Below are 260,244 nucleotides of genomic sequence, written 5' to 3'. Positions count from 1 at the left end.
AAGCAATTAAGTTCCTAAAATTCTTGAATTTGAGTTCAGTGCGGATTTGGTGTGCATAATATTCATTTCAAGCAGCAGTTCCACTTGGAGTTGACATCTCTTGCATTTGATGTCAAACTTATGTCAACTTGTGTTTACCACATACTTCTCAGATCAGCATGCTGGTGTGTTTATTTAAAAAAAGGAGCAAAACACACAAAACACAGTATTATAACATAGTCCAACAAGTATAGTAACCAAATGAGGTTATTAGGCAAATTAAAACTTTGATCTGATGATGCTTGAAGGCGTTGTCTGAGAATCACTAAAATTGCTTGAGTTACCTTTTTATTGTTAAAACTATATATAATTGAAATCCAGGCATATTCATGGAGACAGGCCTGTTGGACCAAAGATGAAGTAAGTATCAAACATGGCCATCAGATGTCAATGACAGCAACAAGATTAGCTCATTTGCATAATTAAACTAGATATTTAATTGAATTTCGAGAATGTTTCGAAGGAAAGAATCAAGAAACTAGTTTAAACCTCACCCCATTTTGAATGGGAAGTGAATAAATTGATCACCAATTTGCTGTGAAATGGAGAAGGGGTTGGATTAAATGAATTTCTTTTCGAACCTAAACACAACCAAATGAACCTCATCCTTCCCTTTTTTTAAAAAAAAGTTAAGTCACCTTTTTTCTGGATGTCAACCCATCGGTTGTGTTCTTGACATAATCATTTATGGTTTCAAATCATTCGCATTTTCCTCACCATCATCAATTATAGATTATGTCCCATTTTCAGAAATATCCAATAAGATATTTCCAGCCATTTATTAATCAAATAAATTAAACTTTTTATTCTAACAGAAGTCCTATTTATGTCCACTTGGACTATCTCTTAGTTTACAATTAATTACAATTATTTTAAATGTGTGATTCCAAAGGAGGAAAACAGCATTGTTATGAAATGCAAATTGTTTTATGGTATGTGTTTGTCAGCACTCAAGAGCTCCACTTCAGATGAGAAGAAGCACCAGCAAACTGAATACAGCTCTACAGCATTAGTGGTGAGGCAGGGCTAGCTTCAGCTTGGCTGAATCTGTCCCTCTGTGGGGAATTAACATTATATCTGGCCTTGTGAAGAGAGAGATGTCACATTTAAAAGTTCATATGCATAATACATACCTGGGCAATAAAAATCTGCATGTAAAACATGTTGGCTTTTGTTGGCAGTGCTGTACTGTAATAATACACTTAAAACTGTCTGAATGTTCAAATATAAATAAATAATGATCAAATTGTTTAAAAATCCTCAGTAAAGTACTATATGTTTGCATGTGTTTGTGGTCTGCGTTCCCCTCCTAAGCAATTGCTAATTAAGACTGTGGAAAGAAATGAGTGGCATTCTTCAACCACTTACAAATATCTTTGTGAAGGTACCATACAGCCAATCTATTCAGCAAAATGCTTTCTTTCTTAAATAGAATCCAGCTATTAAAGTAAGTGCTGTGCACAGGTATTTGTGTCCCTATTTAAAGCATTTATTGATTAGTGAGTTTCCGAAAGTCTATGAAAGTACCTCGCCAGCATTCTGTACCAGCACACTGACCCCCACCGCCCCTACCTGAAACCACACACTTTTATTTCCAAACACATAGACACACACACACACACACACACACACACACACACACACACACACACACACACACACACACACACACACACACACACACACACACACACACACAAACATGAAGAAGAACCCACAAACCGAGCAGCAGCCTCTTGAGACTCCTTCAAGTGCTGTGCTCTGCAGCTATTGGAGAATATTATTAGCTTTATTTCACACAATTCCCTCCCAAATCTATATGCAGTAGCCTTGAACTTAACAAAGGTTGCACTGTACTTCAGCTTTAAAGGTATATGCTGCTGTCATTTGAGTAATCAAAATGTAATACTAAAAGTTTGTGTATATCTCAGGAATAGCTGGTACTAAAATAAAAAAATAACCTGAAGGACAACAGGACAACTTTGTGTAGTAATTAATCTGGATGGCATTAATTTGGCTTTCAGTACTATAGTGATGAACCTCAGAGTTATTTTTGACTAGGATTTGTGCTTTGGCTTGCATTTAAAACAGATTTCTAGAGCCACTTTCTTCCACCATATTGCAAGAATTGAGGACATTCTATCTCAGAGTGATATGTATGGCATACTCTTTTTGTTGTCGTCCGCAGCTGCAACCATTACGAGGGTTCCTATAGAACCTCAAAAAGACCCTGCCTCGGAGTAGGAGCTAAAATGGTTATAGGAACTGAGGGCTTTTACTCCTAGTTCCTATATGTCAGAATGCGCGAAAAAATGGCCTGGTTCCCGAAAAGGTTATAGGAACTGCAAAAGGTTCCTGCAGTTGGAAAGGGGCTATAGAAAAACTAGTCGTTACTTCAAGATTGGATTACTGCAAATCCTTATTGTTGTGCTGTCTCAAATGTGCCCTGAAAAGTCTCCAGCTGATCCAAAATACTGCAGTGAGGGTTCTGATGAGAACTAGCGGGAGAGATTATATTTCTCCAGTTTTAGCCCTTCTTCATTGGCTCCCTGTTAAATCTAAGATAGAATTTATAATTCTTCTCCTCACACATAAAGCTCTCCATGACCAGGTTCCACTGTATATCAAAGATCTCAGAGTTCCATATAATCAACAGATCCCTTCGCACTCAGACAGCAGGTTTACATGTGGTTCCCAGAGTCTCTAAGAGCAGAATGGAGGCAGAGCCTTTGGCCATAAAGCCCCTCTCTTGTGGAACCAGCTCCCAGTTTGGGTTCGGAGGGCAGACATCCTTCTACCTTTAAGATCAGGCTTAAGATCTTATAGTTAGGGGTGGTCTAGCCCTCCCTTAGTTATGCTGCCACAGGCATAGACTGCTGTCCCATGATGCACTGAGCACTTCCTTTTCATCTCCATGCTCCTGAAACACATGACAGTATTAGCATCATTAATAAATTTCTCCTCTCTCAGCAGGTCTTCCTGGCTAAAAGTTGCAGTGTCTGTTGGCTGGTTTCCTGGCCTCTACACTCCAACCAGTTGAGGCAGATGGCTGCCCAGCTTGAGCAGGGTTCTGCTAGAGGTTTTCTCTTCCTGTTAAAAGGGAGTTTTTCATTTCCACTGTCGCCTCTTGCATGCTCAGGATGAGGGATTGGATCAAAGTGAAGATTTGAAACAATCTGTTGGTTTTCCTTTCCTTAACTAGGCAATTATTTATTATGAATTGGCTCCACTGGATTTGTCTGTAAAATACCCTGAGATAACAATGTTAATAAGTGACGCTATATAAATAAAGTTGATTTAAATTGAATTTTGTTCTAAAAAATATTAAAAAATAAAATAAGATATTAATCAGGTACAAAAGGCAACTTTTTGTTTTGTTTTTTGTTAGTTTGTGTTGTAAATAGTGGAGATTTCAGCAAGTAAAGAGATAAATATGTATTACACAATGGCAATGAAACACTGCTTTTCAAAGCAGTAACTACTGTAAATGAAATGTATTTATAGCGATTTTCTAGTCATATGTTAACTACTTTTACAGTACATGTCACATTTACCCAATCACACACATTCATGCAGCACTTCCATTGTTATTGTGCTTTTTATTTATTGCTAGGGATGGGACTTGATTTAAAAAAAAATCAAATTTATGGGAAGCTTTGTTTGTGATTAATTAATCTTGATTAATCCCGTTTTAATTGCATAACAATTTGCCCCAAAAAGCTTCATTTTTTTTTAATTTAAATGCATTTTAGTGGACGACTGAATCAAATAACAGACACAGATATTAATATTGTAAACTCAAGCTTTAGTAATGTTGGGGGAAATGTATTTAATTGCATTACAACTCAAAACAGTAGAAAAAGAAATAGAAAATTTCCCTGGGCAAAACTGAACAGACCTAAAGTTAAAGTGACATTTTAAGGACTTTAACCAACAGCTCCAACTGTTCTCTAATTAAAAGTCTACAACGGGGGTGTCCAGCTCCGGTCCTCAAGGGCCACAATCCTGCAGGTTTTTGATGTGTCCCTGCTCCAAAACCACCTGACTCAAATTGATGAGTCATTGTGCAAAACTTAACAGGCTGTTAGATCTATTTCATTTGAGTCAGGTGTGTTGAAGTAGGAAACACTGGAAAATCTGCAGGACAGCGGCCCTCAAGGACCGACTTTGGGCACCCCTGATCTACAACATGTTACAGTACTTTTAACTTCATAATGGTTTCATCCACATTCTTCATTAATAGACATTAATATCTAACGGTAAACCAAGATGGGATCAGCTGGTGTCAGCTTTGCATTTTTCATTTTCAATATGACCCTCAAACAGTGGTAAACATCTGTCTCTGACTGCAGCTGTGTGTTCTTTTGGACAGGGGATGGGCTTGCAATAGCATTGTGTCTCATTGAGAAGAAGTAAATGGTACATACTTTTAGGTCAGTCTTCTATAAACACCAGAAAACGTCGTTAGATTTGTCGCTAGTTGAGTTTTTTTAAGTAGAGTCACTTAGTCACTTAGAGCTGCTTATTTGAAATAGAGTCATTAGCAGAGTCTGAAAACTTCCTAAACGTAGCATGAAAGTCGCTAAGTTGTTACCCGAGCTCTGTAGTGTGCACCAGTTTAATTGGTGTACCAGGAGCTTGTCCAGTGACAAACATTGTTTGGAATTGTGATTAAAAGCATTACATTTTTTAACGTGTTAATTTTTTGTAATTAATTCATTGTAATTAAGTCCCACCCATACTTATTACACACATTCATATCCTGTTAGAAACATCAGGAGACAATGTGAACATGCAAAGCAGTCCACACACACACACATACAATTTTTGGTGGTTTGCACAAAAGCAACGTAAAGTTCATTATTAAAAATGAAAACCCTTGTGCAGCTGATAAAATGCAGATAAGAGAAAAGTAAGCGCAAGCAAAGGAGAGAAAATGAAGACAACTAAGATGTTAAGTATGCCAAAGGTAAGAAAAAAACATGTTTTCCTTGGGTCTGCTGACTGTGATAGTGTCTTAAGTGTTTCATGAACTTCCCCTAGAGGGAGCAAATATGTGGCTCTAGACATCCATCACCTTTTGGCTGAAATACCACAGGAAGACAGTCTGCTGACACCACAACAGAGCAAAATGAAAGATGATAATGCTTGGATATTGTTCAGTAGATCTGAAAAAAAATGTCCATACTGTTTAATTTCCTCATCCATTTTGCAACTTAAATCTGATCATACCCTTCAGTGTGTAAGAAGAAAAGTTATAATTGAAGGGGATATTGAAAATTTCAAGCATTCATTAAACAGCACCTCAATAAGCAGAACCCAGTGGCAACCTTGATATTTAAACTTTTAGGTTAGACTGTAATGTTAGTGACAGTCGTGAAGAGAGCACTCATATGTACAGACAGGCTCACATTAAGCTGTGTGAAGAAGTCTCTCCTTCTGTAAACAGAACGAGCGGAGGGAAGACAAGGAGCAGAGAGGAAATCCTCTGTTTAAATGCCAAGCTGTGTGTGCCATTCTTTCCCTTCTGTTCTTATTTCCTCATTTGTGTACCTCTCACGCTTCTGATTCTGCTCCTTCATCTCCTTCATTTACATCTACTGCCTTTAGTGTGTATGTGGGTGTACAGTAAGAATGATTACATGGAGTGCTTTTGTCTTTGTGCCAACAGAATTTACCAACAGGAGACGAGAACAATGAAAACAAGATGTATGTTTTTGTTTTCTGTGTTTTTTTTCTGCTGTTGTTGTGTTTTAAAGACAGCAATGGCAGGAAATGGATTAGGATGGAAAATGTCAGCATCCCTACATTACAGTATCCCTAATATGTCCATATCACTGAATCAAAGCAGTCCCTCACTATAAAATGTTGCTGTTGTGCAGAGCCCTTGACATGTTTTCTCCTCATGTGCTCCTCATGACTGTAATAAATGACTGTAAGGTAATGTCATGTGAACCATTTTCATGAGTATCAGTACTCCCACTATGCAATTTTGAGTTAAGTTCAACAGTGAACAGGATAGTTCATACAAGTTTTCTTTTCTGCTGCTTTTCTGTTATATCTAAAGATCCTTTTAAAGCATTATTTATCTTTTAATAGTTGTGTATCAAACTCTCTCTGAACACCAGCATTAAGTCTAGAGACACTAGTTTTGAAACTTTTATTGTAAATGTAAAGAAATTGCTGATATGTTTATTCCGCATTGCATGAACTCAATTGCAATGTTTAATAAGAAGCTCATCAGTATATCAGATATAAGGTCTTGTAATTCCCCAATATCTTCCAAATCAGACAAAGATCATTTTCCTATCTGTTTATTTTTATCACACAGGGCATCTTTATTTACAACCATTTGCTTAAGGATGCTCCAGAAGTTTTCAGTGCGATTTTGGCCAAACCTTGAGTTTTTATCTTTATAGCAGCCAAATATTCAATGTTATTTTTGCAGCATTCATGTCTTATGCATCAAAATGATTTTTCTGCAGAAGGCATTGTTTTTTTTTTTATACCACGGCAGGAAATGGTCAGTTAGAAACCATATATATATGGAAGATGTCATTTTGAAATAATCAGGCACCTTAAAGGAGCTTACTATCTTACTCCTCATTTCTACAGCCCAAACATCACTCCACCACCTTGCTGGCATTGCAAGTTTGTTTGTGTGATGGTGACCATCCTCTAATCATCCAGAACTCCTTCCATCTGAACCATCCAGTGTAGCATGGTGATCATAAGACAGTACAGCTGTTTGAAAATTAGTATTCATGTATTTCTAAACCCGCTACAAATGCTTCTTTTTGATAAATTAAAATAGCTTCCAATTAATTAATCTCACCTGAGAAACAAATGATTAAACCCGTCTGAGATATTTTTAGTGATCTGAACAAGAGAAATAACACAAGCAAAACCTTCCACAGAAAATTAAAACCAAAATAATAATAAATTATAATACATTTAATTTATAGAACATTTTTCATAATATTCAGATTGTTTTATCATTATGCACATTCTGTTTTTGTTCACTTGAAAATAGCATATTTCCAGTGTTCCATATTCTACATAACACTTTCATAACATTAAATAGCTTATAAAGAAAACATTTTCATATGTTTTGCATTACAAAGATGTTTTTTCTGAAAACAAAAATCAAACTAAAAATATTTTTACATATCAACTACCTGTTAACATTTTACCTTTCCAACTCTCTCACCCATTTACCTTGTAAGTCCATGGACAGTTTTTTTCTGTATCTCATTTTAAGAGACCGAACCTACCTACCAAAGTTGCTGTTTTGGAGGTATATTTTATTCTTTTATAAAATTAGAACCCAGTTGTTAATCTTTATCATAGTAAAAATTAAATTAAATTAAATTAAATTAAATTAAATTAAATTAAATTAAATTAAATTAAATTAAATTAAATTAAATTGATATCATGATAGGTGGCTTTTCAGGTTCCTCAATAAAGAGAACAAATCTCTTTGCCAAAAGATGGACACCATCAATAAAATTTAGAAGAACCTTGAAAAAGAGAAAATGGATCTTAGAAAAGAAAAAAGCTTCTTCAAAACAAATACAATTATTTTCAACAATAAATCAAAAGCCTTGAGAAAAAGAACAAAGGTTTACTTAAAACTGTTGAAGACATTAAAAAAAATCTTGAGAGCTCCTGAAACAAAGGTTAAAGGAACATCCTAATGGAGAATGAACTTGTGGTAATGATGAATCAGGCTCTCCACAGAGGCTATGTTCACACTGCAGCTCAGTTACGATTTTTTGCCCATATGTAACTGATAGCAGATTTTTTTTAATGACAGTCTGAACAGCTCACATCAAAAATTTTTTTTTTAAAAATCCAACATAGGCCACTTTCATATGTGATCCTAAATCAGATACATATCCGCTCTGTGTCGAAGCGACCTCAGTCTGAACGGTAATACCACATTTCATCTGACTTTAACGTTGATATTAAAAAAAACTCAGCAGTTAAAAGATGCCTATCAGAGAAGGAAGGTAGAAAATAAATAGCCTGAGATAAAACATCGGTTTTTAAAGAACTACTGAACCAGACAGAGAAAAAAATTGAGTCACTGCCAATAAACCTGTGACATGATGGATGAAGAACTTAAGACCAAAACTCACCTTTTCCAAAATGCTCTGGAACAGTTGTCCAGCCTGTAAGGCAAATATGATAAAAAAAGGATAAAGTAAATGAGTCACTGTGGAAACAGAAGAAAAAAACAAAGTGATTGAGCATAATAAGAAAATGTGGGCTACTGAACAAGAACTTAAAAAGGTTCATGAAGACTTCAGAATCTTGGAAGGAAACTTCAAGTTAAGCTTAGAAAATGCATCACTGTGGGCACAAGCTCAGTCCTTGGAGGAACAGCTGGGGTGGATGAGATCTGGAGTTCCTCAAGGCTCTGGATGTTGTGGGCCTGTCTTGGTTGACCCGCCTCTGCAACATCACGTGGACATCAGGGACAGTTCTTCTGGACTAGAAGACTGGGGTGGTGGTCTTTTTTGAGAAGGTGTGTTCACACTACATGGGGATCACACTCCTAAGCCTCCCTGGTAAGAGCTATATGGGGGTCCTGAAGAGGAGGGATCCATAGAATAGTCAAACGATTCAGGAGGAGCAGTGTGGTTTTCATCCTGATCACAGAACAATGGACCAGCTTTACACTCACATGACGGTGCATGGGAGTTCACCCAACCAGTCTGCATGAGCTTTGTGGGCTTAGCGAAAGTATTCGAACATCAGTTCTGTGGGGAGTGCTTCAGGAGTATGGGCTACCAGACCCCTCTGATGGGGGGGCTGTTTGGTTTCAATAACAGGTGTCAGCGTTGGTCTGCATTGCCAGCAGTGAGTTGTATCTGTTTCTGGTAAATTTACCCCCATTTAGCATAATTCAGATTAGCCTCTTAAGAATGCACCTAATAATTACATCCATAGGCTTCAGCTATTTAGTGGTATTGGATCCTCTCTGGTTTTAGTGTAAATTAAGGCTGTCAAAAATAACGCATTAACCACAGTAATTAATTTATGTAATTAACTGCATTACAAGCATGACAACCCCTAGACATCAGTCATTTCTCTGTTATAACAGCAAGACATGAAGATGTTTAGAAGCACGATGGAACAAGTTGAGCCAGCCGGTCCTATGGATGGATTTGAGTTTAAAAAGAACATTAATGGAACATCCAATAAATAAAACGTGGTTTGCATGATCTGTAAGAAAGTATCACTTTCACTGATGCAGTTCAAGCACCATAAATCAAAAGTGGTTTTTGGTGCATTCTGTTCACCATATATATACTGTCATATATACTGTATTAGTTTTTTGCTTTCTGTTGATGCAATACAGTGAAAAACGGGCATATTTCAGATTTCAGGCATAATTGGGAATTGTGATTAATCATGTTTAATTAATTTGAAAGCTGTGATTAATCTGTCTTATGTGTTTTTTTATTTCTGTCCTGTGCTGTACATGTTGTACAGCACAGTGGTCAACCATGTGCTATATAAATAAATATGGTATGGTATTTAATAACAAAAATTTTAAGATACAGAATTGGAAAGGAATAAATTAATACTTACAAATACCACTTAGAATGAAACATTAATAATAAAATAGAAATTATAAAAACTGATGTCTATACAAAGTGCCCCATAGGTGCAACTGATAATTACTTTTATTCAGTCTGGGATAGCGTACCATTTCACAGGATTTGGCCGACACATGTCGGTCTTTTGGGAAATCTTCAAAGACTCAATATACTTTAATGTTTTGTAATTTATACACTAAATACAAAAACAGTAGCCAGTAATGCAAACCTGACAAAAAGAAATCAATTAAAGAAATTATTCAGTAACAGAGTACATAACAATTGCAGCTATCACAGTGCTTAACAATGGTGACATACTGACACCCACCGCTACCACTAGAGGTAAGCAATACTGCAATGCATGAAGTGCATTAGTTTTTAACACATTAAAGCATAAACAATAAAGTTAGTACTCACACCATAAAAATCTAAATTTGGCATTATCTTGGCAAGAGAAGTTTATTTTGGCTTATTTTTTATGTAAGTGCTTTGTCACAGAGGTGAAACAGACATCCGCATATCCTCCTTATTTATTAGGTTTATGATTATTTTCAAGCCTTACATTTAGAGTTTTTATAACTGGGAGTCCAGAAACAAAAGAAACCATTATATGATAAGTGATTGACACGTGAAGTTATTTGACATCAGTCATGAAGGTATGAAGGTGACCTGGACTACACAAACATTTATTTATTTATTTATTTATTTATTTTTATTTATTTTATTTATTTTTTTTTGACAACTGTAAAGCAATTTAATGACAATCTTAGGTTTTCTAAGCACTGAATATAAAATTTGACAGCTTTCCATCGTAGTAAACAGTGAGAGGCGATTGAAAGAATTATGATGCTGAGTTGCTGGATTTTAGTGAGCTGAACAGTGACACACAAAGAAATTCAAAGAGTGAGCAATAACTCCTGCACAGACTAAATCTTCCCATTCGCACCACCTCACCACCTTGAAAGCTGAGGATGCTGTGTGCGCGAGTGTGTGTGTGTGTGTGTGTGTGTGTGTGTAAATGTAAACAGCGGACCCCTTGCTGACATAGCACTTCTCTAGGAACTTGGCTTTGTGTTTGTATTCACGTGTGTGTGCTTGACAGACTGCATGAATGTGTGTACTTCCTTAAATTATATTGCAAGGACGAAACTCTGTCCACAGTAAAGTTGTGGGAACTCAGTTCTTTTTGGGGATAAAAAGGGGTGAAATCTTGGTTTGGGTATAATATAATGTTGTATATTTTAAGCTAGGATCATGCTTATTCTTCACAAATTCATGTAAGCCAGTGTAATGCCCTCTAAAAATTATTTTAAAAGATAAAATAAAAAAAATAAAGAACACTGCTGTGGGTGTACTTTGGCCTCTGCTCCCTGCTGATATGTTTCCTTTCAGAGAGGCTGTAGAAATAGGCAGTAGGCATGTATGTGTGTGTGTGTGTGTGTGTGTGTGTGTAAGAGAGAGAGGGGGGGGGGGGGGGGGGGGGGGGGGGGGGGGCTAATAAACAGGAATAAAAATCTGACTGGCCACTGACTCAACACATTCAGTTGTGATGGTTAAGGTAATGTAGGGACCCTAGAGAATGGATTGTTGTTTGATGCCATTTATACACCAGTAATCAAACTGAACAACTCCTCCATATAACAACGTCTACTGTTATACATTTGCACTTTGCACTACATTTACATTTTACTGTCTATCATATTGATAATACTGTACATTTTACTCACTGGCAGGATTTATCCTGTATCTGTTTATATAAATATTGTAAGGAATTTGTAATTTTTCTTATTGTGATTGCTATCTTTATCTTATCCTTTCTTATTTGGTATGGAGCAACCATGTGCATACAATTTCCTCTGGGATTAATAAAGTATTCTGATTCTGATCTTCAGGGGTCAATTGTTTTAATTCAAATTTATTCTGGATAAAAGCTATCCAGATTTGGGAAACCCTTTTTTCAGGATCTAGGATCACGTAATCCATCTTACTTTAGCCCAGTTGTTCAAAGCTACATTGGATTGGATCACCCTGATCCAGAATCACCGTTTTCAGGATTTCCAGCATTTAAAACAATGTGGGCTTCCGGCTATGTGAAGAGCAACCTGTAGAAGAGCCATATGGGGTTACTTTAAGTGTTTTTCATTTTGAGACAACACACAGCAATCATGAACGTCCAATTCTATTGATATATTTATGAATTCTCATCTGAGCCACAACAAATATAAAACAAATTCATTAACAAATACATTGTGGAAATTTTGGAAAAATGTCTTTTAAAAAGGCGCGATGCCCGTTTCTGTGACAATGTTAAGTATGCACCGGCGCTCCAGGTAGAGGAACCAGACCAACCTCTGGCTTTCTATCAGAATGAGGGACTGACTGGATGTGCAGTAAGGGATGCAATTGTTTTTGGTTTTTGACAGCTTCTTTTCTGATTATGCAGCGATGAATGGCAGGAAAATAGATTATTTTATTTGTTTTTGTTATTGAAATTTACTTCAGGGTTTATTTTATGGGGACAAGATAATGTTATGTTTTTATTTCTGCTGTACTACACTGAAAGGCTTAATTGGTAGCCAATGCCTACTTTATCTACTTTATCCCTGTAAACAAGTCAAGTGCAACATATAAGCACATGCACTGGCTAAAAAGAGACTAATTGAGGTTGTACTGCATTTTCTTCCTGAAATCCCCCTTGAAATCCTCCCCTCTGTTGGGATCAGGATAATCCTGTGTTCTTGGATCAAAGTTATTCAAATCCTACTCAGAAGTGTTGAACAACACAAACTGAAAGTTTCATCCAGATAACAACTAGGATTGGATTACATAATCCAGTCTGATTTCAGAATCATTCTTTCCCTTTTGAACAACCTATTTTAAGATTTGATCCAATCTGATAACCAAAATACGATTACGTTTGAACAACCGTCCCCAGGAATTAGTTCTACTTTCATGTTTCTTTTGAGTTAATCAGTAAAGACACAAAAGAACTCAGAGGAGTTGAGAAGACCATGGATAGCTTTGATGATGACAGCTTTTGGTCTACCAAGGACGACGAGACTACGACGCACTGTAACAACTGATACAAGCTCCTGTACTAAAAGGACATTTGGACACTTGCTGAGTTCAAGTTAGTCTTGATAATTACAGTAAACTATTTGATCAGGAATGCTTCTAGTCTGTCTGAAAATATTGCCATGCAGCTCAAGGAGGAAGCCTGGAAGCTGGCTGATCTGACCGTTATGGGATGGCACTGTTGAGAGAATCTAAAGCAGGGGTGTCCAAAGTTGTTCCCCGACAGCCACTGTCCTGCAGCTTTTTAATGTTTCCCTACTTCAACACCCCTTACTCAAATTAAATGGATCCACCAGCCTATAAAGTTGTGCATAATGACTCATTATTTGAGTCAGGTGTGTTGGAGCAGGGACACATTGACAGAGAAGGATTGAATTTGAGAAACCTTAGATGAGAACAGTTTCCGGACTATCTGGACACAGATACTTTAATTGAGGGCAACTTCTGGTCCATCATGGAAGATGATTGTATGCACACACTTTAAGAATGAAGCTTGCAAAATGATTGTTCAGATATACAGAGAATGGGGTAGTCAAAATAAACTAAAGTCTAATATTGTGCTGCATGCTTGTAACAGCCTTGATGAAGCCAACCTCTGGACAATCAAAAAATGAGGCCACACATGCTCACCTAAAAAAAGGAAGCTAACAAAGTAGCTAACCTGCATGGCAGGTCATTGATTTTGCAGTAAGCACTGCCATTCATAACCTTAGTACAGGGTTTTGACCAACTCTGTCTCTGTACAACTGATTTTGCTTGATAAAGTCAGACTTCCACGAACCCAGACTGACCTCATGAGAGTAGAAATGGTGTCAGCGGAAGACAGCTGGACCCACACTGGGGAGAAATGATACCACTAAGACCAGTGTGGGAAGACTTCAAGGAGCCCAGGGGGCTTTTAAGTTCATCAGCATATCCACTTTGGATAAAAGCCTTACACGTGTCCCAGGAGTGGGAGGAGTTTCAGTATTTCAGGGAATTTGTAAGTTCATTAGTGTTTACACACAGGAGAAAAGCTTTACTCATGTGACTAGTGTAGGAAGAGTTTCAGTAGCCAAAGGACTTTGAAAGTTCATTAGCATTTCCACACTAGAGAAAGACCCTTGTTCTTTCACCTTTGTGTGAAAAGTTTCAGGCAGCCATTGTCTTTTACACAGCATCATATCTGTCATTTCCAGAGGAAGACCTTAAACATGTGACCAGGTAAGACAGAAGTTTTGCTTTTTTGCCGCTCCATAAGTATATTTTAAAGGTTTTTTTAATATTTAAATTTGTTGAAAGAGTTCAGCTCAGTGATTCTCTAGTTGGAAGCAACTATTATGATAAGAAAAGGTATATAATTCAGTGTAGTTGAGGTCTTGATTTAAATCATACTATTACACACTATTAAACTTAATGCAAATTTGAGCTAAAGTTAGAAAACAAAAACAAAAAAGTATTGGACACATAAAATGTCTCTTAGCTGCACAAAAATCAAAATGGTACAAAATTAGTTAAATGTCTCTAAAAAGAAATAAATGAATCTTCATGTAAAGAATTGGACCATTTGGCCTATTCCTTTCAATATTTGTTTTAATTTCATCATAAAAAGCATCTACATGCACCTACAAATGTATGTTTCATGCTTTAAACAGGCCTTTAAGATCTCATCAACACAAGAAAATAAAAATTATATTTGTAACTAAACAAAAAGTTGAGGCAGGACTTAATTTATAGAAAAATACATGTAACATGTTTTTGTTTGGCCTCTGACCTTCTTAAAAAGCAACATTCTGGGGTCATATTCAACATCCAAGGGTTGGAAATAACCTCTCTCCAAACTTGTCTTTCATCAGCAAATGTTCAACATCCCACTTTAAATGAAAAACAACAACAAAAAAATCTTAAATTGCCAGAATGAATAACTGAGAGCTTAAGGAGCATTCCTGGTGGACAATTAGGCCTTTTTATCAGTCAGGTGAAATAAAAGGCTATTCATACATGCCTGAGGACACTTTAGCACCAAGTATGGCTGGAGACTGAACAAACAACAATCTTGTTAGAGAACAAGTGAACTATGGCACCGCACTGACTCCAAGCTTTTATAATGACCATGGAGTGCCGTTGTTAGCATGTTGCTGAAAACAATGTCAAATCACAGGTTACTAAACATTCTGTTGAAGAGAAAGAAAACTAAAAGGAAAAAGAATTTAACATCCTAAAAGAAAATTCAAACACAAGTTGCATGTGCAGTAAAATAATCTATTTGCACATGAATAACACAACCCTGCTGAGAAGAATGACCCCACAATAAATCATGAGGAATCTGATCGAGGACAGGGCGGACATCCTGTAGATAAAGAATATATGAATGTGCATATATTTTACTGCAGTTTAGAGAAAAAAGAACAGCGGTACACCGATGGACACTACATGAATTATCCAGAAGCATCTGTCTACCTGTCTTTCAGAGTCCAAACTGAAACAGGCTGCTATTATCAGAATCAGAATCAGAAATACTTCATTAATCCCAGAGGGAAATTGCTGCATTGCAGTGCTCCTTAAAACAATGACATACAGTGAGAGAAAAATATATAAATAGAATAATAAGAGTCCAAGTGAAATTAGAATAAGGTGCTGAAATTAAATAAAAATAAATAAAATAAAACATAAAATGAGAAAAATAAAATAGAATATAAAATATAAATAATACAACAAAGATATTAACAAACTGGTAAATATTTACAGTGTTTACAATATTTACGAGTGGTTATGGCTTGGATTTCTGATTCATTGCAGAGTAATGGAGTTTGATGGCCACAGGAAGGAATGATTTCCTTTGGCGCAGCATAATGCAGCGAGGTAAAATTAATTTAATACAACTGAATGATAATAGAAGGCTAGTAAACACTAAACATTTATAAATAGAATTCAATTCCCACCACACAGAGAAGAATTTCTATATTCATTTATTTCTTTGCATATATTTGTTTTTTTCATACTTCAAATTCACCTGACAATCATATGAAAACAGTCACTGCACAAAGGTTATTAGCTATCTGCTCCACCTGTGGATGACTTAGTTGTTGTTGCCATTTGCTATTTGTAACCATAAAGCTTTCATGCAGCAGAAAGAGGTGGAACTATTGGCTTTGAAAAGAACACAGTTTGTTATTTCAGTGTTGTTTAAGAAAACACTGGCCCAATGAATTTGAGCTCTTTTAGTAGTGGTGGCCTGTGTCAGCATTTCTTTCTATCCTCATCACCATAAGTTGTGCCAGTTCTCTGGCAATGTGGATGAATGAAGTGTATATGTAGGCATGATAAACATGATGCTAATGTTGCCTCGCACCAATAAAGAAATTTGTAGCATTTTTAGCATTAATACCTCCAGGAAGCAAAATATGGGTTTAGTTGGAGTTTTTGTGTATGTGTGTGTGTACGCATTCTTTTTGAAAACTGCAGTTTTCCTTTACACAAGTACGTTCATTTTGAGGTGTTGCCTGCAGCTTAGAAACAGCCTAGAAAACAATAAAAAAAAAATTATACAAGCAAGGCAAAAAATGATATAAATACCACTTACTCTTAGCTAAAGCTGAACAAACCACCTCTAATGTTATCTTTAAAGGGACGATAAGCGGAAATTCTTCATTTCTAGATTGGAGGAATCAAAAAATGGCTATGTGAAGAACTAGGTGTAATACCATCTGGAGTAGGGCATGACGTCACACACCATTTCTTTGTGCTCTTCTCCAGCCCTGTGTTTACCAGCCGGTCGGCTGTGCATTCATATATGTTTATGTGAATTGCTGCCTCCTTTCTCCTCTTCGAGCCCTCGGCCCTCCCTCACTATATAAGGCTACAGCATGTGAGCAATGGCAGCTCATATTTTTGCGAGCTGCAATGCTGTCACACTGTCCTCCATTGACTGACAACAGGGGTGCCTCAGGGCTCAGTGCTTGGCTCTCTTGTCTTTTCACTATACACCTCCTCACTCAGTGTAGTCATTAGCCCTCATGGTTTCTCCTACCACTGCTATGCAAACGACACTCAGCTTTTCCTTTCCTTCCCACCTGACGACACAACCATCTCAATGCGAATATCAGTATGCCTTCCTGATATCTCCGCATGGACGAAGGATCGTCACCTTCAGCTAAATCTGTCCAAGACTGAGCTTGTCGTCTGTCCAGCCAATCCTTCTTTACCGATAAGTGTGCAGCTCGACTCTATCACGCTTGTGCCTACGTCTTCTACCAGGAATCTTGGTGTCATAGTAGACAACCAGCTGATCTTTAAAGACCATGTTGCCTCGGTTGCCTGGTCTTGCCGATTTGCTCTCCACAACATCAGGAGAATCAAACCCTACCGGACTGAAAACACGGCACAGCTCTTGGTCCAGGCTCTGATCATTTCAAAAACTGACTACTGCAACTCCTTACTGGCTGGCCTGCCTGCGTGCTCAGTAAAACCTCTGCAGATGATCCAGAACGCAGCAGCACGTCTGGTCTTCAACCAGCCCAAAAGAGCTCATGTCACTCCACTGCTAATTGCTCTTCACTGGCTTCAAGTTGCAGTGCACATCAAATTCAAAGTTCTGCTTCTGGCTTACAAAACAATAACCCAAACGGCTCCTGTCTACCTTCACTCCTTAATCCAGAGCTACACTCCCTCTCAACAGTTACACTCTGCCAGAGAGAGATGCCTAGTGTTCCTACCACAACGTGGCACAAAATCAGCAGCCAGACTCTTTTCCTCTGTTGTTCCCCGGCGGTGGAACAATCTACCAAACTCTGTCCGATCCGCAGAATCCTTATCCACTTTTAAGAGCAAGCTAAAGACTCACCTGTTTAAGGAGCATTTCCATACTTAGCTCAACTCAGCACTGAATAAGCTGCATGCACTTACACCCAAGATGATATTGTGTGTTGAAATCATAATCTTGTAATTGAACAAAGGACTATTATAGAGAGAGAGAGAGAGAGAGAGAGAGAGAGAGAGAGAGTGAGTGAGAGAGAGAGAGAGAGAGAGAGAGAGAGAGAGAGAGAGAGAGAGAGAGAGAGAGAGAGAGAAAAGCACTGCCTCTAGCACAGCACTTGGGTTCAACTGGACTCACAGCAGTCTGACTACCACTTAATTATGATGTCCCATCCTGTTTGAATTCTTGCTTGTGTTGTTCTTACTCTCAGATGTCGCTTTGGAGAAAAGCATCTGCCAAATGACTATAGAATTGAATTGTTTTGCTTAGTGTGTTTGTACTTTGTTTGTACGTATATTCACAGACGAGACGAGTTGGGGTGGGGGAAGAGGTAGAGAATGGCGGGGCTCATGACACTTTGTTTTGGTCTATAGGCAGTGCACAACAGCAGACCTTATGGTGAAACTGTTTCACTTTTGCCCCTTTAAAAAACAAGGGTCAGATGATGAAGGTTGGTGGCATGCAGTATTTGTTCTCATTTGCCCCAAGTACATTATTTAGGGGAAGCCACAAATTTTTTTATTTGTTTGTGGTACCACCCAGAAGCCTCTCCTGACATTTATTTATACTGTATTTCAGTAAATTGTGAAGGTATTGTGTACTAAATTGTTATTCAGTATATCAGACAGTAAAGTACTTGTCTGGATGGCTGTAGAAGATGAGATGATATTCAACAAATACCTGTTTTTTATTGCACTCAAAATATTTTCCACATGCTTTTTCAATAAAAAGAAATGTTAAAAATCTGCATCATCTGCAATCTGCAATTAAAGAAGTGGCCAAACCAAGTACAAGTCATTCTGATTTCTGCCAAAAAGAAAAATATTTGTCTTATTTACAGTGCTGCTTCACTGAAAGAGGGACAAGAAAGCAAACACTAAAATTAAAAGGGCTTTTATGTGTTTAAAAAAATTTTAATGTTCACAGTGTACAGTTGTACGAAAGCTGAGAGCGGTCGGGTTTGACTATAGGGCCATTTTCTTGTAAAATCTTGTTATCTTAAGAGAAAGATATTTGTTTTCTCGAAATTTAAGACATTTAAGGTGGGCTCAAAAGTAAGTGATACTGTCTTTATATCTGATTTTATTGATCAAAATAGACACCATAACAGCTGGGGAGGGAGGTCATAGTGTATATGTGTAATTCTGTGACTGACTGATGGTAGAACTTAGTCAGACACTCGCAATATCAGCCTTTGTCAGACTTGATGGAAGTAAAATCGGATGTATTGATTAGTGATGGATGTTCCTCGATCTGATGTCAGCTTGCATTTGTTGCTGGCCTGACTGTACTCAGGCATTCTAGTACAGAACAGTACAGTACAGTGCCCCTTGGCATCACAGTACAAAGGAAGAGGAAGATGTTTAAGCTCTCATCCATACTGAAGGGCCACTCCCCACCGCCCACACACCTCCAGAACACTGACAGCCCTGCAGAGCTCCTTCAGCCACAGACTGCTGCACCAAAGTTTGGAAACCAGCACTGCTACCAGTAAATCACAAACACACTCAATAAAACTTTATATATATATATATATATATATATATATATATAAACAACCCAGGGTGGAGGGTCAGAGGGGATCTATGTGGACTTTGCATGTTCTCCAGTTTCTTCCCACAGACATGCATGTTAGGCTGATTTGAATCTAAATTCTCACCAGGAGTGTGAGTCTGACTGAATGTTTGTCTTTCTGTGTTGGTTCTGTGATGGACAAGGAACAACTCCAGTCCCCTTGCAACCCTGTATTTGAATAATCTGTTATCTCAAGAAAAAATGTTTGTTTTCTCGAGATAAATTATTATGTCATCACAAGAAAATGGTGTTTTAAAAAAATGCGAGCTCGGCCGCTCTCAGCTTCCGTACTGGTGACATTTTATGCACTTTATTTTTAAATGTCAGATGAAAAGGTATAACTTATTAGTTTCAGCCACTTTGTACTTCGTGAAGTCAGTAGATTCTCTGAACCAGTCTCTTATGAGAAATACATGCTAAATATCCAAACTAAACTAGTGTTACTTCCTGATACATTCAAATAATGAGTCTCACAAATATCTGCTGAGACGTCAACACACTAAACAAATATTCAATTCCCTTGTTAACCTGTCAACAGCACGCTACTGTCATCTGCAGGATTTAAGAAGTAATGACAAATATAGACTTCTCTTACACTGGACACTTGTTCTACCAGGTAAAAGTCCATGATTACAATTTGCTCTAATTCTGTTGTAATAAGAACCAGGCTGACGACAACTGAATGAACAGCAGTATGGTTTTATTAAATGGTAAGTGGTCTGTATTTATATATCACTTTACTTTACCTGGAATGATACCCAGAGTGCTTTACATCATACATCACATTCACCCATTCACACACACATTCACGCACTGATGGCAGAAGCTGCCTTGCAAGGCGATTAACCATGACCCATCAGGAGCAATTTGGAGTTCGGTGTCTTGCCCAAGGACACCTCGACATGAACTCGACTTGGCCAAGGATCAAAAAGGCAACGCTTGGGTTACAAGACGTCCGCTCTACCTTGCTGAGCCATGCCGCCCCATTAAATGAAGGTTTGGAAAAACACAATTTGGGATCTGGTCCAACATAGGTGTCAATATCTAAATGATGTGTTGAAAACATCACTTTTATGAACATTTCATAAATAAATACAGAAGAAAAAAAATACATAACAAACAAAAACAAAACAAGGAAGCTGTGGATGGTCCTCCTCTCACAACAGCCCTTTTAACCTTCATTAAAATTTACATATTTTAAAATGTGTTTCTTATCTATTCACACTCATTAATGCAGCATTTTATTCCATATATGAAACTGCCCTTTACTATCATACAGTCAAGAAAACAAGTAATGAGAACATCAGAGGGGTTCAATAAATTACCCAAAAACACTATTATACTGGGAATAGCTGGGAATCAAACTGCCAACCTTGTAGCATCTGATAAATGACTGCGACCCCTTTAAAGTTGTATATTTAAAAAGAAACCTTCAAATAAAACTCACATATCAGTTTTCTTTGTCAGTTAATTATTAAGTAGCTTAGATATTTAGTTAAGCTAATATGTCAGTTTTAGAAATGAAAGATGCCAACTAGTGTTGAAATGAACAACTTTTTAAATTGATTGCCTGCAGATCTTTCCAATGAAACACCCATCACAGCTCCAAAGAAGCAAAGAAATCACCAGGTTAGATGTTTTATTTTGCCTGTGTAACATCCAAAAACTCAGTCAACAATTTGTGTTAGACAGGGGTAGCCAAAGTTCAAATGGTAAAATGGTTGTCCACCCACTGAAAGGACAGTGGTTTAATACGCAGACCCTTCAAATGTCCTCCTGCAAAACATTGAAAACCACACTGTCCTTAATGTGTGTGTTTGCTAAGTAAAATAGTTGTGAATGACTGTTGATGTGAAAAAGTAAATGAGATTGAACAGACTGGTTAAAAGCTGCCATTTAACTTTCATATATCCATATATCCTTCAATTGTCTCATAAAACTGACAGAGTTGATATTGTGGATCTGTAAAACTTCACCTATTAAATAGATTTGACTAATGTTGTCTGTCTGAGCAGATTAATGTCCCCCCTCTCTCTCTCAGTAGGTCTCCTCTGGCACCCTGAGGCCAGAGCAACTTGATCAATGGTATTGATGAGAAGATGCTAATAGCAGATGCTAATAGGGCCAGTATGAGTAATAGACCAGGGTTTTTATTGATCTGCAGAGTTAGCATCTAATGCTAAAAACAGCTGATTCAACCACATAGTTGTTCCAAAAGTGCCACCCTTGCTCAGTTTGTTTGTGTGTGTGTGTCTCTGTGTGTGTGTTTGAACTGGGAAGTAATAAGTTAAGCAACATGTTTCTGCTTAAAAACAGAGTACATATATTAACACACAGCATGTAAGTTAATGCTCAGATTTACATACTGGAGAAAGAAATTTGTTCAGTTAGTGCTATTTTTTGGGTATTGGGTTTAGATTGATGAGGACAAAATAAAAGCGATTAGTTTCAAAATTTAGAAACATAATTAAATAAGCTAACGTTGGCCTATAGCATTCAAATTCTGTTTTTTTTTTTTTTTTTGTAAACTAGGATGTGGTGTACAACTGAAGGTATGAAAGAATGTGTCTGTGTTTGTTTGCTTAAACAAGCGTGTTAAACTGGAATATTGTACATATTCTGTTTATTCTGGTGTCCCATAAAATTTATATAAGAGGTACTTCTCCCTTTCATTCCTGATATCTTACTGCTGTTTGTCTGGAAGTCTGTTTACACACAAAACACAGGTGTTTTCACTCATCAGCTCTTATTAGAACTTAAGTCAGTTTGTAGGAATAATTGGAATTACATGAAGTATTTCTGCTATGTGTTGATGAACATGATGTGTTTTGTGCTGCACACAGACAAGTCAAACAAATGATGAGTGAGTCCATCGAGTTGTGCACACACTAATGATGTTTAGGTCCTTGAATTTTCAGCATCAACGTTAGCTCTGATGGAGCTGTTCCTTCTGCATGTTCCAAAAGTTCTGTGTTCCCTTTATTAATGTGGGACATGACAAAGGGTTAACTTTTACTTACAATGGGTGCCTATCACAAACTCATTTTTTTGGTACTAATAATTCTTTTTGGCCTCACTACAGCCGTGTAGTGGTTTGTAAACACCTGACCATTACAAGTTTCCTTTTTAGATGAGGAAATCTGTGAAAGAGTATCATGAATTCATTGTAAATTGTGATTGACATAGCCTTGTATTAGCCAATTTACTGTATTAGCCAAAACCTCTGTTATAGGTGATGTTAAGCTCAAACATATAATAAATGAAAACCGAAAGTATATAATATAGTCCATACATGAAGGCTTTGAATGAAATATTCAAAATTTTGCTATTATTTAGCTTCAACAAATGTACAATACACTCATTAATCCATCATACTTCTGTCTGGAATGGCTACTGAGATTTAAATGAAGGTAAACAAGACTGTAGTTTGACAACATCATGAGGGTCATTTTATTAATTAGGTCATTCTTTACATTTCACATCTGTTTCTACAGCTATACATTCAATAAATCCCTTAAGTGGTCTCAAACTGGAAGTCCACTCAGAGGATTAGCGTTACAATAACTTACCTTTGAAAAACAACTTATTCTGTAATTCCTTATCGAGTATTTCCTGTGTAGTGCACATATAAAGGGAATGGCTTTGGGTAGATTGACATGAAAAGATTCATAATTGTTAATGGCCTTATTTTCTTTGTTTTTTTAGTAACAAAAACATATATCTTGCTATACCTAACTCATAAATACAGTATATATTATAACCATTCATCTTGTGCTAAAATCAAGCTGTGCTGCAGTTCGAAACAAAATTTCAACATCTATAACGTACAAGGAAATGAGCCTGCATGTTTAGACTGTTTACAGCAGTTTTACAGTTTTTTAATGTACCTAGTTATCTCAGAACCATTGTGTTTTGGGTTTTTTATATTACAAGACAGAATGTGTTTTACAGTTTTTACAGTATTTGCTGAGAATTAGAATAGTGTTTGTCTTTGTGTACACCATTAATGTGTATTTGTACTAAAGTCTGTAGAAACAGAGACATTTAAAACAGGAAGATAACATGGGCCATGTGATGATGTAATCAGTTCTTCTACTTACATAATTATTCAGTAATTCATTGGTTATATAGATGGGTGCCATCACATCACGTGTAAAATAAAGAACACAATACCACAGATATCAACACCAGTCACACTGCCACCAAACTACCTGCAAATTCCTTTTTCATCTTTCACTGTGTGCAGGATTTTCAAACAATCTACAAGAGTAATGAGGCAAACAACATAACCAATTAAAAGAGTTGTGGAAAGTGAGCAAAAAAAATAAAATAAGAAGAGACAATATATTTTCCTTAGGGTGGATGGGCACACAGAATGAATATATTACATCAGTGTGTAGAGGATCTGATCGTCAATGAGATGAGTGCTTCAGAAGTTTAGTGTCTCTGACATCATCTTCCACCAATCCATCAGCTCTTCACGCTCCTCCTCCTTCCTCTCCAGCAGAGACTCCAGCTCAAAGTCCACCTGAAATAAAGGCAACATGGTCCGATGTGAGAGGTAAGAAAAGAAGTTTCCTGTTAGTAAATGTAACACAAAATTGTGTTTAGCATCAACATTTATTTTTTCATTTTTTAGTTCTGTATGTGATAAAGTAAGGCAGATTTAGAGACATGTAGTAGAATTTTCTACACTTTCAGCAGCTCACAATGTTCTGTATCAGTCATCACTACTGTCTGTTGGTTTAACAGTCACAGGTGTGAAAAACATCATAATCTCTGTCTTCACTTAAAAAAAGAGACTTCATGGTCAAGTTTGACTGTCTCTTCTTTATCCAAAAAACAGAGAGTTTGATTTTGATATGACAGGGCGTTTATATGTATGCATAAAATAAAGAGCATAAGACAATATACAACTTTAAACTGCTTAATTCAACACCTACTATTCAAGGACTATTTTGTTGATTATGTTACTGTTGTCTAATAGGGTCTTAAACTATTTTCCAGGTTCTTTTTCTTTTTGAATACATTTTCTCATTATGTGCATTGTCAGTGATGGCGACGATGACAGTGTTGTTGATAATGATATATTTCCCCCTGACATCTATGATGTCATATGTACCTCACGGTATGTTTTCAATTGTCTGTTTCTATTTTGACTTGTTCTGTTTATTTATATTTGTTTTATTCTTTTTAATTTGTTTTAATTCTCCCATTAAATGTTTGTTTCTTCTGCTTTTAATGTTTTACGTAAAGCATTTTGAGTTGTCTTGTGCATGAAATGTGCTACAAATAAACCTGCCTCGCCTTGTCTCGTGTGACTGTGGTTTTTTAGCATTAGCATTAGTAGGTAGTTGCCACACAGGGGTCTTCATAACTGTACAGCTGGAGAAAACACCCATGCTCACTTTAATTCTAGATTTCTAAACTTTTCTGCAATTCTTTTTTTCAAATTGCTATGTGAAATATGTGAAAGATGAACAGCTCACATCTAAAGGATTACAGTCCTTATACAAATTATAATGGTAAGGTAGTAGTGTAAGGTAGGTAATGGTCAAGTAATGGCCAATGGTGGGTAATACAGATAGAGCAAAGTGTCTTAAGTCTCAGAATATTAGCATCTGACAATATGAAGCCAAACAAGTTATAACACTACTTGGCCCTGGGGATTTCTCATCCTGATCACACACACACACACACAAAAAAACCTGTTAATTACTTTACAAATACACTACTCAACTGTCATACATAGCAAAGTTGTTTTAAAAAGCAGCATCCATCTCATCAAAAGCTCAACTCACCAGAAGTAGTTTGCTGGTTTAAAACACCTCACACACTAGCACAGTAATTAATAATTCCTTTTGCTAATGACATGGCTTTAACAATAGTTAACGAAGTAGCAGCCAATAAAATAAAGACTATTTTGTGGTACATTTCTTCGAATGTTTCTTTGTAAGCATGTGGTAGTGGGATCGGGGCGGCTTGACATCAAGGTTGTTGATGAAAAGGGGGCCCTGCAGAAAAAGTTTAGAAACAACTGGTCTATAATAAGAACTTATATGATGTAGTACAAGAGCACTAAAGATAAAACTGTCCTTAAAACAAGGTGTGGGAAGAATGGAAAAAGTTTAAGTCAAGAAAAACCTTTGGTGTCCTCCTTTGCTTTTCTTTTTAAGAAAGACATACACCAAAAATAGTCTGGTAAGATGGATCCCCAAAAATCCAGCTGCCATACCAGGTGAGACAAGATATCCTATTCTTTCAAGGGGATTGCGAGATTAAGCCAGAAATAAATTAAGCATTAGATTTTAATCACGATTACTGATTAGCATATTGTCGTGATTATTCAACAGCACTCATCTACATGAGTCACACTAATAATACAAGCTGAAAAAGCCACACAGGGACAGTGATGTGGAGTTTGGTTAGTTCACTTAAATGAGTGTCTTACCCTGGTTGCAGGGCTGTAAGGAACAGCCACCTTCTTGATGACAGTCAGGTATCCTGGAGCAGAAGCTGCCACTTTGTAGTTTCCTGGAGCCAGAAGGCGCCAGTAGTCTCCATCTTTGGCTACAAAATACAGGTTATCTCTTTAAAATGTGGATATAAGAGTTGAAAAAAGCAGCCAGTTGATGGTCAGCAATGAATTTAAAGCACCTTCTGGTCTTCATCATACAGTCACTGTCATATAAAGAGCACGTACAACATGTGACTGCTCTGAAATAGAGTGTAGTACCTATTATGGCCACAGGATGGAGACATTGTAGCATTTACAAAAAATGATTTTTAACATGGTTCTCCATTCCACATGTGGTGAAATTAAGTTTGTTAGTTGTCAGAATTTGTGTGAATTTTCACTGAATAGCAATACCTGTGGTGATGTCATGGTCAATACCCTCCACTGAGATGGTAGCATTGGAAATGGGGTTGCCCTGCAGGTCACGGACAAAGCCCTTGACGCCACGGTGAACCTGCACACCACATACAAAAACAATATTATACACACACATAAAAAAATAATGCCATCAACGTTTTATCACAGAAAATACATCTTAGCTTTTAGAATAATTGTATGGTTAATAAACAAAGATTGTTCTTGCTAGAGCACCAACTGGGTATTGGGCAGATATAGCAATGGATAGACTTTATACTGTGTCATAGTTCAACAAAAACTAAGATGAAATGCAGAAGTATATTGTGAATAACTAAGTACACCCCTTGATTCTATAACTTGCAGACCCACCTCTACCTTATCAGTCTCACACATCATTGTGAAATAAGTTTTGTCCACCCCTCTTTATAATGTTGCTTCAGTTCATCGATATTTGCAGGTGTTTCTTAATGCATAGCTCCTTTTAGATCCCATCACAGCACTTCAATCTGATTGTTGTCTGGACTTTAACCGAGTCACTGCAAAACATTGTTTCTTTTCTTTTACAGCTATTAGATTTTCTAATGTGTTTGGGATCATCACATGGTCTCACATTTGACTTTAGAACGTTATTATAAGTGTTCTAAAGTCAAATATATTGAGGAGCTCATGGTCAGCTCAAAAACTTTAAGATGTTTAAGTCCTGTGGTTGCAAAACAAGACCAAATAATCCTCCCTCAGGTGTTTGTGATAATATGCTCACTTTGGTTTTCTTTAAACCATTACAACATCTCCACTTTGCTCTCATTTGTGTAAAGGACATTGGTCCAGATGTCTTGTGATTAACTTAGAGGCAACTTGGTAAACTTATACTGTGCTGTGATGTTCGTTTTAGAGAGAGGAAACTTTCTCTTGACAATCCTTCCAAATTCAGTCTTTTTTCAAATTGAACTGCCTTTACCTTTAACATTTAAACATGCTAAATAGCCTGTAGAGGCCTGAGATGTAGCTTTTGGATCTTTCACTTCCCCTGAGTATTGCACAATCTGACATTGGAATGAACTTGCTTTGTTGTCCACATCTGGGAAGACTGGTTACGATTTTTAAAATGTTTCCTCTTGTGAATTACCTTAATCACTATCAAATATTGAACCCCACACATTTTGGAAATGCCGTTACAACGCTTCCCAGATTAATGTGAAGCAACAATTTCTAAAGTTTTATCCCCCTGCTGTTGTGTTAACACACACCAGAATGTTTACGACCAGAAAACTGCCAAGACTTATATATTTACACAGGTGCTCACACTTTCTCATTATCAGTTAAGTCAAGTGTATTTGATTGGCACTACCTGGCAGCTTCTTCCCCTCTTAGTTCACATGGAAGCAGTACAGGCGTACTTAGCTCTTCGCACTGCTTATGTGTCTTGGTTAGTTTTTGATGAATGAATAATAACTCAGCATAATATTTGTTGTTACCAAATGCAAAACCTGGTCAGATCCAGATGATTTTTTTTACTATATCATGATGCAGAAAACTTTTGTATTGAAAGAGGCTGTACTGTAAGATGGCAAATGCAGAAGTAGTATTTATGGGTAGTTGTGACTGTGATACCATGAGACTGCAGTTTATGTCCCATTAACTAATAATAGTCAGTGCTATTTTTCTTTTATGATCTACATTTCTTTCCTTTAACCCCCTTTGGGTGGTATTGATTATCCTACCTTAGCTATCCTAAGATCACTAAATAGTTATAGGAAAAACCTGAAGTAAGCGCGGCTCTTAAAGACAACTCATTTAGTCCTTTAGGATGATGGCTCTTCTAATATTTTTAGTTTTATCTCTAAGTTTGTAAATTACATACATCAATGAGAACATACAGCCTTATTTACTGTGTCCATATTTATAAAGTGCTGCTCACCTGCTCAATGTAGTTGACAAGGGAGTTGCGGTTCTGCTCCCAGAAGGTTTTAAGAGTGTCCTCATTGGGAAATTTGTCACAGCTGAGCTCCAGAGTGATCTCAAAACAGTTGCTGCTGAGGTAGTTGAAATCCTGCATACCTGTGAAAAATCAGGAGATCATTAGAAAGCAATGGTGATGACGGAGAAAGAGGCCCAAAGTGGAGTTAAGGATATTTTTGGAATCAAGATTTCACAGGGACTGAAAAGGAACGATTCATGTAGACATGTGGATTTCATATTTCTGCTATTTCTATGTGTCAAATAGGAACTGGTCATTGCATCTGTTGGACAGTTTGTAACTGCTTTCAGCTCATCACAGTACAAGTAGACACGGATAAAGATGGGAAAAAAACAGGAATATAATCTGAGAAAAATCTGCTTTTGGTCCTTTTTAATTGCAAAACTAATTCTTTATTTAAATTTGAGTTATCCTGTGGGATGAATAAATTGTTTGATTTAAATGCATTTAATTTTCCTTTCATTTGTTAAATAGTAAAATACACCATGAGCAGTACACAAAAATACAATCTAAAATGGCAGCATGCACCTAAATTTGAATTAATCTTATGTTTAAATTTATTTATTTATTTTTTTTTTTCACCACCAATTGTCTGCTGAGTAAAATCAACAACCTGAGTCTGTGATGAGGTGTGTAGCCCTGATGTTGTGGTCGTGTCAAATATCTACACCTCTCAGTACTGGAAATTCTTATTTTTTTTTCCTCTGAAATCAGAAAAGGCTTCTAACATTACTGCACTGTGTAAAGCTTGTTCCCCATCAGTGACAATGGTGAAAATAAACCTTCAACAGATAGGGGACTTCATGAAATCCTGAGGGATTCTCTTTCCTTTTCTGTGTGTGCTACCTAATTATCTCTAGGCCTTCCTTCCCTCTGTTATGTTGCATCAGCATGTTACTACAGCAGCCCAGAGTAGAACTTTAGGGGATTTTGACTTTTTTCATACCCTATAGTTTTTCCAACATGCTTGAGAGGGAATAGTGAGGTGTGGGTTATTTCACAGCACTCTACTTTTATCATTACATCTGATGTGCTTTCTTTGACCAAGATGAAATGTAAACTGTTATTTCAGTTCAAAACTAACTTTCCCCACACTTCATCTGAGAGCTGCCAAAATATAATGCTTATTGAAAACAGCTGTCCCGTACCCCCAGGCACACTGTACCAAGCTCCACCATTAGTGATGCCATCTTTAAAGCTCGAGTCGTCATCATTCTTGCGGCAGGGGGGTCTGTGAGGGTCGGACATCACAGGATTGTACATGGAGTACGCTCTAGCCAGAGACTTGAACATCACATCATCTGGACTGGCACTGTATTCATGGGTGGATCCTTAGAAGAGAAGCGATGATCAGCAAGAGAACAAACAAATGCAGAGTGACTGTAATGACATGTGAGCAGAACACCTGCATCTGCTTCACATTAAGAGCCTGGTGAATGCATTTTGTGTGTTTTGTAATAATGAGGCTGCAAATCAAAACATTCTTCATCTGGATTAAATTAAGTTAATGACATTCAGGAGAAAAACAAATAAACTCGTTGTTTCAGTTACAGCTAAAATATTTGTATTATTAAATCCTCAAAACATTCTCATCTAAAGGAAGGGAACAGTTTACATGATTTAATCAGAAAATAGAGTGAGGGCAGGATTATGTCTGTTTGTGTTTATACCAGTGCGGGTCTCATCATATGGATAGTTGGCCACAACATCTCCTCCGTGCAGGTTAGCTGAGAGGACAAAGGGGATATCCATGACCCAGTGGATCACAGCCCTGGTCTCTGGAGCCAGCTGTAAGAACAAAAACCTTTTAAATCACAATTACTGATATAAAGAAAAAGAAATAAAAGATAAGGAAGAAAATGAAGATTCTCTGTACAAGCTACAAGCAATCACTTATTCAATACTTTCTTAATGATTAAATTGCTGTAGGCTAGAAATTGTTGCAGACTGAAGTCAACCCCACACACGCCATTTTTCCACTGTAAACAAATGATGAATAACCACACCTGGAAATGGTCTGGGCAAAACCTTATTTACTCATGACTAAGTAACATGGAGTAAATGTTTAAGGAAAATCATTTTAGAAAACCCATATACTTTTTATGACACCCTCCAGTGAAATGAATTAACTTGAGGTTAAGTAGTTTAAACCGAGCAGATGCATAATTTGAGTTGAGTGAAGTCTTGAGTGACAGTGGGATGATCGTTTTGGTCTTTTCATGACATTTAACAGTAGGAATCTGCATCAGCTGTATCTGTTAATCATTCAGTCTGTTTGCTTACCTTGGTGTTTTCATCCACGGCCTTCTTCATATTCTGCAGCAGGTGGTTGTTGGCTCCACCCTCCCTCTCATTGATGTAGATGATGCGGTCCAGATCAGGAAAGTTACGATTGAGATCCACCCCCTGCGCGTTACTGCGGCCAACAAACCAGTCCTTGATCTCTCCAGGCTGCATGGGAAATCAAAATATTTAGACAGAAACAGAGGAAGTGACATTGATAGGCTATGTTACATATTTTTGTCATTATGTGCATGATCACCTGTGAAGCCGCCTTCTCAAAACCATCTGGGTTCATGGAGGGCATGATGTGGATGCGGGTGTTGTGGATGAGGTCAATGATGGTCTCGTTGCCTTGCTGATACTGGTTACAAAGGTACTGAGCCAAGTAGATGAGCAGCTCTCTGCCTACCGCCTCATTGCCGTGCATGTTGGCGATGTATTTAAACTCAGGCTCACCTGCAGAAACACAAAAAGCAGTTGTTAATGTCACAGGCAGATCTGTGATTGCAAGTGTTAAAGCTTGCTCTGAGATACATGTTAATGTCGCAGAGGGAGGCAGAACTGAACTGGAATGAGACAATTATTTTACATCTTAAAAATGCACCGAATCTAAGAAACAAGATCACACATCACCATGATTGTTTGAAAAATTGAATTAATATATATATATATATATATCCCATCTCCATAATGCACAATGAAACAGTGACAAACACACTGAGTCACCATCTTAAAGATTAAACAGAAGTGAACAAGACCAGAGATCCACTGACAGTAAAGACTGAGAGATGGTGGATTAAGAAGAGACGTTGTCGCTGATTGTGTAGCCTGATAGCTAGTGCAGAGCAGCCTGCTAGTGACAGGTCTGAAATTGGAGTTTTAAAGTTGCTGCACATAAAATCATTGTGAGGAGCAGACAAATGACAAAAGTGTGTGCAGTATAAAATCAGACCTTAAGTAGGAGGTTTTTTTTTGTTTGTTTTGTTTGGTTTTTTTACTTGTAAATGTCAGCAATGTTAAAGAAAAACCAAACAAAAAAATCCTAGACTCTCAGTCTAGTTCTATTTTTTCTCTATGGAAAATGCATTTTTTCCTATATATTTCCATGATGCATCCACTCAGACATGGAAACAGTACATTCACCAGGAGTTAAAGTAATTTTCTTTTGTAAAAACCCTACAACTTTGTAGCTGTAGGACAGCAACTGTAAATAATTTCCTGGTTTGTCTCCTGGTGTATAATCATATTCTGGTTTCAGAAACATGAATATATTATCTGATAGAGCAAACACACATGTGCCCTGATTATAATAGATTTTTTTTGAGAATCCTGTTACAGAAGAGAACATTTTAGAGGACCGTTTGCTGCCCTAACTCTAAGACTGGGACAGTGTGTGATGTAACACCTTATGTAGGTTTCTGGAGGTTCTCTAATGATTAAGATTACAAGTGTCTAACTCCAGTTTGTGAGAAATTACGCACAACCGTGATTAGCAAGTCTACTGACCATTTGTGAAGAATTGCAACAAAACGGTAACTTATCTGAGGGCCGCTTTGAGCTAAACTTGGGGTTATCTGCCAGACGCGCGTTCCAAAGTATTCCAAAGCACTTCTGTGTCAGCAGTGATACGTTTATTTTTTCCATGCACAGTTCCAAAAACCAATCCAATTGACAAATAAAACGATGTTCTAACTGAGACAGAGTTACTACAAATTATGCGATACACGGTCAACAGAAAATGTGACCACCGCCGAACTCACCCCACTTCCTCATCCATTCATCCTTTCAAACTTTGTGACACAAACACCTACAGCAACACACCCACCGCCAAGATGCCGATGCTGTGTATCACCTGTGCCACCTCATAAATATTTAAAACATACTAGTATGGCTCCTACACAGGGATATGAATGACTAGATATTTGTGGGCAAGTCCAAGGTCTGTCACCAAGGAAACTGGATTTTTGAGAATCCAGTTTCCTTACTGTATTACTGTATTACTAAAATTATTAATAATATCAACATTTTATTACAACTAAAATTACTGTATTTGTTGTTCTGTTTTAGTTTTAAAACCACCTGATGTCTTCAACATTGTCTTTTGCTGTCTGCATGACAAAGCACATATAAATATAAAAAGTGCACGTAAATCCTTATAACTGAGAAAAAAATCTCTTTCTGTTAAACATATAAAATTTTTTGTCAATTTTATCAGTTTATCAACTAATCTCTCTGCTTACTTTTTATCCCTTAAAGTCAAATAACTTCTAAATTTGTGTCCTTAATGTATCAAACAACAGCACACTCACTAATACACACTAATATATCAGATTGGATATTGGATTAGTGTGTGTGCTAACATATTAGCACACACACTAATGGATTAGGTGATGCAGCACATGTTAGTATGTAGGGACAATAACAGTGCTTTTCTGTTTTTTCCATTATCAAATGATAATATGTTTACATTTAAGAGCTATTTCTGTCCCTACGCTCAGTAAATTTGTGTTCTAATGACTCCTGCACCAACCATCTGTTTTATATGCAAATAAGCCTTTTACTCATTACTCTATGCCTCTTCATCTTTACTAGCACAGAAAAAAAGCACATCTGAGAAGGAGACTAACTCTTCTTTGGAACCAAACAAAATGCAGCACATTGTGCAGATGCTTTTGATTAACTACAGGCTGAAGATTAATGGCTGGCTGCCACTGTTGGGAGAACAAAGAAACTTCTTTGAGTGCTGATGGAAAAAACAGTTTTTTCTGCAAATCACTACAACTTATGAAACATAGCTCGACATTGACAGATGGCGAGGACGGTGTGTGCAGGTTTGTGTGTGTGGTTGAAGCGGATGGGATCCTGGTTTTATTAAAAGCCTTTGTGTGTGTTTTTATTGCTCTTGCGTTGGCTCAGATTTGGTATTTCCAGGTCTTGTTTTTACTTCATTAATATTAATCTCAGCTAATTAAAAATAATGCCTTCTACGTGTAAGTGCACATGCATTAGAATTTTCATCCTTTGCTATTTTTTACTTTAGCTCATTTCTGGGAGTTTTTGATGTATTTGCAGAGTAATGCCAGTGGCTTTATGAGTGAGTGGCACACACACATGCACACACACACACATACACACATACACACTACCCAGCACACATCTGGTAGGCAGGTTATTTTTAAATGTTCTGATCTGGTTTCTCTCTCTATAAGTTGCAACTAATGATTTCAAGCCTACAATTAACTCTTTCTCTCCTGAAATGGGAGAATGGATTTTACAGGCTTCAGAGGTCTGACAGTGCCGTCAAACACACACACATACACACACACACACACTTACACACATGCATTTAGACACTTTGAAGTTGGATTCTGCCAAAAAGACTTACTGTGATTCAAGCTATTACACAGATGTTCAGTTCCTGGAGCTTTTCCCTTTCTCCCTTAAGATACATGTTTTTATGTTGTTGATAGTCATGTTAGTGTGTGACAGATTGCAGAACTGGACATGTTTTGTACATATAGTACAAAATCATGCACAAAATGCACAGACATCAGTAAGGGCCAGTTTTATTTTTTAAGGGCTAGTTTTATTTTAAGACGTGCTTAAGGGGTGCATGAAGAGAGATGCTGATTACCATGTCACTACCATATTATGCCATTTTATTTCTAAAGCTCTTTAAAAACAAACAGCTGACAGAGTACTGTACAATAAATGTAAAAAAAGAGAAAAAAGCATAAAAACAGAAAGTGCAAATAAAGGATCAAATAGAACAATGAAACAGCTATAAATTACCACACAAGAGCCATAAAAATTTAAATAACACAAGTACATTTACTGCTTTTACTTCAGTAAATTTACAACTAATTATTTTTATATAAGTTTTTTTGTGTAAGGAAACCTTACATTTTCCATGTTTTTCATATTTCACAAGTAAACACACAGATTTAACATTCTTTGAGAAATTAATAAAAATTTCCACAGGCCTCTCCTTTAACTTTATTTCCGCTTCCCGAAGAAGAATGCAACAAATTTGTTCCAGTGGAAAAAAAACCCTCCTACATTTGTCAAAAGAAGATTGTCTGACAGGTGATCAATATGGTTTCCTAGGTGACTGCGTTATAGCGACTCCAGTTACGTCATTTGTGAAGCAGCACATTAGAGTGCTCTCAGTTGTCGTGGCAACCTTGGCAGGAGCAGGTGCTTAGAAAGACAAATCAACCACGAGATTGAGTAAACACACTCACTCCATGTCTGTCTGCTTGTCTCATTTGAGTAAACCCACTATGACACTCATTTACAAGCAGTTTGTTAAGTCTGAGTGATTTCAATCTCCTGTTACATGCTCACAGAAGAGGAACCACACTGTTGTGGTGCTCTTTTGGACATACTCTACTCACAAAAAAGTGCCAGATATTCAGCTTATTGTATGATTTCAGAATATACTTAAAATCCATTCTAACCTTCACAGGCTAATTAAATTTTACTTTCTATAAAACTTTCAAATCTACAACTTTTCCACAAAGTATTTATTGCAGAACATGTTTTCTAACAACATGATTAAGTGTAGAATCATCTAAAAGAACTGTCTGAACCGTGAATCGACCACTAAATGTTCTGGTTCAGTGACAGCTTATATTTAAATAATCCTTGTCATCATACTGTTAACATTCAGACATCATCAGACCAAGATGACACCTAACAAATGATAAGGACTTTAATATTTTATGTTGTGGTATACCTACAACTGTTGTTAGATTTTGTTAGGATAAATTGTTTGAAATGAAAGAACTACCACAGCATGATTCTACCTACACTACCAGTCATAAGTGAGGATACACTTTCCCATTAGATTTAACTGGAAACTGTGTCCAAACTTGTGGTACTGTATGTCCTACATTCATAATATAACAGTTTAGCATCAACTTTTTGCATTATCCATAAATTGCACCTGAAAGTTGAATATCCCTAACTTTTTGTGAGTATTCATCCATCCATCCATTTACCTCCTGCTTATGTGGGATTGGGTCGCGGGGGCAGCTGCCTAAGCAGGGAAGCCCTGACTTCCCGCTCATCCAGCGGGATCCCAAAGCGCTCCCAGGCCAGCAGAGTAGGGACGTCACGATTATTTAATTTCACTATTAATTGTAAAGATCCCTCAGTATCGTCACTTTTTATAAAGATTGTGTCTGAACTGTAACAGCATATCAGTTCAACATTATTTGATATATCAAATGGGTCATCCAGCAGCCTTTCTCTAAATGTAAGGCTTAAAAACTGTCAGAATCTTCCAAAATAAAGAGGACAAAGTGGTTTTTGCTGAATTCGGTTCACTGCTCATGCAAGGCACCTATGTGTCCAAAATAAGCTTCTCTTGCCAAGATAATGCCAAATTCGGATTTTTAATATGACATGAGTAAAAAATTTGGTGGTAATGAGTTAATGCCCAAGAAAAAGAATGCTTTCATTCCACAGATTCATTTCTTTCCATCTCTTGTCTTTTAATTTTGACAGCCCAGATTAAAACTTAAAGACCTATATGGAGCTTTAATGTGATTTTACACATTTATGGTGTTGAGAAATGATAATAATAATAATCGTAAAATAGTGATTATTTTTATGACAATAATCTTACCAAGGCAATCTGTAATCTTGACATCCCTATAGCTGAGAGACGTAGTCCCACTAGCGTGTCCTGGGTCTTCAACAGGGTCTTGCCAGTGGGACGTGGCCGAAATACCTCACCAGGAGGCGTCCAGGGGGGAATTCTAACCAGATGCACAAACCACCTCATCTGGCTCCTCTCGATGTGGAGGAGCAGCAACTCTTGTATTCACGATCTTGTTCTTTCGGTCGCTATACACAGCTCATGAACATAGGTAAGGGTAGGAACGTACAGTACCAGTCAAGAGTTTGGACACACTTTCCCATTAAATCTAATGGGAAAGCCAACAGAATCACATCATCTGTAAAAAGCAGAGACCCAATCCTGAAGCCACCAAACCAGATGCACTTAACACCTCGGCTGCACCTAGAAATCCTGTCCATAAAAGTTATGAACAGGATTGGTGACAAAGCGCAGCCTTGGCAGAGTCCAACCCTCACTGGAAACAAATCCGACTTAATACAGACCTAATGACTTAATACAAATAACCACTGCCCTTGGTAGTGGATACTACTGTATCATTGACCAGTCCCTCCCAGCTAGCTGAGCATGCCCTCTAAAATCACAGAGCAGGTGACAGCGAAAGCCATATCCTCTCCCAGAAAAGGGCGTGGAAAGGCACCACTCATAAACATTTAAAGGTTCATACACAGAAACAGCTCGTTCTCATTAGAGCTCACAAGAGCCACATTTGGAATGGCTGAAATTAAGGACCAAGGCTGAGTTTGGGGTAATACACTTTGAAAACAATGTTGTTGGACCTCTGACACCCATATGAAATTGTTGAAAAAAACGTATAATATGGGACCTTTAATGAAGGATACTGTGTTAATTGAATTGTAGCAACCTCACACATCATGTTGAGAGGCAGTAAGTAAAGAAAGCAGACCACAAAAAAACAAAATTGTTGAGGTGCAGTATGAAAACTGAGAGAATGACATGGACTGAGAGAGGAAATAAAAATGTCAAATCATGTTTGAAAGCGTGACAAAAAAGGGCAAAAACAACAGAAAGAAGAAGTAGTCAAATCAGACTGCATGTAGAGACAGAGGAGGGGGAGACGTGTGGGTGTTTGATGTATAATAGATGACTTGTAGCTGATGCCTTGCCCTTTCTCTTGTCCTCTTTCCATTTCTGCCTTTTCTTTATTACCTCTGCATTCTTTTGCCCACCCCGCTTTTTCTCCCTCATCATACTAGCAGTTGTGTGGTGTTTGCCATTTTCTCAATCATCATTCCTTCCTTTTTTATCTCTCTTTTCCATCAGCTCCTCCTCTACCTCAACAGGAAGAGGCTCCTAGTCCTCAAAGGGAAAATATCCAAAAATATACAGAGGTTTGATACTGTGTCTATTATACTCTGTCCTCCTCCACTGTAATGCCTTTTTATAGAAACTTAAATTTAAAAGCCACTTTATATTGAGTATATCACATGTCTACTTTAGTCTGTAAATGGGTGCATCTATGCGTGCTCTTTGGGGATTTCATTCTTCCTCAGTCATCTGATAAACCACTTCAACAAGGAGTACAACATGAGACGGTATGCACAATCTTGGATGGAAAATTCCTTTTACTACAGAAATGATCTTTTATCACCTTCAGACAAAGCCAGTTCCATTATGTAATGAAAAAGCTTCCAGAGTTAAAAGTGTTAAGTTCCTTTTCTGGGAAAAAGCAGCCATGGTTTGCTTGTCTGAGAGGATCCTAACTTTAACATCTCTGCTCACGAGCTCATGATGTATGCAATACAATCATGTTTGCTCACAGAATGACTGAAAATGGGCAATTAATGTTTGATTTAATTACAGAAAATGATAGTTTGCAGCAAATTGGTATCAAACTGCCTTTGCTATTTAAAATGGCACTTGGCTGTTTTGGCTAGGGATATTTTCTATTTCTTTTTCTAATGTTTGTAATTGAAATACAATTAAATGCATTTTTCCAGACATTACTAGAGCTTGAGTGTACAAAATTAATGTCTGTGTCTGTTATTTGATTCAGTCGTCCACTAAAATCCATTTAAATGAAAACAAATGTTGCTTTTTAGGGCAAATATTGTTGTGTAATTAACTGAGATTATTTCATTACAAAGCCTCTAATTAATTAGATTATTTTTTAATGAAGTCCCACAACTAGTAAAAACTGAAGTTTATTTATTTGGAAGTTTGCTTGTGTTTCCTTTGTGAGCTGGATGAGAGGGTTGGTGCCATGTAGGTAGCAAACAATTACCAAACTGCAGACTTATTGGACAACTGTTGTCTGAGTTGACACCTTAAAAGAGGGAGGAGGAAAAGGAGGAGAAGAAGCTTATTTGTTGGGCTGTTAAGAGTCATTCCTATGTAGGCCTTACTCTTTACAGCACATGAGAACATGAAACCATGTTAACCAACTCTGTATTAGCATAAGATGGCATGAATTATACTTAGCAGAAACCTGGTACCTGGAGAAAATCCAGACAAGTATATCTATTAATCAGGGGTTGTTTTTTTTTTCTAAAAACTACATAAGTGTGAAGCTGTCACCCAAATAAAAAAATGGGACCTTATCACGTTATAACACTGTTTTTATTTATTTATTTTTTTATTTGGGTGACAGCTCCACACTTGCGTACAAAATAGATATACTATAAGAAACAGCAAAAAGGAGTAAGACATTTTTTTCTTTGTAGGTTTGTCAGTTGACACCTTTCAGAGTGGAAATTATGTCAATTAAAAAACAAAAAAAAACTTAACCAGTGTCTGTGAGTAACTAACTAAAACCACTGTCCACATCCCACACTGCATACAGCTGCTAAATATCAATAAGTAACCAGTGTTTACACTCTTGGCTATCAGCCGTTCCTGTGCTGCAGTGTATGACAGATGGCTGTTTACCGACAGATGCCTCAGCTCAGGACCATCGTCTGCCGGCCAACCACGAGCAGCCAGTCAGCTCAGTGCACTAAGCCGATCTGTTGCCCTGGAAACAGCTATTTCAGCTCCACCTTCATTGCGGAGTCAGAGATAATATCAGAGGGACACTTTAGAGAAAAAAAAGACAGATTGCAGGTTTTAATTCTTAAAAAAAAAAAAAAAAAAAAAAGCACACATCTGCAGATATATTCTCTTCCTTGCCTGATCAGTCTCTGGAGCTCTTCTCCCTCTTTCCTTTCCTGCCTCATCTTACCCTCTCTCATCATAGATGTTTTGCTCAGCAGAGAGGGGGAGAGGAGAGAAGAGGAGGCGCTACAAAGCAGTGGCTTGGAAATTCATCTGGTAGTAATAAAGGCTCCACAATGCTACCGTGACTCATGCCTGCGCACACCCACCAGACTATTACAGGCTTATTTAGTATGATCATTAGCCTGTACGACCATGTGAGCTGAGTTGCACATCAAATCTGTGGTGCACCACGTAGACCACATGAACACACCCATAGAAGAAAACGCACCTTTCTGCAATGATTCTGCATCACACATCGTTAAAAATCACACCAAATTCACTTTGTAGGCTCCTGTTTTAAGCAGCCATCTTTTGAAAGCTCTGTCTCCAGATTACCTAGAAGAAATTAATCACTTCCTGTTGTTTTTCACCGTAACAGATCCTGTTACAGAGTGGGGCACGAATCACGAACCATTCCTGAATTAAAGGATGAAAGTATAGGCTAATCGGTTAGAGTTGCATTATTGTTACCAAACGTGTTCCCCACACACTTTCATGCTTCCAGTAGCATCACTGTGTAAGACCCTGAGTCTTGAACTGAGGGGTTGAAATGGTAAAAAGTGTAAAAAAAAAATTTGAAGCTGCATCCCTTAAAGTTAAAACATTTACTCACAGATTGATAAAGTTACAGCCTTTCTGCCTGAAATAAAACACAATGTCCTTATTGTGGAACTTTCCAGGCCAAGATCAGTTTTTAATTTTGTCTGGTGACTTGTTACATAACTTATAGCTAAATTTCTATGTAAAGGTGAATGTTTGTAAATATGGGAGTGTGTGAATAAACTGAAACTGAAACTTATGATTTAAAGCTATATTTCACTGTTTTTCTGGTGCAGCTATTAACCATATGGTGATCAGTAAAGCTATATGTCTCAACTGAACTAAATAAATATGCTGAGAAGAATTAAACTACAATCAGTGTCTGACTGCCTAATGAGGCTTATTATAAAATGATACACACATTTTCCAGCTTCAAGCCAATAGTAATGGTAATGGTGGTAATATTCAGGCATGGAGCTTCAAGGAATCACCATCAAACATACCCGTGACTGGATTAATTTAATATTCAGTTCCTCTTTTGAGTGCTGAGGAGCTTTTCTCCTATTGAGGCCAAATCATTTCAACTTAGCCTACTCCTGATTTTAGCTGCAAGCTTACTAAGCTTGATGTGATCCAAAGCCTTGGAGGTGTTTTCACGACTCAAGACATGCATAAAAATATCCATTTTCAACCAGCAAAATGGCGGCTTTGCTTTGCTGATACCACAATCTATCATCTAGATTCCTGTGAGATGATACAGCAGGCCCTGCGCCCGCTGTTTGAACGCACAGCACCACACACCTGCGCTCCACCTCTACTACATACAGGTCATTTCTATAAACTCTGTGACAAAAATGGGGATCATCAAGCTGCTATGCGCCAAAGTGCGTGATGTGCGTGTGTCATCACAGCAGGTGGTGACGCTTTCCAACCACGAAAAGAAAGCGGAGACAATGGGCTGTGGTTTGCATTCAACGCAATGTGAAGCAGACTTAATACATGCGTAAAACTGACCAGGCTCGTGCGTCCCGGGGTTGTCGGACATCTCCAGTACCAGCAGCTCGCGGCCCTCGAAGCTCTCTCCAATGGTGTAGATGCGGGTGATGGTCGGGCACTGCAGCCAAACGGACACCAATGCTTTACGAAGCTCCTCATAACGATGATACTCGAAGGAGATCTCACCGTCGGTGCCGGCTGCGCTGGTCAGGACGACTACCGCGGCCCCAAATAAAAGTACCGAAAGAAAAGGTTTCATTTTGACGCGTCCTCGTTTCCCTTAAGCTCTGTCTGCCTGTGGCTTGGTCCCAAGCCTTATCTCTGTGCTGCAGCCTCGCTCTAGGCTATAAATATCTCTCCCTCTGCCTCCCTCTCAGCTTCCCTCGGCGTGTGATGCGCTACTGTACCTGAGCAGAGTGCAGACTCTAAAACTCCAGTGAAGTCAGACTGAAGATTCACGTTTCCGGTCACCGCATTAAAAGTAAAGGCTTTAACTAACATTTTCACGACAAAAGTTGTCTGCCCATTGGTAAACAAGTTGTTGTTATACTGCTTATTTCACATAGTTTGACTAATCTTCAACCGTGTAAAAAAGGACAGCTTTTCCTGTTCAAAAGGTTTATGCTTTAACAGACAGCAGACAACCAAACACACACCAAATAATTACAGTATTTGTGCTGTTAAAGTCATAGAGCCTTTAAACGAAACATCTCCCGTTTCTACATCAGCCTTTTATTGTTTAGAGTCACAAAGGTCTGGCGTCTCAGGTAAGCTGTCAGAGCCAGAGGCTGGGTACACCCTGGACAGATCACAAGTCCATCACAGGGATAACACAGAGTAATCTCTTCAGAGTAATCAATAAAGCTAACATGGATGCTTCGGGCTGTACTCCAGACTCAAAACTGTTTGGTTTTAGTTTAGTAAACGTTGTGCTTGAGAAACACAGAAAGTCAAAGTTACCCTCTATTTTTTTATTGTTTTAAAGAGTTGCAATACTTTAAAAACCTCATTTCATTTTACAGTATAGGTTGAGGCTTAAAATATAACACAATAAATAAGAATACAGCTCCTAAAAAAACGTTATGGAAACTAAATCCTGGGATGATACCAATATATTAGTCTGTTTACATTCCATAAGTAATTTTATTATTTAATAACCAATTACTTTGGTTAAATTCGAAACGTTCAAGTCCTCCAACCTTTAATGAAACCCCTCTTCCTGTGTGGTGCCGGCTGCTGCCGGCTGCCTTGACATGGCTGTGTGTGCTGTGTGCTGGATGAAACTGTAGGGGTGTGTTCACTGCGCAGCAGTGAGATATATATTCTCTCAATACATCCTGCTTCTGTCAGCCCACTCTGTGCTGTGCCTGCTGCAAAATAATGAAAATACTCAGTCTTTAACATGACCCTCGAGCTGTCAATGATCCCGTCCTCCACAGAAATAAGACCAGTCGATATTACCAGAAAATACCTTTTTAATTCATTTGAACACATCTTGATCCAGTCTGACCAAATGCAAAGAAAAGTGCTGTAAAATCAAACTTCTAATTACAGTTTTTACATATTTTATTTCGATATGATAAATACAGAAGAAACAGAATATGGTGTTTTTTTCCTCTAAATTTGATTATTTCTTACAATCATAAAAAGAGCCTGGGAGGGCCATATGAGCCAATTCCCTTTTTATCCAAAGTTTACATTAGTTGGTTTCAAACATACTTGACTTATTTCAGAATTTGGTACAAATTTAGACAATTTCCACTTCACTGCAGCTTCAACTGCAGCAAGCTAGGCCATCTCAAGAGGAAGTGCTAAAGTGCTGAAACATTCAGAGGTGAACAGACGCATTTCACAAGTAATATGATGTGCATTTTTCTACTTTTTTTTCCATTTCATGAAAAGCAAAGCAAAAATGAGGATGTTGATGAGTTTTATTGAAACAACCACTGTTGACAAAAGCAGACAAACTTTTTCTTTAAGGCAAAAAGAGTGGACTGAAGTCACACTGCAGTCCAGCAGTGCTGATTCATTTTTTGCACACTTTTACTCTAAATGCAGTAAGTGTGCAGAGAAGAAAAGCAGTGCTGTTTGTGTTTTCCTCCCTCTGGCTGTGAGGAGGCTCAGGTAGTTTATTGCTCCTTCTTGTCTCCTTGTTTCTGCATGTACTTGTTGTACTGATTGTCAGTGTTCAGCAGCTTATCCCACCAGGTGAAGGTGGATGCGTAGTTCCCAACAAAGTTCATGTGATGGAAGTCGTGGAAACGGGCACCGGCATAGAAAGGGATCAAGTGGAGCGGGTTCAGAGGGATGTCATAACCACTGATGGAAAATAAATGAGGATAATATAAGTCACATTTTCAGACAACAAAGTGTCCCAATAATTTATCCAAACTTTAGCTACTCCTCTAACCACCCGGTGAGTCTCCTCATACCTGGTTCACTTCTTCATCTGTTTATAAGATTCTCTTGACCCCACTCTTACCCCTCCCTGTTCTCATACATCACCCATTCAGCCTTCCCTCCTTTGTTCGTCCATCCTCCTCATCCCTCATCCCCTCTCCATGATCTGCTCTTCTACACTCTTGCTGTTCATCTTTTGCCTGTCTGTCCCTCTTCTTCCTCTTTTTCTTTTACAGCAACTCCACCTTTCCCATTTCTTTTCATGCCATTGATCCATTTGTCCCTCCTATTACCCCTCTTTAAATAACATGTGGGGTTCCTATAAGCCAGGGTTATAGGACCCCCTAAGATGGCACCCTCATCCTAAATTTCCTCCATCCGGCACGTCACAATACCAGTCCACATGTTTCACCTCAACCTGATCAACCTCGTCCTGCATTTCCCTTTTTTAAATCACTATAAATTGCATTGTTGTAATGTGGTCCTTGCTCCTGAAAACAATTTGAGGTTGGTGATCCAGGCCTCTTTCATGAAATGCTGTTTCATTTTTTTTTCTTTTTTTAATGGCAATACAGATAAGTCTGACTTCTTGCACAATTCTTATTATCAACCACAACAGAATAACTAGAACTAGTTTCACCTTTTGATTGCGTTTCTCTATTAGTGTGTGTCACAATGGCCAAATAAGGCCATGTAGACACCTTCTGTAACAGGGACCATCATAACGGTACTTTTGAACAGTTTTGCACATGTTTATTTGTCTGTCTCTGTTAGCTGACTAGTTTTGTGAGTTGCATGTTTTGCATTTTATTAACTGTATGAATCAATGAAATTTAAGAATCAAAATATTCTTTTATGAATCTTACAAATTACTGACATTATCTGTGTAATTTACCTTCAGCATAACATGATACAAATGTAATTATAAATAAAGCACTTTTTAATTTTTAGCTAATTTTTACAGGCAAACTAAAGTAAATGTCATCATAAGGTATATTTAATTTAATCAATCAATCAAAATACTTTCATTTTTAAAGAGTATAAAAAAGTTAAATAGTTTGTGTTTTTAAGATAATTTACTAGATTGTTTGTTAATGTTAATAAACCAGTCTGTGAGCCTAATTTCGAATGTCTGTTAGATTCTTTGTGGTGTATCTAAATGTCAAATTATTATAATTATCACCACATATAAAGACAAAGCCATATAAGGATTTTAAAAAATCCGATCGAAATATATAATAGCAGACCTGCTTTGTGACAAAGAATGGGAAATGAGAACTGGTTCCAACTGGTTTTAAATTTTCCATAGCATCAGAATCCTATGGCTCAGCAATTTCATGCACACTGGGGCTCTCAAGTTTCACACAAGGCTCAAAATCAGATTTTTTTACAGATATAGTTACACCACATATGTATTATCTAATACAGTGGAAAAAATGTGAACTAATAAGAGGATACAAACATTTCTAGCATTCCCAACTTGACAATCAGAACACCTCTATATACCCTGCTGTTCAGTAAAAGGTTGTGGCACCTGTCGTTGTAGTTCATTGTAAGAGGCTGTGCACTGTGCCAGAAAACTGAGACCTTTTCAAACTTTCTGTCTAGGACATCATAGCAATAGCCAGCACTGATGATGGCAATTGTATCTATAAAATCTAATCAATTCTCATCCCTAAGTACGATCAAGTAATTCAGTTCAACTGATATGGGGTGTTCTCTGTGGCCCTCTGGTGGCCATTTCTCAAATTACAGCCAGAGTTAGCATAGCTGGGAACAACCGATTTCACACTGTATCAGGTGTTATCTTACTTTTTTGTTATCTTACTTACTTTTTTTAAGTATACTTAATTAAGCATTTTGGTTTAACAGGGTAAATTATATGCTGTGTGTGCACATGTATGCTGCAACTTTTACTGTGTCCTACCTGTGGACATCGATGGTTTCCAGCAGACGGAAGGCTACCCAGGCCCAAAGTAAGAACACATGATTACAGAAGATCATGATGCCAATAAAGAAACCGGCTCCAAGGATGATCGTCTCAGCAGGATGAGCGTATTCTGCCTGCATGCCAAATGGAGCCTGAGGGGACAGATCAAAGATACCCAATGTCTTTGTGCTCATTTTTTTTTAACTAATGGAAGCTACATCATGATTAATAAGTAACTAAGAGACCAACCAGAAAGCTGCATGTTTATTTACTTATCACTTGCGTGTTTTACTCACAGTAAACTCATGGTGGACTTTGTGGATGTATTTGTAGATGCGTCTGTGATGCAGCAGGCGATGGAGGAAGTAATGCCATGCGTCCTCAACGACAGCACAGCCAAAGCACTGGACTAGGAGGTACGGCCTGGAGGAGAGACCATTGTTACAAAATCACAACCAAAATGTCTGACTGAAGGTCCCCAGAAAAACAGCAGTGTACGTAAAGAGACAAATTTCAATCAAAACCAATGACTTGTGAGAGGGTTATTCAAGGTAATTCAAGGGTGAGTTGTGAATAACCAGGTGAAATAATTTTAAAGCTTTATAAACACTAATTACTTTTCAATCCTTTTTTAACTATTAAAGAATGCTGGATATTGTGGCTGGACAGTCTTCAGAAGAACAGCTTTGTGTGCCTTCCACTCATTCATTTCTCTCAACCTTCAGAAACATCCTGTCTCCAAAACCTGATGAAAGTCTAGCTCGCTTATATATATTTGTACAAAACATAGAAACGTACTATCCTTGGCAGGAAAAACATTTTTAAACTTATATTTTTTTCTTAAACATAATTCTGATTTTATGTTTTGAACAAAAACTTTGTTTGGACCAAAGTAACAATACATTAATTAATCCCCCTAAAATTCAGCTCTGTAGGTGAAACTAGAGTTTGTAAGAAAGGAGACAGAGTTGCTATTTTTTTTTAATTATGCAACCAACTGCAAGAAAATATCTTATGGAAATTTTACATCCTTGAATATGAGGTTAACTTGAATCTATCCACATCCCTCTAAGCCCTTTAAAGAACATTTCCGTTTGCTCACCATTAGTTTTCCTAAATTAACATATCTATTCTATCAAGTGTTTTTTTACAGGCTCCAAAAGCAGCAATCATCAAGCCACAACTAAAAACAAAAACAACAAATTAACCATTAGCCAAATACCTTTTTCTATTTTTTTTTTTTTTTTTTTTGTGAAATTGGAGAAGAAGTTGTCTTTCATCTGCTGGACTAATTATTAACTCACAACTGATTTGACATTTTCCAGCCAGTGTTTGGTGCACACCACAGCACTGAATAAATGGCATCTTCTTAAATGCAGACAATATTTATGTTTCTGTTTTACTAGTACAAGAATTTGGAGGGGTTCTGCAATAGCACTAAATGGTTTTATTTCAATTTAGAAGACAGTGACTTCTTTATGTTTATATGTAATAAAACACCTCAGTGGACAAAAAAAAATAATGTGGAGTTTCCCAGGGTCCCATCCTGAGACATACTTTATAATATTAATGTGCTCCAATTATCAAAATCTGCAAACCAATTAAATGTGATTGCATAGCTATGTGGATAAAAGAGAAGTTCACATTAACAAATTGGCGAGAGATTATAGTCCCTTACAAGCATTTAAAAATTGCCTAGAAAAATAAGAGAGACGTTTCAGAGAAGCAGTGCATGCAAGATGGTCCAAGAGTATTAAAAAAGAACTACATGTCCTTTGTAGAAAAAATAAACAGATATTACTAATTAGAATAAAATATATTTTTTATTTTCATGGGAAAGCAAATTGATGCAAGTATAATGGAGAAACATCCAAAATCACTCATCACATCACACTTATCACATATAAGGATTTATCCTATTTATCTTATTTTTAGTCATTTCAACTTAATACTTTACGGAAAATAAAAAGAATAACTATTATATTTATATTCATAGTTTTGCAGTTTATGGTTGTTTAATTATTTTCGTGTATTTGTTTTTGTTTTGTTTTTTCTTGTTGTTGTTTTTACAATTTTGTGCTGTTTATGCGTTTTATTGTTATTCTTACCAGCGTGGCATAGAGTCCCAGTCATATGGGATGTTGAAATATTCAGTGAAGTAGTATGTGCCACAGATCAAAGGCAGCTGGATGCAAAAATGGTTGAAAAGCAGCATCTTGAAACATCTCCACTGTTTCTCCCAGGTCTCTGGCTTGTCCTGCACGTGCACACATATCAGTCATCAACCTCAGAATTATATATAAAATCCTATCCAGCACAATAAAGAACACACAAACCTGCTGAATCTTGTATTTCTGCATGAAAGGCATGAACTGGAAGATGAAACCAGGCAAGCAGAACAGGAAGTAGATGAACTCATGGACAATGAGGGACCCCCAGGTGGCAATCTGGAACTTGGTGTAGTTATCCAGCATGTAGTTCCAGGCATGTTTTAGGGAGGGTTGGAAGGGGTTTTCTGGTAGCACAGCATCAACATACTCTGCCGCAAGATAGGCAGAGCTCAGTATGTGTGCTGTGCCATTCACAGCCATGATGGAGGATGCAAAATGACTTCGGGTCTGGAGAGAAGACTGAAAGACCACAAAGAAGTATTAAATGTACAGTAATTACATAATACACATACTTTAGAAGTAGAAATTAATGAGGAAAAAAGAACAAATTACAGTTCCAATGAAGTAATGTTACTTCACTGTGCTTTGTGGGAAAACAAAAAGTATAGCATGAATAACAACCCCCCAATTATTCATCAACAATCAGTTGTTTTCACAGCATGTACAGTCATTACACATGATTAGTGTTTATCATGTGTTATCATATATACTGTAACAATAATAAAGACAAGTCAAAGATAATTCAGTAAAATTACCAACAGCAGTGTTTGTTTATCATATCTTTAAATTTACTACTGCATAACAGCAAACGTTTTTGTAAGTAAAATCATTAAAGTTTTAAAATGATTAAAATACATTAACACGCTAAATGTACACAACAGTTAGTACCATATCAGGACCTTACACTACACAAAAAAAAGTTAGCCCCAAACGAAAGTAGAATAATACATGTTTAAAAATCAAACAACCTTAATTTGCCTATATAACGCACCCTGAAAAATAATATTTGATAGTGCAGCACAAAGTTAAACTTATTGTCTCGTCTGCAGCCAACAAAAATACATAACTCTCACCTTTCCGCAGTCCGGTCCCGTCTACCTGAGTGAGAGGCGGCAGAGCGGGTGAAGTGCAGTAATATTGGTAAATCTGATTGGCCGACAAGAGAGGAGAGTGACGTTTGGAAGCCGAGCGGCCTTGCTGATTGGTTCGTACAATGGAGTGATGATAGTGAGACTGGAGGCTTCCACAACGACAACCAATCAGAGACTAGCTCTGTTTTCATAAGTTTAGCAGGCTGTATGAGTAAAGACATGGGGTGGTGGGGGTGTCTTAGCTGATGAAGGTCATTAATTTACTTTTGGGTGTTGTTATGAGATCTAACCTCAGGTTTATCTTTAAAAAGTAATTAGTTAAAACCTAATTTAACAAATAAGACAAATATCCACAAAGCTTTTACTGTGGTTCTCACTTTTTTTTTGTGATACAAACTTTAATTTTAAATGTTTTAAATGTATAATTTATCTTTGGATCCAAGATGTTTACAGACTTTTATCTTTCAAAATATTTAAGTAAATTGATACATATCCTTAGGTAATAATTTCACAAGTAGCCTATAATATTTTTGTTTAATTGCCTTGTTTTTACTTTCATACTTGTATGAGAAATCTGATTATGTTTTAAGTTTTTGTAGGAATATAAGTAACCACAGAAAAAAGCAATTTCAGAATTGTTCTTCAATAAGAATAACATATAATATAAAAGCTCATATAAGATTTTAAATATAAAATTCGATACTATCACAAAATAAAAGCAAATTTAAACTTATAACTTGTAACGACTGAGCTTCTGTGGAATAAGCAACAGGTAGCTTTCTCCAAAAAATGAGCCAAAATCTCCTATTGGTATTCACTTTTGTTTTGAGTTACTTGTTGGATTAGGTGATTGCACTCTCCTATAGTAATAAGAAAAAACAACACATATTGAACATTTTATCATCAGGGACAAACCATTTGCAGACAGAACATCTTGAAGCCTTCTCCTTATACTGGTCACCAGTCTTGGTCACTTTTTGCTGTGGGATGGAATCCCATTCCTCAACCAGAAGTTGCTGAAGGTCAACCAGCGTGCTTTTGTTTGTTATTCTATTATGTAAAGTATCACAAGGAGGATGGAGTTAGGTCCCAGATTCTGGGATCATCACTGGCTCCAGAATTTTATTCCAGTATGCCTGTCTATCATTTAGGCACCAATCAGGACTGGCACAAAGCTGGCAGCACTTCAATCTCAAAACTAGAGTCAATACTAACAGAATAGTGTAGGTGATTTTGGCAACATTGCTAAGAATTAGTTGCACATTTAGCTGTGTTGCTCGTTTCAGAGAAGAATGTTTCATACAAGTTATATTTGGTTATAAAAGCGACTAATCAGGCTTTCCAATGATGTTTAATACAACACCAATTAGTATTTATTAAAGGGGACAAATAATAGACCAAATGCAAATTTCCTTACTTTTTTGTGGTAACTGTATCTACACAAAAGTTGTGTAGATACACATATTTACATACATATTTAAAATGTGCAAAGGCATTTTTTTTTTATTGTATCAATAAAGTGTTGATGTAAAATACCCAACCCATTCAGAGATGTAAAACTATAATATTAAATCATCACACCCAGGAAATCACGTTTTGATGTTTTACTGATTTGGCAAATTTTTAAAAACAGATTATATAATTTCACAGCTTTAAATACAAGAAGCATATTTATTCATGATAATAGAAAACAAATAATGGAACATTTTCAAAGTTATAAGCCTACATGACATTCCTCAATACACTGACAAGAAACAGCGATACCAGTTACTTTTATAGCAGTTTTGAATATAGCAGGAGAGGCGAGAAAAAGAGACTCAAGAAAAAGAAACTCAAAGAAGAGGCTTGGTCACTTTCCAAAAAGAGAGAAAAGACTAGTAACGGATTTATAAAGAGAGACAGAAAAAGAGGAGACATATTAAAATTGGCACATTCATAGTACGTCAGGGTGTGCAGTAGTTAGTAGGGTTGTAACACCGAAGAAGAGGAGGGAACCGTTAAAGATAACAGCTTAAAGACAAGGACCATGCAGAGACTTCAGGCTGCTGCTGTCATTAGTGGTTATAACCACAGTAAATATGGCTGCCAGGTGACTGTAAAGCACAGATACATCCAACTTTTCATTTCAGTTTCTCCTTCTGTCACCGTGTTTGGCAACATGAATGAGGCTTCTTTCTGACCAGAGTTAGCACTTCTACTGAAAGTCTGTTTTCTCTACAAAAAACATGTAGCGACCCAAACAGAATAGCAGCTGCATCCAGCTGTACTCTCTCCAGTAACAGTACTCAAGGCTTAACAGAGAAAAGAAGGTGGTGTACATTCAGGCACTCTCAAACAGGCTCACTGCAACACTGTAATAGGTCAGAAGTTGGACAGAGTGTGCTCATGCAGCGTCAACCCAGGCGTCATCACACACACAGATTCAGATGCACATGAACACACATGCTCACATCAGCAAGCAATGGAGCACCTTTATATGCTAGCACACACACAAACACACTTCTCAGAAGAATAAAAATGAAGGAGAAATTAACTTCAGTCCAACAGTGGTCCTTCTCCGCTTTGCTCTCCCATAGGTGAGATGAGTGGTCTTTCTCAGAGCTGGTTCATGTTAACATTACTAATGTTAAAGTAACTTTGCAGTTGTAGCTGCTTCGCATCAGTAGCGTTTCAATGGCACTGCAGTGGTACAGTGGTGCTTCAAACTGGGTTGTCCAGTCGCCGCTGCAGTCCAGTCAGGAGCCAATTAAAACACAGGTTTGATCCCTTCGTTTGCTACAGCTCCCCTTCCCCATTCAGGTAAGTGCAAAAATCTTCTTCATCCTCAAAAATAACAATCTTGTCGCATTCTTCATCTTCGTCAGTGCCTGTGCTAATGCTGCCCAACATTGAAGCATTGGCATCGTAGACAGATCCAAGATCAGTATTCAGCAGAATACATTCTGCTCTGAATCAGCAGCAAGTGTTTAAAGCAGTCATAAGGGCTTGTCAATCACGGTCACTCCTGTAGTGGAGAAAACAAATATAAGTTAGGGATCCTCACATTTCACCTGCAGAAGAGCCTAAAAGGTCAAACACAGAAAACCTGCAATTTTCACTGGAATAGTGATCACAGTCATGAAGACAATCAGGATGTTTGAGGATTTAAGATGTGAATGAAATCTTTGAGGTTCTGCAGGAGGTCAGTCATCAAATTTAGACAGATTTAATTTAAACAGATTGATTTTGAGCAAAATAATTCATATTTCAGCAATCTGTATGCCTTTAACTGCAGCATGCATTTTACACAGTACGTTTAATCTGCTCATAACGAGATTTGTTCAGGCACATTTACTTATTGTTCATGTGTGACAGGCATGGCTGTGCACCAGGTTTCCTGTGGAACTGCATTGTAACACTATGAAACATGGCTTCAGAGCAAGTAAAAATGATAAAGTCAGATGATTATTAAGTGGATCTTTCACAGCACTAAATCATGGCTAGACATCGACATTCAGCATAAACATTCTGCTGAAACTCCATCGGCTACATGAACCGTCAGTGACGATGATGTCTCACTTTTACTCAGGAAAATGAAGAACCAGACGGCAGATGTCATTATTGATTGTGTGTAGGCTGAGACCTTCATCTCTCCTTATACTATAAATGAACAATAGAAAGATTCTTCAAGCTGAACTGCTTTCTGTCATATACGCTCCATGATGGATCAGCTTAATAATACTTAGAAAGAGTATTTGTTTGACTTGAGACTCATTCACCAAGTCTTTATTTGGTAATAATGAAGATTTTCCTCCACACACCTTACCCATGCTAAATGAAGACAAAGCTTCTCTAGACTGGGACCAAATCCAAACACTTGGGATGAGCTAAGACCAGTATTTCATCATGGATCATAGGAAAGAAAGTTGGACTGTTGGATGTCTTGGTGGTGAGCTGCTGCACAGTATACAACCTCCTTATGAGACTAAGTAAGGTTCAATGAAGCTTAATGGAATTAATATAGATTCAGTGTACTGATGCTACATAGACTGAAAAAACTAGCTCTATGTTGATGCTCATAGCAATGCAGATGTATATTTTCACTGTTTGGTAAAGTGGTTAAAAATTCTTAAAATAATCATCTTCCATCAACTCCATCATCTAGGCTTATAAACATTTTCCCACTAAAACCATTAACTCGATATTTTTAATTTAAACTTGTTCAGTGTTTTGCAGGGACTGAGTTTAAAAGTCAGATCTGCGTAGGTGACAAGGCTTGATGTAATAAATCCTGCTCACAGGTTTACACACCTTTAACCCTCAAACTGGCAGAACTCCAACAGACATACAAACTCTCTAGCTTCGGACTCTGACATTACACATTCCTCTGTAAAATACAAGTCAAAATACAAGTTTGCAGCTGAACACTGACCTGCATAGCTGCGGCCTGTGCTCATGCAAGTTGGCAGTAGCGTCCACTTATCAGAATTTGGATTATAGAACTCCACCGAGGCCAAATTGCAGCTGCCATCATCTCCTCCCACTACATATAGTAAGTTGTTTACAGCACACACGCCTGAAAACACAAACACACAACAATTAAGAAGGAAAAACCCCACATCTGAGGATATCTGGTGGACATACTCAACTTACCCGCATTGCGTCGACACATGTTCATGTCAGCTACTTGTCGCCAGCTGTTGGTGGCAGGGTCATAAACTTCACAGCTCTTCCTGACCAGTGGACCATCATGTCCCCCGACAGCATAAAGTAAACCCTTTAATACCCCTACACCTGAGAAAGATGGAATAAAAACCATAAATTACAGCAACAGCATGTTAATACAAAGTTTTAAAATTGGTCTGCTGGGGCCACTTGTTTTACCTGCTCCACTTCGTCTCGTGCCCATCTCTGCTATATAGCTCCATGTGTTGCTTTTAGGGTTGTAAGCTTCTACTGTACTTAAACATTGTCTCGTAGCCCCATCATAACCTCCAACAGCATAGAGGATCCCTGAAAATTACAGAGAGCATTTTTACAATTATTTTGTAATTTAAAACAAAATTTAGTTCAGAAAACAAATGACTTTATTTTAGATGCATTTCTTGCTAGAATATTTACTTGACTTTAAAAACAAAATGAGAATTATAATCACCATTAACAACACCCACTCCTACACTGCTGCGTCGGGTGCTCATGGGCAGCACATGGAACCACTCATCTGTCTTGGCATTGTACGCCTCAATTGTGGACAGACCTGCAAACACTCAGAGTGTTGATCAAAAACACCAAGAATTGTCCTGATACTGTCCTTACACACTTAACTGTGAATAAAGCCACTTAAAGACGTTTGTTCTAACCACAAAAAGATTACAGCTGTACCTGTGCTGCCATCAAATCCACCGACAGCGTAGAGGAGTCCGTTGAGAACAGCGGCCCCTAGTGTTGATCGCCGGTCCTGCATACTGCTTACACTAGTCCAGCGGTCCACCATCGGGTCGTAACAGTCGACCGTGCGCACACGTAAAGAGCCATTGAAACCACCGACTGCATACACACAACCTCCCATGTACACCACACCTAAAAAAATAATAATAAAAATAAAAGCATCAAGCGTGTTAACTGAATATATACAAAAAGATGCAACACTAACAATCTGCTCAATCTTAGTTTGATACAAAGATTAATTATTATTTAAAATGTCTACTTTCTTTTTGGTAACAATCTGCAGCAGGTGTTACAGACAGGTGGCAGCTGGCAGCTAAAATCACACTGGTTTTGAATGTCTTAAAATGTATTAGGTGCACTGCTCTGGAAAAGAATATGGATTGAGTCTAGAGAGCCTTTTTTTTTTTTTTTTTTTTTTTGCTGATGTCACAAAATCAAAATAGACCACCAAATTGGTCTCTTTTATGAGTCTTCTTAAATCATCTTGACACATGCACTGCAGCTTTGATATTTTCCAGACATTTTCTGTTCTGGGCTGCATGAGAGGACACAAATGATCTAACAGACAGACTGCACTTTCTGCAGACTTTACCCAGACAGATAGCAGAAAGTCTGGAAAGAGTCTTTATCAGCCAGTGTTTAAAAAGAGTAGGCGATACTCTAGCGAAACAACAACAATTAAAGATGAATGCAGGATCATACATTTTTCGGTCTTTATAACCTTCTCTTTGAAAATGTTGACAATCCTAATGATATGTCTGAATAAATGCAGTGTAGAAATCAACACAAAATCAGTTGCAGAGATGCAGGTGGCCTTATCTGCCATCCTTTTCATATATGTGCTATGTTGTAATTGCAATCACATGCCACTTTTTTCACGACTGTCTCGCTGACAACCTGATTCTTCAGAAGTTCTCCATTTGTTCATGAGTCACATGGCTTCAGTGAATCCAGCCTTTGGATAGATCTGGTGGAAGTTATTCAGAGACATGCCAGCAGGTGGTGTGCTGAATAAACAATTCTGCCTCTAGAAGCCTAACAGGAATACTATCTATGCTACTTTATATTATTAAGTGAAAACACACATGGCATATATCCACCAGGCTACTACTAAGTACCAGTAAAAGGATTAACTTCAACATCTGCATATCACAGAGCTGTAGGCCAACACAATCTGGTCCATCCCCACAGTCTTCTGAGAAATAAGGTCTTGTTTTACGTGATTATGAGGATGTAAACAGATTATTCTTTTTCAAACTCTTGTTAAAGAGCTTTTAGATGCATCTCACCAACTCACAGTATGGATACTGTATCACATGACTGCAGCATGCAAATGATACATTAATATCAAATATCAGTTAGACTGAAACTCAGAAGAGGAAATTAATCACACTAAGTATTTCTTAACACTTTATTTGCCATTTAATGGAGAAATCCTGATAATAAATGTATGATTTATGATTAGAGGTTGAAGACAGCCCAAACCCATTATTAGTTTGGCAATTCCAAGTAATCCTCTGTTACTATTCTCCAGTCATCAAAATATAACACAGTTTATGTTCATAAGCTGCTCCTACCTGCTCTGCAACGCCTAGTTGGAAGTTCAGCCACCTGGTACCATCGTTGATCCTCAAAGTCATAACATTCAACACTCCGGATAGCCTTTGGAGCCTGACCGCCAACCACCACCATAACCTGAACAAATCAGAAACAGGGGTTAAGAGAAAAGCTGTTCATTTTTTATCTGTTAGTAACTGCGAGTGCTTGACTCTTCTGATTGGGAGACTCTCAGTTGAGACTGTTTGTACCTTAGGACAGCAGGCAGGAGTTCTCATGCGAGTACGAGCAGTCTTCATCAGAGCTCTCTGATCAGCAGGCAGTAGGTGGTACTTCATGGCCTCTATCAGATAGTCCTTACATGCGCTGCTATTCTTTATCAAGGACTCCTCCTCCACCCGCTACCACAACCAGACAGTGACAGAAGAACCAATCAGCCAGCAGGATTTGCAAAGTGCTACAGTAGGCTTTGCTAACTTGAGGCTTTATTTATACAAAAAACACTGCAAATCAATGCATTTGTAGTATGTTATATATGCACTGTATTTAAATCAACATCAAATTGAGGGAGATATTTTTGAGTAACTTAACATTTAATGGCATAATTGTGTTTTTCCTAAAAAAAAAAGTAGTAAATAACAGTTTTAAAAGAAAATAAACATCACTACTAAAGTTGCTCCAGATCAGCTGTTCTGTTAACAATCAAGTCAACAATGTACATGCAGAGCCCTTTTTCAAGATCACTTTTTATTATCAATGACAACAAGCAACTGTTTGGAGCTTATATACATCAATATATCAAAATGTGGTTAGAGCCAAAATACCAAGCCTGCATTGCTTTGTATAAATATGTGTGAGTTGCATAGATAAACTATAATCTGGGTATTAGTACATTTTAAAATGGTGCTTCCAATGCTAAGATGAATTAGGTTTACCTTAGAATGTGTGCCAGTCTAAAAAAAATGAAATCTAAAGCTGCACGTCTATTCCTATCCCCTTCTGCTTTATGCAGTACCTCATTTGATACCAAATGTTCTCTGTTTGTGTGTTAACTGCCTCATGGTGAAAATCTTAGGCCTGGTTTTTACTCACTTTTTTTTAACCTATATTGTATTTTAGTTTTTTAGATTTTCCATTACAACTGGAGAAGTCAGAAACCTAGAAAAGATTAAGAAAAAAGGCTCCCCACAGACAATTACTTTGCAAATAAACATACCACAAAAAGTACAGAAATTTGTGCTTGGTTGATTATTTATCACTTTTAACAATACCAATTGGTGTTGTATTATACATTGTTGGAAAGCCTGATTTATCACCTTCACACTGAGGTATAATTAGTCAAGATTGTGCTTCTATGTAAAAAGCAACATGGCTAAGGTGTTGTTAGTCCGCCCAGCTATATTTTCTTGTTGGTATTCAGCCTTATTTTGAGATCTAAGTGCTGCTAGCTGTGTGCCATTCACTGATGTATTATTGGCACCTAATTGATAGACAGACATATAAGAATGAATTTCTGGAGCCAGTGGTGATCCCATATCTTTAGAATCTGGGACTAACTCCATCCTCCAGGATGACAACGCTCTCCCGACAGAGAGTGACTTCAGAATTTGGGAGTGGAGAGGGTGAAATGGCCTGCCATTACTCCAGACCTCAACACAACGGAACACTTGTGGGTTCAGCTTGGGTGTGTTGTGTATGCAAGAGTGACCAACACAACTATGCTTGTTGACCTTTAACAGCTCCTGAAGAATGGGATGCCATCCCACAGCAAAATGTGACCAGAGTGGTGGCCAGAATGAGGAGTAAGTGCCAAGCTGAAGTGTTTGTATATGAATCTTCAACATGCTACTGAGGTCCCTCAGTGTAAGTTGAACAATGTGTAAAAATGGCCAATAGGTGTTGTCTTTTCCTCATTGCTGTGGGAGAATGCAATCATCTGATCCACCAAGCAACTCTAAACAAGGCACAATCAATAGTTTATAGTTGTAGCTTGTTGTAAAGGTGAGTGTTGTAATCAATACAACACGCACTCACATTATTAAAGCTGAGAAATCGTCAATCAAACACAAATTTCCTTACCTTTTCTTTCAAATGAACTGATCTAGTTTTGAAAATACTTCTAATTTGCTTTTGTCCTCCATCCCTAGCCAGGTTTTTTTAAAAGCCACAACACAGATGCAAGAGGGGGTACAGAAGTCTAGTTCATCACTTGTTCTAGGAGCACTTGCATTACAATATAGCGACAGGGAGTCATGGACTTTTCTACAATGAAACCAAAAATATCACTACCCAAACAAGTTTTTTTCCCCCTCATCTATTGTATTAACAGTAAAAAATATTTTACTACACAAAGCAATTGTTCACTGTTTACTGCATGACCTCTTTCTGACAAACACATCTTTGTGGGTAATTTTAGGAAACAGGCCAGCTACCATAAAAAAAAGCCCACTTTCAATTTGGACCAAGTTACTTTTTGGATCCTGAAGCAGAGAGAACTGATGTTATTATTCTAAACCTGTCAGAAAATCTCTTTTTGTTGTCAAAACCCATCTGGGGCAGGAACTACAGTTTTTGAACACACTACAATGTGTTCAAAAACTGAAAATGAACCAAGACACATGAGAAGCAGATTTGATGTTTTCATATACTATAAAAAAATACTTACTGTCAAACACTGAAGCCAAAATATTACCTTTATATTCCATTCAGTATTGGTTTGAGAAAAAAGTAGCTATCATTTCTGTTTCACAAGTCAAACTTAAGCAAAAAGAAAAATCACAAAACATCTACTGAAAACTTTGTCTCATGTTTTCTTACAATAAGCCAGCTGCACATAATGAGCTCACATAGCCTGAGATAGTCACAAAACTGTGGTATAGTTACAGAAATAAGGGCTGATAACAAATGTCTTTCAGTCTTTTGTTGTTTAAAATGTCAATTAAGATTGTTGTAATTTATTTTTAAAAATCCCACATTGTAGTTTTAGACCATCCACGACATCCAGGTCCACCCCAACATACCTGGACCAGATATTCTCTGGAGAGCAGTGGCAGGCGAACATGCTCCATCAGGTGAGCCAAGTGTTCCTGGCGGACGTCTTTGTCATGGTTGACCCAAGCTATCACTGCTTCAAAAACCTAAGTAAAAGCCCAGACATGTAATGTAGTGTGATTCTTTAACTGTCCTCTGATGTCAGTGTGTACACTGAGCAGGTTGTAAGTGTGTACCTTCTCTTCTGTGGGGATGGTGAGCTTGTCGCTGGCGATCAGGCTAGACACTTGCTCCATGCCCAAATTAAGAAACTCTTCACTTCCAACCACCTCAGTAAAATGTTGCTCTGCCAGCACAAAAAGAAAGTTCAGCTACTTCTTTATAGCTGCAGACAAACTCCGAAGTTTTTCAGAGCTGCTTCTTCATTAATAAAACCTGACCTCATTCTGTCTCCTCTTTTGTTCCAAACTAATTTTAATAAACCACAAAGTCGTGTTGCCTCTCACATGCACGCTTAAGTTTCAAGGGCACAAACCTGCATAGCTGTTAGCCTGCGCAAGGAGTTGGGAGCAGGCGTGTAGGTCAGCGAAGGCTCGAATCCCCAGACAGTTGGACGGATGGAGCTGAGAGCTCAGGAACTCACAACAAGCCTTTTTCACCTCGTTGAGCTGGAGCAGTCCTGCTGCAGGCAACAGCGCCTGACAAACAGGAGTACAAGATTTCCAAGCAGGTGGAAGGTGTAACCCTTCACCATGCAATGATGTGACAATAAAAGTAACACTAGACCAGTTGAAACATGCACTGCTTAGTTTGGTAATCAAGTCAAATTTGCAACATGATTGCTATGTCCTCCTCAGAAACGTGCAGCTGAACAGTGTTTTGTACATTAAAACTAAATCAGATCTTTCATGGACCTGTTTGAGCCCATAACTGCTGCAAGTCTATTCAACATGGTAGCATGCCATAGTTATTAAGCTGATTCATGTGTGTTTACCTGAACATTATCTTCTGTGACCTGGATCTCTGCAGTGTAGATGTAGTCCACCAGTAGACCCAAAGTCCAGCCGTCCATCTCCTTTATTCTCACTCGTTTCGCTCTGCTCTCTGCCATTTCCCCTATTTGTACAGGTATAAATGGTGTATACTCCATCAAAATAAGAGTAACAACTGCGTTGTGTGGCAGTCAGCTTTAAAAATAAAAACGGTAAACACAGCTGAAGGTCCTTACCAGTGAACATGGCGTGGAAATATGGGCTTCCAGCAGCCAGAACCACTCTGTGAGCTGCAATCTCCACATCCTCTGCCACTATAGTTACATCACACAACAGGCTCTGGCTGTATGAAGGAGACAGAATGCATAAAGGAAATGTTGCCCAGTTAGCATTCACTTGAAGGCTCACAAAGGATTTAAGGAAAATGAAAAGATGGATAACTAAAAAAAGAGAGTGTAAAACACCTGCGAAGCTCATTCATGACTTTGAATGCCTTCCTCATGTGCCGAGGGTTCAGAGTGACGGGACCCTGCCTCTCGACTCCATCTTCTTTGTCCAGAGAGTGTGGACAAAGTCTAGTGCACCTGAGAGGGACAGTACAAACAAGATACTAAACAAAGCAATGCAGGTAGTAAGATAAATCAAAATCAGTTTTTCTTTTGTTTTGTTTTTGTTTTTTTGTTTTTTTTATTACTTGCTTGGGGTGGCATTTAGCTCAATTGGAAAGCAACCCCCCCTCCCTCCCTCCCCAACATATAAAGAAAGCTACAGCTCCTCAACACAGCTGACCCTGGTTCAAATCCTGGCCTGAGGCGCTCTGAAACATGTAACCCCTCTCTCTGACCCCTTTCTTGTCCAGCAACTGCTCAATAAAGGCCACTAGATCCCACAATTTAAAAAAAAATTGCTTTCTGTTTAAGCCTTGGTTTGGTCTTTAAGGTATTCATGACTAGTTTCATAAAGTTTATAAACAGGAATATACACTCAGTGGCCACTTCAGTAAGTCAAATCTTGATAACTGATCAGGGCATTTCCCAGCAGCCCTGTCAGACATATAGCATTAGGTTAGTATTACTACAGTGATCTGTGTAAATCTCACCTGATATGCTCAATTGAAGTATCTCAAACTAGCACAGAAAGTTACACAGAAAATGTCAGGCATACACCTACTTTCTTGATAATAATAGTACTATTATAAAGCTCTTTATATGATTTTACATCTATTTTCTTCTAATTATTGCTATAACTGATACTTAAATCTGAAATGCTGCACATATTTCAGGGTTTGATTGCAATCTCACAAACATGCTGTAGAAGATCATTTACTTACATACCTTAACAATGTAATGCTGCACTATGAGTAAAGGATCCCAACTTCTGGACTGTTTTAATTTGTGGTTTTACAATTACGTAAAGAGCCAAAAAAACAATCAGAGCTGGGACATTCCTAGTATTTGTGGAAGACTCCTCACTTCTGAGAACACCTTCAAACTCTGTCACCCATATAAACAACATTTATCATTAGCCTTTAAAACACACCAACACGCCTAACTTACACTTTGCACTTCTTCTGTACCTGTCCTACTTTTACTCTGTCCTTTCAGATATTGTTAGATATGCTTACACCAGAAGTGTAATGTACTGTAATGAAGTTTGAACGTTGGTCCTCATTTTGTAAGTTAGTTTAGACTAAAAAAAATTATGTAGATGTAAAATTTGGTAAAGAAATGAATATTTAGTCAAATGTAGTTAAAGTTACACAAAGAACTGATGCCATTTAGAAAACAAGTGGCCCTTCTGTGTGAAAGCATAAAGCATCTGGTGTGCTGAGGGGAAATGAAATGTTGTGTACAACATATGTTTTGGGATTTTTTTAAACTTGGCTATTTAATCTAAGTAAATTGGTTCCTACAATAAAAAAATTGCATAAATCCCCCAATCTAATATTTAATGAATAAATTAATAAATACTTTAGCCAAGATGTAAAATATTTGAAATGATGGAGTGATTATAAATTAAAAATAATGGATGTAGTTAAATAAAAGTAGGTTAGAATTCTGCCTCTGAGCTGCGCTGGGGTAGAAGTATTAAAGTAAATATATACTTGATAAATTTCAAAAACCTCTGGCCTCTTTCATCAATAATAAAACATCCAACATATAATTTATACTGCTCGTGGCTAAATCACGTCGCCCCAGTTTTCTGTCACAAACACACCCACACACACACACGGCTGTGTAGCAGTTCACACTCATCCACTCTGCCACAAACAAAACACCTCCGTTTTCCAAACATTTTAACACCAGCACCGACCCTGCAGGCTGCACAGTGAGGCGAGGTGATTCGCGGGTTTCGGTCCCCGGTGTCGGCGATCAGCCTCACCGGCTGGCCGTTGTCTCTGTCAATGCGGCACCATCCGTCAAGCAGCCACTGGGAAACGTCAACACACACACACACATACACACACACACGGTACTTACAGCGGATGACTGTCCATGATTTCGGTGTTTTTCAGAGGCTGAAAACTTGGCCCAGCGGCATGCACCATTCCATATCCACAATGTCGTCTTTGATGGGTCTGAATTCAGGCGTGAATCACGGCGATAATCGGTCCAGAGGCGGAGAGGAGGGCTGACGGCAGCCCCATTAAAGCTCTCTGCTTCATATAAATACACAGCTCGACCGCGGGGACACTCTACAGACACGTTGCGATCCAGCCCGGCAGCTTTGCCCAGCGGATTGTCCTCCTCTATCGTCCCCAAAACACGCAAGAAAAGAGCCCCCAACGTGTCAAACAGGGTTTATTTTGGCTCTGTTTTCCTCCCTCTTCCCTCTTGGGTGTAACTGGGTGCGAGAGGAGGACGGACAAGGATACCTGCTATTTTCCAATAGCTGATTAAAACGCACAAACAAGGACGTGTCGGCAAAGACGGTCCTGGAAGCGGCCAAGGCGTCCCAGAAGAAAGAGCTGTCTCCCTCTAGCTGTGGAAGACTGACCAGAGGAGGCCCAGTGAACACAGAGGGGCACTCATTTTCTGATGGCTTAATATCTTATCATTATGATCAGTAAATAAAAAAATATTTTATTTACTCTAAAAATGATAGCCAGATAAGTAAAAAAAAAAAATCTTTCATTTTCCCATAAGTTTTCATTTAACTAAAAAACGACCTCTTTAGATTTAATGTTTTATTAATCATATTTACATTTAAGACTTGATGTTAAACCTAATCTGATTTGATCCCTCAAAAATATCTAAAGTACTGTCACATTATTTAATGCATGCCTGATAACAGCTGGAACTTTGACTTCACATCTGTTTTGTTCACTTTTAAAAAGTCACATTTTTGCTTATGATGTTAGTATTTTGTTAGATTTTGTCTCATTTTAATTCTGACCCTATATATGACCATTTTTTAAGCTTACAAGTGGCATTTTGTTATCTTGATGGATTTCACTCCTTCAACTTGTTTAACATTTCACAACTTAATTTCAGTTTAAACTTCATTAAAGATTTGAGGTCTCGAATGAATATAACACATTACGTAACATATTTTTAGGTGTTTTATAATCAATTTCCCACAAGGACACTAGCTATGTCTGCAGCTGGGATTAACATGATATTGTGAAATATAATATTAGAGTCCCAAGAACATGTTCTGAGTCAGTGAGGAAGCAAATAAATGTATACCTTAAAAGTACTGACTCCTGCATTTCAATTGAAAACCAAAACAATCTGTTAGAGTAAAATAAAATAAAAATAAAATGTACAGTGAGGTGGTTGCATAAGTGCCCACCCTTAAACTAATACTTCATTGAAGCACATTTGACTTTAATCACAACATTCAGTCTTCTTGGGTAGGTGTCTGCCAGTATGGCTCATCTTGACTTGGTAATATTTGCCCACTCTACCCTGCAGATACAGTCCAATCGGCCAGATTGTGATAACATCTCTTCAGGTTACCCCACAGATTTTCTGTTGGATTTTGGTCTGAATGCTGGCTGGGCATTTCCAAAACTTTTTATTTCTTTCAGTAAAGTTTTTCTTGTGTTGATATAAGAATGTATGCATTGTTGTGTCAAAAGGTGAAATCTTTCCTCAGCTTTCTAGCAGTTTTCAGCTGCAGATTTGGGGTATTTAAAACTGTGTACAGTTCCTTGACTGAAGCCCTCCAGTTGAAGAAAAGTAATTCCAAATTGTGTTAATAAAAAAATTCACAATCCAGCTTTACATCGGGACCAAAGACTTCTGCTTTTGCAGAAAAGCCTTGTCCTCAGCGCCCATCTGTGAACAATTTTGTCTGGCTGTGCTGTCAGAGAACAGGCAGGAGCTGTGAAACTGAGCAGAACAAGTCTGTCGTGGTGTGAAAACATGGAATAAATCAGAGAAAACAGGCTGTTCGAAAGCTCAGTCTTCACTTATCAGAAGTCACACCACTGTCATGGTTTCAATGCAGGAGTGATGTGAAATTATGCTGGTTCTGTTAACATAAAAAGTTCACACCCCCCTGTTATAATGCTAGGCTTTTGTGATATTAAATAAATGAAACAACATTAAATCATTTAAAAACTTTTCCCACCTTTAATGTGACCTGTAAACTGTAAAAACAATCAAATCCATTAGGTTTAAAAAAACAAACAAACAAAAATTAAACATACAATAATCTATTTGAATAAGTGTGCACACGTAATACTTTATTAAAGCACATTTTTATTTAATCACATTATTCAGCCTTGGGTAGGAGTGTACTAACATTCCACATCTTAACTTGGCAGTGATTGTCACTCTTCCTTCCAAACCAGTCCAGATATGTCAGATTGTGAGTGCACCATTTTTCCCTTTGAATACCTTTTTTTCTTCTTCTTCTTTTATAGGTGGTGATATTCTTTCTTTCTTTTTTTTCCTTTTGTTTTCACAGAAAACATACCTTTTGGAATAATGTAAAAAAAAAAAGTGTAAATTTGTCTAGCTCTGTCAGTGACTGTTTACATCAGGGATCCTCAATCCTGGTCCTCGAAGGGCTGGTGTGCTGCACGTTTTAGATGTTTCCCTGCTGCAACACAAATGACTCAAATCAATGGGTAATTAACAGACTTGGGCAGAGCATTTCTGCCCAATTTCCCATCTGAGTCAGGTGTGTTGCAGCAGGGACACTTCTAAAACAGGGCTACTCAATTTGGTCTTATGAGGGCCGCAGTCTTGCAGGCTTTCACTATTTCAATGCTCCAACACACTTGACTCAAATTAAATGGATCCAACAACTATGAAGTTCTGCACAATGGCTCATTGAGTCAGGTGTGTTGGAGCAGAGATACATTGAAAACCTGTTGGACTACAGTGGTTGGGGGACTGAACGTGGAGGACTACGGCCCTTAAGGACCACAATTGAAGATCTCTAGTTTACAGTGTGTTAAATGGTATATCCACTGCTGATTTGAACTTTTTTGTGACTAAAGTCCTTCTGATACTTCTCAACAATGAGATCTATTTTTGTTTTGTAAGCTCTTTGCAAGCCATGGGTTTTGCTGTTGCAGGCAACTGAAAACATGCCAGGGAATTTAAGATTAATCAGTACAAGATGTGTACCCAATTAAACACAATTTTACAAGTTATGTCTCATTAAAGGTGGGAAAGGATACAATGCTAACCATTTTCTAACATAAAACCTGACATATTCCTTTTATTTACACTGTAGCAATTACACATTAGATGTACAATGGGTTAAATAACTGAAAAAAACATTGCAAGTAACATTACCGCTAATTTTTTTGCAAACTCAGAGGTCTAAGTGGCCCATTATTCAATCGTCTGAAAGCATAAATTTAAATGCTAATTTGAGATCAATGTTCTCAGCTTTGAAGAGTCACAGTTCACATTTAACATATTTTCATATTTCATTTAAGGATTTCGCAACCCCTTTATAATATTACAAAGTGGTTTTCATTCCGAGCATTATTCCTTGATAAGAGTGGTGGAAAACCCTTTATCGTACAGCCAGAGTTTGACTTGTTTTTCAGAAAATGAAGAAAGACTAAGATGATACTTCAGCCCAGATTCAAATACAAAAAATTTTATTTTTACAGTAAAAAAAAAAAAAAAAAATACAGTATTGGAAATATTTTAACGACAGAATACAAAAAACACCAGTCTAAATACAAATGTACCCACATGTCCGGAACGACAGCACAGCAATCTACTTTGAAAACAGGATGACGAAAGGAAACTTATAAAATATTTGGAAAGCATGCTGCTCTGTTTACATACAATTATACTTCACTTTTATCCCTCAATTATCCCCTCTTCCATGCACTCCAAATAAAGCCAGTATGACAGATGAATGCAGGTATGCATATCCTGTTTCAGCACCATTTCCAGCCAGCTGCAGCACAGTCTCAGGTCAGTGAACATTCTGGAGAGTTGTTTCTCTGGCCTGCTCCAACCCACTGTTCAGTGCAACAATACTCTATTAGGACAGCAAATCATTATATTTCTTTCTCAGATTGTTGGTGGGTTTCATGACTCTCATTGGATGCATGGTATTTTGAATGTGAGGCAGTTTTGTTTTTTTTTCTTCTTAACTTTGTTATTTTAGCTTGGTTTTAAAGGAGCAGGTGGCAGATTTGCAGAGGCCTGCTCCAGAAAAGCCAGTGGTCCGGGAGGGGGAAGGTCTGTGGGTTTACGATGCTGACCGCTCACATCCTCAAGCACCTGTTGCCAGTGATGCAGCTTAGTCAAATGCTTCTGAACCAGTAATTCTTTCCTCTGTAGCTCATTACGCAACTCTGACACATCCTGAAGTGAGAAAAAACAAAAAAAACATGTACTTGAGAGAAGTGAAGTCACATTACTAATAAATAGGAATACATAAATCAAACGAATTACCTCTTTAACCACCTGCTCTGGTTTCTGCACAGATAGCTGGAGCCTCTTCTGTAAAAAGAAGCACTCTGTCTGCCGAGCCACATCCAGGAACTTTTGTATGCACTGGTCCACGCCTACAAAAAATCAGATACATACGTTTTAACATAAAGATTACAATGTGAGATAAACTTTTACGGAAATGCAGGACTACACTGACCGGTCCGAATTTCCTCCTGGTCTGTCCCGTTGACATAATCTTGGCTTACCAGGGATGCAAAACAGGCCTATGGGATAAACAGAATGTCATCAAAGGATGTTTGTTTTTTGCTCTCTTTTTTAATAATAATAATAAAAAAATAAGTAGTTCATCCTGGGGTTGAGTACACCTGGTCCTATTTTGTTCTGTTGGTCACAAATTAATGAGAAAGGATGAAGCGCAGACAAATGTGTGTCTTTTGCAATGATCTGCATATGAAAATAGTTTTCTACCCTAAGTCACATATTGCTAAATTAATTGCCAGTGACTACAAATGCCACTTTGTCTGGAATGTGCATAAATTATTTGTAGGATGGTGAAGATATAATTATTCCTGGACAACATTTTTTTTTTTTTTTAATTATACAAACCCTAATGAACAACATTAAACCACAAATGCTTATTAAGTTAATACAGAGGTACAGTAAAGAGACTCTCTTATAGGCTGCTACAGTATATTGCTTTTATCTAGAAGGCTTGCCTGCCCGGGTTTACTTCCAAAGGGGCATGAATAATACTGGCCACAGATGGTGAACAATGATTCCTTCTTTTTTAACCAATTCATACTGGATGCGTTTGTTATTATTTTTTTTTACTGTACTCTCTGCAGACGGTACAGTATTTGTACAATACAGTACAGTCTGTGCCAAAAAATATAAATATAAAATATAAAAATAAAATTTAATTGGTGACAAGTTATCAGTGTTCACCACTTAATGCCAAGGCGGGAAATGAGAAAATACAAATGAGTACATTAAACCAAATGAGACGCCAACAAGTTATCCCTATTTTCTGCATGGTTTCGTTCAGGGAGGGCGGTTGGCATCTAACATCGGTTAAGATTGTTTATGGATACAAGAAAGCTCTGCCAGTTTGTGTTGTTATTTTGACGGCAAATTTATGCCAAAGAGAGAGAATGACAAAGAGAGAGGTCTCCAGGCTGTGTCACCACAGCAAAGCTAACACAGGGATGAAAGTGGAGCTAGTCTGTGTTAACTTAATGCTACTTAAGTTATTTTAGCAATAATCCTCAAGAAAGCTGTCGTGAAAACATACAATCGTTTCACAGTCAGTTGATAAAACTGTATGGTATAGCCACGCTATAAACCGTATTAAAATGTAAACGAGCCACACTAACGAAGCTAACAACAATTAGCACTCGCAGCTACCGGAGCACATCAGCCTCCTACCTCGAAAGAAGCCTCCAGTTCATCCACAAGCGTGTTGTTTCCCTGGGCCCGGGCTACACTACTGGGAAAGCCCGGCTGACCCGGTCCACCAGGTCCACCGACAGGATGAGCACCAGGTGGCTGCTGGCCGGGAAATATCCCACTCATGGACGAAGCCATCTTGCTCCAAGTGTGGGCTCCTCGATTTGCACATGCGCACAAAACAGTGTAGATTTGTGCACACAGACCTAATGTTCCAAGCAGTCAGGAATCCATGTGTTAAACTTCAAATATAATACCAGATGTTACAGCAACACTACTGAGCTAATACGGTATATTCAAAGGCAAATTATCTAACCAAAACAAAACACAAAGTGAAAATTAAATACAATACTTACAATACATACAAAAACAAAAGTATGAAGACACACAAGGAAATTGACTAAAATAGACACAAAAACTTGATGCAAAATTACATATACAAAGAGATACAAACCAGGCCACAAAATTAGCAGTCACATGTCTGGAAAATGGTGAAAAATGAGCTAAACAAGACTTAAGTATTTACAAAAAAGCAGACTCAAAACAATACGGCTTGAGCATCAAAACGAGCAATGATTTTAACCACAAAATGTTTCAGGACCATTTACTTGTTTTTAAGAATAATATCAGTAAAACAGCCAATAAATGTAGTAATTTTATGTTTCAGTGTCTTTTTTCCCTTGTATGTGGTTTTCAGTAAAGAAATGTCAGAGCACTTGAGAAGCAGAAAACACAAATCTTTATACTATGCAACACCTCTGAGATCTATGAAAGCCATCTCTGTGATTTAGCTATTATTCACTTAAAAGTAAATTGTAAACAGGCTGCATTTATAAAGAGCTTTTCAAGTCTTTTGGACCACTTTGGAGCACTTTCATTATCACCCATAAACTCGTGTAGCACGTCTTATTCTGTACAGTCTTAACGGCCATATTGTTGTTTTTTTCTAACCTTTTCATACAGAAACACCAATTGCCAAAAAGTGATGGATGTGCAGGGTTCAGTGTCATTCCACATGTCAAAATATCTTCGGCGGCTCAACACGCCAGGTATCAAACTACTCCTCCTATTCCGTCTAAGCTACAGATAGTTTCAAAGATCAAGATCTTAATGTTTCTGATTTTGTGATGACAAGCTGAATAGATCACTTTAATATATTTGAGTTCCACATACTTTTGACCTTGGAGTATACATCCATCTCCAGACATCAGAGACACAGTATCAAACATTCACGCTGATAAGCTTAATTAGATATCTTTATTTAACAATTTGTTTAAATTTTCAGTCTGTGTATTGTAATAGTTTTGGAAAATAAACAGAAAATTTGCATTAAATACTGGCTAAAAAACTCTTCAGTTCTTCCATGTAAGTGTGACTGCATGGGCTTTGACCCTAGTCCATGTGGGAATACTGATTTTCAGTCTTGAAACTGATAAAAAAAAAGAAGTCTTCAATATGATCAGATCTGCTTCCATCTTTCAGCCACTGTGGGCCAGCCCGGCAGCAAACTCCACCAGTGTACGCGTTGGCCTTCCAGACATGCCTTTTCTCAGGTAGGGAATTTCATCTTTGTTACTCATTACACCAGCAATGTCCAGATGAGCCCAGTGAGGAGCTGTAACAAACTCTTTCAGGAATGCAGCTGCTGTGCACGCACCTCCAGAACTTGAAATAAACCAACAGACACACTAGTCAAAAGCTGGAAACAAGAACCAAAAAGGGACTCTTCTGCTACTCTGATGCTTCTGGCAGGAAGTGAAAGGGACCACTGAGAGCAGTAGTCAGATACATACCGGCTGTACTTGCCGATGTTGTTGAGGTCCGCCAGCTGGCTGTCAGTCACCTGCCTGGTGTAGTGATGGAACAGAGGCATCCGCCACACTCTGTCCCCTGTCACAACACTAGCCTGCACAGACACACACCATTTGTCAACAGAGGAGCTAAGAGGCTGACACATTACATTTGTGTTCATTGTGTATCTGTGGTACCTTGTACAGCTGCCCCCAGAGCCAGTCAGAATTTGTAAATACTCCTGTTGCTGCTGAGCCAAGAGCCACATCCATTGCACCTATGTGAGAGGAAGCCGTATTTTTATCACTGATCATCACACAACCTTTAATAATCCATAATCAGGTTATATCTTTAAAATATTAAAAAGGCATGATATCATTGTGTAAAAATCCCACCTGTTAGCGTAGCAACATTAACAATAGCTCTAGGGTTGAAAGTGTGTCCATAACAGAGTGCATCAGCAAGGACCAGTCTGCCCTCTGCATCTGTGTTATCAACCTGAGCATGATGGTAAAAAAAACAGTTTATCAGCACACAAACATACCAGTGCACGCTGTTTAAACCTGTCACTTGTCATTTTGGCTTCACCCACCTGGATTGTTTTTCCATTTTTGGCTATGACAACATCACCTGGTTTAGTTGCCTTTCCACTGGGCATGTTCTCACACAGCGGAGCCAGACCTGATTTAAGTCAGAGCAGAGAGAGAGTCTATTTTTAGGTATAATAGACAGCCGCATTTTCCCTGCAGAAACCTTTATGAGTAACCTCTGGAGATGCCACAAATTTCTAAGGAAATTAATATACCCTCCTCCAAGTGTACCGTCCCATGAATAATGAAAAATAAGAACATAGGACAGCAGACAAACTCGCCTCTTCATCATGGCTCTATGGACTGTTGTGGAAACACAGGCAGCTAGAAAATCTGTTAGTTCCTTGAAAAAAAGTTCCATTATGGAAATTTGACTCACCAACAATATTGACAGGCAGTTTAAGAGACGCTGCTGTGACGATGGATGCACATACAGTGGCGGCTCCACCCATATCAGCTCTCATCGCATCCATAGAGGGAGAGGGCTTTAGAGAAATACCACCACTGCAAACACAAACAGGAAACAAGTTGGCACAAAGACAACACACAGCTTTGTGTAAATATGTTTTCAAACAGATACAGCAGAGAGCATGTCTTGTATTATGGCTTACCTGTCAAAAGTGATTCCTTTTCCCACAAGAAGCAGTGGTGGCTGCTTACTATCAGGCGAACCATTGTAATGTAGCTCCAAGAATACAGGAGGCTCCTCTGAACCTTTTGACACACTGAGGAAAGCTCCCATCTTCTGCTCCTGGATCCAAGCCTGGGATCTGGAACAAAAAAGTAATAATAAAAATAATATTCTCTAGCAACTGTAATGATTTCCTAAACTGAGTGAAAGGATTACCATAAGTCTTTAGTAGAATCCCATTATTTTATACAGTTCATTTACATACAGGGGAGCATATATTTGAATCTGTATGCACTGCAATATAATGTAAGATTCAGGCATTTCATGTTGCTACTGACACAGCTCAGTTAATTTGTACTTATCAGATGCATTGCAAAAAAAAGAAGAAGCTATGCAGTCTATTTCTTCACCTGAATAGTGATAAACATAATGCCAGTGAAAGAGTTCCATCAATCCTGAAAAAAGAAGCACAAACCTCTTATTTATTGCTACTCGATCAGAGTACGGAGCTAGTTTCTCTTCAATGGTATTTGCAAAAGCAGTAGGTGTTATGTGATTTGCAGGGGCTTCCATGAGCAGTCGGGCCAGGTTTTGGCCTTCTGCATACACAACACCTTTCTCCCAGCCTTCTGCATCAGCACTAGAAATAGACAGACAGAAAAGAACCAATTATCTAATGTTGTAAACCACTATTCACAAAAATGAAAAAGACCAATGAAAATCAGTGAACAGCAGCTTGTCAGTTTACCTTCCACGAAGCTGTGTGGTTACTTTGGTCTTCTTCTTGGACTTGAGTTGGTCATAGTGAAATAAGCCAAGAATAGCACCCTCTGCTGCTGACTGGGCGTCACCACAGCTGTCTACTTCGACATGGTTCACCTCCATGTCCTGAAGTAACCGGCAGCCAGCTGATTGCACATATACAACAGCAAACATATAAGCAAAGTACCAACTTAAAATATACATTTATACAGGTCTGGATTTTACCTGATACAGCTTCCCTGATGTTCTCTTTACTGGTGTCCCAGTTCTCAGCATTGCAAACACCTGCTCTACTTTTGCCCAATCCAACTACTGCCACACATGGGAAATCCTGGAAGAGATACAGGAAAAATTACTAAAAACAAACAAACAAACAAACAAACAAACAAACAAAAAAAAAGAGACTGGATTAAGATGGTACTGGGACACCTTCTCACCTTGTGAATTCCATAAAATATCCTGCTCTTGCCTTTCTTAAGCCCTGGTCTAGAGCTGGGAAAAAATAAACAGCATATAAAGCAAAACTCTCAACAGAATGGACATCGCTGGGGCATAAATTAGTTAGACGGGTCTGTTTTCCTAATCTCCCATTGATCTGATCTGGATTCCTATCCCTATCCTAATGTCTCTTAACATTTTAAAAATATTCACACATCCTGTCAATTCATACAATATTTAGTTCTGAAATTTTTCCTTTTCTTCTTCTTCTTTTTGTTAAAATATGATGATGACGACAATGACTTGGAAATATAGATGAATGACACTTGCCATTAGCCATCTGTTGTGGGAAGGGAAAATTTGAAATGCATTAGACCCCCCCCCCCCCCCCCCCCCAAAAAAAAACAACAAACAAACAAACAAACAAACAAAACGAACAAACTCACATTTCCAGCAACTCTGAGAGTTTTCCAGATAACGACTGATCAAAATCTGCTGCAGTTTCTGTCAGCTGGAGGCCGCCCTTCTCTCCCTCCTTCTCAAACACTCCCAACACCAGACCCTGTAGAGACATAAAAACACATGTTGTGACTGACAAACAAGCTCACACCTGCAGTTCACACTTAAAAAGAAATAAATATGAAGAAGAACACTGAATTAAATCTTATGTGAAATAGTGCCCATGTAAGTCACTGATGTAACCATAGGTAACGGTCAGTGCTTCGTCAACATATCAAATCACTCACTTTTCTCTTGTCCGGGTGAGTCTGTGAGGCTGAAAATGGCCTGCAGAGGTTGGTCCACACGGCCGTCCGCACGGCTTTCCTCACAAGAAGCATTGTTACCTTCTGGACATGTGTAAATTCAAACTAAACGAATTATTTAACAATTCAGAGGTCGAACACTCCCCATGTGAGAAAGGAAAGGTCGCGCTAATGTTGCGTCACAAGTATGCGACAATGACTAGCCTTTGTCGCCACCTAGTGGCGGATGTAAATCCTGCTTTGTGCAATTTTCATACTAACACAACTAATTATGACCTGCCTACAAAGGAAAAACTATTCATATTCAGTCTATAGTAACTGTGTAATCGTTTTTAGCCTCTTAAGGAGGGATTTCTGTATAGTTTCAGTCAAAATTAAAGGGTTTTAATCAACAAAACAATCAAATAAAATACACAGGCAAATTTTCTCATGGACTAATAGCTTAATAAAGACCTGTGTATATGTAAGATACCATGAATTCATCTGTGAAATTCTATCATTGATAACGCTATAATCTTATGTACCCAAAAAAATAGCATTAACTGGCATTTAAGAGTTTTATTTTACTCTGGGATTAATAAAGTATTCTATTCTTTCCATTTTATTTTATTTATCAGACAAATGGAAAATTATAACAAACCAATGCAAAGTTTCATCACTCAACAATATCCAAGCTACTATCTATGAAGCCTTGTTTTCACATGCTCAAAGAAGTTTTAATTTTAGTCTGCATACATAGTAGTATACATAAAACTGTTTTAAATAACTATAAATATTACTTTAACTGTTCCCATTTTTGAAATATTGTACATAGATTTGTTGGTTGACCTCAGAAGCTTAGCTACAATAACATTAGGTTTGATATGATACAAAGATATTCATGCAAAAATAAGAATATAACACACGAGAAGCTTAAAAAAGGGACACCAAATGCATTAAATCACATTCCACAAGCCTGTACATTACTCTCTATACACACAGTGTTTTTTTTTTTTTTTCTAAGTAATTATAAACATTCTGTACACTGCAATTACAGAATAAAAAGTAAAAGGAGCCAAAGGTTCAGCAGTGGATTCTGTGATGGAAAATCAGAAGCTTTTTCAGTTAAATCACACATCCGCTGTTGAAGCGAGAAACATCTACCAAGTCAGAAGCAGAACACAAACATGATTATTCTGTCTAAACCTGGTCTGTGACCTTCTTTTCTTTAAATTCAAGTTTTCAATGAAGCAGCCACCCACGCTTTATTATACAGATCAAGTTCTGATCCTTTCTTAGCTGGATGAGTTTTCTGCCTGAAATGCAAGATTTTGTTGACTTTTTATTTCTTCATATCATTTACTTTATTTTTCAACATTTACTCTCCTGGCAGAAGGATCTCGGATCTTCTGTTGCTCTTATTGATATTTGTCCACACTCTCTTTTATAGCATTTGTTGTTTTTGTTCTAAATCAATGGTCTAAGAATAGAAAATGTATGCAGCACAGATTCACGAGTCTTAAGCAAAACTTTAATTTCAATTCCAAAAATAATGTGCTTTATTAACCAGGAACTTGCAGCAACCTATTAAAAGATAGCAATTTTAACAAATTAACATTCTTGATTCATGCTTGAATCCTTCAAACAACTCTAACTGAAATAAATTTAAATTTACATGACATGAAAATCATATTCATTCATTCATTTTCTAGGCCGCCATGGTCACCTGGAAGCTGGAGCCTATCCCAGCAATTAGCAGATGAGAGGCAGGGTACACCCTGGCAGGTCGCCAGTCCATCGCAGGGTAAGAAAATTATATGTAAGGTAAGAATTTGCATTAGATGCATGTCATGAGGCTGCCATTAGCCTATAAACTATACAGTACAGCACTGGCACAGAGTAGGGCTCGATTTGCCGTTTGCCTCTTTTTCTTGTCTTTGATCAACCGTTAGCGATGGAAATGCCAATGAAGCTTTCTGGTCTGCTTCAGTAGAGCAGATCCAGAGCAGAGATAGTGGGTTCTTCAGGCTTTTTGACCTCTGGTTTGGGCAGTTTAATGCGACTCATGGCAACCACTCCACAGACAGCAAAGTGAGTCGCAATGCTGCCGACACCAAGCCAGAAAGACCAGTCCAAAGTGTCATCTAGGACAACGAGGACGAAGAGGTTTTCCTGATAGTTTGCCACATGCTCAGTCAGATTGTGGTGTCTCACAGCTGCCAGGAAACACAGAACACCCAGGGCACCAAAAAGAGCTGAAAGCAGAAGGCGACAGAAGTCAGGGAGGCAAAACAATCTAGATCAGCAACAAGGTAGGATCACAATCACTGATTAAAAAAGGTAGGTATGATGAATAAAACAGTTTAACAGATTTGAAAGTATGATGATCAAGCGAACAGATGCAACATTTGAGAGAGACATCAAGAGAAAACATTCAAGACGGACAATCCTCACATACCAGCAATGAAGTTCCACAGATAGAGTCCCTTGTGACCTTTGATGCTCTGGTAGGGGACCTTGCGTGCATTGTAAATGCTAAAAGACAGACTGACCAGTGCGAAGCCCACAGCCACCAGCAGGAAAAGAATCACCATCATGTGAAGGCCACCGTTCAGGGTCCGCACAAGCTTTGGGAAAACTGTAGTCAGGCAGACCAGAGGGAGCTCATTTCTCTTCATATCTTTGTGGATGTATAATGAAGAGGACTTAAATATATTAAGCTTAATACGGCTTTATCAATGATTAACTACACTTAGTGCTATAAACTATAACAGAAAACAGAAAAATAACTAAGTTGGGCTTCCCAGTCTGTGAAAAATCACCATGTCTATTTGTCATTGGTAATGACATAAAATATACTTAATTCATTAACAGAGGTTTATATCAGGCACATTAGTTCTTGTTATGTGGATACAGAAGGCAGCCCTAAATGCTTGCAGTTTAAAAGTGAAAAACTTTTTCTTTTCATAAAATAACCACATTAACTTCCTGTCTGTCTTAAGACATTTGTAAAACGTCTTCTGACTTCTGATTATTGATCACCTGATGGTTTTGGCTAGTTTATTTGGCACTGATCGCTTATAACCTTTTGGTGTCTGTGTCTGTTGTCCTCTTATAGGTTGCATATATCTTACTGTAGATTTTAGAGCGCCTATTTCCGAGTCCGCACTTCTTGGTTTTTCCTCCCTGGAACAAACCGTAGTAAATGTGTCCGATGAACTGGTCTAGCTCAGGATGGGATGCGTTCACTATATCCGCCCCAGTTTTACACAGGATCCGCCCGGTAACCCACCGCTCCGTAGATAGGGCCACCACCAGGAGGATCACCGAGCCAACACACAGCAACGAGGCCACCGAGAATATTATCCGTTTCCACAGAGAAGGCATCTTACGAACCCATTGTGCCCGGATGAAGGTAACACGACGCCGGGCAGCGACCGCCGGGCGCGCTCGGCGATCACCATTAGTTTATTCTATAGTATGAAAAAGGATAAATACTCATAACCAGACTAAACGAAAAAAATAAGGAAAAAATGGCCGATGGTCTCAGTGTGATAATGCAAATATTCATGTGTAAGAGACACGGAAAGAGAAACAGAATCTATGGCGGTCAAAGAGATCCCTTACCGGGAGTAACTGTATCCTTGTCCTGCGCGCTTGGTTCCTACTCCTTTTTTTACACACACAGCCACACGTGTGCGCGCACATCTCTATTCGTCCCATGAATTAACCTTTGCAACTTGACATTTGAATGATGAAATTGATGTAGGCCTGTGCTGACCTTAGTGTCAAATACAGCTGTAAAAATCACATTAACGTATTTAACTGCTGCTGGGGTGACAGCTTTGATTCATTATAGTGCAGACCCTAAAGGTCATCTTTGTACCGCTTGGGCCACTGTTCAGGCCATAGTCTCTTCATCTCTTTGATACTTGAAAGCCAGCTGATTACTGTTTCTCAGCGGCTTTGGTGCATTTGTCACATCAGAAGTAACATTGTTATAATTCAAACTCCACAAAAACTAGTCATTTGTGCACAGCATTTCTCACTGCACTGATCAAATTGGAAATGCTTTTATACAATAGTCAGTCCCCATAAAACTGATAGTCCTAATTTCATTGTTTGAGTTTTATACATAAAAAGAGTTAAACCAGTTATCAAATTCTTTCAAGCAGAAATATTTCTTTATAATATCTTCCTGGAATTTCTCTTAAATTAAACAACTGCTCTCAGCTGACCCTCAGCTTTCACTAAATCCAATAGAGGTGTTTTTCTCTGGTGAAAGGTGTACAACCAGCATCCACTTACTCTCTTTAAGTAGCCATGGGTGCAGGATGCAGTGAGATCACAGCAGAGTCCTGCAGAGATTCACCGCTTGAGGAGATGCTTTTCCTTGCTGCATCGCAAGGGATGATATCCGATGTGATGTCAATGAAAATATGTGACCAGACCATGTCTTGATGCACAGGAGTGATTTAGTATGTTGAGTGACATACAGTAGAGTAATATGTACTGTATTTACATATAATGTACTGTACAATAATGTACTGTTAGTATATTGTTTACAGTTGAGTACAACTCTACCCACTGGTTAGTACTTACGTTAAGTTTGTTGTATACAAGTGACTGAAGTGTATGCTTTTTTGCATAATGCTGTGAACAAATTACTTTGGCAAACGTATGAAATGAAAATGTGAAAAAAATGTATATTCTGTGTCATGTATTCAGTCACACTATTAACAACAGTAACGTGTAACTTTACCATAGTTTTCAAATTAAACACACTAACTGCTGTGCAAATATTGATTTTGATGTAAGATATGAACCAAAGCGACTGAGGAAAAACTGTAAGTTAAAGGATAAATTGTGCATCTCAGTGGGTAAACTAACTTAGCCTACATTTGATTAACAGACCTAATCAACATGCTAAATTTCAGTTTAAAGTACACTTGCTTTAGACAGACAGACAGACAGACAGACAGACAGACAGACAGACAGACAGACAGACAGACAGATAGATAAATTAGTTCATGTCCAAATAATTTTTACTACAAAAAAAACTGATATTCATTATTTTCTACTAGGTGATAAATTGAATGTTAAAAGTGCAATAGGGAGGCTGAACAAGGCAAAAAATAAATTAAAAATTATCTTGTATATGGTGTGTCCATTAGCTCATACACTAGGCTCTTAGTACAGAAGTCTCAAAAAAAATCTGAATGTTTAGGAGAAAAAAAGGAAATGTCACATTGAGGTATGATTTCAATTTATTTTATAATTTTGGAGGTGCATATGAAGATTATCAAACTACCAAATGTATTCAGTTCTACATGTGCCCCTCCTCCCTGAATAAAATGTAGGTATAAAGCAAATTTCATATGCATAAGTAAAAGGAAAAAAGCTTGATTTCAGAAGTTTTCTTTCTCATGACAAGGATTCTTAAACAAGTAATGAGTGAAACATATATTTAAAACCATATAGCATTATATCTCAGAAAAAATATTTTAGTTAGTTAGTTGTTATTTAGTCGTTGTATGTATGGCTTTTTCAGGTTTTATCTTTTGTCCATACTTTTTTATTGTTTAGAATTTCCCTATTATATGTAAATAATTGTTGAAAGCCTTTATAATTTCTCAGTTGTTTATTCTATGGATAATACCTTTCTCTTGCCAGCTGTTGTATCCGTCAAAGCTGTTTGAATCATTTAGGTATTACAAATTATTTACCCTAAATAAACATGGGAGAGTGTGAAATGTATAAGCGAGACTTTGGTGGCATCTATTGGCAAGACAGTAATTTTTCAGGACGTCATGACGTCAGAGCATGTGACGCAGTCTCCCAGGCAGCAGATGAGACCGTTTGGCGAACATGGCGGACTCGCTGTCGGCAGGTCTGGGAGAAGAGAATGAGAAAGAGAAGGAAGTCGGGGACAAAGAAAATAAGCCTATCAAAACAGAGATTAACAAGGAGAAGGAGGGAGCCACCGAATCGCTGGGGTTTAACGATAAAAATGGCGACAGTAAGGGCCAGAAACGCAACCTGTCAGGTGAGAGACATATGGTTTCCCCAACCATTAGACCCTCAGCAAACACTAACTGGCTGCTTAAGTTGCATAAGTAACGGGCTGTCCAGCAATGTAATGTTCTTTTTTGCATGCATTAGAATTAACAGTCGGCTAAGGATGTGCACCTCAGTGAGCTATTCGTGATCTGGGATGTAGCTACCACCTACTGTTTGCGATACACTAAGCTCGCGAAGAATTGCGACAGAAGGCTACACAGTATCACATCCATCCAAATTGTATTTAGAAGTGGGATTCATGACTGAAATTATGACAACAAAGATGCGTGAAATCATGCAGGGGTCTACACAAGCCAGTTTGCTTTCCTGTCAAACTAGACCTGTTTATTTGCGCAGGCGCATTAAGAAGTAGACGATACGTACCGTACGTGGCCGAAAATAATATAGACACCCACATGCTTGTGAGATGATTCAGAACAATGGCCGGCATACCTCTTTCTTAGAGCAGAAACTTGTTTTGTTTGTTTGTATGTTTTATTTATTGCAAAAAAAAATAAAAATAAAGATGTCAGCCAAATAGCAATGGGCATCTTATTTTAAGTTAGTTTATTTATTAATTATTATTTTTGAACATCTGTGCAAAATAATGCGACATGGGTTAACACAAAACAGCAGCTCGTACACCACAAGGCACACACAACAATAAGGTTCAATACCGGAGCTAGTAAATGTCTCAAAATGCAAACAAGGTAAGAGAGTTGAGAGACAAACAACTGGAAAGAAAGAGCAATAACAAAAAACCAAACAGTAAATATAAAATGAATGCATAACCATATGACAGAAAAAGATAAAACATATAGGCACACAGGGCATTAGTTCTCTTCAAAAAATCTCCATAAGCATGAAGGAATTGTTCATCATGTTTGTTTGTTTGTTTTTTTTTTATCAATCTTAAGGCACTGAGGTGGTTGTCCACAAGGTATCTTTTAAAAATGGAAAAACATGGGTTTTCTATTTCCCCACTTACAGGTGTGAATAAAGAATTTAGTGAAAATCAGCAAGTTATTAACTTAAAAAGTCACTCCTTTTGTCTTTAAGGATGGTTGCAAATATTATATTTTCTCTTGCTGGAGGTTGGGGTAGTAAAAGTTTTGTTGAGATCCAGTCTACAGTGCATACACTAAAAGAATAGATGGTCTGTTGTTTCAATATCATTGTCACAAATTGTACAGATGTTATTGTCTTTTTCTTAATAGTTCTCTGGATAGAAAAATATTACTGAGAATTTTAAAGTGAAATTCTTTAGCCTTAAGGCTTAATACATAGATGAGATAAGTTGTTCTCCACTTTTTAACCTCTAAATAAAAAAAAAAACAGTTGAATAAAACAGTTGAGTTGTTATTCGACGGAGCTGGAAGTAATTGATTAGTTGGATGCAGACACATCACTGTAAAGTCCTTTACCATTTCTGATTTCTTTATATAGTGGACTTGATTTTTCCTGATGAAGTTAAGTTTATTTAATTATTGCTTTGATGTATTTGTTTGGTATGGCCATTGAGTAGGCAGGAAATATGCACCGAGCCAGTGGCTCCATTTTGGTTAAGTTCTACATCTTATTTAAGAATCACTGTTTGCTATGGATTCTCACACACCTACAGGGAAATCATCCATTGTTAATTTTTATTTAATTTGGCATGCTTCTCACTTTGCTTTTTATCATACTTGACCACTATTTCATGGACAATTAGGAAGAAAACAAAAGCTTTAATGCCACTCAAATATTACATTTTTTCCACAAATAGCCCTATTACACACACACACACACACACACACACACACACACACACACACACACACACACACACACACACACACACACTAATATATATATATATATATATATATATATATATATATATATATATATATATATATATATATATATATATATAGTGTATGTATTTTATGAACAGATTATACCTAATTAGACAGAAATGCATGGGGAGGATTAAAGAAAAAATATACAAAGTAAGAAATTAACATATGTATATATAAAGTAAAAAGAATATCAGGACACTAAAAGTTTTAAAGCTAATTCAAACATGTAAAAGAAACAAAGGGAACTCAAGTAAAGCTCAGTGGCTTACACAGCATCCTCTTGAATATCATACCATTGGGGTGAACTGGAGCGCCACCTGTGAGTCAGACCTTTACATCCAACATGAGTGGCCAACCCTGTGGTTTTATTCTATTGTTGTGTGGTACTGTATTACAGAGAGCTCATTACTCAGGTAGGTACTCTGGTACCCCAAAGCAAAGCTTGGAGTTGTTAAAGATTGGCCTTCTGATTGTAACTTTTTAACATTTCTCTCTGTTTGTATCTACAGATCTGTCTCTGCTCAGATTTATAACCACAGAGCTCACCAGAGGCTACTTCCTTGAACACAATGAAGCAAAATACACAGAGCGCAGAGAGAGGGTGTACACCTGCCTCCGCATCCCTAAGGAGCTAGAGAAGGTAAACATAAAGGGTCTAGTTAAGAACAGTTTTGATAATTGTCATTTAGATTTAAATTACATTTTGTTCTTTTAATCTCTTTCTTTAGTTGATGACGTTCGGCTTCTTCCTTTGTTTGGATACCTTTCTGTATGTGTTCACCCTGTTGCCTCTCAGGGTGATTCTGGCCCTCTTACGACTCTTTACTGTGCCATGCTGTGGTCTCAGGTAACATTTATGCTTTGATATTAGAAATGTATGATTGCATTTATTCCCTTTGTCCACAGATGGTTTTACATTGAAATTATTTTATATTTCTATACGTTAAAAGAAATCTATGTACACCACTTTAATACAGTTTTAACCAAAGTACAACTTTCTGGAATGTATATTTCAGTGTAGTGCAGCTCATAAGTTTTTTTTTTATATATAGTGTTGTCTAACAAACCAAATATTTAGTTTGTTATACACAACAAAGTTAAAAATCTTGACACTATCAAATGTCTTGTTGCTGGTAGTTGTCAAAAATCTGCTGATTAATTTTCTGTTGGTCAGCCAAATGGTTGTAATTTTTGTAATCTCCCACAATTAAGACCAGCAGTTTATTTGTGAATGTTTTGTGTTGCTAAAATTAATGATAATAATTAAAAAAAAAAGCATGATAGTGACTTGTTGTAGTCTTGCTGTAAGGCTGTTAAGGTCGGTACAAATTTGGTATTTTCACCCAACAGTGTTTACGTCTGAAGTCAGAGCAACATTGTTCTTCGCCTCTGGAGGGTAGTAGAGCTCTCTCAGCTTTTGTTCAGCCTGATCCTTTTAACAGCAGCCTACATGTTTCCATTCTTGGTATTTTCCTCTGGTCAACTGTTCTCTTCTTGAATTTGTGTGTGGTTTAGCGGCTCCCGCTTGCTCCAGCCAGCCCAAGTGTGCGATGTGCTGAAAGGCTTCATTATGGTGCTGTGTTACTCAATGATGAGCTATGTGGATTACTCCATGATGTACCACCTCATAAGGGGACAGTCTGTTATAAAACTCTACATTATCTACAACATGTTAGAGGTACACCCAGATTGTTCTTTTTGGTCTTCATGAATGACCATGCCCATCCTCAGCCAACTTATGATTCACTGTCTTGTCCATCCGCCATCCTTCTTATTCTGTTGTCAGGTGGCAGACCGCCTGTTCTCATCATTTGGCCAGGACATCCTGGATGCTTTGTACTGGACAGCCACAGAGCCAAAGGAGAAGAAGAGAGCTCACATAGGCGTGATTCCTCACTTCCTCATGGCAGTTCTTTATGTCTGTATCCTCACTGAGATGGACATGGGATTGCTGGTTGGCATATCTCTATCAATAGCTGGGAAAAAAGTACAATCATTTGCAGCCAAAAGCTTTTTGAAGATGATCCAGTTAGGACCCATCAGCTGAACCTAAATCTCATAGAGAGGAACATTTGCTGTGGTTCTAGACACTGGACGTTCTGTAACGTTGTTCTTTACATTTTTATTGTAAACTGAGTATCAAGTAACAGAAAATTTCAATAGAAATTTAAAATGTTTCAGTTTGGCTGCTTATCAGTTGATATTTTTATTGACCAAATGTTTATCTGAAATCTAGCAATTTATGATTGCAGCTATGCTCAGTTTTACTTCTGACTAGTTCTACATGTTTATTGGTCAAACTCAAAAGCAATATGAAGCAGAACTTGCTTGTACTGCCATTCCTACACATGTTATTCTTTAGCTTGTACCCATCCAGTTCTTCATGCCATCCTCATCATGGTTCAGGCCACAACACTGAACGTAGCCTTCAACTCTCACAACAAGTCTCTGCTCACCATAATGATGTCAAACAATGTGAGTATCACACACAGGCTTATTGGCCTTGTTACAGCTCATTCAGCTCCTTGAGTCAAATCATGTTACGGTTTGTTTTTACAGTTTGTGGAGATAAAAGGAAGTGTGTTTAAGAAGTTTGAGAAGAACAACCTTTTCCAGATGTCCAATAGTGGTAAGTGGTACATTTATGTGCAAGATGGACTGATATTTAAAAAAATGTACATATTTTTGGATATTTTCATCCTTAGCCTTTAAAATTGGTTTAATCCAAGGTAAATTTCTGGGATCGAGCTCAGCAGCAGTAAGCATAAAGTAGGTTAATCCAGGATTGATTTGTTTATTTCCCACAGACATAAAGGAGAGGTTCACCAACTACATCCTCCTGCTCATAGTCTGTCTGAGGAACATGGAGCAGTTTTCATGGAACCCTGGTAACTAATGCAAGCTATGAAAACAGTGCATACTACACTTTATATAAGTCAATACATGTGTGTGTGTTACATGACTCTTTAAAGGTCCTGCCTCAAATATTTCCATTGTCTTTTAGAAGTTATATTTTCTTGTTCTATCTTTTCTTCTAAACCTCGTATTCAATTTTTTTATTATTCTGATTTGTTTTTGATGTGTTTTGGTTTTAGACCACTTGTGGGTGCTCTTTCCAGATGTTGTCATGGTGATAACCTCAGAGGTTGCAGTTGATGTTGTGAAGCATGCCTTCATCACCAAATTCAATGACATCAGTGCTGATGTGAGTCCTTTATGTTGACTTTCTCAGTTTGTTCATTTGATTGTTATTCAGGTTTTGGTATAAAGTGCAGTTGTTTGCATATAAACACAAAAATTTATATAGAGTATAAAGTAATTCACTATTTTCAGGGTTTAAATCAGTTAATCTTTTTTTCCTCACTTCATTGGTGATTTTGATTTCTGCAATGGATTCATTAAAATATACTTTAGTCTACAACTTCAGCTTCTTTATTATAACATTTGTCTGCAGTGTCCTGAAATTGTTATTATTTTGATGGAATTATTGAAGCTGCAGAAACACATGTAAAGCCTCTTGTTCTTCAAATGATGCTTCATTAAAAGCAAGCTAAATTTGTGCATCACATTAATGCAGTGTACACAGTTTCACTCTGGCCAGGAAATTTTGGATATTAGATGCCCATTCATTCCTGCGGCTGTTTATTTCTTATCATTTTAGCTTGTGAAAGTGAAGGTGAGCAAAGCTACCAGATAGCATTGATTGGAAGACAAGAAAAGAAACAGCTGTCAGCAATATTTCATACTTTAGATTGCAAATGGTACTTTCTTACATATACAGTTTATTATTGGAGCACAAACTTTTTAAATTATAATATGCTGCAAACTGTTGTCACTGTAGAGTTTTTCTTGACATTAAGCCATCTAGTTACTCAAACATAAAAAAAAACTGTTGAAATCTCAGGAAAGATCTTTGAAGTGAGCCTTCAGTTGAGATTATCTGTACAAATAAACCTTGAGTCAGGCTTTAAAGCCCTTTCCCCCTGTCACACCATTATCCTAATGTTTGGTTTGTGACATATATATATTTTTTTCTTCTTTTTTGAACTCAAATCCACCCAGAACCTCAATCTAGAAGCTGTCCAGTAGTATCACTGAGAAAGTGTTAAGTCTTCTGAGCCACTTTTCCTGAGGGGCCGTCCACACGACGCCAAATTGCAGTAAAACCGCAAAAGTATTTTAGCAATCCATCCTTTCATCCCCACGAAACCATTGATTAGCCTCCATGAAACCGATCATGTCTGAAACCAGGTACCAAGGTGGATAGGTGGATAGGTCTGAAACCTCTAACATCTGTGCTACTGTGAGGACAGCGTAACCGCACAACTGGAGGATATGACACGCCAAACACAACACCAATAATGGTGTCGGTGACCAACTGTGTTGTGATGCTGCTCCAGACAGTCCTGGCTTGTGTACAGCTTTAGCACCAAAATGCACTGATTTTACAACACAGTAATGCGCCACTGTACCATCAACAGCAGGAGCAAGCAAATATGTTAATATCTGCACAGACACCACGTCTTGTTCTAGCTTTAAGTGTTACTCTTTAATCACCATAGCGCCCTCCACAGCCTTGTAGTATGTACTACAGTGGTTTCGTGGGGATGGTGAAGCCTTTCTCCTTTTTTTACGCCATCATTTTCACACCTGAACTGGCTTCGGTGCTGTGTGGACATAGCCTCATTTCATCCAGACCTTGTCGGTTTCTCACCTCACTCCTTCACTTGGTCTGTTCTTCTTTGCTTTCCTTCGAATCCCAGTCATGCTTATGTAACAGAAACCAGCCCCACAGGAAGGGATTAACTCCTTTATCTTCAATCTGTCAAATCTGATCACACAAACCTCACGTAGCTCCTTAGTGCTCAAGCCCCTGTGAATAAATGCTAGTCCACTTTTACTGGTAATCCATGTGTTCAAGTTTTGATTTTTGTCTATTTTTCACAGGCTTTATAAATTGGACACAATATTAAACAAAAGGCAGATACACTTTACACAAGTCATTACAATTATTGCACTCTCTGCCCAGTAAATTAATAATTAATTGATATGTTTGGTGTTTCCTGTCTTTACTGATGGATGTTGTGCCATTTTTTTTCCAGGTATATGGTGAATATCGCGCAAGCCTTGCCTTTGACCTCGTCAGCAGCCGACAGAAAAATGTGAGTGAACTGTTAAACTCTTACATGTACCTCAATGTTTGTACTTAATTGTCCTTTAACATTATCATAACCACAAGTTGTAAAAGTGGATAAACAGAAACCAGGTAGCAAATGAAACAAAAAAAAATCTTATGACTTGTTTTTATTGAGGAAAACTATTCTTTGTGAGGTGAATGTGGGTTTTAGCTGTTACCTTGCAGGTGGACTCTTGACCTGGGTTTGGGGTTTGCAGAAAACCATTCTGTCACAGTTGTAGACCTTTTGAATGAAAGTGTTTATAACTTATTTAATAGTTTTTAAGATGCTGAATTAAAGTCATTGTTAAAAAAAAAGCACATTAAGATATCTTAACATGTAATCCACTCAGTAACAATTCATCATTATTATCCACAGTGACCAAGAACACCCACAGCTTCCGAAAAGTGAATAACAGACCAGAATTTCTGAAGGCAGAGTTATTTATATGGTCTTAGATCACAGTTTCTTATCACCCTACACAGAAGCATCACATCTTTGCAAATGTAATTTCTCACATCATATTAGTCATGATGCATTCTGCAAATCCTTATTTTCTACTCATTACGTGGGATTTAAAAATAACTGTAGGAGACAAAAGCTGTCTTTTTGGCTCCTGAGCCAATTCCCCCCTCATCCACTCGTGGTTTTTATGTCAAAATTTGATTAAAAATGCCACGTGCCGAGTGATTCATTAATTTAGGAAGCAGAACAGTGATGCTTGTAGATGCTTTAGATGATGATGTGTTAAATGTGTTCACAGGCTTACACAGACTACAGTGACTCGGTGTCCAGGAGAATGGGCTTCATCCCCCTTCCTTTAGCTCTGCTGGTCAGTGATTTTGCTTTTCTTTTTGTTCTTGGAAATCAAGTATTATTGCTAATATATTCAGTATAATCTGCAAATGCTTCTGTGTTTTCTAAATTTCAGTTGATTAGAGTGGTGACCAGCTCAGTGAAGATTCAGGGTTCGCTTTCTTTTATGTGTGTGCTGCTGTTTTATTTGGGGTAATTATTGAGTGTTATGTCTGCAGCATTAATGTGCTTTTGAATTTTTATATTTTTCTGTAAAAGAAAATGCTTCACATTCACTTATTTTTGTATGTATCTTTGTGAGCAGGATGATTACTCTGAAGGTGCTCAACAGTATCGTTCTCCTTGGAACATCTTGCATGTTTGTCAAAGAGGCCAACATGGAGGAAAAACTCTTTGACCCCCCTCCCTCTGTCGCTTCCAGTCGTGCAAACTCCAGAGCTCACCGGACCAAACATGTTCACACTGCACCACAGCAAGGTTGTCCACTCACTGTCAGATCTCTGTTACAGAACAGCTTGATGGAATTACATATTTATGCATTTATTCCTCTGCTTATAAACTCACTGCTCTTTCCAACAGATCCCCCGACAGACAAAGCAGGAATATCCCTGGCATCGGACATTTCTCAGCCTACAAATGCAGCAGCGAGTGCTGCCCCCATACTCCCCAACAGTGACTCAGACACATTCCTGACTACGCCAGATGAGGATGATGACGACAAAACAATAAATGTTGATACAGGACTGGAGGGAGATGGACTCAAGCACAGAACACCAAAGAAAGACTTGTTGGAGATTGACCGATTCACCATCTGTGGCAACCGAATAGACTGAAAGCTGTAGGAACCACCAGAAGGTGAGGTGTCCTGCCAACAACAGTGGGGTTCAGGGGTAGACAAGGGTCTTGGAGGATGCTCAGACCTGACTCATTCTTATGCACCTGACCCCTCGATTATTTATTTATTTATTACTGACAAAACCAGCCAAGGCGTAAAGCTGTTACCTTGGAGGACCCGTCAGGCCTTTCCAGCTCTTCCTCTTTGTGTTCGATGAACCAAGCAGATGCTGGCAGTTGGTCGTGACTGTCATGGCAACACACAGACATGTTTGCTGATGAGGGGAAACACGAGTGGAACAACTGACAGAAGAAGAAAAATGCAGTTGAGAAGTCAAATGTGATTATAAGAGCATTACAGCCGGACTGTGTGTGTGCGCGCGCACGTGCGTACGTACGTACGTGTGTGTTTGCTTTCAAAAGCACAATTATACATACAGCGAGAAGTCGTTTTTTGAAAGAACAAAACTTATCAGTTCAAATAGTTTTTTTTATTTCAAATGTCTGACAAATACAGATATTTGAGGCAGTTTTTTCTATTACAAGTGTCAGACCTTTTTTCTAAATTTATCATGTTCAGCCATGATCCACAGTCACATAATCGCATTTTTGAAATCTCAATTTCATTCTGCAGACACACACCAATACAACTTTTAAAGAGATCTCGTTTAAATGGAGTTGTTATGATGAGGGCATGTGCAGTTCAACATATTAAACATAGTACCTGTGACACGTTGCATGAATGCATCATCTTTATCTTTGGAACGTTGGCGTGATGCGGTTTGTGTTGGCGATCTTACTTTGAAGCACTGAGAAAATGTCCCTGTTTGTCGAGGCACTAGTATTTATTCACAGGTGAGTGGAAAGCCACTAAAGTTTTGTCTATATTTTACTTCATAGTATTTATTTTCATCCCAAATATGCTCAAGTCATCTTTCAAAGTTTAAGCCTATAGCCTGCAAATAATTCTAACAGCCACACTGAGACCAACAACTCATTTTGGATCTGATCCTCAGATTAATGTTGTGTGCAATTACAGTTCTGTAAAAAGATAAAAGAAAACAGAAAAGATTCCATGTGTGCATACAAACATGGTAACCCAAGTGCTTAGAAACGAAGGCTCTGTGAAAAAGAAAAAAAAAAACAAAAAAAGCTGAATTAACCCCTGTCATCTGTTGTTTGCTGGCTTTTATTTAAGACGTTGCTACAGTAAATGCTTGTGTATCAGTTGGTCTGAATTGCTGTGCAATCTGCCTGTTGATCATATCAAGTCATCATAGGCTGGGTTTTTGTTTCTCATGCTATTATTTCTGAATTTAAACAATCATGCAAACCATAAACAGCTTTTGTCTGCACAAAAAAACAAAATATCCAACATCATGATGTTTCTTACCATTTTATATACAAAACTGCATTAATGTTTTATCTTTAATATGGTGAGTTAGGGAGATATTGGTTCCATCGCTGTCTTTAAATCAGCAGGTGGAGAGGAATAATAACTGATGGAAAGGATGCAGGATTTGTATTTTTTTTTTCATCCATTCAGTGAAGACTATTTTTTTTTTAGATTTGCTTAACTTTGATTTAGATATAAGGGTAATACATGAGAGGCACAACCAGGACAAAGTCCAGCCTCTTATAGGAACACAGTCAAACCAGTAAAGAGGTGCATACTCAAGAAAGAAGCATGAAGACAGTGAATACATAATGAAAGTGTGTGTGTGTGTGTGTGTGTATTGTGAAAGATCATTTGCTGCGTGTGAATGGATCTTGCTACTACACGTCTGAATTTGACATTTTGTTTTATTTTTTAAGTGCAATGCATCTGTGTAATGCTTCTCCTTATGTGGTAGGAGAATAAAACAAAACTTTGTTTTGTAACTCTTTTGGGTTTAATTTGAATGCCTCTGTGTTTGAGTTTGGGAAAGCTGGAAACAGTAGCAGTTGTTTCAGTGAAAGGAGTCACTGCACTCTCTGTTGACAGAGAAAACACTGCAGTCTACTGTTCGCCTGACCCGCCATGTGAAGGCGATCTCTGTCATCACACATATTCACACTCACTGGGACTTTTTCAGTATCAGTTTATGAATACCTGATGCTCGGGATTATGATGCCATAATTCACATTTGCATTTAGCTGGTGAAATATTGTCATGCAGAGCTCCATATTAAGAAAGGATGGAAGAAAGCACCATCATATCAAGAATTCAACATTTGCAAATACTTGTTCAACTTAGCCAACATGTATTATAAACAGGCTTTGGGTTTTTACCCACTTTTTGTTCTCAAATCTGTCTTCTAAAATTTCAACTGCTGAGTGACCCTCCTCACCTCTATACCATAGTCCACTGAGAGTAGCTTCAAGTTTTGAAAAAGACTGGCACCAAAACTTATGTAAAGCTGAATGAATTTAATTTAAAACTGCTACTGGGTATTTTAAACAGAAAAAGAAAAGACAACATATATAAAAATTGGAATTTGCTCATTTTGGGGCATGTTTAACAATCTGTTCCCAATCCAGTTCCTTTCAGAACTGAGGAAACAGAATGTTACTGGGTGAAATAAGCATGACCATCCCTGGAAACTATTTAATAAGGATGGTAGCATATATTGCACCAAAACATGTATATATCAATCAGTATTGATGGTTAACTTGCAGATGTACAGCTCCTGGAGAGTGACCATGGGCTAGCTGCTTCTCTGAACAGTGCTCTCCTTGCTCTCTCTGTCAGTTTAGGTGGACGGCCATGTCTTGGTAGGTTTGCAGCTGTGCCATACTTTTTCCATTTTTGGATGATGGATTAAACGGTGCTCCTTGAGATGTTCAAAGCTTGGGATATGTTTTTATAACCTAACACTGCTTTAAACTTCTCCAATGTTATTCCTGACCTGTCTGGTGAGTTCCTTGGTCTTCATGATGTTGTTGTTTTCCAACACAGTGACAACCCTGGTCCTCAAGACCCACTGTCTTGCAGGTCTTAGATGTCTCCCTGCTGCAACACACCTGATTCAAATTAATGGCTCATTAGCAGACTTGTGCAGAGCTTGTCAGAAATCCATTTAATTTAAATCAGGTCATTATCTTGTCTTTGAAATTTTTGAGTTTCACCATATTCATTCATTTATTTATTCATAAACACAAGAAGAAAACAACAGAAGCTTAATTTTCATTGTACAGTGGGGTACAGAGAAACTTTGTTAAGCAGCAAACACTTATCAAATGTGAAAAAAATGAAAAGATAATTTTTTTCTAATCCATAATAGTTCTGCCACCATACTGTGCCACTTTCAATATGGGTAAATATGTAATTTTTAATTATCAAGACACATAACAAATAACACATAACAGTCAGATTCATGTAATCTCATCATAGTAGATCATAGATGGATTAATAAATGGGCCTACACAGGCCTATGGTGAAAGGGTGTCTTAATTTAAATAAATAAATAAATAAACAGCAGTGGCGTCCAATAATTGGAAGATTGGCTGAGGCTACACATGTAGGTATGGATCAGGAGGTATGAGTGAGGAGTGAATGAATAATGGATGCAATGTAAAGCACTTTGGGTGCCTAGAAAAGTGCTATATAAATCTAATCCATTATTATTAAGTAAATAAATAAACAAATGAAAAATGCCAGACACAACATGACCAAAATTGAGAAGTTTGAAAACAGCAAACAACAAAATGACTAAAAAAAAAAAAAAAGTGCAAATGGATACATAGATGAGACATTTTGTGGGTCGTCTGTCTCTGCTGGTCTGAGTAGGCCTATTGCTAGTGTAGATTTTAGAAGATTGTTAGTCCTTCATAATCAATGCTGCAAACATTTTCAAACAGCCTAGTTAATATTTAGATATACAGATAGTCTACAGAAAATTCTGAAAAATCCTCAAGAGGAAATTATATGACATTGTAGACCAGGCTCAACTCATTCCCTCCTGCACTTTTTCCGCCTTCACGAATCAATGTGTGCGCATAAGGTCTCGTGCCATGGATGCTTTGGCAGGATGCACCTGTGATTATATGAAATTGACAACCACTTAGGACCTTGACAGGTGGTTGGTTGGTCGGTGCGCTGTCACGAGCCACAGATGCCTCGTCGGCGAGCTTTTAGCGGGCACGAGCTTCTTGAGCCTCTTCGTGCACGTGAGATTAGGCTGCTCCTAGTTTGCGGCAATTGAGCGTGAGGGCACCGGGAGAAGGAACAAATTCACTGCCGCTGGTCCTCCGGGAAGATGTCAGTGATGAGTCCGTATCGAGAAACCGCGTGTTAACGGCTGCTACAGTCTGGACCACTGGATGTTTGGTTTTAAAGTTTTGCTGCGGACGTTTGTTTCGGCGCTTTGGGGATAAACCACCGAGAGTGGGACAGGTGTCATCCGACCCCCTCTCCATCCCCAGCTGGACGCTCGACTGGGGCTAGCAGTTTCCCACTTGTTATCTTGTCTTTGCGTACAGAGCTGGACTGTTTTTCATAGCCATGTTGTGGACAAAGTGGCTCATTCTGCTGCTCTGCTGCGGGGTCACGAGCAGCGAGCAGCAGGCAGATGACATGAACGGAGCCCGGGCTGAGGTCCGGTCGGACTCCCGCAGGCAGCGCTCTCCTCCACAAGTGGAGCCACTGGATTTTGGGTTTGTACCGGCGGCGGTTTACGATACACATGCCTACTACGAGCCAGGGACCATAGGCATCCTTTTCCATATGGTCCATGCGTTTCTCTATGTGGTTCAACCAAACTCCTTCCCCAAAGGTGAGATGATGTCCTCTACCTCCCCTTTTAATCTCTCCTCTACTCCCTCCATCCTCAGCCCTATTATTAATAATAATAATAATAATCAAGTTTCCCTTAGATATATTAAATACATATCACCTGTCAGTGTTTGTATAATTGATTGTTTATGCATTTTAAATATTTTTAGATTTTGAGCAATCTGAGGCTTAAATCTTTTAGGATTAAGTTTTATTATTGTTACATGTGACCTCTACGTTACTTCTTTAGAGCCACGTTGTTGCTAAAATAAGATCCAAACTGCAACATATGGTGATGAAAAAACAGCTGTAGTACTAATAAGCCTGACATTTCTAATCAGGTAATTAAGGCTGATGTCTATACATATAAGGAGCTGTGTTCCATATATATATATATACAAGAGCTTTGATTAGAGGGTTGTGTAAAGTTCAGATGAGCTCATTGTAGCCTACTTATGGATTACAAGCAATGAATTCTTAAAGGTGCATCATAGTCGCATACATACATTATGATTGTGTGAATGGAAAAGTGTGTGAGTTGATTTTATGTGTGGGGATGTTTTTATACAGCAAGAACCTCACCGGTGGTATAATGATAATTTTAATAATAATTTTTATTAATGTTATGAGTGTTTGTGTTGGCGGCCTATAGTTACACTGACAGTCATACTAACACAAGAGACCATTTACACCTCACATGTCAGTATCTGGTTAAACCATCAGCCATCCATCTAAAGCTACATATATGTGCTTTCAAACATACTTTTGATAAGACTCACACTAGAGGTATCAAATGTAATAGCATTATTAAAATATAATTAAAGTAATAAAAAAACAACTATTATGAATTATTAAGTATTTATATTTGAAGTTTAATCTATTTTTGTGGTGATCCTGTGGATATTTTTATGCCCACAGATCCTAAAAATAAACCCCTTTCTGAACTCCTTACAACTCATGTCCAAGATGACGTCGTGATCAGTGTTGAAGTCACACATTTAGACTTGGCTTTGGTATAAAGGTTCAAAATGCCTAGATACTACTGGCCCAACTGACTCTTTAGCATAGCTGAATCTCAAAGGCTTGCTGTAGATCAGATATTACATAGCAAAGTCCAAAAAACAGTCAAAACTTCAAAGACACTACTGTGGCTGAAGTTATTTTTGCACAATGCTGCTGATGATACGTGTGTAAATGTTTATCCTCTTTGATTGTTGGAACTGTGCCATAATTTCACTGAATGAAAAAAGAAAATCAATACCTGCAATTATGGCAAAGGGCACAAGTGTAGAGGGATGTCATGTTGCAAACATATGTGCTTGTTGAGCACATAAGCCAATGTTATGAGTAGATTAATGGGATCAATAGCTGTCATAGGTCATAAGTGATCATATGTTGGTCCATGCTGCAACACTGAGGTAGATGGCAGGTGATTTGGCCTGTCACCTGGGCATTATTTTCATGGTGACTGCGGCTTCCATGTTGTCCAATAGCCCAGTAATAAATGTACAGAGTTACATCTCATTAAAAGTGGTTTATTTGTGTGTTGTATGTCGAACTATGAGTGGTCACGTTGGAGGATGACACAGAGCAATAGGATTGAAGGTTTTAAGTTGCTGCCATTTTTGTGCCCAGTGCTAGGGATGCTGGCTGGGTAATCAATTAGCAAATCAGTGATTAGAGGAGGCTTTCTCCATCACCTGCATCACCACATAATACCTTAATCCACTGGGCCATATGCTTCTATTGCCATGGATTTTCCAGCGAGATTCACTGTTACCCACACGCACAGGTAGAGACCACCTGGATTCCACATACACTTTTACCCACATATAATATGCTTGAATATGCCTGCCAAGTCATGTAAATACGCACATACATACCAAACACTCATAATCACTCATGTCAGTCATTGTGTAATTTGTTAAATGAATATGGCAGATCAGTCTTACCTTGTTATTACCTGGACTCCCAGGTCCTCTGAGCCCATAATAAGTAAACAAGCTCATATGTAGGGGGTAGCAGCATAATCAAGCAAGTCTATTATTTGCTATTAGTTATCAGGTAACTGAATAAATGTAGCACAAGTACATTCTTGTGCTACAATTATCCTTGAAAAACATTTTGTCTGTGAATGCAGATGAGATTGTTAGTTTTTATGATTAGTTAGCTTCTCCAAGGCCCTGAGGGAGTTACAGTAAGTTTTTCACAGTAAATTCAATTTTGACAAAAAAACAAAACAACTGTTTTTTTTTATTTATTACAGTAACACCCAGGTATGTCCAGGTGAGTGTAGCCTAATGAAAAAATACCTTGTCATTAATAGGATCCTTAGATTTTCAAAGTCTTCTACTAAGATGATGAACAGACATAAAATTTAAGTAAAAAATATTTTACTACCAAAGCTATGGCAAATACTACTCCTAGTAACACTATTGACCATTCATAGGCTGGTGCTGGTACAGTAAGTAAAAGACTGGTGTTGGTGGAAATGAGAAAGTTAAAACTCGTTTACCCTAGGTTGTAACTCTTTAACTCAGAAACCACCTGTACTATCAGCTACTGATTCAACTGTGCAAGAATACACAGAGGTTACAACCCAGTCCTGGTGCCAGGACATAGTACCAGGACGGGCAATTGATCGCTGTGGGCAGTCTCCATTTATCAAGTGAACTTTAAATTTCTAAGAGGAGAAATTCCAGTTTAATAATTCAATATTTGACCCATGTCGAAGCAGATTATCTATAGAATACAATTAAAAAGAAGTGTTAAGAAGAAGTGTTTTCTCTACTATTTGGAAAAAACAAAACAAAAAAACAAACAACTTTACAGGCTCTTAAAATCTGAGCTGATATCAGCTGTAACAGGACAGATTTACCAGAAATTGGAACATTTAATTTATGAGTAACTGAGTCAATCTAGTAATTTCAACCAATAATCAGACTTTATAATAACATTTCAGACTGTCTGAGGCCGAGGTCAGTTAATCAAAAAAACCCAAACAGCCATATTATGAGATATGTTCAGATCCATGGATCAAATGTTACACAAAACTACACAAAAGCTCAGCACAACGCAGATGTTTCCATCATGCTGTAGCCACATAACAAACTTCTACATCTCAGTCAAAGAGGAACCGTGGTGGAACGCTCAGTTACTAACATGCACAAAAATGGTACATGGTCCATATTTATATAGCCCTTTACAGTACCTGGAATGATACCCAAAGTGCTTTAGATCATACGTCACATTCACACACTGATGGCGGAAGCTGCCATGCAAGGTGCTCAACCACGACCCATCAGGAGCAATTAGGGGTTCGGTGTCTTGCCCAAGGACACCTCGACATGAACTCGACTTGGCCGAGGATCAAACCCTCAGGTTACAAGACGACTGCTCTACCTTGCTGAGCCATGCCACCCCATGTATACACAAGTTCATTTTAGAGAAAGGCAACTAGAGCTCAACCAGACTGATCCTGTTTAATGTTGTGCAACTTCAACTCTGTAAAACATCAGGAAACATCTGCAAAGACAAACCCTAACATACGAAACATATAATTGCGACTTACTACAAGAAAGGATTAACTGGACTGAGTTTAATCCAGCTGCAGATGATGCCTCCAGAGGAAGAGGAGATAGAGACACATTCACCTGTGGTTGCTATGGTTACTGTTTTGCTAGGTCTCCTGACATTGCTGAAATCATCCAAACTGCTGGAAGTGGCTGATTCTTTGTGACAGTTGACATGTTCCATTCTTCACGTTATTACTGGACCGCTTTCTTATGTCCATTGTCCAAAGATATCACTCTGCTACTACCAATGGCTTTGTGCCAAATATCATGATAACTTAAAGAACGCAGTAGGTTCTTTAAGTTATCGCGGGATTTGATTACACACTAATATACTAACACACAGACTTAAAGATATCTCAAGAGAAAAGTTTTCTCAATGCCAAAAAAGTACATATAGGAACTGATTATACCTTTGATGATTTAGTACAACTATAAAATAACTGTTAAATAATTATAAGAGAAAATGATATTTGAAAGTATATAAATTAAAATAAAAAAGGCTTGATGGGAGGGCCTGATTTGTGAACGAGTGGGCCTTACCCCCTGGGGCCCACCCGTAGCGCTGGGTCTGTTGCCTCCTACTTGCTAGGACTCAGGAGCCAGCTGGGAGTGCAACGAATTATAACCTTCATGGTAGTTACAGAAAAATGGCCTACAGCCGAATTATTTTATAAACATTATTATTTTCAAATTCTAACCAGATTTGCTTTTATTAAATGATGAAACAGGTTTATGAATTGTATTTTATAGTGTAAGAACTTCATGTTAACATTTCTTAAACATACATGTTAACTTTGCTACATCCCACACATCGGTTTGTGATTTCTTTGGGTCCAGTTAAATTTGTATATTCTCTCTTGAAGATTCTTTACTTTCAGAAAGTATTTTTTTTCTGCAAATCACCTCTCTCAGAGCCATTTAAATGTATTTACTATAGAAACTATAATATGGATACTCACAAATTTAGAAGCATCTAAAACAGAATTTCTAGTCCTGTCCAGTAGGTTGCTGGCCTCAGCATGATAGTCACCAGCTAACCCGGTAGCTGATCCTCTTAATAGGCTCAAATCAGTTTCCCCAGATGCTCCCAAATTAATTATGGGTGATTTTAACTACTGTTCACTTGACATATCACTCAAAGGATTTGAATAGTTTATTGACTGTTTCACACGTTCTGGACAAACACAAGACAAACGCTTTGGTTCTATCCATAATGCATATAGAGCTGTCCACCTTCTACCTTCAGGCTCTGCAGACCATAATTGCATTTTGTTTGCTCCAGCTTATCTTTCTGTAGTCAAGAGGTCAGAAAAAAAACAAGAACATCTAATACTGGACTTCAGACAGTATTGACAGACTACAGGGCTGTTATGAGACAACCACTTGGAACTGTTTACTGTCCTCTAGCACACATTTCTTTTTGTGTGGACTGTAAAATTTCAGCCAAAATCATTACAGTATTCTCTAACAACAAACCATGGGTCACTAAAGAATTAAAACAAGTACTTACCAGGAAAAAAAAAAGATTTTCTTCACTGGCTCAGAGGAGGAAAAGAAGCAGGTAAACAGAGAGTGTTTACCTGCCAGAGAGTGTTTAATGTGCAATTAAAAAGGCCAAGCTTAGTTATAAAAATGAAGTGGAGGTCTCCTTTACCCAGAGATATTTCCGCTCTGCCTGGCAGGGCCTGAAGAGCATGGCGGCTGTGAAGTGTACAACATCCAGTCGTAAACCCATTCAGGTTGATGACTGCAGCACATCTTTACCCAATGACCTCAACTCCTTCTTCTCAAGATTCTAATGGGAGAACTTCAGACAATCATCTCCACACTTTAACCTAGAGATTCAACCATCACCTCCAGAAGGGAAGAGGTGGTCAGAGCCATCAGGATGACAAAATTTAACACTGCGGCTGGGCCTAATAACTTCTGTGGGCGGACCCTAAAGCACCTTGCTGAGCAGTTGGGGAAGGTTTTCCAGCAACTCTTCCAGACTTCCATAAACTGCAGCACAGTGCCCTGGAAGTGGAAACATTCCATGGTGATTCCCATCCCCAGGAGGGCCCTTACTAAGACATTAAATGACCTTAAGCCTGCGGCCCTGACCTTCTTGGTGATGGAGAGGATTGTTAAGGATTTCATCACCGAATCTGTTGAGCCTCTGACAGACACTCTGCAGTTTGCGTACAGGGCTGGCAGGGGAGTGGACAATGCCAAGATATTCATCTTGGAGACCACCCATATGCACTTGGAGACCCCAACACCATTGCTTGGCTCCTGTTTGCAGACTTACCATCTGCATTTAATACCATGCAGCCTCACACCTTACTGAGAAGTTAATTACCTGCTTTAGTTTGGCTCACCAGTACACTTCGTGGATAATTGACTTTTTAACCAACCAGTCACAGTGGGTTCTGGTTAATGGCCCCTACTCTGACTTACACCTCCACCAGGTCCGCGCAGGGCTGTGTCTTGTCACCTCTGCTTTACATCCTCTACACTGATGACTGCAGGTCCATTCAGCCAAACTGTCACCTGGTCAAATTTACTGATGACACCGTTTTGCTTTCTCTCCTCTCTGCTCACAACCTACACCATAGTATCACCCTTCAGGATTTTGTCAGCTGGTGTGAAGGTGCCTGTCTTCAGTTGAATTCAACTAAGACTAAAGATGTGTCTGTGACATTCTCAAGCAAGCAGAGACAACTGGCAGAGGCTGTTACCACCACCATTTGTGGGGAGCCTGTGGAGGTGGTGGGGAAGTACAGATATCTGGGTACAGTCTTTGACAGCCTTCTGATGTTTTCCATAAAACACAGGGGAGATCCTTAAGAATGTCTCCTCAGGAAGCTAAACTCCTTCAGAGTGAAAAAAGACATTCTCTTGGACCATCCTTGAGAGCGTGCTGACTTTCTCTTTCATCTCCTGGTTTTTCTCAATCAGCCTGCAAGACTGATCATGTTTATGCAGCATCACTACCGTTTGCTCTAAAATCATTGGATGATCTGTCAAAGATTTGGTTGCCTTCTGTAGCCGACGAACAACGCACACAGTCCACAGATTATACAGGACCCATCACAAGTTCTACAGTCTTCCTTTAAGCGGCTCCCTTCAGGCTGCAGGCGGCGTTGTCCACGCTGCAGAACACAGAAGAGCAGGTCCACTTTTGACCCCACTGCAGTCCAGCTCTTAAGCACTGACCTGACTCTGTTCAAATGTTACAATCCTGAATGCACATAGCACTTTATCTGGAATACAGAGCACTTTGAAATTGACAGCTGTATTCTGATTTTAGCACTTTCTGCATGCTTTTTAGCACCGTGTATGTTGTCTGATGTCCTGTCTGTCCTTTTAATGATGCTGCTCCTTGTGCCTTTTAGTTTGCCCTATGGGGATAAATAAAGTACTGAACTGAATTGAACTGATCCAGCAGGATGTTCGACTAGGTACTGTGACAAGACAGATCTACATGGCGGTAATTTTTTGACAAAGATATTCAGGGTGTAAATCAGGGACAGAAAAACTGTGACTTCATGAATAGTGACAGAAAAAGTGCTTATATGTAAACCTTTGACTCAGACAGCAAAGGACAGAAGCTGTGTGTCCATTTATGTCACCAAAATGACATAAATGCTTAGCATGTTTCTAGGGCAAAAATGCTCACTTTTCCCCACATCATTTGCATTTTAACTGTTGTATTTCAAGCAGCTGAAAAGTAGCTCTTTATTTTACTAATGATGACACTGTGTTTATCTGAGATGCCAATATATTCATCAAAATACTTGAGCTCATCCAATGTTTGGCATGGATTCTGCATCTTATGGCCAATATGCCATAATATTGTATCGATGTCACCCAGGAAGTGTGCTCTTTTGCTGCAGGACAAAGTGTTTTGTTTTTTTGTTTTTGGTAATAACATATAAATCAGCTTCCTTTTAAAGCTTTGAAAAGTTTTCACAAATTTTTTTTATAAAATACACATGTGTACAAGTTATATCATCATTTGTTATATCATACAAACTTCTTTAAAAAAGAGTGTCTCACCACAAGTAAAGTTTTACTGTGAACTCAGGAATTTGATCTATGAAATGTGTTTTCTTGTTGTTGAATGAATAAAATATTAATAAAATAGGTTTTTGCAATCATATAACAGATTTCTGAGAAATACTTTCTCCTTAGAAAAAATGTTGCCACTTCACATCGATCGTAAGCTACATTAAAATCTTTAAGGGGCTTTAAAAAGTTGGAAATCTGCAGCAGCCATAGTCATGTTACACAAGTGTGATTTTTTCCTCTGTTAAAATGTTTCTCCAGTGAACAAAGTGGTAAAATTTTCATTAAACATTCATGTGTGTTAGGGTTATACAATATTAGGAAAACAAGGGATATTTAAAAAAATGGGTCAGGGTTTAGGGGGGACCTACAAGACAAAGCTACATTGGCTACGATAGAGCAGCATTAGTGAAAGTTAATGTAGCAGCCGTGCAAGAGCTGTTAGTTTAACAGGAATTTCGTCAAAATCTCTTCAAATCCCTGTTATTTTGGAGTTATAATCAGTGTTCATGTCTATTTAAATAGGTTGTTAACAAGCTTGCATTTAGACAAGAACACAAGGTGCTCTTCAGAGAGACGTTACTGGTTCCTGACCAATGCTTAGTTTTTGAAGAGGCATTTTGAATTCTTTTAGTCAGTGAGGAGGCAGTGTCTTATCCCTTTGATACACACAGGGTGGATTAGAGGATTAGCATCCACAGGGCTAATGCTAACACTGAGCTGCTACCAGTGCTACAGATGGTATAGGGACAAACAGGAGTGTGCAAACACATGCCCAGGCACACACAAAGTGGGTCATATCCTGGTGTTTGTCTGTTGGCTTTAATTACTGTGATCGGTTGTGGACATGTTGTTTATCAGGTAGCAAGTGAAATGAAAACACACCGATGAGGGTGGTATTCTTATAAAATTAACAAAAGTCAATTTCTACTGTAGACATTTTTCAATGAGGCTTTTTTCAAATACAGAGCTTTTAGTGTTTTTTTTATCTAAGATGCAACCATCAACTTATTAATCAACACAAAATACTGGAAAACAGTTTTGCTAATTATGTCACATGAAGCGTTACACTAAGTTGGCCATTTTCACAATGCTCTGATTTATTTTGGATTGTTTTCATAGACAAAAATAACATAAGCTGAGCAAAGACATGATGGACTGATAAATGTGAGCTTTTTTGTTTTTGTGTTGTGTCAAATACAAGTGTCTAGTGAAAAGCTGAAAAATATTACACATAATTGTTTTAGTAATTTTGCTTCAGCTCTGATTGGGTTGTGTAATTTTCTTTTACTCTTTCTGCAACCAAATCCTGCTCTCATAGTGTTTTTTAACACCTTGTATAATATGCTGTATATATGTTTAAAGGAACTTAAATGCAGCATAACTATGTTTCAGCAAATCTGATACTGCTCACAGTCGAAGACACGTAGTGGAGACACTGGAGGATTAGTGGTTAAAAAAAGATACTGCATCTGAGCCGAGAAGTGTGTATATTCAACCCTCACATAGATTATACAGTATCATAGTACTGAATTATACAAGCACTTAATAGCACTAAATGACTTAAAATGCAACAACATGGCCAAATAGCAATCCCTTGAGTCAAAAATAAACTCATTAACACTTAATTTTAAGTGTTTATAGTAGTACATCATTCATTTTGGATGGTTTTTGTTTTAGTTATACTGAATTTAAATGAACTAATAGAGTTTTTAATGCTGCGTTTCAGTTGTCTTGAAATTCCGACAGCTGAGATTATGTGACGTCATTGCCAGGTAGTTGGTGCTCCAGCTGCACCAACTCTGAAAAAATGGACGCCACCAAAACAGACAATTTGTGAGCATCTACAAAAGCCACATAAAGTTAAAAATCACAAAATCCATTGTAAAAATGTGCACCATGGGAACATCATCCAACTTTGGTGATAATGATTAATAAACCACACATACTGATGCGATTTTTTTGCAAATATAATGTAATTATCAACAACAGTAACTCACTGCTGTTTATGTTACAAACTTAATGGACACAACATATATTATAAAAAATTTTAATAAAGACAATGGACTACAAGTGGTACTTTAAATCTGGTATCTCAGGGTCCTCTGAAATTTACAAGTTCACCGTTCAAAAAAACTAGATTGTCATTTCCGGCGAGTTCTGAGGACTCAATAATCCTGCTATTTAAACTGTTGATGGACTCACGTATTCAATTTTTTTTTTCTAAACCAGTTTGTTTTTGCTGTGTGAGACAGCTTGGTGTTACTGAAGGTTTTCTATGTCAAAAGCAGCAGAGATGGTCGTTGGGTTGCATAAGAGTGTGTTCACATCTTTCAGTAATCTCTTACAACAGGTTAGAGTGGAGGATTGTGTTATCCTATTACACGTTACCTTGGAAAGTTTTTAGGTTCAGATTTAAATACCACAACAATGCTTAGCAGCAGTGTTTGCAGTTTTTTGGTAATTTTCTTTGTTTTCTTCTTTTTTCTTTTGCAATGGCTTAGTGTGTATTTCAGTTTGGAATTTCGATTTGCCTCACTCCTTTTACCTGAATCAAATGTGTAGACTTGGATTTCTTTTAATGAAAGCTGAAGCTCAAAAAAGGGCTGTTCTGCTGTGGCTGCATGAGTTCATGTTAACCAGTGGTCTGTTGATCCTTTCAGGTCTAATTCTGATGGTTGTTTATCCTCTCTTTTCCCTTCCTTTGCAGTAGTTACCTCTTATACTGGGTCACTGAACTAAGCCGTCTAAGCTTAACTGCCCTCAGTAGCTAATGCTAACTAAGTAGCTGAGCAACAACAGGTGGCATTGACACAACTCAGATGTGCTCATATGCTGTCTCTGCAGAGTAAGCTACAGAGATAGATATCGTCAGTCTGGCACGTTCTCCAGGCCAGCCATTTTTTTTTTTCACATTTCATACAGATGCAACAATCAAAGAAAAACAAAACAAAACTCCCACCATGAGAGGAGGATAGTGTTGAGAGGATTAACCATATGGTCATCATGAAGGATACCCCAAATCACTGTTCCTTTTCCTTTTTCTCAACAGAATGGATTATTTACCCTAAATGAACTGTCCTTTGTGATTCCTATGTATGGAGTTGATCTTGTCTGCTCTGCTTTAAGCTTATCAAATGTCAGGATTTGTTGATCTTTTTTGTCCAATTCCAGAAGAAGTTTAAAGACCATAGACTTTATGATATATCATAGCAACTATTTGCTCTTTTTTCTGTCAGTTAAAAGAAAAAATAGCTGATCTATAATTTAAAGAGTATCTTAACAAGCACAGTATAGATGACTTCAATTGAAATTTGATAGAAAGACTAATCAAATCCACGTACATGTAAATTGTTGTTTTATCATCTCACCTGCAAGCAAAAGGCAGGAGATTTGAATAATCTGCCATTTGGTTCTAATTTGTAAATGTCTATGAACGACTATGTACTATAAACAAAAGTTTAGAACGTGGTTTGAACAGAGAATTAGGCTGGTTGCAGATTAACTTTAGGGTGAGAGTTTATGTCAGGCAAGAAGAAGTTGTTGTCAGGTTAGTGTCCAGGGAATTAATATAAGTAAATGCAGTGTCCTCTGAGGTGATTGAAACACGTTTGTGAAACATGTGGGAGGGGGGGGCATTCAACTTCTAAACAGGCCTCCATTTGCTTGTTGTGTTTTGTGTTTGTCTTTTTGCAAAGACCTGCTGTGGGACAGTAGAAAAATAAATCTTCCTCTGTGCTCGCTGTTATCTTTACTTTTGGTTTGATGTGGAATAATAAACAACAAAATAAAAAAGAGGCTCTTGGTCTGTCATCAAGCAAAAACCATCTCAAGTATATTTTTTAATAAAAACAAAAAAAAAATTTATATTTGTTTTGAAGCTGAAGAGACTTACAAGTGGTGCATAATGTTTGCACACTTACTGTAATGCAGATGAATATACGTACGTGTAATTTGAGACTGTGCGCAGGTGCTAATGGAAGTTTATGTGTAAAGGATTCAGTCTTTACCTGCTGAGTAACAGTTTGGGTGAGTCATCGTGCAGGTAGGCTTAGTGTTGGATGACCTACATACAGTAAACATGCAGACAGCTGGACTGAACTAACGTCCTCATTGGCAAACTCCACACTTGATACAGATCCCGAAAAAACACACAGCTGTTAGATGTTTGAGGAAATACCCCTACAAAACTGTCTTCGGATATTAAAAAAATGATTCCATGTAATCTGTGTTGTCTGTTTGTGAACAGATGAAAAATATATTTCTCTCTCCAATGCTGCTTTTCATCCTTTTCATCCAGCTGAACGGTCTGTAAATCACAGCTGAGCTGTTGATTGTTATGTTGCTGGACAGCACCTCTAATTTTACATCTGCAAGTACTTATATATCTTTTTTTTCTCTAGATCTTATTGTTAAAGTCATCCAGCAAAACATGGGAGGAATTAAATTAGAAGAATGGAGAAAGGTATGTTTGATTTAAGTGAGGCAGAGTTATAATAATATGCTAATAAATTCACATGTTTAAACAAAAACTTATGACTAAACTGTTCATGCAAATGTTTTGATAATTCAGCAATTGAGTGTGCTAGAAATGACAATTCAGGACTCAAAGGCCTTAAAAAGTTTCTTATTTAGATCCTCATTTGACTTATATTCATCGGCAATTGTTTAAACTTTACATTTTGTTTCAGTGTTGCACTCATCCTGTTCTGTTTAACTTTGTTTTTCTCTTATGATGGCTTTGTGTTCACATGGGATTTGGTGTTACAGCCAGAAAACGTCGTCTTGTTGCTACAGGTAAACTCCTCATAACTGGAATGTCACTCACACTGAATACAAAACAGTAAAACTGACTGTGTGAAGGTCGGCTAGTGGACTGATGAGTGCACAAACATTTTTCTCATGCAGTGGATCCACTACGAGGCAGGATTCTTAATATGTGGGACCATCGGTATCACGTTTGTGGTCCTCACGCCCATCATTGCCATGTGTTTCTGTATGTGTCGGTGCTGCGACAACTGCGGAGGAGAGATGCATCAGAGACAGAGGAAAAACGTGGACTGTCACCGAGGTTTCTTCACCGCCTCGCTCATCGCCACCACCATCTTCATCATGTGAGTTGTCATCCCCTTCTTTTCGCTTTAGTTAAGCAGTTTATCCCCTCTATGGACATGGTTTTTAATTGTAATAAGCTTTTTGCTGTGTGCCTCCTAGATTACGTATTCTGGTGAACTGTTGAAAAACCAGGACTCTGCTCCTGCAGGTTTTTCAAGAATATATGCAACTACATCTCAACATGGTTTTATCATAAAATACACTAAAACTATACAACTATCACTGAGCCTAGTCTACTTACATTATCCAGATTTTTAATCCATTCAATATTCTAATCCTACTATAATAATTTTCACCTGAACCTGAGGGGTTAAATTATAGACCATGGACAACAACTTTACAGATCAGAGTACACCTTGATTCCTCTGTCTTGTGTGGTGAAAGATAATGTCAGATTGTTTTCAGTTAAACTACTGTCTTTCACTGCTTTTAATATGTATAAGCTTTTGTATATGTTACTTCTACCGGTATGCAGTATGTGCTTACAAAGACCATATTACAACCAGATTTGTTGGGCTGTAACGTGAACTAGAGACTGACCATGAGTTTAGATAAATAAAAATATTGAATTAGTAATAATAGTTTATAATCTAGATCAGTGGTTCCCAGCCTATATTCCATGAGGACCCCCTTTATGCAACTACCAAAAAGCTGTGGACCCCCCATCCGCCCCATGTTAAAACCATGCTTGGTTTTATGCTTTTATTAGCTGTTTCTCACCATAAATGATGAGTTCTGGATGACTCCTTTCCTTAGATAAAACCGAAATTAAAGTAATTACCAACACATAGACTTAGTTTTTTAATTTTTTTATTTTTTTAAATAAGGAGAAATCATCTGCACATTTCTCAGACATGTCTCATTAATCATGTAAAGTTAGTGTTTTCGGGCTCCCAAAACACTGGTTCCATTTTAATGAAACACCCAAATAATCAAAAACTTAAGGGGATACACCTCAACTTGTCTCTGTGTGGACATGGCTTTAATTTAACTCATATTGGCTCTGAAGAGTCAAAGCCTCAGGGACCACCTGTGCTCTTTGGAGGAACCCCCTTGGGGGTCCAGGGACCCCAGGTTGGGAATCACTGATCTGGAGGAACCCATTACAGCTTGTGAGTATGGTGCAATAAAGCAGCAAGAGTGGTGATGTCAGTAATGTCACTTTGGACTGTTGAAAATACATGGTGAGAAATTATTCATTTCCTTCGCCTTCTTCGAAACTAAAGCATGCATGAAATGAACCTGCCATGTGGAGGATTTAGCTCCACAGAAATGAGATCCAAATTGTGTGGGGACAGTTAGTTGTTACTGATATGACTTGGCAGAGTCTGACAGGCCCCCCTCTGTCTGAATGAGTCTCTTCACATCACAAATATGCATGCTCATGCACACACAAATGCACACATAGATCAGATTTTGTCATGAATCTCAATGGAGATTTCCTCTCCTATTTTTTGCTTCTTTAATTCATTGCCCATTCTGTATATTCAAAAAAGTATTTTATGATTTTGACTCTTTGTTTAATGACTTACAGTGTTCAGGAATTTGAAAGATAGATTTAATACAGTATGCTTCTTGCCACAGTGTTTCAAATAATTCAGCCATCATAATAACTAACAGCGAAGTTCAAACAACAGCATTATCTATCTTGCTTTTCTCCTTAATTGTCCAAAGTTTGCTTATGTAGTAAATCATCTTGATTTTTAGACACATGTGCATCTGTAGTGAATGACATTTGATACCCCACACAGCAGAAGTTTTTCTTACATAACCATGCTGCCCTTTGCTGGCTAACTCTGGTCATTGCAAGTCTGTTCTCTACTGATTGTGACTGCATGTGTTTCAGTCTGGGAGTTTTTGTCGCCTATGCTGCCAATCATAATATCAGCTCTCAAATCAAAAGCACTCGACGACTCATTAATACCAACATGAGAGATCTGAAGACATTTGCAAACAACACTCCAGCGGTATGTCCTCACACATGCAAGTACACTAACTATTCCATGTTAAACATGCAAATGTAGAGCATCTCTAATATTACTGTTTTTTCCCTGCTGCAGCAAATTGAGTACCTGACTGCCCAGTACACCACACCAAAGAACAAAGTCCTGTCAGACCTCGACAGTAAGAAGAACACAAGCTGTCTACATACTGTTTTTACCCACTATGTTTGCCTTTATATAACTGTACTCTTTACATCAAAACTGTGCTTTCTTACAGATATTGGGCCTTTGCTGGGTGGTAGAATACATAGTCATCTAGAAAAAGAGGTTGTTCCCACACTGGACACTGCTCTGCGTATGGCAGGAGGTAAAACACTGACTATGTTAGCTTTTAATAAGACATTCAGTAGAGGTTACGTATCTGAAACATGAAGATCCATCAGTGTCACTTTTTTTTCTGTCAACACACCTAGAATTCAACACTTAAGGTATTAGTGTTATTATAAGTTGTTAGTAGCTAATAAATTTATCATGTGCTTTACACAAACAAACACAATGCCTCTCCACAAGTCAAAACAAAATAAGATGGATATAATTTTAGATGCTACAATAGATTGCTTGATTTTGCTGCACAGAGGTTGCAGCTCATCTAAAACAAGCCTGAATTTTGTGAATTGTAAATTTTTTTGCTAATGATCGTCATGTAGTTGCAGATTTACTGTGGTTGTTATTACAACACAATTTTGGTGTACTTCAAGGGCAAATTCTTACAAGGTTTTAACTTTTTTTGTTTTTATGATTTCCTGATATTTCTATTTGTCTATAGCAAAAGTTGAGAGTGCCATCAAAGGTAACCAGAGCTGGTTCGGTATTTGTGACTTTATGTTTGTGACAGTGTTAGAGACAGAAGTCTGTCCTGAGCCAGTGTTTTATCTCAGAAACTGTCTGTTGTTGTGGTTTCTCTTTGTGGTTTACAAATCTGTGTCAATTTTTAGCTATGAAATGCTCAGTATTTAGCAATATGAAACAGCATGCTGTTATGTCAAAATACAACTTATTTTTCAGTTTCATCTTTCCTCTGTTGTCATTAGCCATGCGTGAGACCAAAGAAGCTCTGGAGAATGTCAGCTCCTCGTTGGAGATTCTTCAGGAGGGAATGGGGAAACTTCAGGCCAGTCTGTCCGGAGAGCGTGCATCCCTGTCCAACACTCTGTCCGACCCTGCCTGCACCAATGGAGCCGTGTCTCAAACCTGCAACGGCATCCGTTCCACGCTGCCTCAGCTTGGAATTAATGCTGACTTTTCCAAGGTAAAGAGAAACTATTTAAGCACAGTCAGTTGGTTTTGAAAATGGGAACAATATAATTAAAATAAATGGAAACAAGAATTTCAATTTTGACTAGTATCTCCAATTAACTCCTCTCCCCTTTTTTCTCTCCCCTGTATGTAAGCTCCGTGATGTTAATCATGCCTTGGAAAATGTCAAGACTGTTCTGAAGATAGATCTCAGCAACATTGTTCAGAAGGTTAGTGTTTGTCTCCTGCTGTATATCATATGACTTTATATTTCAAGCAACATGTATATCCTTCCCATTCATCTCTTTCCTTTGCCCTGCAGGGTTATGCATCCTTCAACGACACACCAAGACTGGTAAAAGATCAAACCAGAAACATTGTTTCAGGTACTAAAATGAATGTGTGCATGTCTGTGGTCCAGTCATGTCTGCTTTGTATATGAGATCAGAATGAGTCCTGCTTGTAGAGCCTTTATGTTCTTTTTTCTCTCACATGCTTCCCTGTATATGATGAAACACAGCTCTGCCTCGTAAGTCCTTTTCTCATCCTTCTGGAAGATCCTTCATTTTTATTTCTTGACTATGTTTTTTTTGTGTGTCTTCTAATAAAAAAATATATAAAAAAAAACTTTTATATCTTGTAACAGCTTTTTGTGTGTGTGCGTGTGTGTGTGTGTGTGTAGGAGTAAAAGGCATGCTGGATAAGACTGGCAATGAGATCACTGCTTTCTCCAAGATGTTCCCAGTGGAAGCCTCACTTGCCAATTTTACTACCTTCCTTAATGAAAGACAGAAGGCCATTGAATCCTTTTACCCACAGATTGACCAGATGGATTTCTACAGGTTTGTGCTTGTGTCTTAATATGTTTACTAACATTCTCACGAAATCATGTTGGTATTGATTCCACCTTCAAGTAGGGCTGTTCTGGTATTTCTCGTGTGATCCTGTAATCCTTCCGTCAACCTGCATTGCTGTAAAACTAGTCCAATGTTTGGGGAATGGATCTAAGTCATTTTTCTCTGCAGGTGGATCGCCTGTGTGGCAGTTCTCTGCATAGTCGTCCTGATTCTGGCCTTCAACATCCTTGGCCTGTTTTGTGGCACCTGTGGCTATGACAAGCAAGCTACCCCCACAACCCGCGGCTGCCTGTCAAACACCGGAGGAAATCTGCTAATGGCGTATGTTACCATAGCAACACTTAAGCTCAATAACTAAAGTAGATGTTGTGCTGACATTAAATTGACATTGAACCATTTACCTTGGCCAGTTCTAGCCATCATTTGCATACTGTTATTGATTAAAGATGCATAACGGTACTGATAAAGCTCGTTGAAGCTGATAATTACTCATCTTTGTATTCTTGGTGATATTATTTGCTATGATTTTGACCCCAATGTACAGACATGAGTTGTCTTTTTTACAAACTAAAAATTCATTAGATATATTTAGATATTTACACAAATGATTTTTCTTATATTAAAGGTTATAATAAAAATTATTTTTGTCTTTTCGATTAAATAACATTGAAAGATTGAAACACTTCTTTTTTGTTTGTTTTTTCTATTTTTCTTTTAGCAAATATTTCAATGTTTGTCCAGAATTAAAGGGAGCATTTATTAATTATTAAATGGTTGTCAACCATCAGACTAGGTATTATTTTTAACATCAGCCCAGAAGTTCAAATTTTGGTGCACCCTCAGCAACATCATCCTTCAGGACTTTGTCACCAAAATAAAGCTTATGCTTAACTTGGTTAGAATATCACCTGCAATATATTAAGCATGGTGCAGATGCAATACTGTCAATTTATAGGAGTGTCTAAATGAATCTTCTCGAGATATATTCTTTCTTTGTTCTTTCACATCCAGTCACAGCTGGATTATACATTAGGTTGGTAGGTTAATTAAACTCAAAACTTAAAAAGTAGTTTGTTGTAATAAATTAAGAAAGGCTGGAAATAAACAAACAAAATGATATTTCATGTGATCTTTAACCATCAGTCTTTCTTGCTTTTTCAGTGGGGTGGGCTTCTCGTTTATCTTTGCCTGGGTGCTGATGGGCCTTGTTACTACCATGTTTGTTGTTGGGGGCAACGTGGAGAAGCTGATCTGTGAACCTCTGGCTAATCGACAGCTGTTTAAGGTGCCGAGGACAAACTTTTCCCTCTCTGCTGCTATCTGAGTTTAACTTAAAGAGATTTGTCTGTACAGTACAGTGTTTTAGATCCACATATTTGTGTGTTTGTTTCCATGCAGATCATAGACACACCGTTCCTGGTTCATCCTGAAAAGAGGAACTTCCTTCCTGGGATGCTGTTTCAGAATCCAAATATTGACTTGACACTGGGCAGCATGTACAGGTACATAAAGCTAATTGTTGCTGGAGTCTTTCTTTTTTTTCTTTTCAAATATAGGCAATGTATTTTACCTAAGTTTTATCTTAAGTTTTATTTTTGTTCGCATCCGTTTCTCATGTTAAACACTTGCAGGTTCAGTTTTTGATCTCAGGGTCTTTGTCTCACAGGGAGTGCCATGATAACAACGGCCTGTATCATGCTCTACAGCTGGAAACCATGTTCAACATCAACTCCTTCCTCAACAGAACTGTGGTAAGTGTTACTCTACTCTTTTCAAGATTCATTAGAGCAACGCAATATTTAGCTTTCTAACTTGAAAGTTTATTACGTTTGTTTCCCAACAGTACAACAAGGATTTGAACAAAGTGTTTGAAAGCGTGCAGGTAGACCTGACGGACATCACACTGCTGGAGCAGGCCGGTAGAGACAACCTCATGAACTTTGCCAACTCTGGAATTGGAGAGATCGACTATCCAGCTTATCTTGCTGAGGTAATCTGTTTGTGAATGCCAGAGTTTGTATTTGTCCAGCTGAATGACTCTCCTGTGTGGACACAGAACACAAGTTTAAGTGCTTGTCATCAGCTTATTAGTCTTTGTTTTTCATTTGGTAGAGATTAAGACCAGTTTTCAAAAATTAATTCATGCATTGGCTTCATATGTGTTTCTTTGTATGCACTCCATGGTATAGAGTTCTATTTTTTTGGCACGATGAATGAGAAGACAGTTGATTCCTTGTTTCAGGTGAACAAGGGAGTCACTCTTGTCGATCTGCTGTCCTTCTGCTCTGAACTGGAGGATCGGGCTGACCAGCTGGTGAGACGTCTTGTTATTGTGTAAACAATTTACTTGACAAGAGCAGCATCAAGCTAAATAAGTGTGTGTGATTGCTGTTTAAGATAACTGGAAACAATAAGACGAAATCCAGATATCAGTCATCACTGATCCCTTGTGTTTGTAGTATCTGTCAATATGATCTGAAAAGCCATTAAAACACAGATACTGATTTTAAAATGTGGGAATGCTACATAAATTTTTAAAATCTCTAAGTCCAAAAATAAAGCTGAAAACCTTCTTTAGAGACCACTGCATGCTCACTGATCAGAGTCTGGTCTGAACAAGCTGCCCATTCACCCTGAACATACGCCCACACTGTTATGGTTCTTGAGTTGTATAGGATCTTTGGTTGTTAAAGCATGTTGCTGTACTCAGCATTCAGCTGTCTGAAAAACAAAGTGCACCCTCATTTGAGTCAAAGGTGTTATGTATCATGTATCACAGGATCGTCTGGTCCAAACTAAGTCTTAAACTTAAGTAAATACAACCTCAGATTGTCATTGTCAATATTTATTTAACAAAACTTAGTCAAAATGCGGAAGAAGTGTGTAAAAATCTTAAGCACACTATGTGATTAATAGCAAAGCATTAATATGTTTTTGTATGATTGTTTCAGACTTTTTGCAGAGGAATCTCTGTTCCACTTTTACAATGATGCTTCAGTTCTTTGACTTTTGAGAGTAAATGTTGCACAGATCTCTTTAGGTCCAGTTACAGCGTTTCAGTCAGGCTGAAGTCTGGACTTTAACTAAGGCGCCACTGCAACGCTTTGATTCTTTTCTTTCTCAGCCATTTTGTTTTAGATTTACTCATGTGTTTTTTATTTCATTGTTCTGCTTCATGACCCAGTTTCAGCCAAGCTTCAGCTGTCAGGCATACAGGACTTGGATTAGACTTTAAGATACTTTGGTATTCAGAAGAGTTCATGGTCAACTGCAAGATATCCAAGTTCTCATAAACTAGCCCAAATCATCACCCCTCCTCCTTCATGCTTGAGAGTTGGTATGAGGAGTTTGTACTGATATGCTGTATTTGATTTTCACCATCATGACCAAACACCTACACAATGGTGTCATCTGTCCAAAGGACATTTTTTTGTTCAGATGCAACTTTGCAAACCTAAGCTGTCCTATGTTCTTTTTGAGTGGAGAGACTTCTCCCTGAAAGCTCTTCCAAACAAGCCATACTTGTTCATTTTTTCTCATTCTGCTGTCTTTGACTCTAACATTTAATATGCTAGGTGCACACTATTTAATCACGCATTCTGAATCAGGTTTCACACACTTGATTCTGCATTTTGACTTTTATTAATTAAAAAGTATATACAGTGGTGTGTAATGCACAAATGTCCTGTTTCCCGAATTTTAAGACCAGGTAATGACCAGATGGCTTGTTTTTCTAAGGTCCTGACATGAAAAATCTTTTATTAGGTCAATTAATATTAATTTTATCATAAAGATTAATCACTAAACTAACTTTTTTTACAGCCACGTGGAGCTCTGGAGAACGCACTAAAAGGACACGCCAGCAGCATCAGGACCATTCACAGAGAACAGGTGGTGCCCTTGGAGCAGGCAATGGTAAACATGTCTCACAGCACTAATATATATATATATATATATATCAGCTATATATTTTATTCTTTTGTCACAATAAATAACCGCATTACCTAAAAGCAAAATAGAATTATATGGTGCAGTAAAGAGATATACTGACATGAAGCAGATCACCTATTTTGATTTCTTCAGTCAGTTCTCAGAGAAAGCTAGATTTATATCTTCCTTTGGTTACATGTTCACAAATACATGCCACAGCCACAAGAATAAAAACATTTTTATCTGCTATTGTCAGTTAAAAGGGTGTCTTTGTTTATTCCTCTTACCTTTGTTCCTTCTTTTTCCTCATTCTCTTTCATTAAATGATGACAGAAATATGTCAGAGCACGGGTAAGCTGCTGTCAAAGCGCAGCATCATGACTGTGTTTTTTGTAGGTGTTTTCTGTGCCAACGTGGTCCATGTGCTCATGTGACAGCAGTGACATGTTTGATGGAGTATCTGTACATCAGTAGATACAGACCATTAGGTAGGTCCTTTTTTAAATAAATGGTAAGAGTTTATGTTTTTGTCTTTTAACACAGAGCACCTTGAGTCAGAGTATTAAACTCCTGCAGAGGACGTCCAATGACCTGCCTGTGAGTTAACTAAGAAAAACAAGCATTAAAGACTTCTACATATTAACTGGTTCCGTTGCATTTGTGCCAAATAAATGTTTCCTTTTTGTCTCAGGTCAAAGTCACTAATATCCTGAGCGCCATTGATGCAGCAGAGTATCTCATCACTCATAATGCCTCCCATGTGGTGAAGCAGGTACAAGACTATGTCACTCAAAGTGTTAAATCAGCTTCTTATTTTTCTTATTAAGTGTCCACATACAGTATGTGGAGTTTTTACTGGTAACCAGGGTAACAGTGAAATCTGGGAAATGAAATAGATTTTGACTAATTGTCAAGGTGCAATGTGACAGTAGATGACTTAAATGCAGACCTTGCAACCAGGAATAGCAGATGATGAGCTAATACAACTTTATTGACAAGTGGATTGAGAACAAAAATTTAAAAGTTCTGCTGAAGCCGAAAATCCAATAATATTTCAATTGAGTAACACAACAATCCAGACTATGCAGATGAACCAGGGGAAATGACAATGATTAGGCAAACACAAAGGAGCTCAGGGAGAATGTATTCTGAGAGAGGAGATCATGAGTAGCACAGAACAGGTGGGCGGTGGGTCTTTTCCTAAGCTCTTCTCCTTAATCTCCTTGGAAAATCTCATGAACGCAAGAAAAGATGGTAGGAAAAATTCACAAAGATAAAAAGATGGCCGCACTTGAAAAAAACCCCAACTACATTTCCACTAAGCTTTAATGTGGGTCTGCAGCACTAACATTACAGATGTTCAATTAACAATCTATAAAAAGTTTTTACGATACTTTGTCTAATGCAGTCTTATCACATTGTTAGACAAAGGTTATATCGTCTGAAGATCATATGCACATTAAATTATATAAAATATTACATCACAGTTATCATCAAAGTTAAAGTAAAACAGGGAGGAAAAAGACAGTGAAGTTAACTCACCATCCACATATTTATCCACACACATCACAGTTATCTCCTTTCTTTCATAAGGGGGCTCCATTATATCTTATGGTAAAAGAAGTCTTAGAGAAAGCATTAAAAGTCTTTTTCCTCATATATACAGAATTTAAAAAGCTTCAATTATGTCTGCTACACATTTACTTCTATATTATTTCTCTTAGTTCAGTACCGTTAAAAACAAGGACTATGTGTTTCTGAGCAATAGTAAAACTAACTGAAGTGAACGAAGCACTAACATAATGAAAGTAGAGGGCATTAACACATCTTGAAATAAATCAGAGAAAGCAAGAGATGAATTTAATCCAAACCAACACACCATTTGTGCAGTAAAACTAAACTAATTTCTATTCAAATAAAGTCCAGAGTTTTATAATGTTCCAGTTGTTTTAAGAAGACAGCTCGACAGTTGTTTCATCCTGTTCTGTTACTTTGTATTTTTGTTACTTCACATTAAAAGGAAGATTAAATTTATTGTTTCTTTGGCCTATTAGAATCACTTCATGTGCATATAAATGAAATCATTATAAGCCTTCTTGCAAACTTTTGGTTGAAGAAAAAGACAAATTCAGAAGAATTATACAGTAAAAAAAAAAAAAAAGAAGAAAAATTGCTAACCCTTGAAACCTTCTCCCTGATCATTCTGCAGTCACTTTAATTACCTTTTTCTCTGTTGGTTTTTTAGGAAACAAAAGGCTTCGTGCAGAGCTTGGTGGGATACTTCAAACAGTACACAGAATGGGTTAAAAACTCGGTGAGTTTCATCAAGATTTTTTCTCCCTTTGGAAAGTCTTGGGTCCCTTTTCAGTAGATGGAGCCAGATCAAGAAAAGTACACAAGGAACTAGTGTTAATGCAGTGGTAAATTTACTGTATGGTTTCTCTGACCAGCTGCAGTGGACTTCCTGACCTTGATTCAGCTGAGTTTAACAAGCTGTTTAGGTTTTAGTGAATTGCAGTGGCTTAGATTTCCTTAACAGACTTTTTAACAGTTTATTTGAAGTCAGAGATTAAAGACATGATCAATGACAAATATCAATGAATACTCAGCAAAGTAACGGCATTCTTTACTCGTGCATGATTGTGTGTTTGTTTCTCCTACAGCTAACTGCAGAGGTGGCTCAGTGTAAACCCATTAGCAACATTGTGGACAGCATGGAGATTGTAGGTTGCAGCTTCATCGTCGACTCGGTGGTAAGACGTCACTCTAATTGTGTGTATGTGTCTCTAGCAGAGAGGCTGCTGAGGTGTACTTATTCATTTTACAGCTGTATGCACAGTACATGTACCTTCATATGTGGATGGTAACTGAAAATTTAAATGGCTCTTTAACAGTTTAGGGGAAATCTGGGTTTTGGGACCGAAAGCATTCGGCCACATGTACGAGAACAGGATGTTCTGAATCTGCACACACATTCTTGAGATGGGACAGACTCTGTTTTGAGGCGAGGCGGGGCATCACATGCACATAGATTGTTCACTGTTTTCACTCGGAGCCCCACTGAGTTGTAAAGTTTATGTTTATATATCAATTATATATCATGCACTCCAATTTGAGAGAGTTTATTGTGAATTTAACTAAGTTGGGAATATAAGAAGAGGGTTTTAGAAATCAACACAGCATTTGTGTAGTGCATGTAATGTGTAACGTACATTTCTTGTATTTTCATCACAACAATCAGCAGCACTGTTGCAGCTATTTGCCAGTGTTTCAGGTAGAATTTATTATAGCAATTATAACATAGTCTAAAAGACAAGTACAACAGTCATGCAAGAATTACATTGTTATGGTTGGATTTGGTCAGATGGCATAGCAAGAAGACAAAGGTTTATATTTGAATTCAGTTTTCTGTTAAGTTCACACTATGAAAGACACAAAGATCACATGTTAGAACAACAGCAAATGAAGATGCATACAAAATTAACCCAATGAATGTAAATTATTTATATATATATATATATATATATATATATATATTAATATATATATTAATATTATTTTATGTAGAGATGCACTATATTATTAGCACGATATCGGCCGATATCGGCTTAAAAATTAAATATCGGATATCGGTCGTTCCACCAATATAATTAACCTATAACAGGTGATGGGAGAACATAATCCAAGTCTGTTTTAATTAGGATAGGAGGCACAGATCTGACTTGTTTTGTTTAAAAACAATGTTGTACATAATGCAAGTTGAAATATTTTCCTTAGTTTCCACAAGGAGTGAATATTACAACATTTTAAGCTTTTTTTTTTTACATCTGCATTTGCCAATATGCTGCATATTTTTCCTCATATAGGCCAAAAATCCAATATCGTGCCTCTCTAATTTTATGTAAACAAAAGGTGTGAAAACTACCTGTAGAACTGTTTTAAGAAGCTGGAGTGACCATTATTCTTTTCTTTTGTTTTTTTTTTTTTTTTTTTATCAGAACACATTCTGGTTTGGTCTGGGAGGTTGCTGCATCCTCCTGATCCCCAGCATCATTTTCTCTGTCAAACTGGCCAAGTACTACAGACGGATGGACACAGAGGACGTCTTTGAAGAGTGAGAACAAACACACACTTTGTATCAATATCTATCTATCTATCTTCAATAGAACAACTTATTTTCTCCTAAATTTTCTGAATATTTTCAGATGTAGATCAAAGCTGAATTAATTAATCAATCCTGTTTTCCTCACTGTGCTCGCTGATTCTCCTCACGTTCTGACCTCTTGTGATTCCCTCTTCAGCTACTCTTACCCATGGCTTGTTGCACTTTGATGTTTGTCAGCTATTCGTGCACCTTGTTGCCTTTTTCCATGCATCCACTCATTTTGTTATGGAACATGTTGGATCACTCTCCGCCTTTTCTCACTTGTTTTAATCTGCAATCAGGGTTGCATGGTTTCTTATCCATTTGTGTGGGCTTTCCCATCACTACTTGGCTTCTTTTCCATCATGAGCATCGCTCTCTGTGGATCACTCCACCCTTTGGACTTTCAGAGGAACCTTCCCATTATCTTTCTCATCTTTCCTCCATCAATCTTATGTTGCAGTATGGCTAACACAGGTAATCATCATGAACAAGTGTGTGAAATCCATGGAAACATCGCTGTGGTCAGGTACGAGCCTGGCCTGTCCTAATTTGCTCGCTTGCATGCTGCGTGTATTTGGTGGAGGGAAATCTGTGTCCGTAGAGAGGCCGAACTTTAGTAAGTCGTATTTTCCACAAATTCATAAAGAATTTCCCTTATGTGTGTGTGTGTGTGTGTAGTTTTAGCTCTCCTTATTATGACTCTCTGACTCGATTCCCCCGGGCTTCTGCTCCACCATGTGACTGGTGACCAACGGGATCACTCTCATTTAAAAAGGTATTGATGATCACTGATAACCATCCATTAACTGTCAACTAACAGTGAGACCAACCATCACACCACCATCGGCTTCACTTCATCTTCCTCCTGAGACTGAAGTTTCATGGTCATCCCTCTTTTTCCTCACCAGTACTCTTACTTTTTTCTTCTTCATCAAACATTTGCCTGTGAACATTTAAATACTTGAACTAACAAAAAGCTAGTTCAGTTAGTTATACAGTTACATATTCAGGCAGCTGCCACTCGTCATATTTGTTTTGTTCAGTACTCAGAAGGTGTTGTCTGCAAAAGGTAAAATGTGTTGACCTCAGTGATTTGCCGCTGTGTTGCACAACGAAAAAGTAAAGTTTTATTCATCAAGCAGTAACACTGGGGCTGTACATTTAAATCACCTGATGCTATAGTTTCAGACGTCAGGCCTGCCCACCACTGAGTTTTAATGCGTTGCATTGATTTGTATGCTGTAGTGTGCACAAGCAGAAATTTTGAGTCGGATGCCACTATGTGTCGCTTGTAACTGAACTGTATGAACAGCTGTCCATTCTACTCTATATAAGCTAATGAAGTAGAAGCTTATCTATATAAGATGTACACTACGGTTCAAAAGTTTGGGGTCACTTTGCCATGGGTTTCAACAGGGAAGTCACCCCAAACTTTTGAAAGGTAGTGTACGTACAGTCATATGATACCCAAACATCTCACCCAGAGCTGATTTAGTTTCTCTTTCTGTTATTTTTCTCCACAGTGGGCAGGAGAACTGGAACTGATCTGCTTTTTAAGGTAAGTGGTCAGCTCTTGACTGATTCTTACCTCAGTAATAAAGAAGAAGGAGGCAGACTGACCAATAAAATGGCCTCTCTCTTTCGCAGAATCTCTGGACTTTTCAGTTCTCAGATCCTTCAACACTTCCAAGGACAAAAGGGAAGAACAGCAAACAGGAACCCCTCACTCCTACTTTTAGCCCTTTTGACAAGAAATTGTGATACCAGTCAACTGAAAACCTGTAAAATCTCCTTTCCAGCATCCAGTCACAGCATATTTAGATTGACATGTAAAGAATGAATTTGTATGTGCATTCTCAGTTTGACCATGTGAACATTTTTTACACTTTCAAAACTTTTGAAAGTTTTATATATTTTTGTTAATCTTTGTTTTATAACATATTAGTAGTTTTTTTTTTTTTTTTAAGTAGTAGCTCTTTTTTTGTTTTCTTTCTGTGAATATTTGTATCATAGCTTTCATTGTTTTGGTTCAACAGATGCATTGATCAGATAGATTTTCAGGGCATAGTTTGACATTTCAGGAAAACTAACTTTGAAGCTCAGCAAACACAGATTAGATTTATTTGTCTCACAAAAAAAGTCAGAATTTTATTCCAAATTATGATCAACATTTAATCTAAGCAGCATTGAAAATTCATAACAAATAGTCATCCACATATTTTACCAAACAAACTGAAATGCAACCCTGATGCTGCTAAGAGGAAAAGGAGGCTGAATACAGTCAGTGCAACTCATCCTCTTAAATATCTTTTCAACAGCCATCCAGCATTTAAGATATTTCTACTTGGACCAAATGGTGGACAGACGTCTAAGTTTTTACAAGGTCTGGTTTTAAATAGAGTAAATCTGGTCTTGTTGCTATACTCAAGTCTTACTTTGAAATTAAACAAAAAATTATATTTTCCAAAATGTCAAACTATTTCTTTAAAAGTTGAACTAGTAAACTGGCAGCTCAGTTTGGCTCTGTATTTGTATCATGAAACATGGAGAGTCCAGAGTTTATTCTGGTCCTTGCTACTTCAAAAGCTAAAGTGTCACAAGCTATTCAGTATCAATAAGTGGTTTTTAAGACAGCTAACACTAAACATGCACAGACTTTTTTCAACAGACTCTGACTGAGGGCTTAATAGCTGTGATGATGGAAATCTAAAGAAAGACAAAGAGATTGTGACGTTTCTGGAGATTTGTCAATAAAAATTTCAGTTCAACAAAGTTTTTGCTTTATTTTTTTCCATTGGCAGGAATTTATTAATCATAAATCATAACGATTGATTTCTGGGCCACACAGACTGAAACAGAAAGATGCTTTTTGCCATAAACCATCAAAACCACTAAAATCATTTACAAATAATTTGCTTGTGAAGCAATAAAAGATGCAGATGAGAGAATCTGCAATCTCAAAGCAGCAAAACTGGTTATCAGAAATAAAATAAAAAAAAAACAAAAACAGCATGCCTGCAAACGGAGAATATTTGTATAACAGGCAGGGCCTAATACGTGCACGGAGCAGCTGGAGGCTGACAGATCAGCAAGTAGAGACGTGACTGGAACGGGGGAGTGGGACTGAGGTGGCATGATACTTTTGTACCCTATCATAAGAGGACTACAGTATATTTATGATATTTATGGTTTGACAACATACACACACACACACACTACATGTGTGCCTTCCTGGTGTCTCTAACAGAAGAACTTTTTCTTCCTCACCAGACTGACTTATAAAAATAAAGCCCCCTAAATCTTCTGAGGCCTTGCAGGATGTACACTTACCCTCCTGACACCTAGTGTCCTTTACGAGGACGTCACATAGTTGGTTGTCTGTTTTATAATACTAAAGCCTGGGTTACTGGAACCTGGTGAACACTTACACTGCCATTTGGTGGTGTCAGAAGAGATTTTGTTGTTCAATTTAAAATTACAATTTAATCCACATCATATTTAATAAAATATGTATAATCATAAATCATAAAGATCTATTTATTGGTTTGTCCTAACCCCAAATAGCTAGAAGAAATCTCTAACGCAAATCAAATTTAGGCTCGGGTCTCAGGAGGTTAAATTCTGTTCTGTGCCCAAACTCAGCAGCTCCTGGAGTATTTCAGTCTCTTTAAAGCCAACGTCTGTTTTTCTGTTTAATTTCAGGGGCTGGAAACTCACATCAATGCCTGGTTGTCTGGTTTTGAGCGTAGCGCTACAGATCCATATTTTTCTAAGTATATTTATTGTCAGGCTTTTTTCTTTGAACTAACAATATTTGTTTTTTTTTCAATGTACAAAACAAAGGGTCTAGACAAGTAAGGACATTTCTAAAAAATGCAACAGGAACTTAAATCTGGAGTCTGTTAATTCATTCAAGCATCTATTAAACAGAAGCACGAAAAATTTATTTTAACTGACTAATGTCAATTAATTAAAATGTTTTTATCTCAGTAATACTTTAATAATTAGGGGAAAATGACATGTCATGAGTGAGACATTTTCTGAAAGGTTAGCCAGCCAGAAGCCATTTATCACCAAAAGTCACAAGACAGCCTACTGGGAGTTTGAAAAAAGGCAAATAAATGACTTTGAGAACCATTGCAATTAAAATTCTGTGATCTGGTGAATCCAAGTTTGAACTATTTGACCACAATTCCCAACATCTTGCAACATCTGCAATCAAACATGGTGATAGCAGCATCATTGTGTGGGGAAGTTCATCTTGACAGGGACTATTTTTAAGAAGAAAACTACCTACAACATGCCATAAGGAGAATGCAGGACAGGGTTTGGTAATGTTTTGGGAACTTATGGAGTAATTCAGATAATGTTCTGGTCCTGCCCAGCAGGTTTTAGATGTTTTCCTGTTCCAGCTCACTTGGCTGTTGAGGAGATCCATTTAGTTTTCGTGTTTGAGCAATTAAACATCAAAAACCTGCATGGCAGTGGCACCTGTGGATCAAAGATCAAGAACACTGCTGTGGAGTATCTCAAGAAAGACCTGAAAATGGCTTTGCACTGATGCTCCCTCTTCAATCTGGTAAAGCTTAGATGTTTCTGCAAAGTAAAATGGAAAACTCCTTGAAAAGAAAGCTGTATCAGAGAAGATTTAAGACAGTTAATGGCATTTGTGTCTCTTTCTGTGATTTTTTTATTTGATAGTTACAACACACTCAACACTTTGTGTTTTGTCACAGTGTACAAAATTGTGTGTACATCATTGGAAAAATGAAACATTTAGTCCATAATATGGGTCAGACACATACAATTCAGAAAACTTAGTGAATGTACATGATGAACTCTATAGTTTTATTCCTAGTAGAATTTGTTTGCCATCCCACTTTCGCTCTAGTATTTCCTGTATGCCAAGCAATGTAAAAATGTCCTCCCTAAAAAAATAACAATTAAAAAAAAACATTTCTTAAACCACTTAAAATGATGTGATCTCTGTGGTCACATGCAAAGCCACCAGAGTATAAAGGGTCAGTTGACTTGAAGAATAATTATCAGACCACCCACACCAGGAAGCTAATTTAAACACTCGACTCTGATTGTTTCCAGGAGGTTAAAACATCCCATTAAGGGTCCAGCTGTCCCTCCAGATGGACCTCTGTTGGACCCTCCTGAACTCCTTCAACCATCCATATGAAAAAAAATTTAGGCACAATTCAAAGGACTAACATTTCAAGAATACTGCAACTAAAAAGTTTACTTTATAACAAGATAATGACATTATTAAACAATACATTATCATGATGGGACATGATGACACAATAGCCTTACATGTGTCATTTATATTATGTCTTCTTTGCAAACTGTGTGACCTCTTCTGGTAATGATAACTGTAACATTATAGCTTTGATAGCAGCACTGCAGAAGAAATGTGACTACTTATTCAAACTTCATACCGTAAAGGAACATGATGGGGTTTTTACTTTAACAGACTCACAGAGCTGCTTTTAATTCCTCAGTAAATAACCCCAGGCTGCAGTGTGGCTTCTAACCCCTCATCGCGCTCCCTCCTCATCAATGGTCAATGAACCTCCTATGTGGGATTATATAATGTTCTGTGTTTTTCATAACATTTAACCTCATGTATGTGCCTCTGTCAGACTTTTTGCTCTCCTTTGGCTTCTGTAAATGTCTCCACCTTTCTTCTCTTCCTCCCCACACTTATGTTCCCCCTTCCTTATAACCATCTCGTCAATCACTTTCTGGGTATTGAGTGTTCCACTCGTACCTATGTGTGTCTATGTGTGACCTCGGTGTGTGTGTGTGTGTGTACGTGCGTGTGTTGTTAATGCACGTGCCAGCGGTGTGAGGAACTGAAGGAGGAGTTTGGCTATACAGCCAGATTACCTGAATAATACCTTCTTTGTGAGTGTCTGCCTTATAAAGTGGCACTCACTTGCTTTTTGCCCTTGCACATTTTAACCCTCAGTGCAACTCTTGACAGAGATCATCTCTTATCCACATTAGTCCATTACTCCTATACACCTCGTCACCATGAGAACCAGGATGAAACTATTGCTGCTGCTTTTAGCAGCAACTGTTTGTGTATTGAATGCTCAAACCAGCAACGACAGCAAGCAGCAGCAGCAGCAGCAGCAGCAGCTGCAGCAGCAGCAACAACGCAGCATCTGGGATGAGCCCATCAAATTCAGCACCAAGAACAAAGACTTGTGCACTATGGTGGTATCAGGAGCTGGGAACTATACTCGCCTGCGTGTCTCCTGCAAAGGTCCAAGCCTGACTGCAGGCAGACCGCAGTCCTACTACTGCGACTTCCAGGGCAAACCCAACTTGTGCCGTGCCTACAACAGCAACCCTCGCCATTATTTCACCCAGATGATGTGGGAGTTGAGGAAGCTAAAGAACGCCTGCCAGGGAGCTAAAATCTACCGCCCACAGATGTGTAAGAAATACCCGGATGAGGCTCATATAACATTCCTGACCTCTTGGCCTAAGACCTCCAGCCCAAAGCCCACTAAGCCTGTCCAGGAGCCACGTAAACTAGCAGTGCCAGTTCAGCCAAAACCGGCTGCTACTCCTAAACCTGTGAAGCCCCAATCTCAGCCTGTTAAACCTCAGCAAGGCAAAGGCCCCCAGACAAAGAAAACTACCCCCAAGCCTGGGAAGACCACTACTCGCCCCACAGAGCAGACTGACTCCAAAGCCTCCCGTCTCGCCACAGAGTATTGCTGGAAGAGCTTCCACGGCATCTGCAGCTACGTTATCAGTTGGTTCCATAACTGAGACAGTACTACAGACACTCAGGTGAGTGATAAAAATGTTAATAAAAACAAGAAAGTAGAGAGAAGGTTAAGATAGAGTTAGGGCAATGGAACAAGAAGCCTAAATTTCCTTGAATTTTGTTAAATAGATAAACTCATGAGGACCCTCATGTTGTTGTTTCAGGTTGGAATCACCAGCAATCAACACACTCTTCCATTCTGGACTCTTCAGAATCTGTATGGAAGCATCTGAAGTCATTCATCGTTCAGCAAAGGGTGACTCCTTATGCTTGAAAAATACTCATCCTACTCCTTTGTATACAGGTATAAGATATTTCCATGCCATTTCTAACACTGTAAAACACAGCAAGGCAAAGAAAAACATGGCAGGCATGTGTTGCTGTTTGTATATGATGTAAAAGTCATTCAACATGTATTGTAAATGTTTCAACAGCATGTATTTCCAAGGAAGAAAACATGAAGAAAATAAAGTCAAAGTGGTGAGCTCTCTTCTTCTGTGTTGCTCTGTTTCTCCCGCTGAGCAGAAAACAAGCTTTCACACTCTAGTATCAAAAGGAGTCTTTGTTTCCACTCATCACTGCCTATAACAACATGTCTGCTGCCTGGCTGAGGAAGTTGTTACCGTGCAGACACAATCAGTCACAGAAGGTGTCTGAGCATTGCCAAACACTTCTTTGTATGAGCTGATGAATTGAGTCTTAAGAGCTGCTGCAGGAACAGAGGTGGTCTGTGTGGAGGCCACAGAAGACTGGAAATGAGTGTGGGCTGCAGCACCGGTGCTGTTAACGCACACAAACACACATATAGGATGAGGATGCTGGCTGCTAATCACATATTCCTTTTCTTTTCGAGAGCTGATGAGGGAAATTTTTTAGGCATTATGAGCTTCTGTTGTAAAGTTAAAACCCAAAAAAGGAACCCAAATATAAAAAGATAAGAAATATATTAAGCTAAATTTGGAAGGATGTGTGGAAATTAAAGAGGTGACATTATGAATAATTTGTTTAATTAAAAGATAAAGCCATAAAAGAATAGTTAGGATTAAACACGGTCAATCGTCAACTGAAATGTGAAACAAGGCTAAAGAGAAATTAAATTTCATTATCAATATGCAAAAAGATCATTTACCCCAAATTTAAAGCCCCACAATTACCAGTTGATGACATTATAGTAGATATTTTTATGAAATTCCTGTTATTCCTGATACAGACATTTTTAAATGTCGTACTAGTGTAGCCTTATATATGGATGTAGTTTTAATGTCTAGTTTTAATGTTTTTACTACAAGCTGTAATAGTTTAGCTGTTCTGGGCTCCCTCTGAACAATGTAAGTCTTTGATAACATGATTAACCGAGAAGAAAATAAATTTAATTTCTCTAACCTTTGCTTATTAATGAATTAAAAGATTACTTTACTTACCTGTGTAAGTCTAAACTGATCTAATTTTGAGGGGAAATTTCTTTATCGTGGTAGCTTAAATAATAAATAGGCACCTGAAACATGCCCTAAAGCCTTTTAGTGTCAACTCACATGACAAAAAGATTTTTAAATCATTTATTTATGTTTATCTTTGTGCTATTTTATCATTAATATCATAATTATTTTAATGCAAAAGCTTAACAATTAGCATCACATTAAAAAAGGGCATTATGACAGTAGTTTGATCACTTATCAGAACATAGACTGCAGAGCTTCTTCTGAACACAAGATGGTGATACTGAACAGAGAAAAAAAATAAGAAAGTCGAGGGAGCAGAATAAGTTGAGAATCTCGTTGGTAAAATGAGTGATTATAAACTCTCACGCAGCTTTTTTACATTTAAAGACCAAACAAAATGTCTTCATGAAGCTAAACAACCTCAGTATCAAAATTAAACCAAATTTTTGTGCTAAAAAACGCATTCATCAGATTAAGACATTAAACTGAGAAAAGTTTTTTTTTTCATTTTTTGTTTTTATTTTTAGTCTAAACCTGCACTTTAATAAAATGTTTTACACAATCAAATGTATTGAATTAATTATAAGTACTGATTTTTTTTGTCCCAGGATTGGGTTTCAGTTGTTGGTAATGTACACAACTTTCTTGCTATCGTTTACTCACACACAGTCCTCTCACACAGTGACTCATAGTAATAAACTACTGTAAATTGACAGATTATTGGACAGGTGCCCATGTGATAGTTGTAAGGTTCCTTTCTTGTTTAACTGAAGTGTTTGTTCCTTCTTACTGCATCTGTAGAACAAAATGTGAGGGTGGAGTGGACTCATTCATTTACCCTTGTGAATCAATATCAGATTGGTCAATACCATATCACATACACACAGAGATGTAACTATGAGATAAACAAGTTGATTATGTAATTAAATAGTTTGCTTATTTGACTATGACTTATACACATCTATACATATTCATTTCCAGGGCAGGGCCGAGCCTTTATGGGGCCCAAATGGAAAAGGAACTGACATGGTAAACGTGTTATTAATTAATCTGTATTGGTGCTAAAAGAAGAACAAAGGAGGTTAGTGCATTTCACATGACAATAAATACCAAAGCAGAGACTGTCCTGGTACAACAGTATTCATTGTTTTATCTTATGAAAGTTTCAGTATAAATATCAAATAAACTATGGCTGGTGAGGATAGTGTACCATTTCCTCTTTGCCACTTATAGTTTTATTTCAGTCGCTTTGGTTCATATCCCACATCAGAATCAACATTTATACAGCAGTTAGTGTGTTTCTCAAAACAATTAGTACAAACTGCAGAACATTGTGGATAACCTGCAACAGCATGTCACTTGCTAAAAATAGACAGTTCATTCCTTAAAAGCAAGTTTTTATGCCAATGAAACTGTCAGAGCCATCATAATGCACCTGATTCGGATGTTATCATCCGATTGAATGGACATTAATCGGATGATAACGTCCCAATCGGGTGTCATAATGAAAAGTCCTGTCAACATTGAGTACAAACTAGATACTCAAATGGCTTAGGAATAACAGGAATTTGTTATGACAGTCTAATCTCTAACTGTTTTTGATCTCTGAGACACTAGCTGAAAATGCCCAGGGCAGCATTACACACTAGATGTACAGGTATTTGAAAACTGGCAGAGTTACACGTTACTGTTGTTAGTAGTGTAATGAATACATGACACAGGATTATTATTATTTTTTTTTTTACATTTTCACTTCATACGCTGTTTGCCATCTTACAGTAATTTGTGCACAACATTATGCAAAAAAAACATACACTTCAGTCACTTATATACAACAAACTTAAAGTAAGTATTAACCCTCAGTAGAGTGGTGCACAACTGCAAACAATATACTACTGTAAGCTGAGAGTCTGCTCAGTTGTTCAATTTGGGAGACATTCCAGAAAATCATTATACAGAAATGTTTAAAATCTGCTTGACAAATTTTGATAGTTTAACTCTTGTATGTAATAACAATGAAATGAGGACTGTTAGTATTATGGGGACTGACTATTCTTTTCAAGGAGCATCTTAACACAACATGTGTAAGTTAAACAAAGGTGTGCTACTGTAGAATTCTCAAGACAATTTAGTGTTTACCCTTCATGACACATTCACTGTATTAAAATCATAAAGACAGTGTGTGTCAAACATGTGCTGTCCCAAAACTCACCCACTGATGTGATAGAATTTTACATAGGTTGTGTGAAAAACCCACATTCTTTCTGAGAGTGCAGTATTAAATGCCATTTAAACTTGCAGTTATTATTATTGTTTTTTTTCCAATAGGAATTTTGACTAAAATACTCTTATATGAACTTTTAGTTCCATTTTTCTCCCAAATCCAAGGAGAAACATTTGCATGTTAAGAAGCTAAAACTCAAAAACAGTCTTTACACTGACATGAATCCACATGTCACAAGTTCAAATGGAGCTTGTGACATGTGGATTCATCAGAGAAAGTTGTATACATAAGCCATAAACATTCATTTTGTGAAAATAAAAATGTACAGCTGTGTTCAAATGCACTGGGAACGCAAACCCATTCGAAGGCAACATAAATATACTTGCTGGAGTGCAAGGAGTAAGCTGAATTTTTTTTCACTAAAAGACTGCTTGCTCATTGGTAAGAGAGAAACAGATTAAGGGTGATTGCAGGACTGAAGAACCACGACCTGAAAACAGCAACGTGGTTCAAACTTGAAACAGTAATGATATAACAAAAATTTTCGTTTGGCATTACGTGCCTAATTCAAATGGTACAGATGGCTCAGACAATTTTATTTTCACACGCTTCTGAAAAAAAAAAAAAAAAAAAAAAAAATCATTTTAGTCCCATAAACTTGTTCAGACACTCAGACGCATCATCAGTTTTCTTTCTCTTTTGATCTTCAGCTCAACTCAATATCAAAGGTGCGAATTCAGATTTGGACACGTTGTGTCAGGCCACACAAACAGCATTCCCATAAAAACCTTATGCCAAAGTTTTTTCTCAATGGATTTGCATGGACGTGCGTACGTAAGATTGCGTCCGTTAAATGGTGGGCGTGCTGGGTATCTATATATGAAAGCCATGTGTCAGACCGCAGAGGGTCACAAAACGCAGTTTTACGCACCGAATACCACATTTCATTTCGGTAAGTAAGACTCAGTATTTGTGATATTTTTTTAATACAACAAAAATAAGATCCAGTTGTATAGTTTTATTATTTTTCACAGTATAGCTGAACATAATTGGATGCTTAATGGCGTTACCAGGTTAGAATACTTTTAAACTGTTTCTGGGAAACACTGTTCAAACATTTTATCTGGACGCATTTGCCACTGCCTCTGTGTTGCCATAGACCTGCTATACTGCATAAATTCGTTTTTGTGCGTGACGTCTTTATAGGGCACTGATCCCCTCCCCTACTACCATCTGTTTTTCCCAGGTCAATATTTTTCTTTTTAAAGAAGGGATGGTGCTGCTGAAGTCTTTCACTCTCTGGTTGTTGCTCGGTTTCCTTGAGCAGCAAGTTGCCATGACTTCTGCTGGGCGCGCGGCAAACAAGACGTCCAGCAGAGCGCAGAGGAATGGAGACAAGATTCCGGCAACCGCCCGAGGAAGGTTCTCCACCAGTGACAAGCTTCAGTGCTCATGGAACGGCAGAGAGGACAAGGAAGCGGTGAAGCTTTGGGTCACGTGCAAAAACCCAGAGGCGCGGACCGCAAGCGATGTTACTAATCTGGAATGTGAATACAACGCCAAACCTCAGAGCTGCCCGGGCTACCAATCCGAAACCAAAGGTTTCTGGAAACAAGTGGGGCGCGCGCTCAAGAAGATGCAGAACCAAGTGTGCCGGAATAAGTTGGCTCTGGTGAAGACTGGGATGTGTAAGCGCACGTCGGGTGCGCACTTCAAGCTGGATGTCAATACTATTATTATCTCCCCTCAGTCCGAAGGTCCAGGTACTCACACGCCTCCTCCGCTACCATCCCGCCTCACCACCGTTGGACCGACGCCCTGCACAAAGCGCGCGGACCACCGGAAAACTGCTGAGGAGTACTGCAGTAGCTCGTGGGCCAGTGTGTGTTCTTTCTTCCTCTCCATGCTGCAGAGTGATGACTGCTAGCTTCAGAGAGAAATAATAGCCTGAGATATGCATTTTATAGAAATGGTCATTTTTCACTAATTCCGTGCTCAAGTGTGTTCATTTTTCAGGAGTTTGTTGTTTCTCAGCAAGTCTATTCAGATTTTTATTGTCATTTTCCATGAAATGTAATACTTTACGGGCAGTATTGGAAAGCTGTCACGTTAAACTACAATTTTAATACAATTGTCACTAAAACTGAGGCTGCTTAGCCTATATGTACACTGTAAAACTTTTTACTGTAAAATTACAGTAAATTACTGGCAGCAGTTTCGCCAGTAGGTTACTGTAAAATCTACAGTACCCTTACTGTATTACAGAAATACAGTAAATTATTGTAATTTAAATGTACAGTAAATTGCTGTAGAAATCCAGAATTACAGTAAGTTACTGGCAGCAGCGTAAGTTTCTGTAAAATTTACAGTAGATCTACTGTATCCCAAAAATACAGTAAATTCTTGTAATTACAATTAATGTTTTTTTGCTGTACAAAGTCAAAATTTCTGTAAACTACTTGCAGCAGGTTTGTCAAATTACTGTAAAACAAAGTAGCTCTACTGTATTCAAGAAATATCTGAACTTGTAATTAAATATCCCATGATGTGCTGTAAAAAACTTACAATATAAGTACAGTATAAACATAAAGTAATTCAAACAACATTTTGGAAGCATCTGTATACTGAAAGTAACTCAAGTGTAAAAAACAAGACAAAAGGATATATATACATATTATTGTTGTTTATTAGAGTCAAATACTCAAAACGCTTACAAGGAACAACTTTGTTTGGCTGTGGTTCTAAGCAAGTGACTGTATGTGTGTGAATTTGCACTAGAGTGTGTATCTGGGTGACAGTGAATTTGGGTATAGCTGAGTTACAGAGTGAGCTAAGGGCTGAAAACATTTTTAATCATACAGACAGCATATACTGTACTTCTCTAATTTCTGTTCAAAGAGAGAACACCTTTCCCCTGAAACTATAGGGGTTCACTAAACACAACAATACTGTTTAACATTGAAAAATACAGTATGCTGGCCAGATACCAAACAATTAAACAATGTCAGGTCGGACTATGCTTGTGTGACTAAGTAGTTTGGAGACACTTTGTGTGTGTGTGTGTGTCCCCAGGGACACATGCAGATTTATCTGTTGCACCTGAAAAACCAGCACCCATCAAACTTTGGGTATATTCACTAAACAGAAAGAAAGTTTAACTCTCTGGTATGCTGCCCAAATACTGTCAATATCTAGGATTAGGTTGAGCATAATAAACAGAACTAAAATATACACGTGTAGATTTTTTGAAAAAATACAACTTTACGATAACGATAGTTATGAATGAGTGTGAGTGAGGCAACAGTCACAACAACTAAAAGCTGATGTCTAGGGGTGTGTGTATACGTTTGCTGGTCAACTCAACAGAAGGAGTTAGTATCAAACTCACACAAAGTCCCACTCAAAATCCATAAGCTTCCTCAAGAGAGTGCACACGTGCGGATTCAGGGATGTCACTTTCTTCTGGACCATTTTCCCACTTTTCTTGCTTGTCACTTTACCATGTCGTGCCTTTGTCCCTCTCTCTGGGTTGATTCCTACACAGCTTCTACGAGACATGGCAAAGTGAAACAAAAAGAAAAAAATGATTAAATTGTGTTCTACATCATCATAAAGCAAATGCATAACATTAATCTTGTTAAAATTAATATTTTTCCTACTGCAGAATTTTTTGATTAGCTACCAACTTACTTTGAGATTAAGCTGAGAGGGACCTTAGTGTACAGCAATACACAAATAGCAATCAGGTTTATATTTAGAGCACAGTTCATTTGCAGGGTAATTCAAAGTGATTTATAAATACAAAAAACAACAAAAAAACAAGAAGGCAGATAAAATCATAACAAAAAACAAAGTACTTATCAAATAAATTAAAAGACAAAAAATACAAATAATATACTTCCAGTTGTGGTGTGCATAACTAAATAGAACCGTTTTCAACCTGGATTTAAACATAGTCAGAGCTCGGGCCTGTCTCACATCTTCTGAAAGACTGTTTCAGATGTTAGTAGCATGAAGCTGGAGGGCAGCCTCATAATGTTCAGTCCTGACTCTGGGTACCACCAGGATCCACCTCCCTGACGTTCTCAGAGCAGAACATGGTTCATACAGCTTTAAAATGTTAGAGATGCACCCTGTAGGGCTGTCAATGAATATTCTAAATTCAAATATATATTCGGATATTAATAAAAACCTGAGATTCGAACGTGAAAATTAATGTTCGAATATTAAATAAACTGTGTGAAAAAACTGAGTGGGGAAAAAAACGAAGAAAAAGATCAAAATGAAACAGGGGCTGCATTGCAAGTGGGTGAACTACATGACGGCGAGTCACTGAATATGACTGAATATTTAGTCTTACATTAGGCCTACATTTGTGACACTTGTTTGATTATAGGCCGACTGTTTCAAGTTCCATGTTTATTACAGCTTGCTCGCATTGCTAACAGATTGCATTCTAATTTTAATTTGTCGGGACCTTTAACTGCTTGCACAGGTGAGGGAGATGTTGGGGCGGTTGAATTGTAGCTCATTCCTTGGCATTGTTAAAGATTTTATTTCATTTTTATTGAAATTAAAAAAATGCTTATTCAAGTAGTTATTTCTTGTATTAGTTTGTCCTCCTGTTAGCATAATGCTCAATTGGATTTTCGAATATGTTCAAATTATGTGCTAATTTTAGAGCAATTTTGACAGCCCCAGTACCATGGTGCTAGGCCATAAAGAGACTTGTACACAAGCAGAGCCATTTTCAAGTCTATTCTCTGAACAACAGAAAGCCAGTGGAGAGACCTGAGCACTGGGCTAATATGGTCATATTTCTAGTCAGGATGCAAGCAACAGCATTCTGGATGTACTGCAGCTGTCTTAAAATAGTCTAGAAAATCCAAAGAGCAGGCCATTACAGTAATCTACCCTGCATAACACACAATGTCGCTCTTCAAAAATTAGTGAAATTGGCTGCACTGTGAGGGAGCTCCCAAAAGGACCAGCGTAATCGACAGACTACCCCGTTTAAACTATGTAAATAATGTGATAACCGTGAAACAAGAAACGGGGAAGTTAAATACACGAGAGAAATCTACGCCAGAGACCGGACATAAAGTGAGTTAACTGAGAGACTTGAGTGGAAACTGCGTGTTAGCATTAGCAGTTATAACTAATACCGACTCAAGCTAATAGCAACAAGTGAAGCGAAACATCGGACCATGGCCGACTACGAAGTCATTTTACAAGAACTAAGAGAATTCCGACAAGAAAATAAAGAGCAACTTGGAGGAATCAAAGAAGAGTTGGCCAAGGTGAACGAAAGATTAGAAGAAGCGGAGGAGAGGATTACAAAAGCAGAAGAGAGAATTCAGAACACGGAAGAAGCTGTTTCCGTACTTGTACAGCTGCACGCAACCTTCGATGAGAAGATTATGGATATGGAGAGTCGATCTAGGCGTGAGAACATCCGAATTTACGGCGTTCCAGAGTTGTCCGAACGAGAAGCTCCATCCATGTGTGCTTTTGTTGAGACGCTACTACGCGAAGGCTTGGACCTGGACGGCGAAGGCATCAATATCGAACGAGCTCATCGCTCCCTTGGCCCCGCACCCCCGAAAGAAGCCCCGGCCCGCTCTATCGTGGTGAAGTTCCTGAGTTTCAAGATTAAGGAACAGATACTCCGTAAAGCATGGCAGAAGAAGGGGTTCACCTGGAACGGTAAACAGATAACGTTGGATAATGACTACCCTCCCCTTATTCTGAAGAAACGAAGAGAATACGCAGAGGTGCGCAAAGTCTTAAAAGAAAACCAGATAGCGTTTCAAACACTCTTCCCGGCGAGGCTTAAAGTGAAATACTCGGATGGGGACAAAACTTACGCCACCGCGGCCGAAGCGACTGAAGATATGTCTAGAAGAGGCTACAGCGTCAAGATCATCAAACACCCCGAAACGATCCTGGAGCGACTCAAACAACAAACCTGGACGAGAGTGACCAGAAGAGGTGCCGGCAGCGCGGTGAACCCGGGAAATGACCCAGGCTACAAAGAAAAGCTCCGTGCATTCAGAAGAACTGCAGCTGAAGCTACAGGAAATTAAGGTCTTACTCCACTTGTTTTTAGAGGCTCACTTGTTTTATACTATAGACGTTTCTCTGAATATAAACAGGTAAAATATGGTCCTGAGGGATTTTTTTTTCTCCCCCAAGTGAAGCCCTAGCCATTAAGGGCCCCCCCCTTCATTGTACTGATGTGGACGCTGCCCCTGGAGGCTTCGCAGGGTCTATCTAAAAGACCCCAGCCTTGGAAGTTCTCATTTTTCAAGTTTATATATAGTCATTTTTTTCTGTTAGGTTCTACATTTGTTCTGTGTTCAGTGTTCATTGTGGAGAGTGAGGCACAAATCAAGCAGCAAAAAGTCCTATATAAATGTCTGTTGATTCAGTGAAATTGGTAACAGTTAATATTAACGGTTTGCATAACCCAGTTAAAAGATGGAAAACCCTATCTAAACTCAAAAGAGATAAAGTACAAATTGCCATGATCCAAGAAACACATCTTTCAGATGAAGAGCACTCAAAGTTGAACAAGCTTGGTTTTAAGCATGTGTTTTATTCATCCCACAGCTCAGGGAGGCGTAGAGGAGTGGCAATATTGATAGCTGGATCACTAACTTATGAACATTTATCCAAATGTGTAGACAAAGAGGGGCGATTTATAATGATCACAGGCAACCTTGAGGGTTCTCTTATAACCATACTAAATGTTTATGTTCCTCCTGGCAGCAACTGGTCCACTTATAAACAAATACTAGAAATGATGACGACTAAAAGTCAAGGAACCTTAATATGCGGTGGGGATTTCAATGTTACACTAGATGCAAGAGTAGATTCTTCTAATGGGAAAGGTGACTTAAGAAATATAGGGAAAAGGATGACCCACTTCATGGAGGAAACAGGTCTATTTGATGTGTGGAGAGATAGTAATGCAACCAAAAGAGAATACACCCATTATTCCCATGCTCATAACGTATACTCCCGTTTAGATTATTTTTTTATGTTCAAAAATGACCTGTTTAAAATTCAGAAATGTGAAATCGGACCATGTACAATCTCTGACCATAACCCTGTTTATGTGCAAGTTTCCCTTATGAAAAATAAGAGATCCACTCTTTGGAGGTTGAACACAAACATCTTAAATTATTCGCCTGTGAAAGAAAACTTAGCAGTGGCTATCAGGGAATATTTTGAACACAATGATAATGATGAAGTTAACCCAGGAATCCTCTGGGATGCATTTAAGGCTGTAATCAGAGGTAAAATAATTAGTATTTCTTCCCACCAAAAAAAAGCTGCTGCTCGCAAAACTGTGAATTTAGAGGAAAAATTGTTGAAACTTGAACGAGAACATTCCAAACATATGAAAGAAGAGACTAAATCTGAAATAAAACAACTGAAAAGAGAAATAGATGACATTAACACATTGGATGTACAAAAAAAACTAATTTTTACTAAACAACTACATTATGACTCTGGAGGGAAATCTCTTAAATTACTTTCCTATAAATTAAGGAAACAACAAGCAGAAAGAACCATTCACAAAATTAAGAACCCTTTGAACAATAATGTTGAAAATGAGCATGATAAAATTAAACAGTGCTTCCAAAATTATTATCGAAACCTTTACTCTCAGACTTATATAGACAACGACCGAGACATAGACGCATTTCTCCTGCAGCTAAATTTACCGACATTGACAGATGAGCAAAACGATAAGCTCACTTCACCAATAACCAAAGAAGAAATCCATGTAGCAATTAAAAGATTGAAGAAAGGAAAGATGGCAGGAACAGATGGATTTAGCCCAGAGTGGTACAAAACAATGGAGAATTATCTGACCCCTTCCTTGCTGAAGACATTTAATTGGGTGATGGAAAAAAAAAGTGGTCCCTGCCTCGTGGAGTGAAGCAATAATTTCTGTCATTCCAAAAGAAGGTAGGGACAGACTGGAATGTCACAACTATCGCCCAATCAGTGTCCTGAATATTGATTACAAATTATTTACGTCTATTATATCAAGAAGAATGGAGGCCATCTTACCATTACTGATCCATAATGACCAGACCGGATTCATTAAACAGAGGCAGACACAAGACAGTATAAGGAGGGTCCTTCATATAATGCAATATGCTACACGGGAAAAACAAGAGACCTTGATGATGAGTTTGGATGCAGAAAAGGCGTTTGACTCTGTGAGGTGGTCTTTCTTATTTAAAGTACTAAAGAAATTTGGCTTCAATGACTCTATGATAGAGGTTATTGCAGGATTATACACCAAACCAGTGGCCAGAATTAAGATTAATGGGGACCTCACTGGGCCGTTCACCCCAGAAAGAGGTGTGAGACAAGGATGCAATTTATCAGCTCTCCTTTTCGTTTTATATATTGAACCACTAAGTCAATGGATCAGGCAGAGACAAGATATTTCAGGGGTAACTATTGCTGGGAAGGAACAGAAATTGGCCTTATTTGCTGATGATTTATTACTAACCATATCTAACCCAACTCAGACCCTACCAAAAATTATACAGCTGCTGGAGGATTACGGTTCTTTTTCAGGTTACAAAATCAATGTGAATAAAACCCAAGTACTACCTCTAAATTATGAACCCTCTCCAAATATAAGAGACCACTACAATTGGAAATGGGATGCAGACTCTATTAAATATTTGGGAGTTCTACTGCATAAAGACTTTACAAAGATGTACGATGTTAATTATGGACCATTAAATCTGAAAATCAAATCTGACATAGAGAGGTGGAAGGCCCTGCCCTTCTTAGATCTGCACTCCCGAGTTGTGTCTATTAGAATGAACATCCTTCCCCAGCTGTTATACCTATTTCAGTGTTTGCCATCTCCTATTCCCCAAAAACAATTCTCAGAATGGAATAAAACTTTTTCAAGATTTATATGGAAAGATAGTAAACCCAGAGTGAAATTCAAAACCCTACAAATAAAGAAGGAACGGGGTGGTGCAAGCCTCCCCTGCTTACGAGAATATTACTATGCTGCCCAACTGAGGCCACTGGTCTGTATGTGCTCCCCAGTCTACAAGGCTGGATGGAAGGATATTGAAGGGGAACTATTTAAAGATACACCACTTGCTGCCCTGATGGCGGATGCCAAATTGCAATCTGAGGTCAACTTTCCAACTGAATCCATAACCCACACAACTTTAATGGCTTGGCAGGAAGTAACCAAACTATTGAACTTAGAGATGGAATCTAAAGTCCTCCGTTGGTGTGCATATGACTCAGATTTCACCCCTAACAGACATGATCACCGCTTCAAAGCATGGATCTCTAAGGGATTGTTTGACTATAATTCATTTGTCCACAAGGGTGCTTTCCAAACATTTGAAGCTCTTAAACATAAACACGACCTAGACTCTCATGATTTCTTTAGATACCTGCAGATTAGACACTACTTTAATCACAACATTAAGATACTCCCATCCAACCAAGGACTAATACCAACATTTATTTTATTAACAAAATTGATGTCCCCTTCAAAAATTGTTTCTAAATTATATAACAACATGTTGCAAAATAAACAGGACAACACATATTATGTGAAAGAAAAATGGGAGAGAGAAGGAAATTTCACAATAACTGGAGATGACTGGGAATACATTTGTAAAATTCAATGGATGTCCACTGGGTCAAATACTTGGCGTGAATTCTGCTGGAAAAATATCATTAGATTTTTTATCACACCAGCCCAAAAGAAATACCGGGGATTGGGAGATACCTGTTGGAGGTGTGGTTCTGAGAGGGCAAATCATTTTCATGTTTTCTGGAGCTGCTCCACTGTTCAAAAATACTGGTTGGAGATTCATCAGCATGTACAGAATGTATTTTCTATTGTCTTCCCCTTTTCTTTTGAGACGTTATACCTCTGTAATATAGATGGACTCAACAGCAGTGACAAAAAACTGCTCTACATACTACTAGCAGCAAGCAAAAAGGCCATCACCCGAAAGTGGCTCAAACCTGAACAACCAACAAGTGAAGACTGGATAAACATTACTCAAGAAATTTTTAAAATGGAGAAAGTGTCATCTCGGTTGAAACTACTGATGGACTCATTCTATAAAACCTGGTCAAAATGGACAGAATATGTCAAACCAACAAGATCAGACTTTATATAAAGTTGTGACGTTGCCATAGAGAGAATACTAACAACGATATGATGTGAATTAGAATAGTGCCTCCTCATGCCAATTGTTCCTGTTTGTAAACTTTTATTTACTTGTTTTTCTTTTTTTTATATATTTAAAAAAAAAAAAAAACTGTGAGAGAAGTGGATCTGTTTTCAAATTGTAGATTGCATTTCTTCAATAAAAAGTAAATATTAAAAAAAAAAAAAAAATTAGTGAAATTGTTTAAACACTCCGGCAATATGCAGCACTCCGCTCTGAAAACGGCTGGCGGTGGATAAGTTAAGCTCTTGAGAGAGTATCAAGGTGAATGATAACACTTTCTCTTTGTTTCTGTGGGCCACAGAAAATGGTGTCAGCTCTGAGTTTAGCTGGAGAAAATTGTTCAGCATCCACGAAGTTGAAGTTAGCTTCCGATTGCCAGCCTCCGATTCGCCATATCCGTAAAGGGCAATTCCACTGAATTTTGGAGACTCAGCCTGCTTTACACCTGGTCCTATTGATAAACTGCAATACTTAAACTATTCAAACCTGGACTTAAATGTTCTACACAGTATGGAGTTCAGAGTCTCTGATTTGTGAAATCTTTATTCTATTTGTGAAAATGCAAATTAGCCTAATTTCTTTTTATTTTCCTGTGTAGATAATTTGAGTCCAGATTTGAAGAGTCTAAGTGTTGTAGTTTTTTAGCAGGAGCAGGTCTGATGTGGTCTAGATGCAGGAAAATAAAAATAAACAAGGCTAATTTGCACTTTCACAAATTGTGATTTAACTGTGTTTTAATGAATCTATGTGCTGTGTAGAAGATTTAAGTCCAGATTTGAAGAGACTATGTTTTGTAGTTTTTCAACAGGACCAGGTCTAATGTGATCTAGATGCAGGAAAATAAATGGAAATTAGGATAATTTGCATTTTCACAAATAGAATAAAGATTTCACAAATCAGAGACTATTTTTATGAATTTATGTTCTGTGTAGATAATTTGAGTCCAGATTTGAATAGTTAAAAGTATTGAAGTTTTTCAATTGGACTAGATTTTAAGTGGGCTGAGTCTCCAAAATTCTGTGGAATAGCCCTTTACGGATATGGCGAATCGTAGGCAGCGAATGGGCTGATTGCACAGCTCCACCACTTCCTGAACTTGTGTGAGCTCCTTTGTTTCCTGCCTTTCATTATTGGATGACCTGATTAATCCAGGTGTGTCTGAACACAGTAAATGGCCAGACACACCTGGATTAATCAGGTCATCCAATAATGAAAGGCAGGAAACAAAGGAGCTTACATAAGTTCAGGAGTAGTGGGGGACTTCTTTTATTGGTGCACAGAGCCAATCGGAAGCTAACTTCAGCCTCATTTAGCATCCACACACTGATCTGTTCAAGGCAGTAACAGAGTTATCTACAGATTCATGTTCACCTGCTGCCAGTGACACGTAGAGCCGAGTGTCATCTGAATATAGATGAATGGACAGATTACTATAAAGCCCAAACACCTGAGACGAATTACTTTATATTAAATTTAAACTTACCTCTGTATGAATTCAAGAATACAGGCTGCCTCATCCTGATACTGAAGGTTGAAATTGTAGAAGCATGTGAAGACAACAGCAAGCCCCATCACAAATGATGCTCCTTCACAAACCACCTGACCTTCAATGCTGACCATCCAACGTTGGTCAGAAGTCAATGGATCTGGAAAACAATAAAGTATACAACAAACAGAATGTTGTGAGGAAACTCAACTAACAAGAAGTCTTTTGGATTAATAATTTTTCTTTTTTTCAGTTTATCAAAAGTTATTGTTGGCCAAGACGATGCCATCTCCTGGACATTTTATTTATTGTCACAAATTTATTTTCATAAAAACCCTAAATTCATCATGGATCTAGGTTCATCTCAAAATGCACCAGATTGATGCATTTAACTTCAACATGTCCAAAAATTTTCCAACTATGCAGCATGCTCATGGACAGCCCCAGGAGGTTCAAATCATCTGGAAAACACTGGTATAGTGCAAGTATAGACACAGAACTTTGTGCTTACCTAGAAGGATCAAGTGCGGACTGTCAGGCAGAGCAAGTGATGCCTTCGCAGTTGCTGCTGTAACTGACACCTACATATCGAGACAAAAAACAATGGAGAAAGCTCATACCAGTATAATTCCACAATGTTTTAACAATGACTTACATTAACTTAAAGAAATTGTATAGAAATACATTAAGCTTCATTTATCCTATTTCGATTTCGATCACAGTTATACTCACATCTGCATGCAAGATAAGGGCATCTCTCCTCTCTTTGAAGTGCGCCATCAGTAGGTCCAGAAGGTAGGGAAATGTTGAAGTTTTTTCCAGGGAGAGGACCTTCTTCACTTCATCATTGCTGGGATTTGCCTTGAAGTATTCTATGATGATTCTGCCCTTGTCTTCAGGAAATGCCTCCATTACTCTCAGAATCTGAATGTCTGTGAGGAGCTCAAAGTGAGCACACATGCTCCTTGGCAAAAATAAGTACGGCCACTGACTTTTAATGTCCTCAAGAGGGACAGCTGGTGTAGAATTGATCATTTTGCGTTGCAGATAATAAGTTGCTTTCATCAATTTTTGTATTTCTCCCCTTTCTGCACCTGCCAAACCATCATGTGTATAGATATCTGTCATCTTCTGTCTTAGACCTTCAAGGCTTTCTTCGGTTTTCTCAGGAGGCAACTCTGGTTGCCATCTTGTGCACCCATAGCTGTCTGCCGGTCCTCGGGCTGGTGTAGCCCCTGTAGCAATCTTTGATACTCTATGTCGAGCAAGAGTGTTGTTCCTGTTCAAATGCTCCACGCGCACTTTAACCTGGCTCAGAAGTGATTCATAGCCCCCACCTATCATTGTCTTTACATCGTCCAAGGTATCAGCAAAGGATTGTGGATATTGTCTTGTAATGTTTCTGGTAATTATGAGACACTGTGCCCTTGTGGGGTTCGCTTCATATTTTCTCATATCATCCACAAGTACTCTCACAAACTGCCGTCTGTCAGATGGTGAGGGCCTCTTGCCACTTGTAATTGTTGAAAGCAACCCAGGTGGCATTTTGTTCCAGTTCACCTGGAAGGTTTCTGGCCAGTTATTTTTAACATTTGTGTGTGGAGATGCTAGAGGAGAAGACATGGGACTACTTGAGCTGGAAGGGCTTGTAACAGGTGTGGCACTTGTGGACAGCTGCCTGGGTGGGGTTTCAACACTGCTCACTGAATCTGAAAAAAAAGGAAGAGCAATAAGTTTTACACTGGTCAAGTCTATCCTTTTCATTTTTTAAATTTACATGACTAGCTTCGAGAGAATTATATTAATTAATGACCTTTTAATTTCCAGCAATCAAGGAGCTTCCTGCACTGGATGGGCCTGATGAAGTCCACCATGTCCTCCTCTTGAACATACATCAAGTCTTCTCTGCTTTCCACTCCCTGCATTCTCAGCTTTTCTACCAACAAATATATCTTTTCTTCTGGGAGACTTGGGAGTGTGGCCTGGATGATCTCCCTGATCCAAGCACTGGTATCATCACACATCATGCTGTGAATGGAACAGAGTGGTGCAATGCAATTACAGACAAGCCCAGCATACTGTATTCTGGCAAAGGGTAATAGTCTGTCAGCTCTCCCTGTTCAACACAAAAGTACTGTGCCATTGTTTTTTCTGTGCTTGACAGATAATGAACTCCTTGATCAACTAGACAGATAGATTGGCATTTTTCAGTGACAAAATATACCAGTGTGCTTTTGTGAATGACAATTAATTTTATATTACCAAAGACCAGCCCCTCATCATTTTTCTCCAGCACAACCCACATATTTTTTTTGTAAAGTGTACCTTTTACTTGAACCTCATGTGCAGAGACTGTGTTTCCTGGAAGCAAACTAAGATGGGCAACAGACTGTTTTATCTTGTCATTGTAGTCATCTACATAGAAATCTGTGCTTCTTTCAACAACTACAGATGGTGGGAACAAAGCACCAGCACTTAAGTAAGCTTGTAGAAGTTGGTGCCTTTCACTTAGAGTGGAGCACAAGTTCTTGAAATTGTGCAGTTTTCGAGCACACTGTTTAAAATATGTGTGCTTACTTTCAAAACGTAGGGTCCATAAGCGAATAAGTGGCCCAAAGCGAATAATGAGGTCTGGATAGTGCAACAAATAATGGTGCTTTGGTTTCAAAGGGTGACTGGGAAAAGTGTCTTTTCTACTGACTGTATACTCTTCAATCAGTACTTTCAAGTACGCTATCTGGCTTGTTGTGATGGTGGGTGCACATATTAGCTCAACGATTTGTCTGAGCTGCAATATGAGTTGCCACACTTCATTTTCCACTGGATTATGAATCCTGTCCCCTATCAAGACTGGCAGAAGTCTGAGCAGTGACCAATTCTGGACAGCGTGCCCACTTAACTTCTCACTTCCAGGATTAACCTCGCATGGTTTGTTATTGGCATCATTGCCAAGATATCTGAAATGATTCATGCGCTGATTTAACTGCATGTAAGTGAACTGCTTCTGTTTGACGAGATGGCTGATGTACAGTGCCAGATCATTTGCTACAATGCCTTCAAAAATGTCATGGCCTAAACAAGGAGGTAAGCCCGGATTACAAACATGAAAGTATGCAAGTTCATTAAATTTGGAATCATATTTAACACCAACATGTGAGTGTGACTCATTTGCAATCATCTGCTGAATATTATTTTTATAGGACTCCACTGTCCTGGTGGAAGACCTTGTCAATGGCATGGAAATGAATGTTTCACGATCTATTTCACAATACCTGCAAAAGTAAGTGCTCTTGCTAAAATTTTCAACAAAACCACCAATATTGTGGGAACCAAGGTTATCGCCAGCAATTGCACACAATGTGCCTTTCAGCTGCCCATCAGGGGTGGCTATGCCATTTTCTTCTAGATCTTTGATATCAGCAACAAGTGTACCAAAGACCTTTTCCTGGCCAAAGTATTTGAAATCCTGTTCTCGACATAGCAGAACTAGCTGCATTTGCTCAATATTAGACCTGTTATGAGGTGCTATATCTGCAAGAGTTGCATACACTGCAAGAACTTTATGCTTTTTTTTGCCTGAACCGAGTGGATTTGCCACTTCAAATGCATCTTGATACAATATCAAACCAAAGGCCTTATCGTCTGACTGAAACAACAGATTACCAGCCATTATGCTACCATCCCATACATCCTCCAAGATTTCTTTTGGTCTATCACAAGAATGCAGTTGCTGCTTGTGTGAATGAACTTGCTGTCTAACTGAATCACACTGAAAAAGTGTCTGGCATGTTTCTTTAAGTGGCACATACTGAACAAAGCATTCTTTACCAGATTCATTTTGACCAAGGTACAAACGCACTGGCTCAACATATCTAAACTCGTTTTTGAAAAACGTTCTTCTTTTTTTATCCGTTTTTAAAGTACCCATGTTGCAGGCCCGGAATAGATCCTCTGTTTTCAAGGCATCTATCACATTATTAACATCACTGTCAGGAACCCCTAAGGTTGCTAATTTTTCAGTCAGTTTATGAAGCAGATGAGACTGACTTATATCATGCACTGCCTGCAAATCTTCAACAATGCTCTGTATAACTGTAGATGGGAGCAAAAATTTAGCTTGAAGTTTAAGATAAAACAAAGCCAAATTCTTTAGGAAAAGTGGTTCTTCTGTGCTTTCTGGAAACACATCTGCCTGGTCTCCCTCTTCATCAGCATTAGATGGCAAAACTTCTTGCTCATCCAAGCTCCCTGTTTGCCCAGTGTTCTCCATGCATTCTGTACTTCCATGACCTCCACCTGATGCTGTTTGACTCAAAAGCTTCCTAACTCCACAGCTTTTATGTGATCTTGACATGTGTGAAGAAAAAGTGGATATCACAGTAAAAACTTTACCACAGCTTGTGAATGGACATGAAACTGGTTTACCCTCTTTAATGTGAGTCTTCAAGTGAGAAAATAAATGTGACAAACTGTCACATTTGACAGTACAGAGATCTAAATGGCAAGGCAACTGAAAATCCAAAGTGCCAGAGCATCCTTTCCTCACATGTGGTCTTTTTCTATGATCTTGGTGATCTCTGTACACATGGCCTTTTAAAGCTAACACTTTGCCAAATGTTCGATGACAATCACGAAAAGCACATTTAAATCTGATGTGGGGAGTGTTTTGATGAATTTTCATATGCCTTACAAAGGCATACTTTGTACCACACTCATGGCCGCAAAATTGACAGCTGAACATTCTGCAAACACAACCTAGAATGCTGTCTCCCAATTGATGTTACTTTGTCTTACTAATACCAATACTGGTGTTTATTTATTTATTTTTTTATTAATATGCACGGCTAAGGAAGGGCTCTACTCAGCGTCTGTCTCAAAATACAGCAGATATATGCTGACTGGAAAACTTATTTACTCGTGAATGAATTTGAGTTTATATCAAACAGCCTTCTACAGGTGCCACAATCCACAGCTGGTTATTCCTTTTTTCGTTCAGTTCCACCGAACTCATACTACTTTTTTTTCTCACCTTTCAGACTGACGTTTGATATATAATCTAAACAAGCACTGTGTTTTTACCGATTTAGTTTTTATGCACCGATGTAATGCACAACGTGTTTTCAAGATAAGACCCAGGTTGTGCTATATTTGTAATTTCACATTTGCACTGTACTCCTCTAGAAAAAGGTGCAGCTTTCAGCTAACAACTCAACTAACCGCTAGCTAATTCAAACATGTCTGTTAGCAAAATGCGTTAGCTTAAAAACTATGAACGGTAGTTGAATAATAATGACTTACCAATTTCACTAATTCGGTCCACAGCTCCCAGAAGCCGTGGGTCTGCAACTCGATGAAAAGTGAAGTAAACAAATTCGCTTCGGTTCCACAGATAAAAAATAAAAATGTTGTCCAGCTAGTAACATCCAACAGCATTGACTCTCCAACCCTCCTGCAGACAGAGTTTCTTCTGGCTTCTTCTCTCCGCTCGCAGACTGGCTGCTGCTGGCTGTGCAGGACTTAACGAGCGAGCTGTGGGATCTGGCGGTTATTCGTCTCCTAACGAAAAAAAGTAGCGCGAAGTTTAAATGTTTAACTATATTTTCTAAATTATGTTACGCCGAATACATACAACTTTTATTTCAGGATTACTCAAAGTCAATACAGTTGTGATTATTTCTGCCCAGACAAAAAAGAATGAGGAAACTTTTCTTCTTTTCAAAAATATCTGCTTGATTTTCCCAGCATGCTCAGCTGTAAACAGTAAATTACTGTATGATACAATTTTGACCGTTTGAATGCCTGAGCAATCATGATAACTCCCACAATGCATTGTTTTTTACAGCAATGTACTGTACAATCCTAATACAGCAAGTTACTGCTAGAATTTGACTGTAAATTTACATCAAAGTCTAACAGTGTAGCTATTCTTTAAGAGTAAACAATATAGGTCATATTTTCCTCCACTAGTTGCTGTTTATTTTCTGATTAAAATGTGAAGCCAAACCAAAAGATATGATTTATTGTAACAAGTCAAACACTGTAAAGTAGCTCTGATGCTGCTTTATGCTGCTTTTAAACTGTTCCAGTAATTATTCTATTTTGACTTTTTAACTTCTCTATTTATACAGACATTATGTTCACAGTTCATGAATGATGTTCAGTTTATATGCTACATGGAAAATCAGCTTCCTGCATTTTAATAAAGCATCTCTGTTTGGGTGTCAAAGTTCTTGGATCTAAGAACATCCTGCACTGGGAACATTTTTACTTCTAAAGGAGTATTCCTAAATAACAACACTGCTGTTTTTATGTCAGTACAGGATCTGAATGCTTCTTAACCTCTGGTGATCAATAAAATACTTTAATAAAGATGAACATTTATGAATGAAACATAAATAAACATTTTCTATTGTTACAATCTCTATTTGTTTTTTGTTTCAAATAATATGAAATATGTTTAAACATAAGCTATTTCTATCTGTTTTTTTTTCTTTTATATAGATTATTTCTATTTCATTAAAACATCCTGTTAAGATCTACTTGTCAGTGGAAGACTCCATGTCTTCTCACAGGATATTTATGTGGAAAACACACACACATCTGATGAGCCAAAGTAAGAAAAAAAACCTAAGGGCTTACGTGTGATTTGTTCATGCCTTATGAGGGCTACTAATGTTTCTATCTAGGCCAGATATATTTAGATCAAGATCCTAAGACACACTAATTAAACAATTTTTTTTTAAATTTACACAACAGCATTGAAATGCCCCCAGGATAAAACAGCACACACTCATGAAAGTCTGTCAAACACACAAGTGGGTTGATTGTATGTGGCATGCTCTTCTGTTTCCAGTCTCATTACTTTCTCAGCAGCCTTGGACTATCAACCTGTTTCCAGGCATGTATTCATGCATGAGAAATAAAAGTAATCATTTGGTGTGTGCAGGTGTGTGTGTGTGTGTGTGTGTGCCATCCATTGCAGAACAAGTGCAACACCAGATGTGGAAATGAATATTTTCCTGTCTGTTTTTGACCTTCATCACCCCTGACCTGCCCTTTGTCCCCTCAGACAGACAACTGGAGAATTATTTCCACCTTTAAACGTCTTAAACAGCACAAAGAAGGTGTTTGTGGGCAGATTATTCTAGGAAGTCCTTCAACACAGCTCAACATCACATTCCAGCACCAGCACAAAGCCAGGGAGGAAGTAATTAGAGGCCAAAGGTCAAGAGAGAAGAAGGAAATGAGGATACCATACAAATGTGCGCATGTCCTCTTTACTTGTCGTGGATTTATTTTCTCCTCTTCTGGCTGGTACAGATCAAAGAAAGATCCACCACTTTCTTTAGGAAGAGTTGAGGAAGATAGATGAAAACATTTTCTTATTATTTAAATAGTGCAGGATAAAGGGTCTTATTCCTCCTAGAAAAAGTATGTTTAGTTACTCTGTGTTCTCTCTTAACCCATAAGAGCCTGATGTGACATAGTCGTTACATATAGTTTCTGAGACATTTTGCTTCAATTTATGGTATAAACTTTGCTCAAAATGCAATTCTTTGCTTTGAATACAATCTGGTACTTGTCTTCTGTCCCCCAAAACATACCCAGAAGCAGAAAAACCACATTATAATATTTTTAACATATCACATGGTAATAAAGAGAAGATATCCCCCATCCCCCCAAAAAATGTTAAATTTTTTGTTACAATTTGTTAAACAGCCAAATAAAGATCTCATATTTAAAAAATTGGATTTTTCTTACCATTCTTTAATTGGTCGGGCCTTAACGGGTTAAAACCGCACAAGATTTCAGCCCCATCCGAGTACCTACTCAGGTTGTGGACACAGAGAAATAGTTAGCTAGTACACAGCCCTGTCAACATTAAACTCACTTGTGCCTTATTATCCTCATTCTTTCAGAGCTAAACTGTATTTGTCCAGGACAGGATGTTCTGTTTTGCAGTGCTGCTGTTGGCTTCAAGTACCTGCATGTGTACAAGCTTTGCTTTTGTTGTCTGTCCTTTCATTGTGAAGGACAGGTGTACGCCTTCTATTGATAGTGCAAGCCATTTTAGTATGTAGGTGGCGGGTGTAGTGGCCATACTTCTTCACATCTCTATTGACTACTGTCTTTTTTTTGGGGGGGGGGGTATGTCTTCCACAATGTAATATGAGGTTCTCTTAAATCTCTTTGTGTTTGTTCCACTTGTTGAAAATTATTTAAACAACTTTTTAGTTGTATTTCTCTTTTTTTCCACTGTTGGTTGCATAACATCTGTCCAATTCTGTTCTGTACAGTTCAGCTTTAATTGTATAACACCAATTCACAACAAAGTCATCTCAGTATTTAGTTGAAGAAAACTCTTGACTAACCCTGACACATTACAGAAATGTATGTTAATATGCAATGCCCCTTTCAAAAGTCACAGAAATTATATCACACTGTTCACGGAAGAGATAAAAAAATGTGAGACTGAAACAAACTGCTTTCATTTAATCATGATTAATCACCATTTATGATTGTGATGGAACTGGGTTCCGGGTTCCACCCTGTGCCGGCTTTCACAGACACAGTGCAGTGGGCCGAGGTTCTCTCACCAGATGAAAGAAAAACTGTGGTCGAAGGCTTGCGTTTTCTGGGAGCTTTATTGTGGTGAGCGCTCCTTAGGAAGTGGTGAGGTGATCCAGCGCTGGTGATATTTACAATGATATTTACAATATTTACAGTTTGACGAGGATGTCGTCCAATACTCATTCACTCTCACTAGTTTCCGCAATCCATCTAATCCACCACCCTTGGCATCATTCTCATTCTCTATATCTCTCGCTCGTTCGCTCTTTTTCCGTCTTCCTCTTTCTCTCTCCTATCTCTTGACCCGCCACACCTAAAGTGGGCTTCCCGGGTACAGGAAAAAGGGTGTGTCTCGCAGGACAACCAATCACATCACATCTCTACTCATGACATTCAGCTGAACACAATCTACTCATCAGGTAAGTAATTACATTGATTACATCATCACCAAACGCACAGGTAAGTGAACAGGTAAATATACAACACAAGTAGAAACACTAACCATTTCCCTCCAAACAGGTAGGTATGTTTATGTGTGGGCCGTAGCTAAATTGGACCCAACACTAGGGTGACAGCTGACTCTGTCACAATGATTATGACTGAAATATGCCTGTTTTTACCATATTGTATCAACAGAAAGAGCCAATGCTTACAAATATTTAGTGTTAACTGACCTTTCCTTGGGTAATCATCAGGGGCTGGTTTCACGTTCAGGGTTTAAATTAAGCCAGGACTAAGCTAATCTTGTTGTAACTTAATCCATGCTAATCTTGTGGCTTTCTGAGTTGTTATTTAACCTCAGATTAAGTAGTTCTAGACTACAGAGTCTCTGACTAAGGTAATCAAGGACTAGTCAGATCATGTGTTGGAAGCTGGATCAGGTTAACAATGTGCACATGGTGCAAAAGTGAGGTTGCCATGAAAACCTGGGCTGGAATTTTCTTACTATAAATAATTGCAGTCCACATGTCTGGAACAGGAGTATGAGCGCTGATTGAACATGGAGAAAGAGAAAAGGAAGCGGTCAAAAAACTTCAGTGAAACTGAGAAGGAGCTGTTCAAGGACATAATTCCAAGATACCCTATAATTGAAGTCAAGCATCATGATTCAACCACAGAAACCAAAAAACGAAATGCATGGACTGCAATTGTGAATGAATTCAACTCAAATGAAACAGTAACCAACAGGACCATCCATCAACTTCAGGTGAGATGTAATTATTTTATTCATGGTGGCTTGATTTGTACTAATTACGAACATATAGAAAGTATTTCCATTCATATGAGGCACACTCACAGATGTTCATATCATATTTGCCTTGTAAAGGTCCTGTGGAAAAACATCAAAATACAGCTGAAGAAAAAAACAGCCATTGCTCTTAGGGAGCGTTTCAAGACAGGTGGGGGACCTCCCGTTAAACCCCAGACAGATGACCTGGGAGACATGTTGACTGGGATGATCGACAGGCAACAACCCTTGGAAGGTATCCCAGATGATGATCATCTGGACAGTTCAGGTGGGGTAACTCAATACTCATTTGCTACAATGTATGTGTGGGTTTTTTTTGTCCCTTGCTCTTCTAAGGTAAATGGTAAAATTATTTGCATCCTGGAAAAAGAAATGTCAAGGCTTCTACTACTGAAATCCTATGTCTAATATAGAAATCCATTCTAGAACATGATGACCTGAGCGTGAATCAGATGTCAGAGGAGCCAGAACCGGGTCAGAAAAAGCTGACCTCTGCACCTGTGGCAGCAGCCAGTATCTGCAACCCCGGAAGCACGTCAAGAGTGAAAAGGCTGACTATTCATGAGAAACTTGCTGTAGAGTTCCATGAACGAAAAATGCAATATTTAAAAGACGAACATGAGCTCAAGATGAAAATCCTCCAAGTGGAGTTGTCTGTCAAAGAGATGGAGAGAGACATGATACAACGGCAGCAGCAACATGTCAGTGTTTATTGTAACAGTGCCCCTGTTGATCTTGTGCATTTGTGAAATAAAAATTTTCCAGCACAATCTTATTCCAAAACAAAATGTATTCATTATTGAGCCAATCTAATCTGTTCATCTCAAGTACTCTCAAAATATGGTACAAAATAAAACTGATCACTTGTGGTTCATCCAACAGTATCCATTTTCTTTTCTCTATGAAAAGTGCTGCACAGCAAAGCTATTTCTATAAGCATGTCCAGTGTTGTCATTGACTACCTCTGCCATGGGAACATGAGGGTCTCTGTAATACTCAGTCGGTGGGTCTACGCAGCCATGCTGTCTGAGGTAATTATGAAGCACCGCCGTTGCCACGATAACAGTACAGCATCTTCTTGGTTGAAAACGTAACGTATACCTGAGACACTGGAAACGATTCTTCCAAATGCCAAACATGCGCTCTACTAGTCCTCTGGTGTGGATATGGGCTCGATTGTAGCGTTGCTGCTCAGGACTAGTTGGATGTAGATAAGGAGTAAACAAGTAATGCGTCTGTGCATAACCACTATCACCAAGTAGGATTCCACTGTGCTGTCCAGCTTCAAACTGAGCACACAAGGAGGAGTTTTGGAAAATCCTTGAGTCGTGTGTTGAACCGCTCCAACGTGCAACAATGTTTGAGAACTGCATAGTGGGAGTACAGACACCCTGTACATTTATTGAAAACCAGTTTTTACGATTCCTGTACAGCTCAGCATCTTCTGTCGAAGGGCACTTGATGGGAATCTGACATCCATCGATACAGCCAACTACTCCAGGAAAGTTCCCATATTCATAGAACTGCAGCTTGTATGTGGTCTGATCAACAGCAGCTGGGAACTTGATGTAATCCTTTCTCAGTCCGCATATAGCTTTGCAGACTTTGTGCACTATTTTGCAGACAGTTGATTCACTCACACCAAACAAATCTGCTGTTTCACGGTGGAATGTTCCACATGCCAGAAACCTCAAGGTGACAAGTATTTGAAGGGAAGGAGGTACAGGAGTTCCTCTTACAGAGTCACATGAAACCGTTGTCTGAAGCAAACAAATGATTTCAGCTGCATTGTCTTTGTACATACGGAAACGGTCACGGAATTCCATATCATCAAATTCATTAAGCAGGTTACTTCTGTCTCTGAGCAATCTTCTTTCTGGTCTTGGTGGTGGTCTTCCAGCATCATTGATGTAGTCAAGGTAATCCATTTTGACATGCAGGGTGAAGCAAACAGCCTTTAATCTGAAGTTAAACCTGCCCCTGACCAGGTTTAATTTAAGTCTTCATTTATACCTGGATTAGCTCTAGTCTTTTTTCAAGAAAGTGGATTATCTAACCCAGGACTAGGACAAGTCTAAGACTATCCTAATCCATATCTAGGAAAGCCATTTCAATAAGTCCTGGTTTAAAATGTGATTTAGTCTAGAATTAGGCCTAATCCCTGTACGGGAAACCGGCCCCAGATGTCCAAGGGTCAGTAAATGCATCATGTAATATTCTTCTATATATTGTTCTGCATCATTCCTACCATGTTCTAGATCATAATGCAGAACTCATACGGCATCATCTCACCAACCATCTTCATGGTGGTAATTCCTGTCATAAAAACACCAGATGTGGCGACTGAAGTTAAACAGCCAATTTTCAGTTTTAGACTACCTTCTCATTAAACTTGACTTCACAACTCCTTCAGCTCCAGCAAAACCCTTTGTCCTTGCTTGTAGCCGCCGTACCATCTCTTTTACTGCAGCTGGTGTGATTTCATAATTATGAAATCACAATTTAATAGTATAAATTTAAAATAAAATAAAAAAGCAAACACTCAGATTTAATCAGCTTAATTTACTTTAAAAATTTACTTAAAAATCCAGCCCAGGTGATGTTACTGGATCCAGTTGTTGGGTGTGATTTTGGGTGATTTCCAGTCCACAATTTCATGGTTTGTGTCTGACATGCAAGTCAACAGGCTTTAGTAGTAGTAAAGTATGTGTGTGGGGGAACTTTCCCATTTCTGATAATAGGTCTTTTCAGTGAACTGGCTTGGGCCCCCACGTACTGTAAGTTTGACATCAACTCAACACATATCTGTGCATACAGGCTTAGACACACACAACAAATCTTCAGCCAGAAATAATACTGCCCAACTCTAACAAATCACTGATTATGAGTTTTCTGGTATTGTTGCTGTAGCACAGTGGTTCCCAAACTTTTTCTCCAGGTCCCCCTTTTCATCAACATCAATACCGTCAAGCCACCCCCCATCCCTTCCGATCCCACTACCACATGCACCCCTATGCTTACAAATGTGCCACAAAATAGTCTAGTTTTGTCACAGTCTGCAGTGGAGGTGAGGACCCAAGTGCAGGCAGTCAGGGCAGGAGGCAGAACTCGGTGCAAGTAACAGGGTTTATTTCCCAAAACTCAAGACAGGGAACCAAACAAGACAGGGGATAAACCATAACATGTACCACATATGACCACATAAGAAGACATATGAGGATCTGACAAGGAGTGACTGAAAACCAAGGACATATATACACGGAGGGAGTAATGGGGAACAGGTGAAGTGGATGAGTAATTAGACCAGGTGTTCTAACGAGGCAGAAAGAGAAACCACAGAGCACACAAGGGAAAAACTAACTAAAACCCAAACATGATCTTAACAGAAACAAATGACAAAAAACCAGAACCACAAACAAAAAACTACAACCAGAAAAAGAAGATCACCCCCACACAGCCCATGATCGTGACAAGTTTATTGGCTGCTGCTTTGTTAAGTTGAGTTAGGAAAACCAGGAAACTGCAAACTACTTCAGGTAAATTTTGCTTTGGATGAGACAGATGCTGCTTTAGTAAAGCAACTCTGATATATACAATAGGTGAGGAGTTTATTTTATTTATTTATTTTTAACCTGTCCTGTCCAGCGTCATGACAGCAGATGGTCTGCCTGCCATATTGTGCTGAACAAATGTACTCTGCCAAGAGGCCAAGAGGAACCTTATGGATATGGGGCATCCTTTGAATCTTAAATGTTATTCTTTATTATTATTTCAAAATATTTTTTTGCTTAAAACTGCTGGACCGGACCAGAGAAACAGAAAGAAAAAGGTGGATAGAGGAGAAATAGGAAGAAAAAAGATAGAAAGAGGGGAGAACAAAGCAAAAGGTAGAAAACAAACCACAACAACTGCAATCAAAGCTGAACAGAGAAACTAAACAGCTGCTACACCTATAAAGAAACACTAAGAGAACACAGCAGACAATCTATAGGGGCACCTGTGACAAGAAAAACTGTAAAAACCATGAACAGCAATGAACACAACAGCAATAAGTATATGCGTGTGTCTGAAAGTGTGTATTTGTCTGTGCGTAGGGTTGTGGATGTGTATGTAGGTGTGTGTACTAAGCATTAGGGGTGAGTTGTGCTAAGTGATCATGTAAATGCAACTGTGCTCTCTTGAATGATCAGAAGCAGACCGAGAGGGACAGAAGTCCTGGGCAACAGACTTGAGACAGCCCACCAGAGGAGCGGCAATGCGTCCAAACAGAAGGACGGAGAGGAAGGGCACAGTGATTGCCTGAACAAGCTGCTATAAACTCTCTGAGGCAAAAGATTTTTGTCTCATTTGCAAATATTAATTTTAGTTTTCTTGATACGATCCATAAGCCATTCATGTACAGTATGAACACTTTTAGCCTAAGTACTGACCCCTGAGGAACACCACAAGATATGTTGATGCAGTCTGATTTATATTCCCCTATTTCTACAAATTGCTGCCTGTTTCTGAAGTAGTTCGTCGCTCCGTTCAGCCCTACCCCTCTGACTACAAACCTTTCCCATTTATTAAACAATATTATGATCAACAATATATAAAAAAAATTGAGATCTATAAAAATTCTTACTGCATACTTTTTATTGTCTGTAGACTTTGTTTTTCTTGAGTTGATTAAGTAATGCCAGAGATGTATATCTGCTTTTTCCTAAACCCATTTCTGCCAGTATTAGTTGAGTTCCTTGCTACCTGCTTACTCTATTAAAAGTGAATTTTACTTAACTTTTGAAGATTAATGAAATTATGTCATGTTTATGTCTTGCTTTTCTAAGCTCTCTCCAGATCCATCAAATAAAAAGCAGACAAATTCTCCCTTAGACTGTGTCTTCTCCCAATGACTAATGAATTGACTTTGACATGTAAAATTCCAAGAGTGCCCCTTAAATCAGGCGTTTTACAGTTTTCGGTGAAGTGTAAAGCCTCTACATGCAGCACAATAGTGGTCCTGTCAAACCAAATACACTCAAAAGGTCAACAACCTATTTAATGTCTTAACACTGTGAAGAAGAACTTGAAGGAAACTCATTATTGCCAATAATTATCAACTCATATCTCTAACATCTGCCATACCGGGGCATGCCTTATCTTGTTTCCTTCTCACTGAAACAGGTAGTGCCTATGTTTTTTTAAAAAAAAAAAAAACATATAAGCACATTTGAAAGCACTGACCTTTGACAACTTTAAGACAAATAAAAAAAAAAAAGAAAAGAAAGAAAGAAAGAAAATATCGTTGAGGTTTTACAAAGTTTCCCATCATCACTTGAGTCAGTTCATGTGTGCACAATGGCCTTCCTGACCTTTTCCCTTAGACTGTTGAAAGCATGTTTCTAAAGATTTCTTTTGGTCTTTTTCATGTTAACATTCCTCCTTTAAGCTTTCCAAGCCTAAACTGTAAGCACAACTGGTAAGAAAAAAAAGAATGTTCTGAATGTTTAGGGCTTACATAGATTAGCTCACTATTACTTAAAAACAAATAGTAACTGAATGTACTGTAGTGTGAGGTAATAATTGGTAATTTTTCCCAAAATCATTTTTGTGTTGGATGTATTTGGATACATCAGACTTGGCTTAAGGTTACTGACTACGAGGGGGAAAAAGTTGCACAATCACAATTTTTTTAAATTCCCCAATTGTTTGGAGGGTAATGAAAATACTAAAACATTAAAAAACATATATATTTTAAAGATAATGTGTGTCTACTACAATGGACATCGGGTTGGAATTCCATACATGGGAAACACTAATACCCTTTAATGCTGTAGGCTATGTGTCATATTAGATATGTACAGTTTTTGTGACCTTTTTGCACCACTTTAGAATAAAAACTCGGCTCAAAACTCTGTTGTAGGCTGCACAATCTTGTCTTCTGCCCCCAGTAAAAACAATAATAACACAATAATGCACTACAATAATTGTGACATATCACACAGTAATAAAAGCTATAGAAAGATGTAATATAAAGCATATAAAATATCAGATTTAGTTAAGGTTCAAATAAAGATTCAGATGGAAAAAAATCTGAATTTTCTCCCCATTTTTACTTGGGTCGAGTTTTAAAGGGTTAATATGAAGTCATCTTCACTGTTACTACTGATTTCTACTTGAGAAGTAATTATCAACTGCTCATCAAGGAGCAACTTGAATTTAACAAACTTCAGTGCACCCCTCTTCAGTTTTAGTTTTTGTATGGAGATGTGGCTACAGACCTAACACTGCACATCTCACTGGACAAATTTACACATCTACAAGCGGACAGGACGAAGAAGAGTGGTAAGCTAAGGCTGATACAATGTGTGATGTTTTACAGTCTGTTACAAGCAGACTGCAGACACAGCATCCAAAGGCTTTTCTCCTGATCCGGGAACTTTAATCACGCCTTTTCTTTGTCAACACATCCTGCATTCCTCAGTTTGTTACATGTCACACCAAGTAAAACACAGGTTGGCTTTTTGCCAACATCAACAAAGTACACCAGGTTCATCAAATTATTGATCAACTTTGAACCCATTTATCTTTTAGTGTATTGGTTTTTTACTTATACAAGTGGTGTGTAATCTTCACTGAAGAACAGACCCCCTACATCATCAACATGAACCACTGTCTGTACTTCATGAAGCCTTTGTCAATTTGAACAGGGTAGGGGCTGCATGTCAGAATGTCATAATAAAACATCAAAACACAGCTCACCACTTCACTAAGTACCCAAGATCTGACCTACAAAGCTGTCTGAATGCATGCGCACCTACAGTCTCCAGCACCCAAAACATGCCACACAGCGGGGTGGGAGGAGTCAGAGGTATTGTTTTCCTGTGGCTCGAGGTGGTCTGACCCCCACACCCTGCTGTTCAGACCACATTATTGGCTGCCTGTTTCTGTGGCAACAATCAGTGGCAACTGCTTTCATGAAAAGAATAACAGAGAGGGGTGAAGTGGTGTAACAAAACCTGAGATGACCCATCCTTAAGCGCACACACACACACTGCAGCACAAAGAAAACAACATTAAAACAATTTAGCTTTTATGCTGTTAACGTTTTAACTCAAATGAAAAGACTAAGATATAATGTTATACAAAAAAAACATCTACAAGTTATTGTAAGAAAAGAAAAAAGCGTGACACTGACAACTTATATTAAAGTGCTATATATATATATACACTGAACAAAAATATAAACACAAACGTTTTTGTTCATTTTTTAATGGGCTGAACTCAAAGATCTATGGACACATAAAGCCTATTTCTCTCAAGTATTGTTCTCAGATGTGTCAAAATCTGTGTTAGACCTGGTGTACACATAAAGTTTTTTTTTATCTGTGGAGATTTTACATCTGGTCGAGACCTCATGGGTCAGGAGCAAAATTCAGGCATGTAAAAGTTTTGATCATACTGTGTGTGGTGTGCGCAGATAATCTCATCACAAAACAACACACACATAACAATGCTGTCCTGCAACAGATCTACAATCTAGTCCTCTGAGCCAGAAATCTTCTGACCAAACATGATCTAACAAAAACGCAGAAGAACTATAGCAACAAATGGTAGAAAACGTAGAAGAGGAACCATAGCAACAACTGGTAAAAAAAAAAAAAACCATAGAAGAAGAACGATAGCAACAACCGGTTAAAAAAAAAAAAAAAAACAAACAAACAAAAAACAAAAAACAAAGAAGAAACATAGCAACAACTAGTAAAAAAAAACAAACGAACAAACAAAAACAAAAAACCATAGAAAAAGAACCACAGCAACAACCGGTTACAAAAAAGAAGAAGAAACAAAGAAACATAGCAACAACTCGTAAAAAAACAAACAAAAAACAAAGAAGAAACATAGCAACAACGGGTAAAAAAAAAAAGAAAAAAAAAAACATAAAAGAAGAACGATAGCAACAACTGGTAAAAAAAAAAACAAAACAAAACAAAAAACAAACATAGCAACAATCGGTAAAAAAAATCAACTGGTAAAAAAAACAAACAAAAAAAAACAAAGAAGAAACATAGCAACAACCGATTTAAAAAAACAAAACAAAAAAGCAAACAAAAAAAAAAACATAGCAACAACTGGTAAAAAAAACAAAACAAAACAAAACAAAACAAAGAACAAACATAGCAACAATCGGTAAAAAAAAATCAACTGGTAAAAAAAACAAACAAAAAAAACAAACAAAAAACAAAGAAGAAACATAGCAACAACTGGTAAAAAAAAAAAAAAAAGAAAAGAAAAACTTAGAAGAAGAACCATAGCAACAACTGGTAAAAAAAAAAGTAGAAGAAGAAAGATAGCAACAACTGGTAAAAAAAAAAGGTGATCGGTCTTTTTGCTGTACTGTCTTGAAGTGGTTGGTTAGCATGCTAAATTGCCTCCTTTTTTTTGTTGGTGTAGGTACTGCTTTAGGACCCGGGCAGTCAATCTATACAACAGTTTAAACCTCTATCTGTTATTTTTGTTTTTTTCTATTTTTTTGTTTTTTTCTGGCTGTAAAGGTTGGTGCACCAGGAGGGTCAGGTGTTGGTTTCTGCCTCCTGTTTTGTACAAGAAGACACTAGCCTTCTTGCCATTACTGTTTTGTTCTGCTTGGTTTTTATTATTTCTTTTTTAGTGTTTTGTTTTTTAGCATTATTTGTACTCTAATTCTTTTTAAATTATTACCTCTTATTTTTCCTCCCTCAGAACTTTGGTTTTAGCTGCCAGACCAGTAGATTTTGGTAGAAGCCTTGCAGTGGTGACAGCTGGCAGGGCTAAGTGTGGGGTGGTGCAGGCCGTCACTCTTTCTGCTTATCCCCATCTTTTTGTATCAACCCATGTGCACTGGAGTGCAAGTTTTTATCTTTATTTATAGCTACCTTTTTTTCTTTATTGCATGTTTTAAGTTACCGTATTTTAATGGGACAAAGTTTGGGTCAGGTCTGACTCTACCCAAATCTTTCTCCCCCTGCCTTTTCTTTTCACTTTTTGCTGTTATCACTGGAGTTCCTGAACTGGTTTGGATTGTGTTTTATTTTAGGTTGCTAATAAATGTTATTATCCTGAGGGACTACTTTGTCTCTGCCCATCCTTTGCCACATGTGTTCCTAAAATGCAGACCTATGGATTCAGTTAAGATGGCTGCCTAGGCAGCTAGGGTTTCACAGAAACTAAACAGCCTATGGGCTGGTCACACATAGACAAAGTCTTGAATCTTTGAGTTCAGCCTATACCCAATACTACAATACATTTAGTAAACATTAGATATTTAGAATAGAATAGAAATACTTTATTAATCACTTCGGAGAGCCCTCAGGGAAATTTGGTAAACAACTGGTAAGTTTAGGTATGAAAAAAGAAAAATAAAACTACTACAACATTGCATTTTCCCTTTTGGATTAATAAAATGTTTTTCATTTCATTCATAAACATTTCTTCCAGATTATTAGAACTATTAAAAACAATGGAGGATGATTTCTCACAGTGGAGGTGCTTACCCATATCACTCATGGGGAGGGTGACCACCATTAAAATACAGTTTTTTTTTTTTTTGTTTGTTTGTTTTTTTTATTATTATTTCATTTTACCCAGTTAACTATGAAAAACTATCATTTGCAGACTAAAGACAGAGGTGCATTGGATCCACCCAACTTTAGTCACTATTTTCTTGCTAAGAGGCTGCAATATATCTACAAATGGGTCAAACCTAGAGATCTAGATGAACAATGGCTGAATATAGGGCAAGCAGATTCTGATAAAAAACTTTATTTATCCTATTTGGCAATTTATTTGCATCTTACCAGAGACACCAGTCAGCATTCAAAGTGTATGTAAGTGAGTCATACATTATTATTACATAACGTCACAGGAAGACACAACAAATGAATACATTAAATAATAAAACAATAAAACAATAAATACCAATACAGGCTAACACATCTGTTAGCTCCGCTAAAATAAAGCAATTACAGAATAAATGTAATTTAAAATGACTGCTTTCAGAATTAAGAAGTGTGACAGCTGAAGGAATAAAAGATTTTGAATATCTATTACTTCTCATTTGAGGAGTATGGTAGTGCTGGCCTCACGGCATCTACGCAAATTCATTGAAAAACACATGGTGAGGATCACTAATGATGGTCTTTGCTTTCTTATACACCTGAAGCTCCCAGAGGGAAGACAAGTCTCTTTGTCTGACTGATAATATTCACAAAATAAAGCATTGTTTGAGGATCACTGATTCATTCATCAGTTCAACCATCAAACTTCAAAAGTGTTTTAAAAGCACTAACATCAGCTCCACTTTAATGGCTTAGTAGGATTTCTAAAAATAACTAAGTCTTCACTTATTCCGTATAAACTTACACCTATCTGTAAGAACACTGACATCCTTAAAAACAAAAAGATGCTAAACTTCTAAACTTCACTAAATGGAAAAATAATGGAATAAAAGTCAGCTATTAACAAAGCTATTATAAAAATATATAGATTATCAATGAAGCTAGAAGATTCAATATCCTTTCAAAATGGAAAGCTGACTTATTAAAATTAATGGTCACAAATATATTATTATATATATATATATATATATATATACATTGAATGGGGTATTAAACCTTAAATGGTTCTTTCCTGAACAATAAAAATTCATTCTGTTTTATCATTCCCAATTTTATATTCCAAAATCTGGGAGGAACAGATTTTTTGTTAAAATGTGATTTTGTATGCAACAAGTTACCCATCAAAATGTCAGTTTTATCAACAGGTTTTTCTTTACTGGAAATTGATATAGAAACACAATTTCACTCCTCACAATACACTGATATGGAACAATCGATGATGTTCTTATTAATAGAAAATCTTTGTTTATGGACAATCTGATGGTGAAAGGAGTTTGGGCATTTTTTTACACTTTATGAACAATTTTGGAGATCTTTTAACCCATGAGGAGTTTTGCATCAAGTTTAATCTTAATTGTTCTCCAGGGGTGTACAACAAACTGATTAAAACAATACCAGCTGCTTTAAAATCAATAATAAAACAGGAGCTGGTGTACACAAAGATCGTCCATGAGCTGAGACAGCTCCACATAGGACATTAAACATTTTTTATAGAAAAGTGACAAATGTAGAAGTATATTAATGAAAGAACTCCCCAATCAAACGAGAAGACATATCCTCAAAGATTTTAATTTGGAGCAGATCACTAAAATAAGAAAAAGAAAATCCTACCCTTTAAAAGTAAAAGAATTATAGTTTAATGTTCTTAATGAGGTTTATTTAACTAATGAATATATTAAACTGAAATTCAAAGGAGATGTTAATGGTTGTACATTTTGTGATGGGGGTTCTGAAGATTTGGATCATCTGTTTTTCAAGTGTAATTCTTTTAGGTTGTTTTGAAAAAATATGTGGAGCTGGCTGCAGACCAGGGAAATTAATGTGCCCCCATGACCATGACTGTTACTAAATTTGGTGCCTTCATCTACAACAAAGAATGGGATCTCATGGTTAATAACTTAATTTTATTGGGAAATATTTTATGTTAATATTAGTGTAGATTTTTTTAAATGTAAACCAAATTTCATTTATTGGAGAACTGATTTATGTTTATTTATGAGGTCTTTGAAGATAGTGGAGAATGAGCCAGCCTGTATACTGTTCACATTACTGGAAAAGATTGTGTAAACTTATTGTTTTCTCTCCCCTATTTTTTTTCTAAGCTCAGTCTGTGTTCTGTTGGTTTCAACCAACAAACAATGATTATGTGCCTTTGATGTATATGCTCAACAAAGCTATGTTTAAAAAAAAAAAAGGACTCCGACCTGGTGAGTTTACCGGCCGATACCAACCCTGCTGCCTTCAGATTAGGAGGAGAAACTGCAACACGACACGTAAAAACTCACCTGTATGGTGAGTGAAAGCTGCCAAGCAGTACCACATAGAGACGCCACGCGAGGATAAATCCTCCTTTAGTCTCCCCTACCTACACACCTACATTCTTAGAGTACAAAAAAATTATAGCTTCACAATTCACAATTTTTTGTGAGAAAATGATAAACTAGTTTAGCATTATAAATTATATTATTTTCAGTGTCATGAGGACTTTACAGGTAAAGCACTCTGTTCGAGGAGGCAAGGCTCTAGTTTTTCTCCACCGAGTAAACCAGACTGATCATTTGAAAAGATTTCCAAAAAATGATTAAGATTAGGTGCTTTGGGTGCCTTGAAAAATTAGATATAAATGTAATCCATTGTTATTAAATGAGTCTATATTTTCTAAGATAAATAGATCTATAAGGTGTTAGACGGACTTCATGTTAGGTTTTTAGCTGTTTATGATATTTTAAGTTGGTGCTTCCTATAGTTGTAATTAAGCCTTTAATATTTCCAAATTTTTCTATTTGATTTTGACACTTCTATTTTCCCTCCTATCATTAAATATGTGTCAACAGATGATTATAATACATGTGATAGTGATGGCAGCACAACATGTGTGTGATCAGTGAAATGAGGAATTCAGTAAAATTTAACAAACAAACAAACAAACAAAAAAACAGAAGTTACAGTCAAACACAAAATTATACTACATGTTTAATATGCAAATTCTACATCCAGGATAATCAACCCTGGTCCTCAAGGCCCACAGTTCTTCAGGTTTTAGTTGTTTCCCTGCTGCAACACACCTGACTCAAATCAATGGGTCATTATAAGTTGTACTGAGTAACCTCCAATCCAGTCTGTGGGAGAATGAAGATATCATAATATCTCAACCTTGCGTCTGTACTTCTTATCCAAATAGCTTTTTCTCCCTCTTGTGGTCATAAAACACCGGTACATGTTTAACAAAAGAAAACAATGTTTTATGGAAACACAAAAGTGACATAAATGAGACAGGAAACAATCAAATTGCTGTTGACCTTCATTAACTGATACGTTTAATATTGGCGTACAAAGTGAAAACAAAACAACTGATACTTCTGCATTATAAATGACTGGTATGACTCCAGTTAAGTTAAAGTTATTAGTGGACCCAAAGCTGCATTAATGTGGACAAAATGTTAGCTACCTTAAACAGTTTGAACTCAATGATAAAAAGACCTGACGGGTTGTCACTCACATACAAATGGAAGTTTGTGTTAGCTCATTGTTGAGTAACCTGAAAGCCCACATGCCCCTCACAAGTAGAAGGGACTTCAGTGTGCTCATGTTTGTCGCCATGGTTATGCATCATCTCCACCACAGAGCAACAGTAAAGCTTTGCAATAGTGTCCACTGGCATCTCCCTGTAAGACACACATAAGAATAATTACAGAAGAGGGAACAACTAAGCAGTTCAAGTGTGTGTAGCAGGGCATTGATGTGTGTACTGTATGTACCTTGATCATTGAATGCAGAGAGCAAGCAAACAACTTCCTGAACTCAGCTCTGATGTCCAACATGTCCACTTCACAGCGAGTCACCATCACCCTAATCAGGGTGTTATCATCAGTGCCTGCACCCTGAAACATAAACACACACTTTAATAGCAGTGAACTTCAAAAAGATCATTAAATAACATTACAGAGCACAGGACACAATGTTATCACATACAAGCATAAAACAAAAAAAGTGCCTGAAAAAGTGCCACAAGTACATTTAGATGCAAAAAATATGCCTTTTTTTATCATAAAAAATATTTAAATAATTTAGTATTGATTTGCATATAACAAAGCAAATGATCTGTGGTTGCTTTAGTTGGTCAGGTGCAGGTTCACCAACAGTATGTGGAACAGAAAATGTGGTCAACTGACTACATGAATACATCGAATGACAAGATTTTTATATCAACTGATGTTTTTCTTTAATGATTCCTGATAGCATACTCCAAGATGATCATGGCAGGATACAACTGGCTCAAAATGTGAAGTAGCAGTTCAGGGAGGATCAGACATTACTTGAATTTTCTACCACAGAGTTTAAATCTTTACTACAGAGAGGCTGTAAAAGACATTACTGAGCAGTCTGACTATCCCATGAAGATCATGGCCAACAACTACTGCAGTTATGAATGAAAATTCATGTTGTGACATGAAATAAGCTTACTGAAGTGCCATAACAACCACACTAAAGATGATCTCCTAGCTTTGCTTTGGGGCAGGTAACGTATCAGCAAGAGCTTCATCAAAACACACAAAATGGCAAATAAAATGCCAGTTTCTGTCTAAGTGGTGTTAAAAAAAAAAAAAAAACAATCACCTAATCTGAAGCTCCACTGTGAGGCAGCAACGAGTGCAGTATTCAAATGGACTTTTGAAGTGTCATTACAAGTAATCTAAAGGTGCTGTAATTTCTTAAAGGAGATACTTTGACCTAAATCTATCTGAGTTGTCAATGCAATGGATAATTTCACTTTGATCTAAGTAATGAAGACATGCTATCTGCTCAGTGTCACATTTAATACCAATTGCCATACCCCCCAAAAAGAAAAAAAAAACTAAAAAACAATTCTGATTTTTGGAGTAATGAAAGAACCCAAACAAATATTTCTTCTGTTAAAAGGTTGCTTGATTGCCCCCCTCTTACTTTCTCTCTCTCTCTCTCTCCGTGTTATATTTCAGTCTAGAATCACACCACAATGTTTGCTATCTTACCTTCATGGCATGGTACAGAGTCTCAGCAAAATAGGCTGGAACGCTCTTGGCACACTTCACTTTAGAAGAAAAATAGAGTGGGGTAGAAAAGCATAAAAAAGTTAATAAAGGTTAGAGAAAACCTGACAACAGAACAGAAGTCCATATTAAGGGTTGTCTAGTTTTCGTACCCACGGCAAGAAGCAGGTCTCTCAGGCTTCCAGATGTTTCTCTTTGGATACTCTCCTCCATCTCATATCCAGACATCTTCATATAAGCATCAAATACTGAGAAACATATTCAGAATTAGTCTAATCAAATTTAAATTAAACAGTAAAGGCTTAAGTAGTGGATAGCTTTCTGACAGGAACATTTCTCATGTGACAATCAGCCCCTTGCAGTGTTATACTAGAGATGGGAGTTCATGTTCGTACAGAATGGGGTCTGGGCGAGTGGGGGGAGTGTACATGCGCTTTATTTTTATGTGTGTGAGTTTGTGTGTGATTGTGTATGAATTATTATGAGGTGTGCCTTTTTATTTTTGGTTATATTCTTTGGTGTATGAAGGCTTTTAAATTTTGTTTTGAACATGCATAATTTGTCTTTATTATGTAAAGCACTTTATGTTGCTTTGTGCATGAAAAATGCTCTATAAATAAAATTGAATTTGATTGTATTGTTATATGATGTGTAATGTGCCATTAAAATACGTAAGGAAATAATATAAAACAAACTCAAATTTGGCTGTGATCTTCTATAGGTAGGACAGCAGTTATAGTTATTGAACTATACGTGGTGATCCGAGTGTAGCAAAGACAACTTGGTCAAAACAACCATCTCAACAAATCATATTGAAAGTTGGTTCAACATTTGTTATGTGTGACAGTCACAAACCTTTTCTCAGATGTTCAGCGCTGCGGTTGCCCAAGATGGTAACAAACGATTGCTCATCAGTGCCAAACTTCTCCTCGCCTGCTTTAAGGAGAGCCTGCAACCACAAAAACCCAACAGATCCATTATAAGGGATCCCTCAGTACAGGCACAGAGGTGACTTCCATGATGCTTTGTAGAGACCTGGACACTTAGTCAGTGAAGAGTCTGATGTAAAGTTCACATCATATGGAGCAGATGACAGGTGGTAAGAGTTCCTGTGAGTACAACTTGTAGATGTTTGAATCAACCGATGAGGACAAAAATATTAACCAATGAAATTATAGCACTAAAACCTGCCACATCTTCATTCAAGTGCCTTGAATTTAATATTTTAGTTTATATGAGGCATCCTGATGGTTCAATTTACTGTATTATAAAACACAAATTCAATTATTTGTTGAGACTTTTAACAAAAAGAATAAATATTAATTAAAAATTAAATGAAAATAGAAATTAAATAAATCCTTGGGCAAAACACTTAACCCCACGTTGCCTCCCGATGTGCCTATCGGGGTGTGAATGTGTGTGTGAATGGATGAATGTGATAAGTAGTGTAAAGTGCTTTGAGTGGTCAAACTGAATGGAAAAATACTATATAAGTACAAGTCCATTTACCATTATTATTTACTTCATAAGTTCTCCTTATCTAATCAGCTGAGCCAGATTCTAGACATTCTTTTTGGTAGAGACACTTACATCTCTGTTGGCATCTGCAAGTAGATATCACAGAATCCTCTGGAGAAACTGAACCACAATCTAACTGATAAAGCTGATGGCTTCTACCAGTATACACTCTGGGGTAGATAAGTAAGATTTATTTTATTCTGTATATCTGTGCAAATCTTACATTCTTTAAATTCTGCATATTACGGTGGTTGCTGGTGGATAGCTTAGGGTGGGATGTTTGGATTTTTTTTTGTTGTTGCAGCCTCTTCTTCTGTGGGTTGGTGTATTTCAAAATTCAAAGAAAATAGATAAACTAGAAAAAAAAATATATATATATATTTTTAAATTCATCAAAAGAACAAACGACCAACAGCTCTAGACAGGGGTGTGGACAGGGACAGGGGTTTTATTCTCTCCTTCCACTAGAGGGTGGTACACTGTCATTTCAGATTAGTTGTACATATGACCAAACACATGTGACAGTCACAACCTCATATAAAAATAAAAAAATAAAATAACAAAGATGCCATTGATTACTTTTTTTTTTTTTAACTACTGTCTCACCTGAGCATCACTTTCAATGTTTCCCTCCTGGATCCCTGTCTGCCTGTTTGCCTGAGAAAAAACAAGACACCTTGGTTAAGAGAGGAAACACTACAAGAAATGAGAGGAGGGTATCCGACATACCTGCAGCAGGATAACCAGAAGCCTCTTGAAATGGCCTGAAGTGTCACCACAAACATCCTCCTCCAGATCGTCGTCATACTCTAATGACAAAACACACACATGACAAATGTATGATCACATTTAACTTTAAAGTTGCTGCTTAACTATTGGTAAAAATGTATCTGTGAAAACAAATGGTTAAAATAACCCTGGAGCATTTGTCTGGTACTTGCATTGTTTCTTTGTGCTGATGCGACATTAAAAACAACCGTATCAGAACTGATTGAATGTTTGTTTTTTTCTGCTTTTTTTGTTTTGAAGTTAGAACTCTTGTAAAAACATACAGAGTATGATGTGTTTCAATGTGATTTTGCAATTAATTAAAAGCTAAAAAACTAATAAATTGTCTTGTTATAAATATTTTAGGATGAAAAGACAAGTAGCCAGTAATGACCTGTTTTAAGTTGCAGTGTGACTAACCAACAGTGTTTAAGACATTTTGCCACCTTATATGTGATCATCATGGACAAAATCACAACATAGAGGTTGTATTGAACTTTTGTTTTGTCAGATGATGCTGTGCTAAAAAAAACATAACAAGATTTTTTTCAGAGTGGACAAGCAGCCCTGCAGTGTTTTGACACTGACCAGTATAGCCTTACTGGTGCACTTTGTGATAAAAAATTTTAGATTTGTTTTACTGCCAGACAACAAAAACAGAGAAATATAATGAACATGTTTTAGGAAATTTGGTTGTAAAAAATATACAGTATATATGTACACAATGAGCAGGAAAGAACAAACAGATAAGAAGAGTAGCATATAGTATTTTGCAATGTTTAATGATATTATCTTTTTTAAAACCAGAATTAAACTTAATTCTGTTGAAAATAGATGGTGACACTGAGAGGAAAAAAGCCTGAGTCCAAACTGGTCTGCTTTATGTGAGATAAAGAGATTAATGTGTTGTTTGAAAGGCTACAAATTAAATTTAAGAATGTTTGCTTTGGTTGGAGTTGCTTTGGTTCAGTAGTTTCCTAAGGGAAGGATGCCATATCACAGCAGATCTTCATGCATGTTATATTTTCTATATTGCGTGTGACCATGTCAGCCATAGTTTAAAAAAATTTATGTCTGACACAGTAATGAGTGTGTGTCTGTGGATGTGTTACCTTGTCTATAAGCAGCAACGATGTCCTTCACCTGCTGAGGAGTTCTGGAAGCGAGGATCTCCACCAACACCTTCTCATCTGTTCCTGCCCCCTACAGGTCAAAATGTCACAGCCTTTACATTTCCTGCTCAGACTCGAGCTAACGTCTGCTATGTGAACTGTCTTGCAACACTGTGTGAATGTTTTTTATTAGCATAATATTTGTTAACTGTAGTACTTACCTTGATTGCATTTCGAAGTAATGTGACATCATAAGCAGTGGGTGGGGTCATCAGAGCCACAATCAGGGTCTCAAACTTGCCACCCAGCTCTCCCTTCAGGTCATGAATCAGATCCTGACACAAAAATACACAAATCCTGACCTTGACTGCATCATAATGCCTTTTACTTAAAAATTTTTATGTTTTTCACCAATCTTGTTTAAGCTAAGATGTGTCCATGTCATCTTACATGCAGCGCATGGATTTTCTTCAGATGGCTGAGATTAGTTGAGATGCTATTCATGGTCAATGGATTAAAAAACTTCAGCAAGGTTCAAGTGAAAAGCTTAAAGCTCTGCAACTATCCTGGCAGCATCCAGAGGAGGCAGAAAATAACCTTTTCTCTGATATAGTCTAGTGTACAACAATAACCTTTACAAGATGAGACTACTTCAGCTAAAATTACCATGTTCAGCTCAGCTGTCATTACTGAAGATGAATTAGCAGCACACAGTTTTGTGTTTTTAGCTTGGGCAGTGCTGGAGAGTGCTGTTTTTCTGCTTTCTTTCCTGGTTTTCGGATTAGTTTCTGTAGAAAGGATGGATAATTTGGAATATCTACCTATCTGCTCTTTGGAAACATGTTAATGAAAAAAACAATACATTCTTGCATCACTTAGCAGCTGGTTAGCTTGTCTTAGCATAAAGACTAGCAACACGAGGAAGAAGTTTGCTAGGCTCTGTCCAAAAGTACAGCAAACCTTAAGTTTAGGTTAACTTTGTACAGAACAAGGCCATTTTTCCCATTTTTCCACCTTGCTGGTTCTAATTTCACATTTATACATTTAAAGTGTTTTTCTTGTCTTTTAAAAGCAATGATAGTCAACAGTGGGACAGTAAATGAGCAAAATCATATAGATGCTTACACTTTTAGGAAGACTATCCCACTAAATTAACCCTCTTGATAACTGAGATAGGGCTGATCAATTTCTTTTGCTCTGCGTTTACCATGCTGGACAACTACAGAACTGATATAGCCCCCATCTTCAGCTCCCTAGTCAGGCCCAAACTGGTCCACAGGAAGAGCAGGACAATTATCAGTGGCCTGGGCCCTAAGGAGCCTGACAAGCAGGCCAGAACTTAATAGTGGAGCTCTGAGTATCTATGTTGGAGTAATTCAACAGCTGATGAAGCTGTAGTCTAACCTTTCCATGTAGTGTCTTGTAGGCAGCCTTGATCTCCTGCCTCTGGGGATTGCTGCGAGCAGTCAGCAGCTGCAGGATGGAGTCTTCATCAGTCCCTATGGTAACAAGCACCATAGTTACTCAGCTGAACCATCCTAACCATTCTCACATGTTTTCATATTAAATAACATTGAGCACACTCTGTTTTGGTGGATTCTTGATTACATCAGTTTAACCCACATAATCACAGCTTTAAACTGGCATGTCAGCATGAATGTGACTCAAGTTTCACCACTAAGTTTATGTTTTTAATGACTCACTACTGTCTGAGTGAGGTTAGCTCCACCCGCATAGCTGTGATACTACAGTAACTGTTTAAATAGGAACTGCCAAAACAAACTTTAGTCCATTGGACTTGTGGTACTGACATGCACGGCTATCAGATTATGATGATGATGATGATGCTCTGACAGTAAATACAAACAACTTACCCAGCCCTTTCATTGCCTTGTACAGGACCTCCGCATCAGCACTGGCATTGAAGTTAGCACCGGCTTTAATAGTTCCTCTGCTGGCCTAAAATATGGAAGATGTGGACAAGAAAGATGACATCATTTGTAAATTTTCAGTTATATATCCGTTATTTGATAGAATTTCACTCTGTGGCATGTGATCATGTCACCAGACACATCTCTCCACCTATTTATGAACAATTGTAATCAAATCATCCTCAACATAAAACATATCAATAATACAGTATATTAGAAAAAAATTGCATTGATAACACCAAATTATGATATACAGTAGGTTTTTAAACACATACATTAAAATATCTTAAAATCAGTTTTTTTTTATACTTAAGGAACATATTTGTATTTGCATATTTATCTATACTCTTGTGTTCAATGTATTTGTGTTATTTATTTATGAGATATGAAGCCACTTTAAATTTAAACAGGGTTTTCCCATATTAAAAAAAAAACAAAACAAAAAACAACAAGAAAACAACTTATAATCAGGAGCTTTCCTTGTCTTTTTAAGAATCACTATTGCAATTTGAAAATATATGATATGTAACTGTGTATTAAAAGTATCTAATTAAAATCACTTATCCTGCCTAAAGAGTGACTGGGGGTCTGCAGCTAGGCTTATACTCCTTCTCAACCATGTTGTTCCTTTAAAGGTACAACTCTATTAAAATATAAATCTTGTTTTGGGCTAATATTTTCATCAGAAAGCACTGTCATTATGTTACCCTCATCCCTTTACGAGGAATCATGTCTCAGTTTGATTATCAGTTCATTCATCTGCATGTGGATGCAACAATTCAGCAGGGGGATCTATAACAATGACAGGAATGTGATCATGCAGAAAAACATCTTTATTACAGAGGAGAGTTAGAGAGAAAAAAAAAACACTGGAATTTTTCAGGAATTCGTGGAAAAAAAAAGATAAGTGTGACAACCAAGAAACATTTTCATCTAAACAACCAGGACTCTGTCTGTAGCTGCAGGAAGGAATGCCAACATGTCCACCCACAAGCTTTCCTTTTTCCACAAACATGCTCAGGTTCACACGCTACATAAGATGAAGTGAGCTGGCCGTTAAAACAACAGAAAAAGAAGATAACAACAGTATAATTTTCACATAGACACTCTGACATAGAGCGTGCGATATGAAACACAGAGACACAGCAAGTGATAAGGTGAGTCCTGAGAGTGAGTTCAAACACAGAACTCCTCATAGAGTTACTGTATGCTGACCCTCCATATGTAAACACAGGCTGGTACAGTACATCATTGTATTTCCCATCCGACATTTATGGACTGCGGCTGCCACAGAGACGGTACACAGTCCACGTCGTCATGCTTTTAGGAAGGGAAGTGCCTTAATAATAGTATCATAAAATGTGTTTTCAGTACAATTAGGCCTGGATGTGAATAACACTGTTTAACACAAACATTAACAAATCCCAGCCAACAATTTATCAATCCATCTGTCCTGAGTTTGAAAACTTGGCCAAGAAAGACCTTTTAAAACGTTTGTAATCAGCTCATACAGAACAAAGTTTTACATTATAGCTCCAAACTAAAATATTCAAAAATATATAAACACAAAAGTTATTGTTTTCAGGACGGTTCGCTTTTTTCTTTTGTTTAAAGTAATAACTCCATCTTGACAAAAAGAGAACCGATTTCCCTTTAAGAGTGGGAGGGTGGCTGTAAACTCTAGACCAGACGTGGAAATGAGTGTTTTAACAGCAGAAAGAGGAGGAGAGAGACCCACCCGAATGGAGGAGAGCCCACATGAGTCATACCCTAAACCTCCGAACTTCCCCAAACTAAATCCTTTTACAGCCCAAAAAGCAAATGTGAACACACCCATACACTGATGGAAACTAGTGAAATCTCTATATTTCAATGTCAAAAGGTTTGATTTATGAATTCTGTGTTACAATATTATTGATTACAGAAACAAGTTGCTTAAAGAACTATACGTTTCCTTATCTTAAATATATGCATTGCCATATGATTTATGAACTAATAAAACTGTAAGTGTTATTGATAGTGAATTAACGACTTTAATTACACTGAGAGAATATGAGAGCATTATATAAGAAGTAGTAAGGTGGGCGTTGCCTTTGAGTTCAGAGGGTAAAAACCCAAAAGTCACACATTTAGATAAAAAAAACGGAATTTATCAGTCAGTTTACTGCAGTTCTTTAAAAATGGCGAGTTAAGAAATATATGACATGAAAATAACTTACCATTGTGACAGTCTTTGAGGTTTTTCTACTGCAAGATCTGTTGGCAATAAAGAGACATTATCCGACATTAACATTGAAAAAGCCCCTCCCTTTAAAACATATACATGAAGTTGTCTATTTTCAACTTTAATCTAGCAGCTGAGAAACGTTTGTGGATCAGATGTCGATTATCTTCTTTCTTTTTTTTACTTTTTTTATTTTTTTAAATCTTTGCACCTGGGGCTGCTTTAAGTTAGTCCTCTGAATCTGATCCGGTGTCCTGACGTGGAACTTACCGCTGAGCTGCTGCCGTCAAGTGAAGCGCGCTGAGCAGGCACGGAGACCCAGTAGTGACAGAAGCGATGAGAAGAAGGACGGAAGAAGGAAACTAGGATAAACTTTCAGCGGTGCGCGTGAGTGTGTGGGTGCGCGTGTGGACCACACCCCAGTGTGTCCAAGCTACAAACTCTGACGCCTGGCTCGTTCTGAAGCACTCTGGGAAATGCAGTTTAATGCTGAAGTTGCGCTGAAGAGAATAACTGGAGACTCAGAAGTTTATTATTATTATTATTATTATTATTATTATTATTATTATTATTATTATTATTATTATTATTGTTGTTATTATTATTATTATTATTATTATTATTATTGCATTTTGCCAAGTTATGACTGTAGTAGAATAAATGGGAGTTTCAATCCTCTGCAGGCACATCTGTAAAGTTCTCCTGTTAAGTTCAAGCAGCACTGATGACGTTTTGTGACAAGACAATTGTCTGTTGTTCTCCCCACCTGTTTCTTTCTTTCTTTCCTTTTTTTTTGTTTTTTTTTCTCCAGTTTTTGCCTCCACCTCTTTTCCAGAGATGTTTCTGGCTCTTGAGCTGCTAAAAGCTTGATTGTGTTCAAGGCCTGTTAAGAAAAAAGGAGAGACAGCTTCATGGTTCATCTACATATTTGCAACTGCAAGCTCTACAGTCCTCCCCCTTCCTCTTAAAGCATGGAACAGAAGTATGGCAATTCTTCTAATGAATAAAAGAGAAAAGATTATCTTATGTTGCAGGATGCAGCCTTAATGCTGCAAAATTCATGACACAGAAACCAGAGCATTATAGTTGCTATTACTATCCATCTGTTGCTTGGTGCAGGGCATAAAAGCAGACCTGACAGATGCTGTAAGAGTCCATAGGGCTGAGGGAAACTGCAACTTTACACATAGACATCTGATCCATTATTGGTATTTAAATATTTATTTGTGCAGCTTTAAATGTTTGAACATTGCTGGCAGACACAAGTTAAGAATATAGGCTATTCAAAGACCACCTCCCAATGTTGCTATACTGAGAATATCATTGATCTGGTTGTGACACATTGCAATGAGATATCTTTAGCCATGTGGCATATTGGAAATTGGATCTTTTATATACAGTCTATGGAAAAAACAAACAAAAAAGAGCAGTAATGTGTGTTATGGTTATCAACTTTGTTTAGATTTAAAAAAATGTTTTTATACCACATTTATGCAATAGTAGCATAGTATTAAATGTTTGATTTCTCCATTATGTATTTTCCAGTAAACCACCAATTCACCATTTCAGCTGATATGCAGTTGCTGGTGTGTCATGTGGTGTAAAGAGAAGCTCAACTATAAGGTGATTCAGCATCCAAGAAGCAAATGTTGTGAAGTGCATTTTTTTCAGTCTTAAGACGGTGCTGGGCAATGATGGCTCCAGGAATGCCCACAATATATGTCACTGTGCCATCAAAAACCAGTGAGGAACTCAAAGTTTTAAGATCAGAAATTTACATAGTGCTGTTTGTAAAACTGCACCTGAGGCAGTTGCTCAGATCAGATGACAACAGGGGTCAGCATCACAAGATTTATTTGTAAACTTATGGTAAACTGTAAAGTCTGCAAGTTCAAAGTAATGATTATTTCCAGCATTATATATATATATATATTATACTTATACATTATACTATATATATATATGATAATCTTAAGTAAACAGTGTATAGAATTTCTATATTGGCAATGGCAATAATGGCAAATAGCCACATAAATAGACCAGATCTAAGGCCTCATTTATAAAGCTGGCGTAGGCACAAAAACCGGCGTACACCAAATAAAGTCAACTTTTGGGATTTATAAAACCAAACTTGGCAGGAGAATGTTGATACCTTCACGGAAACTCTGACCCTAGCATACGCACAAAATCTGGGAAAACGGGAAACTGCAACACCAACAGTACAGAATGAAATCAAGGAAATGATGAGGTGGACAGTCTGCTGCCAACATGTACCCGGTTAGTTAGTTAATTTTCAGTCAGCACTGGGACGCATACTGGAGTATCTAGAAGTTATGCAACACTTATGAATCAGATGAATGATTGATTGTGTCCCGCAGCACCTGCAGGACCTTGTCTGAGGACACGTCTACTGTGGTGCTACGTGGAGTCTCTAGCCTCACCATGTCCAATCATAGCTGCAGCACTGCCGACCCAGCTGGAACTAGGAACTATAAAGAAATATTTTTTAACACTAAATAAACTGCTACCAGATGTATCTGTACATATTTATTTTATACATTAAAACAAAAGACATTACCAGCATCATTACTGTCATTTAGCAGAGGCTTTGCATAAAGCCCCAAGTGGAAGGTGTTACCGTTCACCCCTGTGGGATTTGAACTTTGAACTCCCACATGAGAGACAGATGCTCTACCTACTGAGATATCCAGCCACACCATCCAATGCCTCTGGCCACCATATGAGGTATTGCCTTCTGACACTACGATGGCAGCATCTGCCACCTGCTACCACTATTCTGCTTTCTGACACAAGTAATGCCCACGTCGTGCCCACCAATTAAACATTTTTACATTTTACAATGTGGTCCATCAGGATCTCTGTCTCACATTCCGAAAACATCCGTTTCTTCCCTTTTTTCCTCTGCCGAGCCATCATGGAAATGACATGATGAATATTTATTATAGCCATTCACCTCACCATTTATAGTCCCCATGTGGGCATAGCAAGGTGCTCCCTCACTGCGCCAACTTTAGAGTTGATTCTGATTCATAAACGGAAACAGGCATGGGACATGCATGCGCACGCTTTTATAAATCTGAAAGTTTTTGTGAACCGCATTTCCCTTTTTTCCCCTGCGGACCCCACCTGTAGTCTGCTTTGCTACTCACAGTTTTATAAATGAGGCTGGACTCCAGGTACTGGTATGAGGAAAGAAGAACAGCAAAATGTTCTCCGTAAAGAATGTCACCACTGAAATAAATCAATTGGATTTGTGTTGTTTTTAACGTCAACACAATTCATTCTATTGCCCTCTAGTTTGGCATGTTGGGAATCTTAATGCCAATAAAATACAATTTAAATTGAGGAAAAAGACCTGTTTAAACAAAGAGACTACTAAACACACACACACACACACACAGTGTGTGTTCAGCTACATTTATCAATAACAAAAGGTTCTGTGGTAGGTCTAATGAATTTATCTCTTCTTTTTTTTTAACCTAGACACCAACAATTTAAAGAAAAGAAATATTGTATGCTACTCAGAGTCATGTTACCATAAACTGTATATTAAGGTGTCAAACATGAAAACATTAAGTTTGCATTAGGTTCAAGCTTTACAGCACATTTAATCATTCATTTAAGCTTTAGTTTCAAACTTTACAGCAAAATAAGGCAAGGCAAGTTTATTTGCATAACACATTTCCATGTACGAGACAATTCAAAGTGCTTTACATAAATCATTAACAGCATTACAGCAGGGTGGAAAAGATTAACTAAAACAAACTTTAAAAATAAATAAAAGAACTTAAACAAAGACATAAAGCTAAAGTAAAATGAGATAAAATGCAAGAAATAAAAGTTAGTGTACAAAATTTACAGTTGCTTTGATAAAAGGCGGCAAACAGAAAAGTTTTTAACTCTGATTTAAAACTTGAAAAGACTTCCAGTTTTTTGGGAGTTTGTTCCACATGTGAGGAGCATAAAAGCTGAATGCTGCCTCTTCATTTTAGTTCTGACTCTAGGAACTAAAAATAGATTTGACCCTGATGACCTGAGGGATCTGGCTGGTTCATAACGAACCAAAAGATCCTGAATTTATTTTTGTCCTAAACCATTCAGTGCTTTGTAAACTAACAGCAGGATTTTGATGTCAGTTCTTTGACAGACAGGAAGCCAGTGTAAAGATCTGTGGACGGGAGTGATATGATCCACCTTCTTGGTGTTAGTGAGGACTCAAGCAGCAGTGTTCTGGACTAACTGCAGCTGTCTGATGGACGTTTTAGGGAGAACTGTTAGGATAGCATTACAGTGGTCTAGTATAATAAAGATAAATACATTGACAAGTTTTTCTAAATTCTACTGAATCATCTGTCCTTTTCATCCTTGATATTTTCCTTAAGTGATAAAAGGCCGACTGTCATCAGCATAGTTATATGTTTAGTTCTTTTTCATAATTTCAGTGAGTGGGAGCATGTAGATGTTGGACAGCAGTGGCTACCTTTCTTATGTAATCTAGTTTCATTCACAGAGCTGAAGCTTAGAAGGGTTGCTTTGATAAAAACAACTGGATCATTTTCTCTGTCTAACCAGGTTTCTGTTTAAAACAACAAAAAGCTTGTGCTTTGTAATAAAATCTTTGATTAAGAACTATTATTATTATTTATTTATTTATTTATTTATTTATTTAAAGCTAGCTTCCGTGTGCTAAGAGCGTTATCTGTCCAGTTTTTGTTATGGGCAGGCTGAGGCTGATGAGGAATGAGCATAAGACTTGACAAATAGAATGTATTGAATAAATCTTGTTTCTCTGAAAATCTATCAGCCTTTTCTGTTACCTTTTAAAACAGGGATAAAGGGAGCTACTTGGAGCCCAAGTTACAACATATTTGTTGCATTTATTTTAACAGAGAGAGAGAGAGAGAGAGGGAGAAAGCATTTTTGAGTGAACTGGGGGTTTACACGCTTTCATTCAACAGTTTAGCTATGATCATGTGCACAAACTCACATTATGATCACATTATTGATCATAATACCCCAATTTGCCATAGTTGTTTTCAAAAGTAATAATAATAATAATAATAATCACAAAGTCCTAATGCAATATACTGATAACCTGCATTTCTTGTATGTTTTGATTTTTTTTTCATTAAAAAAGGCTCAAAATATTATAACCATGTACACTTTTTTTTCATTCAGTAATAATATTTTCTGATCTCCGGAAGACCTCAGTTGTGTAATCATGCATCTTTTACTGGACACAGAAAAACGATCTGAATGAAGTTTGCCCAAACTCTCTCTCTCTTGAGAGCTGCTGGAAAGTTGTTCATATGAAGAGATGATGTGCAGAAGTTCCTCAATAACAGAGCCACAAACTGATTTAAATAGGGGAAGTGGGGATGGGATCTAAAATGCATGTGGTTGTATTTAGTTTTAAAATGGTTATATTTACCATCTCGGCATTAACCAGGACAAACTTCTCCAATGTTTCCTCTGTTAAAAGTATACATTGTGAAAGGGTAAAATGTGGGTTTAGGGTTAGTGAGACAAGACACTACTGCAGCTGTAACTCCAACAACAGTGTGTTTTCAAATTTGTAAAAGTAAACTTCTGTATATGTGAATAACTTCATAGTGAAGTGGGTTTTTATTCCAGTGTTCTTCGTGTTCAAATGTAAAAGGAGTCAATGATGACACACCCCATAATCTGACATTAATATATCCTTAAACTGAAGACCTTCCAAATGTACAAGTACATCCTAATTCTAGACATGGCATGAATTTAAAATGCCCACCTTAAGAAAATAATAACAAAGAATGTCAGTGAAAAGTTCAAGGAATAAATTAAAAATTAGTTTTGGTTTTCCACTTATCACCACCGCCACTGATCATTCATTGTGGGTTATAGCACCTCCAAGTGGAATAAAGAATGAAGATCACATTGCAACATACAGAATAGAATAAATTTTATTGTCATTTCGTTGCTGCTGTCAATGAAATTACAAAACCCTCAGAGTTGACAGAGAGTCCTGGATTATTTTGCTAGCCTTCTGGAGGCAGCAGGAATGGTGCAGCCTCATTATGTGATGAAGATGCTGGGACAAGATATTGATTTACTCACTGGGTTATTCTCAAAAAAAAAAAAAAAAAACTGTGTTGATATGAATAATCATTTTTTTGTATTTGCACAAACATCATCCCAATCACACAAGAAATTTCTGAGGATGAGAAATAATCACAAAAAAACTTTGTATTTAGCTTCCAAAGTCACACTCCTAAAACATTATGCAGAGAGAGCTTTTAGTCGTCTTTATTATTTTTTAATCCATCAAATGACCACGGAAGTTAGGTTAACTTGGCATGAAATAGCTCATGAAAATTACAACCCACTGGTAACCTAGTCTAATGCAACATGCATCTGCATTCTGTTGCTCTACTGATTCTAGTCTTTAGTTACCAAAGACATGACCAAAAGGTTTTTCATATCGTCAAAATTCTGCATAAGAAAAAAAATGACATATATTCAAAATTACCAGTTATAAAGACAACATGTTCAATATATTCAGCAGATACCGTACACTAAGAGAAATATTTTTAAATCTATTTCTTGTAACATTTCTTTGTTTCATTCCTCTTAACTTAATAACATGTAGAGAGATAGGAAATGCTCATCTTGATATTTGCAGCAGTTGGTGGGTGGGCAGAAACTCTTTCACATTTCTCCAACAAAATGTTAGGAAACAAGTTTCCTGGGGGGGGGGGGGGGGGGGGGTAAAAATAAGGCACTTGCAGAAGACCATTTTGTCATATCATACAAGGAGTTGTGAAATTATATATTTTTTTCCTTCCTTTTTAGAATAAGATCTATTTCAACACATATGACTCTTGATGGAGAGGATACTTTGCTTGACATTTGATGCTACTGAACATCCAAACCTTGAGGTTGTACATGCCGCTAGTTGGGATTATTTTAATGTATTTTAATGTAGGCTGCTGGCTGATATTTTTGCACAATTTTGGCTTTACTGCTATTGTCAAGTACTGAAATCGACAGGTTGTGTCTGCAGCTTTACAGCAGCAGGACAGACACAGATTTATTGTAGCAGCTGGAAAGCCCAGAAAATTCCCGAAAAGGCACGTCACCGTTATTATTGCCTTGGTAGATATAGAGCAATGACAACGTTGCACTGCTTTGTTGCACTTACTCTGTAAAGTGTCCTGACATGATTGTAAAAAGTTGGTATTAACTTTAATGGAGTCTAATGTAGACAGTTGTGGAACACGTATCTTAATTCGTCAACTATCTCTTTAAGCAGAGGCAGAAGTTGATAAGGAGTAATCGATACGTCACACCTTTGATTCCAGAAAGAACGCGATTTATCCACTGAGTCCCCGTATTTGGCGGTGATATTCACTTACATCTATTTTGGTAAATGAGAGTTTTTCTGTCTAGAATGTTCTTGTGGCTGAATGCATAGTCAGAGAAATGGAACGATTATGTCAAATTGAAATCTCCCTGTAATCCAGTTAAATTTGCACACCAACGGATTATTTTTATTTGAACACACCCCCACGTCGTGCAGTAAGTGGTATGATCGGCAGAATAAAGTGCGGGTGCGCCGTTGACGGCCCCTAAAGAGAAGACGCCACGCAGATTTTACACAGAAATTGTCGAGTCACTGCCAAATACTGCAAAAATGGAGTGGAGCCCCATGGAAATCAACCCCGAGGTGGGGGGAAATAACTTATTTTGTATTGTAATGCCTCTCCAGACAGCACACTCACGTTTAATCTGTATTTGTTTGATTTCAGATGCTGAACAAGGTGGGTATCAAACGTTAGTCACAGAGAAACTGTTGGTAACCGTCGTATGAACTGTCAGGTAAGTTTCAGTGAAGCTAGATGGTTGGTGGAGCCGTTAACCCCAAACTAAAACAAAGGCGAAAATATCCCCGGGCTATCAAGCAGCGTGTCTGTGTAGTTGACTCAAGGCTGTCATTTGTCGCGAAAAGATTAATATTTCTTAAACACACAACAGCAGACAGAAAGAGCTTTTATCTCATTTAAAGAGCGATAGCATCCTCCCAAGCGTTGCCCCTCTGTGTCTGGGTTACAGGGTGTGGTCTGGCTGGACCAACGCAACGCAGCATCTTTGAACGGCCTTACAAGGCTTCTTCTATCGATTTCCAGACGCTCAGTTGTTTGGTGTCGATTCAGCTTAGCATGTTGTGTTTATTATTTACTTTCGTTGTGTCTCAGATTATGAGCAAGTTGGGCGTGGGAGAAAGCTGGCATTTCGTTGATGTGCTGGGTCTGGAGAAAGAACAACTGTCCGCCGTCCCGAAACCATGCTGTGCCTTGATGCTGCTCTTCCCCCTCACGCAACAGGTAATGGGCGGCGGTTGTGACTTCTTCCTGGATGGCTTCATTTACAGGTGGGGTGTGCCAATGAAATGGCATGTCTGAAATGGGGTGACACTGAGATGCAGGGAGGCCATGGTTAAGGAGCTACAATATTTAAGTGGATAATTTAGTTTGAGACTGGGATAGTGGAGAGGAAATGATTCAGCAAAGGCAGATTAATTTCCAGGCCTCCACGTGGTGGTATATTATTGATGACGAAAACATTCTGGAAGTGGAAGAATTTAGCTAAAATATGTTTTTGTAGAAGAATTTAATGTTTTAAAGACTTTTTAACATGTTACCTTGTGTTCTGGGAAATTTAATTTTCTAGAATAGACAATTAGAAATCCTCTGTCATTTGTTTTATAATTTATTAATTTGTTACTTCATTATTCCATAAGGGAAATATTTAATTCCATTTTACTAATCTATGAACATAGTAATGGTCTGTAAATATTTACACTGCATTACATATCACTAGAGACTGTTTTGTATGGTCATTAAGCTTTTTTTTTTTTTTTTAATTGTGCCCAAATATTTTCCTTTTTGACTGTACATTTTTGGACAATGCCTTTTCTGTGTTTATTGTAGCATGAGTCTTACAGAGCTCAGCAAGCAGACAAGGTTGGAGGAGACTCTGAGGTGTATTTCCTGAAGCAGACAGTAGTCAATTCTTGTGGCACCATTGCTCTGCTGCATGCTGTTGCCAACAACAAAGGCAAATTGACATTTGGTAAGTGTTTTAATAGATTGTGTGTGTGTGTGTTTTTTTTTTTTTTTTCCACATATGAATTGCCTCACCTGCTCACTGAGTTAACTTTGGTGTTTTCAGACAGTGGTTCTGCTTTGAAGAAATTTCTAGATGAAACTGCTGACATGTCTCCTGATGACAGAGCACAACATCTGGAGAAGAATAAGGTAAAAAAAAAAAAAAAATTTAATTGGTCAACGGCATGACCATAACTTAAGAGGGGTGGGGGCAAAATCTTTATTTCAAAAACTAGTTTTTTTGTTTTTAATCATTTTTAATATAAGGAGCATAAATATTAAAAATAAAATATAATTGAAGTAAAAAAAAAAATCTTTGACGATCACAAATATTCAGATTTTGTTGGATTATAGATGAGCTTTCTTGTAGCCACTTGGGGGCACCAAACACTGTTTAATCTGTTTCTAAACAGTTTGAAAAACAAAATGCTATTGTAATGGCCACTGCACCCTTGGGGTGTGTTTTATTATTTTTATATATTTTTTCTTCCCCCTCTCTAGGCAATATGTGAGGCTCACAATGAGGTTGCTATGCAAGGACAATGTCTGGTAAGACGTCTAATCACAATATTAACTTGTTTACGTCAGGAGTTCCATTCAATGCTTGAGCAACATGGTTTTGGTTATTAATATACAACATTGCTACCCTGCTTGTTACTATTGAAACTCTGTTGGATTATGATTACGCTGAGAAATTACTGTATTAATGACTAATTTCTGTTTTTCTGTGTTTTTCATTTTGTGTGGCTCTTACAATCTTTGGCATTTGGAAAACTGAGGCCTGTACAACGAAGAATGATTGACATACTTTTTTTTTTTTTTTTTTTTTTTTTTTTAACCTGGGTTAACTTACCCAGACATTCAGGATCTAGATGAGTGGTATGACGAAGCTGTTTATCAACTCGGTAATTCAACCTAGAGTTTTCCCATCTAGATCAGTGTGTGTGCGCTCACATAAGACGTGGAGTTTGCAGCATCTGACCAATCGCAGACATGGAGAAACCCTGCAGAGCAGCATACTTCGCCATGGAGGAGCAGACAATTATTCTTGAGAAGATATGAATAATGTAAATGCATCATCCCTGCCAAAAACAAATGTTGCTGCAGCAACAGGCAGAATCGATGCTGGCAGAAATTTGATTCTGTTAATCCGCAAATTAGTAAAATTATACAATATTTATTAATTAATCAGACAATATGAACTCAGAACAGTTCTAAGTTTTTTTTTTTTTTTTTTTTGTTGTTTTTTTTTTCCCCCCTAATTTATGAGTTAAAAAAAAAAAAGCGACCAGCACTCTGATCACTCAGATTCACTTTATTACGGCATAGACGTTTCGGGCAGAGCACTTCCCCTCTTTCCTTTTTATTTCTAACCTCTGCCAAGGCATACGTACCTTTTTTGTCTTTCTGTCTGCTTGTTAGTAACATAACTTGGTTATGGGCAGATTTTGGTAAGATTTTCAGGAAATGTCAGAAATGGAATAAGGAGCAAGTGATTACATTTTGGCTGTGATCCGTATCACCGCCTGGATCACAGAGAGAGAGAGAGAGATTTTTTTTTTTTTTTTTTTTTTTAAAGATTCTTTACTATGGGGAGATGGGTATAATTTTGCCGTTAAAGTTTCTAACTCAAAAATAATGCCCACAATCATTTACTAAAAAGATTAAATAAAGATTGCTTAATGGAGGTCAGCCTTCTTGGTGCTGTATGTTTGTGTGGTGTGAATGTGTTTGTTTAAATATTTCTGTTGCAGCAAGAGGGAAATTCATGGTTCTGCCATGTGTGACAATTATTAACCTCATTTCAGATGCAACCCTAATGGACCTAAACTGTTTTAGAAACGGGCTTTAGTTCTTCATCAAAAGAATGCATCTGTCCTTACAAACTCTTTGGGTGCTCTTCTCACAATCCGCGCACCAGTGTCAACGGGATCTCCTAAAAATGGGCTCTGATCTCTTATCCATAACATAACCAGCTCCATAGCAGGTTAGCCATTCAGTGTAAGTTATCTTGGTGACTGGCCCTGTTAAGAAGTGAACCAGCTTTGTTGTACAGAAAACCCAGGGTTAACCCTGACGTTGGGATAAGAGAAAATCCATCTTTGTCGTACAGGCCTCTGGTGTATTCAAGTAACTTGAAGTTTTGAGATGCATCTAAAACAGACAATATGTAGTCTTGCTCTCCTTTCTGTGAATGTAAACACACTTAAACTCTGAATTTTCTTTCATAGCCAGAACCTGACAAAGTCAACTTCCACTTTATTGCCTTTGTCAACGTAAATGGCCAACTTTATGAATTTGGTAAGCATGTGTCCTCACCGACATTGCTGTGAACTTTTCACATGGTAAATTCCTAACTGTTCTGTTTGTGTCAAAGATGGGAAAATGGATGGACCTGTGAACCATGGAGTTACCAAAGATGATTCCTTCATAGCGGTAAGTAAAGCTATGGTCATTCTTAAGGATTTGGTGTATACTCTATAATCTTTAATCATAGTTCTGCTGAAGAGTATAGTTTGAAAAGGGAAAGGGTAAACCATTATTTGCCAAAAAGATCAATGTTGATATGAAACATTTAGAGGGACTTTTATTTTTATTTTTTTTAAGCTAGTGTAATGTAATAAGTTAAAACTTACTAGGAAATAGTGCGTTGAGTTTGTGTGTGGGTGTTTTTTTTGGGGGGGGGGGGGTGCTTTTAACAATGAGTAAAAATATTTTTTTTTAATTAAAGGCAAAACATCACTTAGTAATTTTAAGATTACCAATTAAATACACAATAGCTTTTATTAAATTCACATCTTTAGTCCTCTCTGTGTCTCTTTAATGTAAAAACTGGCAAAGTGTTTTGCTTTGGGCTTAGATGTTGTAAGTATGAACTGTGGATAAAAGACCTTCTTTTTGTTCATCATGTCTAGGATGCCGCCAAAGTGTGCCGTGGATTCATGGAAAGGGAGCAAGGCGAAGTCCGTTTCTCTGCTGTTGCTCTTTGTCAGAGTTAATTGTTCAGCAGGACACCAAATCTCAGACACATTGTTAACCAAAATGTTCTGGAGCATTCACATGACAAACACAATCAACAGGTACCCACAGTGATCTGTGTGCACACACACATCTGCAGACGCTATGCACTACAAAGCATTCTGTTCTCAACTTGTGAACAGAGTTCTTTAACATTAGCACATGCACATACAAACCCAATCCAAGCCTTTTGTCCTGCAGTCACTAACTGATACAAGCTTGTCCAGGCTGTTCATGTGATGTCGTTCAGCTGTGAAAACAAAACAATTGTCACCTGTCATTTTGCAGTTTTTGTCTATTAGTTCATCCATGCTAAGCTCAAAATTACTTTTAAAATACTTTTTTGTGCCAACTGAGACAAAGGGCAATTTTAAGAAATCACCATATGTTTCTCTGCATGCCTTCTGTTGCTGTGTGGTTGGGTTTATACATTTCTCTCCATAGTTCAAATGTATCTGTAGGAATAATTTCACCATTGTTAAAAAAGGTTTGAATGTTTGAGTTCTTGGACATTTTGACAAATCGATTTCTGACAAACCTAAAGTTTTCATTGAGAAAACTGCCTTGATTTTTGCTTTAATTTGTTCACTTGTTTGTTCTTCTCAAAAAAAAACACTTTATTGAAAAGGTCTCTTAAGTTAACAATCCATACATGGTCAAATACATCATAAATGTGCACAAATTATACAAAACTGTAGGGACCACCATCCAGAGTGCTTTTTGTAAGTTGGGTTGTGCTGTGCAGGGTGGCTGCTACATCTTGACTGTGTTCAAACTGTTTATCTTTCTGCACTTTCAATCCTATGTTGCTGTAGTTATGTTAGTACAGCTGTGGGAATTTAATAAAGCAACCATTAAACCCATGTGTCTTTTTAAATCAGAAAAATCTTGAGTTGTGTTGGGTCATCTAATCTGTAAACTATTACCTTTGAGACTAAATTGGAGGGAATATAGTTATAGGTTTTTTGTTTGTGTTTTTTTTTTTTTTTTTTTTTTTTTTTTTAAAGGTGCCAAATTTGATTTTATATTGCATTTTGTATTTCTTGCTTTAACAAAAAACAAAACACCATGGTTTCGCAGATCTATGCTTAAGCTGACATTCTAGCCTGACTTTTTGTCACATGGGGTGATGAAATGTTTAATGTCCTCAGCTTGTGGCTCAGTCTTTCTGAGTTTTCTGCTACCCAGCCACCAAAGGCTGAAACAAGGAGAATAATGGAGTTGTAAACAGATTGGCATTGGCACAGGACCTTGCTCTGTTTGGCAAGCAGCATGCATTTCACATTATACTGACAAGAACAATAGGACTCCTCTTTCAATAATAAAGACAAAATGTGAGGTAACAGTGGTTTGTATAGATCCTATCAGATATGCAGATAAATGTTGAAATCCTTGTCTAAACTGAGACTTGATACAGCAGAGGCTTCATAGAAACATAGTAAGCGTATTAACATTTAATGTTGCCATTCTATAAAATTCTGTTTCTAAACAAACTTGGAACGTTGCGGTAATCTATTATGTGTCCCTCAAGGGTTAGGATTTGCATTATTCACATTATTTATTTACATTTATTTCCTATGGTTATTTAAATAAATTTTTCTTTTTAATCTAAAATCTTTTTGTTTTCACTAAAATAACATAAATCTATATAAAGCAGTTTTACTCAATGCTGTTGTATAACTGTACAGATCACTAAATCAAGTCAATACAGCACATTTGTATGTCTGCCTTTACAGAAAAATTAAAATATATATTAGTGTGTTTTTATGTACTATGAAAAGAGACAGGGGAAAAAAACTTTACACAAATTATTGCATTTGATTCTTGTGTCCTGGAAAATAATTTTCCAATAATTTACCAGACATCATAAACATTCCCTGTGAAAAATGCGCACAGGAGATTACACTGACAAGTTTTGAAAAAGAACAGCTCACTTTGGCATAAAAAGCACAAACATTGAATAAAAATGATTTTGTGAAGATAAACTCAATAACTTTATAAACAATATCTAAGGTCATTTAAAGTCAAACAAACATTTCCGACATTTGAACTTTTTGTTTTGAATGACCCCACCCCCTCACCCCCAACACAAACACACACGAAATAAAAAAAAACATTTAAGAATTTATACAGAATGCATGGGGGGTAGAAAACGGTAAAACCTGGTCTATCCGTTGTGGAAGAAGCACAGCACACCTTTAACAGCAGTTTGCAGCTGACCATGGGGGTTGTGACATAACCGGACATATCCTATGCTGCTGCCTCCCTCATCCCTCTCTCTCCTGTCTCTTTCCTATCTCTCTCGACATCCCCCGCAGAGATTCCTGCCTGCGCGTTCTCGCCTTTTGAAATGCGCGGCAGCGGTGAGGACAGGGGAAGATCGTCAGCCTCCCACAGTTCAGCGAGCAAGAATCGATATTTTTAGCGCCTGGTTCGTGTTGCAGCGTCGCAGTGGCAAGAAGCCTCTTCTCGGTCTCTACGCCACAGTTTGAGCAGGGCTCGCGTGGGGCACGAGAGAACTACGTGACTCTAACTGCGCATAGGGTTCTAGACAGAGGAGGAAGATAACGGACGGAGCATAGTGGGAAGAGACCACATATCATCGTCCGACTTTAGGACTTGGTTGGACGTCGTGCCCGGAGATGGCCAGCCCTACCGCATGTCGAAATTTCGCGAATGCCCCGTTACAAGAGCAAGAGCCGCCGGAGCCGAACCATCCCGAGCCAGCCTGCCTGGAGGCACAGAAATGGATTGAGGTAAGTTGAGCGGACCGTTCAGAAACACTATGGGGCACTGCTGCTGCTACAGTACACAGGGGAAGGATATGGGCCATACGGTCACAGTGACCGGACCGGGGCTATAAATACACAGCCGTTCAGCACCGGTGCATCATCACCTGTTAGGGGAACTATGCAGTGTCGGGTTACCGTATGGGGAAACGGCTCTCCTGGATGATGGAACAGCTGTATGTGTCAAAAGTTTTAAGGTATGCATGGCTGGCTCCCTGTTAAACTGAGCACCAAGGCCAGCACTGCAGGGACTTTTAACTCAGTGCTAGCAAGAAAATAAACGATAAACAATATCAGTCCACAGAGGATCCGTTGGTTTAGCATAGCCTATGATGAGAATGTTTTTACTTGCTGGGTGGAGGAACGCCTCCTTCAGGCGCAAGGGGATTCCGGTTACCATGGTTATGAAACCGGGCCAGTATTCACGCACGAGATGCCACACTGTATCAACATTTGATCGCATCGGATGAGATTATCATTCGTGGTTTGCTGCATCGCTTCCACCATCATCTGCCAGTCTAAAGCGCCTCCATCCATAAGCCTAAGTGGTGAATCATGATTTGTGTTATAACCTAATAAGCAGTAACGTGGGTCAAACCCAAACAGAACATAAATTAGGCTATTACTTAAGAATAAGAATAAAAAAACCTTTATTAGTCCCTCAGAGGCAAAATTGCTATGTTGCAACAGTACAGGTGCAGTAAGCAGAAGCCCACACATGATTTTAAACAAGAACACACACACAAATAATAGATAATAATATGTATAGTATATGGTCTGACAGGGTGAGTATGTATAGTATATAAATATGTACATAAACATGTATATAAATATGTAAACACAGTTTACATGTGTTCATTGTAAAGTCTGACAGCAGCAGGGAGGAAACACCAGCAGTATTTCTCCTTGCATATCAATGTGGAAAACAAAAAGAAAAATACACTTATGAGAATAATGTAGGATCAATAAGAACTGATGAATAGTCGGCTGGATCTACTGGTTTACCTAAAGTGGGTAGCAGAGCAATTAAGTCTCTGATGAAGATATCCCTCCCACTTACTGGTCAGGAATTCCTGGTCTGAAGATGGCCCTCAAGAACATGCAGATACTGGGGCTGAAGACCCCTCTGCTTTGATACCTGGAGGTCCAGAATATTTCAGAATTGCTCCTGCAGAGACAAAACGCCATAGGTTACCAAGCAAAATAGATCATAATTACATATTCTGACTTCATAATTGCAGCAATGTTGCACTAACACAGAAATTCATAATCTGATTTTATAGTAAACATTGTAGTTTATAGTGACGCTTTAAAACACGTACTTAGTACAAAGTTGCCACTTTTAAGAGGATTTGTAGTTAATTACACTTTTTACATGTTAGAGTAATAAAACAAAAATAAGAGAGTGATGAACACTGTTATAGTAGGAATGTCCGTGTATATTTCACAGGAGATTACAAAGTGGCCAACCTCTATCTAACTGGTTATATGGTCTTAACATAGATTTATTCTGTAGGGACAACTAACAGTCATTTGTAGTACAGTTTACATTACACTTCACTTTTATTTTATTGTCACAATAAATATTCTAATAAATGTGGCAAAGAAGGAGACTGAAACTAACTCAGCTGAGTAAGTTGTAATGCACTCAGAGCAGTAATTCATTGCCACAATATCCAAAACAATCAATAATAGTCCTAATATTTATTAGACACTTAATAAATAACTCTTGCTATTTTTAAAGCAAAGCAATAGCACAGGTCTAATTAGAGGCCTGAAAAGTAATAAATTTGATAAATTAATCATAAGTAATCCTAAAGTAATGTTAAGAGGCAGTCACCCCATTCCCAAGTGAAATGTTTATTAATCAAACAATAAAGCTGGTTTATGAGAATATAAATCCCAGTTAGCTAAATGATATTTATTCTAAGCTAACTGAGCTAGCTGGATGGACAAATTACAAACAAACTTGCTTAAAAACTCTGCGTTACACCTCTTCCCATCCCAGATCACAAACAGCTGCCTCACCGCTATGCTTTTACTGCCTTTCTTCCTCTGTTTGCTTATTTTTACGTTTTTTGCTGAGCTAAGATAACCTCCTCTTGATGCCATGATGGTGTTTTCCCTCCATATCCTCACTAACGGGAGTGATGGGTACCTGTCAATCATACCGGTCCTAAAACAAGGCTGGGTGTCAGCTTGGGTGTCCCCTATGGCTTGTGGGGCCCCATGCAGTTGCATAGTCCAAATATAGCAATAAATGGTCCTGAGTAAGAGCCCCACAACTGTAAGGCCTCACTGAAAAACCTTGAGCTCTATGGATATGGGATGCTTTTAAGAATTTTTAAATTTTATCCAACACCAGGTCAGAGTTAAATGTGAAAAACATCTCAGCCTGGTCAAAACTGGACACCAGAAAGTATACAAAAGACTTGCAAAACAACAAGTTAGCACACTAACAAAGTCTGTGTTAAACATGCTTAGCTATACTCTCCCTTGTTGATCCAACAGAAATTAAGCACCATAATGCATTTCCTTTTGTTAGTCTTATAAAACATGGCTACTGTTGGTGGCCTCTTCACTAAAGAAGCCATGCTCTGAAACCACCCAGACTGACTTAGGTTGTATTTTAATAACAGACATGTTTATAAAAGTTAAAGCACGCAAACCCGAATAGACTAAATCTAGTTAAAAAAGTAGTGATTGCTTCATCTTTGCCAAGATGTTGGTTTTCAGAAATGTTTCTAAACCTGCTAATTCTAGTGAGAATTCCCTGGACAGGCCACTCCCTCACAGTTGTGCAGAAATGTTTCGTAGTTTATTAAAGTGCATAGGATTTATACAGATAAAACAGAAATGCAATGTGGGACTAAACATGAATCCAGCCCGGTTTTGGTGGTTCGGGGAGTACCACATTGCCTCACAACAAAAAGCTTCCTAATTCTAAATCTTTAGCTTTTCTAGGTGGAGTTTTCATGGTTATAAGTGTGAGTCATCCTCAACCTTGGAAGATATACATGTCCAATTAAAATCTGAACAGAACAAAGGTGTGAGAGCAGATGTCATTCCAGTGTTAATCCTTCCGTCCTGGGTGTACTCTGTTCCACAGGTGACCAAGCTGTGCTGCAAAGAATGAAATGAGTTTATCTCATCAATGAACAGTTACAACTGGTCAATACAAGCTTTATTATTGAGATTCATATTTATCCTTGAGGGATGATGATGATGATGATGACAGTTTTAGGAGAATTTGAGGTATTGTACTGATACTTAACACATTTCACAATGTTGACTGGTCTTTTCATGTCACAAGCCATCACAAAAAGATGTTATGTCTACTTAATGTTTAAATGCTAAAACTGTTAATTTGGCTTTGATAGTGACCATACATAAAAAAAACAGCAATTGCACATACAGTACTGCATTTGACTTTGGTGTTAATCCTTTTTTTTTCCATTTTAAAATGTTAGGTGATCACAAAACTTTTTTTTTTTTTTTTTTTTTTTTTTAAGAAAAAGTCAACACAAGTATCCACACAAGTCTGGAATAAACAGAGTGATGATATAGAACTGAAGATATATTTTCGTTCCAATATAAGCAACAAAGAACCTGATAAGGTATTAACCTTCATTCATTTGGGATGCTTTCTCTTAATAATCTTCATCATAGCATGCCTCCTTCCAAAGATGTTTCGTCCTTAGTTTTTCTTTCTCAAGAGTTCCTCCTTTTTTATATGCAGTCCATCTAATGTGACTTGCAAATTTCACTACACACATCTTATTTACAAACAGTGTTACATAATGGTGTCTTTCCCAAACTTATACAAGATGTTTCTTTCATGTAAAATCAAGTAAATAGTTTTAGTTAAAAATAATTTTTGGACAGTGTACTCAAATATCTTCTTTTCTTAAAAACTAATAACACTAATTTTTAAACAAATCCAAAGCTGATTTCAATACTTCCTCTTTAACCACAAATTAATCTTATCCTTAAAAAATATTATACTTCCTGGGAACAGTTGTATTCCACATGAAGAACAGCTTCAAGGCTTACAATACTTTGCCAGTTTTTGACTGTCGGTCATGAACCGATTTCAGTCTGCACTAAAATTGTACCAATGTGTTCCATCAATAGTGAACACTGTCTGGTTTGTGGTAATGCTGACCTCTAATGCTTAATCTCCCCCCTGTGTCTTTGCTTTGTCGTCTTCCTGACTCCTAATTCCTTAGTTATTTTCAGTCTGACCAGGCTGGCTCTATTTCTAGTGGTGTATTTATATGCTCTCAAATGGGGAGACATTTCAGGGTTAACTAAGCTGCCATGTGCTCCATGCATGTTTCTCAGTTTATTTGTCATGTTTGTAAAGAATGCAAAGTGTATGTACACTCACACATGACAGTCAGCAATGTATGACTTGTACACACCCTGGTTGGATGACATTGATCTCTATGGAAACATAACACCGGCAGGCTCTCAGGTGTCACTGTTTCCAGGGGGCAGTAAAGCAACAGGCTGTACATCATCATATGACCTGTGCAGGAAATTAGTCTGCCACAGACAAAACTTCTCTGTTTATAGATGAGACAAGGCTGGAGCAGACTGTCTCAAAGCTGATGTGCGGCTTCAGGGTGCCTTTAAAGTGACATTTAGCAGGTTGAAGTTAAGCTGGCATAGAGAAACATAAAGTTAGTTTTTGTGACAGCACTTAACCTCTGCTTTTACTGACATACAACACATGGTAGAAATCAGTCGGACACATAGATATAAATGCAAGAATGTGTGTGACCGAATAAGAGTGTGTGTGTGTGCCAGATGTCACAGCTGTCCTAGGTGGATTAATTCCTCTAGGCTCAGACAGCCAGCTGTGTCTGCACAAGAGAGAGAGAGTGTGAGAGCTAGGACTTAGGGATTTTTCATGCATCAAGGGCTCAATGAAAGAATGCGAAACAATGACGACACAAATGTGCTGTTGGCAAAAACGTCTTTCGTAGCTCAGTGATATTTGATACCTGCATTTAGACTTAAACTGAGTTAAAACTGAGTCTGTTACAGTGACTCTAAACTGCGTTAAATATGTGGTACACTCAACTACACTACATTTTAGGTTGCAAAGTACCCATTGCAAAGTTATACCACTTTTAAACATTTCTGGTTGGGATGGGAGCTGAACATGGTGGTTCAGCCTGACAATTATTTGTGCAGCTCCGTCCCCGACCCCTCAGACTTTGTGGCTTCTTAAAATTAATAAAACAGTTGTTTCCCAAAACACAGTGACACTTACTTCTCTATAAAGTTATTTTGTTTCTGAAAACTTGAAAAATGGAAAAATTGAGAAAATAATATGTGGTATACTCCCTTGAAACCTGAGCTTTAGTTTAGCTTGTGCTATAGATTTTTTTATATGTGCGTATATATGCTGCTAAAATACAGAAAATATCAGTTCTAAGTTTAGTCTCTATGAAAACATTTTAAATGTATAGGTTAAATTGTGAATAAATATAATATATCTACTAAATCTTTGCAGTTGCAGTGTACACATGGTGTTTTATCTGCTTGGCATGTCCGCTTGCCGCACCTCCTCTAGTGCACTTTGGGTCATCTGCAGGATCCTCAGCTGACCCAATCAAGAAAATGTAACACATAGCACTATACCGTGTCATGGAAAAATGTAAGAATTGTTTTTCAATTACACAAAAACAAAAAGTACTTCTAAAACATTATCTTGTGTTAATATTAACTGTAAATAGATGAGGAGTATGGTGTTTAGCTCTCGTTAATTACTCCAATCCAGATTAATCCATAATTAATTTGGATTATGACAAAATTGCTTTGTCTTTCTTTTTTTCCCCATTTTTTTCTCTTGTGTCCTTTTTTTTAAATGCATTTTTAGAAGCTGACCACTAAAATAGAGCACATGCTGCAGATGGATAATTTTAGTTTATTAAATTACTGATAAAAATCAGCTAATTTAATTAAACTGATTAAACTAAATCTTATCAAGGCTGTTGCATCCACATTTTGTCTGCTCACTCATGTAGATCTATTGCACAGATTGACTACACATTATCATTTATCTTGGGAAATCTAACCACAAGTAAACACCTTTAAACATATCAACTCACACCTTACATTAGAATGCATCTTCTCATCATTCTTTGAAGGTAACTTGAGTTTGGATCTTTCTTCCACACTCTATGCTGATCTACACGTGACCAACATCAGCTCTGTTTGCAGAGACCAAGTGTCGGGGTCCTGAATTGTTACTGAAGGGATCTAGATCAAGGCAGCTCGACTCCCTCTCAGTACATCCCTGGTGCATTCATACCTGCACATTTTCCCCTTCAGCTCTGTTTTTAGCCACCCACCCTTTCCTTCTGAAGGTAAATTAAAGGCTACTTTTGCTTACTTCTGATGCAACCCTGCCCCTACACACACACACATACCCATATACCCATAAAAAGTTTGTATGACTGTCTTTGCAAGGATCCATAACAACTAAATGCCTAACCCAAACCCATAAAGCTAAGTCTTAACTTAAAAGTAATGATAAAGTAATGACCAGTCAAAATATCATATGCCAGAAATGGCCTCACTCTAAAACTCAGTTTGGTACTCCTCCAATGTTTCATGGATTCCAGGTCTTTGAAACATTTACAGCATGATCATGCATAATTTATTCACAGAAGAGAGTTCTATATTGAGGTGAGAGAAGGACTACTGTTTGTGTTTTGTGTGTAGGTATGTGTCTACAGCATGCAGGACACAGACAGGGGGCAAGGGGTGGAGTTGGTTAACAAATAGATGTGTGCAGAACTGAAACTGCAATTTAAAATGGCAATGAATGACCATGTTTTTTATGCTGAAAGTCATGAAAGCTTAAAGAGAAAGAAAAAGTATTGTCATGTAAGTGTGGTATAGGAAAGACAGTGTTTCTCTAAAGCAATGTCGACTGCAAAAACTAAGCCAAAACGCTTGGAGGGGGAGGTGGGGTATGTTAGTGCCAGTAACAGTAATTTGAGTTGAGATGATCCTGCACAGACCTCATGGTGGATTGCTCAGCTTAGTCTGTGTGAATGGCAGCAGCAGCTAACATTTAAACCCAGAGGTAGAAATTTGTCTATACTCTTTATTTAGCAAACACATTGTGACCTGTTTGTGTGTGTGTGTGTGTGTGTGTGTGTGTGTGTGTGTGTGTGTGTGTGTGTGTGTGTGTGTGTGTGTGTGTGTGTGTGTGTGTGTGTGAGAGAGAGAAGAAAGTTGATGAAAAACAAGAAAAAGCAGGGCTTGCCAATGGGAAACATCTGGCCATCACTTGTGTAAGAAAAAACAATAGTCTGTTTTGTTGCTACAGATCTACTTTTAATGTTTCTCAGTGTGTATTTGTGTGTGTGTATGGGTTTGTACAGATCTGTTTCTTATGTGGATTTGTCTATAAAAATTTAATCATAGAGCAAAGACAGAGATAATTTATATCACGAATTTAAATTTGAGTTTGCAGGCCAACAAATACTTATATGAAGTATTTTTAAAAGCATGTATGTGTCACTACATAACGTAAGTGACATGCAGATAATGCCCCTAATGAATCAGCTGATATTTGCCCTTTGGAAATAATTGATATCTACAAATCAATTTTATATTTATTTTGCTGTGTGGAAATGCTAATAGATGGCTAGATATAAAAAAAAGAATCTCCAATTTTTAGTTGATGTAGCCTCATAGATGCTGCTATTATGAAACAATAGTTTTGACTGCCTGTAAACGTTTATCTGGAAAATACTTTTTTTTCAGTAAATGGACAGACATAGTCCACAGCATCTGCTCTGCAACCAGAATGAATGCAGGTCTTTAGGCCTGGTCTCCAAATAGTTGGCATTAGTCACTGAAGGACCTATAATAGTCAACCACTATTATACTGTATGTGAGCAGCAGAATCAAAGAGTATGGGCCTGCATTTAACAGTTTTGGTGCTAAAAGTAATCTGTGCTAATCTGGATTAAACATATTAAACAGCATCACTCAACCCTCTCTTCTTTTCCTTTAATCTTTGGCTGCTGGTTACACAACAGCTACTGAAATGACTGAATCTGTGTGGGTTGGTGTTAAGGCAGTATATCAGAGTTAGTTTGCTGATTCTCTTCTTCTCTCCTGACTGCACAGGGAAGAATCCAGATCACAGTCCAGGTTAAAGGACAGAGGCTATCGTGAGTTGTGGCATTTTGGACTGAATAGAATGAGGACACAGAGCAGTGTGTCATTGACCTGGAATCACTCTAATTTGGTTGCATCTGAAACAAAATGTGGGGGAAGGGTTGCTGTGAAGCAGCAGGCTCCTCTGTTAGTGAGGCCTGTTTTAGCAATGTGGCATTGTATGGAATGATAGGAGTGCCACAAAAAGAATCAGCCTGGAAATGAATAACAAAATAAATGGTGAACTATATAGACAGATGCATAAAACTATAAATAAATAAGGGAAATATCTAGAGAAAAATAAATGTTATTCTTATCCTTTTCCATATATATATTTCCTTATTCTTTTCTCTATTTATTTCCTTGCATCCAAGCTGTCCATCATCGGTTTCTTGTCCACACTGAGAAGTCAATCCTGCACAAATGATAACAGCTCACTGTGCTCTGAGCCAATGGGATTTCAGCAGGAGTAGACTGCTTCCACCACTCTAATGGACTGACCCTTTATTTATTTTACTCTAATTGTCTCCAATTATCTGCTTCTGAAATTATTTTAGGCTAAACGTAAACAATGCAATTATTTATGTGTCATTCACGTTAGACCTAAAACACCTCGTTTAAGATTTTGGTCTGACTTTTGTAAGACTGCATTTTATTGCACTTCCAGTTATCGTAACATTGCTCAGCTAATGATTGAAAGTAGTCATGAACATACCGTGATTCTGATCTGACTTGTGCAACCAGCTTATGTGGACTGCGGTTAAGTGAATCGTTCCCTGAAATACAGTTACTTTTGGTAGTTAGATTACACAGTGATGAAAGTTTTACATTATTCTACTTATTAAGATAAACTTTATTAAGATGAAAAGACTCTGTGTCCTGCTGGTGAAGTTAAAGAAGTTACTATAAAAAAGCCGCAGTATGAAATCAAAACAGAACAACACATATTTTTTATTGCACTGAAAAAAACACTGATTACAGAATTGGTTGCATTTGACTGACAGGATTCTTTGCTCCATCAAACTTTGTTCCAACTTTTCCGCCACATCTGAACACTCTGTAGTTTAAGTACCTTACTCATAAAGTTATCATGATTTTAATTACTAAAAAAATCACTAAAAAGCAAATGTGATTTTTTTACATATATCATTGAATAAAGAGTATACTGAATATATGATATACACTGATTAAAAAAACAAAAAAAATCTTAAACAACAAAACAACTGATAGATCAGTGTTCTGTGATGTGTCAAATCCTGGATTAACAGAAAGGATAGACATTTAATTTGTTGATTAACTGATCAACAGATTCATTCATTATCTTGATCGCAGGGTACACCATAGACAGGTCACCAGTCTGTCGCAGGGCCAACACAGATAGACAAACAACCATTCACACACACACACTCTCTCCTTGGGAGAATTTCGAATAACCAATTAACCCTATCATGCATGTCTTTGGACGGTGGGAGGAAGCCGGAGAACCCGGAGAGAACCCACACATACACAAGGAGAACATGCAAACTCCACACAGAAAGGCCACCACCCCCCAGTTTCGAGCCCCCCCCCCCAGCCAAGCCTCGAACCGGCGACCTTCTTGCTGTGAGGTTGCGGTGTTAACCACCACACCACCGTGCAGCTCAACAGATTATCCTCTTGAATTAGTTTCTTAAATTGAACAATTTACAGCTAATATCTTTGAGCATTGGGTTCTTTTTAGCGTCTGACACAAAACAATGTGAGTCCTCAGAAGTTGTGATGACCTTTACCATATTGTCTTGCATTGAAAAAAAATATTCAGCCAGTATTTGCTAGCTGCCTGCCCTACTTCCAGTCCACCTCCTTTACATCTGTCGCTTCCTGTCCTCCTTCCTCAGGCTGTAACAGGGAAGAGCTTTGGGAACAAGGACTTCCGCAGTGCACTAGAAAACGGCATCCTGTTATGCGAGTAAGCCTGTGACACCACTTCACTCCAGTTTCTAATGTCCGAAGTAGCAACAACACACATAAACTCCTGTAAGACTCAATAAATCTCTTCTCCCCCATCCTCCATTCAGGCTGCTGAGTGCTATCAAACCAGGGCTAGTTAAAAAGATCAACAGACTTCCCACCCCCATTGCTGGACTGGTAAGAAGACACTCTCCACTGTGACATTCACCTCAGTAAACCACCCTGCTCATCAAAGTGATAAACTGACTGTCTGGTCTCCTGCTGTTTCTTCTAGGACAACCTGTCAGTCTTCTTGAGGGGCTGCGAGGAGTTGGGTCTGAAGGGATCACAGCTGTTTGACCCAGGAGACTTGCAAGACACGTCAGTACGAGCTAACCTAAAGTAAATGAGCCTTCACGTGTAGATGTATAAAAGTGCTTGTGGCTTTTTGTTCCAATGAATGTTTAATTTAATTGGATTTTTCAGGATAAGTAACATACTTTTCTCCTTTTAGGGACTCTGATTGGAATCGTAAACTAAAAAATGTAAGTTTTTTTTCCCCCATTCTTTTTTCTTGCATTATTGTAATGTGTTAAGCATTTACAGAAATGAAGCAAACCCTATGTATGTTGTCAGGTGCTCAACACTATGTTCTGGCTTGGGAAGGCTGCCAGCGGCTGCGCTTCTTACAGTGGCCCCACTCTAAACCTCAAGGAGTTTGAAGGGCTTCTTGCTCAAATGAAGGTGGTGAGTGAACTCTCTGAAACTGTTTAAAATGTGTACTGCAGCTGTAAATTCTTCTAGACATGACCCAGAGGATCTGCATGTGATATTGCAAACTTCCAAGTCAGGCAGACCAAACAGCACTCTGACCTTAGCCTGCCAAGAAATACAGGTACTGACTGTGAGCTCACATTGATCCGAAAATAAGCATGCAATATATATCTGTATACTTGTGGCAGTTGTTATAATGGGGAACATCAGCAACCTGACTATTTCCAGAAGTAGTGAGAACACTTCTCAAACTGCCAATGTCTTTTAGTCTAGTACATGTGTTGCACTTAATATCCAGACCTTAAAAAATCCAGTACATTGTTGTGAAATTTAGGTATGAAAATTGAAAAGAGTGAGGAAGGAGGGTGGTTGGAGATTGAGGCAAGATGCATAAATAAAAAAACCTGTTGGGATGTAGAGGAGGTGCATGGGACAGATAAGTTAGCCTAATTTCCTGTTTCTATTAGGGTACAGGAAAACACATGCACAGAAACATTTGTTTTTGTTGCAACACAACTAATGCAAACAGGATACGAATATAGACAGACAGGTTTTACACATTATATCTAAAAATGTTACTGCAGTTTTTCATGCAAGAGTAGACCAATAACTACCTGTGTTTTGTTTTATAAGTAAGTTTCTCCATTTTTTCTGTTTAACTCAGCTCTGCTGTTATCTGATGTGCTTTGTGTTTGTAGGAAAATGAGGAGACAGGTGACAGTCCTCAGAAACGCAGCGTTAGAGACAGCGGCTATGACTGCTGGGATTCAGAGAGGAGTGAATCTCTCTCTCCACCCCGACACACTCGAGACAACTCCCTCGACAGGTGAGAGACAGCTGTCAGCGCATAAACACACATAAATGTGGCTCTTACGGGTATATTTAAGATCATTTATGAGGAGCTTAGTTGAACTCTTATCACAGAGTCTGCTTTTGCATTAAAACAAATGTTCAATGTGTGAGTTAAATTGTCAAATTTAAAATCTAATATTTATTCTATTCTTTTCATTTTTCATTCTTTTATACAGTTTGGATTCATTTGGCTCCCGCTCACAGCACAGCCCTTCCCCTGATGTGGTGAATCGAGGCAACAGTGATGGTCGGTTATGATAAATATACATATATTTTTACATTATTATTTATAGAGAGCCAAGCCAACTACAGGCTGGTTTCCATTACTTCTTATCCATGCCACTATTTTAACCACCTTAAAGCACAAACATGTTAGCGATAGTAATATTCTACTAAAACTCTCAAAAATAAAGTACAAAAGTGTTTAACTATTCCTTGACATGCTTAACAGCTCATCCCTAAATAGACAGACTGCTGTTCACCAGCATGTTGGGGTTTTAACCTTGGTACAAGATGGCTGCTCAGACAGTGTGGACAACAGCTGAACATCACAGCCTGTGTGTATATGTGCATATGTGTGTTAGTGTGTGTTCTCTCTGCGCTAGGGTTTGACCTAAGTAGCAATAATTAGAGATTTAAACACGGGAAACACTTAAGAAAGTAAAAAATCTCCCGGTAGGGTGTGTTAATTGGAAGTTATTGACTTCCTCTTTGTGTCTTTTAGTTTACAGTAAAATATGTATTTATCACAGTTACAAAAGACAGAGCAGAGCTGGGAATAACCTCATTCCCTACATTCCCTGCAGGCCATTAAGAATTAGGCCACCACCAGCCAAACAGTTAATATAGACATGAGTCATAATCTCACCTTAATTTGTTTGTTGCAGTGAATAAATCAAATGCTCAAATCTGCCAACAGCTTTCACGTAGCGTTTTATACTAAGCTAGTTCATCTTGGAGAATGGAAACAACATTTAGAGCCGTGGTTTGTATATCAGTATTATCTGCATCATGACATTCAATCCATCTTATATTAATAATTCATACTAATCTTACCAACCGGCCTTTAGCTATCAGGAAAAAGCTGAGTTAGGTTATTTCATATTATCCTTCTGCAGGAAGGAAAATGTTTTGGAAACCCCCTAAAAGCTAAAATCAATTCCCAAATCAAGCTGGAAGAGGCATTACATATCTAATAACTAATAATTGCTCAGTACAGGGCAGAAGCATGAAACACACATCACAGGGGAAATACTGAGAAGGAGTTTGCTTCAGCACTGTAAAAGTTCTGGAAGCTGTGGCAACCATTGCTAGCTGTAATGTGCAAACAGAACTGGAATCTTCATCTGAGTCTTTGCTGGACAGGCGGCAAAACATTAAAGGAGAAATCTCTCAGATGTTTATACCTCCACTACATTTGTGGCTTCTATTGACCGTCTTCATGCTCACTACTCTTTTGGCAGGTCATTGTAGTTCGAGCAGCTGTAGTAGGCATTGTACCATTAACATTAGTAGTAGATGTTCTTTTAGATTAGTTGTAGGAAGTACAATACAGTCTTTAAAATGTGTCCTGAGTAGAACTTTAAGCATTTGGAAGTGTAGTGTTCTAATATGTGGACCACAATTGCATTTTCTAATAACAATTTTATTTCAAATTAAATAAAAAGAGTTTATTTCTATGTTTATTTTGTGTTAACTTACCTAGATTCAGACTGAGTTACTACTAGGTGTGAACTAGATCCTGTATATTTGCAAAATTTGTTATAATTAAAAAATGATCTTATTTTCGATGTCCTGTTGCTCAGGACGAGGCAGCGACTCAGAGGCCGATGCCTCCGGCAGAAAGCCAGATGTGCGGAAGGATGACATGTTGGCCAGACGGACTGCCAGCAGTGAATCAAGAAGCTCCATTCCCTTTAACCAGTTTCTTCCCAATCGAACCAATGCCTGCTCTTACATCCCGACTCCGCGACGGAAACAACATACAGATGAGGGAGAGCAGAGAAGGTAATGACCAGCACACTGTAAATCGTTCTGTCAAATTCTAATTTTCTGTATTTTATAAGACATATGCAGAGAAAAAAAAATGCTGATCTGAAGGAAAGGTAAAAAAAAAACAAACAAACAAACAAACAAACTTGGATCCTTATTCTTTCCCTGCTATTACCTGTGCGATCCTTAGTCACACTCAAGCTACTCCAGAACAAAGTAAAAGAACCAGACTGCAGCACAAAACTCCCAAGACTGTCACTTGGGCACCTGAGAGTGATGATGAAAAACTAAAAGAAGAAGAGGAAACGATCACCCAGGAAGTGCTGGACCAGCAGAGGAGGTTGCAGAAGTTGCAGAAAGCAGGAATTAAAGTTCTTCCTGCTGCTGTTCGCTACAACAGGTCAGAGTGGACGGGCATGAGAGCTGCTGCCGTTGCTGTGGTTCAACAGCTTTGTTTGCATTCACTAACAGAAGTTGTACTAGAAAATTTGAGTTTTGTACCACATTTACAATGATGTTTTGGATTGACATTTGGGTGTGTGAAGCTGTCTTACTTGTTTTGTGATGAAATTTGTGCCATAGCGTCTTGATTTGTGGGGAAAACTGACAAGAGTTTTTATTGCCGGTGTTGTAGAAAGATGTTAATAATTTGTATTGTGATAGAGGTTTCAGTGGACAGGAATGCGACCTAATTGAAAATCTGCTTTGGGCTGTGTAAGAAGTCCCTATTTTCTGGTGGACCAACAGATACATCTGACTGCAAGCTTTCACTAATCTGCCTGACTTTCTGATGTTTGGGTCACATGTTAAATCCAACCTGCACAAGTCTGCTTCAGTTAAAAACAAACAAAAAAAAACTGCACTAAAGACTTAGAATCCTCCCTGAAATTACTTTGCTGCGGCATCCTCTTTCCAACTCCAGCCCTCCCATAATGGAGGAAAAGGAAACCCGGACACCATCCCCAAACATCATCCTTCGCTGTGACAATGATTTTTTGAACTCACAAAAATCTGCATGGGATTCCTCTTCTGATGGAGAAGAGGTAGCAGAGAAACGGAAAGTTCCTGATGTCCATAAAGATGACTTAGCATCCAGACGAGTTCATCCCGGCCCCATTGTTCCCAAAGTGCATCAGTTCGTCCCTCCTCCTGTGTGTACCAGTAAAGACAGGGAACGCTGGGAGGGCATCAGACGAGCCTCACAACAAACACAGCAAGAGAAAGAGATCAGGTTAGCTGTGTGCGTTGGTGTTTTTATTCCATTTCCTTTAACTCCTTTCTAAATTTCTCATGTTTCCTGCTTTCCTTGGGGAATTTGGCTTCACGTATGTGTGTGTGTGTGTGTGTGTGTGTGTGTGTGTCTGACTGGAATGCGTGTCACACGATGCCCCTGTGCTGCATAATGATTGGACAGTGAGAAGGAAGCAGACCCTGACATCATTACTCGCAGAGACAACCCCTTCCTAAAGGAAGAGGAGGATGAGGGAGAAGAGGGAAGGGTTAAGGCAGTGCCTAATAAGCAGAGGGATGACCTGGCTCTTAGGCGGGCTCAGAGTAAACCTCTGCCTCACAAGGGCGGACCAATGAGCTTTGTTTCTTCCTCCATGAGCCAGGCAGATATGCAGAAGTGGGAGAGACTCAAGATAACCGAACCCAGGTGCCCAACACACACACTCATTCTGTGCACACATGTAGTACAGTGCACTGCTGTATGCCAGGGTGTGGTATGTTTAAAAACTGATGAGAGAATTAGCAGTGTTTGTTGTACATGTGTATGTGTGTGTATGGTTAGTGACCATTGAGTTGTAGTTTTGGTTCAGTCTTGGGCAGATCATTGCGGGATCACTGTAAGAATACAAGAGTTATTCATCTATACAGAAAACCTCCATGTGAAGTTGCAGCTCGTATTATATTAGTTATATATTCTGTAAACAGCAGCTTGTAGTTTATTTGAGCTCCGGAAACTCATATAAACCATTTTTCTTCTGTCCAGATTCATGCAATACATGGCTGAATAGTGAAGACAATGAAAGACGTAATTTGTTGCAGCTTGTAAATTAATTAAAGCACAATATTCAGCAGGCAGATTTAGACCCTCTTCCAATCAGGGCATTTTAGTTTTAAATAGAATTTAGCTTTCCAACAATTATGAAAACTAGTTGGTTGAGATAAAAGAAATGGTGGTTTTGTGGATTTTGTTTTGCTGAAAGTCTGGTTAGAAGGAGAACAACTACAAATTAAAAACATCTTTATAAAATTCAGTTAATATATGATGTCAGTGAGTAAATGTATTAAATAATCATGGCTTCACTTTTGACTAAAAAGTCTTAAATGAGCAGATTATTTAAAAAAAAATTGTGTTAGTTTGTAGAAACATTGGCGGTTTCCAAATCCCAAGGTAACATCCCCAGATGTCTTGTTTTGCCCTTAGCCCAAAGATAATTAGTTTAGTGTTATAGAGGAGTAAAAACACAAAGAAAAACATTTTAATATTAGAAAATTTTTAACTATTTTTTTCTTTAAATTTTTTTTTATCAATTATTCTTTTATCAAAACAGAAGGTGGTTAATTTAATAGTTGACATTTAATCTGTTCCATGTAAATGGATCAGCCTTACACCTCCTCGTTCAGTTTCTCTTCTCTTTTTCTGTGTTGTTCCCCATGTTCTCATCTGCTTGTTTATTTGCCTCATAATTGTAAACTTCAGTCCTCTTTCTTCTTTGACCGTCATTGAATTAAAGCAGGGAATTAGCCAGAGTGTATGGGACCCTCTGTGTGTGTGTGTGTTTGTGTGTGTGTGTGTGACCAAAAAAAGAGGCAACTGTTGGCTGTGAGCACTGCCTCTGCTTTGTTTTTCTCTCACTGTGCTGATGTCATTAGGACATGAGAGATAGGATAAAGAGTTTTTTGTGTTCCCAGAGGAGCAGCTCTGAGTTGAAGAATGTGGCTACCTACAGTAGAAAAAATAAAATGCTAAGTGTGTTCTTGTGAACATAGATGTGTTGAAGTGATCAAAATACACAACTAGATGCTCTGTCCCTTTGTGTCCATCCGTACTTCCTGTCTGACTCAACATTTCAGCCTCATCCCTCTTTTGTCTTCATTGTCTGATCTTCTTGCTCATGATTTATTTTCTACCCTGTTTCTTTCTCTTCTGCTCTGTTGCTGGTTGTCCTGGCTTTGTCCGTCTGTGACTGTGTCTTTGTTTGTGGCCCTCTCCTCATTTGTGAGACTGTATTTACAGTGAGGATAGCCCAGCCCCTGTGTGTCAGGCTTGTCTGGAGAAAAATTATGGAAGCCCTTTCAGCAGATCAGCAAAGGCTGGACGGGGTCACAGCAAAGTTGTGACCTTTGGGGGCGTGACTGAGATCGAGCAGCCTCTAGTCCCGATCATGACAAGTAAATGGGAGGAGACAGAGTTGCTTAGACGACTCCTTTCCAAGGCAACAGTAGCCATGCCTACCATTGGCCTGGGCTCCCAGCTTTCAGAGCGGGAACGCAGGTATGGATGAGGCCAAATGCAAGACAACGAGCAGTGGCTCGAATCCAAAGTCGCCTGCATTAGTCTGGACTGCACTGAGGAACAACAGTTCCTTTTTTGTTGCATTATTTATTCAATCAGTTAATTGCATTGCTTGTCACTGTAAGTCCTTTACATTTTAAGCTCCAATTGTTCCTATTTGAATAAGTATAATGTGTAGTTTGAATGCACTTCTCTGTTGCACTGCATTGCATTGATTTGCTTGTAGTTAAAAAAAAAAAACAAAGATGCGCAAACACATGCATGAACACAATGCAATAAGAGATAAATCAGCAGGCAAGTTGATGCTTCAGGTGCTTTTACATTACTACACATATTTCAGTGCTTGCTTATGTGCAAGTGTCAGAAATTGTCTCTAAATTAATTTAAAATATGGTTGTCTGGTCTTTCAACACTGACAAGAATTTTTGTAGCTAAAACATATCATGGCCAAACAGCAATACCAACATTTTGGCCTACTTTTTCGAAATGCTTGTTAATGTTTGGCACTCGGCAAAACTAATGGCAGGTAGATTTTGTAAACATCCAAATATTAGTGCTGACTTGGTACCAACCATGGACAATACAAGCTCAGCTTCTCTTTTTATTTTCTGTAGTAGCTAGCATTTATCTGATGCTAGCTTTTAAACTAAAGCAAGCCCCTGAGATCCTTTTTATCTTCACAAATTCAGCTTGAGGAGTAGCAGAGCAGACTATAATAAATGCACCATTTATACATTACATAATGTTCATTTAAGTTTTTTTTTTCTCTTTTAAGCTATCAATCTTGTTTGTACGTTTTGTAGATATGCAGCTTGAGTGTTTTTTTATTTGGAATTCTTTTCCACTCTGTATTTTTTACTCCTACTGGCCTGTTTTCTGCATGCTTATGCCTGGATATTACAGCTACAGTTGCAGCATTTTATGGGTATTGATTACCCAATCTTTGCTGCTCTGGTTTGTGCTTTATCAATACTCCAACAGCCATGTGGATGCTGACCCTAATCAAACTGCCCCTGCCTTTGCGGACCCCCAACCCTGGACCACCCTATCCACTCCTACTGCTGCTGAGTTAGATGCTCAACTTGCTCAATATGAAGAGAGAATAGAATGTGCGGATGAAGAAGAAGAGGAGCTAATCCCAGATCTTCAAAAAGATGACATGATGGCAAGAAGGACAGGAGTTTTCCATAAACAAAGTGCAGCTACGGTGAATTACAACCGTTTCCTGCCTCTGCCAGGCTCTAAGCGCTACACACAAGATGAGTTTTGCACTGATGCTGCTCCGTGCAACAAAAAGAAAGTGCAGACAAGCAGGGCAAAGAAACAGAGCACCAGGTGGGCTGAGATTTGATTTTTACCATTTAACATGCTGAAGGACCCACTAACAGTTAGCTTGGTGTTGTTTGCTTCTTAAGAAAGATTTTTCTAGTTGATGTTTAGTTATTTCAGTTATAGAATTTTCTGCCTTAGAGTGGACCATCTGCAGCCCAGTGATTCCACGGAAACACCTCAACAACGAGTTGAGCCAACAGTGGTCAGAGCAACGTCTTATATCGAAGGTGAATTTGATGATAATGAGGATGAGTATGATGATAATGAGCCTGTGCCTGACCTGGAGAAAGATGACATGATGGCCCGAAGGACCAGATCATTCCAAAAAGCAAGTGTGATCAGAACAAACCAGTCCTTCAACCAGTTCCTCCCTGTGCCTGGATCAGTCAAATTTAACATCAGCCCAGTGTCTGCAATGAAGCAGCCACACAGCAAACCCAAGCTAAGTGAAAAGATGAGCAGTGACAGGTATTTACCGTGTTGGAATGAAGATGAGGGTGTGGTGATGATGAGCTACAGCAACTAACAAAGAATATGTTGGAGGCAATGATTAAGTTTTGATTGTGTTTACTTAAAGCACTAACATTACCAGGGTTCTGTGCTTAATTAGAGACTTGACTGACTTTTGTTCTTGTTTTGTTTCTCTGCCAGCATGTTTGGGTGACTGACTAGATGCCTGATGTAGATTGATAAGTATAAAAGGACTGGTTGACTTAGATTTGCTGTTTTTAAAATATATTTGCAGATCTGTTTCTCATGTGGCTTGGCTTTGTTTGTCCTTTGTTTGGACTACTACGATATTTTCTGTAGTTTGTAGTGTCTAACTTTGGCTTTATTTGGCATGACTGTTGAGGTCCTGTTGAACAGGATGCAGCTGACTGTAGTCTGTATAATTTAAGCTTAAAACAGGAACGATTCGTAAGTAAACTGTGGCTGATCTACTCTACTGTTTGAAATGCTTGAAGGGCTTGTCTGCTCAAATGAAATAAAAACAGACTTTTTAACAGATCTGTAATTATTTACTGATTACCTCATACATTTTATTAAAATAACTATATGATTTAGTACTTACTTCTGGGGGAACTTTTCAACTTGTTTAATCCTAAGCAAATATAAATATTCCCCACAAGTGTTAAACTGCCTTAGAACCAACTTGACATTTTTACATATAGAAAAAAATGTATGTTGTGTTATGTATGTAAACTAGCTTATGCAGCTTACCAAATGAAAATTCTGCTTCTCATGTAACGTTTCTCTTCAGAGCTTTATACTGAATTTCATGTCATTGTTTAGACATCTGACATGGAAGTTTATGGTTTCTATTCATTTTTGTCATTCTTATTTCTTCATATTTTTCTTCATCATGGAGCTATATTTAGCAAAAAAAAAACTCTATACATTCACCGTACACTGCCTTCCTTGCACCAAACTACATGAAGGTTCACATAGCAACTTAGTGGTAGACCCAGTGGAGCATTAAGTAGCTTAAGAGACAGATGTTTCCTTCATAAGATGGTAGAGACCAAAACAAAGCTGAAAAGATCTAAATACTACAGAAATATGACTTCAAAAGAATAATGATTTGTTTGATGATCATGGTTTCTTTTCTTCATCCGTTAAGACTGGGGAACCCAGGAATGAATAATAACAGTAAAACCTAACCACAGTTTTAGTTTGCCTCTACTTTGCTAGTGCACAGTCAGAAATCTGACATTTCAGCTCTTTAGATGTTAAAATTTTTTTTTTTACATAACTAGGTGCTAGAAAGTAAAGAGCACAGACATATTTGTAAAATTTGAGTGGACTAATGCTGTAAGCCCTTTCTGTCTATTTCACAGCAGAGCGGATCAGCTCCTGTCTTCTGTGAAGCAGTTTTGATTTACCCTTTAAGCGTATTTCCTGTTAATCCTGGTCCTATCACTGGATCGTTGTTTCAGCAGTATTGTTACCGTGGCAGCAGAACAACAGGCCTCGCCCTCCAAAGCCCCAACCAGCCCCATATGTCCCGGGCTGAAGGAGAGGAAAGAAGATGCAAAACAAGAAAAGAGAGTCATGACGATAGTCTCTGACACCAGTGTCAGCAATTTGACTGAACCTCCCTCCTCTCCGAAATTCAAACCTCCACTTAGTCCTGCTCCTGTTCAGATCCATAGAGAGGAGGAAGAGTTGGAGAGGCAGAGAGTGGTGGAGAGAGCTGAGGTGGAAGAGAGAAAGAAGGATGTGAATGAGAAACCACAAAACAGACCGGTTTGGATGGAGGACGAACTACCTCCAATGATGTGAGATGCCTGTTGATCTGTTTTTGCATGTGCCTTCATAGCTTCTTCTCTGATTTGATAAAGAGGACAGAAGATCTGCCATTCAACCATCCTCTTTTTTATTTGACTTATTTCCTTCATACCAATGAAATTAGTGACAGGAAGGTCTTTCTTTCTGTTTGCGATTGCACCTCCTCAATCGCAACTTTGAAATGTGGGGCTCTTCTCATCCTCACTCACTTCATTCTGCTGTTGTTTTAGGGTGAGCCGACGAGTTGCTTTTCTGTTAGACAACGAGTAAGTGTTCACAAGTGAATGTCTGCATGATAATCTGTGCACACTGTGCACGTCCTATTTCAAGACTACAAGAGTTACAGTAATACTGTATGCAGCATCCACATACACGCCTTGATATGATGCTTATTTTTGTGCTTTGTCATGTCAGATCTGTTTACTAACATCAAGCTTTTTATTGTCATCTTTTCCTCTTTTTTTTAAAGAAAATACAAATACATGTCAACATAAAATTTTATGAATGTGTTTTGACTTTTTGTGTTTAATAAATTGCTTGTTAAACTGCTTCGTGATTAGTGATTTTTGTTGCTATTTACATGTGGGGCAACTTTTACATGACAAATATAAATCCCCTATATTCAGAAAAGACAAACATTACATGCTTACATTTAAGTTGGCTGTTATTGGTTTTGTTTGTCTTTCTGTGAGATTTTTTAAAAATGTTCTGTTACGGACAAACCATTTCTTCATGTCTACTAGTTTTTCTCTTGCTTTTGTCCCGCTGCTTATTGATAATTCGTTGTGCATGTTTGTTTGAAATGTTATGTTACAAATGAACATGACTGATATGTGTAATAAATCATTTAAATCTGATGAGTTTCAAAGCCATATTTTACAAACCTAATATCTATGGTGTCTTTCTTTGCAGGAGCGTAAGCATGACTGATATGGTTAACGAGGAGGAAGTGGGACACATGCCATCACTGAGTCAATCACGTTATGAGCGCATGCATGAGCAGTATAACAGTTTACTGGAAGAGGAGGACCATTGGCAAGATGTAAGGGACTTGTAGTACTAAAATAGAGAGTGGTCATGGTTAAGTGTAATTTAAATAACAGAATTAACTCAGATTAACACTGTGAATCTCTGACAGGACTTGGCCCGGTGGAAAAATCGCCGCCGCAGTGCGTCACAGGACCTAATCAAAAAAGAGGAGGAGAGGAAGAGAATGGAAAAAAAGATGAAGGAGGAGGGAGATAAGAAGAAGGGCATTAAGACTTACAAAAAGATTGTAGAAGAGAAGTAAGGAAACTACAGTTACTGTTGCCTTTAACGTGGAAAAAAACTATTTCCGTGTTTTCTAACTTGGGCCAAATGTTGATTAAAATGCTACCTTCTTACGACACGCTTTGTGCTTCTCAACTGGTGTTTCTTTTCTAGGGAGCGCAGAGAAGCAGAGTTGTGTGAGGCTTTTAGAAATGCAGCAACACCAGAGGAGGCCGCTTTGGTTTTAGAGCGATATGCTCTCCGCTTCACAATAAGTGATGCAACACTCGACAGCCTAAAACTGCCCAGATCCACCGCAAAACCCAAGCAGGACCTGAATCAGGCAGAACAGGAGAACAAGCCAACATCACCTGTTAATAACTCAGAGATGTTGGACCGTCTGCACAAACCAGACTTGGCTGTTTTAGTCAACCAGGAATGCAAAAGAATTGAAAACTTGGATATAGATGCAACTCATGATCGAGAGAAATCAGGTGCCATCTCCAGCAGCTCTAATACACCAAACAGTCCTGTCTCTACTGAGACAAACTCACAAAATGTGCCACCTCAGTCACTACAGCTTCAAGAAGCACCAGCTCTACTGACAGAGTCTCCATCCACTCATCAGAAACAGCCAATTACAGAAGAAGCACAACCCCAGACTCAACAAACTTCCCCTCAGGATGCTCAAGTGCAGCCCCAACCAGCGCAACCTGCACAGTCGCTCCCCTCCCCTTTATCTGCACCCTGCAGACCTCTACCCCTGCTGGTGGCCAAGCCCTACGGCCAGCCCAGGAACACGCTATCAGGACACAAACCCATCCAGGTAAGGTCTCCATATCACCACTCATCTTATAGGTAATTTAATTGCTCCTGTGTTATCACCTGAGCTCAAATTCACAATGTTTGCAGCTTGGAGGCGTTTTACTTTAACTTCTATGTCCACATCCCCGAAGCTGCTTTGTTTTTTTAGTTCTATTCTTGCAGTGTGAAAGCATTTAAGTGTCAGCCTCCTTCAAAAACGGAAAAATGTGTCTTTTAACTTCCTCAAAGCAAAATCTCTGACTAGCATTCAATCTATTTATTTAATTTCTGTTGTCTGTATTGACAGACTTCTTTCTGCACCAATCTATCTACATGTTTGTAGAGGACTGAAAATATGTATAGTGATGCCTTTTTTCTGTTGATAATCAATGTAGTAAAATAAATCATTCATAAACTTTAGTGAAAAGAGAGTATTTACAATCAATAATGGAAAGTTAATGCAGGATTTAACTTGCAATATTTAAGACTATTTAGAAGAACTTTGTGAGAGAATACATTCGCATATGAACTGAAGATTTATTTAGATCCACTACATTGTATTTGTAAGCAAATGTAGGCATTTGCTAATGTATTCCTCTACAACTGTAATTCCTACTGTGGTTATAAAGCCAGAATTAATGTTAACGTTGCAGAAATTCTACATTTTAGCAAATTGGGTACAAAATAAACCTTTCTAACTCTTTAAGTCTGCATTCAGAAACATTTTCAAACTAATTGAAACACTCTTTGTATACTTTTATGAATGCTAAATGGGGCTCAGAGTAACATATTTCTTCCGTGTCTTCTTCAGATGGACGGGTTGGTGCGAGTGAATGGAGAGGTGACAGAGGATTTCACTGTTCCATCTCCACCTACAACCCCTCTGGAATCAGTGCAGGAAAACAAAGAAGTTTCCTCCAAACAGACAGAGAAAGACGTTGCTGCTGAGGAGGCTGTGGAAAATCCAAAGACTGCAGAGCAGGTGGCGCTTCCACTAAAGGACAAATCAACATCGACTTCAGGCTCCACAATCAGCTCCCTGATTGGAGGCCGCAACTGTATCATCACTACCACTATTGTGACAGAACTCACTCAGACTCATGTGGAGCCGCTTCAACCAGATATCCAAAGTAACGAACAGGTAATAGAACAAGTAACATGTTAGAAGACAGCATCTGTTTATTTAGTTTAATCCAATTTACTAAAACAAACAAGCAGTAGTGTTTATGCTCTGCTCCATCAAGGTTGTTACTGTTGCATAAAAAAGCAGATAAATTGGTGCCTTGTTTCCAGGAATGGTCACCAAAGACATGAAATTAAGTTAGATTTACTGAATTAAAAGGTGGCAGTGCGGCGTCAAACCTTGGACTCGCGTGCACCTCCAGAGGTCACTGTTAGATTATTCTGCCTCAGTGAGGAACCCAAATCTGGCCTCAAACTTTTTTAGTTCCTTTTCTGTGATGGATCTTTTATGTAAAGCAAGTTTCTGGTTTCTCCTGGTACATTTTACCAAACATTTACATAAACAAAAGTCAGTGAATTCCTGAAGAACAAAGCATTTAAAAGATCTGCTTATTGCTCAGCGGGTATTTTCAGTGTTATATAATTTTCCCTTCAGGCTTGGACACCTGTAGAAGAGCAAAATGTTCAGGCAGCTGCATCTCCAAGCAGCATGCAAGAATATTCTCCCACTGTTGCAGGTAAAACTCTCCCTTTTTGTCAGTCAGAAATAAATTTCAATGGCAGTATCCTCTCTCCCTACAGAGGTTCTGTCACTTTCTTTTAGTGTTTGTAATTACTCCATCTGCTTCTGTCCGGTTTCACAGAGGGACTTGAAGAGAGCAACGTAACTGTGAGTACCTCTAAGCAGCTCCAACTTCTTTTTTTTTTTCTCCTTCATCCTTAAATTTGATCCTGTCCTGACCCTTTGTCTCCAGTGGTCACTGTAGGTACTGTAGTCAGACCTGTATCTTCACCTTTCCTCTCTCTCTGTCCTTTTGGTCCGTTTATATATGTGTGTGTGCATGTGTGCGATTGATGGTCGGGTTTGGGTAGATTGAGACCCCCATGTTGAACTTGGCTAAACGTGTTAATCACTGGGTCTGGGACCCCAATGAGGAGCGTAAACGCTTGGAAAGGTGGCAACAGGAGCAAGAACGCCTCCTACAGGTACTGTAGTGAAATGATGTGAATGCATGGTTCTGCAACTGCTTTGCGGAGAATAGGTGACACACTTACTGAATGTGTGTATATGTGTGTATGTTTTATTTGTGTGTCACACGTGTGCTCTTATGCGTATTCTATTAACATCAGCAGTATTTCTTATCAGGAACAATACCAGAGAGAGCAAGAAAAACTGAAGAAAGAGTGGGAGAAGGCACAGTTAGAGGTGGAGGAGGAGGAGAGAAAACACAATGAAGAGGTTGAAACACTTATTAAAAAAAAATCAAATATTGCTTCCTGTTTTGTTTTTCTTGTATTTTCATCTGTGTTTGTCTGTTACCTCTTTTAGGAGAGACGAATTTTAGAGGAAACTGTGACACCCCTCAGTCCTACTGGCTTATTGCACCAGCAGTCAGGACACATGGTGACAACTCCGTCTGCAACAGAAAACAAAAACACAGGGACAAGAAATGTGCCCTTGATGCAGAATGGACAAAAAATATCCACATGCAAAGAGGATCAGCATGCTTCTAAGCTGCATTTTTTTCAGGGTAATCATTCACCTAATGGTTCACATGTCTGCATGCACAGGTCACTCCGTCCTGGATCAGTTTATGAGTGATTGCTGTTATTGTATACTTTTGTAGACTCTTCATGTGATGCTGAACCTTCAAAGAAACAGGAGCTGTGGAAAACATCCTCTCTGGACCGTAACTCTCAGCTGATCCAGACACAAAGTGTGAAAAGGTATGTATACATGAGGATTTTACGTTATTTACTTAATTTAAATGTCATGAGTTAAGTTGAAAATAAATGGAAACGTATCATTAATATGTTTTATGTCCACATGGAATTCTCTGCTTTACAAAACAAAAACACAGAATCGAGCTGCAGAGACTGAAGAAATTTTCTCAGTATTGTGTACAACGTTAATGGTACATCCTCACTGGGCGGCATGTTCCCATAAAACAAAACAAAACGGATAAGCTGCTAAAAAAAGTAATATTATTAATAAAAAGACATTTAGTCATAAACATACAAATACAAGAGAAAACGTTAACTTGTTTAGTGGTGTTTCAGTGTTTTATGGCAACTAAAAATGAAAGATGTCAATATATGCATCTCATTCTTCAAAAATATGTTGCTGAGGTTGTTTCTTTTGGTTTGTACTTCAGATCAGGATCACATGATGTTGTAACAAGCAAACAGCAGTCCTCCCCTTCTACACCTCAGCCTCCCTCACCCAGCAGGTGATGATGCTAACACATATACAAAATTAAACATCTGAAAGGCCAGGGATCTATTTTTACCAAAGTGAATAATAGTGATTACCTTCTGTTTGTGTGTAGATGTGTGAGTGGAAAGCGACTGTGTTCTGGTTGTTCAAAACCTCTGGGAAAAGGAGCTGCAATGATCATCGATACTCTGGGACTGTTTTTCCACATACAGTGTTTCAAGGTACGATTTTGTAGCAGGGCAACAATTCATGCAAAAACCATGCAGTGTGTGGTGAGAATGTGCTAACCTCACACATTTTTCAGACCAAGCTCACACAAGTTTTTATAGCAATGTAACAATGTTGTGAGCTGGAAACAAAAAAAAAGTTATTTCCTTATTGTTAATTTTATAAATATTGTTTTTACATTTTGGGAAACATACATTTGTGAATCTGGTCCAAAAAAGAATGCATACGCACAGTTTTAGTCATGAATCTACACCCAGTTTTGATGGGATGAGTTATCCCTGTAAGCATTGCTGATTAACTGTCAGTTCTGCAAACAGCCTCTCATTTATGTCGGTTTGCAGTTCTTTTGTTTCATACTTTGCTTCAACTACCAGCTGCCACTGTGTCGCACACGTGAAATAATTATGAAATTTAACAGAGGGAGCCTTTAACTTGATGATGTGAAAAGCTTAGCAATCCTTTGTACATTTTAGGTAGATGGGATTCATAAAAATGACAGGAATGTCTGAAACTACAGCTTGTGTGTTCAGTGTTTGTAATCTGTATTTTTTTGTTTCAGTGTGGAGTGTGCAACGGGCAACTGGGAGACGCCACTGCAGGGACTGACGTACGAATTCGCAACGGACTCCTGAGCTGTCATGAGTGCTATCTTGCATCTCGGGGTGAGAACAAAGGCTGGCACATGAAATAGTCTTGCATTAGTTGTAAGACTCTACCATTAATGTTGCAACTACATATTTTTATGTGCGTGTGGCAAGAAGCTGCTACAAACTGGAGTATTTCTTCCAAATTCACAAAAGGGTATTTATTTGCTCTGTTTGTATCAACCATAGTTGAAAACCTATTTATGATTTCAGTCACAACAGTTTTTTAATGCATTCATATATAAAAACGCAAACTGTGAACCCTGAGCAGAGCACAGAGAATAATAGAAAGACTTAAAAGATTCAGAAGAACTTCATTTAAGAGAAATGCTACAGATAAGTTATCTTCACCACGTTTTAGTTACTAAAAGAATATTTTTCTCTTTGGCTTTCAGCCTTTTCTTAGACTTTGTCTCTTCCTTGCCATCTTCTAATCTAAGTCTATTTCCTCCCAGACTGAGAACAGACAAACCCTCTAAAATCAGTCAAATGTTAAATCATGCTTCCTTGTGTTTGCTTGCAGGCAGAGGTCAGCCCACCACATTATGATTACTTGTTTTCTTGAAACTGGAACCTCACCAACACGGGCAGTGACTGGATGGAGAAAAATTATAGAACCTTATATCACATTCTGGACTTTGTGAAACAGTCTTGGAATCATTTAAGCTTTGGAATAATAATTGTTTTTCTTGTCATGAAATGCACATACTGCTTGTATGGGTGTTTATGACAAAGAAATTGGATTGTCATGTGGGTTTCCTGGTGCAGTACTAATGATGTACTTCTTATCTGTACACATGTATACACTTCTTTTTTTTATATATATATGTGTACCACTGATATAAGAAAGAAAATAGTATGTTCAGGCCTTTGCACCTCCACCCCATCTTTTCTGTCTCAAGCTAACATGTTACAGTTAAAGCTGAACATTGCTTAATCTCTGAATCCTGGCTCATTAACTCTAGCTTCTGCACTGATCATGTGACTCCACTTTCTAATTGTGATGCAAAGAGTTTTGGGGTTGGATAATCTGGAGTAGCTTGACCGTCATAATGCCTTACTCTTATCTTATTCATTTTGGGGTTTGTGTTTACAGTTTTGCATGAAAAAAAAGAACATATATATGTAAGTTATTGTAAGTATTGCTCAGATTCACAGGGAGTTGTTACTTTCTCAGCTTTGGAACGTGAACTATCCTCTTTAATGTTGAGCATCTTTATCATTTGAAGTTTTGAGAATCTGGCTAACTTACACTACTTTTTTCTTTATTGTTAATTTTTTTTAATAATAATGCATGTTATTAAGTAATGATACTTACTCTTTGGATTTTAAATAATTTCCCTATAAATCTTTTGGCTTTTTTTTCTTTTCATTGACTGTCTGCATATGAATCAGTGCCTTATGTAATGAATGCAAGGGCAAGAGTATTTCACACTCACACAGACCTCTGGGTCTAGGCACATTGTGTGTGTGTGTATGTCTGTTAAGAGTGTGTGCATGTATAGATATGAATGCAATGTGTGATTTGACTTGAAGCACAGTTCCATACCAGCAAATACAAAAAAAATGTTACATGGATCAACCTTTCCTTAATCCCTACTGCCCTTTTCCAATCCCTAAATTAACTAAACCAATGGCACAAAATTGTTTGCTGCTTTCCTGTTAATTTTTTCCATCTTTTGAAATTCATTGTCCTAAAAATTTCCTCTTCTGCCTCTTTTACAAGTGTTGCCTCCCCAGAGTATGTACTGAATTACTCTTTCCTCTCTCACCTCCTTCTGGACACTTGACCGCAGCTTCATTTTTCAGAGGAACAGAGCTCAGTGTCTTTTATAGCAATCATATATTTATCAATAAAACATTTTGAATGGATGTTTTCAAGTCCTTTCTTTCTTTACCTGGCCTTTATGAACCTAGAATGGTGAAAGAATTGTGTATTCAAATTACAATTTCCTGTCTTTGTTCCACATACAATAAGTTTTCAGTTTAGTTCTACAGTACCTTTACCAGTGTTAAAAAATATTGTCTAATGTGCAAAAATGAATAAAACATCAAACAGAACAAAAGTATGGGTGTATAAGCAAGTTCTGTGTTCAATCAGATTCTGTCATCCAAATACTGAGTTTGGCCATGGCATTTTTAAACATTTTCAATGGCCAAAAATTGCAACCTGGAAATATTTAGAAAGGGTCACAAATTTGGACAGGTTTAATACAAAGATTAGCCTTTGTTGAACAAATGTCTTGCCTGATCTGATATATATATATATATATATATATATATATATATATATATATATATATATATATATATATATACATACAGTGACTGAATGGAGTACGTCGGAACTATTTAGCTAGGAACCTATGTTAATTAGGGAACAGGAAGAACCAGGCGGTATGACAGTTTTACAAATACTCTTGAAACTGGATAGCTGGGATAAAATCAAGAAGGTGGTGGACTATTTGCATCCGATCGACATATACAAGTGGATCTGAAAATGTGGAAGTATATGTGTGTGGGAAGATAGCGTTCGATTGAGTCAACACCAAACGGTAGATGGCAGCAATACGCTTTAGTCGCATCTATCCTGATGAACCAAAAGAAGAAGAAGAAGAGGCGGAACCGGAAGTATTTTGAAGTTATAACCACTATGTAAACTTATGTTGTTTTTTGTAACATTTGGTCTTTAAAAACGACAAAACAAATGGATTCAAAGGGGCCGTCGCTTTATGCAGTACGTACCTGTTAGATCAGACATTAACTTGTTGCTATGTCAACTGCCATCTAGCTAGCTAACGAGTAATGTTTGCTAATTAGTTGTAGCTGTTGGCTAAAAACATCCGTATGAAGCGCTTATTACGACAGTTTTTCTCGTGAGGCAACTATAATCTTTTAGTTGTGATCACATTAGCAGAATGGCAATTCCAGTCTGAACTAGTTTGTTCTAAAGCCTACTTTTATAGACAGTTACGTGGTGATTTCTCTAGCATTTCTGGCTAATGTTGATTAGTTAGTGTGCGGACTGTGCATGAACACGGTAAACATAAGCGAGTTTAAGTTTTTTCTCTCAGTCACAAGCACATATAATATAAGCCAGATTTACATAATTTTGTATCAATGTATCCAGACAGAATGAACAGGATATAATCTATGCACCATGATCATGTTTTCATTTTAGCAGCCAGGTCCCTCAGTAGACATGAACCGGAGCGTAGAGGAAAACTCCCTAGTAGACGGACCGCTGATCTCTGCTGACGCCCTCAGCTCTGCTATCAGGAGAGAGTTCCAGACTGTGCCAACATCATGTCATGCCAGCATGTTGTCTCTACTACATGTATGATATTCTTACGCTTGCTAACACACTATTGTGTAATAAATTTTATATTTACTTAGCGTTATGACCATCTGTTTTTTTCCACAGCAAATTTTAATTATATGCCATAATCGATGATCTGAGTTATTTTTCAAGAATTGCCAGTTTCCTGCTTTTACTGCTCTGCCAATGTGACACTTTGATGCTTTTGTTGCTTTAATATTTGCATTAACATTTTTTTTTTCATCACATCAGTTTAGTAAATGTGTGAATCTTTTACTCACAGACAGTATTCAAACAAAAAACAAACAAACAAAAAAAACAAAACATAATAATAATAAATAAATAAATAAAAAAGAAAATGCCAAGGAAAAAATTCAGCAGAATGTTTCTAAATACATTTGCAGTACATTTAAAAGGGTGTTTTAACTTATTTAGCACATTTAGATGCATTTTTTTACTTTGACATCTTTGTGTAGTAATAGTCTTTGGTAATTTGTGCTAAAATCACCTTTGCTCTTTCTTCTTTTTTTTAAGGTTCTGTATGTTATATTGTCTGTTGTCGTGGCTGTGCTGTGTGTGCTAAAGTTTGGCCAAGAGGAAGTGTGTATGAGTATTTTGGGTAATGTGAGTGGTGGCAGTGCCATTGTGTATGGGAAGGTATGTTTGTGGGTGCTGGTGATGATGTTCACTGGCTGCGTGCAGCACCATCACAGTAAAGTCCGGAGCAGAGGATACCTGCGATTTTACAGACAGACACAGTGGCTGAAACAAGTGCCCCTCACTATTCACTCCTCAGGTAGAACAGCTCACATATTCATACTGATTATGTAGAAGTTGGCGTTCTCCACAAGGTGGCAGTAAAATGTCTGTATTTCTTTGTGTGAATAGGAAACGTTCTGCTGCTGATTCTTCTTGCCACAAATTTATCACAGACTGTACACACCTACATGCTGCTCAGCGTTCTTGGGATGGAGCTCTTGGTGGCTGTGCCATGCCTGCTCTTTTACACAGGTAAATTCATATCGCTCATTATTCTTTTTTTGGTAAAGTGATATATAAATACGGACCATTTACCATTTTTAATGAAAATATCATGCACAGATTTAAATTACGTTTTTATAAGGCTGCAGGCCGAGGTGAGAATTATGGAGATGAAAAAGACTAATTATGTGTACCACTAATCTTAAGCCCCCTGGTTTCTTCTTACAAAGGTATACATTTACCTCCCCATATCTTATTCAGTATAATGCATTTAGTAAAGCCCTGAAATTTGAATGAAGATGTTAACTTTTGAAAAAAGCATACATATTAAACATTCAAGAAAAGATGGAATATAATCTGAGTTCCTTTAAATTTGTGTACATTTTCACAACATCCTCAAAAGGTGGTCTATTCTCATCTTCATGGGAACTTTTATGTAACTTTAGAAAAATAATTTTAATTTTGAATCACAACTCCAAGTTTACAACAGAGCTTTTTATTCCAGTGTTACTTCTTCATCAGTCATTTGACTTTCCTATGGATGCTGCCTTCAATATCAACTGTCTGATACAGAGAGAGACACACCTTACAGATTACATTACTCACAAACACTACCCCCACTCTCTCTCTCTGAGTATATTTGCATCACAAAACCTGCCCTGCCCTTTTCAGACTCGACAGCATGACAATCAACCATTCAGCTCCCCGTCCATCCTCCCTCTCTCTGCTGATCTGCAGATTCTTTGCTTCTGACATGAGCACCATGCAAACCTTGCTGGATGATGCCCACTCCTGTCTATGTATCCATTGTCTGTCTTTTTCTGTGTCTTAGAGCTCGAGAACGAATTGGTTAGGTTTAGTTTAACTCCATGTGGTATGGTCTTGTGGTTGATATGCTTTGTTGTGAAAGACAGAAGGTAACATGCGTTTGTCAGAAAAAATTCTTCCTTTTGTAAGACTCTTCATGGTATAAACACATATTGTTCCCCCTGGTGCACTTAAGTTTAAGTCATAGCTTGATAGAGATTGTGAAAAAGTAACAGATAAATTTTTAATGTTCCTTGCTTTTTCTGTTTATTTCTCCCTCTTAAACATCTGTGGCAAGCGTCGTGACAGTTTGGATTACTTAAAATAGCAACATTGGCAAATAATGAAAGGCAAGTATTTCATTTAATAGTTGGAGTTTAGCTTGTGGATACAGTTTTGCAGTCACATCTCAACTTTGTGTACATCATAACCTGTTAACAGATGAAGAAATGGGTACTAAAAGTAGCACGTGAAGTTCACAACAAATGACATGCATACAATACTAACCAGTCTAAACATACTGTTTATTTGTGCACTGATTAAATACAAATAACATGAAATGCTGTAAAGTTGGTCAGATTGTGATTGTCACAATATTTTGAATTCGAGTGGCTGTCTTATAAGTCACTGTTGTTTTAACAAAAGTGATTCTTGCTTACATTTATTTAATCTCATTCCATATTACCCCTGTAATAAATACACAATGAAACATATTTATCTATTATCAATGGCTGTACTGTAGGTGTAGCTTTTGGAAAATGTCTATTAAACTTTCCATACTGTTAACAGACAGGTGTTTGTAAAAATAGAAGCTAGGGATACCACATACACCCACCTTTCCTAAAGTGTCTTCTGATTGGTCAGCTCCACTGACCTGAGCAGACACCTTTCTCAAATTTTAAATTTTGGGCTACAGTTTAATTTAAAAAAAATCTCAGTGTTTGGTCAAAGAGCAGGATGAGTGATCAATATGTTCAATTAATTTCTAAGAAATTCCAAATGAGGAGCTTGAAAATTTGAATTTCACTATTTGCACTGTAGTGATCTGCAGTCAGCATCCTGTTGTTTATACACATGCTGTCATTTGATACAGAGAAGGACGTGAGCGTCCAGGGCCAAAGCAGTAACATGACAGATAAAAGACTGAAATTGGTTGACTGGAATAAAAAATATACACACTAACTAAACCTACAAGTGTTGCTGCTGTTATAGTTTGACTATCAGTCACGTTGAACACCACAGTATATTTGATTCTACAGCTTTGATTAGGTTTTGATTTTCAAAACCAAAGACAGGTGTTCTGTTTGCACCAATATTACATCCTTCACATTTTCTTCAAAAAAGTCGCCCACACAGAAATCAGGCCACGGCCTGACAGACCAAGAAAATTAGTAAGTTTGTTGTTTAAGTAATGCCATTTTTAAATATTTGCAAAAGTCAACTCAGTTTGGTGTTTTTCAACATACTCGTTAACATTAGATGTGTCATTTCGGCACATTGTCTAGATGCTGTGAACAGTTTTTTATCAGCTGCTTTTCACTTTCTTTTTTTTTTTTTTGTTTTTTTTGGTGGGGGGTGGAAGGGCCCATGAATCTCCTGCAAAGTTACACTTTGTGTTATTACAGATATTATGTACTTATAGACTTACTTCTTCTTTAGATCCAAAATATACATGAATAAGCATTTGCTTTTACTCACAATGGTAGTCTAGTGTGTTAGAGAATGACCCTTCATAACCCTTGTCTAATTATATGAGGAAGTATTTTGAAGACTTCAAGTTTTTGTTTGATTTGTTCAATCTGTCACATTTGGGTGTTTTGTTAAGAGGAAGTCCATCTTCCATTTAGGGCTGTACTAAAACTTCATACTAACCTTCCACATACTGAAATGTCAGTATGTACTGCTCAAAATCAGGCTGCATGACTAAAATTGGAAGAAAAACAATTAGATAACACAACAGTTAAGTTTTTTTTACTACATTAATATTTTTTGTACAGCTTAACTTTTTCAAGCAATTTAAGAGCTGATCATTTTTTGTCACACAGTACGAATTTTGTAAAAGAAAAAAACTAGTTCAAAATAGGGTGATGAAATGATATTGGTACATGTGAAGGCTCCTCAAGAGAATACTTGTCATTATGTGTTTGAAATTTTGGAGAGTTTCTGTAAAATACCACGAATACTTTAATACATTGATAGAAAGAGACTATTATTTCTGTGATGCCCGAGAATTGTTGTTGGTGGTAAACACATTAGCTTTCCTCTCCATACAAAAAGGAAAACTGCTGTTAAAGATGCTGGATCAGAGGATATTTATATTGAAGTACCTGTATTGAAAGGAAACCCATATTAAAGGTGTGTTTGGCAGCTAAAGGGTACAGATTGCAGGTGGAGATACTAAAGAGAGAAGATAAGAAATACTAGGATTTAACTTAGCCAAAGGGTAGTCCTCTGCCCCATGAGGCAGACACACATGCATTGTCTCTGTGTTTACAGTGCTGGTGATCAAGTGTGTGAGTGTGTGTGTGTGGTGGTGGTGATGAAGGGGGGGGGTCGCCTGTTGCATTCCTGCTCAGATCAGTGCAGTCAGGCACGATGTAAACCAAGCAACGCCTCACAGTGCAAATCAAGTAAAGTCATACACACACACTGGCAGATGCAGGGTCAATGTGGCATCAGTGAGGTCAGGAAAAAATAAATACTTTTTAGAGGAGACATAGGGGGAGATGTTAATGCCTGCAGCTATGAAGTCCATACAGGAAGGCCTCGTTTAACGGTCTTTGAAGTGCATACTGATTGTAAGTGTGTGTGTGTGTGTGTGTCTTTGAGGTTTTCTGTATGTTTCTGCCTTTCTCATTTTAACATGAATACACCCTCTTCTATAGAGCTTCATGCACATCAAAGACATGTCACGGCCTTCAAAGGCTCAACTTAGAATAAATCTCTCTCTTCTGCTTTCCAGAATTTAGTGTAAGCACTGCAGGGCACATGGTTAACACACACAGACACAGACACAGACACACACACACACACACGTTGATAACAGGAACATTCATGAAACCAGTCTACTGGAAGAATTGATGACTGATGTTATGTTTGCTTTAAGCTACTGGACATGAATCCCTCAATATATATATATATATATATATATATATATATATATATATATATATATATATATATATATATATATATATATATATATATATATATATATATGTGCTTCTTTATGGTCAGGTTTGGAGAAGAATGTTTAGAATTGAATTATATCATGAATATTAAAGTTATTTTCTATTGAGAAAAAAATATGATCCTTAACTCGATGCACTTTTTTCCTGTCATGACAGAACTGTTAAAAGAGAGTTTACAGGAACTGGTTTTTGCTTAGTTTATGAGCCTATTATTGGCACTCAAAACAATTATACCCCACATGGAACTAGATGAGAAGCAGCCTGTAAGCAGAGAAAGTGTCTTACTTTTTGTACTTGCATAATGAACCATATGTAAGTACATTAACTATAACTCTGGAGTCTGCTACACGTGATTTGTGTTTTTGGTTTTAAGATTAACTTTGAGATAAACACTGTTCATCGCTTGAAAGACCTTTCCTATCCTGTTATATTTTTAATGTTTTGCTAAAATGAACTTTTCATATTGTTCTCAAGTTTCTTCTTTCTATGACATAAGAAAAGTCCTGACCAGTCCACGGCTTTCATACATGACACAGTTTGATAAGTATCTTTTCTTTGAGAATCTCACTACTATAGATTGAAAGCTTTATACCCAAAAGGCATTAACACTTTTTTTTCTCCAGCATCTTTTGAGTTGAGTGCAGAAGATGTGGTGCCATTAGCTCTTAGCACCTCTGCAGTTTCACTGTTATCACCTGGAAATGTGCACTTCTGGGTGGGTGATTGAAGTTTCTCAGATGTGAGCAGACCAAGTCTGAGCACTGTCTGTCCAGCCATGTGAGAATCTCTAACAGCAATGCGTGAAATGTTTCACTTCCTTAGCACCTCTCCCTCTATCTATCATTCCTGCTGCATCTACCTGGTTTTAACTATGCTGTAATGTTCAGTCACATTATAACTAATGTTATCTGCATTAAGTATGTTTAGAAATTGACAGTCACCCTAATGTCCCTTTTATACACAATTAAGACTGATAAGTGTACAAGTAAAAAGAGCTTCTATATAGCACCAGGTTCAGTGAGGCAACATGTGTGTTGTCCTTTACACAAACTGCAAACCTGCGTTAATTATGGCAGAAGAGATAAACATGTAATGCTGCACACCCACACCTGAGTACAGGCAGCAGGGGACAGGGAAAGAGCACCATGGCAGGGATGTCGCCGGGGGCACGATTGTGACACAGGCCGAAGCAGCGCTAAGTTGCTAGCGCCTTCATCGCCTCTTGTGGCTTTAATTATTGTTGTGTTTTTCCACTTTACGAACTGCAACACTGTCACAGTAATAGATAACATAAATAAATCTGTTATTGCAGGTTGTAAAAGTGTTTATGTAAATCAGTAAGCTGGTAGTACTATGGTGTTTTCTGCAGACCACAAGACATTCTTTACAAATGTTCAATAATCCAGTATTTTTTTTCTCTTTGATAATGTAGAGTCAAGTTATTAGGAAGAATAGATGCGAACATAAATGCTAAGAAAGTTTAAAATTATCTTTATTGTTTCTTATCAATAATATTTATTATGCTGTCTTTGTATATATATATATGTGTGTGTGTGTGTGTGTTTATTTCTAAGTGAACTTCATGTTTTTTACCATTTGTGCTCCTTTACAGTACTCAGTTTTGCTAGTTTTCAGGAATGTTTCTTTCTCACACATACTTGCTATTGCTTTATTTACACACACACACACACAAACACACAGATTTAGGGTCTCATTATGCAGGAATGTGCAGTATTTCTTTGGATTGTGTGTGAGTGTGGAGGCCTAGATGCTGAACTGTAGCAAAGTAAAGACAGCACTCTTTAGAACCTCCCTGACAATTTCCTCTAGCTAATGACACTCAAATCTTATCAATACTTAACCAGCAACTACCTCTGCCCTTCCTCACACACTTGCCCGACATCCACACTCGTGGTCTTATCTCAGCTCAGACTGCACCAGCATGTACCCTGGCTCCTGCTCCCCTTGCAGCTACTGCCCCCACCACACCCACCCCTTGCTTCAAGCATCACCCTATCTGTAAAGGTGTGTGTTTAGGGTGTGAGAATTAGAGGTTTGAGTGCAGGATATGGCAGCCCATAAGCATTAAGTGCAGGTTATAACAGCTTGTGTGTGTTTAAGAGAGGGAGAGGGATGGAAAACAATAAAAAAACAAATGTGTTCCATTTCTCATCTGGGTGTTTATAATTGGTAGGAAGCCCTCACTACTCCATAGTGTCTTCATGGGCTACCTAAATCCTGTATAATGATTTCCTAAAGTAAATTTAGTTGTGTCTGTTTGTGTTTTTAGTCAAGGTAATGCAGTTCAACAGGGATCGAGCTGCACCAGACGTGAGCCAAGAAGAGCTTTCACACACCTACAGTGTCACAAGCTTACCAACCGAGACTGGCTTCAGGTGCATAAATTTACCTAAACAATCCACACCTCTGTTAGACGTGTTATTGAAAAGAATTGCTATTATCAACACTATAATCCTCTTCTCTTGTGCACTGTTGTAAAATCGGTTTAGTGCACCATAAAATACAGGATATGATGTGTCAAATCTAACATTGGACTACTTCCCATTTGCTTATTTCAATTAAAATACACAACAGAACCCTAAGTAATACATGTTTAACACACGTTATCCAGCATTGCCATTGTTTTCTTTTATTTATTTTTTTTTTCCCTATCTTTATTTTAAATTTCAAGTAGTCAACACAAGTTATTTGAAACCAAACAGAACATTTTAAGTGTACATTTAAAACAATCCCCATCACCCCTTTACCACCCTCCCACTTTCCCCTGGGCCTACTTAACATACATAAATAAATACTTCTGCTTTTACACAAGTATATATTTTGTGCTCACATAGTAGTACCAGATATATTTATCTCACCAATTATAAGCAGTATAGCCACTGATCAGGTTATGTAATCAAAAATTACAGCCAAGGCACCATATAAATGTCACATAAAAAAAAAAAAAAAAGTTTGCACTGACATATGCAATATATCACATTATATTGTTTTAAGATTTTGTGTGTGTTGTATCATAGAGCCCCATATTAGTTCAAATTTAGAGGGTTGACCTCTCAAGTCATACTTAATTTTTTCTGAGTCTAAGAAGTACATGAGGTCCTGTAACCACTGTGATGGTTTGGGGACAGCAGATGATTTCCATTCTAAAAGTATTCTTCTTCTAGCTATTAAAGTTGAGAAAGCAATAACATCCATCTCATGTTTATTCAATTTACTGTTAGACAAAAATCCAAATATCACTAATGTAGCTGATGGTCTCAATACAATTTTCAGCGCTTTTGTAAGATGGTTAGCAATAAAATCCCAGTACTTCTCAATATGAGAACAAGACCAAAACATATGTGTCATATTAGCAGGTGACATTTGACATCTATTACATTTATCTGCAACAGTAGAGTATATTTTTGAGAGTCTGGAGCCATTGTTTTCTTTTAAAGCATGTTTGTATCTATTAAAAACAGAATTTTTCAGAGCAGAAAGTAAGACTAAATTGTATTTATTGAACTTTATTCTAAACCACAGTTGACTAGTATTGATATGGGGCTCTCCATGTCACAGAGGAGTAAACTGTATCTGATTTGCTTTGAATTGTGTCGCAGAGGGGCCTCCAGTCTGGAAGAAGTGGTGGAAAAGCAGGCTGACCTGATAGAATACCTGAAACAGCACAACACATTGCTGAGCAAGAGGCTACTCAACCTCACTGCTCAGCACTAAGTGCAGTCTGACCTCTTCTACGACCACCAGCCGATGACAGCCTCCAACTCTCAGGAGAAAGAGCCTGATCACTTTACTGCTCTAAGAAGATCTTAAGGACTTAAGTAAGCAAATGCACCTGTACACGCAGACCGAGTCGGCTCCTCTGTGAGGCATCCTCACCTGAGATGGACAGATAACGCAAGAGGAGGTGGACTGAAAGTGGAGTATAGTTAGAGGAAACTGGGAAGTCAAGGGGAGGAGTTGCAGGTCACAGTTCAGTGGTGAGAGGTTTTTATCACTTTGTTATGACCTCCGGTGACCCGTGTATTCTGCCACTTTTGTTACTCCAAAAGAAGCAGAGCGGTAAGATCAACAGCACAAAGGAAAGAGAGGTTATCACTTATCTGGGTCAAACAAGTGAGGTTAAATCTTCTTTTATTTGTTTGAATGTTGTCATGTAAAAGTTTTTTCTATCTATTCTGTTGTTGATTTTGCGTAATTCTGATTAGATCCCAATAAAATCTGTGATATTATTCTGTCACCTGCTTTGTTGTTGTAATTCAAGCGACACGATCTACTAAATTTTGAGGTCAGTGTTTGAAGCCTTGGTGTTTGCTTTCTTGTGATTCTGGCATCTGTAACTCAACAGGGAGTACAGCATTTACAACTTTCCCTGTGCAGCTCCAACTTTGTGACCAGAGTTTACAGGAGTCCTGCAGGTTTGTAAATCCTTGTTTAATCTTGGGCCTTTAGGCTGCACTTTGAGCTAAATAGAAGGCTCTGCATATCCTACATTTAAATGTTATTTTAACCTGTAGTTATAAACCTAGAAGTTGCTGTATTATCAGTTCAGCTAATACTTTATCACGCACACAAACACAATCTTGCAAAGTACAATTACATTTGTATATTTTTATTTAAAAAAAAAAAATAAAATAAAAAAATCGTAAACATTTGAAGTGCATACATACATTATCAACACTTTTAAAAGAATACTATTACAAGATTTCCAGGGATTTTGCCTTTTGCATCGTCTCCTCTCCGCCGCTCTTCATCTCCCACAATAAGAAGAACATAAGACAGATCTTCCAGGTCTATGTCCACATCCTTTGGCCACCAGGCTGTCCTAACATGTCATGGTTTGAATTTTCTTTGGTTTGTTTTAACGAATGAAAAGTTGTGTAACCACAACATCAGCCTGAGTTGATTTCAAACATCTAGCTTGTGGCTGAATGTGAGCTGAAACAGGTGGTTTCATGGAGTCCCAGATTTTAGTTTCCACTTCATTGTCCATATGTGTCTTGATACTGGGATCCATCCACTGGAGTTCATATTTTTCTCCTTGTGAGACCCACATCATTGCGTCTGTAATGGAAAAACAATATTTTAGTATCTGCTAAATAGACTGCGGCTACAAGTTCCCAACCACTAAACGTAAATCACCTGCATTTACCCCCCCCATCCCCCAAGTACTAAAGCCTTTCTGTTCCTTAGTGAGTTTTATGTCTGAACCAATTCCACATTATATCCCTTTAAGGCATGACCATGCACCTCTGCTGCTGATCACCACCTGCCTGCTCTGCAACCTGCTTTTCTTCCCCCTTGTGCAGTTTGTCTAATAATTTGCTGACACAGAAACACACATCTCAGAGTGCACATATCTCACCTTAAGGGAAGGGAACTCTTGTGTGGAGGGGCATGCATCTTCTGTGTAGGCAGTGGTGTCTGTGATATTTTCTCCTCAGATTCAAAAAATCTGGAAAAGAAACAAGCTTTAATTGAAATATTGTGTGATTATTTAACCTACAAAAATACTGTTAGACTATTATCAGACATATTAACTGCAAATTGATGTAGTTTAAATGAATGGGTTCTTTTGAACATGATTTATGTTCCTAGTGGATGTCCCCGTATTTTCTGACAGACATAATTAATCAGAATGATAAAACTTGCTCCTTTGTAATAAATAAAATAATTATGGGCCAATTTCTCTGGACCATTTCAAGCATTTTCTATCTTGGACCCATTTACAAACAGCTGGAATTAACCTGGAGACTGGGACCTAACTTATGATTATTTTTAAATATTACTAATAAATCCACATTTTACCCCCGTGGTTCGCAGGCTGCCAGCCAAGCCCAGGAAGAGATAAACTTCTAGATGACTTTATGACTCCCCCCGGCCCACCCGAGTTCCTCTAAAAGAAACTGCCCCCCACGCCTGAAGCTATCTTCTTTACACTTGGCACCGCAACTCCATGTCATGTTAATAAACCTTGGGTATTTGCATGGCGTTTTAACACCGTGTTTAACAAAAGCCCACTAGAGTGCTTTCCAGTAGGGGACAAAGGGCCGTTCTGGGTCGCTGTTCGATCCCCGGCGGCGCTCTGCAGCCATCCCCTCCCCTCTTCCTCTGCCTATCCTCTCCATCATCACGTGCACCCCATCACGACATCTTGCCTAAAGTCTGGCTCTAGCAACAGCTGTTTGTCTTGCAGATAACCACAAGGCATCCTGGATTAGCGCAGAAAAACACACCTGCACAAACTCGGTTTATCGCTCTGATGGGTTGACCGCGTTTAGGTTACATGATTAATGGTCTAAAAAGTTAGATAATTATATCACTCGAAATATACAATGAACCTGCAAGAAATGTGTTGTACCTGATAAATAATTTAAACTGAATAAGTTAATAAACTAACCTTTTTGTGACTTTGAGACTTTTTGTTGTTTTTAAAAGTGGGCTATTAATCGTTTTAATTTCTGCGAGGATTGTTTTTGAGATTTGTACGACAGCACTAGAACGCAACATACGGCCTACAACAGCGATGTTGTACGAGTTTACTTTTCTTTATGTTTGTTCCCGACTTTTACCTTTACTACAAATAGATAGTAAATTAAATATTGACTTAAAACAATAACATGTAAAATCAGATTTACTCTCTTCTGCAAACAAAATCTGACTGTGAAAATTAATAAGTTAGCATGGCAAGACATGTTGACCCGTTTTTTTTTATTTTTTTTTATTCTAACAACATCTGCCTGGACAGAAGTTAAGAGGACGCTTACCTGGCCTGGCCGAGGACACCGGAGTTACAATAGCTGTGAGCAGCAGGAACAAGTAGATCAAGTTGAAAACCCTCATGGCTGTGCGCAGTTTACTTCTGATGGGAGGACCTGAGGATTTTTCCAAAGGTTCAGAAAGTCCTTCTGGTTCTTATCTCGGTTGGGCTGCTAATGCTGATTGTGTCCTGTCCACTTTTCCAGTTTTCAGTTCAAAGGGCCCACAACGGCGAGAATCCAGCTTACAGAAGTACCTGTTTTTCTGGGGATAATGTAGAGAATCTGCGTCTGAAGTATGTGTGTGTCCAGCAAAAGAGGGCTTCTCTCCTTTTGGGCAGCAAAGTGACAAAGGTACCTCTCCCCCCATCCGCTTTATACAGTCTTTAAGAAGGGGCGGTTGCCCCTGCCCACTCTCCAGTTACCCTCACCCCCTTCCCCTCCTGACACACACACACACACACACACACATACACTTAAGCACTGCACATATTGACCCCACATGTAGAGGGTAATTTAAGTGACAGGAAGCCCCCTTCCTGCACCCTAACTGCTGCTTGTGTGCACACTCTCATGCTGCATTTTGTGTGTGTGTGCTGGTATATTCAAAGAGAACGGAAAGGGAGGCAGAGTTGATTTATCACTTAAAACATCAGAGCTTAGAAGCTGTAGCTGAAAGTAGCAGGTCCCTTGTGATCCACATCCCACCAGTTCTCCCCCTGCCCCCGCAACTGATGAGGTCACACATCTGGGGATTTTGGGTGTTGCTGTCAGGAGGGGTGGCTGTTTGCATCCAGTATTTAGGCGGTGGTGGTCCTGTCTGAAACAAATCCAGAGATGCACTGGACCAGTCAAAGAAGTCTGAATGTCTGTCTAGGATGCGGTCTGCCGTCTCCGACTGTCTGCGTTGTGGGTCGTCTCTGTTTTGGGAGAGTCTATCTTTACATTTCTGTATGTTTCTAAAGAAAATGCATTAACATGATCTTCCAGACTGAATGTAAAATCAAGATTTAAGGGCCTTATTCAGATTATTTTGTTACCATTGTTGAGCTATTAACAGTAGTTCTGGGAGTTGAATTTCAATATATTTTGGTCAAACTTGTTCACAGAATTTGAGGTTTTACCTGTTAACAGGAGTTATATGACCCCGAAGGTCTTTGTAGAATTATAGTCTTGTTTGCTTTCTTTGATTAGTTCCTAAGATAAATTAAAATCCAAATTATATTAGTGCTGTTATTAATATATCGAATTCCAAGCAAAGCCTTTACCTGCATATCATCCAGGTTGTCAGCCGGTGGAAAACTGGGGGGCATTTTTTTTTTTTTGCAGCAAGTAACCCATTTCACATGGCATGAGCTCTGGGGTTACCAGTTGTGTGGAGACTCATTAGTGTGTCTGCTTACGGTTGTCTCTGTGGACTGAGACTCCCTATTCAGCACCCAGCTAATGAATTAGCACATTAAGATGAAATGTCAGCCATTACATGTGAATGAGGATTAGAGAACCAGCAGGACACTAATGGACCACAGGGCTCAAAATAGTCACAGAGACTTTGAACAAGCATCTGGACCATCGAGCCCTCAGTGGAGGTTAGGGTCAAGTTTTTTTCTATTTTAATTATTATTATCATTATTGTGTTGTGTGTATGCTAATTGCTGGGATAGACTCCAGCCCCCCGTGACCCTGAATTGGACTAAGTGATATAGAAAATGAATGGATGGTGTGTGTGTGTGTGCTTCTGTGACATCACATGTTTTAAAATGTTGCTTTTATTGCTTTATGATGTTTGCAAAAATGCACACACACACTAATGTACACACAGATTCATCCTGCTGCAAACACTCAACTGAAGTCTGTAGTTTGTTCTTTTGGTGAGTGACTCTTTGCATATCAGCTGCTATTGTCTTTTAAAAAACTTGTATTTTACCAATTTGAATATGGTAATTTGGTCTCAGTTGTCATTCACAGCCACCAAGTATTCACTGTCTTCTACTTCTAGTCCTCTGTTTCAGTGCCTCTCAGAAACAGGAGAATCATGCCAAATTCTCTCACCAGGTTTTCAGTGTAACTGATTAGAGTGTGTTGTAATATTTGCTGTTCCTGGGGATTATACGTCTTTACAGGGATTACCCAGCCTGCCCAAATACTCCCCTACGAGAGAAACCCACAGCCACATACACACAGGGCATTCTCTTATAAAACTGTTCCTGTACCTTCATTCATAAATTTAATTAAAAATTTTTTAGATAAATGTTTGCGAAATTTCACTTCAGCATTTTTCTACAATTGTCTGCAATTCAGTTGATTTAACGGGTCATGGTAATCAAAGACAATTAGCTGATTATTTAAGTTACAAATTACCATCAGCTGCAATCTTAACTGTACAATTTCTAAGAAAAAATACTGCATGTACTATCCCTATTATTAATCCGAGCATTCAGAAAGTTAACATTTACCCTGAGAACTCTACATGTACACTACTGACCCGGGTATATCACTAACTAGTACTGTGCAGCCACATTTCCCTTTTTCCTGGAACAATAAAAAAATGAGCTCTTTAGCTTAATTCTACCTGCACAGACTGACCGGAGGATTGAAGGAGGCAGTAGCGAGAATATTTCAGATTCAGACAATATCGCACATCATAAAAAAAAAATGTTTTTCTGAAATGTCATTCACATTTATCACTGATACTTTTGCACTTTTAAAGCATTTTAGAGGAATGTGTAACTCAGGAAATAGTTAGCCCGCAGAGCTGTTTTTGTCCCGTTACTATGAAATGTTACTGCAGTCATGCATTTCATAGTAGCTGTGATCTTTATCATTGTAACGGAAACTTAGACTCCTTCTTGCCTACTTAATTTAGACTCTGTTCCCCCTCCTTCATGACCTCATATAAAACATCTTCAGAAGAATGATGCCTTGTGAAATAAACATTAATACATGTATACTGATATAGTAAAATGATATAAATATTTGTGTATATAAGTGACAGGCAGAGTGTTACTGAAGTAGTAATTGTACTACAGAAGTAAAGCAAGGCATGGCCGTTTATTTGTATAGCACATTTCATGTACAGGACAATTCAAAGTGCTTTACATAAAACAAAGACATTACAGATATTTAGAATAGTAAAAGGCATCAACACATAATCACAATAAAATAATAAATTACATTAAAATGATTAAAAGCAAGATAAGTTAAAAAAAGTTACCGTGCAGATTTCATGCATAGGTGCATGAGAAAAGAAATGTTTTTAACCTGGATTTAAAAATGTCTACATTTGGTGAAAGTTTAATCTCCACTGGCAGTTTATTCCACTTGTTTGCAGCATAACAGCTAAATGCTGCTTCTCCATGTTTAGTCTGGACTCTGGTCTGGACTAGTTGACCAGAGTCTTTGGATCTAAGAGCTCTGCTAGGTTTATATTCCCTGAACATATCACAGATGTATTCTGGGCCTAAACCGTTCTGGGATTTGTAAACAATCAGAAGGGTTTTAAAATCTTTTCTGTGACTGACTGGAAGCCAGTGTAAAGATTGGAAAATGTTTTTTTTTTAGTTACAGATATGGTATGAACGAGCAATATCTTCTTAGGTTCAGAGTTCTGAACATTTTATTGAGAAAAGTTCAATTATATAAAATTGGATTATTAAGTAGGGTAATGTCTGCTTACAGGCACGCTTGATATAAAAGTTTCCAAGTAGAAGATCTTATTTATGTCATCCATCCACTGCAACCTCATCTACCCTGTATAAAAAACACTCGTGTTTACAAAGGTTTTCTCTTTTAAGGGGTTTGCTATGAATTAAAATTTGTCTTTCTCTTAAAGTTTATGTAAGTTGCTAAATTAGCCGCAGTCATAGCAGTTACCTTTTGGGACTTATGACATTCGATTTGTGACAATCTTCACAAGGTTTTTTTTTTTTTGGGATAACTAAAAACCAAAAAGATTTGAGGTTTTTTTCTTTCAAACACTTGTTGACGTGTACAGTGGAGAGGTTAGGCGGTAGAATGAGAGAGATGAAATGTGCCGTGATGTCTGAATGCTCTTGGGTGTTGTCCTGCAGTCAGTGTGTGTATATGTAAGTGTGCAAGTATTGATTGTGATCTAATGAGTCAGTTCATTATCCATCGTTAGACTGATAGCAGGTCTGTTGTCATGCCATAAGGTCGTCAGTGTTAATGAGGGCTGCAGCCAGCCAGAGCTTAATAACTCTTAAGACCCTTTATCTTTAATTGCCCAATGGAGAGCCCAATGCGGGCTTATACAGCAACACACACTCAATACACACATTTCACATGGTCCATCAGCATACAGTAAATGAAAAGGGTCACATAAGAAATTATTGAAGTTTTTTTCCCCTGAATTTTTTAAGTTAAAATCTTATCCAATGTAATTTTGTCTTTAATGTAGAGCTTCTCCTCCTCTCTGTCAATAGCTAGACGTCTGACTGCAGAGGAGTGATGGAAAGCTCAGAGGTCGAGGGGCAAACTCAACAGGGAGCAGCCACTAATCCCCCAGGATGCCAGACCACAAAGTTTTCAGGGGCCAAAAGTCACTTGGTTTGTTAAATTCTAACTCAGACACAGCGGCATTTCCGGACACACAAGGTGTAGTTTGATTGTTTTGAAGAATAGCACAAGGATGGCTCTGGTTCTCAACCATAGACATAGACCATAGACAGGAGGAGTACACAACAAATGTGACGTTTCTATGTAAATTTGAGTTTCATCTTCTTGATCCTTATCTTGGAATTACTGTTTCAGCTGAGTTCTTTCTTAATACAAACTAAAGATGGAGCTAAAGAGCTCATTTTTCACTGTTCCAGAAAAAAAGGGATTTGTGGTTGCACAGTTCTAGTTAGTGGTACACTCAGGTCAGATTAAGCCCCGTTTCCACTGAGTGGTATGGTTCGGGTCAGTTTGGTACGACAGATCTGGTCAGGTTGAACCTTTCCATAGCATGTAGGGCCCTCACTAGGTAGGTGAAGTTTAGCCCAAATGCTTACTGTGGCGTCATACTAGTGCAACAACGAACGTGACACAACAAACAATGCGAGGAACGTTTGTAGTTCCAGAGTCAACCAGACCGTTTTTACATCTTTTTCCTGTTGCACTTTTAAATTTGAGTGAACGGTGAAGTGAAACATACGAACTTATACGGGGTGTTTATCTATCGCGCTCTCTTTTGTCATGACAAGTGCCGTTTTTTGTCCCCCAGGCAACAGCTAGTAGCTCCAGCCTAACCCTACCACAACATTGTGCTAAGGACCTACAACTGAACGGGCCCAGAAATGTTATGTAATATTTTACCCGTTTTACGGGCCCCTTTTCTAATAGAAACAGTCAAAATAACATAAGATTAAAAACAGAAACAGAAGATTAAAATGCACAAGTGAAATCTAAATTCCTTAAGGATGCACTCAATCAAATAATAAATATAAATAATAATTACAGTGGTGAATATTAAATATATACATTGCCTTATATATTTTAAGGTTTTGTCAATCTTGTAGCATTACTTACATTACTTATTTTTTCACTACACAAAACTAAACACATGCATTAATGAGAATACTTGATCATTCAAGACTGTCTTATTTTTATTAAGTATACCAAAAGTTTTAGACATTGAACGCTTTGTGTGACAAAGACAAGCAATGGCAAACAGTATAGGAAACTTTTCTGTTTTCAGATCACACGGTTGACAAGTTTTTCACCTTGATGGCTTTTTTCTAGCTTGTTTGGTGATCACTCTTTGCTTCTTCTTAGCTGGTTTTGACTTTAGGATTTGTCCAATGGCTTCTTCTGTAAGTATATGAACACAAGCTGCATCAGGGAGGCGGACATTTGTCATATTAGAAAACAGAAGACCACTTTGAACTGTACCTGTCTGAGTGCTCTGAGGCTGGAAGCATACTGAAGCCAGACTGAAAAGGGAGAAGACGATGAATGCTATGACGATGAAGGTCAGCTCAAAGCCATTAAACGGTACATCCATCTATACAACTGCCCAAAACAAAACATGCAGTTAAAGTATGCAACATCCCTACATTAAGATGTAGAATTCAGACAAATGAGACTGATAAACTGCAAAATGTTTTCTTTTATACTGAGCTGAGTTTATACTTCCCACTGTGTGTGTTTGTAGTTGGAAAACACAAAGTTTTAGTCATTAATGCCTAAAATCGATATGTATCAGAGTTACTTGCAGTTTAGTTTAATAATTGCACCAACTCAAATCAAAAGTAATATTAAATTATTCTATATTAATGTCTTTTCTGGACTAGTACATTATCAAAGACTTTGCATACTGGTATAAGTGTAACAGATAATCCAGTACCAGTACACAGGAATAATCTGGAGTAATTGTCTGGAAACCATTAGCACATTACAATGCAGTACTGAGCTGTGGTCACCAGAGGGCGGTATAAGCTTCTAATGGGATCTTACGACGGTTTCGGGATCCAGTCATCATGAATAGCAATCTTTAATCTGAGTTTTCATTTCAGAATCCTGACTTGTCTTGCTATATTTACACCCTTAAAACTCAGCAATCATCTCTGCACACAAATGTGTTCAAGTAAAATATTTTTTTCTGGTTTGGCCATAATTTATGTCACAATATATCAGAGTATTTTGTTAATGTTTATATTCTATCATGAAACGTGTGTCTATCTGACGTGACCTTAGCAGTATCACTGGTTTATAAAATAAAGTTCAGAATGTGCAGTGGTATCATTGGGTTAGAGACTAGATGAAACTGGAGGAAGGGCTCACATGAATAAAACAGTGTTGAAATCAAAGAGGCAAGAGGAGGCACACAAGTTTTTGAAAACCTTTAGGGAGCTTTAAAGCAGTGAACAAATCTTTAATTTTCAGATTAATGGTAACATAGAAACTCCACTACATTCTAGTCTTCAGCCACAATGCATCAGCTACACGGCTTTCATCAAAATGAATTACAGCATTAATCTTGAAGTAATCATACAGAAACATTTTACAACAGGACAAATATCACAAGATGCACAGACACTATAGGCTGGTTGTGTAATCCTTTGGCTGTTTTTAAAGACTGATTAAGCATTGCCATGGTTCAAATTGCAGTTGGGCTCATTATAACCACAGATGACACATTTCTCTTGCTATTGTGGATGTACTCTTACACACAAGCTCCACCTTTGAATCCCTTTGACTAGAGTCACATATCTCTTTCTGCCATTTCAGAGATCACTCTAATCCTGCCAGCTCACCTTTTGTTTCTGTCCTAGATTTTTTAAGAAACTCCCTTGATAGAGATAGATACATGTTTTTAGAGAATTAAAAAAAAAATAGAAGAAAATTGTTTAAAAAAAAAGAGAGAGAGAATAAAAGCAGGCTTTTGAGACTTACGGTTAAATAGTTATAAAAGGTGGTTCCACGTTTGAAGTTAAAGCAATAACTACTTTCGTTGTGTCCTTACATCCCAACAAGAGGAATGATAGATGACAAGTGTGAGATACTGTCATGTGGCAGTTTGGTGGAGTGGGTGTTTCTTTATTGACTTTTTTTTTTTTTTTTTTTTTTAAACGGTGCACTACGTAAACTACCACCTTATCTTGGAAGCAAATAACACTAGATCCTGCATGCACGCACATGCACACAGAAATGTGTGTGCACATACTTACACAAATACACACATTCAGAGTTTTCTCTCTGCTCTAAAAAAAAAAAGCAGTTTTCACACCACACAGTTTTGGCTTTTCGTAAGAATCCAGTCAGATATCACCGTTGCTTCCTGTTGTTTCAGTGTCAGTCATCAGCCTCGTCACACCAACAGCTCTTCACCCTGTGGTTTTACGTCTGTGGAAAAAAGAAATCACAGGAAACAAGTCATTTTATGTTGTTTTTCCAAGATTTCATCTAAGCAGATAAGAGAATTGATACTCCGCTCTCCTAAAAAGTATCAGTTATTCAAAAATAATGTAGATAATTAGGCCATTAATAACTAACACTTTCAAGTAAATTATCTAGATCATTCTTTCAGCAAATATTAGTGCATACATTTTAAAAATAGATTTATTTTTAATTATTTTTTTTATAAACGGTTCATTTTCATTGATTATAGATAAATTCCTTCAGTCTTGAAAAGTTCATAATAAAACTTTAATTATCTGATTAGCTTATGATGTTATTTCAGGTCTCATTTTGTTTCCGTGTACTATTAATTTTTTAAAATGCTGTCCATTCAGTAACAGGAAATGTTTTAAGTTATCTTCTACAAAAACTTGAACTTAAATATTTTCTAGTATAAACTACCCAGTAAATGATAAACTCAGCTCAATGTCATGATTTCCAATAACAAACCACTGACTGCTTTATTGTTTTTCATCCAGTCTGTATATAGATAAGAAACCACCACGCACTAGTGATCTGCAAAAATAGGAGTGAATATTTAAAAAAACTGCAATAATAACAAAGTATTCTGTACATTCAGAAGTTTTTTAGACCTATTCAACATTTGCACATTTAGTGCTGTTGGTTTGGTCTTTGAGAGCCACCGTCCTGCAGGTTTTAGATGCTTCCCTGTTCCCTCACCCCATATCCAAATAAAATGCTTATGCCAAATAAATTTCAACCAACAGCTTGTTGTCAAGTTCTGCACATTAAACAATTAATTAGAGTCAGGTATGTTGTACCCGGGAAACATCATGAACCTCCAGGACAGTGGTGCTTGACACTTTATTTTGAAGGGAGCGTGAAAGACAGTAAAGTTGCCTAAGTATTGTTTGACTAGCTCCCTGGTGTTCACCAGGGAGGTGTGTACCTATAAATCACCCAGTTTAAAAAAAATGATCAGACTAAGGAGGTTTGGGCCATTCTGAGAAAAAAACAGGAAAATGTTTGTGCAATAATGGCATCTAAAAAGGAAGCAAAATCTGGTCTGAAGAGAGACATTTTTAACTCTGGGAGGTTATGCAGAAGTTGGTTATTACTGTTTGTACAGTATAGTGCAGTGGTAGCACTGAAAGATATACAGTGTAGTTAAAGGTAAATACAGATACAATAACTAGCTCCAGAATGCAGGAACCCAAGGCTGAAATTTAACCTTTTAGCATGACTATGGCATAAAACATACAATATCTATATACATACCTATATACATCTACTAAAAACAGCAGTCTATTTTCTTTTATTTTTTTCTAAAACCTGAATACACTGATTTTAAACTAATTTAAATCCCACATTTGATTAAAAAAATTGAACACAGACCAATATTCTGCTGTCATTCTTCCAGACAGGACAGGCTAAAAAAAATGTAACATTTCAAATATTTAAACTGAGAAATATTTTCTCTTTGAAGATCTTTGCTGATTTTATTGACGCCAGTAACTTGTTTAAAAAATTGAGAAAAGAAAATGTTCAGAAATAAGACTAGGGAGTGGTTCAGCACTTATTAAAAGATTGTACTAGCAAAGAGTTTGACAATTAAAAGAAACATTTCTAAACATACCGTTTGTAAAGAATTTCATTATCTGTGGTACATTAGAAGGAGCTTGTAGTAGTTAAAATTTTTCATTAGTTACAATATTCACATTGAAAAAGAGGAAAAATGAAAAAAACTTGAGAAATCCTGACACATAAAGGACAAGACTGAAAAGCAGTATTTAATGGTCAGAATTGTTGGGCCTTCAGGAAGAATAACATTAAAAACAAAACCAGTTCTGTAGGGAAAATCACATGCCCCTGTCTCAACCTTTTTAAAAACCTGAACCTAACATTCAGTTACTGAGTAGAAAATGTTAGATGTTTTCTCTTTTTAGAATTTACAGCCGAGCTTCAGATAATTTGGAAATCACTGCATTCTGTTTGTACTTACATTTTACATTGTTCAAACTTTTTTTGTTTTGTTTGTTTTGTTATCGAGTACATTTGGCACTCGATAACAAAACCTATAGGAAAATGTGAAATAAATAAAAAGGAGAAGAGGTGGAAAAAATCATTAAACACAAATAAATTTAACTTGTGTATTTGTGCGTTTTGCAGCCATACCATTCAAAAGTGGACACTCCTCATTAATCATCCCAGTGAGTGTGAAGAGGGCGAAAACCAGAATGGAGAAGATGATGGTCAATGCTTCGAGCTCAGTGATAAGAGAGGCCATCTACCTTAAACCTGCTGCCACAGCTGTACTGTGACAGAAACATCAGTTAAATCAAGTTCAAAGGTTAGACTGAATCACACAATAGATGAAAATCTAAGTAGAACACTTACCCAGCATGGCACAGAAACTCTTAGATGCTGACCACCATACTACAACTCATACTGCGCTGTGGCTTATTTTTCTCTTTCTTTCTCACTGTCACACTTAGAAGAGCTAACTTGCACCTCCCCTCTCAAGTTCAAGTCAGATCATGTTAACCCTAATTATTAATGGGTGCTGTGCCTCTGTGTGAGTGTATGTGTAAGCAGAAACTCTCCACTAAAGATTTATATCAACTTTTGGACAATTTATCTAACTGTTTATAATTAGATGTTTAAAAATTTTTGCCCTCCTCTATTATGAAATTGATCTGAAGTGGAAACTCAGTGTAACAGCTCAATTATGTGTGATTTTGACTTTATACTTTAGTCATATCTGCTTAAACAATGCAAGGTCCGGCTTCTCTCTGTCTGAGTTCCGTCCTTGGATGGTGTCACGGTGGCCTGATTTGCGGTGTGGCGCTGCTCGAGGACAAAGACCAGATAGAGTCAAGCTAGACGTTTGGATGTTGATAATATGCCACATAAAAAGCAATTTGTCCTTCTTATCCTTGGAACACTCCGTGCAACTGCTGCATGCCATTCTGTTACCCTTTCTGATCAGAAAATTAAAGACTTGTTTTTCTAAACTTTTCCTTCCCTTCTCATCACTACACATCGTACTTTGGTGCTGGCTTTCTTGCAAATCAACCCTGTGTTGTGGGAACCTCCTCGGTACATTTGAATTTGTTGGGAAATTCCTATAGAGCATGCACATCCTCACTCTACAGATGTCAAAAAAACGATCACACATTCTGAAGCAATGTTTCCGCCACCCCCAAACTAGGCCACAAGTGTGGTCTAACTTCCTCATTTCCAGTGCAAGTAAATGGTATTGCAGAGAGTTTCTGAGAGACTGTAAATAAATGTATGTGTGCAGAGGGTGTGGGTATGCAGACATATCTAGGCCACTTTTCTGACCACTTCTCTTTGTGGAATAGACAGCTCCTCATCTGCATACTGCAAAAAATAAGGTTAGAGGAAAAGCAGTACCATATTAGACTCAGAGGTTCCTGAATTTCACGTTGAAGTCAAGTTCAAGTTCTGGAAGTCTAGCCAGTCAGAATGAGGCACGTTGTCTGTTACAGTTCAATTCAACAAAAACACAAGCAGATGTTGATTAGAATAAGCAATTGATGGAAAAATTGGATCACACTTAACTTGATTACACATTTAAATACATTGAGTTCTCTGCTTGATTTAACTTTCTATACATTCTGTTTTTCTGATAAACTTTTTACTGATTACTGATAAACACTATCAGAAACCTCCGTTTGAGTCAGCTATATTTTTCTTTTTAACAAAAGTTCTAAAAAAATGAAAACAATAAATCAAGTAAAGTTTCCACAACAAACCAGCCAGGAAAATGCAATTTTTTGTGTCTTAAAATGCTTCTTAACCTATGTCCACCACTGCTCCTTAGTAATAACTTTAACTCCCCCATTTTCCAGTTATGTCAATTATAATCCCCCTGAGCTGAAACAGTTAAAATAGGATTACATCCTCACCACCCACACACTTGTGTGGCTGTGTATGTTATGTATATGCTTCTCACTCGATGCCTACCCGGAGGACTAATGTGACTTTATTGCTTTAATGTTACAGAAGAAAGAAGGTGACTTAACATCTATTAGCACATTGATTTAGCCCCGGGAGTCTGCTAACAATCGGGTGGTGTGTGTGCGTGATGGAGTGAGTACTGTCCATGTGCACAAGTTGTATAAGCTTATTAGCTACACCACTGGTCAGAGGAGGAGATTGAGGTTAGTCTAAGCCCTAATCCTTATGGACTTTATGCTTGTTATACAGCAAGCGCAACAAAATCCTAACTCCGCCCCTTCTAGACAGACACACATACACTCGCATGTCATAACAACACCTTATTCCAGCTTCCTTGTTTACTGTTCAGCCCCATCTCAACTCTTCCTCTTATCTATCACTCAGCGGGAGGGTGGAGGAGGGGGAGGAAGAGGAAGTGGTGCGCACTGTTGAGTAGTTTCCCAGTCGCCATGACGACCTCACACCCTCACACCCCACCATCTTTGGAGCTGTCCTCTTGTTGCCACGGTGACCTGATCCCTTTCTGTCTCTGTTGCTCTTCATGATCCGGATTGGGCTGATAAATAAGAGCAATCGGGAGTGGTGTCTCTTCTCTGACAACAGCTTGTGGATGGGACAGCGGATCCCACGCAGGAACGAAGATCGGAGGACAGGAAGGCACGGAGTGCTGGGAATGCTGGGGGAGTAGCACTGGAGTGTTGCTTGGAAACAGCAGCATGCCAGTACAACAGATAAATGTGGTTCCAGTAAGGGAGACAGCGAGCAATGGCAAGAGTGCTCCTCGCTCTAAAGACAAGAATGAGGTGAGTTTCTAACCTTATAACTCTGCTCTCAAATCTTATCAGATCCAGGGAATGCTGTGTGCGTTTCTGTTTTTGTTTTTTTTCTCTACTGAACCTTAAAACTTGAGAAAAGTAGATTAGATTTCAGAAGATTGCAAGGCAAGTTATCCGTGTTCTCGGAAGGTAGAAGTCATTGAGTGGTCTTTAAGTGTTGATCCTAATGACTGTAGGAGAAGCCTCATGTGCGCACATATGTGTCTTTGTCAGTTTCAGCTGTACATTATAGAAGAGAGTTGAAGCCTTTTATCAACATTTACATGTGAATATTTGATGCTTTCAACCACATTTTCAGCATCACACCATATCTAATCATAGACAGCATGTTCCATTACATCATTATCACATCATCACACAGTGCACAATGTAAACAGCTTCCCACAATGTAGTGCTGTTGTATTTATTGCTGCATTGCCTCATATCATCTCACATCACATTAAAAAGCGTTCGGCTATGATGTGTTTTCTCTGGGAGGAGGAAGGATTGGATGTGGACAACAAGATAATGTCTGAGGTCATCATGACTATGCTGGAACTTTAAAGTTGGGGTCCTGTAGATCTGTATAATTTATAAACTTATGGAAGTGGTAAGTTTCCGATGCTTATACACTTCACTGAGAACTTAAATAACATCTTATGGGAGTTTGACTTTCACTAGTTTGTTGTCTCTTGTTATACACTGCAACAGCAACAGATGGGTAAGTGGCTCTTTCAAATATTCATCCATCCATCTTTTTTCTGACGTTTAGTCAGCGTTAGGCCACGATGGCTGAATACTTTGAATATTACACTGTTGAAGTAAAGAAAACTATACAAGAACATAATGATTTAAAATAATTGTCCCAACAACACGCTAAGACATCTCACACAGTCAACTCACAAATGACTATAAAATAACATCCTGGCAACTGTTCTGGTTCCTTGGTTCTCCGATGTCTCTAGTCTACGTAAAGACTAAATGTTTATTGAACAGTTTTAGCTAACGTTTTAAATCAGATGGTGTAGGCGGTTCAATGTGTCAAAATCTTCAGTTTTTTATTTGCCTGTTCTGTCTGGCTGCAAAAGTATGTCTATCCATATAAACCAACAAGTATTATGTCTCACTTTACAGCTGAAGTAAACACTTCAGAGATACAAGTTTTTTTTTATCAAGCTTCACTGTTCTTCATAGTTGTAGTTGCCAAGTGGAAAGGTATTTGCAATAGCAGTGCAACTTTTAACAACATAAATCATAATAATTCAGATTAGCAGCAATGATTCTTTATTGATTCCTACTAAAAACTTTGGCCACATTATAGCTGATTGTGATTTGTTGACTGTTTAATCTCAGATAAATTAGAGAGCGTGCAGCTGCAGCATTGTTACTTGTCTAAATATAGCTGTAGGTGTTTCTTCCATGTGCCACATGATAGAAGCAAAATATATCCCCTCAGTCCACGCCACATACCTTAATCCCATCTGCAGAAACATGCGTATGTCCTCTCAGACTCAGTTGACTGCTGTGTCTCAGAGTCTGAGTATTAGCAGAAGAGCAGAGGCTTGGGTAAGTTATGGTAAAACCTTTGCTCTGAAATATTACTGTTTTCCTACAGAGGAATTTGGGGCTTAAACAGGTCTTAGAAAGATGGACTTTCTTTATTTCTTGATGTTTGGTTTCTTCTTGCATTGTTCTGCAGTGTTAGCTTAAAACAGCCAGCTGGAGGGAGCTAATTGTATCTCATACCTATTGTTTTGTTAGTTAAAAGGACTTTGGATGTGAAAGAACAGACTGGTTGATCAAATGAAGCCTGGAAATATAGATTAAAAAACCATGTTAACCTGTTGGGAAACTGAGAAGGAGTCAGCATAGAGCTATAGGTGCTCTATTAACAATCATGACCAAAATGTATTTTGAGTTTAAGCATGTTGTACAAAAGTTTGCTTCTTTATGTCTGTAGTCTACCTCTGTGTTACATCTCAAAGTTGAAAAAGCAATACCAAGATCAAGATAATATTTTGACGAGCATGTTTACCAAATATATCTTCTGAGGTTAATACTTCTTCCTGTGGTGCTCTGTGTATGTCTGCTGTGCATTAACCATGTTCTCATTCTGCTGAGCTTATGAATATAAGACAGTGATTTTAATTTCTTCATGTTCTTCTCTTAAGTCACATAAGTCCTCTCTAGAAGAGGGACCAACTGAAATACATGCAAAGTCTTCTTGTTAGCAAATGTCTGTCACATAACATCTTCTGTTTGTATCTTTTACTCATGCACACACTAAACAGAGCAGAAAAAATACTATATATTGAAATATGGCTTTGCCTCTGGACTGTAACTTCTCTTTTTTGATTTACACTAACAGCTCTGTTGTTCAGCACAATGTTTACACCTACATATATTTGGCAAATATGTGTGAACATATTTTATGAGCACAGAAGCCTGCTTGAACACATTGTTTTGTCTTTGTGACCTAGGTGAAGTAGCAGAACTGGAAGGCAGTGCATGGACAGCAGGTTGTTCTCAGCTTTATGAACAGATGACATGTCTGATAACAAAAACAGAAACCTAAACTATCTAAGAACAAGATACAACGAATTTGTTTTTTTGTTTGTTTAGTTTTTTTAATGAACTTGATGTTACTTAAATTGTGTTCTGGTTGCAAAAGTGTTCAAACTAGTGGAGTACAAACATTGGTGAAGGAGGAAACAGCTGGTTTAGCTTTCTCAGGTAGCATATGAACACGTTCAGAAGACCTCATGTGAAACAACATCTGGCAACATTTCAGGTCTTGGTGTGTAAACAAAATCCAGGTGTTTCTTACAGTACATGAAGTGTATCTAGCTGCTTTCAGACTTTGTTCTGCAGTCTCAAAAACTGTCGGCCCTAGAAAAACAAATAATCCTCCCATCTCCTTTTATTTCCAAAAAAAAAAAAAAGCTCTTCAAAGACTCAACACTCATGTATCAGAAAATAACAGTCTTCTTATTAAAAAAAAAATCTAGTTTGAAAATTCTGCTGCTCTCTATATGAAGCAGATGCTGGTTCTTGTGTGCTGTGGAGACTCAGCTTGGTTTTGTTTTTCCGAAAATGCTCTTATAACTTTTTATTGGGAATATTAAGGCACAGAAGCCTAATAATTAGCAGTATTAATCTAAACACCATGGTGAACCACGGCAAAAACGTGCCCAAGATGTAATCCATGTGCCCATTTGCCATTACAGAGAGAGGAGGTACCAGAGAGGAGTGTTTGCTTTGACTTTCAAGCACAACTACTGATTTAAACGTGATCAGAACATCCCTTGATCAGCTTAGATGGCTGCAGTCTTCTACTTGTCAGTCTCGCTCCTGTTTATTTTAATGATTTGCAGAGTGTACACAGTGTCCTTGTGGCTGATACACGCAAGCTCTGAGTATTTAAAAAATAGGGGAAAAAGTGCGCATATGAATGAGAGGAGCTGTTATGTACTTCAAGAAAGTGACAATATTTTTGTTAATTTTCTGTTTGTGTTCAAGCTTAAATAATTTCAATAACTTTAATAATTTTCTGAAAAATTAATGTCCACTTTCAGAGATAGAATTTCCTCCTCCACCCTGTTGTGATTGGTATTTCTGACTGTAAATACCAGACAAGCCTTTATGAACCTAAATTTCTTCGTTAGCGCTTCTGTTATAAAATTGTAAATATTTTCATATTCATGAGTAAAATTGTGGATGGAACATTTCTCCAAATCCAGGCTTTGATTCTTAATTTAATTACTGAGACATGCTTTGGTTCTTTATTATACAACATCTAATACACCAGTGACGAATGAAATGTAGCTTTTGACCACAGATATATGCATCATGGATTCTCTCAGTTACAGAATTATCGCACCTCTAGCTGATTAACATGTAAAGTGAGAATGAACGGGCATTGGACTTTTCTGTAGTTCTACAGAAAGTTACACTACTGGAACTCTTGGTTTTGGGATTGGTTGGCAGTAAAAACCAAAACTAACAATTGATTCTTCATGGTAATAAGCTATTACAAATTATAACCCTAGCTATTTTATCATTTTTTTCTGCCCACCAGACAGTCAGTATGTTCTCCAGCTTTTCCCCTGGGATGAGTAATGAGAAACTACATGCAGCTTGAAGAGATTATACTAATGAGAAACATCTCTCATTTGCTAATCAATGAAAAAATACACCACAATAAGTATTTTACTCATACAATCTAACCCTACAAACAAAGCTGTGATTTAACTGAGGACATTAAAAGACTAAGCTGTTCACCTAGAAGACCAAGCTCCTTCAGCCATTACGCATAAATGTTTCTAACAACCTCTTTACTTGTAGATAAAACATCTCCTTCTTACCATCAATGGCATGTTTAGGGATGAAAGTCAAAGAAGTATTCATGTTGAATCATATGATTTGATTGAGATGGGACAGTTTAGTTTTTCAACTAGTGTCTGCTCTGATAATTAATCCAGCTCATCTGGGTTTCTTCTTTAACAAATAGTTATAAACTCTGGATGCAAAACCCCTTAGCAAGCATATGCTTGCCACACTATTATTTTAGGGTTTAGATTATGATTAATTTATGTGAACACAGAACCATCGCTGGCCTTGGTATGTTTGTTATGGAGGTGTATATACAGACAGACAATATAGATTTATCTTTACCTCTGCTAGTGTTTTGCCACTGGAGTTAAGTGTCTGATCAGGAAGCTTCACAGTAAAAAGAAAATTTGGACATTTTCCCTTTAAGCAGTAATGGGCCCACTGTGCTATTCTGGCTGTACAGGTCCATCAGAGTGTACTACATCGATGCCCTCTGGAGATAAACACTGTTTATTAAGAATTTTATGCAAAGGTTTACAGATTTGAATTGTAAATTGGCAGAAGGAGAGTTGTTTCTAGAAGAATTAGATCTACACACCTTGTCAGCTGAACAGAAGCATATCCTTGATCCTCTAATAATATGTGAAGAAATACTAAGTTATACATCATTTGCCTATGGATAAGGCCCCTGGCCCTGATGGATTTACAACTGAGTTTTATAAACCCTTTGCACTTGTACTTGCCAAATGATCCAAAACAACGAAACAACCAGAGTAAGAAAAGAAAAATCACGATTTAAGTCAACTCTTTATACTTTATCTAGCATACTGTCACCTACTGTCTTAGTGTCTGGAGAATAACTGGTACCTTACATACCAGTATTTACCAGTAGCTTAAAATAGCATAAAATGCTGTAAGCAGGGGCTGAGGTGACAAGTAGTGATGGCTGAGTTCAAGCATCACTCTGAAAAGTTCCAGAAAAACTGCTTTAAGTTGACTTTAAATAGCAACACATTGCAGAGCAGCTTCGTGTCCATGCAGCAGGACAACCAAGTAATAGGATTGCTGGCTTTAGCTCAGGTCACAGTAAAATAACAAGGACATGTGACGTCTGCTGCTACATTTTAAACAGTTAATACAGCAGTCAACACCAAATGCTTCAGGAAAAAGAAGTGTTAGATCTCCTATAGTTTAAGTGACTTTTTTTTTTTGTTTGTTTTTACACCAGATTCGGAGGAGAAGCCTGTCCACTTTTTCTTTGGATACTTTAAGATGGTCAACTTGTGAAATGAACTCACAATTTTTATATTTTGCTTATACTGTAAGCATCTATAAAGAGCTTAGGCTTGAAAGTTAACAGTAACACATCAAAATTTCCGACAAATGACAGTGACAGCACAATAAAGTTTAGTAAACCTAAAGCTGTGTATAGTAATCATTTACAAAGCATCATTTCTTTTTTTGTTTATTCATTAAAAAGAAATTCTTTCAAATTTGTTTCAGTCTCTTTTGATGTTATATCTGAAAGCCTCAGGCTGCACAGCACGCAGCATGTGTCATTAAAACATCACAATGGTTAATGTGTTCTGTGGCACTAATGATACTGTCTCTCTTTTTCCCTTCAGGGGAGGAAGGCACCTGGGCGCTCAGGGAGTCGGTCTAGCAACATCTCCAAGGTAACTGTCAAATACATAGGATGAAAGAGTCAAAAGCAAGGTCACTGCTCATAATCTGTTGTGGCTTAAGTAAGGATGTGGTAAAGCAAAGTTGTGTATTAAAAATAGTGTGAAGCAGTACAAAATTTATGATCATTAAAGTTGCTCTAGGAACAACCTTTGCACTCACAGCGCTGTATGAGTCACAGGATACTTAATTAAGTTTTATGCATCACTAATTGACATGTTCATTATAAACGATTAATCAAAAGAGTGAATGGGATTAAATGGAAGGTTCAGTATTATTAGCAATTCTAACATAAAAAGATAATTTGAGTTTAATAATATGTAATGTATTACTTTTGGACTTCCAACCAATTATTAATGTTGTTATCAGTCAAGAGGAAAGAACAAAAATCAAATCAAAGACAAAAACAGGACATTCGAAGCATGTTAGCCTAACTGAAGTTGTACTAAATCAAATTTTGCAGTCAAACCAAAAAACGCAGATAATGTTACTGTGCGTCAAATTTCACCTGTAAATTTATGTTCAGTTGGACTCTAACAGGATTTGGCATACTGTGCATGCTCCACAGTTCCTGTTCTGGGCTTTGACCTGGAAGTAATGGAGTCACTACATGGAAAAAGAATAAGCCAAGAACAGAAAATAGTCAAGGCATACCATGAATCTTATTTCATACAAACAAGTAAATAAAGTCAATGAACTGACTTGCTTGTATACTGGGACCAAGACAGGGGCCCAAATAAATGCCCTAAATGTCCATAACTCTATCCCAGTTTAACTGTGCATTGAAAACATACCGAATCTTTCAGCTCTTAGAAAAGTCTTTAGTAGGAATATGTGCTTGTTAATAAAGAAGAAGAAAAATTGTTAAAACAAAGAGTCTTCAAAACCATCAGTATCAACAGGTGGTGAAACAGACTTTAAACAAAACTCCAAAAGAGACTAAATTTACATTTATCACAGGGCCAGAAACAAAACTGAAAATTAACTCAAATCTTTCTCACACACTGCAAGATAAGGAAGTAAACAGCTGTTTACTTTCTTAGCAAGACCCTCCTTAAATTGTTACTTTAAAATGTTTATGCCCTCTGGGGGCATAAAGGGTAATACAGACACTGGAATTTACAGCCTAATTTAGTCACATAAATCATCAACCAGTCAAGTGCTTCTTGTACTGGCTCATAAAAGAAGGTGCTGTAAAGAATACTTTGAGAGTGAGAAATAACAAATAAATACTACTATGTAATATATTGTATTTCTGTAAATACTGGGTATATATTAGTTCTCTTTATTTTTACTGTGTAATGTAAAATATTTGCTGAATTTCTAGTCTTATTAGTGTGTAGGACACCTGATTTTCTCATTACCTAGCTATTGTCCTAGGAGGAAATATTACGGCATAGAAGTCATAAAGTCATGTATTATTATAACTGAGACACAGTCCACCTTTTCCAACCATAAAGATAATTTGGTAACCAGTATCTTTATTTCCACTGTGCACACATTTGAGCACCATAAGGAACCACTAAGCTTTTATTGATGTCTGAATCATACAACATCTGGCCCGTCACAAGCTGTTTCAGAGATGAACTAATTAATGCATTCAGATTTTGTGGCAATAATAAATTTAACAAACACACTGTGATGTTTACACATACCATGTTTTGGTACAGGGACTAAGACTCTGACAGACTGTAGTACTTCTGAAGCGCCACTGGCACTAATTAGAGAGTGTTGGTTGTTTCAGGCCAGCAATTCTACAACTGGACTTACTACAGCTTCAAGAACATCAATAACCCCATCAGCTCAGGATATATGCAGGTAAGAAAGCTCTCTATTTGTCAGAGTTACATGAGAAGAAATTGTGTTCAGTGAAACATCAACTATCTATAAATCTCTTTTAAAGACAAGAACAGCAGGGGCTCTCTGTTATATTAACACGCACCATTAAAAGTCTACTCTCTGACTTAGTTTGGCCTGTGGCACCTTTAGGGCACAACCAACTTAAAACAGATGCTGAGATCTGTGATATTCTCACAGTGCAGTAAGTAATAACAAGAAACTGATAGCAGAAATTAAATATTTTAGGTTGAAAAGACACTGTCCATTAGACACGTTTGATGTGTGTGAGTGCCTGAACCTAACCGAATTAGTCACTTACCATCTTGCAAAGCTTATTCCATATTTATTATTAATTACTGATATCACTTGCATCTTGTATGGTCAGTCATGGTTGACCTACAGTATCATAAGCTGAACTAGGAGGGTGCGTTTGCATTTTTTGGCTGGATTGTATGGGAATTGTAAAAACAAGTGATCACCAACTGTTAGCACATCACAAAAAATGTGACCTTTAATTTGGCTAGAAGAAGAAGAAAAAAAGGCTAGTTCTTATTTTCACATGTACCTACTACTGCAGGACGTAGCAGTTTTATTTACTACACAAGTTTCCATCTGCATCTTTCTTGGCCTCTGCAGAACGATTTTGGGTAATTTGTGAACAACAAGCATGTAGTCTTTCAAAAAGTGCAAACACTGAAAGTTAGCTCAAGCTAGGAAGGGCTGACAGCCACTTCATAACAATGAAAACAAAGCGGCAAAAATAATAAATAGCAAAGAAACATGTGAAATGCTGCACTGGACAGTCTTTGGTATTTTATTACTTAAGGCCCATTTATGCTAACATCTGTCTTTTACAAAGCAGGGTAAAGCTAAAGCACAAATGAGAACACCAACACAACCAAGAGCAGCGAACAGCTCAGATTGTTCTATATATCTCTGAAATTCACCCAAATCACAGTAAAATGCTAAAACCTGTAGCCCTGTATTTGTGAAGCTTGTCAGTACATACACAGAATCGAAATGTCTGTTGTCTAAGGCTTCAGTGCTGCTAAGCAGAACGCAAGTTAACAGTAAAAAAAAAGTTAAAAAATACAGACATACAGAACCAATCACGTATTAAAATAAGATCAACACAAGTAACTGAGAGCAACAAAACAGACCATGTTGCAAAGTGACACCCGAGTACAAAAGTACTGATACAGAAAGTGGTTTAAGCTTCAGATTGTGGTTAGAAGTGTAGAGAGGTGGATGCTGGGAGAGGAGAGCTGGAGGCTCCTTCTCTGTCTTATCATGGAGCCACCAACCTAATTAACTGAGCTGTTCAACATATGACAATTATCATTTGATCACCTTTTTTTTTTTTATGATTGAACTCTCTTTAATCACATCCAGTCTTATTTTCTTTCATTTTCATTTAGTTTTTATTTATGTCTTCCCCACGTGGTTTCATTTTCTCTGTTCATCTCCATCTGCATGTGTGTCTGTGTGTTTGTGTTTAGTCACGGCCCGCAAACCCGTTTACAGAAGGATGCTTCTGAATCGCATAAACACAACAAGCACACACACAATACCTCTGCCATGACAGTCACCAGCACAGCTCTGAGCTCATCAGCTCAGGCCCAGAAAAAGCAGGTAAAGAGGCGTCACCGCCGCAAAAGGAGCAGCTGCACCACCTTTGACTGTGTGGAGCCCAACGGCAAACAGGAGCACAGCGACCGCAGTCTCAGCTCCGACCGCAGTGAGCTGGGTGAGAAAAGGGAACGCTCCTTCAAGAACCGCAGGGAGCTCCCTCCTCGTCTTCGCTGCTCAGGTGTCCAGCAGTCTGAATCCTCCACTGAGGATGAAGCATGGCGCGAAACTCGCAGCTGGAGTAAGGAAAAAGCCCGAAGAGCACGCCGCCGTAGTGTAAGCAGCAGAGAGAGGGATACAACAAATGGTGCTAAAGGAGAAGACAAAACAGAAATAATGGAGCTGCAGTCTGTTGACTCAGATGAAGGGAAGGAGAATCAGCCGCTGGTGGAGGACAGCGGTGGCCTTAAGAAGCGCCACAACATCAGGGATTCACTGAACAGAGATGGCCATGTTTCACAGAGGGAGAGATCACGGAGCAGAGAAAAAGAGAAGAAGGCACAGAGCCCAAGAGGCAGTTCCTCATTGGCAGACGATAGAGAGGAGCTCATTACTAAGAGATACCAGGAGAAGGGGTCAGGAGGCGGAGACATGTCCGTGCCCACCCCACAGAAACACTGTGGAATGAACGGGGGCACAGCACAACCCTGCTCAGATGACTCTGAGCTGGAGGTCTGCAGGTGAGTGTGTGAATACAAATCATGCTCCATTATCAGGTAATAAAAAAGAAATCTACAGAAACATAAGATAACACGGGGAGAGAATTTTTTATAGGTCCAGGTCATTTCCCTCCCTGATCAATGGTGTTTGTTCTGTTTGTGTGTAGGATCTGTCACTGTGAGGGAGATGACGAGTGTCCGCTCATAATGCCATGTCGCTGCACGGGAAGCCTAGGCTTTGTTCATCAGGCATGTCTCAACCAATGGATCAAATCCTCAGACACTCGATGCTGTGAACTTTGCAAATTTGACTTCATCATGGAGACAAAGCTCAAACCTTTGAGCAAGGTATACATACAAGGCTTATTGGTGGTTGTAAACGTCATGAGAGGAGGTGCAGTTTTGAACGCTATTTGTTTGTGTCTTTTTAACCCTCTTAACTCGTCCTGTCCATCCCTCTGTCTTCCAGTGGGAGAAGCTACACATGTCGAAGAGTGAGAGGAGAAAGATCTTCTGTTCAGTGTTGTTTCACCTGATAGCAATAGTGTGTATGTTGTGGTCTGTCTACATTCTGATCAAGAGAACCACAGATGAGATCAGACTGGGGAAGAACGGTCAGTACTTTCCTATTTCCCCATACTCACATACCAGAGACATACAGTACCAGTCAAAAGTTTGGACACACTTCCTTGGACACAAGGAAACGTGTCCAAACTTTTGACTGGTAGTGTACAAAGGGAAATGTGTAGCTTTTTATAGCTTTTAGCTAAAAGACTGTAGTGGATCAACAGTGTCCTGTGGTGTTTTTACACTCCTTTCTCTTATTTAAAAGTCTAACCAACATAAAACACAGGTTACAGTTTCTTGCCTCACTAATTAACATTTTTTTTATTGTAATTTCTTTTAATGTTTTTTGTAATTTGTTGACAGAAGATGGTAAATGAACAGCTGCTGTTGTAAAAATGCAGCATACATTTTTAATTCAATTTGAGTGACACTGTAGGGCTACTGTGTTCACCTGTGCAACACTGCTTGCATTGCCATTAGGATTATCCTTTTTTTTTTATATATTTTCCACTGTTTAAGTTCTGTCCCTTTTATTCAGACAGCAAAAAGTTTGCCCCTGAAGTCTGATAAGTTCACTCTTTAGTCTCTCAGTAACTTGTTTAATATTCTCCAACAGCATCAGAGATAGCCACTGTAGCTAAAGCAGCCGATCAAAACAGATAGATGCAGAGTATCCCTGCTGTATCCCTGTCATGCAGTTATATTTTTAAAGACGTGCATGTCAGCTTTAAATCATGTGTAAAAGTCTTAAACCTGCAGCCCTGCTGAAGTTCTAATTAGCCTAATTGTACCTGGTGTTGTTTGTCGATGTTGACAGAATAAAGTAACACAGTATTAACGGTTTAACTAAGCACCTGGTGGTGGTCTAAAATCCACGGGGTACCTGTTGATCTTCACACCCATATGACTCTGTTTGTCTTTGATGATGTGTTTCCCTTGTTTTTTATGTTTCCTTTAAATTTAGTGATTGTGTGCATGGTGTACAGTGTATAGTTCCAGTCAGAAGTTTGAAGATGAGCTTCTGACTGGTGCTGTAAACCTTCTATTTCCCTCTGCACAGTATTCATTTTTCACTAGAGTTTGAAATACAAATTTTAGACACTCAGTATCTTTTAAGGATTTTGTAGATCTCAAAATCAGTCTGTTATCATCTTGATTAGTTTAACTTGTAAATGCAAACATGGATTTGAGTGTAAAGCTTCTACATAATTTAACTCCAACATCAACTTCTTTTAAAACACATGTCCACTTTTGTGTTTTTACATTTGTGTGTAGCAGATTTTGGCTTCTTAAGTTTATATTAGGTTTTGAGTATGGCAGATTATAATCTTACGGTAATTTGCCATTTTTCCTGCAGCTGGAGAAGTGGAAAATTTCAGCCATAGCATTGTCATTTTCAAACTGCTTACTAATTTGAGTAAGTTCCTATTTTAGTCACAAGTGAAATATTATTAAGCTAAGTATTAAAATATGTAACCAGGTTTAAATGAAAAAAGGTACCAACACACTTGTTGATGCCACTGTATTTAATCGAATGACTTAAAGAAACCAAACAGGCCCTGCAGGGGGGCTAGTTGTTCAAACTTCTCCAAAATGATATGCATAAATACTGTCAACTAAAAGTTGTACCTATGGAAGTAGAAAATTAAATGTAAGAAAACATTATCAGTGATCAAATTCTTAACCCTAAAATATCACTTAAGTAGACAAGACAGCATGTTGGTGCTATAAAGTTTATTAACATCAAGTTGCCAGCGGGCCAAACAGGACATAAAGAAAACAGTTAAATAGGAGAAGATTGTTATACTTGGAATAATCATAATATTAAATGTCTATTAGTGTTAAAACCTTTAGCAGATTATTAGAACATTGACAACCACCAGATGTGACTGTGTTACTTAAATACAACTCAAAGTCTGATCTTCACAACATGTTGGTTAATATGCATCAAGGAAATTTCTGAGGACCTCAGATAAAGAGCTGTTGATGCTCATTAGGCTGAAAAGCTATCTCTGAAGAGTTCGTAATTCAACAATCACAGTTTTAGTACTGCTGGTATTGTTGGCCCAGGAGTAGTTGATCAACAGAGATCAACCCAAAAATAAGGTAACAGTCTGTAAGGTCACACTGGAACCTACAGTGACTTTAAATGATGTTTAAACAGCTGCAGGCCTCGGTCACTCGAATTAGTTTTGATGTTAGTGAGTCTGTAATCAGGAAAAGGCTGAACAATGGTGTGCATGGCAGAGGTGTGAGGAGACATCCACTTTTGGAAAACGACATTGCTACCTATTTACCATTTGCGACAGGGAATCTGAGGGAAAACCTTCACCTCTGAATGGTTAAAGAATCCTACAGTTTTTTTATGACAGCACGGAATCAATCAACATCCCAGAATTGGAAGTTTATCTTTTTAGGCTAAAATTCTTCCAGGCTGATATGCAGGACTGATCAAAAGTTACTGTAAATATTAACTTGCAGTCATTGCTGTGCAAGCTTTCATATTTTCATCTTAATTTGTTCTTCACATCATTAACAAAGATAAAATAGACCCCTTCAGTGCTTTTGTGCATTCACGGTTGTGTTCAATGTGGTGTGTTGTGATTATAATGTAGGACATTAAGATTAGATCTTCATCTTCATAGTACATCAAGAATTTTGACGCTGAAAAATCTGAGTCCAAAATCAAAAAAAAAAAAAAAAAAATTACACTCACTCTTGATTGCAGACGAATTATGGAGAGTTTCTCTTGTGAAGTACTATGCACCGCAGGGTAAGCCCAGCTCTGCACACACCACCATCATGAACCCTCACGCATCCTGCAGGTGAACTGAAGGCAGCTTTGTGTTTGTGTGTTCTCAGGTGTGCTGGAGTGGCCCTTCTGGACCAAGCTGATAGTGGTGGCCATTGGCTTTACAGGTGGCCTAATCTTCATGTATATTCAGTGTAAAGTCTACCTGCAGCTTTGGCGCCGGCTCAAGGCCTTTAACCGCATCATCACCGTACAGAACTGCCCAGAGAAGAACCTACACAACCCTCAGGCCCGACCCACTACGCTCACCAACGGCAAGCATGAATCTGTGGAGGTTCCAGTTACCCCGGTTACCTTAGCCCCTGTCCCGCCTGCAGAGGCACAGATGGACTCTGACATGTCTGTGGAGGCTGCAGTGGCGCCGGCACAAAACCCGGTCTGAATCTCCTGGATGTTAAATCATGCCCTGCTCACCACTGAAACAATTTTATGTGAGCATGGTGGGATTTAGACTCATGCAATGTTTTAATGTTCTTCTCAGCTCCACAGGTCACTGGATCTTGAGATGCCACAGACAAATTTAAAGTGCAAGGACTGATACAATCCTTCAGTGACCCAGGAAAACTGAAGACAAAGAGGGTCTGTGTTGATGTAAAGCAGGGGTGTCCAAAGTCGGTCCTCGAGGGCCGCTGTCCTGCAGGTTTTCAATGTTTCCTGCTTCAACACACCTGACTCAAATATAATGGATCCAACAGCCAATTAAGTTTTGCACAATTACTCATTAATTTGAGTCAGGTGTTTTGGAGCAGGGACACATTGAAAACCTGCAGGATTGTGGCCCTCGAGGACCGGAGCTGGACACCCCTGATGTAAAGGTACAAAACCTGAAAGAATTTGGGATAAAAAAAAAAAAGGGGGAAAAAAGGTGAAGAGATTCAAAGAAGACAGAAAATAAAGCCAGCAGCAAAAAAAAGAAGTATGTGAAGACTGTGGGTAAATGGTATAGTGATACCATTTTATATGTATGCACTTCATAAACCTGCACTTATGTAAGTTAAAAGTTCTAAAATCCCTGTGGATGCTATCTACTTAAAAAGGTCTCAGTATGCCTCAAACAAACTTTGCACGACATGTGACTGCGTCGAAAGACAAAAATGTTTTATAGCTGTTCCAAATGACCTACTGTTGTCTGGCATGTCGAACTGTTAAATCAGAAAATAACATGTGAAAAGGTTTGGTGATGCTGCGAGTGGGTCGGCGCCCTATGGATGCTACATGCACTTTAATTACATTTCCTTTGATCAGACAGGCTTAATATTGTGGAACATCCCAGAAATGGTTATTTTTCTATCTGGTTGGTATGATTTCAACATTCTACGCTGCAGTCAGACCTGGTTTTGTGGTGTTTACTGATTTTTTTCTTGCCATATTTAATAAGTTAATGCTGACACTTTACATACATCCATGTTACTGTTGTTGCAGTGTTCCCAATTTTCCATGTTCCAATACATATTCTAACTGATGGAGACATATGGATCCATCTAAAGTTTCACATATGCTCTCCTTAAAACCACTCATGTGGGTGTAAGAAAGGTTAACTTTGTTAAATACACGTGGAAGGAAAAGAGAACATTGAAGGCATTTCGTGAAGTGTACATGCATATTTCAGAGGCCATTGAGACAGCCTGAGACATACTGAGCCCTAAACACACATTCTGGACAATCAGGTTTTCAGACACCAAAGAGTCAAATACCATAAGAAACTATTTAAACTACATCTTTATCTCAGTCTGAAATCTAAAAATGTCATTTTTGAAGTCATGTCAGAGGTACCTTTTTAATATTTGCTCAAATAGGACATCAAGTAGCCAATTATTTATGAAGATTTGTTTTGACAGTTTGCAGCTGTTATGTGGTTTTGCTGTGGAGATCAATTATTTGTTAATGTACTGTTAGTAGAACTTTCATGGTTGCCATCCGGTCACGTTTCACATTAAAGTTGTGTTTGTCTCAACTCAGGGGACTGTTTGTCCTTGTTCACTTTCCACTGGTTTAATTTGCCAGTACCACAAAAAGAACGGTTTCATGTCTTAAATCCACATCTTTGTTGTTAAACTGTTCTTCAGCTATGATTTGACACAATGCAGGTTACATACAACACGTACTTTTTTGTGCAATAAACAATTAATGTAGAACCTGTAAAGACCCTGGTGTGAAATTACTGCCTAGTAAAATATAAATGTATGACGTCTAAGATTTTACTTTCTAATCTGACAGTTCAGCACCATCTTGTGGACACTTGTGGAATAGCAGCATCCCCTCACAGCTTTCCCCACAGTACACAAGTCTTTGCTGAAAGCCAGTCCGATGTCCTAGCTCCAGAGCAAAGAGGGGCATCAGGGAGAGTCAGACATATCCGCTGTCTCATCCACCCGTTCATCATCTAAATCGTCTTCATCTTCCTCAAGATAGTCTTCTGCCTCCTCTTTCTCCTCTGCTTCATCCTTTGCATCCAGACCTTTATTTGACACTTTTCGTAGTTTTATATTTGGAAGTTTCTTCAGATCTCCCGTCCACTCTCTGCCAAAAGACAAAAGTCGACACATATTAAAATATTTATGATCAAAATCTTTAATTTCACACTATGAAGAATGTCTGCACTCAAAGCTTCTGTTAATGATTACTGAAGAGGATGAAACCTGAGAAATCCATACATTAAAAACATAACATTACAAACTCCACATCTCTGTTTGGGGGCTCTAAAAACAGAAGAGCATGACGGAAAAGCTATTTCTAACACATCTGTCAGAGAGCAAAGAGAGTTGCTGGAGGATATCCTCTTTACACATCCACCTAATACGACTATTGTCCAAATCTTTGGTCTTTAGAAATTAAGTAAGTGAAAAATTTTCTTAAGTCCTGAAAAAGACAAAAAAAACAAACCAAAAAAAAAAATAAGATTTTCCTCGATGCTAGACAAACTTGAATGAATTGAATATATAGAAATCTTAAGCATCATTCCCATTATTTAAAAATCATTTACAATATAAAAATACTTTAAACTTTGTCCTTTGCTCAGTTATCACTGGATCCAGACTTGTTGGAGCCAAGCTATGTCGTGCCCTTGGGACGCTGCACTCAGGGTGAAGGATGACAAGAACAGACAGACAGCTTGTGACGCCCCCCCACCACCCCCAACCTCAACCCCTTCACATGACCGTCTGCTCTCTCAAAGTGACAAATTATCATGACAACCAGAGATGAAACAGACCCCAAATCGTATAGTTGAACACATCAATGATAATGAGCAGCTACTAACGCTGCAGACCTACTGGTATCTGTCTCAGTAACAAAATTCAAAGTACTTGTTTTGGCTCACTTTTTGTAAGATCGATCCCTGTATTGCACTCGTAACTGGGCTTTGGGAATTAATTTAAAATACCTCCGCTTGAATGCTGACAACCTTCATAAGAGGATAATCACTCCTACTCTAAGGTCCTCACACTGGTTTTAAAAGGCCCTTCTTACTGTCTACAAGAGTCTGAGTAGTCTGGTCCAATGATGTATCCGATACATCAACTGAAGGCATTTATTGTTCTTTTTCAGACTTTATTTATACATGTCTACACTTTTATCAGGCATGTGCCTTTATCCATTTAACCGTGCAATTTATTTGTATTTTATAGTAATTTCCTTCATGTTTTAACAGTTTTTATGTATTTTACTCCCTAAACTGTAAAGCACTTTAAATTAGAATAATGCTTTACGGCTTAAGGAGAAAATAAACCTAAGATACTAAAAGCTTGCATCCTGTCTAATCACACACAGTAAGATAATAACTTAAAAAATACACATCATGGCTCATAAACTCACCTGAATGTTTTAAGATTCTTCGTATTGATGAAGTCTGGGATCTCTGAGAACAACACAGAGAGGGTAAGGAGTTTTTTTTCCAACTTTAAATGAGTACGTCCACAGCAGGCATGTGTATGTACATGAAGAGGCTTACCAAATCCAATGCTTTCATACTGCGCCCGCTCTCGCTCAATGGTCTGTTTGATGACAGCCTCTCTGGCGCCATGGAGACGACCCTGGCGGCCCTTGATTCCATTCATTAATTCAATTTGCTCAAGTTCAGCATCAAACCTGTGGAGGTACCTGAACACACACACACAAAAAACATGTCAGTTTAATCAACATGAACATACTTCAAAACATCTTCATGTACATTATAAAATGTACTGACCCACATTCATATACAATTATCTAGACCTCATTATATATTTGCACTGTGCTGTTTTTGTACAACCACACAGATGGACACCAAACAACTGCATGTCTGTTTTGAAGATAAAGAAGAAGCACAATATAAACACAATCCATGCAAACTTGATTTGTGGTTGAATTTGAAATTATTCTAATTACAGAACTTCTTCTTTATTATTATTATTATTATTTCTTAATGGTTGCTTCTGGACCATTTTGATCATTTATCTAATTTTGATTCTTTAAAAGCTTTTTTCTTATGACGTTGCCCAACATTTGGTCTATTTGGGGAACGTTTTGGCCATTTAGCATCTTCTGTGTATCTGTGTATATTTTGAAAGTTAAAAAAAGAAAAAAGAATGAAAAATAAGAGCTATGTTGGACCTTTCAATAATGTCACAGGCATCTTTCCGTGTGAAATTTGTCTTTGTTGGATCCAAGTGACTCTGAAACCACAACAGCTTCTCACCTATAATTGGACATCCAGACAAGAAAAGACAGATCGTTAACATGAAGTATGTATCCTGGCCTTGTTTCTATACAAATAGAAAACTTACCAGTGTTGTTCAGACGTGTTGCTTTCTCATTCTTGAGCCTGCAGCATTACAAAAGTCAAATTAATTAAAAAGTTTAAGCATTCACATAAAGTGACATTAATAAGTCTATATTTTACAGCTACTAAAAGTCTCAAGCTTTACTTCGTCCGAAAAATATTTAGAAAAAAAATCTTTCTTAAACTAATGTTTGTGTTAGTGGCTGTTTTGTGATAACAACGATAAAGTGGTTACACTTAAGAAAATTCTGAACCCAGGTTTAGTTGTTTCTTAGTTTTTATCTGCACACCTCTCTTTCCTTTTCAGTCGGATTTCTTCGCGGGCGAGATATGCAGCTTTCCGACTGTACGGATGAACAACTTTTTCTGCGGATTTTCCCTTCTGAGTCTTCGGCTAAAAATACACAACAAAAACAGCTACGGTTTCATCTTTTTGCGTTTCTTACATAAACTTTCTTTACTACTGCGATTTTATAGATACTATAGATACTATTATACCTAACATGCTTACCATTTTCACTGGGTGAAAACAAGCGTGGATATTTTGTTGACAGGTAAACCGGAAATGGTCCGTCACTAAATTATGTTCGCATGTGTTGCAAATGAAATAACAAAGTTCCTGTTTTCAATATGCCTGAAATACAAATAAATAAATTAATAAAATTCCTGCTTTATCCTTCGTTGCTTAATCAGTTGGCACATCTAAATAAAAGAAATTTTATTTTTCTCACTGACTTTTGCTGAATAAATGTTTTGTTAAAATTTTGGGACACACCACGATAAAGTTTAAACAAGATAT

The 260,244-nt window shown here is 37.9% G+C and overlaps 20 protein-coding genes and 1 long non-coding RNA gene across 36 annotated transcripts; 9 read left to right on the top strand and 12 right to left on the bottom strand.

The window, feature by feature from the left end:
• Positions 1–22,677: 22,677 nt before the first annotated feature.
• Positions 22,678–41,188, bottom strand: cpe (carboxypeptidase E). Its single transcript, XM_041984088.1, has 9 exons — positions 40,801–41,188; positions 30,646–30,842; positions 30,387–30,554; positions 29,774–29,891; positions 29,252–29,434; positions 28,044–28,183; positions 26,123–26,222; positions 25,703–25,821; positions 22,678–23,779 (listed from the first exon to the last, which is right to left on the bottom strand). Exons 1-9 carry the CDS (start codon positions 41,039–41,041, stop codon positions 23,681–23,683), a joined length of 1,365 nt encoding a protein of 454 aa, XP_041840022.1. The 5' UTR covers positions 41,042–41,188; the 3' UTR covers positions 22,678–23,680.
• A 1,051-nt stretch (positions 41,189–42,239) lies between these two features.
• msmo1 (methylsterol monooxygenase 1) lies at positions 42,240–48,425 on the bottom strand. Its single transcript, XM_041983011.1, has 6 exons — positions 48,357–48,425; positions 47,449–47,742; positions 47,221–47,369; positions 45,409–45,535; positions 45,110–45,264; positions 42,240–43,101 (listed from the first exon to the last, which is right to left on the bottom strand). The coding sequence occupies exons 2-6, from the start codon at positions 47,701–47,703 to the stop codon at positions 42,912–42,914; spliced, it is 876 nt and encodes a 291-aa protein (XP_041838945.1). The 5' UTR covers positions 47,704–47,742; positions 48,357–48,425; the 3' UTR covers positions 42,240–42,911.
• Positions 48,426–49,963: 1,538 nt separating this feature from the next.
• klhl2 (kelch-like family member 2) lies at positions 49,964–62,314 on the bottom strand. The gene is made up of 15 exons (XM_041984060.1): positions 61,822–62,314; positions 59,806–59,925; positions 59,578–59,684; positions 59,344–59,465; positions 58,885–59,047; positions 58,586–58,695; positions 58,379–58,495; positions 55,610–55,759; positions 55,379–55,496; positions 53,736–53,933; positions 53,509–53,610; positions 53,238–53,366; positions 53,007–53,147; positions 52,786–52,929; positions 49,964–51,378 (listed from the first exon to the last, which is right to left on the bottom strand). Exons 1-15 carry the CDS (start codon positions 61,887–61,889, stop codon positions 51,350–51,352), a joined length of 1,818 nt encoding a protein of 605 aa, XP_041839994.1. The 5' UTR covers positions 61,890–62,314; the 3' UTR covers positions 49,964–51,349.
• Positions 62,315–65,394: 3,080 nt separating this feature from the next.
• Positions 65,395–67,840, bottom strand: med28 (mediator complex subunit 28). Its single transcript, XM_041983542.1, has 4 exons — positions 67,648–67,840; positions 66,419–66,485; positions 66,223–66,335; positions 65,395–66,132 (listed from the first exon to the last, which is right to left on the bottom strand). The coding sequence occupies exons 1-4, from the start codon at positions 67,804–67,806 to the stop codon at positions 65,929–65,931; spliced, it is 543 nt and encodes a 180-aa protein (XP_041839476.1). The 5' UTR covers positions 67,807–67,840; the 3' UTR covers positions 65,395–65,928.
• Positions 67,841–68,906: 1,066 nt separating this feature from the next.
• On the bottom strand, positions 68,907–72,748 carry lap3 (leucine aminopeptidase 3). The gene is made up of 13 exons (XM_041983535.1): positions 72,627–72,748; positions 72,327–72,442; positions 71,880–71,934; positions 71,668–71,773; positions 71,429–71,588; positions 71,156–71,320; positions 70,661–70,819; positions 70,429–70,553; positions 70,052–70,140; positions 69,855–69,957; positions 69,657–69,736; positions 69,462–69,574; positions 68,907–69,333 (listed from the first exon to the last, which is right to left on the bottom strand). Exons 1-13 carry the CDS (start codon positions 72,717–72,719, stop codon positions 69,147–69,149), a joined length of 1,551 nt encoding a protein of 516 aa, XP_041839469.1. The 5' UTR covers positions 72,720–72,748; the 3' UTR covers positions 68,907–69,146.
• Positions 72,749–73,320: 572 nt separating this feature from the next.
• clrn2 (clarin 2) lies at positions 73,321–76,399 on the bottom strand. The gene is made up of 3 exons (XM_041983539.1): positions 75,758–76,399; positions 75,082–75,261; positions 73,321–74,878 (listed from the first exon to the last, which is right to left on the bottom strand). The coding sequence occupies exons 1-3, from the start codon at positions 76,008–76,010 to the stop codon at positions 74,610–74,612; spliced, it is 702 nt and encodes a 233-aa protein (XP_041839473.1). The 5' UTR covers positions 76,011–76,399; the 3' UTR covers positions 73,321–74,609.
• Positions 76,400–78,456: 2,057 nt separating this feature from the next.
• Positions 78,457–89,232, top strand: tapt1b (transmembrane anterior posterior transformation 1b). 2 transcript variants are annotated; one of them, XM_041983532.1, is made up of 14 exons: positions 78,457–78,669; positions 81,034–81,164; positions 81,253–81,371; positions 82,040–82,202; positions 82,311–82,446; positions 82,902–82,999; positions 83,084–83,153; positions 83,332–83,412; positions 83,644–83,729; positions 85,627–85,686; positions 86,465–86,533; positions 86,633–86,709; positions 86,822–86,994; positions 87,097–89,232. In XM_041983532.1, exons 1-14 carry the CDS (start codon positions 78,492–78,494, stop codon positions 87,348–87,350), a joined length of 1,695 nt encoding a protein of 564 aa, XP_041839466.1. In that variant the 5' UTR covers positions 78,457–78,491; the 3' UTR covers positions 87,351–89,232. The 2 variants fall into 2 exon arrangements, with proteins under 2 accessions (XP_041839466.1, XP_041839465.1); XM_041983531.1 differs by having other exon boundaries at positions 83,620–83,729.
• A 2,168-nt stretch (positions 89,233–91,400) lies between these two features.
• prom1b (prominin 1 b) lies at positions 91,401–118,868 on the top strand. 6 transcript variants are annotated; one of them, XM_041983524.1, is made up of 29 exons: positions 91,402–92,105; positions 104,133–104,194; positions 104,500–104,526; positions 104,638–104,843; positions 106,691–106,811; positions 106,905–106,968; positions 107,065–107,154; positions 107,614–107,637; positions 107,879–108,096; positions 108,239–108,313; positions 108,406–108,469; positions 108,604–108,612; positions 108,766–108,925; positions 109,109–109,261; positions 110,102–110,225; positions 110,339–110,442; positions 110,607–110,691; positions 110,784–110,930; positions 111,183–111,254; positions 112,763–112,855; positions 113,204–113,221; positions 113,414–113,467; positions 113,562–113,642; positions 115,116–115,184; positions 115,534–115,623; positions 116,869–116,984; positions 117,696–117,792; positions 118,541–118,575; positions 118,665–118,868. In XM_041983524.1, exons 1-27 carry the CDS (start codon positions 91,835–91,837, stop codon positions 117,763–117,765), a joined length of 2,667 nt encoding a protein of 888 aa, XP_041839458.1. In that variant the 5' UTR covers positions 91,402–91,834; the 3' UTR covers positions 117,766–117,792; positions 118,541–118,575; positions 118,665–118,868. The 6 variants fall into 6 exon arrangements, with proteins under 6 accessions (XP_041839463.1, XP_041839458.1, XP_041839460.1 ...); XM_041983529.1 differs by lacking the exon at positions 117,696–117,792 and having other exon boundaries at positions 91,401–92,105; XM_041983526.1 differs by lacking the exon at positions 107,614–107,637 and having other exon boundaries at positions 91,403–92,105.
• Positions 118,869–122,997: 4,129 nt separating this feature from the next.
• fgfbp2b (fibroblast growth factor binding protein 2b) lies at positions 122,998–124,290 on the top strand. The gene is made up of 2 exons (XM_041983538.1): positions 122,998–123,833; positions 123,975–124,290. The coding sequence occupies exon 1, from the start codon at positions 123,063–123,065 to the stop codon at positions 123,810–123,812; it is 750 nt and encodes a 249-aa protein (XP_041839472.1). The 5' UTR covers positions 122,998–123,062; the 3' UTR covers positions 123,813–123,833; positions 123,975–124,290.
• Positions 124,291–128,358: 4,068 nt separating this feature from the next.
• LOC121638647 (fibroblast growth factor-binding protein 1-like) lies at positions 128,359–129,631 on the top strand. Its single transcript, XM_041983540.1, has 2 exons — positions 128,359–128,425; positions 128,720–129,631. The coding sequence occupies exon 2, from the start codon at positions 128,747–128,749 to the stop codon at positions 129,398–129,400; it is 654 nt and encodes a 217-aa protein (XP_041839474.1). The 5' UTR covers positions 128,359–128,425; positions 128,720–128,746; the 3' UTR covers positions 129,401–129,631.
• Positions 129,632–130,173: 542 nt separating this feature from the next.
• LOC121638641 lies at positions 130,174–144,720 on the bottom strand. 2 transcript variants are annotated; one of them, XM_041983533.1, is made up of 6 exons: positions 144,508–144,720; positions 141,023–141,237; positions 139,942–140,918; positions 139,721–139,790; positions 139,207–139,369; positions 130,174–131,020 (listed from the first exon to the last, which is right to left on the bottom strand). In XM_041983533.1, exons 2-6 carry the CDS (start codon positions 141,234–141,236, stop codon positions 130,858–130,860), a joined length of 1,587 nt encoding a protein of 528 aa, XP_041839467.1. In that variant the 5' UTR covers position 141,237; positions 144,508–144,720; the 3' UTR covers positions 130,174–130,857. The 2 variants fall into 2 exon arrangements, with proteins under 2 accessions (XP_041839467.1, XP_041839468.1); XM_041983534.1 differs by lacking the exon at positions 144,508–144,720 and having other exon boundaries at positions 141,023–141,282.
• Positions 144,721–148,061: 3,341 nt separating this feature from the next.
• anxa5b (annexin A5b) lies at positions 148,062–171,664 on the bottom strand. Of its 2 annotated transcripts, XM_041983536.1 has the most exons (13): positions 171,518–171,662; positions 171,243–171,279; positions 168,967–169,051; positions 168,497–168,591; positions 167,314–167,427; positions 167,093–167,183; positions 165,942–166,021; positions 165,819–165,869; positions 164,550–164,643; positions 163,847–163,942; positions 163,677–163,735; positions 162,423–162,545; positions 161,959–162,329 (listed from the first exon to the last, which is right to left on the bottom strand). In XM_041983536.1, the coding sequence occupies exons 2-13, from the start codon at positions 171,243–171,245 to the stop codon at positions 162,267–162,269; spliced, it is 954 nt and encodes a 317-aa protein (XP_041839470.1). In that variant the 5' UTR covers positions 171,246–171,279; positions 171,518–171,662; the 3' UTR covers positions 161,959–162,266. The 2 variants fall into 2 exon arrangements, with proteins under 2 accessions (XP_041839471.1, XP_041839470.1); XM_041983537.1 differs by lacking the exons at positions 161,959–162,329; positions 162,423–162,545 and adding an exon at positions 148,062–148,072 and having other exon boundaries at positions 163,655–163,735; positions 171,518–171,664.
• LOC121637739 (putative nuclease HARBI1) lies at positions 149,929–150,957 on the bottom strand. Its single transcript, XM_041981983.1, has one exon. The coding sequence runs from the start codon at positions 150,955–150,957 to the stop codon at positions 149,929–149,931; it is 1,029 nt and encodes a 342-aa protein (XP_041837917.1).
• Positions 171,665–178,818: 7,154 nt separating the features above from the next.
• On the top strand, positions 178,819–184,029 carry uchl1 (ubiquitin carboxyl-terminal esterase L1 (ubiquitin thiolesterase)). Of its 2 annotated transcripts, XM_041983923.1 has the most exons (9): positions 178,819–178,976; positions 179,059–179,070; positions 179,506–179,634; positions 180,241–180,382; positions 180,482–180,567; positions 180,919–180,966; positions 182,649–182,718; positions 182,795–182,853; positions 183,333–184,029. In XM_041983923.1, exons 1-9 carry the CDS (start codon positions 178,944–178,946, stop codon positions 183,414–183,416), a joined length of 663 nt encoding a protein of 220 aa, XP_041839857.1. In that variant the 5' UTR covers positions 178,819–178,943; the 3' UTR covers positions 183,417–184,029. The 2 variants fall into 2 exon arrangements, with proteins under 2 accessions (XP_041839857.1, XP_041839858.1); XM_041983924.1 differs by lacking the exon at positions 178,819–178,976 and having other exon boundaries at positions 179,059–179,128.
• Positions 184,030–185,753: 1,724 nt separating this feature from the next.
• Positions 185,754–215,438, top strand: LOC121638165 (LIM and calponin homology domains-containing protein 1-like). 3 transcript variants are annotated; one of them, XM_041982722.1, is made up of 24 exons: positions 185,754–186,191; positions 196,292–196,362; positions 196,472–196,541; positions 196,639–196,745; positions 196,858–196,888; positions 196,980–197,090; positions 197,816–197,943; positions 198,146–198,216; positions 199,775–199,976; positions 207,336–207,371; positions 208,018–208,147; positions 208,244–208,392; positions 208,531–209,182; positions 209,972–210,301; positions 210,779–210,860; positions 210,987–211,012; positions 211,216–211,329; positions 211,490–211,582; positions 211,673–211,874; positions 211,971–212,070; positions 212,499–212,573; positions 212,673–212,781; positions 213,348–213,450; positions 213,956–215,438. In XM_041982722.1, exons 1-24 carry the CDS (start codon positions 186,078–186,080, stop codon positions 213,979–213,981), a joined length of 3,132 nt encoding a protein of 1,043 aa, XP_041838656.1. In that variant the 5' UTR covers positions 185,754–186,077; the 3' UTR covers positions 213,982–215,438. The 3 variants fall into 3 exon arrangements, with proteins under 3 accessions (XP_041838656.1, XP_041838657.1, XP_041838658.1); XM_041982723.1 differs by lacking the exon at positions 207,336–207,371; XM_041982724.1 differs by lacking the exon at positions 211,216–211,329.
• Positions 200,486–206,933, top strand: LOC121638166. Its single transcript, XM_041982726.1, has 5 exons — positions 200,486–201,192; positions 201,376–201,618; positions 204,466–204,819; positions 204,955–205,043; positions 206,754–206,933. The coding sequence occupies exons 1-5, from the start codon at positions 200,894–200,896 to the stop codon at positions 206,828–206,830; spliced, it is 1,062 nt and encodes a 353-aa protein (XP_041838660.1). The 5' UTR covers positions 200,486–200,893; the 3' UTR covers positions 206,831–206,933.
• A 589-nt stretch (positions 215,439–216,027) lies between the features above and the next one.
• tmem192 (transmembrane protein 192) lies at positions 216,028–238,648 on the top strand. Of its 5 annotated transcripts, none has more exons than XR_006010088.1 (9): positions 216,028–216,169; positions 216,614–216,769; positions 217,286–217,547; positions 217,640–217,762; positions 224,021–224,126; positions 225,351–225,569; positions 226,097–226,166; positions 228,714–228,860; positions 238,536–238,648. XR_006010088.1 is itself a non-coding variant. In XM_041983883.1 (6 exons), the coding sequence occupies exons 1-6, from the start codon at positions 216,140–216,142 to the stop codon at positions 225,463–225,465; spliced, it is 792 nt and encodes a 263-aa protein (XP_041839817.1). In that variant the 5' UTR covers positions 216,028–216,139; the 3' UTR covers positions 225,466–225,988. The 5 variants fall into 5 exon arrangements, 3 of the variants coding, with proteins under 3 accessions (XP_041839817.1, XP_041839820.1, XP_041839818.1); XR_006010087.1 differs by lacking the exon at positions 238,536–238,648 and adding an exon at positions 228,497–228,641 and having other exon boundaries at positions 228,714–228,799; XM_041983883.1 differs by lacking the exons at positions 226,097–226,166; positions 228,714–228,860; positions 238,536–238,648 and having other exon boundaries at positions 225,351–225,988.
• Positions 226,174–228,720, bottom strand: apela (apelin receptor early endogenous ligand). Its single transcript, XM_041983890.1, has 3 exons — positions 228,516–228,720; positions 227,114–227,203; positions 226,174–226,812 (listed from the first exon to the last, which is right to left on the bottom strand). Exons 1-2 carry the CDS (start codon positions 228,589–228,591, stop codon positions 227,115–227,117), a joined length of 165 nt encoding a protein of 54 aa, XP_041839824.1. The 5' UTR covers positions 228,592–228,720; the 3' UTR covers positions 226,174–226,812; position 227,114.
• LOC121638856 lies at positions 235,959–238,671 on the bottom strand. The gene is made up of 2 exons (XR_006010089.1): positions 238,542–238,671; positions 235,959–236,351 (listed from the first exon to the last, which is right to left on the bottom strand). It is a non-coding gene; the product is annotated as an uncharacterized LOC121638856 (long non-coding RNA).
• A 433-nt stretch (positions 238,672–239,104) lies between these two features.
• On the top strand, positions 239,105–255,560 carry march1 (membrane-associated ring finger (C3HC4) 1). The gene is made up of 8 exons (XM_041983882.1): positions 239,105–241,153; positions 247,123–247,173; positions 248,925–248,998; positions 250,519–251,328; positions 251,475–251,655; positions 251,777–251,921; positions 254,737–255,062; positions 255,168–255,560. The coding sequence occupies exons 1-8, from the start codon at positions 241,067–241,069 to the stop codon at positions 255,222–255,224; spliced, it is 1,731 nt and encodes a 576-aa protein (XP_041839816.1). The 5' UTR covers positions 239,105–241,066; the 3' UTR covers positions 255,225–255,560.
• Positions 255,561–256,388: 828 nt separating this feature from the next.
• Positions 256,389–260,016, bottom strand: tma16 (translation machinery associated 16 homolog). The gene is made up of 7 exons (XM_041983887.1): positions 259,957–260,016; positions 259,736–259,839; positions 259,450–259,487; positions 259,277–259,361; positions 258,636–258,784; positions 258,500–258,542; positions 256,389–257,206 (listed from the first exon to the last, which is right to left on the bottom strand). Exons 1-7 carry the CDS (start codon positions 259,957–259,959, stop codon positions 257,023–257,025), a joined length of 606 nt encoding a protein of 201 aa, XP_041839821.1. The 5' UTR covers positions 259,960–260,016; the 3' UTR covers positions 256,389–257,022.
• Between the last annotated feature and the right edge of the window lie 228 nt (positions 260,017–260,244).

This window comes from Melanotaenia boesemani, chromosome 4, assembly GCF_017639745.1.
Source record: "Melanotaenia boesemani isolate fMelBoe1 chromosome 4, fMelBoe1.pri, whole genome shotgun sequence".
Taxonomy (NCBI): Eukaryota; Metazoa; Chordata; class Actinopteri; order Atheriniformes; family Melanotaeniidae; genus Melanotaenia; species Melanotaenia boesemani.
This window is presented reverse-complemented; position numbering and strand designations above follow the sequence as displayed.

Excerpts from the sequence above, each read along its gene's own strand:
- LOC121637739 (XM_041981983.1), bottom strand. The coding sequence starts at position 150,957 with ATGGATTACCTTGACTACATCAATGATGCTGGAAGACCACCACCAAGA.
- tapt1b (XM_041983531.1), top strand. The coding sequence starts at position 78,492 with ATGGCGGACTCGCTGTCGGCAGGTCTGGGAGAAGAGAATGAGAAAGAG. Across the intron at positions 78,670-81,033 it reads CCAGAAACGCAACCTGTCAG|ATCTGTCTCTGCTCAGATTT; the intron begins GTGAGAGACATA and ends TTGTATCTACAG. Across the intron at positions 86,710-86,821 it reads GTGCTGCTGTTTTATTTGGG|GATGATTACTCTGAAGGTGC; the intron begins GTAATTATTGAG and ends CTTTGTGAGCAG.
- LOC121638647 (XM_041983540.1), top strand. The coding sequence starts at position 128,747 with ATGGTGCTGCTGAAGTCTTTCACTCTCTGGTTGTTGCTCGGTTTCCTT.
- apela (XM_041983890.1), bottom strand. The coding sequence starts at position 228,591 with ATGAGGGTTTTCAACTTGATCTACTTGTTCCTGCTGCTCACAGCTATT. Across the intron at positions 227,204-228,515 it reads GGTGTCCTCGGCCAGGCCAG|ATTTTTTGAATCTGAGGAGA; the intron begins GTAAGCGTCCTC and ends TTTCTTTTCCAG.
- uchl1 (XM_041983923.1), top strand. The coding sequence starts at position 178,944 with ATGGAGTGGAGCCCCATGGAAATCAACCCCGAG. Across the intron at positions 180,383-180,481 it reads CAAAGGCAAATTGACATTTG|ACAGTGGTTCTGCTTTGAAG; the intron begins GTAAGTGTTTTA and ends TGGTGTTTTCAG. Across the intron at positions 182,854-183,332 it reads AAGATGATTCCTTCATAGCG|GATGCCGCCAAAGTGTGCCG; the intron begins GTAAGTAAAGCT and ends CATCATGTCTAG.
- prom1b (XM_041983524.1), top strand. The coding sequence starts at position 91,835 with ATGTTGTGGACAAAGTGGCTCATTCTGCTGCTCTGCTGCGGGGTCACG. Across the intron at positions 92,106-104,132 it reads ACCAAACTCCTTCCCCAAAG|ATCTTATTGTTAAAGTCATC; the intron begins GTGAGATGATGT and ends TTTTTTCTCTAG. Across the intron at positions 104,195-104,499 it reads AATTAGAAGAATGGAGAAAG|CCAGAAAACGTCGTCTTGTT; the intron begins GTATGTTTGATT and ends TTGGTGTTACAG.
- anxa5b (XM_041983536.1), bottom strand. Across the intron at positions 167,428-168,496 it reads ACAAGACACTACATGGAAAG|GATCTGATTCATGACCTGAA; the intron begins GTTAGACTACAG and ends TTTTTGTGTCAG. Across the intron at positions 163,736-163,846 it reads AGACCTGCTTCTTGCCGTGG|TGAAGTGTGCCAAGAGCGTT; the intron begins GTACGAAAACTA and ends TTTCTTCTAAAG.
- tmem192 (XM_041983883.1), top strand. The coding sequence starts at position 216,140 with ATGGATTCAAAGGGGCCGTCGCTTTATGCA. Across the intron at positions 216,770-217,285 it reads GCATGTTGTCTCTACTACAT|GTTCTGTATGTTATATTGTC; the intron begins GTATGATATTCT and ends CTTTTTTTTAAG. Across the intron at positions 224,127-225,350 it reads CCAACCGAGACTGGCTTCAG|AGGGGCCTCCAGTCTGGAAG; the intron begins GTGCATAAATTT and ends ATTGTGTCGCAG.
- march1 (XM_041983882.1), top strand. The coding sequence starts at position 241,067 with ATGCCAGTACAACAGATAAATGTGGTTCCAGTAAGGGAGACAGCGAGC. Across the intron at positions 247,174-248,924 it reads GGTCTAGCAACATCTCCAAG|GCCAGCAATTCTACAACTGG; the intron begins GTAACTGTCAAA and ends TGGTTGTTTCAG. Across the intron at positions 251,329-251,474 it reads TCTGAGCTGGAGGTCTGCAG|GATCTGTCACTGTGAGGGAG; the intron begins GTGAGTGTGTGA and ends GTTTGTGTGTAG.
- LOC121638165 (XM_041982722.1), top strand. The coding sequence starts at position 186,078 with ATGGCCAGCCCTACCGCATGTCGAAATTTCGCGAATGCCCCGTTACAA. Across the intron at positions 198,217-199,774 it reads GAATCGAGGCAACAGTGATG|GACGAGGCAGCGACTCAGAG; the intron begins GTCGGTTATGAT and ends CCTGTTGCTCAG. Across the intron at positions 208,393-208,530 it reads AAAAAGATTGTAGAAGAGAA|GGAGCGCAGAGAAGCAGAGT; the intron begins GTAAGGAAACTA and ends TTTCTTTTCTAG.
- med28 (XM_041983542.1), bottom strand. The coding sequence starts at position 67,806 with ATGGCTTCGTCCATGAGTGGGATATTTCCCGGCCAGCAGCCACCTGGT. Across the intron at positions 66,486-67,647 it reads AACTGGAGGCTTCTTTCGAG|GCCTGTTTTGCATCCCTGGT; the intron begins GTAGGAGGCTGA and ends TTTATCCCATAG. Across the intron at positions 66,336-66,418 it reads CCAGGAGGAAATTCGGACCG|GCGTGGACCAGTGCATACAA; the intron begins GTCAGTGTAGTC and ends GATTTTTTGTAG.
- cpe (XM_041984088.1), bottom strand. The coding sequence starts at position 41,041 with ATGAAACCTTTTCTTTCGGTACTTTTATTTGGGGCCGCGGTAGTCGTC. Across the intron at positions 30,555-30,645 it reads TTGAGAAGGCGGCTTCACAG|CCTGGAGAGATCAAGGACTG; the intron begins GTGATCATGCAC and ends TTTCCCATGCAG. Across the intron at positions 28,184-29,251 it reads TTGGTACAGTGTGCCTGGGG|GTATGCAGGATTTCAACTAC; the intron begins GTACGGGACAGC and ends GATTTTTCACAG.
- klhl2 (XM_041984060.1), bottom strand. The coding sequence starts at position 61,889 with ATGGTGCATGCCGCTGGGCCAAGTTTTCAGCCTCTGAAAAACACCGAA. Across the intron at positions 59,466-59,577 it reads TTTCCACGCCATGTTCACTG|GGGAAATGGCAGAGAGCAGA; the intron begins GTAAGGACCTTC and ends CTGTACAAATAG. Across the intron at positions 53,611-53,735 it reads TGGATTTGATGGCAGCACAG|GTCTGTCCACAATTGAGGCG; the intron begins GTACAGCTGTAA and ends GAGTGTTTGCAG.
- clrn2 (XM_041983539.1), bottom strand. The coding sequence starts at position 76,010 with ATGCCTTCTCTGTGGAAACGGATAATATTCTCGGTGGCCTCGTTGCTG. Across the intron at positions 75,262-75,757 it reads TAGGCGCTCTAAAATCTACA|TTTTCCCAAAGCTTGTGCGG; the intron begins GTAAGATATATG and ends GCCTGACTACAG. Across the intron at positions 74,879-75,081 it reads TCTGTGGAACTTCATTGCTG|CTCTTTTTGGTGCCCTGGGT; the intron begins GTATGTGAGGAT and ends TTCTGCTTTCAG.
- LOC121638166 (XM_041982726.1), top strand. The coding sequence starts at position 200,894 with ATGGAGGAAAAGGAAACCCGGACACCATCCCCAAACATCATCCTTCGC. Across the intron at positions 201,619-204,465 it reads CTCAAGATAACCGAACCCAG|CCATGTGGATGCTGACCCTA; the intron begins GTGCCCAACACA and ends ATACTCCAACAG. Across the intron at positions 205,044-206,753 it reads AGCAACGTCTTATATCGAAG|CAGTATTGTTACCGTGGCAG; the intron begins GTGAATTTGATG and ends TCGTTGTTTCAG.
- LOC121638641 (XM_041983533.1), bottom strand. The coding sequence starts at position 141,236 with ATGATGTGTGATGATACCAGTGCTTGGATCAGGGAGATCATCCAGGCC. Across the intron at positions 139,370-139,720 it reads TCCGCACTTGATCCTTCTAG|ATCCATTGACTTCTGACCAA; the intron begins GTAAGCACAAAG and ends ATTGTTTTCCAG. Across the intron at positions 131,021-139,206 it reads ATTCTTGAATTCATACAGAG|AAGCTGTGTAGGAATCAACC; the intron begins GTAAGTTTAAAT and ends CATGTCTCGTAG.
- msmo1 (XM_041983011.1), bottom strand. The coding sequence starts at position 47,703 with ATGGCTGTGAATGGCACAGCACACATACTGAGCTCTGCCTATCTTGCG. Across the intron at positions 47,370-47,448 it reads AGAAATACAAGATTCAGCAG|GACAAGCCAGAGACCTGGGA; the intron begins GTTTGTGTGTTC and ends GTGCACGTGCAG. Across the intron at positions 45,265-45,408 it reads AAGTCCACCATGAGTTTACT|GCTCCATTTGGCATGCAGGC; the intron begins GTGAGTAAAACA and ends CTGTCCCCTCAG.
- tma16 (XM_041983887.1), bottom strand. Across the intron at positions 258,785-259,276 it reads GCCTGTGACATTATTGAAAG|GTACCTCCACAGGTTTGATG; the intron begins GTCCAACATAGC and ends GTGTGTGTTCAG. Across the intron at positions 257,207-258,499 it reads AAGAATCTTAAAACATTCAG|AGAGTGGACGGGAGATCTGA; the intron begins GTGAGTTTATGA and ends GTCTTTTGGCAG.
- fgfbp2b (XM_041983538.1), top strand. The coding sequence starts at position 123,063 with ATGAGAACCAGGATGAAACTATTGCTGCTGCTTTTAGCAGCAACTGTT.
- lap3 (XM_041983535.1), bottom strand. The coding sequence starts at position 72,719 with ATGCTTCTTGTGAGGAAAGCCGTGCGGACGGCCGTGTGGACCAACCTC. Across the intron at positions 71,321-71,428 it reads ACCACACAGCTTCGTGGAAG|TGCTGATGCAGAAGGCTGGG; the intron begins GTAAACTGACAA and ends GTCTATTTCTAG. Across the intron at positions 69,958-70,051 it reads AAAATGGAAAAACAATCCAG|GTTGATAACACAGATGCAGA; the intron begins GTGGGTGAAGCC and ends CATCATGCTCAG.